Source organism: Zingiber officinale, chromosome 4A (assembly GCF_018446385.1).
Source record: "Zingiber officinale cultivar Zhangliang chromosome 4A, Zo_v1.1, whole genome shotgun sequence".
Lineage (NCBI taxonomy): Eukaryota > Viridiplantae > Streptophyta > Magnoliopsida > Zingiberales > Zingiberaceae > Zingiber > Zingiber officinale.
Genome location: NC_055992.1, coordinates 162524136 through 162804717, shown reverse-complemented (window position 1 = coordinate 162804717; position 280582 = coordinate 162524136). Strand labels below are relative to the sequence as shown.

General features: G+C 37.6%; 27 protein-coding genes, 3 long non-coding RNA genes and 7 other non-coding genes across 49 annotated transcripts; 24 read left to right on the top strand and 13 right to left on the bottom strand.

Moving 5' to 3' along the window:
- The first annotated feature begins 14137 nt into the window (after positions 1–14137).
- Positions 14138–17177, top strand: LOC121972159 (RNA demethylase ALKBH10B-like). Its single transcript, XM_042523822.1, has 7 exons — positions 14138–15082; positions 15526–15647; positions 15717–15834; positions 15903–16001; positions 16096–16211; positions 16284–16438; positions 16518–17177. Exons 1-7 carry the CDS (start codon positions 14278–14280, stop codon positions 16966–16968), a joined length of 1866 nt encoding a protein of 621 aa, XP_042379756.1. The 5' UTR covers positions 14138–14277; the 3' UTR covers positions 16969–17177.
- Positions 17178–66047: 48870 nt separating this feature from the next.
- On the top strand, positions 66048–69014 carry LOC121972158. The gene is made up of 3 exons (XM_042523821.1): positions 66048–66710; positions 67282–67445; positions 67659–69014. The coding sequence occupies exons 1-3, from the start codon at positions 66110–66112 to the stop codon at positions 68721–68723; spliced, it is 1830 nt and encodes a 609-aa protein (XP_042379755.1). The 5' UTR covers positions 66048–66109; the 3' UTR covers positions 68724–69014.
- Positions 69015–71352: 2338 nt separating this feature from the next.
- Positions 71353–77061, top strand: LOC121972157 (CTP synthase-like). Its single transcript, XM_042523819.1, has 21 exons — positions 71353–71622; positions 72670–72749; positions 72920–73006; positions 73169–73219; positions 73304–73421; positions 73566–73622; positions 73739–73803; positions 73888–73971; positions 74083–74133; positions 74226–74288; positions 74386–74432; positions 74529–74598; positions 74699–74761; positions 75239–75328; positions 75442–75480; positions 75587–75814; positions 75906–75991; positions 76069–76117; positions 76204–76284; positions 76365–76458; positions 76582–77061. The coding sequence occupies exons 1-21, from the start codon at positions 71505–71507 to the stop codon at positions 76785–76787; spliced, it is 1827 nt and encodes a 608-aa protein (XP_042379753.1). The 5' UTR covers positions 71353–71504; the 3' UTR covers positions 76788–77061.
- A 2488-nt stretch (positions 77062–79549) lies between these two features.
- LOC121972156 lies at positions 79550–81398 on the top strand. Of its 2 annotated transcripts, none has more exons than XR_006109331.1 (2): positions 79550–79704; positions 80992–81398. XR_006109331.1 is itself a non-coding variant. In XM_042523818.1 (2 exons), exon 2 carries the CDS (start codon positions 81005–81007, stop codon positions 81206–81208), a length of 204 nt encoding a protein of 67 aa, XP_042379752.1. In that variant the 5' UTR covers positions 79550–79704; positions 80972–81004; the 3' UTR covers positions 81209–81398. The 2 variants fall into 2 exon arrangements, 1 of the variants encoding a protein (XP_042379752.1); XM_042523818.1 differs by having other exon boundaries at positions 80972–81398.
- Positions 81399–81788: 390 nt separating this feature from the next.
- LOC121972152 (probable plastid-lipid-associated protein 14, chloroplastic) lies at positions 81789–86735 on the top strand. The gene is made up of 13 exons (XM_042523816.1): positions 81789–82227; positions 82323–82366; positions 82458–82536; positions 82654–82770; positions 82905–83087; positions 83162–83248; positions 84447–84553; positions 84653–84740; positions 84955–85035; positions 85127–85203; positions 85423–85558; positions 85838–85900; positions 86009–86735. The coding sequence occupies exons 1-13, from the start codon at positions 81946–81948 to the stop codon at positions 86648–86650; spliced, it is 1986 nt and encodes a 661-aa protein (XP_042379750.1). The 5' UTR covers positions 81789–81945; the 3' UTR covers positions 86651–86735.
- Positions 86736–86849: 114 nt separating this feature from the next.
- TRNAP-UGG lies at positions 86850–86921 on the bottom strand. Its single transcript has one exon. It is a non-coding gene; the product is annotated as a tRNA-Pro (tRNA).
- A 79-nt stretch (positions 86922–87000) lies between these two features.
- TRNAP-CGG lies at positions 87001–87072 on the bottom strand. The gene has a single exon. It is a non-coding gene; the product is annotated as a tRNA-Pro (tRNA).
- Positions 87073–87211: 139 nt separating this feature from the next.
- Positions 87212–89390, top strand: LOC121972155. The gene is made up of 3 exons (XR_006109330.1): positions 87212–87801; positions 88924–89112; positions 89191–89390. It is a non-coding gene; the product is annotated as an uncharacterized LOC121972155 (long non-coding RNA).
- A 51-nt stretch (positions 89391–89441) lies between these two features.
- Positions 89442–91650, top strand: LOC121972154. The gene is made up of 5 exons (XR_006109329.1): positions 89442–89704; positions 89811–89987; positions 90053–90352; positions 90484–90597; positions 91513–91650. It is a non-coding gene; the product is annotated as an uncharacterized LOC121972154 (long non-coding RNA).
- LOC121972153 (transcription factor MYB61-like) lies at positions 91247–93058 on the bottom strand. The gene is made up of 3 exons (XM_042523817.1): positions 92376–93058; positions 92152–92281; positions 91247–92080 (listed from the first exon to the last, which is right to left on the bottom strand). The coding sequence occupies exons 1-3, from the start codon at positions 92506–92508 to the stop codon at positions 91468–91470; spliced, it is 876 nt and encodes a 291-aa protein (XP_042379751.1). The 5' UTR covers positions 92509–93058; the 3' UTR covers positions 91247–91467.
- Positions 93059–93988: 930 nt separating this feature from the next.
- On the bottom strand, positions 93989–97783 carry LOC121972151 (probable pre-mRNA-splicing factor ATP-dependent RNA helicase DEAH2). Its single transcript, XM_042523815.1, has 6 exons — positions 97470–97783; positions 97023–97210; positions 95806–96929; positions 94639–94764; positions 94335–94573; positions 93989–94255 (listed from the first exon to the last, which is right to left on the bottom strand). Exons 1-6 carry the CDS (start codon positions 97656–97658, stop codon positions 94133–94135), a joined length of 1989 nt encoding a protein of 662 aa, XP_042379749.1. The 5' UTR covers positions 97659–97783; the 3' UTR covers positions 93989–94132.
- Positions 97784–100898: 3115 nt separating this feature from the next.
- On the bottom strand, positions 100899–102221 carry LOC121972149 (probable glycerol-3-phosphate acyltransferase 3). Its single transcript, XM_042523813.1, has 2 exons — positions 102089–102221; positions 100899–101971 (listed from the first exon to the last, which is right to left on the bottom strand). The coding sequence occupies exons 1-2, from the start codon at positions 102218–102220 to the stop codon at positions 101084–101086; spliced, it is 1020 nt and encodes a 339-aa protein (XP_042379747.1). The 5' UTR covers position 102221; the 3' UTR covers positions 100899–101083.
- LOC121972150 lies at positions 102014–111088 on the top strand. 2 transcript variants are annotated; one of them, XR_006109328.1, is made up of 5 exons: positions 102014–103011; positions 103869–104054; positions 106981–107139; positions 108468–108591; positions 110259–111088. It is a non-coding gene; the product is annotated as an uncharacterized LOC121972150 (long non-coding RNA). The 2 variants fall into 2 exon arrangements; XR_006109327.1 differs by having other exon boundaries at positions 102015–103011; positions 103864–104054.
- A 7695-nt stretch (positions 111089–118783) lies between these two features.
- LOC121972147 (serine/threonine-protein kinase CLA4-like) lies at positions 118784–125037 on the bottom strand. Of its 4 annotated transcripts, none has more exons than XM_042523810.1 (13): positions 124622–125036; positions 124091–124503; positions 123588–123993; positions 122816–123428; positions 122271–122311; positions 121944–122012; positions 121355–121455; positions 121131–121209; positions 120290–120538; positions 120146–120195; positions 119959–120040; positions 119343–119434; positions 118784–119259 (listed from the first exon to the last, which is right to left on the bottom strand). In XM_042523810.1, exons 2-13 carry the CDS (start codon positions 124468–124470, stop codon positions 119124–119126), a joined length of 2298 nt encoding a protein of 765 aa, XP_042379744.1. In that variant the 5' UTR covers positions 124471–124503; positions 124622–125036; the 3' UTR covers positions 118784–119123. The 4 variants fall into 4 exon arrangements, 3 of the variants coding, with proteins under 3 accessions (XP_042379744.1, XP_042379746.1, XP_042379745.1); XM_042523812.1 differs by having other exon boundaries at positions 120290–120358; positions 120440–120538; positions 124091–125035; XM_042523811.1 differs by adding an exon at positions 119520–119634 and having other exon boundaries at positions 119117–119259; positions 124091–125037.
- An 826-nt stretch (positions 125038–125863) lies between these two features.
- LOC121972146 (vacuolar protein sorting-associated protein 51 homolog) lies at positions 125864–143941 on the top strand. Its single transcript, XM_042523809.1, has 20 exons — positions 125864–126076; positions 131235–131374; positions 131922–131976; positions 132070–132177; positions 132602–132700; positions 132803–132880; positions 132980–133057; positions 135191–135325; positions 136286–136386; positions 136515–136582; positions 137076–137149; positions 137614–137680; positions 139344–139459; positions 140373–140639; positions 141006–141122; positions 141611–141682; positions 141785–141835; positions 142217–142447; positions 142824–143000; positions 143561–143941. Exons 1-20 carry the CDS (start codon positions 125885–125887, stop codon positions 143678–143680), a joined length of 2346 nt encoding a protein of 781 aa, XP_042379743.1. The 5' UTR covers positions 125864–125884; the 3' UTR covers positions 143681–143941.
- Positions 143942–144990: 1049 nt separating this feature from the next.
- On the top strand, positions 144991–147634 carry LOC121972144 (transmembrane protein 205-like). Its single transcript, XM_042523808.1, has 3 exons — positions 144991–145286; positions 145427–145646; positions 147242–147634. The coding sequence occupies exons 1-3, from the start codon at positions 145087–145089 to the stop codon at positions 147455–147457; spliced, it is 636 nt and encodes a 211-aa protein (XP_042379742.1). The 5' UTR covers positions 144991–145086; the 3' UTR covers positions 147458–147634.
- A 29-nt stretch (positions 147635–147663) lies between these two features.
- Positions 147664–153741, top strand: LOC121973021 (the record flags this gene model as incomplete). The annotated part of the gene is made up of 2 exons (XM_042524619.1): positions 147664–147813; positions 153343–153741. Coding segments are annotated over 2 exons (381 nt in total), but the record flags the coding sequence as incomplete, so codon positions are not given.
- Positions 153742–153873: 132 nt separating this feature from the next.
- TRNAP-CGG lies at positions 153874–153945 on the top strand. The gene has a single exon. It is a non-coding gene; the product is annotated as a tRNA-Pro (tRNA).
- A 106-nt stretch (positions 153946–154051) lies between these two features.
- On the top strand, positions 154052–154123 carry TRNAP-CGG. The gene has a single exon. It is a non-coding gene; the product is annotated as a tRNA-Pro (tRNA).
- Positions 154124–154213: 90 nt separating this feature from the next.
- On the top strand, positions 154214–154285 carry TRNAP-UGG. Its single transcript has one exon. It is a non-coding gene; the product is annotated as a tRNA-Pro (tRNA).
- A 101-nt stretch (positions 154286–154386) lies between these two features.
- TRNAP-UGG lies at positions 154387–154458 on the top strand. Its single transcript has one exon. It is a non-coding gene; the product is annotated as a tRNA-Pro (tRNA).
- Positions 154459–154761: 303 nt separating this feature from the next.
- On the top strand, positions 154762–159619 carry LOC121972143. 2 transcript variants are annotated; one of them, XM_042523806.1, is made up of 5 exons: positions 154762–155126; positions 156554–158258; positions 158410–158785; positions 159024–159325; positions 159532–159619. In XM_042523806.1, exons 2-5 carry the CDS (start codon positions 156572–156574, stop codon positions 159546–159548), a joined length of 2382 nt encoding a protein of 793 aa, XP_042379740.1. In that variant the 5' UTR covers positions 154762–155126; positions 156554–156571; the 3' UTR covers positions 159549–159619. The 2 variants fall into 2 exon arrangements, with proteins under 2 accessions (XP_042379740.1, XP_042379741.1); XM_042523807.1 differs by having other exon boundaries at positions 159527–159619.
- A 2143-nt stretch (positions 159620–161762) lies between these two features.
- Positions 161763–167938, bottom strand: LOC121972142 (AP-1 complex subunit sigma-2). 2 transcript variants are annotated; one of them, XM_042523804.1, is made up of 7 exons: positions 167672–167938; positions 165125–165211; positions 163934–164025; positions 163713–163821; positions 163591–163626; positions 163421–163507; positions 161763–162041 (listed from the first exon to the last, which is right to left on the bottom strand). In XM_042523804.1, exons 1-7 carry the CDS (start codon positions 167687–167689, stop codon positions 161970–161972), a joined length of 501 nt encoding a protein of 166 aa, XP_042379738.1. In that variant the 5' UTR covers positions 167690–167938; the 3' UTR covers positions 161763–161969. The 2 variants fall into 2 exon arrangements, with proteins under 2 accessions (XP_042379738.1, XP_042379739.1); XM_042523805.1 differs by lacking the exon at positions 167672–167938 and adding an exon at positions 165930–166069.
- Positions 167939–168171: 233 nt separating this feature from the next.
- On the top strand, positions 168172–172732 carry LOC121972141 (E3 ubiquitin-protein ligase RFI2-like). Its single transcript, XM_042523802.1, has 6 exons — positions 168172–168497; positions 170351–170517; positions 170832–170890; positions 171335–171363; positions 171434–171770; positions 171940–172732. Exons 1-6 carry the CDS (start codon positions 168356–168358, stop codon positions 172385–172387), a joined length of 1182 nt encoding a protein of 393 aa, XP_042379736.1. The 5' UTR covers positions 168172–168355; the 3' UTR covers positions 172388–172732.
- Positions 172733–172876: 144 nt separating this feature from the next.
- LOC121973865 (peroxisomal fatty acid beta-oxidation multifunctional protein MFP2-like) lies at positions 172877–176839 on the bottom strand. 2 transcript variants are annotated; one of them, XM_042525214.1, is made up of 18 exons: positions 176719–176839; positions 176573–176644; positions 176407–176481; positions 176254–176310; positions 176116–176183; positions 175954–176035; positions 175825–175880; positions 175401–175703; positions 175220–175306; positions 174919–175093; positions 174703–174824; positions 174456–174619; positions 174122–174370; positions 173902–174023; positions 173631–173752; positions 173405–173556; positions 173182–173323; positions 172877–173095 (listed from the first exon to the last, which is right to left on the bottom strand). In XM_042525214.1, the coding sequence occupies exons 1-18, from the start codon at positions 176810–176812 to the stop codon at positions 173087–173089; spliced, it is 2151 nt and encodes a 716-aa protein (XP_042381148.1). In that variant the 5' UTR covers positions 176813–176839; the 3' UTR covers positions 172877–173086. The 2 variants fall into 2 exon arrangements, with proteins under 2 accessions (XP_042381148.1, XP_042381149.1); XM_042525215.1 differs by having other exon boundaries at positions 173685–173752.
- A 4924-nt stretch (positions 176840–181763) lies between these two features.
- On the top strand, positions 181764–187232 carry LOC121972140 (probable acylpyruvase FAHD1, mitochondrial). Its single transcript, XM_042523801.1, has 7 exons — positions 181764–182043; positions 182118–182283; positions 183088–183140; positions 185717–185779; positions 186011–186061; positions 186149–186266; positions 186842–187232. The coding sequence occupies exons 1-7, from the start codon at positions 181933–181935 to the stop codon at positions 186955–186957; spliced, it is 678 nt and encodes a 225-aa protein (XP_042379735.1). The 5' UTR covers positions 181764–181932; the 3' UTR covers positions 186958–187232.
- Positions 187233–188055: 823 nt separating this feature from the next.
- Positions 188056–191729, top strand: LOC121972139 (protein FAM133-like). Its single transcript, XM_042523800.1, has 6 exons — positions 188056–188337; positions 190476–190539; positions 190623–190679; positions 191202–191240; positions 191324–191380; positions 191461–191729. Exons 1-6 carry the CDS (start codon positions 188120–188122, stop codon positions 191551–191553), a joined length of 528 nt encoding a protein of 175 aa, XP_042379734.1. The 5' UTR covers positions 188056–188119; the 3' UTR covers positions 191554–191729.
- Positions 191730–193721: 1992 nt separating this feature from the next.
- Positions 193722–198582, bottom strand: LOC121973020. Its single transcript, XM_042524618.1, has 4 exons — positions 198269–198582; positions 197233–197419; positions 194141–194212; positions 193722–194096 (listed from the first exon to the last, which is right to left on the bottom strand). Exons 1-4 carry the CDS (start codon positions 198580–198582, stop codon positions 193815–193817), a joined length of 855 nt encoding a protein of 284 aa, XP_042380552.1. The 3' UTR covers positions 193722–193814.
- TRNAR-CCG lies at positions 197595–197667 on the bottom strand. Its single transcript has one exon. It is a non-coding gene; the product is annotated as a tRNA-Arg (tRNA).
- A 411-nt stretch (positions 198583–198993) lies between the features above and the next one.
- LOC121972136 (probable UDP-N-acetylglucosamine--peptide N-acetylglucosaminyltransferase SPINDLY) lies at positions 198994–212478 on the bottom strand. Its single transcript, XM_042523796.1, has 18 exons — positions 212225–212478; positions 211387–211823; positions 209744–209905; positions 209477–209652; positions 209307–209382; positions 206225–206353; positions 205899–206018; positions 205724–205792; positions 205524–205605; positions 204829–204923; positions 203457–203521; positions 202902–203100; positions 202484–202678; positions 202139–202233; positions 201909–202044; positions 201605–201822; positions 200505–200632; positions 198994–199936 (listed from the first exon to the last, which is right to left on the bottom strand). The coding sequence occupies exons 2-18, from the start codon at positions 211795–211797 to the stop codon at positions 199533–199535; spliced, it is 2760 nt and encodes a 919-aa protein (XP_042379730.1). The 5' UTR covers positions 211798–211823; positions 212225–212478; the 3' UTR covers positions 198994–199532.
- Positions 212479–212703: 225 nt separating this feature from the next.
- LOC121972137 (multiple myeloma tumor-associated protein 2 homolog) lies at positions 212704–217037 on the bottom strand. Of its 3 annotated transcripts, none has more exons than XM_042523798.1 (6): positions 216881–216917; positions 215642–215731; positions 214063–214114; positions 213855–213983; positions 213284–213551; positions 212704–213153 (listed from the first exon to the last, which is right to left on the bottom strand). In XM_042523798.1, the coding sequence occupies exons 4-6, from the start codon at positions 213931–213933 to the stop codon at positions 212841–212843; spliced, it is 660 nt and encodes a 219-aa protein (XP_042379732.1). In that variant the 5' UTR covers positions 213934–213983; positions 214063–214114; positions 215642–215731; positions 216881–216917; the 3' UTR covers positions 212704–212840. The 3 variants fall into 3 exon arrangements, with proteins under 3 accessions (XP_042379732.1, XP_042379733.1, XP_042379731.1); XM_042523799.1 differs by having other exon boundaries at positions 213860–213983; positions 216881–216916; XM_042523797.1 differs by lacking the exons at positions 213855–213983; positions 214063–214114 and having other exon boundaries at positions 216881–217037.
- A 31721-nt stretch (positions 217038–248758) lies between these two features.
- Positions 248759–257870, top strand: LOC121972134 (pleiotropic drug resistance protein 2-like). The gene is made up of 20 exons (XM_042523794.1): positions 248759–249299; positions 249658–249778; positions 250042–250130; positions 250799–250883; positions 251001–251291; positions 251377–251467; positions 251918–252818; positions 253000–253160; positions 253269–253372; positions 253453–253618; positions 253707–253835; positions 254719–254849; positions 255013–255345; positions 255482–255772; positions 255880–255963; positions 256159–256292; positions 256409–256636; positions 256730–256901; positions 257023–257277; positions 257374–257870. Exons 1-20 carry the CDS (start codon positions 248965–248967, stop codon positions 257644–257646), a joined length of 4374 nt encoding a protein of 1457 aa, XP_042379728.1. The 5' UTR covers positions 248759–248964; the 3' UTR covers positions 257647–257870.
- A 222-nt stretch (positions 257871–258092) lies between these two features.
- Positions 258093–259571, top strand: LOC121972135 (trihelix transcription factor PTL-like). The gene is made up of 2 exons (XM_042523795.1): positions 258093–258581; positions 258658–259571. Exons 1-2 carry the CDS (start codon positions 258241–258243, stop codon positions 259280–259282), a joined length of 966 nt encoding a protein of 321 aa, XP_042379729.1. The 5' UTR covers positions 258093–258240; the 3' UTR covers positions 259283–259571.
- A 1598-nt stretch (positions 259572–261169) lies between these two features.
- LOC121972131 (histone deacetylase HDT2-like) lies at positions 261170–264527 on the top strand. 2 transcript variants are annotated; one of them, XM_042523790.1, is made up of 10 exons: positions 261170–261295; positions 262307–262377; positions 262474–262694; positions 262803–262819; positions 262908–262958; positions 263312–263511; positions 263634–263714; positions 263785–263884; positions 264065–264194; positions 264271–264527. In XM_042523790.1, the coding sequence occupies exons 1-10, from the start codon at positions 261283–261285 to the stop codon at positions 264332–264334; spliced, it is 948 nt and encodes a 315-aa protein (XP_042379724.1). In that variant the 5' UTR covers positions 261170–261282; the 3' UTR covers positions 264335–264527. The 2 variants fall into 2 exon arrangements, with proteins under 2 accessions (XP_042379724.1, XP_042379723.1); XM_042523789.1 differs by having other exon boundaries at positions 264059–264194.
- A 490-nt stretch (positions 264528–265017) lies between these two features.
- Positions 265018–267869, top strand: LOC121972132 (histone deacetylase HDT2-like). Its single transcript, XM_042523791.1, has 10 exons — positions 265018–265171; positions 265313–265383; positions 265476–265699; positions 265807–265823; positions 265911–265961; positions 266679–266860; positions 266990–267067; positions 267141–267240; positions 267372–267510; positions 267592–267869. The coding sequence occupies exons 1-10, from the start codon at positions 265159–265161 to the stop codon at positions 267644–267646; spliced, it is 930 nt and encodes a 309-aa protein (XP_042379725.1). The 5' UTR covers positions 265018–265158; the 3' UTR covers positions 267647–267869.
- A 173-nt stretch (positions 267870–268042) lies between these two features.
- On the bottom strand, positions 268043–269237 carry LOC121972133. The gene is made up of 2 exons (XM_042523793.1): positions 268405–269237; positions 268043–268314 (listed from the first exon to the last, which is right to left on the bottom strand). The coding sequence occupies exons 1-2, from the start codon at positions 268782–268784 to the stop codon at positions 268290–268292; spliced, it is 405 nt and encodes a 134-aa protein (XP_042379727.1). The 5' UTR covers positions 268785–269237; the 3' UTR covers positions 268043–268289.
- Positions 269238–273144: 3907 nt separating this feature from the next.
- Positions 273145–278636, top strand: LOC121972130 (heterogeneous nuclear ribonucleoprotein U-like protein 1). 2 transcript variants are annotated; one of them, XM_042523788.1, is made up of 10 exons: positions 273145–273336; positions 275828–276591; positions 276707–276895; positions 277010–277118; positions 277197–277255; positions 277338–277449; positions 277597–277664; positions 277852–278018; positions 278106–278281; positions 278381–278636. In XM_042523788.1, exons 1-10 carry the CDS (start codon positions 273186–273188, stop codon positions 278467–278469), a joined length of 1884 nt encoding a protein of 627 aa, XP_042379722.1. In that variant the 5' UTR covers positions 273145–273185; the 3' UTR covers positions 278470–278636. The 2 variants fall into 2 exon arrangements, with proteins under 2 accessions (XP_042379722.1, XP_042379721.1); XM_042523787.1 differs by having other exon boundaries at positions 277338–277506.
- Positions 278637–280582: the final 1946 nt, after the last annotated feature.

Genomic DNA, 280582 nt, shown 5'->3' with positions numbered 1-280582 from the left:
CCGAAGTGCTGCGACTTGACACCGACAACCCGGATCTCTACATCTACTATTTCTCTTGTTGTTGGTAAATTTAGCAGCTTTTATTGTAATTAGTTTGTAACACATTTCCGAAATATAGTTGTTGCCCACAGAAAGCGATCAAGGATCGCGGGCCTTCGAATAGGAGTCGTTCTAGGCTCCGAACGAAGTAAATTCTCCTGTGTCTCTGTGTTTGTTTCTTTATTCCGCTGTGTGTTTTAACTCCGATAGTTTTACGAATCGAACGAAATAGCTGCGAGCGCTATTCACCCCCCCCCCTCTTGCGCGTCTCGATCCAACACCTACTAGTCCTAGTCGATCGGAAGAGATAGCACGCCAAACTGGTATGCTACAATTGCTGAAGACTGATAACGCCAAACTGGTATACTACTTATGTTGGGATGTATACTAAAAGCTTAGCTTTTTATATGAACATAAGAATCACATTGGTCAAATGTCTGCATTTATGTTAAATACAGTTGCCCATTTAATATATATTGTAGATAACATGATGTGTGGTGTCACACAGAAGATCATGTTATCAGTTCCTTATAAATTATAAATAGTAGCTCACAACCAAGATAGATTGAGACAAACCATTGAATGATTATAGTGTAATTTGGTATTAGTTTATCTTGACTATAAAATTATACTAGTTCACTATATGTGTATTGAGCAGGACCATTTGAGATTATTATTTTTATACTGACTGCATAAAAGAATAAAACATTTGTTATTATGGATGTGCGCACTCTTAATCTCGATATAATAACAAGCACATATACTTATTATTTATTTCTTTAATTTATCAATATGTGATATTTAGTTCGTTAAATCAATAGGCTCGATAAGTTGAGAAATGATATTATTTATATGGTGTATTATTAATTATAGAAGGAAACTGTATCCTAGTAATTTAGGTTGATGATGTCCCTTTGAGAAGCTCATAAGGATTGTCATGTAAACCCTGCAAGTGTACTTAGTCCGATATGACAATGAAGTTGAGTGGTACTACTCTTGGAGCTAGATATTAATTAAGTGAGTTGTCAGTAACTCATTTAATTAATGGACATTCGATATCTTAAACACGGGAAGATTAATGCACTCATGATAAGAAGGATCCCATAATGTAATTTGGGATTGATGTGGTAGTTCAATAATAACTCTTTAGTGATATGAGTTATTATTGATGAACTTAAGTTGGGTGTTCGGGGTGAACATAGGAAGCTCAAGCTCATCGGGAGACCAAAACTAATTTCTCCTCTTGGTTCCTGTTGTAGCCTCTATAAAGTCTTGTATCCACCAAGTCCACTTCTTACCCAAGTAATGGGTCGGTCACATCCTTGCTTGGAGCAAAGGGGGTCGACCAAGCATTAGCTTGGAGCCCAAGAGATGGCTGACCAAGCCATGCTTGGTGTCCAAGCATGGGGTCGGCCACACCATTAGAACTAAAGGGAGATTTTATTTTTTAAAATCTTTCATTTTGTAGTCATTCATGAAGGGATTTAAAAGATAAATTTTAATTTTAAAATTTTATTTTATAGTCATCCTCATGGTTTTAAAAGAGAGTTTTAAATTTTTAAAATCTTTCCTTTTATAACTATCTACAAAGGATTAAAGAGAGATTTTAATCTTTCCTTATTTGTAGTTTAAAAGAAAGATTTTAATTTTTGATAAAACTTTCCTTTTTTATAATCATGATTTAAAATAGAAGTTTTAATTAATCTTTCCTTTTTGTAGTTGTCTACATGTTTTAAAAGAGAGAGATTAATTTTAAAACTTTGCTTTATTGACATGTACAATAGGAAATTTAGAAAAGAGAGATTTTAATTGTTGTTAAAATTTTCTTTTTAATGGGAGACCACAAATAAGGAATTTTTAATTATGTTTAAAACTTTTCTTTTTTGTCATGACTAAGAATTATAAAAGAGAGGTAGAAGGTGTCTTCATGACCTAGGCATTCTCCTCTTCTCCTTGCTTGTGGTCGGCCCTCTCCTTCTCTCTTCCCTTAAGGCCGACGACATCTATATTCCCTTCTTCCTTCTTTTTCTTCCTTCTAAGGCCGGAGCTTGAAGCAGAAGAAGGAGAAGACAAGAAGTACCTAGGTGGCCTGTTGCTTGGAGGGGAAGAAGAAGAGAAGGAGTTTCCTATTTTGGCATCCCTTGGTGGCTCGAGAGTCTTGGAGGAGGAGAAGTACTTCGGGTGAATTCCATCTTGGTAGATCGTTGTCCACACAACGTCCAAGAGGAGGAGAGGAATACAATAGAAGATCAAGAGGTCTTTAGCTACAAAGAAAGATATAACTAATTAAAGGTTTCCGCTTTGAATTAATTAGTTAGTTTTCTTTGCATGGATTCTGAAACACCAACACAAGAGGCTAGCGATTTTATGTTTCAATTTTGTGCTATCGATTTTGCGTTTTGATCTTGTGTTTCTATTGTGGTCTCTGTAGTTAAACCTAGAGTTACTATAAGAAGTTAAATATCCAATTTCTTTGAAAGGCTTTGTCTAAGAAGTAGTGGATGATCTCATAACCAAGAAGGCCTAGTGCCTCGCTATGTTTAACTTGGAAGCCAATCTTTGAAATAGATATTTAATCAACTTATGTAATATGATTTAACTTAGAAAGATCACATCGGTTAAACTTGGAGTAAAAATGTTAAGTATCGTTTCCAATCCAAGTTTAACTTCAGTAGAGCACATGGGTAGCTAGGTTAAGTTCTGTGCTTGTATAAATTTTTGTACAGGGGAAACAGAACGAAATCTAGGTGTAGCAACCATCAACTTAGTCAATTGACCAATTAATAAATAACAGAATTATTCTGAGAACTATTCTAATATTTATAACAGAATTATTAGAATAATCCAAATACTAATTTGATTTGATTTGATGATCTGATCCGGTCAATTCTGGTAATTCTCTTTTATCTCTTTTACCCCCCGACAAACTTAACGGGAGATCTTTAACGTTGAGTTTGTTTGCTAACTTGTTGAAACATTGTCTGGATAATGGCTTAGTAAAGATATCAGTGATTTGATCTTCAGGGAAAATATAAGAGACGAATAACTGCTGAGTTGTCATACGTTCACGAACAAAATGAAAATCAATTTCCACATGTTTCGTACGAGCATGAAAGACTAGATTTGCTGTGAGATATGTTGCTCCAATATTGTCACACCAAATTTTTGGTGCAATATTTGATGCAAAATGAAGTTCAGAGAGAAGTGATTGAAGCCAAATAATTTCTGACATTGTATTTTCTATAGTTTTATATTCTGCTCATTGCTTGAACGAGATACTGTAAGTTGCTTTTTCAAATTCCATAAGATAACATTTCGTCCAATAAATATTGCATATTCACTAGTAGAGCGTCTATCTTCAGGAGAACTTGCCCAATCCACATCACTATATGCATGTAAATCTCGAGACGATTGACAATATAAAAGAAGACCATGTAGAATAGTACCTTTGAGATATCGAAGTATTCTTTTTTATATTAACCCAATTTTGTTCAGTTGGAACATGCATGAATTGACAAACATGATTTACCATAAAAGTGATATCAGAGCGTGTGATAGTGACATATTATAAGGCTCCAGCAATACTTCGATAAATTTGTGGATTAGACAGAGCAGGAGAGGATGAAGTTGGAGAATTGTTTATAGCAATTGGTGTAGCGACCGGATGTGTTCCATCCATTTTGGCTCTTTGAAAAAGTCCAGTAATGTATTTGCTCTGAGAGAGAAGATAGTCATCCTCATGTGGAATAAACTCAATACCAAGAAAAAAATGAGCAATACCCAAATCTCGAGTAGGAAATTCTTGATTGAGAAACTTAATAAAGTTGTGATACCCTTGTGATCATTGTCGGTTTCAGAATGTCGTCCACATAAATAAGAAAAAATATCATAGATCCATCATTATATTTGTGAAATAGAGACGAGTCACTCTTTGATCCAGAAAATCCTTGAGCTTGTAACCAATTAGATAGTCGATAAAACTATGCATGAGGAGCTTGTCGAAGACCATATAAGAATTTTTTAAGTTGGCAAACATGAGATAAAAATTATGGATGAATGAAATCAGTTGGTTGCTCCATAAATACAGTTTCCTCAAGATGACCATGGAGAAACGTATTTGAAATGTCCAATTGTCGTACAGGTCAATTAGAACTAACAGCTATTGATAATAATAATCTGACAGATGTAATTTTGATGATTGGGCTAAAAGTGTCATGAAAGTCAATACCTGGTCGTTGACTAAATCCTTTAGCTACAAGTCGAGCTTTATGTCGTTCAAGAGAACCATCAGCTCAATGCTTAAGACGGAATACCCATTTAGAGCCCCCAACATTCATTGAGAGAGTACGTGGAACTAGACTCCATGTTCCATTTCGAAGAAGTGCATCAAATTCTATAGCCATTGCACTGCACCAGTTTGGATCCTTGATTGCTTGTGTAAAACAAGTTGATTTAATAGATTTTGAAGAGACCATTAGAGCTCGTGGAAGGGAATATCGAGTTGCATTTGGTGGGTAATGCTCATAAATGTCACTAATGGGAAGCATGTGACGAGATGCATTATCATCTGAATCACTTGTTGATGGCGACGAGGAAGTAGGTTGACATGGTGACGTAGATTACGGACTTGCATTATCCGAGGATTCAGAACTAGAGAGCATATTATCTGTTGGATCCCGTGGGTGTTTTGATGTGATCAACCAAGTTAGGTTAGGTTCTGCCTGTTATTTGATCCTTGTGTCTAAGTGTGCAGGAACTTAGGAGCGCAGGAAGTCGAGCGGAAGACGCAGCTAGCGAGAAGGACGGCACGGGAAGGGAGCCGACGGGCTCAGTGCGTTCGAAGGACGAAAGAGCTACGGAAGAGTACATCGATGGACGAGAAGAATATGCGCGGCATTCGAGGGACGAGAAGCCGGGTCGGAAGCTTGCTCGAGGAGAAGACCGGAAATTGGGTTCGGGTGAGCCCTATTTCGGTTGGCCGAAATCACCCTAGCGATCGGAGCTTCGGAAGAAGAGGAAAAAGAGAAGTTGAAAGCTATTTATACCATGAAGGTTGAAGGCAGTATTTATACCATGCAGGTTGAAGGCGCCCTCAACATCATTAAGGGCATCCTCAACATTGAAGGTGCCTCCATCATCTTGAAGGCGCCTCAGACCAGTCCGAGGCACCTTCAAAGGCATTGGAGGCGCCTCAGACCCAGTCTTCGTGACCATTTGCAACCGGGTAGAGCTTTTTCCAATCAAACTACTTGTAGGCGCCCTCAACTCTCTTGGAAGCGTCTTCAACACTCGGGATAAGATTTCCAAGAGCTTTATAAAGACCCCTGGAGCTAGGAAATTAATCAATCAACTCAGTATTCAATTCCTAGCAATAGTTTAGAACTTTCAGTATGTAAAAGGCTTCTCCGCCTTCAGAGAAAGAGATCTTTCTGAGCTTTTTCATTACCTTGGATTAACAACCCCCTGGGTTATAACCAAGTTAAATTCTCTATCTCCTCTTTATTTCTGTTAGTTTATTTCTTTATTATTATTACATTTTTTGAGTTGAAAGAAACGAGGAGGGTATTTTTATTGTGCAGGCAATTCACCCCCTCTTGTCGACCCCGCTGCACCAACATTATCTTCAACCGATGAGACTTCCAAGATTGGAGCAGCAACCTAAGGTGATTCTAATAGTATAGGAGAGTTATTAGAGAGTTCCGGAGCAGGACCTAGGATGCCATTACTTCTGACAAAATTAGGTGGCATTAAGAAAGTACCACTTGTATCTAGAGGAGAGATCAAAGAAGCTACCGAAAAAGGGAATAGAGACTCATCAAAAGTAACATGTCGTGAAATATAAATTTGTCCTGTTGGTATATGCAAGCAACGATAACCATGGTGCAAATTGCTATAACAAAGAAAAACACATTGTAGTGAACGAGAGTCAAGTTTGTGTTTAGAATACAGGCATAACCATGGATAGCATGCGCAACCAAAAATTCGAAGAAAAGTATCATCAGGGGTTTGATTATAAAGTTTTTCAAAAGGACACTTATGATTGAGCAATGGAGTAGGAAGCCGATTTATGAGATATATTGCAGTGCTAACAGCTTCATTCCAAAATTTACGCGGAACCGATGCATGATGAAGAAGAGCTAAGGCAATTTCAACTATATATCTATGTTTTCTCTCAACAGAGTCATTTTGTTCTAGAGTATGAGGACAACAAACTCGATGAACAATTTCACAAGAGACAAGATGGTGACGGAGAGCTTGATATTCGCCTCCCCAATCAGAATGAAAAGAGAGTATTTTATGATTAAAATATCGTTCAACTTGAATTTGAAAATTACAGAATATATCAAATAAATCGGATTTCCTTCTCATAGGATAGAGCCAAGTATATTTTCTAAATTGATCAATGAAGGTAACATAATATTGGAAACCTTGATTAGACAAAATGGGTGCAGGACCCCAAACATCAGAATGGATTATTTCAAGTGGAAAATTAGAAACATGATCAGATGAAGAGAAAGATAGTTTATGACTTTTAGATTCCGTGTAGACCCTATATGAATGAGATGGAGAGGAGGTAATGTAAGTAGGTAAACCATATCTATTGATGATTGACTGAACAATACGAAGGGAAAGATGACCAAGTCGAGCATGCCAAGTTGGTTTATTTGTGCGTTCATCAATAAAAGCTTTAATTGAAGAACTCTGAAAATAATAGAGATCATTTTTGATTCTCCCATAAAATACAATAGCATTTGTTTCTCTATCCTTTATAAGATAATAATTATGATGAAACTAAAAAATGACATTGTTATTAAGACAAAACTGACGTGTACAAAGTAAATTTTTAGTGATAGATGGAACATGAAAGACATTGCACATGTGAGAAGTTCGATTAGATAAATGAATATATGTATTTCCAAGATTAGCAATTTACAAACCTGAATCATCACCTACTTGAACCGTATCTGAGCCATAATATGACATTACGTCTGTAAGGATATTATAATTTGATGTGACATGATGAGTTGCTCCGGTGTCAATATACCAATCAGTAGATGAAAACTCTGGGATTTTACCACAAATAGACACAGATGAGAGGACTTTAGGATATACTTGTGATGATTGTCTTGAGGCTGTAGGACCACCAATAAAATTTGAGTCAAATGGATTAGGACATTGAATATCAAAATGTCTATTTTTGAGACAAATTTTACATTTTACCCGAAACCAATCAAGTCTTTTAGGACATATATTTTCAGTATGACCAACGATACGTCAAATCTGACATCGGTTTGAACTTTGCTTTTGGCTTCTTTGATGTCGTTGAGTATTTGACATCTAAAGTAAAAAATAACTTATTCGGCGACAGCTGTTGGACGACATCACAAAAAAGAGCTTCTATCTTGTGGTTGTCGGCCGTGGAGAAAAACCACAGAGACAAAATCGTTAAAGAAACTCTTTTTTTTTTTTTTTTTTTTTGTGGAAGACAAACACAGAGATTAAGGAAGAGGAAAGAGAAACAAAGGGGTTAGCGATGAAAGAAAACAGAGAAGAATAAGACAATTAAAATACGTAGGAAAGAAGAAGAGGCTTGAGGGAAAAAAAATTTAAAAAGGATTTGCTGTTTATTGGATTTCCCCCTCAAAAAGTTGAGGGAAGATAAAAAAAGATAACTCTGATACCATGTAAAAAGAAGAATAGGGAGAGAGTAAGAAATAATATGAGAGCAATAAAATCTATTGTTGATTGATATTTGCCCTAAAAATAATACAATACATAATGTTCAAAAAGTACTTGCTCAATTGATCAATTAATAAATAATTAATTGGTCAAATAATTATAATAATTATAACAGAATTATTAGAATAATTCAAATACTAATTTGATTTGATGATTTGATCCAATCAATTCTGATAATTCTCTTTTATCTCTTTTACGTCGTACACCGCCTTCAACATAGAGTCTTGCAACGTAGCTGGTCGGAAGAGGAGGAGTCCGGCCGAAGGAGAGGAGGAGGAGCTACGCCAGCGTCGGAGCCAGTGTTGAGTCATTTTCCAAGTTCCCACTCCATCTTCTTCGACATCTTTTGTCGATAGTTCTCCTAAATCGAATTCGTTTAGTTAACACAACTGCGCGATCTTACGCCTTCATCCTCATTTGATTTTGATTTTGATTTTGATTTTGATTTTTCCAGTTAACTGATATTATATTATTATTATTTTAACTGTGAAATAATTTTGCGATGGCGTTTTGTAATTCATATTTTTTTTTAAAAAAAAAAGGAAGGAAATTGAATAAGTTTGCAATAGCCTATCCATCTTTTCGGACCAAGAGCCCATAAGAATATCCGGCCCACGAACTTCCCCTAGAGTTCGAACTGAGTCATCAAGTAGAGACGGGACAAGGAGCGAGTGACCCCGTGGAGACATATTCGTCGCTGGTAGCTTCCTCCGGCGGCATTGGCGTCGATCAAAGGCGCTTTCTGTGGGATTTCTTGATCGTCACGCAAGCATATCATCCAATGTCGTTGTCCTAATGGCGTTTCGATCATCGCCAATCCAAGTCATTGTACAGATCGTTTGTGTGATTTGTTGATCGATGTGGCTTTTGTTGACCCCCCTATGGATAATTGATCGAGGGATGATCTGATAGACGAGCATCGGCGATACTAAGGCAGATCAACGTGTTGGCGGAGATTTACAAACAGAGTAGATACTGAGAACGATACACGCTTGACTCGCCGTCGGAGGTTCTGCGAATACCATGAATCGAGGTATGGGGATATATGTACTCTTCTAGGCTTCATACAAGCTTTAACCTGAGATTACATTTTTCTTGTTTGCTTGCTTCTTGTTGCACGAAAATATAATGCATGTTGGTAAGGGTTTTGCAATGCATTGAGCTCCTTTTTCTTAAATGTAAATGACAGTTTGTATCATCTAAGTGTTTGGCACGCTTCTTCCTGCGGGAAATATGTAACAATTTCATGTATAACTATAAATGCCCTAATACTGAATTGTGCCTGTATACCATCAGAATTCAGTTTTAAGTCAACTGGAACTGATCAGGAGTAGAAGCTGCTGAATTTGTGTGACAAGTATATAGATGGAATTGATTGCATGAATAACAGGATTTTAGAACACGTAGGTTGAAATTGTTCTAAGTGCGGCTTGAGTTCTCTAAATTAGTGGCTAATTTCTTGTCATGTTTGTAAGACACTCCAACTGTCCAAAAAAACTAATTTTTTGCAGTCTATTTTTTCCAGTATAAAACTCATTTCTATGATAAAAGAATTGGTCATATTCCAGTAGTTAAATATTTGTGTCTGAAGTGGACTCCACAATCAACCCATGGCTTGTCTTTGTTCCTCATCTGAACATACCTGTATCTTCTTTGCCATGGTATAGGAAGTTTTACTTGAGCATTTATGCCATCTTGGATCTTCATGAAGTTTACAACTTGTGTGAGAGATATTTTTTACAAGAACTACCGAACTGCAGGACAAAAGAATGATTTTTTGTCAGAGATGGTAGTTGTAAACTACATTTTATATAATTTTTTAACCTTCTAATTCTATCATGGTAAAAGAGTAACGAACAGTAGGACAAGTCACCTTGGTGCCTCCCCACTCCCTTGCCATCCCTAAATCAAATTCCTCATTATTAGGAAAGTTAAAGCCTCACTATATCTACTTGTCATTCTTGGCAGGTGTTACAGGAGCTGCTCTTTGCCATCCAAATACTCTTATTGGGCTTGAAGAGAAAGGTTAGATTCTCTCTAGTGCAGTGCAATTATTGTACTTATGATATGAAAATAGAGTGGAGTAGATTCTTTTCGAGAAATTGTTCAATCGATCTTACCTGCTACAAATATTGAGTTATAATGCAAATAGTCCCTAGAAAATTTGTGCCTACCTGTATAATTCATCTTTAGCATCTTCTTGAGCATGTGACACCTTTTTGAAATGCTTATCCAAGTATGCTTGCAATAAAGTGTCAAAGAAACAGTGCCATGTTATGTTTTTTTACTGCCCAATAATGTTGAGCGTGCATACTTAAAAGAAGAGGTCCCAAGAACAACATTTCCCCCTTTTTGTGCTTCTTTGTGTGGTAAACTTGCACATAGATGAAAGCTTCAGGAAGAGAATCTTCTGAGTCAAGACCCTTTTCAAGTGATCCATCCTTTATTCTCCTTGTTCAATGATGATGCAGTAGCAAATTGCTCTCATAGATGACCTTTGTAAAGGTAACTTGAGTACTCTCTTTGCAATGAAGAGACAATTTATGAATTACTTATGCAATTTGACATTTGATATCATGGTCATGCAGGCTATAATTCAGCTCCTTTTACTAATCTGGTAGATCTTAACTTCATGATCAAAGATATCTGTATTTGTACTAAATCCAAGTGTATGTGATAAAATACGTACAACTTGATCAATAAACATCATCCTTTCCAATCATCCAATTTTTGTTAATGATAAGACAACAAACTAACTGATTGAATATATTCTAATTCTAAATTAACGTGTTTTGTTCTTTTATCAAGGACAGTGACATGGGATGGAGATTTCCGATCCATGCATGTTTTCTTGTCTGTCCTCTATACCAAATGAAGCCTTTTCATTCCATGGCACTCTTACTCTCTATAACATTAAGAATCTGTCACCATCTACTCATGTTTAAAGACACACTTAGTTCATGCAGTAGATATAAAATATAATAATTATGAGTATTTTTTTTTTTAGTTTGATTCATGTAATAGAATAAGCATAGAATGTTTTATGTTTAATTGACTGGACTGTTTTATGATGATAAAATATCTCTGTACAAATACTTTCAAAGGATCGGTGTGACCAATCTACCCCATCCAATTGGCATAATAGAGCCAAGTTGCTTCACCCTCAAGTTTGACTAGTCCACGCCGTTCAATTGACTTCATTGGCCCAAACTTTGATACAACCTAACTCATTTGATCAGCTTGATCAACCTATTCTACTTGACAAACCCTATCAATCCATTTGACCCACTTGTCTGATTAGTCCGTCCATCTTGACACACCAGACCATTTGTCCTAATCAAATCATCAGATCAGACCCCTTCTAACTTGACTGGTACATTTAACCCATCCATTTGGCTTGCTTAACTTGCTTAGCTTGCTCGATATAGTGTAAAAAAGAGCAATATTGAGAATTAATACTTTAAATTTATTTTGTAGTCAAATATAAGGATGAACTGAAATAAAATAGTCATTCTTATCAATCAGACCTACCATAAATTTTACAATTAAAGGCTCTTTTCTATAATGACTGTTTGATTTTGTAGCATTGCAAACTACAAGTCAAACTAGAAATCTTTTCCAAAGTATAGGACATAGTTTATGTCGGGCATAAAGTAGGAACAAAAAAAAGAAGGCAAAAGTGACATAGAGTAGAGAGTGTGTGTGCAGAGCACTATGGATGAGATATATCTTTGATTTGGTGCTCCTCTTTATGTTTCCACCATCCAATAGAGCACTTCAAACTTTGGCAAACCCTGTAGATTATTATTCCTTACAAAGGGGCCAAGAAAAGGGTCCCCCACCACAGGAAGCATGCTTGTTTATGGCAGGACTGCCAAATCTATCACCCTTCTTTTTGAGTGATGGCTTAAGATTTCATGCAAATAAAGGTAGAGCCTCACTTTTGATTCCAATTCTCTTCTTCTCAGCCTTTAGGACCATGTTGTTAAGTTGAAAGCTTTGTTTTTTTTATATATATATTTGTACTCAATGTCTCATCTCCTCCCCCACAAAAGCTTTGTTAAAAAAGTCGTATTAGCTTTGTGGTCCTGTATGTTGTGGTTCGACCTTATGCAAGACCCAAACGAGATCAATACATGGGACTCAGTGAGAACTCATTGTTAGATAATTGATCATTTTTGACTTCTACTAAGGCATAAGAAGAGATTAAACAGTCTCCTCGGGGCGGTGCGATGGTTAAGACATGGAATATTGCCACATGAGGTCTTGGGGTCGAAACTTGGCATGACCGAGCATGATCTCCCCATGTCTTGGCCATTTGCACTAATGGCTAGTAGCCACCTGTGATTTACCTCCTCCGTGTTGGCCTAAGGACAGATTAGAGGGGGCATTGGAGGTGAACGAATCGCCTTTTGCCACATAAGAAGAGATTAAACATCATCATAAGTCGCGTCAAGTCAGGTAAGAATAAGCATGATGATAACTTAAACCATTTGTCGTTTGAATACCCCTCAATAGCTCATGGAGTTAGACAAGTCAAGCAGTGATCAGATGACAGCACAGTCTATGCGTTAGAAGGTTGAACCTTCTGATATCCCATAACTGAGAAACCTTGTGGTTCATTTTGCGAATACATTTAATTTGGAGATAGACAAATTGCCTTTGTTGTCCATTAATTTCTTAGATCATTCACAATACATTTAATATGATTAATTCACAACTCTTTCTCTGTTTGTTTTGGTTGCGAATTCAATTTTAATTTTTGATATCTGATTAATTTATGCCTACAAACTAAATATTACATTAGTTAGTTCTGTTACACTTTTATCATCTTTGTAAACAGATAATTACACCTGCAACTATTTTATACCTCCTTGCTAAAACAAAAAATAATGTTAATGCATGCCATTAAAATTAATTGGTGTGCTTAAAATAATATTTTAAAGCAAATTTGGAGCATAATTTAATAGTCTAACATTCGTGCACAATTATAGTATGATAATAAATGCTTCTGATAATTTAATAGTCTTAACATTCGAATTGGAATGCGTTAACATCAAGGCCAAAGCTGGTTTTAAAATTAATAGTATTTCATTTTTGTTATTTTTTTAAAAAATTATTTCATGTCATAAATCAACAATTTTCCAACAATGCAAAAGTAATTGCGGTATATACTTGTCACAAATCCATGACCAATTTCCTCTTTTTTCCATTCCTTTTGTTTTCCTTCCTCATAATAAGAAGAAGAAAGATTAAAATTATGGTGAATACAATTAATACTTTAACATTCAAAATATCTTTATTTTTTTTATATTTATATATTTATTAAACAAAGTCATGAGGTAAAAGATGAAATCGTCACCATAATAGCCTCTCTAGGAGGGTTTTATATACTTTGGAAGAGAATAAATTTTAAGATGCTTATTTAATTTAAACCAAGCGGCCTTTTAAAATCATTTGTCTAGTATGACCTTCTAGAAATCATATGTTGCATTAGGATGATGAAAAGGGGTGTGACTTGTCATTTATTGACATTTTGGAACGGATGAATACATCAGTGATCATATAGCCAAGCAACAAAGTTTCAACCTAACAAGTCCCCGAGACTATAATGTTATGGTAGAATATCTAAATTGTTATCTAGGTATTTATGATTTAATCTTTAGTTATGATATATTTGTAAAAAAAAATTTTAATAAAAAATTAATTAAAAGATACTAGATTTTTAAACTAGCCACTCCAAGCTCCAACTCTTTCTAATTTATCCTTAATCATCCTTTCAAATTTAAAAGTTTCAACCCAACAACCCACAGCGCATTAGAAGAAAGTGTTAGTGGATTCAAAATGGAAAGTCAAAATTCTTTTCTATTATTATTATTATTATTATTATTTTAAATTCACAGACCTTTTGTTTTTTATTTTAAAAAACAAATTTAATAAAAAAACAAAATTTTAAAGTTACCGGCGTTGACCACTTACACGATGACGTCACCGTCGCATCAGCTTCCTCGGGAACGTCAGCGTCCAACTGTCATGAACTTGTGAGTCTTAAGCCGTCCGATGCGAGAGGAGATGAACTGTGACCGTTAGACCGAAGAATGACCGTTGAGGGTGCGGATCTACGTGGCCACATAACGTCCAGGTGGCCGCCTGCAACACGCGGACGGGAGAATTCCGTCACCGGCAGTGAAGCGGTGAGCCGATTGTATGATTGCGTCGCGGATCCGGTGTTCGCGTGGTCGCTGGGCCATTTACCCTTCCACCTTCCCGTCTCGCCACGTGTCCGGGATCGTGTATCATTGCGGGCCTTCCCAGTAGTATTTATCCTCCCCCGGCTTCTCGTCCCCTCCTCGGCCTCGAGCAAGCGTTTGAGATTTTGCGCTCGCTTCGTTGGATTTCTGTTGCCTTCTCTCTGAGATTTGAGTGTGGGAAGGAGGAGGAGGAGGAGGAGGGTGGCGATTGATCAATCGAACGATTGATTGGTTCTTGCGGCGATCGATGGCGAAGGTGGTTCCGGTGCCTGAGGTGTACGCACGGGACCAGATGATCTCATGGTTCCGGAGCGAGTTCGCCGCCGCGAACGCGATCATCGACGCGTTCTGCAGCCACCTGGCGCAGAAAGATGGCGGTGAGGAGTACGAGTCGGTGTTCGCCGCCCTGCACTGCCGGCGCCTGAATTGGATCCCGGTGCTCCACAACCAAAAGTACTTCCCCATCGACGAGATCTCCTTCGAGATCCGCTTGCTAGAAGCCAACCGCGATACCGCAAGGGAGAGGCTTCGTCTTCCTCCGGCACAGTCGGAGGAGACGATCAATTTTTGGGAGAGCGATAGCCCTCCCGCTGAGAATGAAATACCTTCCCCGGAAGAGCAAGCTTCCGGCGAGGCGGTGGAGGGAAGCATTGAGGTCGCGGGGATCGGGGAAGACGGTGCGGCGACGGCGGATGCGTCTTCTGGAGGAAACTCGGAGCAAACTTCTCCGGAGGCGGAGGCCATTAAGGTCGCCTTCACAGAGGAAGCGCCGGCGGAGGAAGAACCTTCCTACAAGGCGGTGGGGAAAAGCATTGAGATCGCGGGGATCGAGAAGGACGCGGCGGCGACGGCGGATCCGTCTTTGGGAGGAAACTCAGAGCGAACTCCTGCGGATGCGGAGGTCATTAATGCCGCCTTCACAGAGGAAGAACCTTCCGACGAGGCAGTGGGGGAAAGCGATGAGGTAGCGGGGATCGAGGAGGATTCGCCCTGTGGAGCAAAATGCTCGCTTCAGATTCAGAATGGTGTCGAAGACGGCGACGCCACCGGAGGTATCTCACATTGAATATCACGATGCCCTTTTTATCGCTTATTTCCACTCTTTCTGCATTCACCGGAATTCGAATCTCGCCTCCTCGGCGAGACTGCATACGATCCGATCCGGGTGCCCCCTTTACCCTCTATTTTCTTATCCCCTACGGCGTTAAGCCGACGAGTCCGCGGCCATCACTCTCCCTACGGCAGCAACCGGCGAGATCGAAATGACAGAGCCGCGAAGGCTGCGATCCGTCCAATGCGGATCGGCCGATCGTCCCCGAGTCTGGTTAGTACGGGGCGGCGATGTCGGCGGAGCGAGTTCTAACTTTTCATTCCTAGTTTTCTACGGCATCTCTTGTTTTGTTCTATTTGGTTTTGGTTTGATTCGGTTTGGTTCAATTTCATCTTGATCTGTCATTGATTGAAGCATTACCATTATTAAATTCTCTCGTGCCAGGATCGCAAGAACCAACTTCGGCGGTCGACATTTCTGCCAACGATGGAGATTTCTCGGCGCGCCTGGAGAGGATCAAGCTCTCGAAAGGTTTCGTGGCAAAGGAGTCAGTGAAAGGGCATATGGCGAGTTCTATCTCTACTCACTTTCTGTTTAGAGATGCAGTAAAGGATGATCCGTGTTTCTTTTGTCAGGTTAACGTTGTCAAAGGTCTCAAGATGTATGAGGGTATTTTCACAGACTCAGAGTTGCCTGACCTCGTCCAGTTCATCAATGGACTTCGTCATGCAGGTCGAAGAGGAGAACTCTCCGGTAAAGCCACTACACGCATTTCTTCTTTTAAGCGATTGTGAAGATGATATTGCTTCATATGTTTCCAGGGGAAACATTCATTTTCTTCAATAAACAAATGAAAGGGAACAAGAGGGAGATCATTCAATTCGGCGTTCCATTATTCCAGCCAACCACTGAAGGAGAAAGTAAGTAGACATATTTCTGAGAAGGATTCATTGTTCCAATTTTCAGAGGGAAAACTTCACACAAAATTTAATTAAATAAACATGATCAATGAAGGTACCACCGAGCCAATTCCCCCTGAATTGCAGAACATAATTGATCATTTGGTCCTTTGGCACATCATACCAGATAATAAGAAACCTAACAGCTGCATTATCAACTTCTTCGATGAGGTAGCAGCTCCTTTCTTTTACAACCAAGCTAAGTTTTCTTCCCAGACTCTTGTTAATTTTCCCCTGGTGCAGGGCGATTATTCTCAGCCCTACTTCAAACCTCCCCATCTGGAAAACCCCATTCTGACACTCGTCCTCTCTGAAACGACCATGGCTTTTGGCCGGTCGCTCATCAGTGACCCCGAAGGAAACTACAAGGGATCGCTAATTCTTACACTCAATGAAGGGTATGCAATTGCAAACATCACCACCAATATTGTTGAATTCTACTACCACAGACTAATGATCATTCATGAATCTGTGTAGGGCACTCATAGCGATGCGCGGCAACAGTGCAGACATGGCGAGGCACGCGGTGTGCGCCTCGCCAAACAAGAGGATGACCGTCACATTCGTGAAGGTTAAAACCGCCGCTCACAGTTTGTACTCGCCTACTGCTTCACGGGCCAACCAAGCTATGATCTGGTGGCGACCGGAGTGCTCCCTCCCGCAGCCAACCATGCCCATGCCTGGAGTCATTGCGTACGGACCTCAAGCCATGATTCCACTGCAAGCTCCAGCCGCTGTCATGGTGGCGCAGCCAGGAGGAGAAGTCGTCCTGACCACCTCCCGTAGGAACTCGCCGCCGCACAACGGAACTGGCGTCTTCCTGCCCTGGGCCACCGTCGGCCCGAAGAAGTACACTAAGCACCTCCCTCCGCGTATCCAAAAGCGGAGGCAATCCTTCTTTCCATCTTCGTTAGAAGCTCAAGCTTAACTAAATTTTGGTAGTGGATTTACTTCTACTATAGAGATTTCATGGGTTGACGTTTTAGAGATCATTAAATATTATGCAGCTGTCTTCCAGACAAACTTTTGCGTCCTGTTTATCTATCTATCTTCCTCATCGGCGGAATTTCCGGTCTAATTACTTGTGATGTAAAGTTTTAACTTATATGAAATAGTGACAGAGCAGATCAGAGCTGAGCTGAGCTTGCAGTCTCTCTGGCGAAGTCCCCAAAGTTTTTTCTAGTGAACAACAAAAAAATCTTATCCGGTATTCCTCGTTTTCTCCGGGGAGTTGATCCTTGCTACATTAATGAAGCCCGCCTGCCTTCCTCCACCTGCGTTCTTTTCCGGCGGTGTATGGAGAGCGAGGACGGCGCCGTGCTGAAGCTGGTCCACCCCGGCCGCTTCGTCGAGATCCACCGCAAGGCCCTGACTGCCGGCGAGGTGATGGCCAGGAACCCCCGCCACTTCGTCACCCGCCCCGACGTGTTCCGCTTCCCCTGGGTCGTCGTCCGGCCCGAGTCCCTCCTCTGCCCCGGCAACGTCTTCTACATCGTCCCCTGCCACACCCTCTACCGCCTCGTTCAGACCTCCCGCCGCGGCGACCGCAACGAATCCCCGCGGCTGAGCGATCGCCGGCTCCACCCCAACGACGGGGCGGTGACGTACTCCGACTTCGACGGCCAGTCGTTCGACGTCGACGGCGGTGCCGGCGGCCTCAGGGAGCAGCAAGCCTGCGAGCTGAAGCCGTGCTTGAAGAAGGGAAACTCGAACGCGAGCTCGAGCTCTGCGTCGACTAGGCGCGGAGGAGGTTGCCGGCGTGTGGCCTTCATACTTCCCAAGGAGGACGATGAGAAGAATTAAGAAAACGGTTTTGTACCGGGGACCGCGTCCAAGTGATTAACTCTTCCGTTAATTCCCAATTCACCAAGTCGCATGTAAATTTGTGAAAATTTGTGTTCCAATTCACCGCTCAAAGCTCCAACAGGCAGGATAGGCCCGTCGAGACTGGCTGTGGGCAAAGAGAGATAGATGTTCATTGTCGTTGAGAATGGCAATCATGTTGGAGTCGAGATACCCAGTGATGATGTGGGGTAGATGAAGATGAGAGGGAAAGATTTTTGTGTTGACAGTAGTTTTTCCTTTCTGCCCCGCCTCCTTCGCCATCTCCGCCGACGGAATCACGCCGCGCTTCATTCCTTTCCCCACGCCGCCCTCTATTCGCCACTTCACCGCCTCCTCTATCTCTCCTCCCGCGCTGCCGCACGCGCCCCTACCTTGCTCCGCCTCCTGGAACCCTCCGGGCTCCGAGTCGTCACCAGCGCGCGTCCCTGACGTGCTCCGCCTACTGGAGCCCTCCGGTCTCCAAGCCCTCTGGCTTCCGAGCCCTAGCCGTCGTGCGCCCCTGTCGTGCTTTGACTCCTGGAGCCCTCTTTCCTCTGAGCCCTCGCCGGTGCACGCCCTTGCCGTGTTCCGCCTCCAAGAGCCATCCGGCCTCCGAGCCCTCACGGAGCCCTCATTCACCTCTCCTCCCTCGCCATCCACCTGCTCCAGCACCGAGGCGACAGAGCTGTTGGAAAATGGGTTTAGTGGCCAGTAGGATCAGACAACTAACTGTTATAAACTAATTTCTGAATGGAAAATAAAGAATTGACGATCGGACAGAAAATTAATTCATATATAATTTAAATTTATGGATTAATATTAATTTAAAACATTTACATCATATGCATCAAAAATTTTATCATAAATTTTAGATAAAGTAAATTCTTTAAATTATACATTTATAAATCGTATTTCTCTAAATTTAAAAAATAGATTCCATTCCCTAAATATTATAGAGGAGAGAGAAAAAATAGGGAAGTGATCCTGTCCGAATGCTGAATCAATGGACGCTAGGCACGGAGCGCTCTTCGACTGCTGTCGTGGATCTCCGACTGGTGGCATGAAGCTCCGGCGGACCTGCACAGAAGTCGGGCCGGGAAGAGGTTCCCGGCGGCGACCCTCCGACGCTCAAGTCAGGCGAAGCTCAAGAAAGAAACAGTGGCTTCAAAACTAGTAGGCTGTGTACCTCCGGCGAAGAATGAGGGCCTTTATATAGGGCAACGAAGAAGTGAGTGTACACCTACCGAGGTGTACACGTGTCCATGGCCCATACTCCAATAAGGACTTGTCAGTGAGCTTCCCTAACCCATACTGCTACAGTCTCAGCATGTCCTCGATGGGACAGCGGAATCCCCTGTCACAAGATTTGGAGCGTGGCCCACACGTGAAACATACCTGTTGTCAGAAAAAGACGTTCCTTGTCCTTTTCCCCTTTGCTCCATCTCTGACTTCCGGGCGGACAGCTCCCTCAACATCCGGCCAGACATATGCGGTGGTTTACTTGGGGAGATCTTCCATCACGTGCTTTGTGGAGACTATTAGCAGTGTTACCTTATGGCTTTGGCCGAGCGGGACATCCGCTCGGCCCCGCGACCTTTTCCACTGAGCGCCGGAACCCTGATTTCGACAGGGCGCCTTTAACCATCAGCCGAATATCGTCCGGTCGGCCAGCCACTCGGACCCATCCCTCTCCGGATGTTCAATTCCACCGGGCGGCCGTTCGGTCGGACCCGGCCCTCCGGATGGACAACTGCCATTGTGACTTCCACGTGGCGTTGACTCCACAGGGCTGGGTCCCCTGTTCTTACTACCGGATCACTTGCCTCCCCTTCAAGTCTAGTCGAAGGAGACGAATAGTCCGACTGACTGGACTAAGAATCTGGACGAGCGGCTCCTCCGTGTTGGTATCCTCCGCTCGGCCAAGCATAGAGGTAGCCTTAAGCGAATCAACAATGGCATTCACTGGATCTCCTCATGTTCTGCGCCAATCTTCGACATTAAGGTTGAGCATGCCTTCATTAAATGCTCCGAATGATTGAATGCCACGTGGAGCACTGCCATCGGCGTACGGCGGCGGTGACATGGTGTTTTGATGTGATCGAAGCGATTCGAAATGGACGGCTCGATGCATGCTTTGATTCCCGTGACCTGGATTCAACGGTGGAGGCCGCCCGGCCTTGACCCTATAAATTCTTCGTTTCCTTCTCTTCCTCACTTGCCTCCGCGATTTGGACCATTGCCCCCTGCGCTTTGGAGCTCCGGCGATCCTGTTTCTGCTCTCCGACGCTCTCCGGCGCCTTTTCCTTGATCCCTTTCCCCGCAGCAAGGTTTTATATCTTTCCTTCCTCCTTTCCGGTGTTTCCTCCGCATTTCTTTCTCAGTTTCGATCCTTGAAACTTCCTTTCGTTTGCTGTTGTTTTTCTCCTACCTTTTTGCCTTTTGACTCCTCCCGATCGGCCCATGGCTAGCTCTTCCAATCCCGAATATCAGTCGCTCGGCCCATGGTACACCACCATGCAGTCCCGATTCGAACAGCGGGACTTCGATATTTTGACAGACAATTTCGAAATCCCAGAGGATTTTGAAATTCGCTTAGCTGGTCCCTCCGCTCGGCCTCACAGGTCGCCGCGCGGAGCTTTCTGTGTCTTCCGAGACCAGTTTATCGCCGGTCTTCGTTTTCCTGTACACCCTTTCATCATAGATGTCTGTAATTTTTTCGATGTGCCACTCGGCAGTTTAGTACCCAACACCTTCCGTCTCCTCTGCGGTGTTGTCGTTTTATTTAAGATTCAGAACATCCCCCTCCGACCGGAGGTCTTCTTTTATTTCTATTACCCCAAGCAAGCCGAGCCGGGCACCTTCATGTTCCAAGCTCGGCCCGGCTTGGTATTTTTCAACAAACTTCCTACTTCCAATAAACATTGGAAGGATTATTTTTTCTACATCCGTATGCCCGATTAGGCCACCTTCCCGACAAAGTGGCAAGTCAGTCTACCCCCCACTCCCGAGTTGAAGAAGTTCAAGACCCGACCGGACTATCTCTACGCTGCAAATATACTGGCCGATCTGCAACTTGACATCAACAAACTTCTCCACGAGGGAGTGATGTACATCTTCGGGCTGAGTCCTATACGAACTCCTCTTCCGACCGGCTTCGGTAAGAACTTTGCTTGGGCATTTGCTTTAATTGCTAACTTATTTCTTTTCTTTCTCCTGCAGCGGACATTGTCATGGACTCGGTGATGGCCGGCGTTCTGAAGAGAAAGGCGGCGGCGCTAGAGGCCGCGGCAGCCAAGGAGATGGAAGCTCTGGGTATCCAGCCGGTCGTATCCCACGAAGGAGAGAGCGGGACTCAGGCTGAGTCGGCCGCTCCCGCTTCCCAACAAAATGTGGCTAGCGGCGCCGCCCCCTCAAGAGAACGAACTGCCCCCGAGGAAGGTTCCGCTCTGGAGGAGGAGCAGCCCTTACAAAAGAGGCGTCGAGTGGAGACTCCCCTGCGCTCGGCTACCTCAGCTGTCCAACCCTCCGAGCGGGTCACTGCAACTGCTCGGGGCAAGGCGCCAGAGACCGAAACCATCTCGTCCGACCGGACGCCTTCGGATTGGGACGAGCCCGCTGCTCCAGTGGAGGCTATTCCAATCAGCACCCTTCCGCCCGCTCGTCACTCAGTCCAACGCTCGACCATTCATTCGCAGTTTTCTGCGCCGGCTTCTGATCCCCTTCCGACTGCCGGTCGGACGACCCCCGGTCACGGTCGCACGATTCGGGTCACTCTTCACCTACCGACTGAAGAGCTGCTTCTAGAAGCCGACCGCCCATCCGCGCCCGAGCACACCATCACCTTGAAAGGGCCCCTAGCTGAGATGTGGGCCGATGCTCGGGCACGCACAGCGCTGATCCCCCTCGGAAACTTGGCCAATAGCCACATGCGGGAGGCCACGGGGGTAAGTTTGCTCTACTAAGTTTTGTATGCATTCTTTCCGATCGGCCGCTAATAACTATAATTTTCTTTTGCCAGAGATGGGTGGAGGAAATTGCGGTTTCCAACCGCTTGGCCTTGGTGGATGAAGAGCTACGACAACTGAAGGCCGCAGTTGGTCCGTTCGGCCTTCAGGGCCCTTCCTATTCCGAGCTGCAAAAAGAGGTGAAGAAAGCTCAAACTCTGCTGGCGGCCGAGCAGAAGAAGACAGCCGACCAGGCCCATGCCCTGGCCGAGTCCGAGCGACAAGTCAAGTCGCTTGACACAAAAATAACCCTGGCCACCACTCGGAAGAATACAGCTATCTCCGATCTGGAGAAGAAGAACGTTGAGGCTCGGGGCCTGGAGCTGAAGATAAAGGAATTGACAGAGCAGCTCAACAGGGAGAAGGCGGGCCGCTCGGCCGACGCGGCTAAGATTCAGAATCTGAACGAGGCCCTTACTGGCTCCCAAGCGGCGTTCAAAGAATATCAAGATGCCGAGCCGAGTCGGATCGCGGCCTTAAGACAGAACTACATCCGCTCGCCTGAATTTTCGGAGAAAATATGCGAGCGGATGTATACAGCCTTCGACTTGGCTATGACCGCCACCACCACTTATCTGAAGTCTAAGGGTCTTCTCCCGGAGTCTACTGCTATTCCGGCCGGCGATCAGGTGGCGCTTCTGAATAACATTCCCAGGGACCTTTATGATTATATTGAGTAGCTTTCTGTAATTCGGCCACTCGCCAGGATATCATCCTTTTTTTGTAATTGGGCCGCTCGGCCTAAAGCTTTAACTTTAATGCAATGTTTTCCTTATATTCGCTGTCTTTTGACATAACCAAAATATGTGTTCATCCGCTCTCCCATTATCACCCCTCTGGTATTCGAAAGGGATTTTTACCAAGTGCTTGGCATTGCCCTGTCGTTCGGCTAAACATGTAATACTTCGCCTACTTAATTTTCCACTCTGATAGCAGAGATCCTTCGCTATGTATCGAGCAAGTACTTTTTGGCTCTGGGCCGAGCGGAACGTAGAGACGATTTGATGATATTGAGGGTGAGTTTCTGGGGCAATTGTATTCTTTTTATAGGCATTCCCCCGCTCGGAGGGTTTATAGACGCCGGCTCGTCTCTCGATATTTAACGTCGGAGCTCGACGGTCTTACGCTCGGACGTTTATAGACGCCGGCTCGTCTCTCGATTTTTAACGTCGGAGCTCGACGGTCTTCCGCTCGGACATTTATAGATGCCGGCTCGTCTCTCGATTTTTAACGTCGGAGCTCGATGGTCTTCCGCTCGGACGTTTATAGACGCCGGCTCGTCTCTCGATTTTTAACGTCGGAGCTCGACGGTCTTCCGCTCGGACGTTTATAGACGCCGACTCGTCTCTCGATTTTTAACGTCGGAGCTCGACGGTCTTCCGCTCGGACGTTTATAGACGCCGGCTCGTCTCTCGATTTTTAACGTCGGAGCTCGACGGTCTTCCGCTCGGACGTTTATAGACGCCGGCTCATCTCTCGATTTTTAACGTCGGAGCTCGACGGTCTTCCGCTCGGACGTTTATAGACGCCGGCTCGTCTCTCGATTTTTAACGTCGGAGCTCGACGGTCTTCCGCTCGGACGTTTATAGACGCCGGCTCGTCTCTCGATTTTTAACGTCGGAGCTCGACGGTCTTCCGCTCGGACGTTTATAGATGCCGGCTCGTCTCTCGATTTTTAACGTCGAAGCTCGACGGCCTTTTTAAGGCTAACTCGGATAACGTACTCCCGGTTGAATGGCTTGGGGCCTTCGTCCTTGAGCGCTTGGCTCGGATACTATACCTCCGGCCGAACGGCTCGGGCCCTTCGTTCTCGAGCGCTTGGCTCGGATACTATACATTAGGGAGATAGGCCGCTCGGCAAACCCATTGGCCATCTTTTGAATTAATTTTGCTTCCTGCATTACAAGGGTACGAGCGACCAAAATATATGCAAAAATAAGTTACATTAGTGCACCTTTCACCCAGCCCGATAAGGCTGGAGATGATTCGCACTCCACGGCCGGTCCAGTTGACGCCCGTCTTCATCCTCCAAATAATAAGTGCCCGAGCGGGGCTTTTCAATAACCTTGAAGGGGCCCGCCCACGGTGCCTCTAGCTTGCCGACGCCGCCGACCGGCTTGACTTTCTTCCAGACGAGATCACCGACCTGGAATGATCTGGGGATTACGCGGCGGTTGTAGTTTTGCTTCATCCGCTGCCGGTACGCCATCAGCCGAACGGACGCCTTAGCTCTTTCTTCTTCGACCAAATCCAGCTCCATGTTCCTCCGCTCGGCGTTGTCCTCATCATAATTTTGGATTCGAGCGGACTCGATGCCGACTTCAACAGGAATGACCGCTTCGCCGCCATACACCAAGTGGAAAGGCGTGACGCCCGTCCCTTCCTTTGGAGTCGTTCGGATGGCCCATAAGACGCCCGGCACTTCATCTACCCAACTTCCTCCCAAGTGATCGAGCCGAGTGCGCAGAATGCGAAGAATTTCCCGATTGGCTACCTCGGCTTGACCGTTACTTTGGGGATAGACCACGGACGTGAAGTGTTGCTCGATGCCATAGCTTTGACACCAATCTTCGAGCAATTTTCCTGTGAATTGCCGCCCATTGTCGGAAACCAATCGGCGAGGGATGCCGAACCGACAAATGATGTGTTGCCAGATGAATTTTTTGACCATCTGTTCGATGATCTTTGCTAGCGGCTCAGCCTCCACCCACTTGGAAAAATAATCGACTGCCACTAGTAGAAATTTCTGCTGTCCGGTTGCCATAGGAAATGGACCAACGATATCCATTCCCCACTGGTCGAACGGACATGAGACCGTCGATGCCTTCATTTCCTCTGCCGGTCGGTGATAGAAGTTGTGGTATTTCTGGCACGAAAGGCACGTCGACACGGTCATCGCGGCATCTGCTTGTAAGGTCGGCCAGAAGTACCCGGCCAACAGGATCTTCTTAGCCAGCGATCGTCCGCCCGGATGCCCACCGCAGGATCCTTGATGCACTTCTTGGAGGATATACGCCGCGTCTTCCGGGCTCACGTATTTCAATAACGGACGGGAGAAAGCCTTCTTGTAGAGCTGATCGCCGATGAGTGTGAACCGACCGGCTCTCCTCCTTAGCAGCTGAGCTTCATTCTGATCAGACGATGTGGCGCCCGAGCGCAGAAACTCCGTGATGGGTGTCCTCCAGTCGCTCGGAAATGCGAGGCCCTCCATCGGATCGACATGCACCACCAAAGATACTTGTTCAATTGGCTGCTGGATGGCGATCGGCGTCATTGAACTTGCAAGCTTGGCTAACTCATCAGCCGCTTGATTCTCCGCTCGGGGTATCTTTTGGATGATAACTTCTCGGAAGTCAGTCTTGAGCTTCTCGAAGGCTTGAGCGTAAAGCTTGAGCCGAGCGTTGTTGATTTCAAAGGTGCCTGTCAGCTGCTGAGCGGCCAATTGGGAGTCTGAATGGAGTGTTACCCGTCCGGCACCAACATGCCGGGCGGCCTGTAAGCCGGCTATGAGGGCCTCATATTCTGCTTCGTTGTTTGTAGCTTTATAATCCAGCCGGACGGATAAGTGCATCTTTTCTTCTTGAGGGAAGAGCAACAGTATCCCAATCCCGCTTCCGAGCCGAGTGGATGATCCGTCCACAAATATTCTCCACATAGCTTTCGGCTCTGAATTCTGAACCTCAGTCACAAAATCCGCCAAGGACTGCGCTTTGATTGCCGAGCGAGGCTGGTATTGGATGTCAAATTCACTTAACTCCGTCGTCCATTTAATGAGCCGCCCGGACACTTCTGGATTCAGCAATACACGCCCGAGCGGGCTATTGGTTTTGACAATGACGGTATGCGCCAGGAAATACGGACGAAGGCGCCGAGCGGCGAGGACCAGAGCGAAAGCTAGCTTTTCGAGCCGAGTGTAGCGAGATTCAGCATCTTTTAAAATGTGGCTAAGGAAATACACAGGCTCCTCTCCGCTCGCCCTCACCAGTGCTGAGCCGATTGCCTACTCGGTCGAGGATAGATAAATACAAAGTGGCTCACCAATAGTCGGCTTGGCTAATACCGGGAGCGAATTCAGATATGCCTTTAAATCTTCGAACGCCCGGTCGCATTCTTCATCCCAGTGAAATTTCGTAGCCTTGCGTAAGATCTTGAAAAAAGGAAGGCTCCGGTCGACGGTTTTGGAGATGAATCTGGACAGAGCGGTTATCCGACCGGTCAAACGCTGCACTTCCCTTGTATTTCTTGGAGGCGACATATCTTGTAGAGCTTTCACCTTGCTGGGATTTGCTTCGATGCCCCCCTCGGTCACTATGTACCCCAAGAAACGCCCTCCTTTTGCGCCGAACAGGCACTTTCTGGGGATTTAGCTTGACTCCATATTTGCGTAGCGTTCGAAAGGTTTCTTCCATGTCCTTGAAGAGATCGGCCGCTCGGACGGACTTAATGAGAATGTCGTCCACATAAACTTCTAGATTCCGCCCGATCTGCTCTCTGAATACTTTATTCATTAAGCGCTGATATGTGGCCCCGCATTCTTTAATTCGAACGGCATCACATTATAGCAATAAGTGCTATCGGCCGTCACGAAGCTGACTTTTTCTTGATCTTTGCGGGCGAGCGGCACTTGGTGATAGCCCTAGTAGGCGTCGAGCATACAGATTAATTCACAGCCGGCCGTAGAGTCCACCAGCTGATCTATCCGGGGCAGAGGATAAAAATCTTTCGGGCAAGCTTTGTTGAGATCCCGAAAATCTATGCACACTCTCCAATTGTTGTCTGGCTTGGAGACTAATACTACGTTAGCCAACCAGCTCGGGAACTGCACCTCACGTATATGGCCGGCCTCTAGAAGTTTCTCCACCTCCGCTCGGATGATGGAATTCTTCTCGGCGCTGAAGTCCCTTTTTCTTTGCTTTACTGGCCGTGCGTCCGGTCAGACATGTAGCTCATGCTACGCTATGCTCGGCGAAATTCCAGGCAGCTCATGCGTCGACCAGACGAAGACATCGTGATTCCTTCGGAGACATTGGATCACCTCCTCTTTTTGATTCACCTCCAGATCGGACGCGATGAAGGTCGTAGCTTCCGATCGGGTCGGGTGTATCCGTACTTCCTCTTTTTCTTCATAAACTAAAGAGGGAGGCTTTTCTGTGATGGCGTTTACCTCAATCCGGGGCATTTTCCGAACGGAATTGGCTTCTGCTCGGACCATCTCGATGTAGCATCGCCGAGCGGCCAGTTGGTCTCCCCGTACCTCTCCTACTTTATCTTCGACGGGAAACTTGATCTTCTGGTGGAAGGTTGAGACGGCTGCCCGGAACTCGCTGAGCGTCGGTCGTCCCAAAATGACGTTGTAGGACGAGGGAGAGTCCACCACCACGAAGTTCACTGTCCTCGTCCTCCTGAGCGGCTCTTCTCCCAGTGAGATGGCTAGCCCGTGAACCCGTAGAGTGGAGTTGTCATGGGCAGCAGCTCGGCTCGGTCAATTTGCATCTGATCGAATGCTTTCTTGAAGATGATGTTGACCGAGCTCGCTGTATTAATAAAAACGCGGTGGATAGTATAATTCGCTATTACCGCTTTGATGAGGAGAGCGTCGTCATGCGGCACTTCAACCCCTTCCAAGTCTCTGGGCCCGAAGCTTATCTCAGGTCCGCTCGCCCTTTCCTGACTGCAGCCGACCGCATGAATCTGGAGCTGTCGGACGCTCGCCTTCCTCGCTCGGTTGGAGTCTCCTCCAGTCGGCCCACCAGCAATGATATTGATCTCGCCTCGGGAAGTATTGCTTCTATTTTCTTCCTCCCGAGCGGATGGTCGAGACCTTTCTCTTGACGCTCGGCGATTCTCTTGTCTTGGAGAGCGATGCCGATCGGAAGTCTGTTGCTGTCGCCTATCAGCTCGCGCCCGGTCGACTTCATGAGTTCTCTATCGCCGGTCGACTGAGGGAGACCGTCGGCCGCCATTCCGGGGAACGGGATGAGCTACAAAGGGAAGACTGCGACAATCCCTTGTGTTGTGCATGTCCGTTCGATGGAAAGAGCAGAACATCGGGGTCCATTTCTTCTTTGGCTTGGGCCGGGCGGCAGCTACTTCTTGCACGTGAGACCTGGTATGGGAGGAGCGGATTGCTTCGGCCCTCGGTCTTCTGGGCGGCTGATGAGCGGCGTGCTGTTTCCGCTCGGCGGGAGGAGCCCGCTCGGTTGGAGTTTCTTTTTTCCTGGCCGCTTGCGCTTCCTCCACGTTGATGTATTCGTTGGCCCGGTGTAGCATATGGTCATAGTCTCGAGGCGGCTTCCGAACGAGCGAGCGGAAGAAGTCCTCGTCCACGAGGCCTTGTGTAAATGCGTTCATCATTGTCTCTGAGGTGGCCGTTGGAATATCCATCGCCACTTTGTTGAACCGCTGGATGTAAGCTCGGAGTGATTCACGGGCTTCTTGCTTGATGGCGAACATGCTCACACTTGTTTTCTGGTAGCGCCGACTGCTCGCAAAATGGTGGAGGAAGGCCGTTCGGAAGTCCTTGAAGCTTGTGATGGATCCGTCCGGCAGCCTCCGAAACCACCGTTGAGCCGATCCCGAGAGAGTAGTAAGAAAAACTCGGCATTTCACTCCATCTGTGTATTGATGGAGCGTAGCTGTATTATCAAACTTACCCAGATGATCATCCGGGTCGGTTGTCCCATTATACTCACCGATCGTCGGAGGCACGTAGTGCTTCGGCAAGGGGTCTCTTAGAATGACCTCCGAAAATTGGCGGTTAATTCGCTCGGGCGATGCATCCGCTCGGGGGGTTTTTCCTTTTTTGTCATCCCGTCTAGGCCTTTCATCAGAAGAAGATCCCCGATCTCTGTTAGTTGCTGCGACCTCGGGGGTGCGGAATAGGGCCCGATGAAATGCAACGGTGGCCTGTGGTGCCTCCGCTCGGCCACCAGACGCTGATGTTGCTTGCTGCTCCGGCCGCTCGGCTGTGGCTTTCTGTTTTTGCTCCACAAGCTTGGCGGCCCTTATCTCGATCAAGGCGTCGAGTTCCTCCGTCGAAAGCGTCACCGTGTGTTGTCGTCCAGCCTCGTCCATTGTTTCCGTTTGGATGCAGGAGCGTTCCCACAGACGGCGCCAAATTGATCCTGTCCGAATGCTGAATCAATGGACGCTAGGCACGGAGCGCTCTTCGACTGCTGTCGTGGATCTCCGACTGGTGGCACGAAGCTCCGGTGGACCTGCACAGAAGTCGGGACGGGAAGGGGTTCCCGGCGGCAACCCTCCGACGCTCAAGTCAGGCGAAGCTCAAGAAAGAAACAGTGGCTTCAAAACTAGTAGACTGTGTACCTTCGGCGAAGAATGAGGGCCTTTATATAGGGCAGCGAAGAAGTGAGTGTACACTTCTTCAATTCGGCCATGCCGTTCTAGTATTCTACTCACCTCCAATAGGTCCACCAAATTCTAGGGCTCAGCTTCTCGATCCAATGCCTTACTCATTCTCGTTCAACCCCTTCAACACAACGCCTTTCCCGTGCCCAAATATCTAGTTGTTCAGTAGCACATGAACACATGATACGTGGAACAGCCTGGTCGATATAGCGTGATCTCACGAGATCTACCACAATAGCAAATATGGTTGATGTGATCCTCTGATATGGTGATGAGACACCCTTCTTATTAGGATATAGCACCCTGTCAAAAGCACACCATCCCCTCTGACAGACGCGGATATAACATCTCACTCCTTCATGTTATAAAAGGCGGGCCGAGGTACACGCACACATACTCACATACTGTTGGTTGATACTCGAAATATCGTACTGATCCCCTGCACAAAAATTTTGTACAAGTCCTGAACCAATCCTAACAACCTATTGTGTTCTTTAGAAATTAAATTAGGAATCGCAAACGGAACTTAACATTATTGATTCCAAATTTAACTTATCTGTTCTTAGAGGTTTAGACTTGGATCGCAAACGATACTTAACATTATTGATCCAAATCCACCCATGTTACAAATTTAATTAAATATTAATTTCAGAAATTGGCTTCCAGGTTAAACATGGTGAGACACTAGACCTTCTTGGGTATGGGAGCATCCATCACTTACTAGACAAAGTCTTTCAATGAAATCTAATATTTAATTTCCTTATATAACCCTAGGTTTAATCAAAAGGAACAATCGAATCATAAATTTGAAAAACAAAAAAAATACAAAATCGAATCACAAATTCGAAACCTAGAATCATATGTCTCTTGTGCTTGGTATTTCAAAAACTATACAAAGAAAACTAGTATGATGCGGAATAGGATTACTAGTTATACCTTTCTTTGTTAACAACAACCTTTTGATCTTCTATCGTATTCCTCTTCTTATCTCGGACGTTGTGTGGGCAATGATCTACCGAGATGAGAACCACCAAGACAACTTCCTTCTTCTATGTTTCGGCCACCAACCTTCAAGCTCCAAGGGATACAAGAGCAAAACCTCCTTTCTCTCCTTCTCCAAGCAAAATCCGGTCACCACAAGAGCTCCAAGACATGTTGATGAGGTTCGACCACAAGAAGAAGAAGGAGAAGAGAATAGGGTCGGCCACACCAAGGAATAAAAGAGAGAGGAATAATAGAATATGTGTTGTGAGGTGAGGCACCTCTACGCTCTCTTTTATATTACTTGGTCTTGTCAAATAAGGAAATTTAATTATAATTAAAATCTCCTTATATTCCTTGTCATAGGTTAATAAGGAAAATTTAATTAAAAATTCCTTTTAACCCATGCTATGGCTAGCCACATCACATGCTTCAAATAAGGCAAGTTTTAAACACAAAATTAAAACTTCCTTATTTGTTTCCGAAAATTTTTAAAATAAAAATTTCTCTATTAATTTTCCCTTCGTGGTTGGTTATAAAAGGAAATTTTATAAATTAAAATCTCTCTATTAAAACATGCGGATGATTTCCAAAAAGGAAAGTTATCTTTAAAAGTAAAATCTTCCTCTCAATCTACAAATAAGGAAAGATTTCAAATCTTTTCTTAATCTTTTGTAGAAACTATAATAGGAAAGATTTAATTTTAAAATTCTTTTTTAAATCATTAAGATGCTTAAAAAAGAAAAGTTTTATCAAAAATTAAAATCTTCCTTTTAACTACAAATAAGGAAAGATATCAAACCTTTCACTTAATCTTTTGTAGAAAGCTATAAAAGGAAATATTTAAAATTTAAACTTTCTTTTAAAACCATGTTATCCACATAAGAAAAGATTTTTAAAAATAAAATCCTTTTATTTTATATGGCCGGCCACACCAAGCTTGGACTCCAAGCTAGGGCCGGCCACCTAAGGTTGGGTAAGAAGGAGAGTATAGGTGGGTATAATACTTTATAAATAAGAGGCTACGATAGGGACCAAGAGGAGGAATTGGTTTGGATCTCCTGATGAAATTAAGCTTTCCGTGTTCGCCCGAACACCCAACTGAATTTCATCAATAATAATTCATACCACTAAAGAATTATTATTGAACTACCGCACCAATCTCAAGTTACATTTTGGGCTCTTTCTTATTATGAGTGTATTAGTCTCTCTGTGTTTAAAATATAAAATGTCCACTAATTAAATGAGTTACTGACAACTCACTTAATTAATATCTAGCTCCAAGAGTAGTACCACTCAACTTCATTATCATGTCAGATTAAGTCCACCTGCAAGGTTTACATGACAATCCTTATGAGCTCCTCTTGGGGATATCATCAACCTAGATTACTAGGACACAGCTTCTTTCTATAATCAACAATACACACTATAAATAATATCATTTCCCAACTTATCGGGCCTCTTGATTTATCGAACTAAATCTCACCCATTGATAAGTCAAAGAAATAAATACTAGATATATGTGTTTGTTATTATATCATGATTAAGAGTACACACTTCCATAATAACAAAGGTCTTGTTCTTTTATTCAGTCAGTATAAAAAGAATTTACCTTAAATGGTCCAGCTCAATACACTCAGAGTGTACTAGTGTAATTTTATAGTTAAGATAAACTAATATCAAATTACACTACGACTACTCCAATGGTTTGTTTCTTTCCATCTTAGTCATGAGCTACTGTTTATAATTTATAAGGAATTGATAACATGATCTTCTGTGTGTAATACCACACACCATGTTATCTACAATATAAATTAATTGAACAACTACACTTAGCATATAAATGTAGACATTTGACCAATGTGATTCTTTATTTCAAAATAAAATATTTACAAAAAGCTAGGCTTTTAGTATACACTCTAACACATACAAGGGCATACGCTTCTTCACACATTTCAACATTTTACTGCTCTTCTCCATTTCTCCCCCACTGGAGACTAACTTCAGCATCGAAGTGGATAAGTTGGGGCACGCCCGACCTCCGTTCTAACCCCTCCCTCACTCTTCTACTCCTCGCAAGTTCTCCAGACGATTTGACCCTCCCTACAGTGCTCAATGACTCCCTTCATCAGTTCAGCAAGCATCTCTGGTAGCACCACCTCCCTCCAACTCATGGTGACTTTGTCAACATTAGGGACACCTCACTAGTGGCTCATCCTCTAGCAATCTCAAGCAGGAATAAATTGACGTCGTCTGTGGGAACATACACCTAAACTGACACATTGAGATGTATGATATCGGAAAACTCTCTACCATCACCATGACATCGGAGGATTTTAGCAAACCTGTTGTTGCCACATTACAGGAGCAAGAGAGCAGAATTCTTAGGTGTTATTTTCATTTGAACGCTGCGCTAAAAACCCATGAGCCTTTGGCCTGGCAAGATCCTTACTCTCCAGATCCTTAGTCGGCACATGAGATCCAAGTTGCATCAAATTTCATACGTTAGGTTTTTATATATCTTGACCTGCCGATCAATGCTATTTTTATGGATTGACTTAGTGTTCAGCTATTCACTTTCATTGTCGAACCTAGTTAGTTATTATCATTCTCTCCTCGATTCCATGGACACTTGGGAGTTGAGAGATTGAGCTTACTATTCTCTTCCCCACTCCACGGATGCTTGTGAATCAAGGGATAGACCTTGCTATTCTCTCCCCGAGTCTGTAAATGCTTAGGAGTCGAGGATAGAGCCTATTTTTCATTCATTGACCCCATGAACCCTTGAGAGTCGAGGGATCAATCTTACCATTCTCTCCCTAACTCTACGAACGCTTGGGAGTTGAGAGATTGAGCTGATTATATTCTCTCCCCGACTCCATGGATACTTTGGAGTCGAGGGATCAAGTAATTCTCACCCTTAGCATGATCCCTGACTTCATGGATACTTAGTGTTGGTGCAATATCCCTCAGGTCAAGGTTGACCTGGGTAACCAAGCTGAGTCTTGGTTTGGGTTTAGATGTTTGACAATAAGATATTGATTGAAGAAGAGTCAAGTAGGTCAAGGTTGACTGGATACTTGACTGGGAAGTCCTAACTGGGATGTTAGGCAAAATGAAAGTCCTGGTGAGTGAAGTCAGGCAGAAGAAAAGTCCTGGTGAGTGAAGCCAGGCAGATGAAAGTCCTGGTGAGTGAAGCCAGGCAGAAGAAAAGTCCTGGTGAGTGAAGCCAGGCAGATGAAAGTCCTAGTGAGTGAAGCTAGGCAGATGGAAACCCTGGTGAGTGAAGCCAGGTGAAAGTCCTAGTGAGTGAAGCTAGGCAGATGGAAACCCTGGTGAGTGAAGCCAGGTGAAAGCCCTGGTGAGTGAAGCCAGGCAGATGAAAGTCCTGGTGAGTGAAGCCAGGCAGAAGAAAAGTCCTGGTGAGTGAAGCCAGGCAGATGAAAGTCCTAGTGAGTGAAGCTAGGCAGATGGAAACCCTGGTGAGTGAAGCCAGGTGAAAGTCCTAGTGAGTGAAGCTAGGCAGATGGAAAACCCTAGTGAGTAAAGCCAGGTGAAAGCCCTGGTGAGTGAAGCCAGGAAAGGGAAAATCCAGATGGATCAAGGATGATCGGACATCTGGTGCTGGGAAGTCCAAGTAGGTCAAAGGATTGACTGGATACTTGGCAAGGAAGGAAGACCAGATGGGTCAAGGTTGACCAGACATCTGGTGGAAGTCCAAGTAGGTCAATGGAGTGACCGGATACTTGGCACGACGAGTAAAAGTCCAAGTGGGTCAAAGGGATTGACCGACACTTGGTGGGAGTCCCGCAGTCAAGGGAGTGACCGATGTGAGGCATGATGTACCAACAGTCAAGGTTGACCGGATGTTGGTTAGGAGGTTTGGAACTTGGTTTTGGGCAAAATCCACGCCGGATCGATCCGTGGATCGATCCAGTCGTTTAGTGCTGATCAGGAGTTCTGATTCGAAATCAGAAGCTCGGATCGATCCGTGGATCGATCGAGGTCCCGATCGATCCATCGATCGGGACGATGCCGCTTCGCGCGATAAGCGCCGGATCGATCCGTGGATCGATCCGTGCGCTCGAGAGGCGCCCGATCGATCCGTGGATCGATCCAGCCTCCCGATCGATTCGAACATCAATCGATCGGGATCCGACCGCTGCATCGGGTTTAAAGCCGCAGGCGTGGTCTTCGGCATCTCTTTACGAGCTCTTCTCAGATTCATTCCAGCTCCTCCACAGCTCTCTACAAGCACGTGATCGCCAGTTCTTGAAGGTTCTTGGAGGCTTTCCAAGTCAAGAGGCGGATCTATTGCAAGAGGAAGAAGTTAGGGTTAGGGTTTTTACGGCACATCTTGTAAGCTTTTGCTTAACTTGTATTTCCCTTTCTTCTTCTTGTATTGAGAGTGTTGTAGGGCTTCTCCGCCTTTGGTAGTTACCATAAAGGAGTGTTATTCATAGTGGAGGGTGTGTGCGTTGGTGTGGATCCTTGGATTAGTCACCTCTTGTGAGGTGGATACCAAGTAAAATCCTAGTGTTAGCGTGTTTGTGTTTGTTTCTGTATTTTCCGCTGCGCATTCTTGAAGAAACAAGCAACACCGAGCAACGAGCACGCGACGAGCTATTCACCCCCCCTCTAGCTACTTTTGGTCCTAACAAGTGGTATCAGAGCGAGGTTGCTCTTCACCGGAATCATCGCCGGAAGGGTCAAGCATAACAACAAAAGCTAGAGGGTGAAGAAGTTGGAGCAAATTCATCAAAGTCAAAGAATTCAAGAAGCTCAACTTCAAGATGCAATTCCAAGATGGACTTGGATTTGATACAAGGGTGGCTCCACCATACACTTCTACGAGTTTCGATTCTTGGAAATCAAGAATCGAAAATTTTCTTATGATGGAGATAGAGCAATGGTTTGCTCTAATGGAAGGCTTCAAAGCTCCAACAAACTCCAAGGGCAAGCTTCTAAAGAAAAGCAGATGGAGTTCAGAGCAAATTCAAAGGGGCGAGGCAAATGACAAAGTGACCAAGCTTCTGGTCAATTTATTGCCTAGCCACATCTTGGCTCGAGTTGGAGAATTCGAAGATGCCAAGGAGCTTTGGAGCAAATTGGCCAAGCTTCATGAAGAGATCCCCTCCACTGTACAAGATCATGAAGAATCCAAAGAGGGTGACTCTTTGGAGCAAGACCAAGAGGAGGACCCCGAGGTTGAGAGATACTCAATCTCCGAAGAAGAGGAAATCCAAGAAGCTTCATCCTCAAGGGAATGCACCGAAGGGAACAAGGAGGGAGCATACTCCTTGTTTCACATTCAAGATGATGAAGCCTCCACCTCTAGGATTGAGGGGGAGCAATCCTTGGTGACGCCGGATCAAGAAGAAGGAGAAGCTTCTACATCCGGGTCAAGTGAAGAAGAAGAAGATGGTGCCACCTCCGAAATTCAAGAAATAGCAAATGGAGGAGCAAGTGCCATCCCTACACAAGAAGGTATAAATGTTTCAATTAAAAATAAAAATCATATAATATGTTTTGAGTGTAGGGAAAGTGGGCACTACAAGAGCAAGTGTCCCAACTTGGCCAAGAAGAAGGGTCAAGTGACGAAAAAGGGCAAGGAGAAGCCCAAGGAGACCACCCCCGGGACAAAGAAGAGCAAGGAGCATATCATATGCTTCTCTTGCAATCAAAAGGGGCATTACCGGAGTCAATGCCCCAAGGGGAAGAAGGTGGTCAAGGCTCAAGGAGGCACTAGGCAAGGGGGAGCCTCCAAGGTAAAGAAGAAGGTAACATTTATTGAGCCTACCCCTTTACATTATGGTAAAAAGCATGATGGTTCTAACTTTTATCATTTTAATGCTATTTACCATGAAAATAGAAAGCATGATAGTGTTAAAGAAAAACATATAGCTTTTCATGCTAAAACTACTACACCTAAGGCTAGGATTGTAGGTAAAAATCTAGGCGTAAACTCTAAGGATTTTAGATACAAGCCTAGAAACAAAAATGCTCATGGGTCAAATACTAAGGACTTAGTGAGAGAAAATCAAGTCTTGAGGTCAAGACTTGATAAAATGGAAAAGACCCTAAAAAGGATGGAAAATATCCTATTAGGGCAAAATGAGCATAACCTAGGTCTAGGAGCACAAAGGTCATCTAATGGCCATAGAGGTTTGGGATACAAACCAAAGGCTAAGAAGGATGTGCCCTCTTACCATAGAGTTCCATATAGCTATGGAACAAACCCTAGGTCTAGTGGTCAAGCCAAAAATACTAGGGAAGTCATCCCTAAGAGTATTTTTGCAATAAATGTGACTAAGACTTCTAAGAAGTCTAAGAAAGTCACAAACAAGGTCACAAGGGAGGTTATCCCTAGAGTTGACCTAGAAAATGTGACCAAGGCTTCTAAGAAGCCCAACAAGGTCACTAGGAAGGTATCTAGGGAAGTTATCCCTAGTGAGTACCTAGAGCATCCAAGGAGCACCAATAGGTGTTGGGTTCCTAGGAGCATCTTCTCTACCCCATAGATGGGTTAGAGAGTGTCAACTCCGATTAGAAGGGTAGTTAACCCAACTTTGAGGAAATTGACACTCAAGGAGCATTTTCAAGGTTTAGTTAACCTTTGAAAATGAAATGGACCTATTATTTACTCCTTGAAAGAGTAAAATGTGCCTAATGGTGGAAGATTTGATTTTAATCTTAAATGGCACATATTGAAAATTAATAAGAACTATCAAGTTGGGTTTTTGGTATGTTCTTAGGCAATTTAAGGCAATCCGGGCCTTAAATTTAAAAGTGCTGCTCTTGAGGAAAAATGGAATATGCCAACATTTGAGGACATGTTCATTTTAATTGGCATAAATTAATCAAGGGAATAAGAAATGCAAACTTAGGCTTTGGCATTTTCTTGAAGCACTTTGGGCAAGCTAGGGTTTAAGTCTTAGGATTAGCTAAGATTAACGATACTTAGATAGGTAATCTAGGTATATTTTATTTATGCTAAACCTTGCCATGATTGTTTGCTCATAATATGCCATGACATCATATTTTATCTTATTTGTATTTTGCATTCATGACTTATCATGAAAAATACAAAAATACCATGTCATGTCATACATACATCATGTAGTTATAGGAATCTTTCTTTTGAAAGCTATTTTATTTTGATGTATGCCATAACATTATCATGCATTATGTTTATTTCCTTAAAGAAAAAAAAAATTAAGGACATATGACATTAGTTAAACAAGTGGCATTTGTTTACAACAAGTGGAATAAACAAGTGACATTTGTTTAACAAGTAAATCAACAAGTAACATCCTTTGTGGATGTCTACCTCTCAAAATGCCTAGATAGATATGCTTGATCCCTAGAATAGGGCAAAACCAAAATCTTACATCTCACAAAGACCTATAAGGTGACTTATATGTGTTTTAGTGCATATTATATACAAGTGAGATGTTAGGATGATGAACAAAACTCAAGATGTTGATTTAGTGCATTCTTTTGAGTTTTAAGTTCATCAAAACACATAGTTATGTGTTTTCCCATCATTGAGAAAGCTAATGTACAAGTCATGTGCATTATGCCCAAGGAACATGATGGGATATTGGTTTTGAAAATGTTTTTAAAATGTTTTTGGAAAACCTTGGTGAAGGCTATCTTTTGATAGTAATTACCATTGAATAGTTAGACACAAACTTGAAGAAAAATACTAAAGTTTTTGCAAGCTTTCAAGTTTGTGTCAATCTTTGAAAATATGATGTATTTTCATAGAAAACTACTTTTCCATGATTAAGTATGCCCTAAATAATGTCTACACGAAATTTCATAATTTTTGGATTTTTGTAGAATTTTCTAGGGGTTTCTGAAGTTGACTGAAATGGAATTTCAGCAACTATCAGAGCTCCGATCGATCCATGGATCGATTGGAGTTCCATGAATCGATCCATGGATCGATTCAAACGGCAATTCCCGCGAGCAGAAGCTCGCTGGATCGATCAGCCGATCGATCCAGGGAGTCTGAATCGATCAGTGGATCGATTCAGAAAGGTTCAATCGATTGGACCCAACTCCAATCGATCCAAGTTGCTGATTTTGGCCGGGAAGGCCTGATTTCAGCATCTTTGAACCTCTTTGAGTCTAGGTAACCATTCCAAACCCCTTAAATACATTTGTATACATACAAAGGGTGTTTTCATGTTGAAAACAAGGATGGATTGGTTAACGAAGACTAAGTAGAAGTTTAGGTTGAGATTGTTTCAAATTTTGAATATTTGAACCTCAAAACTTCCACATTTGGGTTTCCTAATGGTTTAGGGATTCCAAGTCATTGTTGGTGCAATGACAGAAGTTACCACCATGTCTTTAGGGGAAGGGACTCTTTAAAGACATGAAAATTATTTTTCATGAACCTTGGAAGGTGGTTAACCTTCTGTTGTGAACTTGCTCAAGGTTGAGCATTTAAACTTGAAATGGGAAAAATGGGGAGTGGATATCCTCATTATTTCAAGTGGATACTCAAGTGGTTGAAAATGCTCAAGGTTGGGTATTTGTCAACATTGAGGGAGAAGTTAAGGATAAATGAAGGGTATGAGACCTTCATTATCGTGTTGATCACAACGAGTGATGTTGTGAACAACGATGAGCAACTCTTGGGAGAGTCTTCAACAAATGGATTTGTTGAAGTGTGCCCAGAATTGGAGCATGGGTTGATGTGTGTCCAACGATGGGTTGATGTGTGCCAATAGGGGGAGAATGTATGGTTAAGCTTAGTCCTTCATTACCTATGGGAAGGTCATAGGGGGAGAATGAAAGGACTCATGAAAGGGAGTAAGTTAGGCTTTCATTACCTAGAGGGAGTTTGCCCTCTTAGGGGGAGAATGAAGAGCTTAATTTATGCTTTCATTACCTAGTGGTATGAAGAAGGAGGCTATGGGATTAGCCTAACTTACATATGGGATTGTAAGTGTTATTGTGGTATTGTCAAACATCAAAAAGGGGGAGATTGTTGGTGCAATATCCCTCAGGTCAAGGTTGACCTGGGTAACCAAGCTGAGTCTTGGTTTGGGTTTAGATGTTTGACAATAAGATATTGATTGAAGAAGAGTCAAGTAGGTCAAGGTTGACTGGATACTTGACTGGGAAGTCCTAACTGGGATGTTAGGCAAAATGAAAGTCCTGGTGAGTGAAGCCAGGCAGAAGAAAAGTCCTGGTGAGTGAAGCCAGGCAGATGAAAGTCCTGGTGAGTGAAGCCAGGCAGAAGAAAAGTCCTGGTGAGTGAAGCCAGGCAGATGAAAGTCCTAGTGAGTGAAGCTAGGCAGATGGAAACCCTGGTGAGTGAAGCCAGGTGAAAGTCCTAGTGAGTGAAGCTAGGCAGATGGAAAACCCTAGTGAGTAAAGCTAGGTGAAAGCCCTGGTGAGTGAAGCCAGGCAGATGAAAGTCCTGGTGAGTGAAGCCAGGCAGAAGAAAAGTCCTGGTGAGTGAAGCCAGGCAGATGAAAGTCCTAGTGAGTGAAGCTAGGCAGATGGAAACCCTGGTGAGTGAAGCCAGGTGAAAGTCCTAGTGAGTGAAGCTAGGAAGATGGAAAACCCTAGTGAGTAAAGCTAGGTGAAAGCCCTGGTGAGTGAAGCCAGGCAAGGGAAAATCCAGATGGATCAAGGATGATCGGACATCTGGTGCTGGGAAGTCCAAGTAGGTCAAAGGATTGACTGGATACTTGGCAAGGAAGGAAGACCAGATGGGTCAAGGTTGACCAGACATCTGGTGGAAGTCCAAGTAGGTCAATGGAGTGACCGGATACTTGGCACGACGAGTAAAAGTCCAAGTGGGTCAAAGGGATTGACCGGACACTTGGTGGGGAGTCCTGGCAGGTCAAGGGAGTGACCAGATGCGAGGCATGATGTACCAACAGGTCAAGGTTGACCGGATGTTGGTTAGGGAGGTTTGGAACTTGGTTTTGGGCAAAAACCAAGTGCTGGATCGATCCGTGGATCGATCCAGGCTGTGGATCGATCAGTGGATCGATCTAGATTCTTCCCAGCGACCAGAAAGCTTCTGGATCGATCCAGAGGTCCCGATCGATCAGCCGATAGATTGGGACGATGCTGCTTCGCGCGATAAGCGCTGGATCGATCCGTGGATCGATCCAGGCGCGTTTCCTGAGCACAGAGGCGCTCTGGATCGATCCGTGGATCGATCCAAAGCCTCCCCGATCGATTCGGAACATTCGAATCGATCGGGATCCGACCGTTGCGTCGGGTTTAAAGCCGCAGGCGAGCGTGGTCTTCGGCATCTCTTCACGAGCTCTTCTCAGATTCATTCCAGCTCTCTACAAGCACGTGATCGCCAGTTCTTGAAGGTTCTTGGAGGCTTTCCAAGTCAAGAGGCGGATCTATTGCAAGAGGAAGAAGTTAGGGTTAGGGTTTTTACGGCACATCTTGTAAGCTTTTGCTTAACTTGTATTTCCCTTTCTTCTTCTTGTATTGAGAGTGTTGTAGGGCTTCTCCGCCTTTGGTAGTTACCATAAAGGAGTGTTATTCATAGTGGAGGGTGTGTGCGTTGGTGTGGATCCTTGGATTAGTCACCTCTTGTGAGGTGGATACCAAGTAAAATCCTAGTGTTAGCGTGTTTGTGTTTGTTTCTGTATTTTCCGCTGCGCATTCTTGAAGAAACAAGCAACACCGAGCAACGAGCACGCGACGAGCTATTCACCCCCCCTCTAGCTACTTTTGGTCCTAACACTTAGAAGTTGAGGGATTGAGTTATTTTCTCCCTCAGTGGGATCAAAGTCTATTATAATCTCTCCTCTACTCTGCGTACGCTTGAGAGTCAAGGGATCTGTTGGGATATGCCCAATGCAATATATACTTAATATGATAATAAAATTATTTTATTGCAACACATACACCACACCCATGCAGGATACAACTGTTGGAACCCCAAGGTATTTTGATGTGATCAAACAAGCTAAGTTAGGTCCTACGTTTGTTTAACCCTTGTGTCTAAGTGTGCAGGAGCTTAGGAACACAGGAAGTCGAGCGGAAGACGTGACTAGTGAGAAGGACGGCACGGGAAAGAGCCGACGGGCTCGATGCATCTGAGGGACGAGGTGACCGCGGAAGAGTACACCGGTGGACGAGAAGAACGTGCGCGACGTTCGAGGGACGAGAAACCGGGAAGGAAGGTTGCTCGAGGAGAAGGTCGGAACTTGGGTTCGAGTGAGCCCTATTCCGGATGATCGAGATCACCCAAGCTAGCGGAGCCGGAGTTGAAGACCCGGACCGAGACGAGCTGAACCGAAGTAGAGCGACCGGACGAAAAAGTCAACCAGAGTTGACTTTTGGGGTCCGGGGCGCCCGGAGCTGACCGAGGCGTCTGGACCCCTCCGGGGTGCCTGGATCGAAGTTATTGACCAAATCGAGTCAAACTCGATCTGAACATTGGGGGATAAAGTTTTATCCCCACAGGGCGCCCGGAACCCCTTCGGGGGCGCCCCGACCAGTGCTATAAATATAGCACTGGTTTGCACAGATCTTTCAACTCACTTGTAATTCATTTTTCCCTATGCTTTATTTTCTTTTGTACTGTCAACGCTGTAAGAGGCTACTCCGCCCAGAGGAGAATCAGATAGAGCGTCATCTTTGCCTTGGATTAGCAATCCTCTTATTGCAAACCAAGTAAACCCTCTGCATCTGTTTTAGATTTTGTTTATTTAGTCTCTGTTTCTTTTTAATTACAAGTTCCTTAAATTAGTTGAATATCGGAGAAAGGTTTTGATTTAATTTTAGTAGGACAATTCACCCCTCCCCTCTTGCCGACCTCCAAAGGGACCAACAAGTGGTATCAAAGCAAGGCGCTTCAGGAGGACTAACCACCAATTGAAGCAACGAGATGGCCGGACCAAGCATCGTTCCACCAAAATTCGAGGGGGACTTCGCAGACTGGAAGCGACGTATGGAGGTATTCCTAAGAACTGATTTCGAAATTCGGTTTATTATGAAATATGGTTTTGTAGCTCCAATGAATCAAGATGGAGAAGAAAAAGAAGAGAGCCACTGGACGAAGAAGGAGCAGAATGAGTCTGTAGCAAACAGCCGTGCGGAATATCACCTGCTGAGCGTGTTGCCGCCTCAAGAGGTCAACCGCATCGGAAGCTATTCATCTGCCAAAGAACTCTGGGAGAAGTTCCTGGAACTCCACGAAGGCACGTCTGAAGCGAAGCTTGCTAAAAGAGACATCCTCCGGAACAATTTAATGAACATCCGACTGGAAAAAGGTGAGAAGGTAGCCAGTCTACACGCAAAGGTAAAAGAACTGATTACTGGTCTCGAGAACCTCAGAGAAACGGTAACAAATCGGGAAACAATACGCTACGCACTCAACGCGTTTTCCAAAACATCAGATTGGACATCAATCGTCGACGCCTACGACATTTCGAAAGACCTGGAGGTAAGCACTTTAGAAGAACTGTTCTCCACTCTTGAATTGCATGAAACCAGGTGTGTAGGAACAAAGGAATCAAGCCAGATGATTGCGCTAAACGCAACCAAAAGGGATGAACCTGAGTCAGACTTAGAGGATGATCAGGAAGTGTACATGGTAAGAAACTTTAAAAAGTTTTTTAGAGCTAATAAATTTAAAGAAATACAGAATAAAAAGAATCCAATAAATAGAAGAAGGATGCGTTGCTACCAGTGTCAAAAGGAAGGACACCTAAAAGAAGATTGCCCAGAACTAAAGAAGGACAAAGACAAGATTCCCAAGAAGCACAAGAACCTAAAAGCTACTTGGGATAACACTGTTGGTGCGGGAAGCATCCGACGATCGAACCTTGGTTTTGATAATGGCAAAGGATTCAAAGTTAAGTTAGTGTGTGATCTAACATGTTTGAATGAGTGTTTCAGGAAAGTCCTAGCTGCGGTTAGGCAGGTGAAAAACCCTAAGGGGTAGTAACCTTAGGTCCTAGGGTGCAGTAACCCTAGGTGGAGGAAAACCCTAAGGGGCGGTAACCTTAGGTCCTAGGGGGTGGTAACCCTAGGTGGAGAAAAACCCTAAGGGGCGGTAACCTTAGGTCCTAGGGGGTGGTAACCCTAGGCTGAAAGTCCAGTCGATCTGGAGGACCGGACTGACATTAGGTAATCTCTCCTGAGGGGAGTAGGTGAGGACGCGTTCCCCGTAGAGGGAACAGTAGGCGTCGGGTCGACCTAGGGTTTCCGGTTGGAAATCCGAATTCAGACTCGGACAGTCCGAAGACTGTCAGTTATTCCTTACTTTGTTTTATCAGATTCTAACACTGTCTTGCAGGGTATTTTGCTCGGACTAACCTTTGTTTGCAGGTGAGGAACCTGCTGGAAAAAGGTGGTCCGGGCGCCCGGAATGGATCCGGGCGCCCGGGATCAAATTTTATCCCTGTCGCGACTTCGCCACGTGGAGCATCCTGGTTGGTTGGCCACGTCACACTCCAGGCGCCCGGAAAGGATCCAGGCGCCCTGAATGTCATATAAAAAGAGGGTTGAGGTGCAGCTTCAACACAACAATCAATTGCTAAGCTGTCTTCTGTGAAGTGCTGTCAACGAGACGATTTTGAAGTGCGACTACTCGACGTCGACAACCCAAAGCTCAGACTCTTCAATCTTGTGTTGTCGGTATTAATTCTTTTATTACACTGATTGTAATTCAAATTGTAATCTTTTCGGATATATAGTTGTTGCCCACCGAAAGCGGTCAAGGACCGTGGGCCTTCGAGTAGGAGTCGCCATAAGCTCCGAACGAAGTAAAACACCTGCGTCTCTGTGTGTTTTATTTTACTTTCCGCTGCGTTTCCATTCTGTGTTTTATATCGTTAAAAATAGCCACGAGCGCTATTCACCCCCCCTCCCCTCTAGCGCGTTTCGATCCATCAATTGGTATCAGAGCGGGGTCATTTTGAATTGGTGCAACCACCATTCAAAATAATTTTTTCGTGGTATTTTTATTTTCGGAGTCGATTAGAATTTAGCCTCATAGCTAAATTCTAAATCTTTTTCGCTCGAATCGTTTTTTTTCGGAATTGGTGCAACACCACCCGAATTTGTGGTCCATTTCTTTCTTACCGCACTACTAAGCCAGGATCAAGTCCTGGGACATTTTTTTGTTGTTTTTTCGCTTTAGGTAAAACTGAAATGGCCCTTCAAGAAGGCTATAGTACTGCCCGCCCTCCGCTATTCACCGGAGACGACTTCGGGTACTGGAAAAGTCGGATGGAGGCATATCTCCAGACTCACTTTGAAGTTTGGATGATTGTCAAAACCGGATTCAAACTACCATCTGACAGCACCGGCAAACCACTACCGTACGAGGAATGGGATGCATCTTCGATCAAGAAAGTGGAAGCTAATGCCAAGGCAACCTGCACCCTCCAGTGTGGCCTATCAAAAGAAGAACTCAACCGCGTCGGCCCCTTCAACAGGGCCAAAGAATTGTGGGAGAAGCTAATTGAACTTCACGAAGGGACATCCGACACCAAAGTAAGTAAAAGAGACTTAATTTTTAATAAATTATTTAACATCAAATTGCAGGAAGGTGAAACAGCTGCTCAACTCCATGCTCGGATTCAAGATCTGCTCAATGGTCTTCATGCGATTGGACAAAAGGTAGACAACCGGGACATCATAAGGTATTCTCTAAACGCCTTTCCAAGGAACACCTTGTGGGCATCCATGGTAGATGCCTACAAGGTCTCCAAGGACTTGTCTACCATTAAATTAGATGAACTGTTTGCAGAATTCGAACTTCACGAACAGACTAATGCACGCCCGACCGAGAAAGGATTGACTTTGGTTGCAGGAACAGGGAGATCGCGTGAGTCAAAGGTCAAGCGAAGAACCGAACCTGAGTCACAAGACGAACCAGACTCAGAAGACGACGATGAACTCACAATCGAAATAGTCAGCTTAGTAAAGAAGCTCTGCAAAAAGAAGGGCTTCAACAAAAAGGATCTCAGAAAGGCCATTCAGTCTAAAGAAGCCCAGCCGAGCTCGAAGGTCAAATTCGAAGTGACCTGCTACGGGTGCAATCAGAAGGGTCACATCAAGGCGAATTGCCCGAACCAGAAGGATCCAAAGAAACCCAAAAGAAAGAAGGCATTGAAGGCAACATGGGACGAGTCTTCTTCCGAAGAATCCGACGACGAAGAACAAGAACAGACGAACTTTCTTGCCTTGACAGCCCGGGACTTCACCAACGGATCCGGAAGTGAGGACGAATCGGAAGCCGAGTCCGAGAGAAGCCACGGATCCGCATCCGTTTCCGAAGGGCCGAACCCCTCTGTAAGTAAAAGTCGATTATATAGTTTAATTAATTATTTAATGCATAAAGTAGCTAAGTCTAAGATTCGAATTAAAGCGCTTCTAAAGGAGGTAACACTCCTTAAAGAAACGCCTAATAACGAATCCTTAACTGATCAAGTTCAGACTGGAACCTCAACTCAAGTTCAAAAACTTGAGGAAGAGAATTCCAATCTGAAAAGTCAAGTCAAGGATTTGAAAATAACTCTAGAGAGATTTTCCTTGGGATCCAAGAATCTTGACTTAATTCTTGGAACTCAAAGGGCAATCTACAATCGAACTGGACTAGGATATAAGAAGAAGTATAAATCTTACCTATCCTTAATAAAACCAAATAGAAAAATGGTCCAAGCATGGGTTGCCAAGTCCAATATGATCAATCGAATTGGACTTGGACATTATTGGGTTCCTAAGGATCAAATACATTACCTCAATAAACCTTATCGAGGCTATGATCCAGGGGGAGCTAAAACAATAAAAATTCGAAATTAAATTCAAAATTCAAAATTCTAAAATTCAAAATTCTAAAATTCAAAATTCAAAATTCAATATTCTAAAATTCAAAATTCTAAAATTCAAAATTCAAAATTCAAAATTCTAAAATTCAAAACTCAAAATTCTAAAATTCAAAATTCAATATTTCAAAATTCAATATTCTAAAATTCAAAATTCTAAATTCTAAAACTAAAAATTCAAAATTCAAAATTCAAAATTCAAAATTCAAAATTCAAATTCAAAATTCTAAAATTCAAAATTCAAAATTCAAAATTCTAAAATTCAAAATTCAAAATTCAAAATTCTAAAATTCAAAATTCAAAATTCAAAATTCTAAAACTCAAAATTCTAAAATTCAAAATTCAAAATTCTAAAACTCTAAAATTCAAAATTCAAAATTCTAAAATTCGAAATTAAATTCAAAATTCTAAATTAAAAATTCTAAAATTCAAAATTCAATATTCTAAAATTCAAAATTCAAAATTCAAAAATTCAAAATTCAAAATTCTAAAATTCAAAATTCTAAATTCTAATTAAAAATTCTAAATTCAAAATTCAGAATTAAAATTTAGAGGGTCCATAATAGCTGGCAACTCCGAAAACTATTTACACGACAGGGTAACCAAACTTAAACTACCCGAAATGGGTAAATAAGAGTAGATTACCCGGATGGGTAAATAAGGATAGATTAAAAAGGGTTAAATTTTAACTTAAAGCACAGTACTGGTGAAGTTTTTGGATGATAGTACATTGGGAAAACTTGGGCATCGCATGTCTAGGAAGATATGGCTTCGACCTGGTGCATTTGGGCAAGTGGAACTAACCGAAGCTACCCTTAAATGGATCATAACTAGTTAGACCAAGGTTTAGTATTAAGCTCAATGGGTAGGACTATTTGGGAAACCTCGAAGGCATGGTTACTTTAATGAGCTCCTTGTGACTCACCATAGCCCAGAAGTTTATGCAAAGAACGCTTACTTGTTGAACCCAAAGCTAAACCCGAATCTAACATAAAGTTAAACATAACCCTATAAATTGAGTTAATTCATCTCACAAAATAATAGGAGCCCCTGATTGAAAACATACATCGGGTGAGATGACTAAGAAAATTTAAATATCCCTCCAAAATACTTAAATTAAAATTTAAATATTCCTCCAAAATTACTTAAACTAAATTTCAAAGCAAATTAACTTAAACAATTTCAAAATTGAATTAATTTAAAATAATTCTCAATTAAACATGTTTAACATCAAGTTTACTTAAGCATCTTTAAGTTAATTAAAACAAAAAAAACTAAAAAAAATAATAAATAAAAAATAAAACGAACAGAAGTCAAAAACCGGGGGCGGGCGCCCCCGGTATTCACACCCCGGACTCCCTTATAAATAGGGGGCAGGAGGCGCCCCCTACCCTTGCACCAAAGTCTTTCTCCTTAAAGCTTCTTAGCTTACTTGTGAAGACTTTCAAAATTAAAATTTTCCGCGGTTGATACAGAGTCGTGACTCAACCGAGGTCGTCAGTTCTAAAATTTATTACAATGGCTCCTCGGTAAAATTTTTATCCCCTCCTAAACTTTATTTCTTATAATGCTTGTTTATTTCCTAGTGTAATATTAATTTGAAATTTAGGAAGCGTTCCAAATCTGGTGCTGGGCCCTCTACACCTAGCATTGACCCTAGGTTTCCCACCGACGAACTTTGGATTAAGTTTATGTCAACAAATTACATGGCCATTAGAACCAAATGTATAGATAGATCATTTTTTCTACGCTCTTGTATTCCAGTCTCCGAGGCTAGGTTGCGAAATCTAGTTGAGTGCACTAGCCCGGTAAACATAAGTTTATGTGCCGAATTTTACAACAACCTAGTGAAAGTAGATGACTACTCCTATACCACTAGGGCAGCTGGCACAGATATCACATTATCTCCCACTACCATTCGTGAGTTTCTAGGGTTACGAGAGTCACCCTGCACCTTTTTATGCTATCCTCCTAGGGAGCTACCTTTTAGAGATCCCTACTCACATATTACCCTCGATACGATCTATTCGTATTTCTTTGAGGACCAACGTGATCCCACTGAGATCCAGTTTAGGTCCCTTAACCTTAGAATTCAGGACTACGCCCTTTATAGGGTTCTAGTACTTTGTATTTTACCGCTGACCACTCACGACATTGCGGTGATGCGTCCATTTCACTCCTTTCTTCTCTATGCCACGTGTCAGAGGTTAGACATAGACATCAGCCTACACATCTTTTCCACTATTATTTACGCATCTGGATACGTGACCAGCAGACGGGTACATATGCCTTACTGTCACATCCTGACAACTTACATGTCCTCATTGCACATTGATGTCACCGAAGGTGACATCCGTCACATGACCGAGTTTGACATCATAGGAGCTAGAAACTTTTCCCTAGCAAATATCCATATAGACGATGAGGGTACCATGTCCTGGCGTAGGGGGGCACAGCACCAGCAGGCGGAGGAGGCAGAGCATGATGAGTTCATGTTAGCACTATTTCCTGAGGAGGCTGCTCCTGCCCCACCACCACCTCGAGCACCACACCCAGCTCCTCGCACTCTAGCTGATCGAGTTTCCGGACTTGAGAGGGCTATGTCGAGTCTCCAGCACGAGAGCTCCGAGTTTCATCAGTCCATGCGGCGAGAGGTCTCCGATCTTCGACGAGAGGTCCGACGGGAGGTCTCCGACTTACGACGAGACGTACGGCAGGAGCTCTCCGACCTGCGCCGAGATCTACGAGAGGACGATCGGGCTCGTCACACTGAGCTCCTGACACTACTCCGGTCGCTGGGTTCCGGACCACCTCCCTCATCATCTCAGTAGCTCCGACTGTAGCTCCATTATGACTCTAGTACAGCATGTAGCAGCATGTAGCAGCTCTATTATGACTCCTTTATCTATGTCGACTTTTTACTTCTGACTTGATTGATTATATCCTAATCTAATAGTTTAGTCTTTTTATCACATCTTTTAATGTTTTTTTATAACTTCTAGGCAAAACTTGGTTTTTCAAAATCCCTACTTTACTAGATTTTCAAGAGTTGGATTTAGCCTAGGATTTCCCCCTAGAAATCATGTTCCCCCAGGACTCAGCCAGAGCATCTCACAAACATCTAGGTTTACCTTGATCGTGTTTGTAAAACATAGAACGGTGTGAGATGCATAGGGTACAGCCTGGACTCGAGAATACTTATTTCTGTGCATCAATATAAGTCTGGGCGTTAAATACGTGATTAAAAGTAATCGAATCAACTCTTCCAGCCTTAGTCAAATCTAACTGGATCTATTGACTTGACTTGACTAACCAAGTGAACACTGTTGCCCTCTAGGCAATCAGCAAGTAGCTAAACGGTTAGACAGTTGGTAAAGGAAATAATAAGTTTAAGCATGTCTGTACTTAAAAGATCTGATACCTGATCAAAACAAATCTTGACTCATGCTTGGACTTTAGGGCTCTGATACCTTACTAAAACAAACGGCAAGCTATTTAAAAAATAAGGTCATCGCTTCTCCTTTGCCTTAAGTATTCTTGAAATACATTTCAAAAACATGCCTTAAGCAGCTTTCTCAAAAACTTTCTCCAAATTTAAAACTTTCAAGTATTCTCTACTTTAAAACTTTAAGACTTTTTCAAAGTACTATTCTCTTTAAAACTTTTAAAAACTTTTAAGTTAAAGCAGTATTATTTAAAACTTTGAAATTTTTAAGTTAAAATTTTTTTTCTCCTTGGAAATTTTCTTTAAACATCTGAATATTTGTGAAGTTGAAAATCTTGTTTGAAAATTTCTGAAGTTGAAAATCTTGTTTGAAAATTTCTAGAGTTGAAAATTTTGTTTGAAAATTTCTGAAGTTGAAAATCTTGTTTGAAAATTTCTGAAGTTGAAAATCTCGTTTGAAAATTTTTATTGTTTGAAAATCTTGTTTGAAAAATTCTGAAGTTGAAAAATTTTGTTTGACAATTTCTAAAGTTGAAAATTGTGTTTTGAAATTTTTTTCAAAAACTAGCTCATTTTTTATATATGGCAAAGGGGGAGAGTAGAGAAATTCAATTCAAAGAAAGAGCAGAGAAATTCAAAGAAAATATTTTAAAAGGAGCTTGTATTAAGGGGGAGCGATGTTTATCTTGCTATCATGCTTATCCTGTTTCTTGTGCTTATACATATCTTTTACTTAACATTGAATTTCGGTTGCCATTATCAAAAAGGGGAGATTGTTGGTGCGGGAAGCATCCGACGATCGAACCTTGGTTTTGATAATGGCAAAGGATTCAAAGTTAAGTTAGTGTGTGATCTAACATATTTGAATGAGTGTTTCAGGAAAGTCCTAGCTGCGGTTAGGCAAGTGAAAAACCCTAAGGGGGGGTAACCTTAGGTCCTAGGGGGCGGTAACCCTAGGTGGAGGAAAACCCTAAGGGGCGGTAACCTTAGGTCCTAGGGGGTGGTAACCCTAGGTGGAGAAAAACCCTAAGGGGCGGTAACCTTAGGTCCTAGGGGTGGTAACCTAGGTGAAAGTCCATGGTGTGAACCGACCGGCATCGTAAATCTCCCGAGGGGAGTAGGTGAGGACGCGTTCCCGTAGAGGGAACAGAGGTGTCGGGTCGACCTAGGGTTTCCGGTTGGAAATGTCGGTGAAGACTGTCGTTATTCCTTACTTTGTTTTATCGATTCTAACACTGTCTTGCAGGTATTTTGCTCGGACTAACCTTTGTTTGCAGTGAGGAACCCGCCGAGGGTCCGGCGCCGAATGGATCCGGCGCCGAGGTCGTGCGCCCGAACAGTCCGCGCCGGATCAAATTTATCCCGCGACTTCGCCACGTGGAGCATCCCGGTTGGTTGGCCACGTCACACCTGCACCCGAAAGATCCGCCCGGAATGGCATATAAAAGAGGGTTGAGGTGCAGCTTCAACACAACAATCAATTGCTAAGCTGTCTTCTGTGAAGTGTTGTCAACGAGACGATTTTGAAGTGCGACTACTCGACGTCGACAACCCAAAGCTCAGATTCTTCAATCTTGTGTTGTCGGTATTAATTCTTTTATTACACTGATTGTAATTCAAATTGTAATCTTTTCGGATATATAGTTGTTGTCCACCGAAAGCGGTCAAGGACCGTGGGCCTTCGAGTAGGAGTCGTCATAGGCTCCGAACGAAGTAAAACACCTGCGTCTCTGTGTATTTTATTTTACTTTCCGCTGTGTTTCCATTCTGTGTTTTATATCGTTAAAAATAGCCACGAGCGCTATTCACCCCCCCTCTAGCGCGTTTCGATCCATCAGACACTTCTTCATCTGAGTCCGAGATTCAAGAATATGCCGGGATAGCACTGATGGCAAGCTACGAAGGACAGAGTACATCAGAACCCAGCATCGTTGAAGGGGGAGCGACCTAAGATGGAAGTAGCGAAGCAGGGGGAGATTCAGGCTTCAAGTCTGATATGGTAAGTGAGGTATGCCTCTTACCCCCTGATGAACTTTACTTTGGTATTAAGGCAATGACAAAATCCATGTATAAATTAGAAAATAAAAATACCAAATTAGAAAATGAAATTCTAGAAACAAAAAGAATTTTGACAAAATCATGTCTTATAGAGGATTTTGAAAAATTGAAAATTGAAAATGAAAAACTAAAAGAAGAAATAAAAATATTGAAAAAAATCTAATAGTTCAAATATTTCTACTTTTATAAATTATAGAGGTTTAAATTGGTATTATAGATTTCATCAAAGTCAAATCAGAAATATATCAAAAATCTATGTACCTAGGAAATACTTGGTTAATCCTGTAGGTAGGAACCTCTACTGGGTTCCAAAAACCTGTTTAATTTAAAATTAAAATTAAAATTAACTTAGAATTTTTTTTTTGAAAATTATTTATGAAAGTTAACTTAGAATATTTTTTTGCCTTACGACTTTTTTTTTAAAAAAAATTGAAATAAGTTTCACACTTAAAATTTTAGAAAATTTTTTAACACTTATGATTGTTTTTTCTGAAAAAATGTTTTACTTAAATTTTTTTTTCGAAAGAAAAATTCTGACGAGTGTCTTTACTTAGACAGTTTTAAATTTTTTTTTTGAATTTACCTTAGACTTGTTTATAACCCGAATTTTTATGTGATCAAAGGGGGAAAAGTATGTTAAGTCTAGGGGGAGGTAATATAATTTTTCAATTGAAAAATATTTGGACTTATATGAATATAAATTATTTTTATTGCATATGTTTACCCTAACTTAACTTGGGTTGCTCACATCAAAAAGGGGGAGATTGTTGGAACCCTAAGGTGTTTTGATGTGATCAAACAAGCTAAGTTAGGTCCTACGTTTGTTTAACCCTTGTGTTTAAGTGTGCAGGAGCTTAGAAACACAGGAAGTCGAGCGGAAGACGCGGCTAGCGAGAAGGACGGCATGGGAAAGAGCCGACGGGCTCGGTGCGTCCGAGGGACGAGGTGACCGCGGAAGAGTACACCGGTGGACGAGAAGAACGTGCGCGGCGTTCGAGGGACGAGAAACCGGGAAGGAATGCTGCTCGAGGAGAAGGCTGGAACTTGGGTTCGGGTGAGCCCTATTCCGGATGGTCGAGATCACCCAAGCTAGCGGAGCCGGAGTTGAAGACCTGGACCGAGACGAGCTGAACCGAAGCAAAGCGACCGGAAGGAAAAAGTCAACCAGAGTTGACTTTTGGGGTCCGGGGCGCCCAGAGCTGACCGGGGCGCCCGGACCGAAGTTATTGACCAGATCGAGTCAAACTCGATCTGAACGTTGGGGGATAAAGTTTTATCCCCCCAGGGCGCCCGGAACCCCTTCGGGGCGCCCCGACCAGTGCTATAAATATAGCACTGGTTTGCACAGATCTTTCAACTCACTTGTAATTCATTTTTCCCTGTGCTTTATTTTCTTTTGTACTGTCAACATTGTAAGAGGCTACTCCGCCCAGAGGAGAATCAGATAGAGCGCCATCTTTGCCTTGGATTAGCAATCCTCTGATTGCAAACTAAGTAAACTCTCTGCGTCTGTTTTAGATTCTATTTATTTAGTCTCTGTTTCTTTTTAATTACAAGTTCCTTAAATTAGTTGAATATCCGAGAAAGGTTTTGGTTTAATTTTTGTAGGAAAATTCACCCCTCCCCTCTTGCCGGTCTCCAAAGGGACTAACAACAACTCACGCAGACATAATCATAAAATAAAATTTTCAGAATAATAATTATTCTAGGCTACCTTATGGATGATGCATATGGAAAAGAGCATCAACTTTAGCGACGTCCATGAATCTCACCTCTATTTGTATCCATGTTGAGATTCAAGATAACTCTGGTGAGCAATAAGGTTCACCTCTGATTTATACTAACCAACCATGGAGGCGATATAATCCAAGAGAAGGATGAAGAAACGAAAGAGTGAGGAAGAAGTATTTCTTCCTCTTGGCTTGAGGTGGGAGATGTAAGAGAGAAGGGAGGAGAGAGAGAGGTTAGGTTTTATAAAAATCTAGACCAATGAATAATGATTTTTTAAAAATTATTCTCTTATATATTAGATGAGTTGGATTAGAAAGCTTAAATCTATCCTAAAATTCCTTAATCAAAATTTGATTCATTGACCTCTTGGTTTGGTTTACAACCAAACCAACTTAATTTTAAACCAAACTAATTTGGTTCATACTAAACTAAATAGGGTTTAACTCTTCCATAAGAGATATAGCTCATCCGCGCTTCCGTTCTGACAAAATATCTTTCATATTTACTCTTTGATTAATCCAACCAAATATTTTATCTCTTGAACTGAAAACCAAATATTCAAACTTGTTTTACGTCTTTAGATACTCATAATGCATGTGACTCAATAGGTTTCCAGTTTATCTAGGTTATAATTAACTATTTAATTATGGATCGATTATGAGTGACACATAGTAGTACATCATGATCCTTAAGTAATGGAAAAATCATAATTGATTTCAGAACTAGATCTGAACTCTTCAACAGCTACAGTGAGTAATGTCTTGTTCCTTTCACTCGTCTTATACCCACTTGGTTCAGGACATGGTCTATGTGTCTGTCCCCACTAAACTGATTATGTCACACCTAGTCCAAGTAATACTTCCTCGTCATATATATTCAAATTACTCCTATATGTGTCTAAGAGTCTCATACTCTTAACATGTGATGCTTTATAAAGACTTTGAGTAATAATCTTAACAAGTGGTCTACTAAAGGAGCGGCGAATCCTCTGTGGGTTTATCCAAACACTTTCAGGCACTTCAACTTATACCCAATTATCTCAGGTTCACATCTCTAAGGAGATGCTTTGCTTAATATGCCAAAGTATAAGCCTCTATGATCAAGGTGAATTGAATACCTCAGGTCGAAGGAAACTTGCACTGGAGCTACAGTAAGTACTTCACAGACATATCCATATATGTAGATGTTGGTTGCTTCTCGGAATACCATCCTAGTTCCCCTGTACAAAAATTTGTACAAGCATAGAATTATCCTAGCTACCCATGTGCTCTACTAAAGTCAAATTTGGATTGCAAATAATGCTTAACATTATTAATCCAAATTTCCCCTTTAGAAGTTAAACTTGGGTTGGGAACAAAACTTAACATTCTTACTTCAAGTTCACCCGATGAGATCTTTCTAAGTTAAACCATATTACAGAAGTTATCAAATATTTATTTCTAAGATCGGCTTCTAGGTTAAACATGGCGAGGCACTAGACCTTCTTGGGTATGAGATCATCTACCACTTCCTAGATAAAGCCTCACAGAGAAATTGGATATTTAACTTCTTACAGTAAACTAGGTTTAACTATAGAGACATTAATAGAAGCACAATATCGAAACATGTAATCGAAACTAAAATCGATAACTAAAATCGATAACCTCTTGTGTTTGGTTTTTCAAGATCTATACAAAAGATGAACTAGTTATGATGCGGAAACTAATAACTAGTTATACCTTTTGTAATTTATAGACCTCTTGATCTTCTATTGTATTTCTTTTTTTATCTCGGACGTTGTGTGGGTGACGATCTACCAAGACGAGAATCCACCCAAGCCTTCTTCTTCCTTCCAAATTTCGACCACCAACTTTCTCCAAGAGATAATGAAGTTCGGCCACCAACCAAGCTCCAAGGGATGCTAGGAAACAATGTCTCCTTCTTCTCCTTCTTCTCCAAGCATGAACTGGCCACCAATCCAACTTTCAAGTCTTGATGTCGCCGTCCACAAAGATGAAGAGAAGAGGAAGAGATGATTTTATAATGTAAATGTAAATAATTTACATACATTTAAAAATCTCATTCATGTATCGAATTCAAGAGTCTTACTTTGAATTTGGGAGATCATAGGTTTTTCTCCAAATGAATTGATATCCACCATAAATAAGAACAACCTTGAAGTAAGTCCAACAAGTCATTTTTAACTATAGTGCTAGGTATCACATATGCCAATTATGTGTCACTTATATGCTATCAACTAATTGAATATTCACATAAAATCAAGTTGTTAATTCATTAACAATTATACATCGTATGTATATTACTCAACCTCACATTTATCTACATTAACCATAGAATAAGTCCAACAAGCTAATGCTTCAAGTTAAAGTGATTAATCATGCATAACATAAATAATGATATGAAATATCGTGCACATGACATAATTTATGATATAAAAAATACAACTACATGACATACAATATGACATGAATATGATATTAACAATGTAATAGTAGTCATAATTTTATTTTCAAAATAAAATATTTTTAAGAATCTAATTTCCATAAATTAAGTTTTCTTTAATTAAATTAGGAAATGAATTTTCAAATTTAATTACATACTTTATCTAAAAAATATTTCTTAATAAAAAATCTAATTAACTAGGAAATAATTACCTAATTTTAAAACTCTTAACTAATTAGAAAATATAAATAATTAGAATTTCTTAATTAATTTAGAATCTTTCAAATTTGAAATTTTCTAAAATTATTTTTGAGTTTTTTAATTAGAATTTACTAATTAATTAGGAAATTTTTTAAAAATAAAATTTCTTAATAAATTCAGAATCTTTCTGAATTTAAATTTTCTAAATTATTATGGAATAATTTTAAATTTAATTTACTAAATTATTTTAAAAACTCTCTAAAAATAAAATTCCATAACAAATTAGGAATCTTTTTAAAAATAAAATTTCTGAATAAAATAAGATTTTTTTTAAAATTAATTATATGACTAATTACGTATGTTGAAGTACGATCAAATTCTGATATCATTATTGGAGAGCTCGACGCATGTACGTGCTTATAACATATTTTGTAAACATGTGCAGTGAAGATTAAAAATAATAATAAATCTAATTTATTACAACACACATATCACACGCATGCAAGGATACATTTCATGCAAACATGATCGCAATATAAAATTTTATGGAAATAAATTTACTCTAGATATACCTGACGGATGACACGGAGTGGAAAGGGCATCAACCTAGTGTTAGAGTGTATATTAAAAGCCTAGCTTTTGTAAACATTTATTTTTTGAAATAATAGAATCACATTGGTCAAATGTCTATATTTATTTATTGAATATAGTTGTTCAATTAATTTATAAAGTAGATAACATGGTGTGTTGTGTCACACACAGAAGAACATGTTATCAGCTCTTTATAAATTATAAACAGTTGCTCACAACTAAGATGGAAAGGAACAAACCATTGGTATAGTCGTAGTGTAATTAGGTATTAGTTTATCCTGACTAATAAATTACACTAGTACACTCTAAGTGTATTGAGTAGGACCATTTTAGGTAAGTTCTTTTTATACTGACTTAATAACAGAACTAGACCTTAGTTATTATGGAAGTGTGTACTTTTAATCCTAATATAATAACAAACATATATATTTAGTATATATTTCTTTAACTTATCAAAGGGTGAGTTTTTCTTGATAAATCAATAGGCCCGATAAGTTGGGAAATGATATTACTTATAGTATGTGTTATTGATTATAGAAGGAAACTGTGTCATAGTAATCTAGGTTGAGAATGTCCCCAAGAGGAGCTCATAAGGATTGTCATGTTAAACCCTGCAGGTGGACTTAGTCCGACATGACAATGAGGTTGAGTGGTACTACTCTTGGACTTAGATATTAATTAAGTGAGTCGTCAGTAACTTACTTAATTAGTGGGCATTCGTTATCTTAAACACAGGGAGACTAACACACTCATGATAAGAAGGAGCCCATAAATATAATTTGAGATTGGTGCGGTAGTGCAACAATAACTCTCTAGTGGAATGAGTTATTGTTGATGAACTTGAGTTGTGTGTTCGGGACGAACACGGGATACTCAAGCTCATCAGAAGGCCAAAACCAATTTATCCTCTAGGTCCCTGTCGTAGTCTCATTAAAGCCTCAAGTCCATCCAAAGAAAGACCCATCTTGGTGTCCAAGAAGGGGGCTGGTCCATTGCTTGGTGACCAAGCAATGGCCGGCCACCATCTCCTCTTAAAGGGTCGACCCTTTGCTTGGTGTCCAAGCATGTAGGGGCCGACCACAATAATTCAAACAAGGAGGGGTGTTTTGAATTTTTAAAATCTTCTCTTTGTAGAAATCTACAAGTTGTAAAAGAGATATTTTAAATTTATAAAACTTTCCTTATTTGAATTAGGTCATATGGTTTAAAAGAAAGTTTAAAAGTTTTGAAACTTTTCCTTTTTAACCATCCTCATGGTTTTAAGAAAAAAGGAAGAGAAGTTTTAAAATTTAAATTTTCAATTTTTCTAACCATGTTAAAAAAAGAAATTTTTAGAAGAGAAGTTTTAAATTTTAAAACAAGGTTTTAATTTTTTAAACTTTCCTTTTTTAACCTCCACTTTAGGAAATTAAAAGAGAGCTTGTAAAATTTTATAAGAGCTTATAAAATTTTATAAGAGCTTATAAAATTTTATAAAAAAAAATTATTTCTTTCCTTGATGAGGTGGTCGGCCACCTTGCTTGGTGCCCAAGCAAGGGGCCAGCCAAAATAAAATAAAAAAAATCATCATCCAATTAATGTTTGGTGATTGATTCAATCAAGAGGAAATAAAAGGAAAAATAAAAGGGAAAAGGGAAAAGAAAAAGGGAAAAGAAAAAACAAGAGGAAGATTTTAACTTTTGTAAAAAGTATTTCCTTTTTTACCTTGGGCAAGTAATATAAAAGAAGGGGTGAGGAGGCCTCATGAGATATCAATTCCTATTCTCTTGGTAGAGTCTCTCTTGGTGGCCGGCCCTCCCTCTCCCCTCTTCTTTTCCCTTTGCTCTCTTCTCCTTGGTGGTGGTGGTGGCCGGATTTTAGAGGAAGAGGAAGAAAACTTTTGGGTGGTGTTCATCTTGGAGAATCGTCGCCCACACGACGTCCAAGGTGTTAGGATGTATACTAAAAGTCTAGCTTTTGGTATAAATATTTATCTAGAAATAAGAATCACATTGGTCAAATGTCTACATTTATGATAAATGTAGTTGTTCAATTAATTTATATTGTAGATAACATGGTGTGTGGTGTCACACACAGAGGATCATATTATTAGTACCTTATAAATTATAAACTGTAGCTCACGGCCAAGATGGAAAGGAACAAACCATTGGAAGGTCGTAGTGTAATTAGGTATTAGTTTATCTTAACTATATAATTACACTAGTACACTTAGTGTGTTTTAAGTAGGACCATTAGAGGTCGTTTCTTTTATACCGACTTTATAAAGGAACAAAGACCTCAGTTATTATGGAAGTGTGTACTCTTAATCCTAATATAATAACAAGCACATATATTTGATATTTATTTCTTTAACTTATCAATGGGTGAGATTTAGTTCGATAAATCAATAAGCCCGATAAGTTGGGAAATGATATCACTTATAGTGTGTGTTGTTGATTATAGAAGGAAACTGTGTCCTAGTAATCTAGGTTGAAAATGTCCCCAAGAGGAGCTCATAGGATTGTCATGTTAAACCCTGCAGGTGGACTTAGTCCGACATGACGATGAAGTTGAGTGGTACTACTCTTGGAGCTAGTTATTAATTAAGTGAATTGTCAGTAACTTACTTAATTAGTGGACATTTGTTATCTTAAACACAGGGAGACTAACACTCTCATAATAAGAAGGAGCCCAAAAATGTAATTTTGGATTGGTGCGGTAGTTCAATAATAATTCTTTAGTGGAATGAATTATTATTGATGAAATTAAGTTGTGTGTTTGGGGCGAACACGGGATGCTTAATTTCATCGGGAGACCAAAACCAATTCCTCCTCTCGGTCCCTATCGTAGCCTCTTAATTATAGAGTACTATACCCACCTATACCCACCTTCTTACCCATCCTAAAGGGGTCGACCAAGCTAGCTTGGAGACCAAGCTAGGGTCGGCCATGGCTTGGTTCATGGGTAAATTCATGTGGCCGACCCTATCTTGAACTCAAGCTTAGGTGGCCGACCCTATTAAAATAAAAAGGAATTTTAATTTTAAAATTTTTTTTATGTGGATAACATGATTTAAAAGAGAGTTTAAAAATTTAAATCTTTCCTTTTATAAGATTCTACAAAAGATTAAGAGAAGAGCTAAATCTCTTTCCTTATTTGTAGATTAAAAGGTTAATTTTAATTTTGGTAAAAACTTTCCTTTTAATCATGTTCATGATTTAAAAGAAAGTTTAAAAATTAAAAAATTCTCTTTTATTAGTTTCTACAAATGATTAAGAAAAGATTTGATATCTTTCCTTATTTGTAGATTGAAAGGAGATTTTAATTTTTAGAGATAACTTTCCTTTTTGGAAATTATCCACATGTTTAAAAGAAAGATTTTAATTTATAAAATTTTCTTTTTATTAACCAATCATGAAGGGATAAAAATTATTGGAGAAATTTTTATAAATTTCCGGAAACAAATTATAGGAAGTTTTAATTCTTGTTTTAATTAAAACTTTCTTTGTTTTGGGGAGAAAGTGGTCGGCCAAGAAAATTGGAAAAAGAAAATTGATTTTTAATTAATTAATTTTTCTTTTTCATGGCAAAAGAATTAAGGAAGTTTTTATTAAAATTTCCTTATTTGCCCAGACCAAGGATTATAAAAGAGGGGGTAGAGGTGTCTTAATGGCTAACGACTCTATTCTTTTTCTTCCTCTCTTTTCTTCCTAGGTGTGGTCGACCCCTAGAGGTTCCCCTTCTCTCTTCTCCTTCTTGTGGCCGAGACTTCATCACCTCTTGGAGACATAGAAGTGGCCGGATCTAGCTTGGAGAAAAGGAGAGAAAGGAGGCTTGTTTCTTGCATCCCTTGGAGCTTGGTTGGTGGAAAAAGTTCTTCATCCTTTGGAAGTTTTTGCTTGGCCAAAACTTGAAGGAAAGAAGAAGAAGGTGCCTTGGTGGTTCTTATCTCGAAAGATCATTGCCCACACAATGTCCAATGTTAGAAGAGGAATACGGTAGAAGATCAAGAGGTCATTGAAAGTTCACAAAGAAAGGTATAACTAATAATTATTTTCTGCATCATAATAATTTTATTTCTTTGTAAAAATACCAAATACAAGAGGCATGTGATTCTAGGTTTTGAATTAGTTTTCGATGTTGTGTTCTTTTGTTTTCTTTTCAAACTTGTGCTTCGATTATTCTTTTTGGTTAACCTAGAGTTATTTAAGGAAATTAAATATTAACTTTCCTTAAAAGACTTTGTCTAGGCGGTGGTGGTTGTTCCCATATCCAAGAAAGTCATGTGCCTCGCCATGCAGTTCTAGAAGCCAAATTTGGAAATTAATATTTAATCAACTTTGTGACCTGGGTGATTTGGATCGAACGTATTAAGTTCCGCAGGAGATCCAAGTTTAAACCTAAAAGAACAAATAAATTAAACTTAGGATCAAACGTGTTAAGTTCCGCAGGCGATCCAAGTTTAATTTAAAAGAACACATGGTAGCTAGGAAAAGGTTCAGATCTTTGTACAAAATTTTTGTACAGTGGAACCGTTAGGTTTTCCGAGTAGCAACCAACACAAGGCGAGGCAAGGAATACGGCAGAAGATCTCGAGGTCATTAGCATACAAAGAAAAGGTATAATTAGCAATTGTTTTTCACACATCATGCTAGTTATTTCTCTTTGTAAGAATTCCAAACACAAGGGACATTAGATCTTGTTTTTCGAATTTATTTTTCGAGTTTGTGTTTTCTTTGTTTTTTGAATTTGTGATTCGATTGTTCTTTTTGGTTAAACCTAGAGTTATTTAAGGAAATTAAATATTAGCTTTCCTTAAAAGGCTTTGTCTAGGCGGTGGTGGTTGCTCCCATATCCAAGAAGGCCATGTGCCTTGCCATGCAGTCTTGGAAGCTAATTTTGGAAATTAATATTTAATGGAATTTATAACATAGGTGGATTTGGATCAATAGTGTTAAGTTCCGCTTGCGATCTAAATCTAAACCATCAAGAACAGATAAGTTAAATTTGGAATCAATGATGTTAAGTTCCGTCTACGATTCCTAATTTAACTTCTAAAGAACACAATAGGTTGTTTAGGAAAGGTTTGACACTTGTATAAAATTTTTGTACAGTGAAACCGGTACGATCTTCCTAGGACCAACCAACACCTAGAGACACTCGGAAGCCTTACATCTATTTGTATCCACGCTGAGAACACCTCAAGATGACTTCAGAAGTCATGAGTTTTGTCTTCGAGAAAGGTACTAGCCTTGCGTGTGAAGACAATGTTTGGTGCCTAGCTTAACCCAGCGACACTAAACGAAGCGATTGACGGTAGTGTAACAGATGTCCAAAAAGAGAAAACTTGACGCGGACATAGAGTAGCGAGTCTAAGACATCCAATGCCAGGAGGAAGGCGACGGAAGGCCGGCACAACACCTTGAAGGTGCTGCAGGTGGTGGGTGGCACTGCTGGCATCCCACACAGGCTATAGATTCCCTTCGCGGTAATTGGTGTTGGAACCCCAAGGTGTTTTGATGTGATCGAACGAGTTAAGTTAGGTCCTGTTTTGTCTAATCCATGTGTTTAAGTGTGCAGGAGCTTAGGAACACAGGAAGTCAAGCGGAAGACGCGGCTAATGAGAAGGACGACACGTGGAGAGAGTCGACGGGCTCAGTGCGTCCGAGGGACGAGGTGATCGCGGAAGAGTACACCGATGGACGAGAAGAACGTGCGCGGCGTTCTAAGGACGAGAAACCGGGAAGGAAGGCTGCTCGAGGAAAAGGCCGGAACTTGGGTTCGGGTGAGCCCTATTTCGGATGACCGAGATCACCAAGCTAGTGGAGCCGGAGCGAAAAGACCCGGATCGAGACGAGCTGAACCGGAGAAGGAAAAAAAGTCAATTCCTGTTGACTTTAGGGCTCCGGGTGCCCGGAACAGCCCGAGGCGCCTGGAACCCTTCCGGGCGCTCAGACTGAAGATATTGACCAGATCGAATCAAACTCGATCTGAACGTTGGAGGATAAAGTTTTATCCCCCAGAGCGCCCGGAACCCTTTCGGGGCACCTCGATCAGTGCTATAAATATAACACTAGTTTGCACAGCTTATTCATCTCATTAGTAATCAATTTTCTCTGTGCTTTCATTTATGTTCTTTTTATTTGTGCTGTCAACGCTGTAAAGAGGCTACTCCGCCCGAAGGAGGTCATCAAATAGTGCGCTTACTTTCCTTGGATTAGCAATCCCCTGATTGCAAACCAAATAAACCTCTGTGTCTGATTTGCATTTTATTAGTCTCTTTATTTTTTATTACAAGTTCTTTTAAATTAGTTGAATATCCGAGAAAGGTTTGTGTTTTTTTTGTAGGGCAATTCACCCCTCCCCTCTTGTCGGCCTCCAAAGGAACCAACAATTGGGTGGCCAAAGGTAGTTAGATCATCGGCTGGGTAGTCTGGCTGTGAATGGTCGGCGACGAACTCTTGTTGGTAGGCGACGACGGGTAGGAGGAAGAGAGAAGGGGAGAGAAGAATTAGGTTTTCCAAAAACCTAATCTAATGAATAAAATATTAATCTTCTCCCAATCTATATCTTATATAGATTCTTTACACGGGTTTATGAGCAAGCTCAAACCCAACCCAATAATAATCCTTAATCAAAACTCAACCCATTAAGTTCTTCGTTCAGTTCAAAATAAAACAAACTTAGTTTAATGGTTGAACCTCTTCTAATTAATTAAAACCAAACTAATTTTGATTTATAACTAAACTAAAAAAGGGTCCAACCCATATTCAAAAGACGTGGCTCATTCACACTTCTGTTCCGACAAATTATCTTTTATATTTGCCCTTTGTCTAGTCCAACTAGATTCAATTTTTCTTAATATGAGAATCCATTTCTCAAACTCGTTGTAAGTCCTTTGGATAAACTCATAGTGTGTGTAACCCAATAGGTTCCCAATTATATTAACCGTCCATAATTAACCATTAATTATGAATCGATAATAAGTGACACCTAGTAGTACATCATGACTCCAAATTGACCGAAAATCATACGGTTGATTCTGGAACCACTTCTGAACTTTTTAACAGCTAGAGTGAGTCGTGTCTCATTCCTTTTACTCGTCTTATACCCACTTGGTTCATGACATAGTCTATGTGTCAGCCCTCACTAGAGTGATTACGTCGCACCTAGCCCAAGTAATATTTCATCATTTTGTGGATTCAAATTACTTGTACATGTGTCCAAGAGTACAATACTCTTAATATGTGATGCTTTGACCAAAGACTTTAAGTAATAATTCTAACAAATGGACATAGCGTATGCGTTTCCTCATAAGAAGCGGTGAATCTTCTGTGGACTATCTAAACACCTTGAGACACTTTTACTTATACCTAATCATCTCGGGGTCATACTTCCAAGGAGATGCTTGTTTAGGATGTCAAAGTAACTCAATGACCAAGGTGACTTGAACACCTCAAGTTAAAGGAAACTCACACTTAAGGTACAGTAAAAGCTTCATTGACATATTCATATACGTAGAAAATCAAATGAAGTCTTACAACAGACCACTCCAATGAATTGATTGTCATAATTAGCATCCACGTTTAACTCTCGACATCCCAATGTTTCCAGCTAGTGAGTAGCAGCTGCTTGGTTAAATCAAGAAGTATAACCTGTGCTAGTCTCACATAATCAATGATTCTAAATACATCAATTTGTTAACTAGGAAAGATTTCAATATATTTGTATTACATATATAGAGATGCTCACTAGTTGTGATCTTATCACAAGTTTTCTTATGTTATGAATCATATTACGGATATTTAATAAGTGAGTTTAAGATCTAATCAAACACATAGAATGTGCACTCAAATAATGAATCTTTATTTATCTAATAAATAGTATAAACCGTAAAATAATTATCTTAGAACACTTCTCAAATATAATATGCAATGTTCAACAACTCCTTTCTTCAACTCCATTCTTCAACTCCATAGGTATCTCTGATAGCCCCACCTTCCTCCAACTCATGGTGACTTCATCAACATCAGCGAGACCTCACATGCGGCTCATCCTCTAGCAATCTCAGGCAGCTTCACTCGACATTGCTTAAAGCTCCATATGCTTGTCCACTGGTCATGGCTCCATCCCCAATCACCGCGACAACATGATTCTTCTTGCCCTTCATATCCCTACAGGCAACCATCCCTTGAAATCAAACATAATCAGCACAATTAAGTTAATGATCATCTGTGCATGAGCAAGCTTAAAGATTCAATTAGTAAATTGAACAGTGAGCGACGTAGGGTACACCGAAAGAGGAAATCAAAACTCAAACCTACCCAGCATTGCTGATATGTTGGTGGAGCTATGATCGGTTCTGAAGCTATTATAGTCGCTTCTAAGGTTATGTTTGGTTGGGTGTAATGTAATCTTGCTTGCAATGTAATCAAATTTGTAATGTAATGTAATATAATCTTGATTACATTACTACGTTTGGTAATGTAATGTATGTAATATTTGATTACAAGGATGATTATATTTTTTTGTTTGGTGTCCATTATTTTTTATAAAGAATGTAATTCGTATTATTATAAAATGATAAAAATATTCTGCGATCTCTACCGATGGTCGCCGCATCTTTGTCGGAGCTTGCGGCAACCAACGGTTGTCGCCGTTGGCCTCCTCTGCCGGCAGCCGCCACCGGCGACGACGACGATCGCCGGCGACGACGACGATCGCCGGCGACGACGACGATCGCCGGCGACGACCGAGGGTGGTCGCCGGCAACGATCGCTGGCGGTGGCGGCAGTCGGCGGGCGACGACCGATGGTGGTCGTCGATGGCGGCGCGGGGCGGTGGTCGCCGGCGTCGGGCGGTGGTCGCCGGCGCCGTGCGGTGGTCGCCGGCGCCGGGCAGTGGTCGCCGGCGCCGGGCGGTGGTCGCCGACGGCGACCGGCAGGCGGGGCCGACGACGATGGGCAGCGGCAGCTGACGGCAATGGATGGCAGTCACGGTGGACTAGGGGTATATTCGATATTTAAATTTTGATTAAACGGTGACCTCGTAATGTAATCTGATTACATAGTATTTGTTTTGTAATCCAGATTACAAAACTTCACTAACTTTTGAAATCCAGATTACATTACAAGTATAAAATTAAACCAAATAAAATAATCAACTTTGTAATGTAATCCTAATTACATTACAAGGCAGATTACACGTTACCAAACGTAGCCTAAGCGTTTTATAAATCCAAATAACCCATTTGTTTGCCACAATGTAGGGTATCTAGTGTGGGTATGATTGTGAAATAGTTTTGGAGGCAAAACCATGTCATTCAAATATATTGCGAGAAAGTGGACATAGGGATTTCAAAATCTAGTGCCCTTCCGTATGAACCAAACAGAGGGTAAGTAATCTGAGGTAGATTTGGTCGAACGGGCAGATTTGGCCACGTGCTTTCCATGTCGGTAATTGTGTTTATGCGTACTTTGTCGGCCCATATTTAATGGGCCGATTTGGGACTGTTCGGCCCATATTTGTCCACTATTATACGCCCCGTTTCCGCCGACGGGCGATCCCTCCGAACAAGCTCCGGTTTGATTCCGGCCATCTTCTCACACGATGCAACCGAAGGGGAGACCACTGCTTTCCATCTTGTTCCTCGTCTCCTTCTCCTCTCTCTTCCTTCTCTTCTCCTACCGCTCCTCCTCGTCCTCCTTCCGATCGTCCATTCCCCTTTCTCCTACCTCAAACCCTAATTCCCGCTTCACCTTCATCATCAAGGTCCTCACCTACGACCGCATCGCTTCCCTCCGCCGCTGCCTGCGCTCCCTCGCGGCCGCAGACTACGCCGGCGACCGCGTCCACCTCCACGTCCTCGTCGATCACTTCCGCGTCGCGAATGGCTCCTCCGACTCGACGGTCGACAGCCAGCTGGAAGAGTCGCGCCGGATTTTGGATCTCGTCGACCGGATCGGCTGGCCACATGGGGAGAAAATTGTCCACTACAGGACGGCCAACGTCGGGCTCCAGGCGCAGTGGCTGGAGGCGTGGTGGCCCAGCTCCGACGACGAGTTCGCCTTCGTGGTGGAGGACGACCTTGAGTTGTCGCCGCTGTACTATAAGTTCCTCAAAGGGCTGATCTTGAAGTACTACTACGACCCGGCGAACTTCGATCCTTCCATCTATGGCGCGTCGCTCCAACGGCCGAGGTTTGTTGCTGGTATGCTGTTGCTTCTCCTTTCTCCCTGTTTTCTCTACTCAGTTGTCTTTAATTCGTGCCAAGATCCTTTTGTGTGACTTGTATCTCAGATCACACTGTTGCCTTGAATTGTTTCAAACTCATCAGTGTTCTAGAGATTTTAGTGCATATGAATTCAGCAGTTGAAATGGCATTCTTTCTGTGAATTTACAACATTTGCAACCTGTAAGAATTGTTTTTTCATGTTGAATGTAGATGACTTGAGTTGTACCACTTCACTCACGATCTTTGCTTATGAAAGTTTCCTTTTAGATTGCTTGTTCAGACATGGAATAGATCATGAAGCCTTGGGATAGATGAGGTTGCAAGGTGTATTTAAGTGCTTCTATTCAATTTCTCATTATCATCGAAATGTATGCATGCCTGATTTTTGAGACTAAGTGCTTCTTGTGCTACTACTGATATAGTCTTGCAAGAGCTCGATCGAGGGATCTTAAATAGTTGAGAAAAACATGGCTTCACGGTGATGAATTGATGATGGTGACTTCAAAGAATCACCTTGTTGTAAATCTAGTTGACTATGAACTTGCAGGCAAACATGGAAACAGATTGCAGTTGGATAACGAAACGCGAATTTTCTTGTACCAATTGGTTGGCACATGGGGTCAGCTTCTTTTTCCAAAACCATGGAAGGAATTTCGTTTATGGTATGATGAAAACAAAACCAAAGGAATCAAGCCATTTCTACAAGGCATGGTAATCTTGTTTATTTCAGGCACCAAGATAGTTTTTTTCTTCTTCATTTTCCAGTTGTTTGGATATAAGTGATTTTCCAAATTAAAGAAATCTTATTGCCTCGTTAAATTCCTGATCTATCAGTAAATTGTGATTTTTGTGCTACATTTTCTACATGTCGAGTTTTCACAATGTTATTGCCTCTTTTCCCTCTTTTGGGGCCATGTTTTTCAGGTGACTACAGGATGGTACAAAAGGTTCGGTGAGAGAATTTGGACTCCTTGGTTCATCAAATTCATTCATTCCCGTGGGTACTACAATATATACACAAACTTCAATCGAGAAAGAGCTCTCAGCATCTCTCATAGAGATGCAGGAGTAAATTATGGAAAGACAATTGGTCCTGATTCAAGTTTGTTGGAGGATGAACCTCTCGATTTCAAACTCCTGGAGCTGCCACCACTGAGGAACTTAAAATGGTACGACTTCTGTTTTGCGGAAACTTTTCCAGGTAGAGTCGCAGGTAGCTTTGATGAGCTCAGATCTATAGTTCACTCTATGAAACAGAACAAATTAGTCGTGATAAGCTTGTACCAGACGACTGAGAAGATTGCTAGAAACCTTATTTGCAATCTTGAAAAAGATGGTTTGCTGAATGTTGTTTTTGTCGGTGGAGATACAGAGCTCTTGCTTGACCTTGCCAGGAGAGGATATGGTGTCATTGATTCAAACAAGTTGATTTCAAGTTTTGGACACGACAAATCGATAGACCTCCAACATGAGGCAGACTTTGTAAGAGAGACTTGGGTTAAAGCCTCTATCATCCAGAAGTGCCTCGAATTAGGCTACGATACCTGGTTGATCGATGGTAATATGATTCCAAATGGTGGTTCATTACCTGAGTTGCCAAATTCTTCGTATAATCTTGCTGTTGCGAAAGATGTTGAGTTTCTGTTTGTGAAGAGCCGCCCATCCTCTTTAAAGATTTGGAACGGTGAGTACGTTCACAAGATGGCAACGGCGAGCAAGTTTCTGTTGGCAAACAATTCTCAGCTGATGAGAGACGAAAGTTTCATGCATCTCGTTGCGATGACATTAGGCGAGAAGGATAGATTTGATCACTCAAGCATTGGTTTGAAATTAGGGGATGCTACTCCGAAACCTTCTGAAAGCAAAGCGAATATCATCTTTTGGGATCGACAAATGACAATGGCTTCGGTGCAAGTGGAGCTTGAAAGGTTCGGAATGTGGTTGATTGATGCGGAATCCTCCTGTACTTCTGTTGTTTGCCGCAGATAATAGAGTCCGACTTCTAAGAGTACAAGCATCATGAAACCCACCCTCCATCGCGCGAGATACTGCTGCAATTGATCCTGAGGCACAAGAGATCCAAACCGCATCGAGATCGATCGACTTTGCCAACCATGGCGAGCATCCATCCTTGTAATCCAATGAAGCTCCATGTCGATTACAGTTTAATTCCTCTGAAATTAGATTTGAACTGGTGCTGTCAAACTCTCAAGCAGCTGATGAAACTGTGTGCAGAGAACCAACTTAATAGATAAATTTGGTGTCCGGTTGCTGCTGCTTGCTCTCTGTGCATTTCTTGTGCATCGATATAAAATAATATAAAGTCTCTTTATATTATTTAAACAAATTATATGATTTAAAGATCCAGAAAATAATTAGTCATGGATTTGAACGATCATGTGACTTGGCGCGTTCTGGTTTGAACATGCAGACCACGGCACGTGAATGCCATTTCACAGTGCGTGCGTGCACGTGCGCCAACGTCTCCGCCATGACTCATCATCATCGTAATCTTGACCATGAGAACCGAAGCAACGGCACCCGTTTATGGCTATTAATTAAATGAATTATTAATACTTTTAAAAATTTAATGACTTATCCACTTTGAATTAATTAATTAAGTGTTGTCCTTTTCCATCCTTTAATAGTTTCTAAATTAGTTACAGTTTGAATAAGTCATGTCACCTTGGCATTGGACACGAGTCATGTCGCATGACTAAATTTAATTCTAATTCAAACTTGATCTATTTAATAAACAAATCAAAAGCTATCATCAAATCTAATGTACAATTTTTCAGATAGAATATCGTTATCAAGCCATCAATCACGCTTAACCACTTGATTAATCAGGAAGATCCTCTTAATTAATTTCTCTCCTCCAACTGCGACCGCCGGATCGATCCATTTTGGTGAACCGAACCCGGTCCGGTCTCCGAGATATGGTCCGGTCGACGTGTCGGCAGTCGAAGGGCAAAGATGGCCATAAATCACAGCGCAATTTTTATATTTTATCCTTATTTTTTTAAAAAATAAAAATCAGGGATTTTAAAATTGGATGATGGGTCAATTTTGGTCGGTTCAGTCAAACCGTCGGATGACTTGGTTCGGAAAGATCTGGACGTCGCGGTGACTTGTGTTGGTTCGCGGATGAGGTGGATTAAAAAAAGAGTAAAAAATAATTTTAAATTTTTTTTAAAAAAGATTTAATGAATGCTCTCCACGTAGTATATGTGGTTTGGTGTGTGCCATTATATTAATATATATATACATATATAATTAATTTTTTTTAAAAAAATATTAATAATAAATGCAATGTGTTGGGATTGGACTCGAAGTGGATTAGTTTTGATTCTTACGTGGATATTTAAATCATTCTAATGTAATTAATCATTTCTCCAACATGAAGGATAAATATGTTCAACGTTTAATTAGGTACCATAGATTAAACAATTAAAAATAATTTATTTTATAATTTTGAAGTCGAGATATCCACGAAGCAATATAAAACTATGATTTAGATATTCAAGAAGTTGAGCTATTGATCATAAGCAATCCAAAATATGATTGAATATGAAAAATATCCTTTAAAAAACTAAGGACTTATATCTATATTTTTATTAACTAAAAGGATTTTTTCACTATAATTTTTTCCTACCTTTAGATAAATAAATTCTTTACTTTTGGTGGAAGAAAGAATTGTTGTTGCATGGTTTCAATCCTCCATTTCATGTTAGATTTTTTTTTCTAAAAAAATAATATAATTATTATTAATACTATTGGCTTTGTTTTTCATCAAATGGAAAGGATATTCTTCAAACAAACTTTTGGAAAGTGGAAGAAGACTTGAGCATTAGACTTCTCTACATACACACCACTAAGAATGTCCTTTTGATCTTGCTTTATTTTGTTAATATAAATTAATTATATCTAATTATATATATTATTAAAAAAAAGCCAAAAGGAATGAGAAATGAAGCCTAAGAAGTAAGATTCGATAGTGGTAATCAAAAGGTCCATACTATATATATTTGGAAAAGGAATGTGAACTATCTAGTATGGGTCAAACAACCATTCGAATAAAATATAATGATATTAAAGATACAATTTTGAGTTTAATAAATATTTTTTTATAATTATGTCGGCAACACAATCAATACATCTTCGAAAATTATAAGTAAATAGTAACAATCAATTTATTTGGGAGAGCGAAAAATAAAACAATAACATAGACATGTGATAATAGGTGACGATAATAAATAAGAATGTGAGCTCAAATTCTATAAGTTTACTCCTTCTCTAACGACTACATCCCTCAAAAGTATATGAGAAAAAACACCTACCAAGTTCTCAATGTGAAACCCTAATCTAGTAAAGGTGCAATGTTTGAAAACCTTTTCTATCTCTTTATCAATTTTTTAATAGAAACAAAAATCAAACTTTTGATTTTTATAACAAGATAAAAAAAGTAAAGAAAAAGAGATACATGTGACTATAAATAATAATAAGAATATTTTTGGGAGTATTTTGAAAATAATATATTAAATAATTGTTTTTTTCGTTGGAAGGCCAGGGTTTTTGGTTGCGAGAGGGTATTTAATCCCCCGCCTCCGCAGCCTAATCGGATCGTCCTTGTTTCCTATTTCCTGGAGCGAGCGAGGAAGCGCGAGGGAGAAGCGAGGGATCCTGTTCTCGACGCGCTCATTTTTGCTCTTGGCCTCGTCATCTTGCTCACGCTCCTTCGATTTGCGTGAATTTTCTCGCGGAAAGGAGATGAAGTACGTGCTGGTGACCGGAGGAGTGGTGAGCGGATTGGGCAAAGGGGTGACGGCGAGCAGTATTGGAGTCCTCCTCAAGGCATGCGGCCTCCGCGTCACCTCCATAAAGATTGGTACTTGCTTTGTCTTTCCCCTTGAGTTTGAGACAAAAAGGTTGCAAAAAGAAGAAAGTTTTTTTCCCCTCCCGCTGAAATGAGATTTATCTTCTCGATTTTCTGTTGCCGTTGCTTCTTTTGGGAAAAAAAATGGGCGCTATTTTGAGTTTTCCCTTAGATGTAAATAACGCCTTTTATCTTCTTTTTGTTTGATTTGTTTGTCCTCTAACCCAAAGGAAGGACCTTTTTCGTTAATGAGGTTGATTTGGAACTTAATCGTCATTTCTCGTATAGCAGGAACCGTTTTGGCCTTTGTTTTCCTCGTGATTTTCAGCAGTCGGGGTTTTGTTTGTTAAACCATCCAGAAACTAGACTTTTTCTCGTAGCTTTGTAGGAAAGGATCAAATGACCGTCTTAGAAATTTGTTTGCAAAGACCTTTCGTCTTTTCTTTCGTCGTGGTAATATAATACTCTTTTGAAGGCCATCGGTTGGCGCTTCTGTCATTCCAGCAGCAGTTTGGTCGTTGTCAACTAGTGTCTCTCATGTACAATGACCTGGTTCAGTTTCTCTTCCACTTTCGTTTCCGGTTGAAGTCGAATGATTTAATGCATTGAGATGATAAAGAACAAGTTTTCAATACAAAAAAGTTGATAAAGAACACCGATAAAACTTTATGTCACTTCTCTCTCTCAATAGCAGTGCTCCAAAGCTGAGACGCAAAAGGATTGGCTGGATATTTCCTTTAAGCTATTTCAGGTCAATAGTCAATACAAACAAATATGTTCCACTGTAGTTTTTTTACACTAAAATAAAAAAAAAGGTGGAGAAAAAAATGAAAAACGCTCGGAGGTGTAGATTCATATGTCATTCATGTAACTGCTGTTTTCCATCTTTGCATTAAGATTCGTCGTATTCTGAGTATTAATTGAATTTATGTCTACTTTATGCAAAAGACGTTGTAATATGAAGTATTGTTTTCCTGTTTTTTTTTTTTTGATATCACACCATTTCTTCACTTAGAAGTAGCTAACTTTTGTTTTTTGTTCATAATGGAACTCATGCAGATCCTTATTTAAACACTGATGCTGGAACTATGTCTCCATTTGAGCACGGGGAAGTATTTGTTTTAGACGATGGTGGCGAGGTAAAGTATTCTTCAAGTTCTCATATGCCTCCTACGTCGGTTTAATTTCAAAGATTTAATGACACATTGACTTTCACGGATACCAATGGTAGCAAAATATCACTAATATTTTTCTTTTTTATGTGGTGTAAATCTAAATTATTGCACTTCATTTATTGTTTTGTTTGTAGGTGGATTTGGATCTTGGAAATTATGAAAGGTTTCTTGATATCAAGTTAACTCGTGATAATAATATCACTACCGGGAAAATCTATCAGGCACGCAGATAATAAAGCTTATCTATTATCTAAGTGATGTTAATTTATGATATGCAAGTTTGCACGATCAACATTGGTTCTCTTATTTTGCATGTCATTTTCACATTACTTTTATTCCTAACCTAATTATAATTACATTTTAATCGTCATTTTTGGTGGTAGTCTGTCATTGACAAGGAAAGGAGGGGTGACTATCTTGGAAAAACAGTTCAGGTACGTGTCTTTTTGGAACCAATGCTTTGATCCTAAGATGCCTATTGTTTTCTTAGATTCTCAGAGTCTTCATTTCCTTTTTAGGTTGTCCCACACATTACTGGTGAGATACAGGAGTGGATTGAACGCGTAGCAATGATACCCGTGGATGGCAACGAAGGACCTGCTGATGTCTGTGTCATAGAATTAGGTGGAACAATAGGTAGAAGTTGCTTCTAGGGTCCTCAAACAGTTTGAATGAAATATATCACAGTTCTTTCTGTCTGAAAATCCTTTTTGATGCATGCATAGCATATGAGCAAACTGTTCATGTCATACTTTTAACGACAGTAGCATATTGATACAGGTGATATTGAGTCAATGCCCTTCATTGAAGCTTTGGGTCAATTCTCTTACCGTGTTGGTGAGAAAGCTGTACTTGCTTCTGTTTATGATGCCTTTACAGCAGTAGAGCAGCTTTTTTCTTTTTTTTGCTGTTGGTTCACTATATGATATTTGCAATCCATTATTGGACTTCAGGCCCTGGTAATTTCTGTCTGGTTCATGTCAGCCTTGTACCAGTATTGAATGTTGTTGGTGAACAGGTAAAGAATTAGTGTAAATGTCATTGATCTTTCCTAATTTAGTTAGAATTTTATTAATAGAATAATATTTTTATACCCCTATAGAAAACTAAGCCAACTCAACATAGTGTTCGGGGTCTAAGAGGACTTGGATTAACACCAAATATTTTGGCATGCCGCAGTGCAAAGGTTTGTCACCTACTCCCTTCTTGACCTATTGCTCTGTTGTCTCTCTTTTAAGGTTTTTTTTTTACCATTACCAATTGATTCTTGATAATTTTACTACAATGATTATGACAGCCACTGGAGGAAAATGTTAAAGAAAAACTTTCACAATTTTGTCATGTTCCGGTACTATGATTTTTTTCCCACATTCTTTTTTTGAGATGACTATGATTGTGTGCATATTCGTGATGCTAAGTGATCAAATAATCCTTTTGCAGGTACCTAATATTGTCACCCTTCATGATGTTACGAACATTTGGCACATTCCTCTATTATTGAAGGTGAACCACACAACTCTTGTTATCATGTGGTTCTATATTCTTTATGCAGCTTGTTTGAACTAACAAAATATGGCCAATGGCATGGATCATTTTACAGAAGCAGAAGGCACATGAAGCTCTCATAAAAATTTTACAACTCCAAGGGTCTGTATGATGCACACTCAAAATATTTCTTTTTTCAAGGATAGTTTTGGTTTGTGATTAACTAAAACTCAGTGTTTCATTTGTTGGCATATATAGAGTTGCTAAGGAACCTAGGTTGGATGAATGGACAAGAAGGGCTGAAATATGTGACACATTGCAGGATCCTGTCGGTTCCCTCTCTTCTGCATTTACATTCTTATCTGCCCTATTTTTTCCACTACTATTGTCTTGTTCACCAGTGAGAGGAGTTGCCATTGATTTCTCAGGTCAGAATTGCAATGGTCGGAAAATATACTGGTCTTTCTGATGCTTATCTCTCGGTCTTGAAGGTGAGATAAATACATTTCTAATTACATCCTATCATTCCCCTTTCTTTATAGATGTTCTGTAATATTTTATAATCTTAGCAAAAGCTCTCATTCTTTATGTTCTTCAAGTAAAGATTAATAATATTCTTAATGGCTTTGTGCTTCTCGTAGAGGTAGTTATAGCTTATGAGCTGCCATGATCATTGCTATAGCTGGTCAAATCAGCTAAAAGCAATGTTTTATATGCAAGCTACTGTTGTTGGACTAATTAATTGACAAGTGGAGTCTAAATATGTTAGACTGCTTTCATGGTTCTTCTGGCATTGCTAAGATATCAAAATTAACTGCTACGTGTAGGGTAAATTTGCTAGAGTTGTATGCATACTTTGTTTGGGACCATTTGTTGATAACTAATAATTAGTTAGGACGATAGCAATATGGATGTATCTTTGTAGATACTCATTTGTAGTTGTTTAGCTCATGAACCTTTTTGGTCAGGCACTTTTGCATGCTGCTGTTGCTTGCCAAAGGAAACTGGTTGTGGATTGGATAGCATCTCCTGACCTTGAAGAAACTACTGAAAAAGAGGTTTGCTTTACAATCATGTTCTGCCTTCAGCACCTTTTTGTTATAAGGCTATCTTACTCTTTTATTTGAACCTGATGGCTTTCTTTTATGACAATGTTTGCTTCCTTACACAGGCTCCTGAAGTCCACAAAAAAGCTTGGGGTCTATTGAAAGTGCGTTGGCTCTAGCTATCTTAAATCGCCACAGCTTATATGATTTTGATGTGGAGGTTTTAATGCTGTGTTTGCATCTAATCACATTGTTAACGGCTTGATTCAGGCAGCAAATGGCATACTAGTTCCAGGAGGTTTTGGGGATAGGGGCGTGCAAGGAAAAATACTTGCTGCTAAATATGCTCGTGAAAACAAAGTGCCTTATCTTGGAATTTGTCTTGGAATGCAGATTGCTGTGATTGAATTTGCTCGATCTGTTATGAAGTTGCCATATGCAAACAGTACAGAGTTTGCCCCTGATACAAAGACACCGTGTATTATCTTCATGCCTGAGGTAAGTAATAAATATACTAACCTCTATATGTCATTTTGATTAGATGTATTCAGGCTCGTGTTGCCTTATGAATATCGAATGCAATCTCAAGGGCTCTAAAACTCATATGGGCGCTACGATGAGGCTTGGATCTAGGACGACATATTTTGAAGTCCCTAACTGTAAAGCTGCGAAACTGTAATAACTGATACTCTCCTTGGTGTTTTTTTTTTGTGTGTTTTCACATACTTCAATTATTGTATCACTTTGGATAGGTATGGTAATGTTAATTTTGTTGACGAACGACATCGGCACCGATATGAGGTCAGTTCACTTTTAAATAGCCAACGATCTCTAGGTGTTGTTCTGGAACCATCACTACTGAAATAAGTGGATTACATTTTTGATAGGTAAATCCAGATATGGTCCCAGAATTTGAGAAGGCTGGACTTGCTTTTGTCGGTAAAGATGAAACCGGAAAGCGAATGGAGGTGCACAGAAGATCATTCTTGCACTCTTGAATACATTTTGAATTCCGTCCTGACATCCGATATGCTACCAACTTCTGTAGGTTATTGAGCTCCCCGATCATCCTTATTTTATCGGAGTGCAATTTCATCCAGAATTCAAATCTAGACCTGGAAAACCATCTGCTCTTTTCTTAGGTAAATGCCATATCTTAGAAATAATCCTGTCGCGGATGGTTCAGAATGGTTAATTCTAGATTATCGACATTGCACCCTTTAGGTTTGTTCAACTAAATGTTGCTCTCTCAAAATGTTTGGCAGGACTAATCGCCGCCTCGAGCGGGCAGCTCAATACTTTGCTAAGAACTCCTTTCGCTTCCGATGCAGCACCACCTAGACTCCCTTCGATGAATGGTCCTGTGACACTAAAACCTCACCAGAATGGGAATTTGAAGAAGCTCACCAATGGCCTCGCCAATGGAAACTACCATGCCAACAGCATCAATGGCAATGGTGTGCATGTGTGATTTTTGCACTGACGTGCATCTGCTGCTCCCTTTTTTGCCATGTCTACTTTCGTTCTTACGTGTCGAGGCTACTCTTTGCGCTCCATCGAGGAAGAAGTTTGCGAACTCGAGGGACTATGAGGCATGGTGCTGTTCTAAGGTTTTACGAGAGAGCAAACATCCTTGTTCCTCTTGGCTTCGTTGAGGGGGACTTTGGTATAACTTTTTTTGTATAAAGAATTAACTTATTTTTTAAATTTTGGTTGTGAAGTATATCTTGAATTTGTTTTTATTATTTTTGGGTGTGATGAAAAGTTTTTTAAAATTTTTTAAAAAATTAAGTCTTATTGTTATTAAATTTTTATTATTTCAGTAAAACCATCGGCATTATTCTGAAGATTTAGAAGGATATTTTGATAATTATAAAACTATGTGGGTTGATATTCCAAATAGGATATACGTGCAGTGCGTTTACCCAAAAGTCCAGCGTTGACTGAAATTGGATGGATCCCACTGACCCCTGGTGGATTCCATTGACCCCTAGTCATGTTGGGACACTGTCGGTACAGGAAGAATTGAATTTTCCGTGTTGTTCGACCTCTTCACCCTCATGTAACAGTGGCGGCGGCACTAGGGATGATAATGGGGCGGGGTAGGGGTGGATTTGTCATTCCCATTTCCGCCCCATTCTTATTTTTTCGGGTTCGGGGAATTTCCCATCCCCGCCCCATTTCCAAATTGACCCAAACAAACCACAGACACCAGAAACAGTAGAATATTAACTCAAACAAATCACAGACACAGAAACACCAAAATGGTAGCCACTGTATCATCAATTGTAATCCATGGAGGTGAAAGTTTAACTGCCATGTATTAATACCAATATTATCATCAATATTAATATTAATATTAATACATTAATCTGACCTGGCATGAGCTATTCTAGTGTCTGTGGTTTGTTTGGGTCAATTGATAATATTAATATTAATATCAATATTAATAATATTATTAATAATAATAATTTCAAAAATTTTAATATTAATATTAATACTATTATTAATACTTTTTTAAAAAAATTATATTATTATTTATTAGTATTAATAATAATAATATTCGGGGCGGGTTCGGGGATGGGAATAGTATTCCCATACCCGCCCCAAACCCGTCCCATCCCCGAAAAATCGGGGATCCCCATCCCCATTTCGGGTTTTCCCCACGGGGCCCCAAACCCGCGGGGAAAATTACCATCCCTAGGCGGCACCCCAATGTAGGTACGCGTTTTTCCCCTGCTGTCGGCACTAACTGATTTGTTTCACACTATATAGATCTACTCTTAATTGATTTGATTCTCTATATGACTGTAAATAAATTGAGCCGAATCCCGTTGAGTTTTGAGATGTTCAAGTTTTTTTATAATTGAGCTGAATCAAGTTGAGTTTTGAGATGTTCAAATTTTTTTATAAGATAATCGAGTCGAGCCAATCTGAGTTTAAAATGAATCAAACTTTTAAAATAAGTGTTCAAACTTAACTTGGTTTATTTTTTGTGAGCTTGAACTTGTTTGAACCTTAGCTTGAGCTTAGTTCGTTTAGATGTTATCAAGTTCTCAATTCAAGTTTGGCTTGAGCTTACCTTGAGCTTGGTTCGTTTAGATGTTATCAAGCTCTCAATTTAAATTTGTTTAATTGTTTGAAATTTTTAATTGTTTGATTGATTATTAAGATTGATAATTTAAATTTATCTATCTATTTATTGTATTTTTTATTTAGCATATTGGAAAGAGTTTTATTAATAAATATGATTCGTGAACATTGCTCACGAACATTAACTAGCTGAACACATATGTGTTCAAGCTTGTTTGTTTAGTTTAACGAACTATTCAAATTTATTTATTTAATTAATCTTATGTATATTGAACGAACATAAACAAGCTCTTACCAAATTAAACACCAGACTTATTCACGAACGCTTGATTCATTTACAGTCCTAATTCCTTATATGTTATACTTAATTGTGTAACGGTGATGTTCTTTCATCTTGATGCTGATAGTTGTTTTCTCATTTACTTTCTCTTCAATGAATCTCTTTTCTCTCTATTATTTAGTTTATTGTATCTGTTTAAAATGCACATTCTTTTCCGTTCCCACCACTGATGACCTCAGGTTGTCTGTCTTCACTCAAATTATAATTTAAAAGAATGTGAACTCAAAGAGGATCGTAGCTAATCGATGTAATCATGTTTAGAATCCAGTCGATGCTGAACCCCGATTGGTTCACAACCGGATTGAGTCGTATTGTAGCTGGAATCCGACCACAATTGGCCTCGATCCTACAAGATATGATTGGTCCAAAATACGGCCAAAATCTGGTTACGATCCGATCGAGGTCCAACTGGGGTCCGGCCTAGGACGATTCGTTGGCATGACCCGCAACGAAGCAACACTAGAAAGAAGAAAAGATGTGAAAACATTTTAGATTTTAGGAAAAAAAAAAATTGCGTGGACCTACCACGAGAGCAGGTGTACAGCAGTCCACAAATATTGTTTTGTAGCGAAGCAAAATTATATGTAAAATTAATTAAAATTTAATCTAATTAAATTTATTTAGAATATAATAATAATATAATTAATAGTTAATACGAAAATAATTTTATATGATTATATAGAATTGTTTAGATTTTTTTTTTTAAATTTAAAATGAATTATATTATATTATATTTTAAAATGATTATATTTTTAGAAAATAAATTTTGTTTATCAAAATCTAAATTCCAAGTTCTAAATTTATCAAAATGATATAAGCATTGTCTTCTCGTCGACTAAACCCTAAACTGCCGCCGCCGCCTTCTTCTTCTTCTCGCGCTGCCGTGCCCGCCCCGTGAGCTGCTAGATCAGGCCACGCCGGAGCGCCTCCGACGTCGTTGTCCGATTCATCCAAGGTAATCATTTCCAATCCGATCCGTTCTTTTTCCGTTATAACGTCCGAGAATGGCATTTGCAAGCAACGTTATTTACCGGAACTTTGGAACGGCGTGAGGCCTTCCCGTGCCGGAACGCCCCGGCAGTTCCACGTCCGTTCCGACGAACCATGGATTGAATGGTATTTTGTTTGATTTAATTGGACAATAGCATTTAACTGTTAATGTATTCTATAACTAAGCAATAGGTTATCGCTGAATGCATATATTGTATTTGATATCAGTAAAGCAAAGGGAAACTATTCTACTTTCCTTTTGTTTTCCTTAACAATATTATCTGAACAAGAGACATAATTCTTCTCACTTCATTTCCCACCTTTCCCTTTACATAAAAATCTTACTAGCTAACCAACTACTGCAATTACTCCTTGATCACAAAGTGTGGTCAAGCCACCTCTCCCAATGCATATATTGTATTTGCTTGCTGTTGATGATTTCCTTCCATTCTTTTTAGAGACTCCCCTGTAGGTCAGAGGCTAATGAGGATCTCCTTCACCGGAGTACTGTCAACATGCCTAATCCCACTTAAAGTTCTGAGATTAGATTTGACTATCACTCCTTTCTATACCAACCCAAGTTGGTTGATTAAGCATATTTGTTTGTGTATATACATTGTCTTGCTATCTTCGTTCAATACTTTTCCCTGCTTAGTAAACAAACCTGTTGCCTAGATGTCAACCGAATTGGGAGTGACTGCAAAGTATACATGTAACTTTCAATTGATAGTCTATAGATCATTATCTCATACAAATTTTCATTATATTCTATATCCTTGTTCCAATAATCTCTTTTAATGATCCATAATCTAATTAAGTTAGCAAAATACATGTCAATTGCTTAATGTGTTTTTGTCTGTTGCTAACAATTTGTGTAGTATATAGGCTGTTGTCTGACTATCATGTCTTTGTTCATGATATAAATTGTTTTGTATATGAAGAAAAATTATTTGAATTTTCTTTGACGAATCAATGCGTCCAATGTTACTAGCCCCAATTGAATTTGCATCAAAGTTTTGACTGGCATGATCCTTCCCGGGAAACTGATCCATTACTTGACATTCTGTTATCTGACAATCAGATTAATATAGACAAATGATATAAATCTTTGATCATTTTATTCTGGCTTCAAATGATATCCTACCAGTTCTTCACCATTTTAATCATGCTTGCTAAAAGTGCCTTTATTCTGTAAACTACAGCTATTACTTCCATTTCCCTTTTGTTTCAAGGTTGTCTTCTTTCATGGCAGCAAAAAAAACAAGATGAAGAAAGGGGTACATCCTCAAAGGCAGTGGATTTCATATGTGACTCAAAGTGGTAGATTGATGAATATTATGATGACCAGAATTAGCCATGTTGGTAAAGTCTACCATTTGAGAGCTAGGCGCCAGATGGCTAAAAGCCTTGGGCAGATCGCAAAGTTCAACCGCCGATACGGGAAGCAGGAAGAAAATGAGGAAAAATAAACCAATTCACAACTTGTTTTGCCATCTTTTGTTTCTTTTGTCATAAGATTCACATTTGGATACAAGATTGTCAAGGACAACTTGATTCTGATGTTACTCGTTCTAGTTCTTTAGAGACGCAGTCTCTCCTTGCTTTGATTGTTTTGTTACATGCCTACTGTGTCGAAGCAATCAATTCAATTCCTTCTCAGTGTTTCTATCCCATGGCTCTTTGTTTTTATTTATATAAGATGTATTTTACCTCATACTTTTATTTTTTTTCAAAATACTAATTCTATTGTCATCATTTTTCCTTTTATATTTGCAAATGTTATTAAAATGTCCCTTAAATGACTAGTTGAGTAGTAAGGCGTGGATACTAGATTATTAAAAAATAAAAAGAGATTTTTTAAAAATATGACATATAGGGGGCAAAATGATTATTTTTCTAGATTGGACTAAAATCCAGTTCGAAGCGGTTCGAATCATTGCGAATTCGACTGGCTTGTCGACCACATTCATGGTTGACGGGTGAAACGAACCGATCGGGCTCGGTATCTCGACCGGCGGTTCGGTTGCAGATATTTGCTCGAGGTGGACGCGCAGCGAGCTCATGGCGCAACGCTTCTGCCTCTTCCCAACACGCAACGCCCCCGTTCCCCACCTCCCGCTCGCCCCACTATTTACTCTTCCCCCTTCCCTTCCCCTCTCCGGTTCTCCTGCTCCTCCAATTTCATTAGGCCTCCCGATCAACCGCCATGGCGCTTTGCGGGGTCTCCTTCCTCCCCGCGCGCGATGCGCTTCGGATCAGCCTTCCGCCCCTCACCTCTTCTCCCTTCCCTTGCTCTCGGCGTTCTTCGGGATCCAGAATTATGCGGAGAAGTCAGGCCACGTGCTCTCTCCGGAAGATCGACTCCGCCGCTCCGTCAGGCGCCGGTAAACCGGCGTTGGAGGCCGATGAGCAGATCGGACCCGTCATGAAGTTCAGGATGTCTGATTTTGCAATCTCGTCTCAAGTTAGCGTCGGTCTTCATGGACGGGTGGGTTATGGCTTGTTCTTCAAGCAAAATGTTGACTTTTTTTTGTTCTTGAAATCTAAGGCGCCTTTTCTCTCGGTTTGTTTCTTATTGCGTAGGCTGACGAGTTGATCTTCGAGGCGACTGTTTGTGATCCCAATAGGTGAGTAGAATTCTCCCCGCTTTTGGCCTAACTTGTTCTAATGCCCCACGAAGGCCAAAGTTCGGATTTTGATGGATTTGTACCACTTTAGCTCGCTTTACAAATCGAGGGTAGTGCTTCGGCAACTGACTACTGTGCAAGCGAAGCGCAGAGGTCAGCGTGCATTGGAGGTCGGCTGGATTGAGCTTCTTTTGCTAAATCAATGGAGTGATTTTGCTCCAGTATTTGATTAGAAGTAATACACATGATATAACCACTGAAAGACCCCGACACGGCATTGTTTTCAGGTTCTGAAGAAACTTGCTCGGCGCAAGCTTATGTATCACTCCTATGCAATGCAAGTCTATGGTTATGTGTTCTCCTCGGACATTGGAGACAATATCCCGTTTACATTGGTGCACGGAGTAAGTTCTAACATCTTATGTTTTACCATGGTATTATAACATATTTAGGAACGACAAAATAAATCATGAATTTAGATAGTCGATTATTCGAGCCCTTAGCCAGAGTATTTTAATATGCTAGGTTCTTTCTGCAGTATCATGGTAGTTATTCCCTGAGACATTGGCTTCAACTCTCAGATTGGCTTCCCACGTTGGAAGTTACTTTGGCACTAGATGACGAGTGTCTTAGGAGGGTCGGGGATGATACAACAGGTGGACCTGCTGTTAGCCGGCAACATCGCCTCACCAGAATTTTAATGAGAGATCTTCTCATTGCAGTGAGCAAACTGTGTTAGTGTGTACATTTGTTTTTTTCATCATGGATTATATTAACGATTGTGGGTTTTTGTAGGTCAACTACTTGCATAGTCATGGGCTAGCTCATACAGAACTAAGGCTAGAGAATGTACATATCAGTCCTGTTGACAAACATGTTAAAGTAAGTTAGACTTTACTATTTGTACTTTCTTTTGCTATTTGGAAAGTGTTTGCTTGATTTAACTAGAATTTGTCAATCTATTGCTGGTATTTTTGAGTTTTTATATTATTTAATTCTATGTAGCTAGATTTAGTAAATTATGCTAAATTTTTTGAGGTAGGCTATACCTTCCTTTTTCACATCCTGTACATCTTGTTAAAATCTTAATTGATTTAGAAGAAGAGTAAATCTCTTGCTTAGTTGCTTTTTCTTGTGCAAGCTTTTAGCTCTAAAAACTGAAAGTCCTTCAGTGATTTTTTTTGACAATTTAAATTGTTGTCGGGAACTATGACATTTCTGTCAAGAGATAAATTTTAGTTGCGTTAAATAAAATTGAGTTTTGCCCTTCCTACTGCCTCTAGAATCCTCGCTTTAAGCAAAGGTAGCTGATCAAAACCACTTACTATCTTTAATGTACCCGCATACAGGTTGCATTGCTTTCTTTTCTCAAGGTATACACCACATTGTTTACATTAACACAAGAGAGATATGCCTTCCAAATTCACAACTCTGGTTATTGCCAAACTACACAAACATGGAATTGCAGAAAGCATATAACATAGACCTGCATGTACCTTAGTTGCTTATTGAATGTATAATGTGTGTGTTAATTTACAATTTTTCAAAATTGTAAATTAAAACCATGGTTAGTGGTTGAACCTATCGAGGGAGTTCTCAGAGACAATAATTTTCTGCTCCAAACTAAACTAAAGCAGCTATCAAAACCATGGTTAGTGTCATCTCCCAGCTTATCCTCTGTGTTCATTCTGATCATATTCGCTTACTCTTCTGGTTCTTACTCAGGATTTCTTGGGCACATCTTCTTGTTAACTGATCATACTAGACTGCTGCAAACTAGAGCTGAGCTACTTATTTCATTATTCGAACATGGTGAGTCTTGGCTTGTCTCATATCAAGTCTCACTTCCTTGTAGAATGGTTTTGAAGCAGCTGAGGACAAATCAGGATGCTTTAGATAATATGATTTTCCCTTAGGTGAAGCCATTCTTTGAAGTTTATTTCGAACTGCAGATAATATGGATAGATATTCAACGTTCATTGTTGAGGTGTTTCTTACTAAAGTTTGTATACACTGCATAAAGGGATTCTGTTCATTTAGTTTCAACATCATTTGAATTAGATGATATTTATGTTATTAGATAGGTATCCTTGGAAATGCTGCTGATTTCAACAACAGCAATCCAAACCATAGCACCAATGAGGTGAACAATGACAGGAGGAAATTGATGATTGCGTTTGATATGAGGTATAGTGATAAATACGAGGTGAACAAATGTGAAGAATTGTTCTACCAGAAACTATGGAAGTTTCTTGCTGCAATTTTTAATTGTCTTTTCTGTTATAGATGTGTTGGTTTCATCATGGCAAGACTGATTCTGAAGGAGCTAATGGATGCATCGATCTTTCTAAAGTTTAAGTCTTTCTTGACAAAGGTTTGTTAATTTGTAAAATTACTTCAACTCCTTGGAGAAATGAACTGCATATCAGTACAGTGGAATAGACATATTGTAATGCTTTTATGCATGTAAATAGAGGAATCAAATTATCATTATTATAAATATGCTAAGAATAAAAAGGCGTTCAGTGTTACTGGATTTAGTCACTTCTGTATCTTCTTTATGATAATTTATACATTTTTGTTTGCAGGGAAATGACCCGTCATGTTTGCGTGAGTTCCTTTTGCCAATTCTGTGCCGAGATTCACCATCTGGCAATCCTGGTTTGCAGGTTAATGTACACCTACTCTCTAAATTTCTTGTAAGATGTAGAGAAAGCTGGTTTGCTAAAAAGAGTTCTTCTTTATATTTTTATGTTATAGATAATGGATAGGAACTGGGGTGCTGGTTGGAACCTTCTCTCGCAGTTGCTGGCTTTGAAACCTTCTAAGAGAATAAGGTATAAACCAAACATGACTTTACAGTGAGAATTATCATTCACCCCTAGAGCGAAATATAAAACTGAAAATAGTTGGATGCTGAACTTTACGATGTCACACATGTAACATTACCTTAGTGTAACTACATAACTTCAGTGAGTGTATTTGCAAACTTGTAACCTTATGCTCGGTTCTGCTTAGACTCCCTAGTGATAATTTTTTTTTGAATTTCCATGCAGTTGTTTGGACGCACTAAGGCATCCATTTTTATGTGGTCCTAAATGGCGCACAGGCCCTTCCATGGATTTGATCCGATGGGGTTTAGGTTCAACTACCGTTCGGATGTCAGAAGATTACATCTACGTTGGTCATCAGGTGATGGACCACACATTTCTTTTATATTTCATGTATAATCTCAAATTATGCACATGATTACCACACTAGTTTTGGTTAGGACAAACAAGCTGTGTAGAATACAATAAGATCCATATAGCGAACTCCAAATAGTCAGGACATGAGCCATAAGCCATAAGAAAGTATGAGCACCCCTCTTTTAAAATCTAAAGTCTTGTGGATATCATCCACTTTTTTGATCTTGATCCTGTCAATATTAATTACAACTTCGATCTTAATATTGTTTTTGCCATATTACAGCGAAGTAGGATTGCTTATTTCATAGAGCTGATGGAGTTGCTGAATCCAAATCCTAGAACTAAGGTATCTATCCAGACTTACTATTGTAAGTCATCGAAAATATATAAAGCATAAATTCGGTGAGTTCCTAGTACTAAGGTATTTTTCCTGTGCGTTCGTGTGACCTTGCAGGGTTGGCTCAACTTCTTACCCGGTAGGTGGAGGTTGTTATACTCCACGGGAAGGCATATTGGATTAACTCTTCGACAAACTACCCCGAGAGTCCTTATCGATGATGCATACCTAACTTTGCGACAAGCTTCAGTTCCAGATCATCGCAGCTTTTCACTTGTATCCAATATAAGCTTCAAGATCATACCAACACCTCATTGGCCGCATGACAAGTCTGGGCCTACTGGAAGTTTGCAGGTAAAGTCTCTTGTGAAGATTTGCCCTGGGAGAAGGCATTACCCGAAAGAAGAGGATAGCGAAGAAAGCAGAAGGTTTGCCATCCACAACTCCGCGTCGGGTCACTTGTCCAGTAGGAAATGGAAAGGGATGGACAATCTTAAAGAGCTTCCCTCCAGCCTTCCAGCTGTTAAACTTACCATGGATGATATAGATGTATCGTTGAAACTTGATTCTTCCTCATTGAGTGCCGATGCCGCCAAGAAAGTGCTTCAGGAGGTCCGCACACAGATCCCGTTTGAAATGTTCGACGTGTCTAAATTCGTTTGCGGTACTTATGTAGATTCGAGGATGATGGTTCTTCGCGGAATCAGTGGGTCGGCTTTGCTCTTCACAAGATCGTGTTCTGTAAATGAGAATGTCTAAAATCCAAAAGATTTTCATTATGTATATTCTTCCAGACTCTTTTGAGGCTGTTCCCCTCTGTACAAATATCGCATCATATTCTCAATCCTGCAGCACTTTGAGTTTTACACAGTGAGTTTGGCGGCAAACTCTAGTGCATTGGTCAGTTTCGATAAATTGTGGCAAAAAAAAAAAAAAAACTAAAGATTTGGTAAAATTAGGGGTGTTGCGAGAATCGAACTCACGACCTCTCGCACCCAAAGCGAGAATCATACCACTAGACCAAACACCCTGTTGAGTTTTATACAGTGAGTTTGGTGAAAAACTCTAATGCATTGGTCGGTTTCGATAAATTGTGGGAAAAAAAATAAGGGGTGTTGCGAGAATCGAACTCACGACCTCTCGCACCCGAAGCGAGAATCATACCACTAGACCAAACACCCTGTTGATTTTCTTTTTTTTAGTTTACGTAATGAATGTGATTAACGAGGTAAAAGGTAAATAATTCTAAATTTTCTCCGGCTGTTATTTTTTTTAAAAAAATATAATAAATAATTAGATCCTTCTACTGTGCCCGATTTCGTTCGCCATTGCCGCGGCCGAGGCCGCCTTCGCAGGCTGCAGCACGCCGCCGGAAGACTACCTCAGCGATCTCCCCAGTCCTCTTCTTCCTCCTCACCCGCGACTCCTTCCGCACCTCCGTCCTCGCTTGCCGATGGCGTCGTGTCGCATTCCGACTATTTCAAGCGGACCTCTAGGTTACCAGCTGGCGTCGACTCGTTGCTATTCTTGCTCTATCGGGCGTCTTCGACTCGCCTCCGACTGCAGGTTGATTCGTCCCCGACGTAGATCGCCGCTGCAACTGGATCGACTACGGTCCCACTCCGGAGTCTGTCCATTTGTCCATCGCTCGTGGCAGTCGGTCCCCAACCTTCCTCAGTCAAGACGCTTTCACTCATGATTTCGAAGGAGTGGTTGGCAAGGCTGTTCTCTTGCTCGCCTGATTTGGAAAATTAACATTAAACCAAGGATTTCGGTTGATCAATATCAGAAACTCGGACGTTTAAAGCTGAAATCCGATGTTCGTCTGGAACAGTTGTATGTTGGCCTCTGTTCAGTTGCAGAGCCTTTTGGAACACCACTATCTTCATTACTTGTCTCTTTATAGCAAGGTATATTGTTATCTTTTTCTTGTTTAACGATAATTAGATTGTAAACTACAAAATATTAGGGAAAAAAAATCCAAAATGCTATAATTCATTAACCTTTTCCAGGTGAGCTTAAGATTTTTTAATGCAAAATGACAATGGTCATCAATGCATAGTATAGTAGATTGGAATTTGAATCCTAAATGTGTGTTAGCTCGGTATGTGTACTTGTAGGACATTAAATTAAGCACATTGTTCATCGATGGAAGATATTTATATCAATTACAGAGTAGTTAATTTTTTGTCTTTATGGAAAAAGAATCTACACGACCACTATACCTAAAGGGATGATGAAAATGGTCATAAATGGATAATATATTGGAAAAAGAATTCATGTGGACAAAGAATCCTCAATGTAAATTATGTGTGCGTACACATGCTTATCAGCATAATGTTATAGGGATTGGTTACTAGGGGGCGATAGTAGAAAAAGGGGCAAAAACAAGAGTAGATATAGAGAGAAAGGGACATGGACGAAGGGATATAAATTTTTATTTTTGCTTGCTAATTTTATATTACATGTCTATCTAAAAAAAAATACATCTTAGTCATGGTGAGAATCTAATTGCCTGGTCATCTTCTGTTGTTGGTTTCTTGGAATTGGTTCCTTGTTGGGACTATTTCTTTCTTGCTTGATCGAGGATGAAGCCTCTCTTGATGATAGCACATGAGCATGCAGAATGGCAAAAACATAGATAGAAAGTATGACAATAGTGTTTGTGTTATTCAATGCCGAACCTTATCGGCATTTCCAGGGAAGCTTACTCCATGTATCTGGTTTTTGCTTGTGTTTACAAAATAGTGTTGTTGGTAGCAGAGAGATGCCATTGGTTGTTTAGATTGCAAGACTATATTGTCAATTGCTTTTCAATGCCAATTAATGTTCAATTACAGAATAATTTGATAAGACATCTTATTAATATTCACCATAAATAACCAACATGTTAAATAGGAGTTAATATCATATTTTGGTCTAGCTTTTGTCATAGTGATTTTAGATCGTTTGTGAATCTGTGATATATAAAGTTTTCAATACGACTGTTGTTTTTTTCCTAGTTAATTCAGTGTTTTTCTTTTCTTTCTCAGTTATAGCTTATGCCTACTCCAGAAAGTTTACCAGTTCTTTACAAATTGTTGAAGTTGGAGATCCATCCATCCACTTCTGGTCACAATTCCAACAGTTTGCAAGTGCTATTTTCTCTTCTTCAGTGCACACCGAATATATATTCACTCATTTTAATTGAAAATGGACAGGCGTGAGATCAGTCATCATATGTACATTGATTTTGAAGCAATGACAATATTTTGATTTGATTTGATTTGATTTATCTCTTCTTATGATTTAAATTTCAGGGGCCATATGGAAGAGAAATCAATTAGTGGAGGAATTTATTGAATATTGTGCCCATCAAAGGTTTAGATCATCTTAAGAAAAGTTTCTGCTAGAAACAAAACTACAAGAATTCAATCAGCCATTTTGGAGATATTATTGGAGAGAGTTCAAGCATGGGATGAACTGATGAAGTAGTGGTGACTACACATAGGGATGGGTTTGCCCATATATATATATATATATATATATATATATATATATATATATATATATATAACATTTGAAGCTTTGTCATACTAGCAGATTATATACTGTATATAAAAGCACATGAACTGTGATGTTATCAACATTGCACATAATGTTTTATGAACTTAGCTCATGCTTTCCATTTGGTGCATTGTATGGCATCAAATGGTGTAAGGCTGTTTGGGATTGAGTAAAAGGGCCTCTTGATTTTTTTCATGGGCGCCGTCAAGTGTCATGAATTCCAATGTTGTTCTGGCCCCTGAAAATGTGTAGGAGAGTATTCTTAAGGTGAGTATTCTTTTTATTTCAATTATTAATGCATGATTAAGATGGGATTTTATTGTTATGATGCTATATTAGCTTTCAATCACTCTCCATTATTTTTGTGATGCAGAAAGGGATTAAAATCTCTCAGAGGAATGGGTGTGACAACTACAGCCTCCTCTGCAATATATTCAACAGGGTCGCTACTAGTGGGATGTTGTAGCATAGTTCAACTATAGGGCCATCTGATTCAATCAGTGTTATCTGCTGTTCAAGTTTTTATCTAATTTAGTTGCCCTTTCGAGAGGTTTGTAACATTACATCATAGAGTACTCTCTGAGTAATGTAATAGTTGATGTGCTTGTTGTACAGGATGTGCAGTGAAAGGAGACTTTGGCGTCAAGCTTTCTGCTTAATTATCAGCGGACGAGTGATCTATCTGCCGAGGTTAAAGGATTACAGATGCAGCATTCCTTTTGTGTTCTGAAAGGACACAATAGGATTGTTACAGTTAAGTCGTATGCAATAGATTTGTTACAATTCAGGTGTGCTATATTTGTGTGATGTTTGTGTCGCGTGTGTTTGCGAGATTGTTAATTGCAGTTGGACACTGATAACTGCAAGTTTATAATAGAGAAAAATGTGGATTAGCTCATGGAATGCTCTTCGAAGGTGAACTTTCGACCTCTATGATAGGATATTTCTTGAATAAACAAGTTAAGAGTAAAATAAAAGCATGCTTGTTCTTGGAGCATAACACTAACTCATTCCTACTGCAATTGTTTTTTATTCATATGTCACAGTTGTTCACTATTGTTGCTAAGGTTGGCTTGTGCTGGTGGAGAACCTAAACAATTGTATCACTTGTTCGGGATGATGACAAGTACATTATTGGAAAGAGCTCGAGCATCACCAAGGTACATTCTTAAATCAACTTAAGCATGTTGGGTTCATAATCTCCATTACTCTTCTTGCTCCATCTTCATCTGCAAAATTATATTGTTTATACCTCCTCTCACATGGTTAAAGTCAAAGGCATTTCATAATTTAGAATAATTAATCATCTTTGATTCATAAAAATTACAGAGAAAAAAGAAGAAGATTCTTAAATGGATCTCCTTATCCTATAGCTGGAGCCTTTGATCATTGAACTTGGCCTTGTCTCTCTTACTAATCGACATCAATCATATTTAAGATATTCTCTTTTGTGATTATCTTAAAATTTAATCGTGTCATGTCTTAATTACTATACTTAATTCATGGTCATAACTTCTAATTGCATCCCTAACAATTGGATACTGAATTGTCACCATCTGCATTATATATAAAGCTATTCCAGATTTATTTTGACAACTCTTTATTACCTCGAGATATTTATTTCTTTAATAAAAAGTTTGTCATATTTTTTGAGACCCCTCCAGTAGTTGTCAGATGATGAAGCCAAGACGTAGACGCTGCATGCCTTTGTCTTCGTATAATTGCATTACGTTGACTGCTGAAATATGAAAAACTCGTACAAAATTCCAAATACAAACCAAAAAAATCTACTCCAACTACTCAACAAGGTAGAATCACAGTGAAAAATAAATAAATAAAATAAACAAACTAACAAAAGAGCCTCATGCACGTTCTCTTCCAAATTATTCATCAACAGCTCAAGTATATATGACTCCTTATGTACACAAACTCACAGGCCCTAAAAATTACCAATCTTTCTTCTTCTTTTTCTTTTTTTTTCCCTCTCTTAATCCTTCAATAGTAATAATAATAATAATTATTATTATTATTCATTTTGGATGCCAAGAATTCAAGCATCTAATGGTGCCATTTAGGTACTCTGACCACTTGAGGTCCTCTGGCTCACCTTCAATGTGGATTTCAGCTCCTTTGTTTGGAAGCAGCAACTGATCTGACCATGGAAACATGCCACTGATTTCCATTAGAGGACTGTTGTAGCTCTGCATCTCCACTCCACTGCTATTCACGCTGCTCCCGCTGCTGCTGCTCGGGTTCATGATGCCGATTCCGATTCCCCCCTCCAAGTACTGCAATGGCTGAAAGCAAGCTTCTTCTCGCGGCAGATTCACCACCGAAGCAATCAGTGCGTCGCTGCCGTAGCTCGTCGGCTCGAACCAGCAGAGCGGCGTCGGGTTGTGGCTCGTGGGCTGCTCCCTCGAGAGGGAGCTCGAATTCTCAACCGGGGTGGTGGTCGAGGGAGCTACGGCGACGGGTGGCTCGTCGCCGGTTTCGGCGGCGGCCGGCTTGTGGTCTTCTTTCAGCGGCTTGTGGGTGTCCGGGTCGATCCCATTTTGCTTCAGCCTCTTCTTGATGCAGGAGTTCCAGTAGTTCTTGATCTCGTTGTCCGTCCTCCCGGGCAATCGCGACGCAATCTGAGACCACCTGAACAAACAAATTGTCAAGAACACTTGGAAGAACACGGCGAATTGCCCGTGGACAGAATCGTCAAGAACCTGTTGCCCAACACGGCGTGGAGTTCGACGATGAGCCTCTCCTCCTCCTCGGAGAACATGCCCCGCTTGAGGTCCGGCCGCAGGTAGTTTATCCACCTCAACCGGCAGCTCTTCCCGCACCTCTGCAAGCCTGCAAAATTCCCCCGGGGCAGAGCTTTCACCTCGAATTCTTCTCCGACGGAAGGAAGGGAGCAGCGCAGCGAGGAGAATAACTAACTACGCACCTGCCAGCTTGGGTACAGAGCTCCAGCAGCCATGGCCGAACTTGGTGATGTGGTCGAGCAGCTTCTCGTCCTCCTCAGGAGACCACAGACCCTTCCTCAGCTTCTGCTTGTAGCAGCACGAGTGCCTCCCCATGAAGACAGCAATGTGCCCAACAATTTAGATCAGAAAAAACTTGGAGACAAGAAATTCAACGAGAGAAGGAACAAGCTCTGAACTCAAGCTAAGGGAGAGAAGAAGAAGAAGAAGAGAGAGAGAGAGAGAGAGAGAGAGAGAGAGAGAGAAGGAGATAAGTGTGCCCAATTCAACTAGGGGGGCTTTTTAACTTGGGTTTGAGTGCCACATCAAGGTGATAGAATTAATGTATGGCTGGCCCTATGGTGGGTCAAGTGTCTGCCATTGGAGAGGAGAGGAGAGGAGGGGAGAGGACTCCATGGCTTCAAAACCAAGTCAGTAAAATGTTGGGATTTATAAAGGGAAGGTACATGTGAGGAGATGAGGCATTGACTCTTTGGACCATGAATTGGAGAGGCAGCATGCTTGGACTTTCCCTCCTCAGCCTGTTTGTATAGAGGAAAATCCTTTGGAGTTTATCTTCTAATTCTTCACCTTCCATTGCCTTTTAACATGCTTCATATCCAATGCCGTTTTGAAAATTTGACACTCTTGAAAGTTCTTCCAAGGGCACTTTAATGGAGTGCATCAAAATGATGATGAGTAAGGGTAGGCCTCTCTCCCTTTTTTTGCCTTTGTGGTGTGGTATATCTTCTAATGTATCGCCTTCATCCACTAATCATTTATATATTTATCGCTTTATATCTAAAGCTAAATTAAAGTGTTTATAAAAGAGGAAAGGAAGATTCTTCCACACCTCCTCCCATTTTATCGAAATGAGAACTCCTTTAGGGGAAATTTCTTAAACTTGTGTCATTAGGAGAAGATAAGGATCATGAATATAAATTCACTAAATGAGCTTGTTATCATGTATAATTTGAGGGGACTCGTATTGATTTGAAATGACATGAGTTAGTTGTATGCCATTAAGTGATTTGCCTTTCCATTGAAAATTTAGTCACTTTAGTTTTTAGCCATCCATTAGATTTGTCTAGATGCAACTTCAATGATCACAACGAAACAATGTAAATCAATCAATCGACTCAAGATCTCCAAGAATGACAACAAATTAAGCTTTTTTTAAAAAAATTATCCACTTTCTATCCTCGAGCCATCCATTTAGTTTGTCAATTTCATTCAAAATGAATAAATAATGATTACTATTGTGTTGCAACTCTGCTACGCTCGACTACTACAGACGAACCAACACTGACACTCGAGCACAACCAAATTTCTATCTTCGTGTTGGGTAACATTATTGTTGAGTTAATTTAATTATTACATGAGAAAGGGCAGGGTTGTTACACTTCCTTCATTCTTGTATTCAATTACTCTACTTAGAGTTTACTGGTAGAGAATTTAGTAGATTGTTCATTGATAAGTCCGAGGGACATGGCGCATGGATCTTGCAGTAAGGGCCGCTAAAGACTTTGAATCAAATAACTGACCTTGTATTCTTTCACTTGTTTTATTGTTTCTATTTTTCCGCTATGCACTCACATTTTTATGAAATAAACAATAATTAAGTTTTTAAAATTAACATGATTCGATCCTACAATTATCACCCTCAAAATTTTTTACAAAGAAACCTTGGAGTCTATTTTCTTTTTGTTAGATGGTCTAATAATTTTCTGATTGGAATAACTCACCATTCCTGAGGAAAATCTGTGACTATCCGAATGAAATTCTTGCTTGCGAAGACAAAGTCATGATAAATGACAAATGCTGGCCTTGACGACAAACAAGTTGTAGGATGGAGGTCAACTACCTGTACAAAAAAAGACGACGAGCAATAATTCATGGAATTGACGATAACATGAGTATAAAGCAGAATGGATAATGCATACATGGTGTCCTTTTATTGTTACATAGCTGTCTGAATCATCGAGCTTCGCGACCTGCATGAAATAACCTGCTAGCAATGCCCTTCCAATGTCGTTGTAAATGTTGGAGCTGTTCGAATTTGGGCTGCACTGAGTAAGATTAAGCTTATCCATGATCAACTTGAGCTGATTCCTGACATTGTCAGCAGCTTTGAGCACTGCCTGACTGATAAACTTACTTTTACACCATGCAGAATTTCCATCTGCAAATTATGCTTTGTACATTATAATGTGCGCACAGGCATATACATATAAAAACACAACTTACTGTTTAATTTGTATGCGTTGTAAACATTGAGAAGACTAAGGTGATCGCCATTCATATGCATGAACGTTGCCTTAGCTTTATCAGCAGCCTCCTGGCATTCGATGGGCCGTAGGAAGCAATTCGATACTGATATGAAATTTCAAGAAAGAATAGGAAAGTAAAATTTTAGTTCGAGCATTTTAAACAATATCACCACTTGAAAAAACAAATCTGCAGTGAAATTAGAAGACTTCCTAGATTTGGTGCACAGTGGCTGGCTTTTGCTTCAATAGGAAGAGTTGAAAGTTTGAGCAAACAAGATGTCATTTTTAGATTTCTTTTATCGAATATACAGTGAATCTATTTGGCAAAGTATTAAAAATGTCATCAAAAACTTAAAGGAGCTTGCCAGACAAAAAGGCTAAGAGAAAAATGAAAAGAGGTATAACATGCATAACATCTATGATCGGATTGAAAACTGCATAAGCTAGGGATTTGATTAGGAAAAACTGTTGATAGACTAAACGTACCTAATCTTATGCCTATGTTGCCAGCCTACAACTTATCACACATTTGTTTCTCTCTTTTTCTTTTCCCATTTCCAGTTGAGAGGGTAGGCATCATGTAGAGCAGAACCCTAAAAGCCATGGCTGATACTAGAAGCTATATTGCATGGTAACAATGATGATAGAGGTTATGTCTCCTTCTCAATCTCTTTTTTTGCTTCAATTGTACTTTCAATAATCACGTTTTCATTAAGATTTTTTCTAATTTATGCAACAAGCTAGGCATAGATGGCATACCGTAGCTTAAGAAAGAGTGTTAGATTAAAAAAAAATGAGTATAATCTAGTCTAGAACCTACCTAGCCTTATGCCTATGTTAAGTTATTATCAGTAATTTAGAGAAAATTAGTCATCTTAAAGGATTTTATTTTGAGTCTATAAATACATGTAATTATTCTTTCTAAGATACAATGCTATGATATTTCATAAATTTTACACCTTGTCTAACACTGTAAATGAAATAAGCAACATCATTTCAATCACATTTCAAATTAACATAAATTACACACACAGCATATGAAAAATCTGAAATGATAAATAGAATTTACCTAAATTATATCTCTTAATACTAAAGAAAAGCATAAGAGATTTAAGGAAAAGCACATATGGAATTTGTCTTGCACCTGACAGCATAGCAGCAATCGAAAGAATCTCATTAGAGCAGCAAAACTTTGGACTTTCAATGAGCATCTTTGCCATTTGAGGATCCAAAGGAAACTCACTCATGAGCTCTCCCAATTTGGTCACACTACCCTCATCATCCAAAGCACCTAAGCATTTCAAGGTATCAACAGCTTGCAGAACTGTTTCAGCAGGAGGAGGGTCCATCAAATCAAGTTTGAGTAAATCCTGAAATCCAAGCTTTCTAAGCTGAAGGATAGAACCAGCAAGGTTTGCTCGGAGAATCTCTGGGGAATCTTCAGGCTGATTTCTCTCCAAAAAACTCTTGGAATAAAGTCGAAAGCATTTTCCTCCAGCTGACCTTCTTGCACATCCTGCCCTCCTTTGTGCACTTGCTTTTGATATTGGTAAAATCAGCAAGGACTCGACATGACGATCTGCATTGTAAACCTTTTTCTTCGTGTACCCACAATCGATGGAGTAAACAATGCCATCAATTGACAATGAAGATTCTGCAATTTCCGTTGACACTATAATTTTCCTTCCAACAAGGCTTGGTGGATGTTGGATCACACCATCGATTGCCGGCGATAGTTTTTTTGTTGCAGGTGGAGCCGCCTTGAAGACCTTCTTCTGCATATCAACAGGCATAAATGAATCGAGAGCGATGACCTTGACAGGTCCAATTCTGTCTTCCAAGTCCATGATTAGCTTTTCAATTTTCCAGCAGCATCTCTCTATCTCCTCCTTCCCAGTAAGGAACACAATTATGTCACCGGTCGGTTCAGATACAATAATCTGAGAAACAATCTCTACTGCTTCGTCCACATAGTCCCTCACTGGATCCTGTGAATGAATAATCTCTAGAGGATGAAGCGATGGAAGTGGTTGTACAATTCGGGAACCCTTGAAGTAATCTTTTAACTTTTTCGCTTCATTCTGAGTACTCATGAGCACGAGTTTAAGGTCGCTTCGGGATTTTGATTTGAACAAATCCTTGAAGTAAGCAAGAAGTATATCAGTGGCTAGGGTCCTCAAGTGCACCTCATCTAGAATTACCACTCTGTAACTTTGTAGCATTCGATCGTACATTGCCTCTCTTAGAAGCACACCATCTGTTAAGTACCTAAACAAATTTACATCTCCAAAATAAGACTAGAACCATGTTGCATAAACAGAGAGAATGTATCCATGAACCAGTGCCTAGACAAAACCTTACTTCAAAGTGGTCTTCGGTCCACTGCAGTCTTCAAAAAGCAACGAGTACCCCACTTCCTCTCCCAACTTCACGTCCATCTCTTGAGCAACTCGACGGGACAGGGCCGATGCTACTAGACGGCGAGGTTGAGCGCAGACAACCTTCTTCCCTTTTCTTGCATATCCTGCCTCAATGACAAATTGTGGAATCTGCCGCCCCGACAATCCAAAGACAACATTAGAGACAATCAAGAATTGAATCCCTACATCCATCCAATCATATGTAACATCCTCCTCCTAGTTCACATCTAATCATGCAACACTACTAATACCGTATACCGATCGAAGAAGACGACGTCAAGAACTTCGACTGAAGAGTTTTCGCATACTCGTGTGATTACTGCCCGAGCATGAAGTTTAAGAACCGTACCCTTTTTAGTTTTTATAAGAAAAAGAGAGGGTGGATGACCTGGGTGGATTTTCCCGATCCTGGCGGGGCGGCGACGATGACGACCTGGTTCTTGGCGAGCGCGTCGAGGAACTTGCTCCGGTCGGCCCACACGGGAAGATTCTTCCGCCGCTGAAGGAGCTTGTGATAGCGCCGGGAGAAGGGCCATCCCGTCGCCGGGTTCACCTCCTTCGCCTCTTCATCCGCCATCGCCGGATCCGCGATCGGGGAGGAGGAAAAATAATAAGGAGGCGCGTCGGATCACTTTTCAGTAAAGCAAGACCAGTACAAAGCTTCGATGGGAAGAAATAATTAAGATGCGCACTTGTTACTAAAATACTCCTCTCTCCCCTCCTGGCCTCCATCGAATCGAATAATTTTGGCAGAAAATAAGAATAGCGGTCTTTGTAGGAATATATATTTTTTAAAAATGTACATCCCTTTTTAAATATTATAAAAAAAACATAATTTATAATTTAAATATTCAAATATTTATATCTCCTCGACTGTTTGACTCGAGTCGTAAAGCTATTCAGGTCTAAATAGGGTTTTTTTTTTAAATGTTTTAATATGTTAGATCAATATTATAAAATTTTATTACAATATCTTTAATGATTAAAATTCTAAATAATTTTTTTTATCATTCAATTTAAAACATATAATTATATAAATTTACACATGTTACATCAATTTTAAGATAAAAGAAAAAAAAATATTTAAATTTTCAAAAATATTGTTAAACATTTATACAATAGTTTAAAATTTTTTATTTCATAAAGCTCTCACAAACCTCTTTGATTGTTTTTTAAATGGCAATAAAACAATTAACATAAATCAAATTCATGGTCACTTTACATCCATCCCGAATGGACATGTCTTTTATATTTCAAGAAAATTTATATGTCTATTTAAAATTTTCTCTGAGATTTTTTCTCTTTACATATTATTATTCTTGCAAGAAACATGCTGTAAAAATATTTGTTCTTACAATTAATAGATCGTCCATTGCTAGTATTTTCTTATTTATTTGGATAATCGATAAAAAAGAATGTTTATAAGATCGAATTGATATCCGTAGATTAATCAATATTGTAGAAAAAAAACATACTCCTCAAATGGTCACTTGCAAAACTCACTTAATCAAGTTCTTGAACTAAAGAAGGTCTTTCACTTCAAAATGGATTAATTCGGTCGGTAACCGAATTAATTTTTTTTAACTTAAAAATATTAAATTATTTTCAAAAAAACTTAATTTATTTAATAAAAAGATATATTTAATTCTTTTTTGAAAAATAATATTATTAATAAAAAATTAGTATAATCAATTTATTTGATTTACAAAATCTAAAATTAAACCAAACTCTTTGAAGAGTTTTGCCGTGGGAGTCTATCTTAATCATACAACTAATCTAGGTAGTGTGAGTATGTTTTTCATGTTTCAAGATAAGACATGAAACTCGGGGGTTGAAGTCTTGGGATTAAATTTTAGAGTTGGCAGCACGTAAATTTTTGTAACCTATGTAAATTCATCTCGCCTGTCATTTGTCTTTTCAATTATTATAATTTATCTCTTTTTCATTGATCCTAAAATGAACGATAAAAATGTTATGGATGAACATATTCATCTTTTTTTTCCACGAGATATGACGTTCTACGGATGATCGGTTCGTGGCTTGGGCGGATAGAATTGTTGAATTATGAGCATGTCTTGCATAAGGATTCTCTTAATAAACTACTAAGCTACCACTTGCGGGTTTCATTTAATAATTGTAATAAAAAATATTTACGCTCATATCTTACTCTTTTCCTAGTCTATTCTTAAATTATATATATATAAAATAAATCATAGAAGACTTGGTGTAACACTTTTTGCTGCTGGCCCTTTTACTTTTGGAGTACTTGGAGGGAAATTTAAATTCATTCTAAGTAATTGGTGATTAGAAGGCTTATTTTCTCGTGGTTAATCAGTTAACTTAAAATTACTTTATAATGATTTTAAAAAATATATATTTAAAACTAAATTTTTTTAAAGAATGTTATATGGTATTAATGGTTTAGAATTATTTTTAAAATTTAAAATTTTAAAAGAAGTAATAAATTCAAATTAAAAACCACACAAAATTAAATTCTTTTCTAAATGTATAAATACCTTATAAAATACTACAGTCAATATAACTTTAGGAGAAATATTTTTTTTAAAAAAAATTAAAATTAATAAAATTTTAAGTCTCATAGGAAAATAGTACTAGGGATTATCTGGTCCGTAAATTATGGAGTAGGGGATAGTCCATTGCATGAGGACTCTTGATTTGAATATACTTCATCTTTAAATAAGTAGGGTTCATCTAAATCAAGAGTCTAAAAAAATGAATCATCCTTTTGTCTATAAATTTTGCAGACCAAAGAATCCCTCCTTGGAAAATAGTTAAAAAAAATTATATTAGATTGGATTTTTGGATTCCAATTGATCGGTTCAGGTTTAAGATTTTCATATTAAATTCAAATTTGAATCGAATTCAAATTAGATTAAAAAAAAATTAATCTGATCCAACTCAATCTATTCCATCCGAATTAACACTCTGAGTGAGGACGAACACAGTCATATTTAGTCAACTAGAGATCCCTATTTCTCCAGCTCTCATTTGACGAGTCTGAATTATCGTGAGGACGAACCCGAGTCGCTGTGGGCACTCGGCTCTCTTGAGCACTAGGCTGACGTGGGCACTCGGCTTTAAATTAATAATATTTTTACCAAATAATAATAGCATAGATAACAACGAAAAGAGACGACGAAAGTAAGAGATAATATTTCGAGAGCTCGGATCCTTTGGATACCGTTTTTTAAGGTTCAAAAGATGATCCTTAGTATGTATTGATGGACTACATGATCTCCATTTATAAAATAGATAGAGATTATTCATCTCCACCCGTATATATTTAAAGATCATTCCTTGAATCGCAAAAAACAATCCATAGGACCTGTCCGCAAAAAATAGACCATTCGAACCTTTGGATTTGACCGAACAAAGACGATAACGATCAGATCCTTTGAATATCGTTTTTTACGGTTCAAAAGATGATCCTTATTTATAAAATAGATAGAGATTATTCATCTCCATCCATCCGTATATATTTAAATATTGAATCGCAAAAAATAATTAATAGGACCTGTCCGTAAAAAATAGACCATTCGAACCTTTGGATTTGACCGAACAAAGACGGGGGTAGACACGGAAATTAAAGGTATCGATGGAAATGAGTGTCATTATGCTGAGCTTTCCATAACCGTCCTAATTTTACCTTAAAATTGATTAACTGAATTATTTTTTAAAAAAATAGAAAAAATATATTAGAACTTTTAAATAAAAAATTAATTGGTTCAATAAAATATTTATTTTTTATTATTAATAAAACATCAGTTTAGTTAAGTTGTACACCTTAAAAAAAATATTTTTAAAAAAACTTCCGGATAAATAAATTAAACCGAATTGCCACATAGAAAAAGTTGAAGAGAGCAATCTCAAAAGAGCACGCTAGAAAAAGCTGAAGAGAGCGAATTAGCAAAGGATTGATATTCTTAATAAAATAGATAATTAATTTCCTAGTTTCTTTTTTTGTGGGTCCTAATAATATAACTATTTTTTCACCTCGGCAAAGCCTTCGTTCCCGGCGAGCATCCCGTACTTATCTTTCCTGGTGAAGGCGGTGCACTCAAACCCTAGCAATCTCCCGATCTCCGTCTGCAAATGGTTCGCCATGTCGCGGCTGCTGCACTCCCTGCCGGCGATCGTTCCGGTGAAGACGCGGTCCTTGAACTCCAAGGCGTAACTGGGGATGGGGTTCAGGAGGAAGTAGAGCGGGTCGAGGCTCTTGAGGCGGCCGGTTGTGCTGGTACCGTAGAACATGGAGACGGCAGTTTCGATGGCGACGGGAGCCACGTCGGCGTTGACCTCTGCGAAGAGGGGGCTGAAGCGAAGCAGGTAGGGCTCGCGGCAGGTGGTGCCCTCGGGGCAGACCACGAGGGTTTCGCCGCGGTCGACGAGGTCGCGCATGAGCCGGAGGTCCTCGTCGCGGTTGCGCGTGAGGCGGACGGTGCGGATCGGGGAGATCCACTCGGTGACGCGGCTGATGCTGTAGGTGACGGCGGTGACGGGGCGGCCGATGGCGGCGGAGATGCAGAGGGGGTCGAGGAGGGTGCGGTGGTTGCAAATAAAGAGTCGGGCGTGGGAGTCCAGTGAGACTGGCTCTCCGGAGGAGGGGGAGGAGGAGATGATGACCCGATTGTGCATGCCGAGGAAGGCGACGAGAGGGACGGAGAGGGCGTAGGGGAGGAGGATGAAGACGACGGCGCGGATGACCGCGAGCGGGAGGCCGAAAGGGAGCCAAAAGAACATGGCAGCAGCCGATGAGGCGACGGGCTTGAAGGCGAGGCGGCCATCGTGGAACACCACCGGCTTCGGGTACTTGCACGGCTGCAGCGCTCGCCACCGCCGCTTCTCCGCGGTGCTCACGAAATAAACTTCCTGTCGATTTTAACCCCCCAAAAATAATAATTTAATAATTGGCCTCACGATGTTTTTTTTTTAAAAAATAAATAAATAAATAAATAAAAGGATATTTTTTCAAATACAAAAGTCGACCTCGCAATGAGCAAAGACGTTGCGATGAATCCCGAAGCTGCCACTGCCTCCCAAACCCACCACCGCCTCCTTCCGCTGCTTTTCCTTCCCGAACCACGCCGCCACCGGGAGCTCCTCTTCTGCCGACTTCATCCACCCGGTGTAGTATCCCGCTACCACCCTCATCTCCCTCGCCACCACCTTCTCCGCCCCCAAATACTCCTTGGCGAATGGCTCGACCATCACCGTCGGCATGCAGCTCACCGCCACCCGCCTCTTCGCCTTGCTCACCACCTCCCACCCCTCCTCCCCGACGTCCTCCATCAAGAACTTGGGCAGCACCGCCCTCCCCGCCCTCATCCCCTTCTCCCTCAGGCCGCAGAACGTCACCATTGCCATCATCCGCAGCGCCGCCTCCTTCCCGAGGCAGCAGATCGCCGGGTACAGGATCAGCAGCAGCATCGCCCTCATCAGCCCCCCGCTCTCCACCGCCACCAGCATGAAGTAAGGGAAGGTGGATCTGTCCCTTAGCACCGCTTCCTCCACGTCGAACACTACGGTTTGGTCCCGCAGCTTCTCCGTCGGAGGGTACCTCTGCGCCTTCCCATGGTTCGCATGAAAAGCCCGGAGTCTTCTCGCCAGGAACCGGTAGAACAGATGGAGGCTCTTGAAGGTCTTCGAGGTCATGTTGGTGCTTGATCGGGGCTTCGCTGCTGCCTTTTTTACTTCGCTATTTATAGACACGCCACTAATGGTCCGGTAGTGTGCACTGTGCAGTGCAAGTATTCGATGAAAGTTCTGAAAAGCGGATCCTTCATTGTTGCGGCGTTGGCTATGCCCCACCGTGGGCGGCTTGGAGGCCATACACTTGGGGGATGGATGGATGGATTGTGAAGGGAGCATTAATGCCATTGAGAATCTCTCTGGTCGGCAGCACTTCAGAGGTATCGATCTGAATCAAAGCATTTGGTTGTTTGCATTTGGTTGTTTGTTCCCTTCCATTTATGTGGCAAGGAATTTTGGAAAAGAGTGACGCAGTTTTGGTGCATCAGCTAGATTAAATCATGTCAATTCCTTGTGGTCCGACATTATTTCTATGAAATGGAATGCATCTTCATCCATGGCATGTCTGCACAGACCAATAAAGGGTGCCCCATGAAATTCAAACAGGCTCCAGCTCTTATTGAGTTGAAGTTTCAAACCAAATGGTCATAAATTGATTTTCAGTAGATGAACCAGGTGGCTCGAACTGTGAATTATATACCAGAGTATGCTTAATGAGACTTTAGACTAGGATTGTGTTTTTTTAGTTCTTTACTTGATCCTTAAGTGCACTATCAATAATCTGTTACTCTGCCGATCCCAGACGAGTAATCCTTGAAGATATTTTAGTTGTTTTATGTTCAACCTCATCTAAGAATTCCTTGACAGTAATCTGAACGTGAGAGGTATATGAATTCATGATTTTTTTTGTCAATGTTGTATGCATGCACATCTTCTTGAAGGTGTCATTTTCATCAAATTAAATGAGCTAATTAAACTGATCTGTGAGAATTACTCGACGGAAGCCATTATGCATCTAGGATCTTTCTTATAAAAAAATAATTTGAGGCTAGAAAACTTGCAGCTGTTTTGTTTGGTGTATTAATTGCCTTCTTGAGTCAATCATTATATCTTACTTTGAATGTTTCCATGCACCTCCCCAAAACTCCCATCTTTTATGAGTTCTTTGAACTTGATTGTAGTGTTCCAATAGTCCAAGTCAACACCAGTTTTGTAATAGTTAAGTTTTATAGTGTAGCTTCAACAGGATGATAGAGGAAGATCAAAGAACCTCAACTACAATCTAGACTTTTAGGCATCACCAAGATCAAGAACAGGATCCTTGTGCGAACGGCCGACGTCCTCCATCACTTATCCGAGTTATATGTTATCCTATAGGTGAACAGCAGAAGAAGAATAAGATATGGACTCCTGCACCAATCATGTGAGCTTCCTACTCTTTTCATGCATGTTGTATGATTTCACCAATCTCATCAATTAATTGTTTATCATCCTCATGGATGTTTTTGTCCACATGTCACAAATTAAAACACACAATATAGTGAACCAGTAGTGTGTGAACACGTATGTTTTGGCATACACAATCATATCCATAAATTAAAACATGGAATCGGCAAAATCATCACGCTAAAATGAAACATTGATGTGGAAATTTAAGTTATTATTTCTTGTAATATTGAAGAGTTTAGACTTTATATACATTTGTCAACTTTCCAGATTTTATTCAAATGTAGAATCCTTCTGTCTACTTGTCACATTATGGTTCCTCCACAAAGATAATTAGAATCAGTTCATGAATTTTCTAATTTTGATTTGAATACGTAATCAGGTGTATTTAATATTTTCTCAGGAGTTTTTAACCTTTTACTGATTTTCAAGGCATATGATACTATAAATTTGAGAAAGATGAAACTAGTTCTCTATAACTATAAGCAAAAGTTAGGAATGACATATTGAGCAAAAGTTAATTAGCATAGCATGTCTGAAAACATTAATAAAAATCAAAAGTCCTTCCCGCTGTAAAATTGACTGATATGAATAAGATGAGATAATTGTTATGAGTTGAGTCAAAAAAAGTCAAAGCAATTTTATAATTAAGGTTAATCAATTATTGTATACTTTGATTGTCCTTAAAGATAATTAACTTTGCATATGATAATTATACTTTTAGAAGTATAAAATAATCTTTTGCCATTTAATATCGGCTAAAAATGGAATTATTTATAGTCGGAACCTAAAATAAACAAATAGATGGTTTGCTTTGGGATAAAGAAGGTATTATTGTTAACTATTCCTTACCAACCAGACTTTAATGGCTACCTACCATTTTTATTATTATTCCCAATTCATTTCATCTTCCCATTTGCAGTCTGATCTTCTGCAAATTTTTGTTCTAATTGCTCATTTTTTATGCCCGACCATATTGCAAATGTGAACTTTCTCTTAGTCATCCCTAAAACTACAACCGTCTTCCAGCTCTCATTAAATCCTTTCAAATCAAATTAAAGTTTGCTTATAGAAAGTAACATTTGAACCCTCAACTTAGTGACTATAACTGGAGAGTTATGGCGATAATATTTCAATCACTTTGTGGACTATATTGAGTTGTTGTGCACAGATAGGATCTATGTCATTGATTATCGTCAGACTTTAGTATTGGTTGGTTTGCAGTCACACTTTAAATAAGTTAGATTTGCCGATCTAATTAATGACGGGAAGCTGTGGCATTGATTGATATGTTAGTACACAAAGACTTCAAGGATTTCCATGCTAATCCATTGGTTCCTCAATATCATTTGTGAATAATCTAAGGGCTTACACTTTGTATGAGGTTAGGCAATGCCACATAAAGTAGAAACCTTTGCAGTTACGTGTCATCAAGATCTATAAGCCATCTGTTTTCTTATTTCGACAAATCAAACAGACAGATTATCGTTGAGCTTATCTCTGTGACTGTCTTTGACACCTTATCATCATTTGCTTGATTACTTCTTTACTTTATCTTCCCCAAATCTTTTTCTGTGTCCTTGAAATTGCACACAACTGAGCAATTTCTGGCCAAGTGTAGTTATGTTATTTACAGCTTGAGCTACCTATTTGCAAGCAACCAAACAACCCTTATATACATAACATCAGAAGTTATTAATATTCAATGCTAAAGTTTACACTCATGTAAAATATAGTTTTTTTTTTCTTTTGTAAATTGTAAATAGCTACTCCAAAGAGAAAATATGAAGCCTACACTTCTAGAGAGACCACATTAACTTGTGTCTTTTCCACAGTTCCACATTATTTTCTCAGATTCCCTTTAAATTATTTCAAGAAGTTAGGACTTAGGATGTTAGTGCTGTAGAAGGAAAGAGAAGTACATGATTTATATTGGTCAAGCTGGCTTTTAGTATATAGTGTTGTCTCCAGCTTCCTTGTTCTTTCCTTGATTTCCCTCTATTTGCTTTATGCAAGTAAGACACCGAGGGTCAGTTTACTTGGTTGGAGGATACAATGGGTGAAAGGAAAGTCACACAAAAAAGGGTTTATAATGATGGAGCTCCATATATAATGTCGCGAGTGTTTCTCTTCCCCCTAACTTTCATCCATGTAAACACATTCTGAAATTAGCATACAATAGATGATTATAGAGTAAGATCGACTTGTAGGCAATCCCGTTTCCACCTGGTGTTCATATTTTTATCAGGCTCAACATTTATGGCGTGCGTAGCTATGCATCTTTTTCTCACAATTATAGTTAGCCTATTCTTGTACCTGCAAAATGATCTTGATTTTTTTGTGCTTTAATAGTCCACTGTGGGTTGATGGTTAAGTTAAACCAATCTTTAGTCTGCATATGAATATTTTAGTAGCATGCATTAATTAATTTTTATTTGTATACTTCTTATCAATTATTATACATCATCACCTAACTATTGTATATTAAAACATGTCTATTCTTTTGTGTATATTACGTTCAGTTCACGCCATAGTATTAAGGATACATGCATACATGCATGAACTCACTGGGATCAGATGCAGGTTGTGATTTACATGGCTTGTTGGTGATGGACAAATTATGAACAGATATGAAGTTAGTTGGCGTTTCAATGCAACAATTGCCTTGGATTTAGCCTTTAGGTGTTTTGCTTCCTATTTGACTCGCACACGATTGGCTTGTATTGGTTTGAGATGTGAGAGTTGGCAAATGAGGGTCACTTGAGATGGATAATTCTTCTAAGTATCTAATGACATGGCATTTTTTTTATTGCTTTTTGTTGCTTAGAGGTATTTGATGCTCACATGAATGTTTTGCTTGGTTCGATATGTTATACAACTGACAAATCCCTTTTGGTTACCAGATGGTATGGAATTAAATCTCATCTCATGAATCGCTTACCTCATCAGTCCTCATCTTTACCATTACCAAAATTATTTAATGCGCACACATCGGTTGAAGATGTGATATAGTTGATTGACGGTACCGCTTGGGATGCTATCATCTCCTTGATTACTGGATGGTGAGTTATTCTATCTTTTTCATTTCTAAACCAATGTAATAATGTTTTGGCATGATCCTGACTATAATTAAATCACTGAAGTTTACTTATATTTGATATCTAGCATTACTTTCTTACCCTTGTTTTGATGTTTATGGTTTTCTTTCCTGTCTGTGAACATTGCATTGAGATGTTTTTGCATTCATGGTTTGACGGGCGGTCTAATCCATATAATGATTTGGTTCAATTGACCTTATTGATCAATCTATCTCGAGTAGTGGAGTTTAGCATGTGGCTGGAGTGAGAAGTGAACCCAAGAGTGGTGGCTCAACAATCCTTTAAACCTGCAAGAAATCTATCTCAGTGGCCTTTGCGCGAGTCTTTTGATGCTTAAGTCAATTGAAGTGTGATAAAGCAAGTTTGAGCTTCAGAATTAGAGGTCAGGTGTGATTTGAGAAAAAAGTCCACAACTAGACATCTCATGTACAAAATAGACATCGTGACCTAGACACCTGGATTACCAAAACAAAGTACAAAAAAAAAACAAAGTACAAAATTGTAAATCGATATCTGTCTCCCATTGAAAAATTCATTTTTCAAGCTCTTCAAGCTCTATGTATGATCATAAGCACATTTTTAAGAGCTCGAGCAGTGAACACAACACATCACATGCTTCAAGATAGAAATTGTCCATTACCATCTCCTCTTTCCAATAGGATATTTTGAAGGATTGCTACCACACTTCATTTTATAACACTTCGAAAACACCCTTCAAAGGAAAGGGGAGAATTCTACTTAAATAGAAATTGTTGCACAATGTGGACATAGAGGAGGGAGGCGCCCAGTAAGGGTGGGCATCTATTACCGTTGGCGTAATTAAATTCTGAGATTGAAAACAGTCTGCACTTCATTCATTTTTTTTGTTGGTTTAAATTTTTCCTATCCATTAAATCAGATCACTAGTCATATTTAAATAGATTATAATATTTTTTAGTTTATTGACCATTCTTTTCTTATTGGTTTCCCATCAGTTTGTCTTTCACATACTATCTTAATTTATTCAGTAAGGGTGGGCATCCATAACCCAAACTAGTAAACTAAACTAGCATTTAGTCAGCATAATTAAATTCTAAGATTGAATACATTCAGTGCACTTCATTCATTTTTTTTTGTTGGTTTAAATTTTTCCTCTCCATTAAATCAGATCACTAGTCATATTTAAATAGATCATAATATTTTTTAGTTTATTGACCATTCTTTTCTTATTCGTTTCCCATCAGTTTTGTCTTTCATATACTAATCTTAATTTATTCATTCTAGCTCTTAAAATTTACTTATTTTTTTTCCAGGTTGGTTTTAATTAAAAAAAAAAGATCTCCTCTGCTATTTTTCTAACTCAACATTCACTTTGTGCACAATAAGGTTGGTGCCGTCTCAACTCAAGATGCTAATCTGAGTTCATCCATCATTCAGGTAACAGCCCTATTCACATCACTTGTTTTCATTTCAAGTTTTAGTCCCCTTCATTTCTAAGTTATGTTTGTGAACAAGTAGATCCAAGAAAATGCCTCTGGAGAAAACCTTCTTCAATAGCTTCTCTTTGTAGTTTCATGTTGATGAAAATGATGGGGTTGAAAGAATCAGTCTGGAAAATTTTCACCCCATTTCACTTTCAGTTTTACATAATTCATTTTGATTGTAGGTTTCAATTCTCCTCCATTTCTTTGCATTATTTTCTTAGGCAACCAACAATGATGAGGGGAAGTAACTTCATCTCATATTGCTTTCATCTGTTCAAATTCTTTTTTGGTCTAATTTGGTACCCAAAAATTTTTTAAGACTATATTCATATATTTATTTTTTTTATATTGAAAAGCATTCATGTTAATCCTATTATTTGTTCATTTATTAAAATTTTCTTTTCTGGAGCTCATTCCCTTCCCTTTATTTCTCTTCTTTGTCCCTTGAGGATCTAGAAGAAGGGCAATTAGACTTGCTGCTGTTACATATAAGATTTAAAGGGGATGCTTGTATTTACTGTAGACATTAATGGGGTGATTGACATATCCATTCAAATTGAATTGACTCAATTTTTTTAGGATTTTGAGTCAGAATTTGAGGGTTAAAATATATATTTGGATATACATTGGATTTTAAATTTTGTATAAAAATTATTTAATTATTGTATCACTCTATTGGTATTAATACAATAACTATATATATTATAAGTAAAACTAATAAAGGATTGTATTCCATTAATACAAAGAATTTACTATATTTCTACTTGATTTTATAAGCATAAAATTAAAATGCTAATACGAATTTATAAAATTCAAACAAATAAAAACATTTCAAAGCTCTTAAATTAGAACTTTTTCTTAGTTTAAATTCATATATATATATTTTAAATATAAATTTAAATAGTTATAAATAATTATATAAGAAGAATATAGAAGATTATTTTATGCAAATGATGAAGAATGTTTAATATTTATTTATTAGAGATAGTTCGAACTAACCTAAATGATAATATAGAAAATTTTAGAGTAAAATGAAATAAATCAAATTTTAAACTTTCATATTTAATGGTTGAGGACAACTCAATTTGATTTCCATTTGGTTTAATTTACATTTAAAAATAAAAATAGCATATGTGCTCAAATTTTAATATTAACAATTTATAAAATAATACATTGAATTTTATCATCTTTATGTTATATACAAATTGTAAAATATATTCTTTAATATTTTAAATTCTTATCACTTTAAACTTTATCTATTAACACTATTATTTAACAAAAATAATAATGAGGTGCGATCAATAATCCATTAGGTAAATTAATAGTATTAATAATTAAAATAATAATTATTAACACTATTTGTTTATGCTTTATGTTATTATGCCATGTTTTCGACGTAACTAGATCCATCATCCATGCTCATATGTCTTGTGTTTTTTCTGTTCGAGTTCTCCTGGAATTCATGCGGTTAGGAGAAAACTCAAAGGCTTAACATATAAACCCTGTGATTGTAAACGTTTGCTATGCTTGTTTTTGGCGCTGATCTAGCTGCTCCTTTGAGAACTTTTTATTGTATTTGCACAAAGGCTTGATTCACACAGTGTGGGTATTCTGTCACAGTTCATTCCACCACGTTTCAGTCCTGAGAGCTCTCTTTCAGAGATCTGTGAGCGATATCCATGGATGCAGGATGGGGTGGGCGATTCTGGGCAGAATGTTGTCGCTATAATTCTTTTCAATAAGATCTTGGAAAGTTGGTTGAAACAGGATGAGCAATCAATGAGGTTTAGCTACCAAAGATACTGACTTTACAGGTGAGTGAAGAATGAACGATAGCCACCCATCACTGGTCCAAGTCTTTCGGTATTTCTGGTCTTTGATTCATGAACCCTACTGCTGCAATAACCTGGATGAGCAAAGAACAACTAGTGACGGTCCTCTGAGGAACTAAAACTCAATCGTTAGTTTGAGAGGAAACTTGTTACAAATAATAGAATCTGTTGTCGATGTGAAATGTAATAGATTCTTGAAAAAGTAGGATAACACCATGCAAAATTACAAGACCAAGTACAATATTCTTCTGGTATCAATCTTGGCTTCCAAAGTGTTTGGCATCCCGAGCACCCACTTTGGCTTCCAAAGTGCTCCCATCTGATCTACCACCGAATCCATTGTAAGTTTTGTATGATGTTATCTTACTTTTCCAAGAATCCCTTACATTTCACATCTACTACCGATTCCATTGTTTATAGGCAATCCTGTTTCCACCTTGTGTTCATATTTTTAGTGGGCTCAACATTTATAGTGTGCTTAGCTATGCATCTTTTTCTCATAACTATAATCAACCTATTCCACCTGCCAAATGATCTTGATTTTTTGTGCTGTAATAGTCCATTGTGGATTGATGGTTAAGTTTAACCAATCTTTAGTCTGCATGTGAATATCTTAGTAGCGTGCATTAATGATATTTTATTGGCACATTTATTAGCAATTATTATACATTATCATGTTACAATCGTATATTAAAACATCTCTATTCTCTTCAGTGTATATGACGTTCAGTTTGCCATAGAATCGAGTATATATGCAACATCCATCAACTCACGGAGGATCAGATGTTCAAAGTTGAATACATCTAGAGGATCATTCATTCATTCATTCATTCATTCATTTTGGCTTAACTTTATTTGACCTCTGGTCCTCTGCAGTTCTATGATTATCAAAGTCAAGCCACATTTATTCCAATTGTTTACAGTCAATTATATGAATATATAACTAATACTATTTAAATAAATTAAAACATTCAGTTGGTGTAATTAAGTTCTAAGATTGAATACATTCAGAGCAGTGCATTCATTTTTATTTTTTTTTGGGTTAAATTTTTTACTCCAATAAATCAGATCACTAATAATATTTAAATAGATTATAATTTGAGTTGATCCATCAGGCAGGTAATAGTACTATTCACGTCACTTAGTTTTACGTCACTTAGTTTTCATTTCAAGTGTTACTTATGTTTGAGAACAAGTGGATGCAAGGAAATGCCTGAGGAGAAAAACTTCTTCAGTAGATTTTCTTTGTAGTTTCGTGTCGATGAAAATGATGGGATTGAAAGAATCACTCGGGAAAATCTTCACCCCATTTCACTTTCAGTTTTACATAATTCATTTTGCATTATTTTCTTAGGCAACAATGATGGGGGAGTAACTTCATCTCATAATGCTTTCATCCCATTATTTTGTCCAAAGAGGTTTTAAGAATATATTTTTTATATTGAAAAGCATTCATTTTGAAAACATTTAAAATTGTATGAAAAAGGTTTATTTATTTTAAAATTGTCTTGTTTCTAATTTATTTTCTTCTTTATCCCTTGTGGTAGGGCAACTTTGGTACCGCGATAAAACATCCATATTATTAACCAAATATTCGTGTTCGATCTCCAGTTATGTCGTATTTATAGAAATTTTTCTTTTAAATGGGACATGCAACCAACAGAAGTTGGGCTTTGTTGTTTGCTACGTGTGCTTCTTGAATTATATATATATATATATATATATATATATATATATATATATATATATATATATATATATATATATATATATATATATATATATATATGTGTGTGTGTGTGTGTGTGTGTGTGTGTGTGTGTGTGTGTGTGTGTTACAAATTTATCAAAAATCAAATCAGATAATAGGTGGCCTAAAATACAGAGAAGGAGAATATTTCAAAAACCAACTACCGAATAAATTCTTGTGATTGAAACTAACAACTACTTTACACAATTTGATATTTTCTTTGGACCACCATACTTCAGCGTCAATCAATCATAGAGCTAGCATTAAGAGGGTAAAGAAAATTTTAGATCCCCTTTAAATCATAAGTTGTAAAAAAAAAAGTTTAAAGAATTTATAAGGTGGACATGTGATGTGATGAGGACTATACGTTGTTGTTGATAGGTGATAAATCGATAATACAATCTATTTCCTTTGATAATTTATGTTTCTTTCATTTAATAACATATACAATAATAATAAAATCTTTATGTTTGAGTCCACTATATAGATATTTTTTATGTCAATGGATTTATCCTTCACTATATTATTATATATATTTAAATAAAATTTATCTTGTTTTATTTTATTAACAAAGTCTTTTTTTAATTCTTTTGGTTTTATTAACAACGTATTTGTTATAGTTTTATATCATTTAATTGGAGCATTTATTAATCTTCTAAGTGCATATCTGTATCATTATAAATGTATCTATTGAAGTTTCTTTTAACAGACGTAACTCTGACTTTTTATTTAATATAATAGATGTAACTCTAACTTTTTTTTAATACTTTTTATGTTCATTCTCGTATGTCCGCACATCCACTTTAATATTCTCATTTATACAACTCTCATCGTTTGATTATATGCTCGAGTCATAGTCAATCATTTAATGTCATATAATATAGTAGGTTTAATTGTCGTTTGGTAAAATTTCATTTTAAGTTTTAGAGGTATTTTACGATCATATAAAACATTTGACGCTTTTCTTCATTTCAATCATCCTGTTTGTATTCTAAGACGTCTCTATTAATCTATACATCATTTTATAAAAATCTTCTAAATACTTGAAGTTCACATAGCACGGATCCTCTGGTCCGCAAATTGCGGACCAGAGGATGATTCACTTTTTTACACCGTTGATTTAGATGGACCCCATCTATTTAAAAATAAGGTTCATCCAAATCAACGGTTCCCAAGCAGTGGACCATCCCCTGATCCGTAATTTGCGGGCCAGAGGATCCCTACTAAAGTTCACATTGAGAAGCCATATCTTATTAAAAATACTTATTGGTTATACTTAATTAATATTTTTTTTATTAAAATACTTTTTAAAATCTTTCAAAAGCATATTTAATATTATACTATTATTTCTTACTAAATTCTATTTTTCTTTCTCCTCTTTTATTTTCATTTTTTACCATTATTATTGTGCCCTTATTCTTCTACAAGTTATTATGCACATTTTCTTTTAAAAAAAATTTACCGTTAATATTTACTAACTAAATATTTTTAACTAAATAAATTTAATTGATGATTTATCAAAGTTAAAATTGATAAAAGGTATCTTGGTTTAGGAATGTCCTGCCAATGTGGAATCCTAAAGAAGAGTTTATTGTAAACTATTACTTGAACATATTATATTTATGTCACACAATAATAATTTTTATCATTGTGTCAAGACTTATATTCATCGAAGTTAAAATTAATTGATAATTTTTTAAAACAATAGCAATTAAAATTTATATTAATAGTATTATAATAATTTATTACTTATTGTCAAATTAGTTAATATAAAATATTTTTTATTTTTTATAAATTTTACTAATAAAAAAGTTAGGTTTATCAAAGATAAAGTTATTGCTACATGACCTAGTTGGTCACTCATTCCGATTACATAAATAATCATTGATAATGTATAAACTTATCCTTTTAAATTTTACTAATATAATTCAATTATGTCTCTAATAATATTTTTAATATTTATTTTTTAAAAAAATATTAAGGTCTTAGTTTTTTCCCACCTAAGGCCTTAAAAATGATTGTGACGACCATGATCAGAATTACAATGGCTAATTACAATCACTTAAATTTAGACTCTAGTTGTAATTACCAATCAAACATTACCGTTGCGAGTCTTGCGACCCATAAAATTTTACCTTGGTAATGGTCATCAATGATTTTTATTATTTTATATTTTTTTAAGAAAAAGAGTATTTTGAAAAATAGTGGTGTTTTTCAAATATTTTAAAAAAATCGAGTGTTGTCCCTTGAATAAACTTGCTAATGAAATTAATTTTGAAATTAATTTTCACTCATCTTTTCAAGTCTTATAATCTTGCTCATGAAATGAACTCTGAAATCTGTCTTTTGAATGAATTGAACCACTGCTCTGTTGGTGCAGCGGAGATCAGTAAGAAGGGGGATGAATTGTTGAAAACAAAAATAAGCTATACCCTCCTCGGATTTCAACTCAGAATTTAAATCAGCAATAAAATAACAGCAACTAAATTAATGAAACAAAAAAAGAAATAGAAATAGAAACGACTCAGGGATTTAACCTGGTTACAACCAAGGAGGTTGTTAATCCAGGACAGTGGAAAAGAGCGCAGTAAGAAAAATCTCCTTCTCTGAAGGCGGAGAAGCCTTTTATACATTTGAAGCTCACTAGTTGCTTAGGAATTGCTTACAGATTGATTGCTTGAGTTGTTCTTAAATTCATAGCTTCAGGAGCCATTTTATAGCTCCTGGAAAGTCTATCCCGAGGGTCCAAGGCACCTCCAACAAGGTTCAAGGCGCCTCCAGCTCGGTCAGCGGATAGAACTTTATCCGCACGCAAACGGTCAAAACTGACCTGTTGAGGGCGCCTTCAACAGGGTTGAAGGCGCCTTCAAGGGCGCCTCCAATCCTGCTGGAGGCGCCTCCAAGCTGGCAGCACAGATTCCAGCTTGGTTTTTCCAGCTTCCAATGCTCCGTTCTTTTGGGTGATTGCGGCCAACCGGAATAGGGCTCACCCGAACTCAATTCCCGACCTTCTCCTCGAGCAGCCTTCCGTCCGGCTTAACATCCCTCGAACGCCGCGCATCCTCTTCACGCCCACCGGAGTACTCTTCCGTAGCTCTCTCATCCTTCGGACGCATCGAGCCCGTCGACTCCCTTCCTGTGCCGTCCTTCTCGCTAGCTGCGTCTTCCGCTCGACTTCCTGTGTTCCTAAGCTCCTGCACACTCAGACACAGGGATCAAACACAGCAGGACCTAACCAACTTGGTTGATCACATCAAAACTACAACGGGGTCCAACAATCTCCCCCTTTTTGATGTGCATCAACCCAAGTTCAAGTTAGGGATAAAGATAGACATAAACAGTAATTTTAAAGTAAAAATTACTAAACTAACAAGTTAAGTATAATTTTTGCAATTAGTAAAATTGCAACACTTTTATAAAAAATATTGCAACACTTTATAAAAAAAATTAATTTCTCTAACTCTCCCTAAACTGCAACACTTTATATAAAAAAAAAATAATTTCTCTAACTCCCCCTAAACTTGTACTTTTCTCTCCCCTTTTGATCACAGCAAAAAATGGGGTCTTAAGAATTTTCAAGTAAAATTGAAGTTTTTGAAAAATTTTCTAAGTTAAAATCAATTTTTCAATTTACCAAAAAAAATCTAAGTAAAAAAAATCCTAAGTAAATGTTCAAAGGTTCCAAAAAAAATTTCTAAGTTAAGTGAATGATTTTTTTTTTTTAGAATTTTCTAGAAGAAAATTTCTAACCCAAAAAAAAATTCTAAGGAATTTTTGTTTATTTTAACAAACATTTGATAAACTTTCAAAGCATTATTTAATTCTTATTTAATGCTTTTTCAGAAAGTTAATTAAATATTTTCTTTCAATATTTTAGTTTTCAGGTCGTGGCGAGGCACTAAGCCTTCTTGGTTATTGGAGCAACAACCACTTCCTTAGACAAAGTTTCCATAAAGAATTTCAATGTTTAATTTTCTCACTGTAAACTTTTAATTTTTGAAAAATTAATCAAGCACAGATTTTGGAACCCAATAAAGGTTCCTACCTACAGGGTTATTCAGATACTTAGGGGTACATAATTTTTGAGTATTCTTCTAAGTTGACCCTGATGGTTTTTAATGTAATAGTTCAATTTTCCATAAACTTTAATTTTTGAATTTGAAAATCTATTTAAACATGTATTATTTCTTAATTTCTCAATTTCTAATTTTAGATTTTTATTTTCAGATTTTAAATTTTCATTTTCTTTTTCTTTTTCTTTTTCTAATTGATCTAATTCTTTAGACAAAGCTTTAATAAACTCAAAAAACTGTTTAGAGTTTAGGGCACGTACCTTACTTACCTCATCTTGCGATGCTCCCCCTTCATCATTGCTTTCTCCTTCTGATGTTCCTCCCCCTTCATCTATGCTCATTTCTGAGCTGGACGTTTCTTCTAGCTGATGGTTGGCCATCAGTGCTAGTCCCGAGAATTCTTCGACTTCGGAGTCGGAGGACGACGAATCATCCCACGTGGCCTTTAGATTGTGTTTGGGTCGAGTGGGCTTCTTGTTCCTTTCCTTACTTTTGCTCTTCAGTTTTGAACAGTCATCTTTGATATGTCCTTCTTCGTTGCAATTGTAGCAACGAACCACCCTTTTCTTTCGCTGGAGCTTTTTCGACTGCAATCTAAATTTGTTAGAATTTACAAATTTATTAAACCGTCTTACCAGTAGTGCCGCTTCGGATTCGTCGATCGAAGCTTCGGAATCGGGATTGTCCCTCCTTGCTTGTAGGGCGACATCGAGGTTTGACTTCACTACTTCTTTAGGCTCTGCAATCCGAGACTCGTGAAGTTCAAAGGTAGAAAACAAACTTTCTAAGGTACTTACCTCAAGGTCCTTAGAGATGTAGTAAGCATCTACTAAGGACGCCTATTCCAGAGTCCTCGGGAAGGCGTTGAGCGCGTATCAGATGGAGTCTCGGTTCGTTACCGTTTCGCCGAGATTCGTCAGTTGCGTTATCAGCTCCTTGATCCGTGCTTGGAGTTGCGCTACCTTCTCGCCGGTGTTTATTCGGAGATTCGTTAGTTGTGTTCGAAGAATGTCGCGTCTCGCTAGCTTTGCTTCCGAGGTGCCTTCGTGGAGCTCTAGGAATTTCTCACAGAGGTCTTTTCCGGAGTCGTAGCTTCCGATCCGACTTACCTCTTAGGGCGGAAGAACGCTGAGCAAGTGAAACTCAGCTTTTCCGTTCGCCACGAAATCCGCCTGCTCCTTCTTCGTCCATTGGAACTCTTCTTTGTCTTTAGGAGTTGCAAAACCGTATTTCATTGTTAGTAAGATATCGAACTCGGTTTTGAAGAATACCTCCATTTTTTACTTCTATGTAGTGAAATCTCCGTCGAACTTCGGGGGATGGATGTTTGCGTCGGCCATTGTCTTGATCGTAGTGCTTCAATTGGCGGTTAGTCCTTCTGAGGCGATCAGGCTATGATACCACTTGTTGGTGCAGCGGAGACCGGTAAGAGGGGGGGTGAATTGCTGAAAACAAAAACAAGCTATACCCTCCTCGGATTTCAATTCAGAATTTAAATCAGCAATAAAATAACAACAACTAAATTAATGAAACAGAAAAAGAAATAGAAACAGAAACGACTCAGGGATTTAACCTGGTTACAACCAAGGATGTTGTTAATCCAGGACAGTGGAAAAGAGCGCAGTAAGAAAAATCTCCTTCTCTGAAGGCGGAGAAGCCTTTTACACTTTTGAAGCTCACTAGTTGCTTAGGAATTGCTTACAGATTGATTGCATGAGTTGTTCTTAAATTCCTAGCTCCAGGGGCCTTTTTATACCTCATGGAAAGTCTATCCCGATGGTCCAAGGCGTCTCCAACAAGGTTCAAGGCACCTCCAGCTCGGTCAGCGAATAGAACTTTATTCGCACGCAAACGGTCAAAACTGACCTGTTGAGGGCGCCTTCAACAGGGTTGAAGGCGCCTTCAAGGGCGCCTCCAATCCTGCTGGAGGCGCCTCCAAGCTGGCAGCACAGATTCCAACTTGGTTTTTCCAGCTTCCGACGCTCCGTTCTTTTGGGTGATTGCGGCCAACCGGAATAGGACTCACCCGAACCCAATTTCCGGCCTTCTCCTCGAGCAGCCTTCCGTCCGGCTTAACGTCCCTCGAACGCTGCGCACGCTCTTCACGCCCACCGGAGTACTCTTCCGCAGCTCTCTCGTCCTTCGGACGCATCGAGCCCGTCGGCTCCCTTCCTGTGCCGTCCTTCTCGCTAGCTGCGTCTTCCGTTCGACTTCTTGTGTTCCTCAGCTCCTACACACTCAGACACAGAAATCAAACACAGCAGGACCTAACGAACTTGGTTGATTACATCAAAACTACCACGGGGTCCAACATGCTCTTGGTTGTGTCGGTTTCAGCAGTGACCATCCAAATGAGATTGTAGACGGCATTATCAATTAATGCTATTATTCAACCAAAAAAAATAGTATTAATTATAAGAGAAAATAAAAAAGAATTTCAAAACTCTAAAGAATATTTTAAAATTCCGTATGGGATTTTGAAATTTAAATATTATCCCCCCTAAAAAAAAATTTGAACTCTATCAAAACTTCAGGTTACATAGTTTTTCTTCCTTTTATAAAATTTGAATATTCTACTATTACACATAGTAACAACATATCCCAAGCTGAGCTCTCAACATAAACACCACCATTTTTCCATAAAGCCTCAAGGCTATCCAACCTTGCGCCGGCATACTAATCAATAACACGACAGACGACAACATCTTTCGAGCAAAAGATCGATAAGCAGATAAAACCCTGTGATCGATAAGCTAGCTGCTCCTTTAAAGAGCCTTTTATTGGATTTGCACAAAGGTTTGATTCACACAGTGTGGGAATTCTGTCACAGTTCACTCCACCCCGTTCCACTCCTGAGAGCTGTGAGCAATATCCCTGGATGCAGGTGGACTCTGGACGGAATGTTGTCGCTGCAATTCTTTCAGTCGTTCAATAAGTTCTTGGAAAGTCGGCCGGAGTTTTGGCTCACTGCAGCAGAAAACAGGGCGAGCATTCAATGAGGTTTAGCTACCAAAGATACTGAATTTACAGGTGAGTGAAGAATGAATCACAGCCAACAACTCTCGATAATAGACACCCATCGCTGGTCCAAGTCTTTCGGTATTTCTAGCCTCTGATTCATGAACCCTACTGCTGCAATGACCTGGACGAGTGAAGAGATCAAGAACCGTAGTAATTGCGAAATGTAATGGATAACACCACGCAAAATTACAAGACCAACTACCAACCGACAGTATGCTTGTATAACACAACAAGCCTGAAAATGTCGCACTTGGAACTTGCAAGATAGACAACACTTGTAGAATATCTAAATTTTTTATAGAGCCAACAAGAACCTGGTTTCTGAACACTCAATACGAAACAAAATACATTAAGTTTGTTGTTCTGTAATCATTAAACAAAAATATTGAGATTCTCAAGTAAAATTGAAATAGAACAAGAAATTAGAATCAAGAAACTATCAAAAACTCAAGCTTGTTTTGAAAGATATATAGTGTCTCAGGTAAATTTAATGATTTATCAATGCATCTGAGGGTTTTATTTATAGTAAATGACGATTGTTGTGAAGGTATAGCATGATCGTGCATCTAATAGATATTTCGTAGGTCATTCATTAGCTTCCCTTAGCAAGAACCAAGATGGACAACTCTAGAAAATGATACTGACCTGCATGGAATTTAGATTATACCAAGGAATTTTTTCGGTGGCCAGCTCCCACAATATCACGCCATAGCCATAGACATCTGACCTATATTTTGTTCCCAAAGAAGAAGAAATTAGTAATCCCTCCTGAATTACTAAATTGAACATCATTGTGAACTGAAATGCCAGCAGAATCAACACAAGAACATACTTCTCGTCTGAAGGTTCATTTCGAAGAACTTCTGGAGCCATCCATTGAGGCTAAAACAACAAGAATAAAAAGAAAATATTTAAGCTTTATGAATAATCCGCTACCTCAATAACTGTATTCATTGTTAAGGTATAAGGACAGTACCGTTCCTTTCCCCGATTTGGTGGTCAAATACGTTTCATGCTTCAAGCGTGATAGTCCAAAATCACCAACCTGTTTAAGGTAAAGGCAGATAATAGAGTATGTAGCTGTTAGAAGTGAGAAAGAGCCCCAGTGGTGTGGAAGCAAAGCCACCTTGACAGTCCAATTCTTGTCAACCAACAAATTTGATGACTTCAAATCGCGATGGACGATCGGAGGGTTGCAGCGATGAAGATAGTTCATTCCCTTTGCCTATAAAACAATTGAAACACTAGACCACAACTATATACATGCAACTAAAAGGGGGATTTATGTGCACAAGATGACCGACAATGCAAATTTTGAAAGGGCCGATGCATATAACCTTACGAAGTCATATACATGTGAATTGCTAGTATAATAAATATATGGTGGGATGACCATGAATTGAATCACATTAACAGTCAAAAGCAATACCACAACAAGAAGTAAATTTTCTTGCTTTTGCTTTTATCAAACTTACCTTTGTCAGCTTACTAATAAGTTTCGCCTTCCCTAACTTCCACACTATTTGAGACATCCAATTCAGGTTGATTTCTTTCACCTGCAGTTCTTACTCTGATTGTTTTGATGACTAAACTAAACTTAATAAACCATGGCAATATGGATGGAACATTCAAACAATCTCAATGAGCCTATGGATGATGCATATTACAACCTTAATTTGGAAGCTATGTTTCTCTCTTCAAAGTTGCAAGGCAAGTGCAGAGAACCAAAATCCCTGATTTAATTTGTTTTTTATGTGAATTTAATTGGAAGTTTCAGCCACATACTAATAAATTTAGGCTTGAAGAGGTACACTTACAATATCAAGAGCCATGAGGATTCGCTTTCTCCAGTCCAACCGCGTTGTGCTTCTTTGCAACAAGCGGTACAAACTCCCACTGCATTTATTATTTATTGAATTCAAAGTTAGGTGATAATCAGTTTATTTCAGAATCATCTCTAATTGTTGAAAAGCTCATTGCAAGAGAGTAGTTCTTACACCACTCGTGGCCAAATTACAAAGAAAGGGTCGAGTGTACCAACCGTGGAAGGAATTCAGTTACAATGCAAAGGCAATTAGGAGAAGTGACTGCACCCATAAAAAGCAGTATGTTTGGATGTCGTAGCCTCTTCATGAGTGAAACCTTAAAATAAATCACTGCTTTAAGCCGTAGCTGAAAATTTGCACTATAAAACTCAGAGAACTAGCAATGTACGTACTAATAGCTTCATGCCTAAAATAAAGCATGTCAAGCGCTGAATAGACTTGCAAGATTAGCAAACATCAAAAAATGTCTCCAAAAATGTAGTGAATGTGAACTTCAAGCATCCCAATGAGCCAAAGTTCCAGAGTATAAATTTCAAAAATAATCATGAGAAACAAGATAGTTAACAAACTACCGAAGCACACATAGACATAATGAAAGCTGAAAAAGAAGAGGACAGAGAAAGCTACCAAAATCAATCTAATGTCACATTTGACATAGTGTTTGCAAATTAAAACTATGTGCAATATATGGAATAAAACTTAATCACAGGTAATAAGATATGGCTTCTCAATGAGCCAGATATTAGTAGTGCACGACGTGCGGGTTTACAAGCAACGTAAAACAGTGTTGTTTCAATCACTGACCTCTTCTCTAAAGGAAAGTATCACTTCATCCGAATATTCCTGCTTTGGGAATACTTTTACTGCAATGTCCTGCAAGAAACATAATACACAATTGTCATTACATAAAGAAGAACCTATAGCATTTTGAACATCAGATTTACCCATACTAGTTGCCGATGAATGAGGAATTTGTTCAATCAGATGTTTCTGGCTTCTAATTATCTTATTATTTTTCTATATGTAACAACACAGACTCAACAGCAATGCAGTTCAAGTAGCAACTTACTAAGAGCGAGGTATGCAGCAACTCATTTTTGAATTAATATGAAAAGTAGAGGAGACGCTCACCGAGCCATACCACAGAGCATGATACACAGTTCCACACGAACCTGGAGAAGTACAAGGTGTTCGCAGTCACTGATACAAGCTTTAGCTTGAAACCAGATTGATAAGAGCAACAGTCTTCTCATCAGACAGACTTGTCGGTTTGATAATTATTAACATCTCTCATGAAGAAATACTTTCCACAAAATTCTATCATCGAGGTGTTAGATTAGTTAATTAGAATGGCAATAAGACATCTAACTTAAAAATAATTAAGAACTTTCCATGGCACACACCAAAGAGGAAAATTAATAAATTCAACTGAAAAGAAGTAAAACATAAATTTCTAAGCATTCTAACTTGGGAATTTGGTGAGCCTAAAGCAACTGCTTATTCTTATGCAGTCATGTAATGATCCTAATTATTACCAAACTGCTTGTTAGAAACCGAAAAAAAATGGAAAATAAAAAAGAAACTAATCGACCTGCGTGCCATAACAGCTTAACCAGCTTCATAATTTCTTTTGAAATTCTAAAATGCACATGTGATTGCTACGGGAAAATGACTACCTTGACCTATCTGTTCTCCAATTATGAGATCTTCCCATAAGATCTCATAATCTAAGCAGTCAGCATCCACCCTCTGAACTTCATTGCTACTCATAGTGCTTCCGCTGCTATTCATGCTGTTCGCATTATGGGAGGAACACGACCCTGAAACATCGTCGCTGCCTGTCCAGTTGTTTTCAGTCACTTGATTTTCTGCTTTTCTAACATATTCAGATGATTTTGGATTATGCTTGTCATTTTCTTGGTCACCATGAAGCCAGTGATTCTTTGCTTCATTGTCATCACACTCTTGCCCTTTCCAAGGCCATGATATACGCTTATTGACGAGTAATGCCTCCGTCTTGCTTATGATCTTGAAAATGCATGCCTTTCCTTCATCTTCATAACGATTTATTTTGCTTGTTTCGGCAGGAAACTTTTCCTCTATTGTAGCAGATTGTGTGCTAAAGGTACAAGGTACATCATTTTTTGGTGTGCTAAATCCACTAGAACCACCTTCCTCTTTATGGTCTAAGGCAAGATCAGGGCGCTGACCATCTGTAGCTCTGTTTACGCGTTCCATGTGCTCGCTTGGCTTTATCCGAGAACGAACTTTGCATGCTACTTTACTGGCCTGTTTTTAAACATAAAAAAAAAAGAAGAATAAACTAGAATGTGAATTGATAAAACCAGTCTTCTCTACAAGTAAGAGTTCTTTCAAGTGCTTCTACCATATGCAATCTATTGAGCTCTTCTAGTACATAGAAAATGCAACAAGTTACGCAACACTCACAAGGTTTGTGATCTTGGATGCAATAGCAACTTGGATGGGTTGTTGAGGATCAGAACCATGCTCATGCACAGCACCTGCATTGTTCCATTCAGAGGCTTGTGATTTGGCAAACGGCGGTGGAGGAGATGTATCATCCTGAAAGGACCTTAAGTCGCTCGAGACGACAATGATGCCAATCAAACTACCATCATCGTCATAGAAGGGAGTGTTGGAGGCAATAGCTACAAAACGTTCTCCTAACTTGTTCTTCACAGGAAACTTCCCTGTCCAGCTCTCCCCAACGACTATCCGCTGCATGATATTACCGGCAATGTTGAAATCGCAGGCATCGATAAGAAGCTCAAATGCATGCTTTCCTAGAGCTTCAGATGAAGAATAACCATATAGATTTTCTGCCGAACAATTCCTACAGATGAAATGAGACCATCAAAACCACTCAAATCTAACTAGCCAGGACTCCAAGCAACATCAAAGAGTCAAGGGGTTGATAGAGAAGAACTAACCAATAGATTATCGTGCCCTCAAGATCAAATATGTGGACAGACTGCCCCATGGATTGCAAAATGTTCAGATACTGCCTCTCAGAAAAGGAAATGGCGGAGCAAATCGTCCTCGGGCTCTCCTGGTGCAACCCTGAAGAAAGCCCAACGGAAGCTAAACCCCTCCTCCACGCCGATACATCAACGCCTCGGTCTCCGCTGTTCTTCCTCTGTATCGGGGGCCTCACCCGCAGCGGCGACAGGGAGTGTGACCGGCCGCGGTCGGGTAGGCGCATGCCACCAGCATTCGCCGGCATCAGCTTCGATATCTCTTGCTTCAGTTGAGCATGCCCCGTCTCCAGTTCCTGAATCTTCTTCAGCAAATCGTCCGGTGGGATCTCCATTAACCCTCGAGGGGCAGCTAGAAAGTTAGGTTTCTGGTAAAAGAGACACCAAGGTGCCCCCTTAGGTCAAGGAGAGGGGGTTCGCTGGTTGTTCGATCGACAGCTGCTTCTCTGCTAAAATACACAATCTTGATGAATCAAAAAAACGCACCTTCGCAGAACGAAAGGGCTTTCCTCACGATCCTCGTAAAGGTACCGATTTCCTGCTCAAATTCGTTGCTTCGCCCTTTTCTGGTAGAAGGCGATTTTTCTGGGGAAAAAAAACTGTTTTTCTGGATCGATGATGCCTCGTTTCTTATGAGCGCCCACTTCCGTGTGCATCTCAATCTCTCCCTCTTTCTTCCCTTCAATCACCTCCTCCTTATAAGATTGCTGCGAAAATTTGCGGCTTTGGAGAAGTTGCCCTTTGGATGAGCTCCAAAGCTGCAATCTTTGTCTCGGGAAACGACTACCGACTTCAGTCGCAGCTTGCGGCGAGGTTTGTCGCTCCATTTCCACTGCTTCATGTTACGGCAAACTCTGCGTTTTGGATGATATTAATATTGATGAAAGTTGAAGCGAAAAGAGCTTAAAAACTTCTGTTTGAATATTGGGAAGATAAATTTTGTAGTTACATGGCGGCATCCCAGGTTGATCCCGCGGGTCATTCCACATGATAAATTATGATAGACTTATCACATGAAATCACAGGGTCGAATCATAAGATCATCGGAGCGTAAATTTCCGGATCTTATATAATTCATCCCATCATCATTTACCCTCTTGATTACTGTAATATATCTTTCTCGTGATGGCATGAGATCGGATGTAACAAAAATGCTGAGACGAACGATTTCACTTTTTACCACGGCATCTCAGGCTGTATTTGGATATGAGTAAATTTTGTTAGTCAGAATCTGACCAGTTAGAATTTTTTATCGTCTAATCATAATACATACATGTACATATATGTAATTAATATATACATATAATATTATTAAAATATCCTTATGTATAAAATACATAGTCAGATTTTGACCATTTAGTATTAATATTTAAATATTTACCTTATATTTTAATAGTTATATTTATTGCTCGAGTTCAGTAGGATACGTATGAACACCGGACTTCGGCCGTTGATCCAAACTGTCTCCGACCGTCAAAATTCTCATATACTTTAAAATCTAGATAATTATCTAATTAGTCATTGGTGTTTTGCAGGCATGCATCATCGCGAAAATGCCAAGTGCCAAAATCTTAAGCGTCCATCTTTCAAATGTTAGCGGAGGAAGGAGAAAGATGACACAGGTCCGTTTACAACACTCGGGCCGGGCCGGGTAATTGGGCCGATCGGGCCTTTTCTTCTCGAGATTCGTTGCGCTTATATATTCGACCGGCGACCGGAGTCGTAGTGGTTAGCGGAGGAAGGAGAAGGATGGCCGAGGGCGTTCCGCCGATGGACGAGAAAGCGAAGAGGACGCGCGATCTGCTTGCCAGCTTCTACTCCCCCGATGCTTCTGCGGCCCTCGGAGTGGGAGGCGGCGCCGGCGTCTCGCCTCGAAGGATCGCCTCCCCCGACTCCATCAACTCGCCGTTCTTCGATCCCGAAGTCTACATGAGCATCCTGGTACGGGATCTCTCTCGCCTCCTCCAACTTCTCTCTACTTTGTCAGATTCGTCTCTATCTCTCTCTCTCGCTGGTCGTCCTTTCTGGATCTCGGAATGCTCCGCGACCTCTTGGTGTGTGTTAGATCTTTTGTCGAATTCATCAGGATTCTTCCGCTCACACTTTTTAGATGTCGATTCTATCTGGTGGCTTCGTTGGGTTATCTATTCTTCCCTTTTGTGTGGATTTTAACGGTCAACTCATTGTGAAGACAACTCACTCTATTTCGGTTTTCAGCTTTGTTCTCTTTTAGGATCTTAGGGCGAGTAATTCTATGGCATTTTACTTTTCCATTCTAGTTATTGAGTGGAACTGCGATCAATCGATGAAACTGGGAACCTTTCCCGGTTTAATCAAATTTCCTATGTACCCCCTGTTACTAATTCTGTCTTTGTCTTTGCTCCTCCTCATGAGATTTCGTGTCTATGGCTTTTGATCCTTACTGATTCTCTCATCAAAATCGTGGAGCGGTATGTTAGAGCAAAGGAAGATGAATAAGCAAAATCCAGGAACAATAAAAGCCAACAAGTTATTTCTGCACGTTCTTCATATTGAAAATTATAGGTTATTCGCTGTTATTAAGATCAGTGTTGCAAATTTTGCTAGGCGCCAATCGATGCCCGACTGGCGCCTAGCGCCTAGAGCGCCTAGGCGGCGCTTAGGTGGCGCCTAGGTGGCGCTTAGGTGGCGCCTAGGTGCTCTAGATACCATATGATCTTTTAGTGAAAATGTGAAATGCACATTGATCTCAATGAAATACAAAATTCAAAACAAGTAACAACTAGCAAGTGAGTTCAAAATGAACATCAAGTAGCCTAAGCTAAATAGCAAATAGCATCAAAGTATTCAAAGTTTCAACTTCAAAGAAAAGAAAACATGGAAACAAACTAGTAGTCTAGTACAAACTACAAACTACAAAGTACATACTACAAAGATAACAATCATAACATCAGTTTGTACTACAAATCCTTAGGAAAATTCCTCTCCTTCTCCATATTCTTCTATGACATGCTCTTCGTCTGATTCAAAATCAAACTCATACACACTCACTTCTTCCTCACTCTCGGATTGAAAGTCATCCTCATCAAGTTCTCTAAGTCTACTACTTCTTCTAGGCCTAAGCGCTTCATCTGCTCCCATAGCATCACTAACAACTTTCCAAGTCATGCCCGTGTCGTGTTCAACTTCATCATCAGCCCCATCAACAATCCAATCTTGTGTAGAACTTGCATCACTTGCTAGAAGAACCTCAATATTCCTCTCTTTCTCCCTATTTTTCTTGTTCATCAGTTTTGCATTGAATTGAACAAAGACTAGATTATTTAATCGATTGTATCTAGTCTATTCCTTTTCTTTGTATGCACCTACAAATACAATTAATATTTATGAGAACATAATGAACTATTAGTCTATTAGTATTAAAATAGTTTAAGACTTTAAGCTACTAACCCCTTCAAATGTACTCTAATTTCTTTCACACCCCGATGAACTAGTAGTTAAAGAGAGGATCTTCATAGCAATTTTCTGCAAGTTAGAAGTCAATGCACCAAAAGTTGACCACCAATTTGCTGCATAATTATAAAAAAATAAGTCAATTACATGAATAATATTAATAACCTCAAATAATAATAATATTATGAATATTTATTTAATTACCTGGATCAAACTTGTCATCATTCAATGAACATGCTTTTACTGCAATGGGTTTCCCAAAGATAGACTCCTTTTTCTTATACATGGGTAACTCCTCACTCAAAATGATATTTTGCATATCAATATCCCCCAAAAAGATAACATCCATACAATCAACGACCCCAATTGAGACAGTTTGATCCAAATAAAGAAGCGGATCCTTATAATGATAAAAAGGATTCAACAAATAAGCCATCAAATGCAGTGCACTATCTAGCCTATCTTTCATCTTTGCATCAATAATATCAATAATATGCTGATAGTTTTTTGGAACATTACTTAGAGCATTCTTAATATCTTTCTTAGCTTGTAGAAGCTCACTATACACAAAACCCATAGATGGTTTCTTATCGGCATCAACAATTCGAAGTACCTTCACCAAAGGTGCAAAAACCTTCAAGCACAATGACACACCAGTCCAAAATCCTATACTCAACACTGTTGTGTAAGATGTTTTCCCTTTAACACTCTTGGAAAATTTGCATTCTTCCCAATCAGTGCTAGTAAACATTGCCCTTAATTGACTTTTTTTCTCAGATAAACTTTGCAAAGTTAGAAATGCTGAAGCAAATCTAGTCACCCCTGGTCTGACAATATCTCTCTTCTTTGTATATGATCTCATCAATGCCAAGGTCTTATGGTGAGCATAAATAAATATAGTTAATGCCTTGGCTTGATCAATGACTTTCTTGAACCTTGGTATACTTGCAATGCTTTCAAGCATAAGATTTATAGAATGAGTAGCACATGAGGTCCAAAAGATTGTTGGCCTCTTCTCCTTCAACAACTTTGCAGCATCCCATGTTATTTGAGGCATTATCAGTTACTTTTTGAACAACATTTTCTGGACCAACCTGTTGAATGCATTGCTCTACATACTCATAAATTAGTTGACTTGTATGAGTTTCATTTGAAGATTCTTTAGAGGAAAGAAAAACGGTGCCTAATCTAGAATTGACACACAAGTTCATAATTGACCTCCTTTTTCTATCACTCCAAGCATTTGTCATAATTGAGCACCCATTCAATTTCCATTCTTCTTCATTTGTCTTCAGTAAGCCTTTGATCCTGTCAGCCTCTTTCTTCAAATACGGCTCGCTCATTTCATATCTAGTAGGAGGTTTAAACCCTGGCCCAAATTGACCAACTGCCTCCATCGTCACCTTAAAGCTATCTCTATTAACAGCATTAAAAGAAACACCAGCTTCATATGCCCATCTACAGACATATTCTTTAACCAAACTTGTTCTTTCTTTGAAAAGAGCATCATTGATGTTTTGTTCCCACTTGCTCTTTGCTAAGTTCAAAGAAGTCTTGGGGTTAATGACACTTGAAAACTTATCCATAGGACCAAGGGTACGTGATGGCTTTATGGTCCCAAAAGACTCTTGAAATTCATCCACATCAATGTCTTTTCGAATATTCACATCCGATCTTAAAGATTCCTCTTCAATTTTCTTGTTTCTCTTCTTCATCTTTCCCTCATTAATTGCATTCCTACACTTAACTTGATCATCTTTTGAAGACTTTGGACATGTAGACACATTTCCCATTATGTGTGCTACGTGTTCTTTTATTCTGTAAACTCCTCCAAACATAACTTTCCCACATAAAATACATTTGACTTTGTCCAAGTTCTTTGCATCAATTAACATCCCATACAGCCATCCAACATCATTCAATTTTCGTTTTAGTACTTCACAATCTTGAGAAGCTTGAGAAACACTAATCGAGCCTGAACCCGAACCCTCAGGAGCAGTTGAAGATGCCATAACTGCATAATAGCAGCAGGCCAATGAAATAGGAGGAATGGAATGGGGGAGAAATGAGCATTTGTCTACATGTCTGGATCAATGGAGTTGTAATGCACAAATGTGCACATGAGAAAGGAAAAAATGTGTAAAGTGAAACCAAATGACCAAATAATAAGCATGCAAAAGTCCTCAAAACCAAAATATCTAAGACAATTAAACTAACTAATAGAATACCTACTCTCCATGAAAAGTTACCAAACAAGAAGAGTAACATCCAGAATACCTTCCTACATTTTTAATACCAATCTTTCCATTAACATTCATTTACTTCACTTTTCAAGTCACCAGTTATAAAGCAAAAAATTGCATGTGATAATCAACTCAATGCATCTCTCCTTCCCCTTCCCACTTCTAATTATTCATAGAGCTGGTTTGATGAGGTTTATATTCACTTGTCTGTTCAACATAACTTTAACAATTAATACTCACAGAGAATGAGTTGGGTGGCTACAAGTTTAGAAGAATGCTTAATGGTGATCTCAACAAGGACATCAGGTCTCAAAATCCAAGAAAATAATTTCTGACTGATGCATGAAAAAAAAATCATTTGGTTCTGGAAAAAAATGACACAGTACACTCAAAGAACCAAGAAGCATAAAAAAAGAAGCAAGAAGGAAGAAGCACCAAGAAGCATCGAAGAACCAAGAAACATCAAAGAAGAAGCAAGACGGAAGAAGCACTAAGAATCATCGAAGAACCAAGAAACATCGAAGAACCAAGAAGTCAGAAGCACCAAGAAGAACCAAGAATCATCAAAGAAGCAGCAAAGAAGAAGTGAAGAACTAAGAAGCAAGAAGGCAGAAGCATTGAAGAACCAAGAAGGATCAAAGAGGAAGCAAGAAGGCAAGCAAAAAGCATGGAAGAATGAAGAATCAGAACTCACCAATGGTGCAGATTTTTGCTTCTTCGAGTTTGATGCAGAGAGATTAGGGCGCAGGAGAGATTCCAGCGAGGCGTGGCAGAGAATGGTGGAAGGGTGGACCAGAATGAACGCAACGATGCTGGCGGCAGAGAGATGTGCAACGAGATTAGGGTGGGCGGCAGAGAGGTGTCCAGCGAGATTAGGGTGGGCGGCAGAGAGATGTGCAGCGAGATTAGGGTTGGAACTGTGGAAAGAAACATAGTAGTTTTGGGCTTTTGGGCCATAAATAATTATAGAAAAAAGGGTTTGGTCCAAAACAAAAAAAAAAATCTGTTTGGTCTAAGCAGCGCCTAGGCCGAACAGACCGCCTATTCGGCGCCTAGGACCGCACATAAATAGTACCGCCTAATTTGGCCGAATAGGAGGTTTTCGGTTCGGCTAGGGGTTGCCTAGTGCCTAGGCGGCGCCTAGGCGGCCGCCTAGGCCGAAATCTACAACACTGATTAAGATTCGAGGAAGCAAAAAACAGTAAATATGATAAGACTGGAAAAAGTTTTTTTTTTTGGTCTTTTAGCGCAAAGATTGTACTATGTTAAATCATGTAATCATGCGAATAAAGGAATGGAATTGAGTTACAATAGAAAATGTTTAAGCTTCAAAGATCTTTTAACATGAGTTGGTATGGAAAGGAGTACTCCTTAATGTCCCAGCTTGGAGCCGAGCAATATGCTTACCTTCTTGCTTTCTTCAGGTTCAAAAATTAAACATGGAGGGACTTCTTCAAAAGCATGTTGAGATGGCAGCTGAAATTAAGAATCTTGATACTGATTTGCAGATGTTAGTGTACGAGAATTATAACAAATTTATCAATGCTACTGAGACTATAAAAAGGTAAAACTCTTCTCTTACTTGTTATATTACTGTAATCATGGCATTCTTGTTTCTTCTGTGTACCTATTTATTTTATTCTCATAAAAGTGGTTTAAGCTTTATCTCCTATCTAACTCTTGCAAAACATATCTGTCTAACTTTTTTATGAAATTGTGGTCTGCCTAAACACAAAATCAGAGCAACATTGGTTTGAATAACTGCAGCAAAAGATGCATTATTTTAACCACTTCTGTCAAGTTGGAGATCCATTCTGGTGTTCCTTTCCATGATCAAGTTGTTTTCATGAAGAATATCTTATTTTATGGCATCCCTAATGTCAGTAGCAAAGTCAATATGATCCCAAGATTATATAACCTTATCTTTGTTGTTTACAATGTATTTTTCATTTTCTGAGAGCTATGTTTTGTAGTCTCATAGTTTTTGCCTTGTTGTTTTTTTTTTAAAAATATTGCTATATTTTGATTGTTTAGTTACTGCCGTGTTTTGTATAATCCACTGTGGATTTTGAACCAAGTGTTCTGAATACTAGCATATTGGTCACTGGTAGGATGAAGAATAACATAGTTGGAATGGAGACAAATATGGAGCAACTTCTCGTAAAGGTAGACATCAGTTTTTTTAATATGAAATTTGAACGATGATTTTCCATCTATTCATTACAAAAAAAAAATATATAATTATGAGCCATTCTGCAGATTACTTCTGTTCAATCCAAGAGTGATTTGGTGAATACATCTCTTTTTGAAAAGAGGGAGCACATAGAGAAATTGCATCGTACTCGGAATCTTCTACGAAAAGTTCAAGTACGTACTTGCAGATGGTAGTTTTTATCCCTAGTTGGTTAAATCTTTGTTCTAATCAACTCTAGGTAGCATTCATATTTGTTACAAATTCTTCATTGACTATTGACTGTTTTTTCCATTAGGTGAATGAGCGAGAATTATATGAAGCTTATGTTACAAAATTGAGTTAGAATCATACTTTTAATATCTTCTTATCTCTTTATCATTGTTGTTCTTTGTCAATTAAATTGATTGATGAAGTATGCCTACTTTAGAAGTTTCTTTGATTATATATTGATTAATCCCTATATTCAGGAAATATATAAAATTAGAAAATGTTTCAATACGAGAGGCATTAGCAACTTCTTTAACAATTGTAATCTAAAAATTTACCTGCTTTTTAGGTGTAGTTTCTAGGAAAACTATAATTATTTATGCTTTGCAGTTAATTTATGACCTTCCAACTCGGCTTGCAAAATGTATCAAAGTAGAAGCTTATGCAGATGCAGTTAGATATTTCATTGGAGCCAAGCCAATTTTTGAGGTGAAAATTTTTCCTTGAATTATTTGTATGTTCATTTACTGCTATTTGCCTGTAATTCATGGACTTAGAATCAGGTCAACTTGGAGGTGTTTTTTTTACTAGGCATATGGGGACTCATCTTTCCAAGATTGTAAGCGGGCTTCTGAAGAGGCAATAGATTTGGTTATCAAGAACCTTCAGGTACCTCTAGGCAAAAAACTACTACCTGTCAAACTTCTATTCTGAACTATGTAAGGTTGGTATATTTCTGCCCTATTGTTCTGAAGGAAATTATTTTAGGCAAAGATATATTTGGATTCTGAGCCTATTGAAGCTAGAGCTGAAGCTGTAGTGCTTCTGAAACAGCTGAACTTCCCTGTTGGTATTTTTTCCTTTTCCTTTCTAGTCATTCTATTTTTTTCCTGTTGTATCAATCTCAATTTTATCATTTTATTTATCCTTTTACCTAGATCTTTTGTATGGCTTGCCAATTTATACCTGATTTTCCCCCCTGGTATGTCAAGAATTTGTTCAGACCCTTAGAGTTAGTTCCTGTGAATGTCAGAGTCATAGGATCAGATACTGTGGGTGAGGATATTAGAGAATGCAATATGTATTAGATTCCTTGAGAGAAGAAAATTCATATCTTCTTGGCCGAGGATAAAGGAGAAATAATTGTTTGGGATTAAAGTCGTTTGTCTATTACTGTAAAAACATTATTTATTGTGTTTGTAACTCTTTTCAAGCCTATAAACCTAGTGTAACTCTTATAAACGTGGTATATATGATTACTTAATCACTCCCTATAAAAATCAATTCCTAATACATGATCTACACAGAATGACTCTTCCTACGAACTAAACAATTATAATTATGGCATAACAATTTCTTCAAATAAAAGTTAGGATATAAATATGTTTAATGGAATTATTAAGGTTGCACCTATGGCTTTATTTTTCATCACTGAATCCCACCAACTGACACAAGAGATCCTCAATATAACGAGAGGTGCTTCCTTCATATCCGCCCTCCATGAAAAGCTCTGACTTCTCCGAATACATAGTTTGTTGTATTGAGCTCCTCCACATCACGATCTCACTTTGTGTCGACTCTTCCTCTGCACCTGAAGTTGTGGCGTGATAAGCTTCGTGCTGACTCATCTGTGCCGAAGCCTTCTCCATGTTGAACCCCATTTTGCTTCCTCTTGCTCCCATTTGTGTGTCATGACATGTTTCTCCATTGTCAGCTCATGTGACGTCTCTTCACTCCAGGTAAGCATCCTCGTCATCTATTTCTCTTCCTCCAATATTGGTGTTTCCTCATCTCCTTTACCTTCTCCTATGACAGACCTTTGACACCAATATTTAGCATTGACTGCATACTTCAAGCTGACTGAGGACCAAAATCTCTACTTGGCTAGATATTTCAATCCTCAGTCTAAGCTAATTCAACTGACTTGTGCTTTAGCTGGGTTACTGATTTGCAATGTCACTCCTCTCTCTGAGAAGTGTGCTTGCCCTTCAGCATAAAATTAAAAAATTAAATGTTGAGCCGGATTCCTGGATCAATCAGGAGCTCAGAAATTTGGTGGTTCCAATTGGAGGTGATATTAGATTGCTAATTCTAAACTGGAGGTCAATTAGTTAAAAGATGATTAATGCTTGACTATATATGCAAATTAATTCTTTTGATATTTATTTTTTGATTCACATGATTGTTTTTGACCAATATGAACTCAAATTCTGTTCTCCCTAACTCAAATTCTGTTCTCCCTGTAGTTTATTTTTTATAATGAACTCCTATTTGATGAATATTTCATTCGGGTATTATTTCCTTGTAATTGTGTGACTGATTTTCACATTTAAAGACAGATTGTAGTATGGCTAATGGGAGTTTTTTTTTGTATGATGAGATTCTATTTAATCAATAACTCATTGTTGATTCTTACTTTTAATTCTGCATAACTATGTACCCATTGAAAGTTGGATTGGTGATGCAACATCAAAATCAAACTGGTGAAGTTCATAGGAACTTGGATGAAATCGATGAAGTGAAGGTGATAATTATCTTACAAAGAGAAATGAACCTCTGTGTTACACAGATTATTAAAAAAGAAATTTCATTAATCAAAAACCTTCTGCAACAGGAGATGACACCACTTTTATAGACTTTATCAACTAGATTAGGAAGGAGACACCACTGATTGGGTAACACAATAATCAAAACAAAATTTTACCAAATTAAAACAAGATATCCATTAAACTCTAACCAAATTAAAATTATTACTACCAAATTAAAAGTTCAAAACCTAAATTAGGATAATTATCAGAATGAATTATAATTTCAAAATTCTAATAAAAACAATTCCCAATTTGAATTAATTATGTTTATGTTGTATTCTCTGAATCTGTGGTTGATTGTTGATAGCGACAAAAATGATTTTGTGATATTAAAATAGAGCAAATGAGGTGAGCTCAACTTTGACTATCATTAATCTGGTGTGTCATAAAGGTGGATAATTTAAAAACAAAGCTGCTTGAGAAGCTGGAGGATTATCTCTTGAAATTCCAGGATGAATACAAGGAGACAGGGGTATCAGCATGCAATGCCACTGAATCATCTGATATTGGGCAATTGCCAGATACAGTAAGTTCCTTATAACAGCGCTAAGCATGTACTCATGTAGCAGCTTTATCTATTACTGTTCCTTAATCATTTCATCTAGTTCTCCAGTTGCTGTTTATTAGAGTTATATTGTCTGAATTGTTTTCTATGTTTGTTCCAAAAGTAGTTCATGCAGTTGAGGGGGGTGCAGTACTGAGTTATCATGCCTGTCTGGAATTGCCCATCTGAATTGCACCTTGGAATATCTTCTCCTGTTTGGGTTCATATATGAACTGAAAATATATTTTATTGGATATAGAAATTTAATAAAGATCTGTTAACATTGAGATTATTCTGAAACACACATTATGAAGTTTGATGAATCATCTATGCACATGATGCCCTAGATATAATGATCTTAAAGCACTAGAATCTGGCATGATGAATGCTCACTTGTAAATTGTACTGATAGGTTTAATTAACTAAAGGCTACAGATATTCTATTCAATCAATTTAGGCTAAGACATTATCCTTAAGTTGTATTTTGTCCACATTTGTAATATGTGGATGCAATAAAATTCATTTCCGAAAAAGAAATATATTGAGAACCCATGTTTGTGCAATCACTTAGTGCTAGGGAAAACACAAGATTAGAACCACAAGTGAGGATAACTAAATTTTTGGTAGAGATGAGAGTGTCAGATGAACCCCATCTCCTTGGATTCGTTGAGAGAAGATAATCCAAACCTTTTTGGAACAGGGGTTATACATGTATTATATGGATGGTTCACTTCTTCCTTCCTCCTGTGGAAGTTCCTCATTCTTTGACTTAAAAGGGGGCTTGGTGGTTGAGAAATGGGGCCTACAACTTGGTTAAGCATCCTTTGTCCTCGAGATGCTTTGTCGATATATTTTAGAGAGATTAACTTTTCTCGTTCACATATTTTCTTGTTTTCTATCAATTATGAATAGCATTGAGCTCCTTGTACGGCCTTTTTGCAGGTTTCTGTTGGGGACATCTCCAAAATTATCCGTGCTTATCTTATCATCTTCCCTGATTCTGAAAAACGGCTCATTGAACTTGTTCAGAAGCTATTCAACCGGTAAATCTCCAATTTGGTGGTTAAATTTGATTTATTTTTATGTTAATAGTTTTCAGTCTCCTTGTCAAGAGATTTTGGACATTTATAGTCAATTGTAATTGCTAACTGGCTTATTGTTGTACTTGAAGGCGTTATGGAATTATTCAACAAAGAATAAAAGAAAGGGTGACGCCTGCAGATCTACTTAACATGATGAGTAAGAACTGTTGTCATCAGCCTGTGTTATATGAAGACTTTCATCATTGTGATATTTGCTTCAATAATTTTTGTTTTTAACCTTCTTTTGAAATGCAACTTTTTCTTATTTTAAGTTACTCTATATGGAAGCATGCATGTAGAGGCTTCCTAATGTTTGTATATGTTTGATCATCTATATATGTGAATCTTGTCCACCTTGTAGCACCTACCAAGGTGCATCCAAATATCTGTCTATCTTGTGATCAATATGGTCGTCTTTATTTGATGAGCATGGTAAAGTCTCCTGTAATAATATTGATCCAATTGTCATAATCACACATTCAACTACTATTCTTGTTTCCATGATCAAAATTGTATAAAGACAACAATGCTCTAGGAATACTAATGCCATCCAGTTTTTTTTGGCTATCTGTGGTGTGCATTATGCATTACCATTGGTGTCTTTCTCTTTGGCAGTATAACACAAATGAGGCTTGTCCCGTGTAATGCAGGAGCAATTTGGGAGGATGTGAATGTTATGGATGAAATTTTGGCTGAGGCAGCCCTTCCTGCTTTTTCTCTGGAGGTCTTTCTCTAACTTATTGATGTTTAGACCTGAATTTGATTCATTTCTAAGTTAAATTCAGTTGATAGAGCCTGAAAGCAATGCTAGGATTTCTAATCTAGCTTAATACTATCAGATCACTAAAAACATGGATGAGTTGCACCGATGACTTTCATATACATCCTATGTTGTGAAGAGAGGGAATGGTGGCTACAACTCTAAAAGGGAATTAAGAAACTATAATTTGAATTGACCACTTTGTTTTCTTGGCCTTGGAAGGCTTGCAATCTGATTTCACCAATTAAACAGTTTGGGACTGTTGAAGTTGAAGCTTGGTGGTTTTACATGTGAAAAATGAATTTTCAAAGCATGGCTTCATATTCCCAAATAGTCAATAGGTTGACAATTGTCACGATGTGTTTCTCTTAAATAGAGATTATCTTGTGATATTTATTTGCTTATTGGGCCTTATTCTGTTATAATAGGCTGCTAGGAGTATTGTTCAACAGTATATCTCCACTTCCTTTTCCTATCTTCTAGACGAGATCACAGGTGATATATCTTATTTCTATTGTTCAAACTTCTGCTATTGTGAGAGTACGTTTGTTAACAAGACCTTAGATTATTTCTTTCTTTTATGTTGTTTGGAACACTGAATTAGAAAGGTACAAACAGTGAGCTCAATAAATTTTGGACTTAGTTGCTATAGTTACCTATACAAGCAACAAAAGAAAATCAGTCCCAAGTCATTGTGTGGTTGATACACATTTGTTGTCATCTTAGAAGGCAGTTAATCATTTAACTTTCTGGCATGGTTTGGAATCTCGTGTCATATAAAGAAGCACGGTCCAAACATATCGTTCCTAGAAATTATCAAAATTTAATATTGATTGGCATAAGTAGTGTCTTTTAAATGAGTCATGCCATTGATTATTGTGTCGTGCAGGATTAAATGTCTAAAACTCATGATTTTTAGTTCAATTACTAAATGCTATATTCTTGTTAAAAGTAGAAAGAAACAAAAGAGGATTAAGTGACTAAAATTCATGAATTTATTTTGGCTCGTTTTAACACATCCCAAAACATGTCAATATAATATGATAAAAATTTGTAATTCAATTAACTACTTTGCTAAAGTATTTAACAAATAAGTAAATAAACTAAGTGAAAAAGGTATTAAAGGAATAAAACTCATGTAAATTCATCTTGGTATAGTTTGATGCATGCGCATGCCAAAGTGTGTGGAGTATTGACACAAAACAGGTGTCGAAACTGTACCATTCAACCCAAGGACCGAGACTTTAACATACCTTGGCCTAGTATATAGTTGCCTTTTCTTCATTTTTCTTCTTCTTTATCTCCTCCCTCTCTCCACCTTCAATTTGTTTCTAGTACTCTAACGTAGTATCAAAACCTCATCATTCTAGTCAAAGACCAAAATCCAGAACGACAGCTTGATATTTCAAATGCTGCTTTATAAGTTCAAAGTTGACAACTTAAATATGGCAGTGCTCAGTTCAGTTGTACTTCTTTTAATAGATTTCTACTTCTGTTTGATTCAACTTTTAGGCTCTAGCCATTACTCTTCTGCAATTAAAAGTCTGGAAGCCATTGTAATTGAACTACGAATCCAGATATAATATAATATTAATCAAATTTTGTTCTAAAAAATGTGAAACCGCCACATTAACGGCCCCTCATGTGACGGCCCCACGTCGATGGAAGGAGATTCATTAGGACCACAGGTGTTAAGTGCATGGCGGGACGAATGATGCATCAAATTTTGTTCTAAGATCATATAAGATGTGGATGCACCCACCTGACCTGTTGAAGGATTTTTATGATAATACATTGGGAATTTTCCTCCCTAGTATATGATTGTTGGTGTTAGGTTTATTTGGTCTGGTTTTGTGTCTCTGACTTTTTAAGTCTTTATTCCTAGTAATGACAGCCAATCTCCGTGCATATCTGTTCCTCTTGGAATTATTTTCTGATTTACAATATTACAGAACTTGTCCTAGTTTTTCATTTTGATGCTTCTATTTTTTTGTTATTTACTTGTACAAGTAGCTTGCAATGAAGTCATTCTCTGAGAACCAATCTTTGATGATTATTTTGTACCTTAACCTATTCTAATTTCTATGTAATTGGAAATTACTAACCATTATTTTACTATTTTTTCTTCTACAATTTGATGGTTATTTTGCTTTGACAGATGCACTTGGCAAAAGCCAACAAACCCAGAAGGAAGTGGTGGAAGAATGTCCATATCAAAATACACTAGAAGGCAGTAAAAAGACTATAATACAGGGCAGTTTGGATCTCTTATTGGTAAGGACCGATATCTAATGAAGCATTATATTTATATATATCATCCTCATTGTTCATTGCTAAAGTTTAAATAATTGGCATATATTTCCTACATAGCTAATATTTGCAGTTGAAGTTTTATTTCTCATGGGGAAATTATGGGAAGTGAGATTTCCATTCATTTGCTGCATCCAATAGTCAATAGTGTGAAATTGATTTGTGGCCACACATGCCTCAATGTTTATGTGAATACCTAATGATTTTTTCTTTTCCAAGAGTTATATCTTTAATCCCTAATGGTTTTTTTTTCCTTTCAAAGACATATATCTTTACTTTAGCATCCTTGCTGTTTGATATGTAGCCTTGCTACAAGTTTTTGTTGTATCTTGGAACATGGTGGAAACTTGGAAATTCTTTTTGCACTGAACAACTAGCTTGTTTTAATAGGTTCTTGGTAGAAATTTATTCTGTGGGTGGATGGCTGAAGTCCTTGAGCATCAGTTTGTATAGGACTTCTGTGTTATGCTACCATATATGTATACTTCAGTAAACTTACTCTTGTTCACATTTCATAAGAAGCTCCTCCTCTTTTGTTAATATAAGTCGACTATATTTCTTGTTTTCACTACAATATCAATTGTTCTTTGTTGCTGCGGTCAGTTTTTTTTTTCCTGCCTTTGCTTTTGTTCATATAATAGCATTGTGAACGATTTGCATAGTAGATTTCAATTTTTTTGTAGCAAGATTGAGCTTGTGCATGTGGCCTTTTTGATTGTCCCCTGCTATTCAAAAGAGAGCGGTACTCTGTATATGCTAACCACGAATAAGACTGCCCGTGTTGTACAGTTTGCATACTTGGCGAATTATGTTGAATTTTACTCTCCTTTTCTGAATTTTGTGAATTTTTAGTGTGAACATCATCAACTAAATGCAGGATTTTCGTCAGCTTCTTGATGATAATTTAGAGTTGCTAGCAAAGTTGACAGACTTAATAGTTGATTGGGTGCAAGAAGGTTTCCAAGGATTCTTTGAAAAGCTAAACGAACAGTTTCTTGTACTCTGTGGAAGAGGATATATTGCAAATCCAGATTCATGTCAAGTAGATGCTGTGCAAATGGACAAAGTGCAGGCAGGGCTAGTCCTTGTGTTGGCTCAACTTTCTGTATTCATAGAGCAGAGTGCAATACCTACAATAACAGAGGTAGCTGTCAATATCATTTCTGCATATGCGAGGATAACAACATCTTGCTGCAGTTATATGTTAGATTGATAGTACATCCAAGTTGTCCCCGAGGCTATGGTGCCGTGGTAGGACATCCAGGTTGTCACCTTGGCACTCGCGGTTCAATCCCCGCTATGGCGTATTTGCAGGAATTTTTCCTCCAAAGGGGCGTGCAACCAAAGGATGTTGGGTTGGCCGCCACTCGCGCTTCCCGATTTATCCTAGTGGTCGTGGGAAACTTTCATGGAGCCGAGCCGGTCACCCCATGGATAGCAATGAGCCTAACTGAATTTTTCATTTTTTTTAATGTTAGATTGATAGTAAAGTCAACAATAACTATGTCAGGAAATTGCTGCTTCTTTTTCTGGAGGCGGTACCCGTGCCTATGAACATGGACCACCATTTGTACCTGGAGAGATATGTAGGATATTTCATTCAGCTGGTGAAAGGTTTTTGCTACTTGTAAGTATTACAATCTATTTGATTTTATGGTTCCATGAACATCTTTTCTTAAACATGGACAAAGGTGTGTTTGTCAAAACTATGCCTTAGGACTTTTTTTGGTTACACTGAGAAATTAATTACATTCATACTGATTCATATCGAAGGATTCGTGTTCTGTTTTTTTTTCCCCTGTTCTGTATCAGTTTCAATCACAAATTGATTTTCCTATTAAAATATTGATCATCTCATGCAAACTGACTACTGACTATCGAATAAGATGTGGCTTCTTGAGGTTGTTATTGCAATTGACCTAAGTGAGAATATTAATGGTATCTCTCCTGGTTTTGTACCTTTAACACTTGATCAAATTTTTGCAATACCTTTAAATTTTCTAACATCCTGTCGTTTTAAAAAACTTGTGTTTCTTTACTGTAATTTTTACTGTTATGTAATTTGTCTTCAAACATCCATATTGTTACACTATGTTAATTGATTCCTGTTTGCAGTATATAAACATGAGAACCCAGAAGATATCAGTTCTCTTGAAAAAGAGGTTCATTACACCTAATTGGATGAAGGTGATTTTCATTGCCAACTGTTGTAGTCCATTAGCAGTTGATGGATGAAATTGGATTCTTATTCTATTTAATTCTTGTGTTAACTGTTTGATAATTTGACAGCATAAGGAACCACGGGAAGTTCACATGTTCGTTGACTTGCTCCTTCAAGAGGTCAGTTGCGTTTTTTAGGTGATTCTGCATTTTTTTCCCACACACTTTCAAATGCATTAACTTGCTGGTAACTCATCCTTCTTCTTCTTCTTCTTCTTCTGTTGCTGATGTTTATGTGATTTAGGCGGTAAAAGCATGAATTAGCTGGGTTTCTGTATCTGCTGTTATCAATGATATATACACATATACATAAAATGAACCATCAGATGTTAATAAAATGTTTTTGAACTAACTAGCAATGTAGCTGAGATCTTGATTCGACACACTTTGGCAATGTTTATTGCCTATCAAAGGGGCAAGATTTGTTGCAATTAAATTCTATTTCTTTGGATGTTTTAACATACAGATGAATTTTGAGCAGCATTCTTCATTTTGTTGCAGTTGGAAGCTGTAGGAATGGAAGTCAAGCAAATTTTGCCTCAAGGATTGGTTCGGCGGCACCGCCATTCTGACAGTTTGGGAAGCACTACTTCATCACGTAGCAATCCAACGCGTGAGGATAAATTAACCCGGACAAATACTCAACGTGCCAGAAGCCAATTTTTAGAAAGCCATCTTGCTAAGTTGTTTGAACAGAAAATGGAGATATTTACTAAAGTACAGCACACACAGGTTAGAATTTGTTGATTATTCTACAAATGCTAATCTCAACACAGATGGCAATCATGAAGCCCATAGGTGATAGCTTTTTATGGTTCCAAGCTCACTAATATAGCAAGGTAGATTTCAAAAAGTACTTGTGCTCGAATGCCTGATTGATTAAAAGATGCACAGAGAATTACTTACATGGAAATAAATGTCTCCATTTGAGGCGTCCTTTAAAAAAGATAGTCCGGAACCTGATTAGCTGGAATTGTTTTCACGCTGTTTTCATTGTTGCCAACATAATTATTCACAATTTTGCATTATCAAACATTTCCTGCCATTGTCGGAGAACTTATATAGCTTAATATTTGAATTTTCAATGAGCTTTGATTTATGATTGCAGGAATCGGTTTTATCAACCATTATCAAATTCTGCCTCAAAAGCTTACAAGAGTTTGTGCGGCTCCAAACATTTAACCGAAGTGGGTTTCAACAGATTCACTTGGATGCTGAATATTTGAAGAACACCCTGAAAGAATTTGTCGATGACGAAGCAGCAATAGATTTCCTCTTAAAAGAGGTAAGTGACACGTCACCTATGCAAACTATGAAGTCAACATTAAAATACTTGAAATCTTCATTCGCGTGAGGTTTAATCCTTTAACCATTTAGTACATACACTTATATTTATTTTCTAGCTTTGGAAATATCTTCTTTGGCTTGCTATCCTGCTATTAGCATTTAATTATTTGGCTATTATATTTCAATATCCATTCATTTGTATGAATAGCTTGTTCTATCAGTTCTAATGATGTGGAAAATCCAACTAATTGTAATGACGCTTTATTCTTAGCAAGTATTTGCTTCACAACCAAAATCCAGTCATCGAATTAATTTTCTTTTAGAGCGTACTTTATGGGTGAATTAGTCGATAGTTTCCCAAAGGGTAAGTATGATATGTTGGCAATAATCAAGGTTTAATATTTTTTAATCAAGCTGCAATTTTGGAGTAGATTAACTTAAAACGTTTTGGTGACTTCATGACTTGCAACTTTTGCCATCAAATGTATCATTTAAATTGAAAAATCTTCTTCCTGGGCGATTGGACCAGAAATTACTGCCAAAATTTTAACTTTGCAGGTTGTCGGTGCGGCTCATGAAAGATGTCTTGACCCGATTCCCCTCGAAGCTCCCATATTAGATAGACTGATCAGCATAAAGTTATCAAAGAGCAAAGAGCAGAGCCAAACTTCTCCTTGATCAGAAAGGAGGAAACAATATGATAAGCTTACAAAGTTCAAATTGCATTTTTGCACTCGTAGAGATTCCTGGAGAATATCAGATTCCTCATTTGTCATCTCTTCGGAGTTCCCTTTTTTTCGATCACTTAAATTCTTTGATAAAGAGGCATTTGTGTTCAACTTGATTAAGATTCGTAGTGAGTGTGCTGGACTCAGTGTTGTTGGTTGAATGATGTTGTATATGTATCGAAACTTTACGTGTCTGATTTACTCCTTTTAATTTTAGCTCGCTGCAAATGGACACGACATTATCATCCAACAAATTGCTGAAAAATCTTTCCTATTCTTTATTATTTTCCATCATCAGATGGGAGGGGAGTTTGGCGCAATGACTTATCAGATGGAAGGGGAGTTTGGCGCAATGACTTACAAGTTATAAGAGTTTCGAAAATAGTCTTCTACTCTACGTCATATAATAAATTCATTTTCAGGACTCCTTGATCCGAATTTCGAACCTTGGTTTGTCCTTTTATCAAATTAATCATCATATATCCTGCACAATGTGTATGGTATGGGTGGCATGCGTCCCCTCTGATGGATTTAATGACTAGTGCATGAGATGTTGTCATCATGAGGTCTGAGATTCGAATCTCGGTAAAATCGAAATAAATGTTTTCTTTATATGTTAGTCATTATTCTAAAAGTTAGTAGCTGTCCGTGATTTACCTTTTTCGTGTTGATCCTGGGACGAATTGACGGAGACACTGAGAGCAAACGTATTCATCCTTTATCACCATGGTATGGTAACATGCGCATGCGTGGACGCCTCTCACAATAGGGAGATGCCTTCTCGTATGAAAGTCGTGCACGTGAGTTGTACATGGATAACAAGACCTATCCTTATTAATACTTTAATTTCACCTCAAAGTTATCTTATTCTAAATTTTTATTATTTAATTATTAACGTTCTTAAATTATTTGATAAGTCATTATTCTGAATTAGCATTGTGATTAATCGTAAAATAAAAAGAGTGAAAATGTCAAAGAAGAATTTTGCAAAAAGAAAATATTGACGAAAAAAAAATCCCTTTCATAAATATAGAAAGTCTATAAAGAGCAGCGAAAATTGGAATACTTTGAAAACATGCAGAAAGAAGAATCAACTCCCAAAAGTGACTTCTACTCCATATTATTATCAACGAAATCCCATTAATGCCCGCCTCTAGAAGATATACACTCCGCCAGATCAAAGGGTATGAATGGAAACATCTAGCCTCCCTCTCAACTCTCAACTGTCTCCTTTATAAGAGCTCTTCTTCTTCCGGGGTTTCCCGTCGACTCCCTTTTGTTCGCCTACCTACCCACCCAACCTTCCACCACAAACCCTAGTCCTCGATCTGTCTCTCTCTCTCGCGGAGGTCTCCGATGACGTGGTCGACTCGATTTCTGACGGCGGTGGCGTTCCTTTCCGTCGGCGTCGTCTTCGCGCCTGACGTCTTCGGCTCGGGGCCCGACGCTCCCGCAGCAGCCATCACAGCCGCCAAGCTCCTCCACCTGCTCGCCTTTGCTACCGCCTGGGGATCCTCGCTCTGGGTCACCTTCATCGGCGGCATCATCATGTTCAAGTAAAATCGATCGATCCCCTTTCCCAACCCCACCTTTTCTGTTCCAATTGTCGATGATGTAAAAAACCGATGAAGATGGAACTTTTCTACCATTCTCTTTAATCGTATCGATTTGTGAAGTAAACGCGTTTAAAATGCAGATATTTGCCGAGGCACCACTTCGGCAACCTTCAGAGCAAGTTGTTCCCTGCCTACTTCACGATGGTGTCTGTGTGTGCCGCAATCTCGGTGGCCGCGTTCGCCTATCTCCATCCGTGGAGATCAGCTTCGTCCATAGAGAAGTATCAGCTCGGTTTCCTCCTCTCTGCTCTTGGTTTCGACCTTTGCAACCTGATTGTCTTCACCCCAATGACTATTGAGGTAATCATCCAATTCATCTGCAAATGGTGACTTGACATCTATTATCATCGGTTGAATCTATTTGCTTCTTCTTTTTGATAAGGTAATCTAGGAATTGGTCTCCTGTTGAAAGTATCTATATGCTTTTCTTGCATCTGTAGTATTATGCCATTAACGAATGGATATATCTACCAAGTTTGACAAGTGATGCTGAAACTTTTTTGAACACCTACGATAGTTTCAACTTTCAAAATTATCAAAATCTTTCCTAACTAATTGGAAGTCTTATCATTTTGCTCCAGAAATTGTAAAAGTGTTTAATATAGGCAGTTCCATTAGTAAACGAAATTTGAAAATATAGAGGGTGTTTTGAATAAGTGTATAAACTGCGGCAGGCAAAATGAGAATGTGTTATGGTGTGTGAACAATTTTTTTTTTATTAAATTGCTTTTGCAATTTACTTTTATATGAGAAGATATTTCACAATTGAGGTTTGAAGATTCATTTCTAAAGTGGCAACAAGAGCAACAATTACTCGTTTAGTTCTTCGATTAAATTGCTAAATTGTGATATGAAGACTTGGATGTTTAGATCATCTAGGAATTGGTCTCCTGTTGAAAGTATCTATACGCTTTTCTTGCATCTGTAGTATTATGCCATTAATGAGTGGATATATCTACCAAGTTTGACAAGTGACACTGAAACTTTTTTGAACACCTACGATAGTTTCAACTTTCAAAATTACTCGTTTAGTTCTTTGATTAAATTGCTAAATTGTGATATGGAGACTTGGATGTTTAGATCTTCTAGAACTGAATCATGCATTATTGAAATGCATTAGTGCATGTCTGTGATTCAATTTCCTAGAGGTGGAGAAATAACTGAGATAAAAAGGAGGTAAGCAAAAAAAAAAAGATCTAAAGGAAAGGTAGGGGAAATGATTAATATACTAGTTTTTGAGAAAAAAAAAGATGATTTCAAACGAAAGAAATATGTGAAGAAGTTGGAAAAATATTTCTCAGTCCTCTTTCTTGTCTCCTTCTACTTCCTTGGGTGGAAATGAAGAAACAACACATGGAGAAATTTTTCCTCAAGTACTTTCCTTCCATATTCCCTTCATTCTTAGGAAAGCCTACGATACCATTGAACTATGCTGAACTTTTAATATTTTTCTTGTACATTCAAATTTTATCCTATGGATTTTATGACAAAAGCACAGTCGGTATTTATTTGCTATGCAAAAAATAACTCTTCTTGTACTCTTCTAATTTTATCCTATGGATTTCTTTTAAATAACTCTTGCATATTTATCACTACATCCTAATTTTGGAGATGTAGCGGTCCTTACCGAGACATTACAGTCGGACACTACAACACGTTCCTTCCGAGAAACAATCTAGCATTAACACAATAGTTTAATTGATTCATTCATTTTAACGTTGGCTAGCAACCTAATGCAAGCCTCCTTTATCCAGGCTTAGGATCGGCCATGATAGGATAATTCGTTATCGGCGGAGTTAGCTCTTCTAATTAAACCCAATAACTTATTATGAGCAGTTGATTTTTTTCTTAGATTCATGCAAGTCATCCATATTCATATCTTCATTTTGTCGCAGATGATGAAGAAGAGGCACAAAGTTGAAAGAGATATAAACATTGGTGATGAAGTCGGAATTTCAAAGAATATGGAAGCAGCAAAATCCAATGCAAAACTCAAGTCCATGAACAAAAAGTTTGGAATGATTCATGGTTTGTCTTCCCTTGCTAACCTCATGGCATTCGGTAGCCTGGCCATCCATTCATGGTACTTGGCCGACAAGCTACGTTTCTAAACTCAAAAAGCAAAAACATCTGCGGTCTCAACCAATTTATTCATCCACCCATATGTATTGACTAGATGTATAATTCACCATTCCCTTTCTGGTTCTGGTGCAAAACATTGATGATAAATTATGTTACATCCGGGAGTGTTCAGAAACTCCCATCTGTTTTGTTCCTTTGTATGAAAAGTGTGACTTTAGAGCTGCAAAGCAGTTAACATGCCACTGCAAATCATCTTGGTTTGGTTAGAGCAAATCATCCGTGGAGGACAGCCTCGTCCATAGAGAAGCATCGACTTGGTTTCCTCCTTTCTGCTCTTGGTTTCGACCTTTGCAACCTGATTGTCTTCACCCCAATGACTATCGAGGTAATCATCCAACTCATCTGCAAATGGTGACATGACATCTATTATCATTAGTTGAATCTATTTGCTTCTCCTTGATTTAAGGTACTATAGGAATTGGTCTCTTGTCGAAAGTATATATACGCTTTTCTTGCATCTGTAGTATTTAATGGATATATCTACCAAGTTTGACAAGTGATGCTGACACTTTTTGAACACCTACGATAGTTTCAACTTTCAAAATTATTAAAATCTTTCCTAACTAATTTGCAGTCTTTGTTGGATTTTATATTGATGGAATTGACGGTGTTGGTCTAATAGTTGGGTCAAATTAATGAGCTTGACAACCAGTCATTGGCTCAAATCAGTCGGTACGACGACACGAACCTTGTCTCATTGATACTCTTGACACATCTTTTCGATTATCGACGTACTCTTTCAAGTAATAGACATATCTCTTTTGGTATGGTCATTGCCCACTTAATCGGTCGTTGAGTTATCTCTTTGGATATCGATGCATATTTTCGGGTAAGTCTATCCCTACAGATAGAGTATTAAGGTCAAAGACTAGATCTTCTTTCCTTAAGACGATATTACCCTGTCCAGGTGCTTACAATTTATCGACAATCATCTTCGAAAATACAACTTATGTCTCAAAATAGGAGCATTCCAAATTTTGAGCTCTATCGAACTTTCGAAGCCTTGAAACTTTTAAGACAAGAGAGAGAAGAGAACTTAAGAGGAGAATTTACAACTTGAGAATTGAGTGATTTGAATCTAAGGAGTAGAGGGTATTTTACAGGGATGAAGGGTTACTCTCAAAGGATGAAGAGTTTCTTCCGAGAGGTCAAAAGACATGGTCTTTTCACTTAAATATTATCAATTATCATTAATTGATTCAATTAATCAATAATATTAATTAAATAAATTAATTAATTTTATAACTATGATTAATCTGATTAACTATTTACTTAATCTATTATAAATCTTAATTAATCAATTAATTAATATTACAATCATTAATTAATTTTTTAATCAATCAATGAAATTAATTCTAATTTCACACTAAAATGGTTCCTCGTGGATAAACATTTACGCATACTCGAGTTAGTTCATGTGATCTCATCTATGAGTTCTCTTGAGGCGGTGCGGTAATTAAGGCATGAGGTGTTGTCACATGAGGTTTTGAGGTCGAAACTTGGCGTGTCCGAGCATGCCTCTCCCCATGCCTTGCCACATGCACTAATGGCTAGTAGCCACCTGTAATTTACCTCCTCCGTGTTGGCCTAGGGATGGGTTGACGGGGGCGCTGGGGGCGAGCGAATAACCTTTTGCCACATGTAATCTCATCTATGAACCCAGCTCATGTGCATGCTAAAACTTTCGTCTGATCATACCAGACTAACTTTTCATTAGATATTAATTTCTCATTTACTCGAAAAATTAATTTACGACGGTCTATTCACGAAATAACCGTCTTATCCCTATTTAATTTATTGGTTACCAAAAATCAATTTCCCAACACCCCCCCCCCCCCCCCCCTTCATAAATAAAAATTATGGATAATTTCAAATCTCAAATAAGGGTTTCATCAGAAGACTATCACATCAGGAGAGCTAGTTTGTGACTTTGAACCTTCCGAAGTGGAATACGATCGGATTTACTTGGCTACCAAATGAATTATGTCTTAAATTGTTCAGTCGTTGGTGTAAACCAAGACAATCATATGCACACAATAACCCTTAAGCTTTTACCGATTCTGTATCGTGTTCATTTTGGCCATGAATAAAGCTTGGGATTCATAAGTGTTTCATTGAAGCGATCTGTCTTGACACTTATATAGGTGATCTCATATTAAGAATATCTTATAATATCCTATTATACCATTTGCAATATAATATAAGAATCATTAAGAACTTTTGTTCATCCTTTACTCATTTTATAGGTGACAGCTTTTGTCTTTCGGAATAAGTTGGAGTAATTACTCCTAGGTGTCTCGAATCTTATAACTCAGTTGTCTCTTTTAAACTATGATCTTGGGATCTCCGGTCAATATAGTTGGGTTAACACTACTCGATTTAAATGTTGAGTTTTAAACTCATTCCCCTAGACATACAGTATAGTTGATCTCTCGATAGGTTATTTTTTAACTACTTATCTGCACAATTCGTCATATTCAATGAAAATTTCACCACTAGAGATCTATTACTTTAATAGTATTAAGTCTTTTCAAGACTTACCATTTTACAGTAGTGTCATTCTAATAATTTCTTAGATACCATAATGTATCATATATATTGGCATAATTCGATGCATTTTATGCAATTAATTCTTTGGACCCCCAATTTGGGTATTTATACATTTTCTAAATCTTCTCAATGTTTAGCCACAATATTGTTGAATTGAGGTGAATCAGATATAATCGATTATTAAATGTTGTTCTTCCTCAAGAAACATTCTTTAAGCAATATTTTGCATTCTCTCCCTCAATACCATAGATGATCTTGTTTACTTGATTTTTCCAAATACATTTCTAGTGTTTTTAAAACACGTCAAAGGCCTCAATCTTGTTTAAAAGCAAGTCTCTATAACTTCAATCTTCTGATTTCACTGAGTTAAAAATGTGGTTGTCTAGTCAGGATGATGACCAAGATTGCACTTGTTCTCAAAAAGTGCTCAATCTAGAAAATATGCATCACTTGTCTTCAAATTTCACCGAGCTAGAGCTACAATCATTTGATTGGAGTGTTGACAGGATTACATTTACATTTCAATAGACACTCTACTTAAAAAGTATACATATCTTAATCTTTCAATCTCATCGAGCCAAAACTACGGTCGTTTGATCGAAGTGTTAACCATGATTGTATTTACTCTTCGAGAAACATTTGACTCAAGAAGTATACATCCCTTGATCTTCCAATCTCATAACCAAACCTATGGCCATTTGATTGGAGTGCTGACTAGAATTGTATTACACTTTGAGAGACACTCGACTCAAGAAGTATACATCCCTTGATCATCCAATCTCGTCGAGATAAAGTTGCGATCGTTTGATTGGAGTGTTACTAGGTTTGTATTACTCTTCAAAAGACACTCGGAAGTATACATCCCTTAGTCTTCCAATCTTGTTGAGTTATAGCTATTGTCGTTTGATTGAAGTGCTGACTGTGATTGCATTTATTCTTCGAGACACAATTCACTCAATTTCGTCAATTGCAATACATGTGATACAATCGTTCTAACTCATTTATTTTGACCTCCACTTGGATCTTATTGAGTTAGACTCAAATCTAGCTTTTAGCCAAGTGAGTTTGATCTTCTATTTGAAGTCTTTCATTAGCCCTCTTTTTGGATAGTTTAAACCCACTATCCTCAACTTTGTGATTTTAGTCAAATTAAATGACTCTCACACAGCCTTGAACTTCATTGTTACATTATACCCATGGTATAATTTTGTCATCCAACCTTTTAAGTTATGGTTCTAGCATAGGAAAATTCTATTCTTCCTTGCGAATAACTCTCTCATCTCTTAAGATTCACTTTTTGGATGCCCTACAACATCTTTTGAAAGTAACCTTACAAGGTACATTTTCTTTAAGTTATACAATATTTTTTACTATGCTTGAAGATGATTATGAAGAATTTCTTTAATTTCTCTCCGGTAAGAGAGGTACCCACGGTCTCCATAACTGTGAAAATCATTTTCATATTGTTGGAATTTTATAATGATTGAATTGGCAGTGTTGCTCCAACATCTGGGTCTGGTTAATTAGCTTGACAATGAGTCATCGACTCGAATCGATGGAGCTTGGTATGGTGACGTAGACCTTGCCCCATTTATATACTCGACACACCCTTTTAGTTATCAAGGTACCACTTCAGGTAATATACATATTCGTTTTGGTATCGTCATTGCCCACTTAATTTCGTCAGTTGTCGAGTTATCCCTTTGGATATCGACACATCCCTTTTGGTAAGCTTAAGGTGAATGCTACATCTTCTTTTCTTAAGATGATATTGTCCCGCCCAAATGCTTACGGTTTATCAATAATTGTCTCCCAAGATACAATGACTTCCGTCTTGAAAGAGGAATACTCCAAATTTCGAGCCCTATAAAACTTTCGAAGCCTTAGAACTCTTACGAGAGGAGAGAGAGAAGAGAACTCAAGAGGAGAATTCATAATTTGACAATTGAGTGATTTGAATGGGGTTAGAGTTTTTTTTATAAGGATGAAGGGTTAGTCTCAAAAGATTCTTCCAAGAGATGAAAAATATGAGGTGTGTGTTTTCACTTAAATATTATAAATTATCATTAATTGATTCAATTAATCAATAACATAATTAATTAAATTATCATTAATGATATAGCTATAATTAATCTGATTAATTATTTACTTACTTACTATTCCGTCATCGATTAATCTTTTAATCAATTAATTCATCAATGAAATAAATTTTAATTTCACATCCATCAATGGTTCCCATGGAAACATTCACGCATACTTGAATTAGCGTTTATGTAATCTCATCCATAAATCCAGTTCATGTGTGAGCCAAAACTTTCGTCGGATTATACCAGACTAATCCTTCATTAGATATTAATTTCTCATTCACTTGAGAAATTAATTTACAACGGCCTACAATTATAAAATAGTTTATCCCTATTTAATTTATTAGTTGCCAAAACCAATTTTCCAACTGTCTTATCATTTTGCTCCCTGGTATTCGTAGAAATTGTAAAGTGTTTGATATAGGCAGTCCATTATAGTAAACGAAATTTGAAATACAAAGGGTGTTTTGCATAAGTGTATAAACTATGGCAGGCAAAATGAAAATTTGTGTTATAGTGTGTGAACAATTTTATTGATTAAATTGCTTTTGCAATTTACTTTTATATGAGAAGATATACTACAATTGAGGTTTGAAGATTCTTTTCTAAAGTGACAGCAAGAGCAACAATTACTCGTTTAGTTCTTTGATTAAATTGCTAAATTGTGATGTAGAGACTTGGATGTTTAGATCAGCTAGAACTGAATCATGCATTCTTGAAATGCATTAGTGCATGTCTGTGGTTCAATTTCCTAGAGGTGGAGAAATAACTGAGATAAAAAGGAGGTAAGCAAAAGAAAAAATCTAGAGGAAAGGTAAGGGAAATGATTAATATACTAGTTTTTGAGAAAAAAAAATGATTTCAAACGAAAGAAATATGTGAAGAAGTTGGAAAAATATTTCTCAGTCCTCTTTCTTGTCTCCTACTTCCTTGGGTGGAAATGAAGAAACAACACATGGAGAAACTTTTCCTTTTCCTCAAGTACTTTCCTTCATTCATAGGAAAGCCTGCGACAGATACCATTGAACTATGTTGAACTTTTAATATGTTGCTTTTACATTCAAATTCTATCCTATGGCTTTTATGACAAAAGCACAATCCATATTTATTTTCTATGCAAAAAAAGTAACTCTTCTAATTAACCCAATAACTTATTATGAGCAGTTGATTTGTTTCTTAGATTCATGCAAGTCATCCATATTCATATCTTCATGTTGCAGATGATGAAGAAGAGGCACAAAATTGAAAGAGATATAAACATCGGTGACGAAGTCGGAGTTTCAAAGAATATGGAAGCGGCAAAATCCAATGCAAAACTCAAGTCTATGAACAAAAAGTTTGGAATGATCCATGGTTTGTCTTCCCTTGCTAACCTCATGGCATCCGGTAGCCTGGCCATCCATTCATGGTACTTGGCCGGCAAGCTGCATTTCCAAACTCAAAAAAGTTAGAACATCTGTGGTCTCAACCAATTTATTCATCCGCACATATGTATTGATTAGATGCATGATTCACCATTTCCCTACTGGTTCTGGTGAGAAACCTTTATGAATTTATAAAAATTATGTTACATCAGAGAGTGTTACAGAAACTCCCATCTGTTTTGTTCCTTTGAATGGAAGTGTGATTTTAGAGCTGCAAAGCAGTTAACATGCCACTGTATCTCGGAGCTTGGTTTGGTTGCAGCTGAATTTGACTTCTTCTAATTATTCTTCTTATAAGTATTCGATATCTAGCTTTCCCATCAAATAGGGTGTTTGGTCTAGTGGTATGATTCTCGCTTCGGGTGCGAGAGGTCGTGAGTTCGATTCTCGCAACACCCCAATTTTTAACAGATCTCAAGTAATACTTTTTTTTAATAGAAAAATACATTCTTATTCCACGAATTAATTTAAACTTAGATAAACTAACTTATATGTAGATCAAATTGGGTGTTTGGTCTAGTGGTATGATTCTCGCTTCGGGTGCGAGAGGTCGTGAGTTCGATTCTCGCAACACCCCATTTTTTAACTTAATTGATCTCGATTAATACTTTTTTGTCATATATAATTTATTATTATTTTAATAATTAACTTAAACTATAATCAAATAGGGTGTTTGGTTTAGTGGTATGATTCTCGTTTTGGGTGCGAGAGGTCGCGAGTTCGATTCTCGCAACACCCCAATTTTTAAACTTGTAATTATTACCTCATATCGTTTAATATTTTTTTGTCATATATAATTTATTATTATTTTAATAAATTAACTTAAACTCTGATCAAATAGGGTGTTTGGTCTAGTGGTATGATTCTCGCTTTGGGTGCGAGAGGTCGCGAGTTCGATTCTCGCAACACCCCTTTTTCCTTAAATTTGTAATTATTAACTGATCTCTATTAATACTTTTTTGTCATATAAAACCTGCTATTATCCTCATAAACCAACTTAAATTTATATCAATATATGTTATAATTAAATAAATTGTGTCGGATTAAATTTATATCAATAGATGTCAAAACAGGCTCCGAAGTCCGAATTGCAGTTAACGGGCTGGATCTAACATAGTCACTGATAGGACAGACTGGATGCAGGCATGCAGCTCCAACCTCCATCATCGCCAGAATCCGACCCGCAAAAGGCTCCCCTCGCCCGACCCAATTTCATCAGCACGAGCGGAGCGGAGCGGAGAGAAGAGAAAGGCGAAAGGGACGACGGCCGAGCTCGTGGGGCGATGGCGGACCAGTGGAGGAGCTCTAGCGAATGGCGTCGTATCCCTTCCATCCCCTTCGCGTGTCCCCCCAATCCTTGAGTTTTATTCTTCCTTCTCCCCCTCGAACACGACTCCCGGCGTACGCTAGTTGTCCCGCTCGGAGGAAACAGCGCGTTTCCCGTTAGGGTTTCCCCTCATCGGCTGGCTGTTCTCATCGTATTCGCTCCCGCTATGCTCAAGTAGATTCCGGACTCATGATCTACTGTTGAGTTTGATTGATTCGACGTTTAGCTGGGACGTGGCTCATTGATTGAGAAAGTATGATCTTTAGGCTTCGCTCCCAACTTATTCATTTCTTATTATTACGTTAAGTAATGCCTTTTTGGAGTTCTATTAGTTTTTTATATAGTTAGCAATCATTTACTGTCCATTTCTATGGCAGAAGTTCGAACTAAAGGCATGTTTTTTTGTGTGTGTGTCGTATGTTAAGTGTCGCTTTTGATTGCTTTGGTCCTTTGTTGCTTAATCAAATCGGTGGAAGGACACAGGCATCAACTTGTTGGCTTGGCGCTCCATGCTACTGAAGTCACGCCAATGTTATTTATGGTTTAGAAAAATTCTTGGCGACAGCTGAATGTCAGGCGCTTCAGTAGCTTCCAGCTAGCTTATCTTAGTGGTTCTTAGGCATTTGTTTTGCTAAATTTGCTTCTATCCTATTTGTAGCAGTTCAAACAAATTTCTTCTTACATTTTCTCCACATAGCTATAATATTCCTTTTATCTTTTTACTGCATTTGTTTGACTAATAGTGGGATAAGTTTCTATCATGTTTGATCTCTGTTGTTGTTGATCACCAATGTGGTACCGTGAGCCAAGTACTTAAACAGTTAAACCTTACCCTTCTTGAGGATTGTCCTTTTGGCAAGAGGCTACTAGACACACTACTTTTTAGGTATGGTCATTAAGTCTTAGATACCGTGGCAAAACATATTCATGCTTCTTCTGTTTTCAGTGATTCAATCCTGCCAAAAGTAATCCTTCCATTTTCTTTGGCACATTTACATGCTTGCACTGGTACTACCTTTTGTAGACATTTTTTTTGTTATTATCTTAATTTCTAGTATATTTCTTCATAAAATCATAAATATTCATGAACAAACATAGAAACCTGTATTTGTATCATCTATTTTGAGGATCCCTATGGAAGGGCACAGAGCATGATTAACTTGCGTTTAATGGTGGAAATTTTAACAATATACTCTAGCTTATGCCAATTGTTATTCTAAGTCAGAGTATTGGAAGGGCACAGAGCACAATTAACTTGTCTTTAATGGAGAATGATGTACTTAGGGAAATACTAGCTTTTCTTGTTGCTATGCTATGTCCTTAGTGTATTGTTTGAATGGGTACTTCCAATGTCCTCATAAGAGAGAATTTGAAATGTGAGAAAAGGAAGTTTTAAAAGAAACTCATTATAAGTTTATTGATTTAGTACACTGTTGTTGTCTAAAATTAGAATATCCTAAATCATTAGCTTTACTGATGAGATGATGATGATAGATTTTTGGCATAATGATAATTGGTAAACTATCTGCTGTATTGATGAATTCCATATTGCCAAACGTGCAAATTGATAAGATGATTTTAAGAAATAAACGGTCAAACACCAGTTGCATGCATTAGAGAATTCCTTCTTTGTTCTTACAACCAGTATCCATATTTTATTCGAAACCTTAAAATGTTCAGGAATATTCCTGCCAAGAGATGTCTACTAGCTCTCCTTTTGAAGAACATACAGGCACCAATGAAGGGGAAATGAGGTTCCCAGACCTTGGGGATAGCCACTTTGTTTTTGAGGATAAAAATTTGGTTTATCATGAAGATGATCAAATGCAAGAAGAACTTGAGAGACAATTGACTGATGAGAGTCAATCTAATGTTAGTGCAACTGTGCTGTGGAAACATGTTGTCAAAGGGAAAAAGTGTGGAAATGCTCATGGTGGTTCTCATGTCTTTAAGTGCAAATATTGCCACAAGATATATCATGGGACATACACCCGTGTTTATGCTCACTTGATGGGTCACAAAAAGGGAGAGAGCAAGGGGATCGGATATTGTTCTACTGTCAAAGCTGACAAAAATCTACAAATGCAGATAAAAAGGGAAGTTGAGAATGTAGAAAGTTCACCTAATGTTGTTCCTTTGAGGAAGTCAAAGCTCAATCCAAGTTCAGAAGCAACTTTACGAGGAACTTCTTTAGCCTTGTCCTATGTAAGTTCTTTTGAGCAGGAGTATTCAACGCAGGATAGAGATGATGTTGACTCTAAAGTAGTACGATGTTTATGTGCAAATGGAATCCCTTTCAGTGTTCTGAAATCGCCATATTGGGAAGATATGGTATTGGCAATTAGTAAAGAATTGGGTTACAAAAGTCCATCTTATGAGAAAGCAAATACGATCTTACTAGAAAATGAAAGACTTAAGGTTGAAAGAGAAATGGAGGACTTTAAACAGAAGTGGCCACAATATGGAATTTCAATCATTTCAAGTGGCTGGAGCGACATAAAAAACCTACCTTTGATAAATATGTTGGCTTCAAACCAATTTGGATCCATGTTCTTAAATGCCTTTGATTTTGTAACAGTTGAGAAATCACAGAAAAGCATTTCTGATTTTATGTTGGAAGCAATTGAGAAGGTGGGGCCGTATAATGTTGTTCAATTGATAACGGACAATTCAATTGACTGCAGAGCTGCCAGTGATGAAGTGGCACAAGTATATCCTCACTTATTTTGGAATCCTTGCATGGTTCACACTTTGTATCTGATACTAAAGGATATTATGAATGCTCTTCCTTGGCTTAAGCAGACATATCGAACTGCTAAAGGTATAGTCAGATACTTCTTACACCATCCTCATTCTGGTGATATCTTCCAAATATTTTCAAGATTGAAGTTACTGAAAGCTACAGCACAAGGATTTGCTTCACACTATATCACTTTTTATGTTCTACTTGACATCAGAGAATCTCTTACAGCTGCTGTGTTGTCCGAACATTGGGAATTGTGGGCTACTTCTCCAAATATGAAGGAGAAAGTGAAGCTTCTTGGCGATAATGTGAAGGAGGCAGTCGTGTCCGAGAACTTTTGGGTACCAGCACGGTTGGCCTTATCCATTATCAAGCCAGTTTATAAGATGGTCAAGTTTTCTGATCAAGATGGTGCCCTTATTGGTGATGTATGTGATAGAATGGATAATATGCTGGGGGAAATTAAAGAAAATCTGAGTGGGCTTGAAGATATGTATACAATTGTGGAAGAAAAGGTTCTTTCAAGGTGGAACAAGAAAATTTTTCCATTGCACTGTTTGGCTTATGCTCTCACACCGAAGTACTATGATGAGGAATACCTACAACTTCCGGCACCAGGATGTAGGAAGAGATGCCCCCCAGGTAGATTCATTCCTCTGTTCATTTTCCCCTTTCTATGCTAAGCATGAAATTATTAATCCTCCTTTGTAATACTACTATGTTTTCATCATTAATCTCACAACTTGTTTCCAGTATGCTTTTAGACTAGTTATGAAGTTGCCTTAGTTTACAGATCAAGATGATGAGGTATTTGAGTGTGCTACTTCTGCCATATGTAAAATGCACCAAAACGCTGACCGCCAGGATATTATCCGCGTGCAATTTCTGTCCTTTATCGAGAAGAAGGGGAAGTTCTCCTTGCCCATAGCCAAGAGAGATGCCCGAAATCCCAAAATCAATGTTTTCCAGTGGTGGAAGTTTCATGGTGGTGATACAAAGGAGCTAAGAGACGTGGCCTTCAAAGTTCTCTCTCAGTCTATCAGTTCTTTTTCAGTGGAGAAACAATGGAGTACCTATAGCTATATCCAAAGTGCAAAGAGACACAGATCAAATTCTAGTTACGCTGACAATCTCGTATATGTACATTCTAACTTACGGCTATTGTCCAGGTACTGTCTGTTTTTTTTTTTTATGCAAACTTCTACTTTGTGTGGTTTAGACAGATTCAAATACCATGCAGAATTAGTATGGCATCATATGGTATTTAGGACCAAACCACAGGATTGAGACTAGTATTCTTTTTTTACTAGATTTTGATAGCGTCTAACTTTGCAATTTGGCACATCACTTGATCTTCTAGCAGTGTTGTCTGACATCATTACTGGCTTTCTCGGTTTGTCGGTGTAGGCGTAATCCAAGCTATAAGTATGGCATACACCAAAAGTGGGATGTAAACCCTGAGCTTCCTTATGTCGATGAATCTGCTTTCCAGTGGGAAGATTTGTGCTTCATGGGACTGGACGATGATGACTCATTGTTAAAACAGGCTTCTCATTCTAGCAATCCTGTACAAGAGCTTTTGAGGATCATCGAGGACGTTCCCTCCTGTGATGATCAACTTGATGAACAAAGTCAGACAACCAGCTCCGCGCGTGCAGGTGGAGGGAGAGGAGGTCGAGCTGGTATTCCAAGTAGGCTCGATCACAAAGGTAAGACAGAAATTTGTGTGATCCCAACGTTTGTTTTGCTAGTTTCTTAAATATAAGAATAAGCTCAATGTTTGAATCTGATGGCTTTTCACAAAGATTAGTCATCATGTGTGCATTCTGATGATATCTATTTTGAACTAAAATTCTTATGCTTGCTTTTACTTGCTTAAATTAATGAATTGTGTTTGCTTCGATGGATAGGACAGGAAGGATGAAAAGGTGAAGGAGGGAGAAGAAGGGGAGCCGTGACGAGACGATGAGTTGAGAAAGGAGGCTGAGTTTGTTTACTAAGAGGATGGTAGTGGAAGAGAGAATGAAGAAAATGACCAAGTAATTCTAATTATCTTGCTTATGCTGAATCCCCTTCCTTAGCCCTCTTACTATCTCTTCAAAGTAAACACCACCTAAATCAGTTTAACTTTAGGCCATGGCCGCTGTAATTTTACTAGTTATTAGAAATCCTAGAAAAAATGATTTACTTGGTATTTTACTGTACACTATATTATCACCACGTATTAGTGAGACATTTTTGAAAATATTGTGACCGCGTGTGAGAGAGAATCTATCAACTAAAAAGTTCTCGAGTCTCCAATCTTGTTCGTTCGAGTAAAAAAAAAAAATCGGTGCATGAAGTTTCCGTCATGTGGAGTCTTAGAAAAGATTATTTTCAGAATTCGAATCTATGATTTTTTTTATCATTACGTCAAGACTCCTCTCAACTTTCTGTTCTTCGAGTAAAAGGAAAAATTAAATATAATATGTTAACTAATTTATGATTGAAATCATAAATTGAAATCATAAATTAGAAAGTTTATGGAAAATTGAAGTCTCCATTCTCGTTGTCCAAGAAGTCTGAAAATTTTAGTGTGTTTATGGAAATCTAGAATACAAGGGAGGAAAGTAAAATATATTATTATTAGAAATTCCATAACAAATGATTTCCTTAGTATTTAGATATCAATTATATTTGAGACTAAATAACAATTTATGTTGCTAATCGTTGTCATTTAAGATAAATGGCATAAATTGAATTATATATTTATATATTTTTATAAAATCAAAGGTTAATTAGATTTTAAGTTTTTTTTCAAATAAAAAATAAATTGAATGGGATTTCTATATTTTTATGTCATTTACTATTAAAATAACAAATTGGATGATTTATTTTTTTAAAAAATATAAAAGTCCATTAATTTTTTAAGTAGTTTTTATTACTATTAAAATAACAAATTGAATGATTTATTTTTTAAAAAATAAAAGTCCATTAAATTTTTTAAGTATTTTTAATTTAAAAATAAGAAAAAATGGTTTTAAATATATCACTTGAATTAAATAAATCTTACATTAATTTTAAAAAAACAATTATTTTACTAATTAATTTGATGAAACGGAATCAATTACTTTTCAAAAAATAAAAATAGAAAAAAGTGTCCATAAAATTAACTAAAAAATTACCTATAAATAAAACGAAATGAAATTAGATGGAAATGGGATTGCCTTGTTTCTTTATGAACTATGGAAATCAAATGATACACAAATCATGGCTAATATCGATTTTTATTAGTCTGCATCTTATAGTTGGAATCCATCACATCAAAAACTTAGATACGATGCAATGAGAATTTATCGGTCGAGAAAAATATCCTCCCATTATAGTAATTATAATTTTTCGATTTATCTCCTCATGGATGATCATAAAATCGATCATATGGTTCTAGGATGAGTCTAGTGGTTAGCGTATAAGGTGTTACAACTATGAGGTCTGAGATTCGAATCTCGATAAAGCCGAGGTAAATATCTCCCTTATGTACTAGTCACTATTCCAAAGACTAGTAGCCACTCGTGATTTACCTCCTCCGTGTTGACCCTAGGACGGGTTGACGAAGGTGCTGGGAGCGAACGTATTCACCTTTTGCCACCATGAAACCGATCATGTGGGATCACTGGATGACGAATTTCATCTTTTACTACAAAAGAAATGAGAACTTGACCCTCAAGATAATGATACAGTGCAGATTATTTTTTTAGTTTCTCAGACATACAGAACTGAGTCACAACTTTTGCAAATTAACAGATAAATTTTTTTTTCTGGACCTAAATATGCTAAACTGATGGACCGCAAGGAGCGCTTCCCAATTTATCCTAATAACCGGCAGAAACTTTTTGACGTATTAAACTAATCACTCTTAAGATTAATTAGCGTAAACTGAACTAAAAAACTTGACCTATGTTTGTGGGTTTCTTATTAGGCACAAAATGATCTACAGGAGTTTTAATATGTTCGATATAAAATACTATTTACTAAGTTGCTTGCTGACAGCTTGATGGCAAATTGACAGAGCTGATCTTAACATTTTCTCTTAATCCCTGAAGCAGTTAGTTTCTAGGAAAAATGATCACACAAAACAAGCTGTGACCTTTTGATAAATTGTACATCTGGTAGACAATTTTTCATCAACTATTATTCAGAAATTTAAGCTTGAAAATGAGTGCAGTTTCTACAAGCACGACTCTCAGTAAAAGATTACCACATCAAGCTCGAGAAATGTGAATTAAATCATCCAAAACATGTAGTAAAGTGCAAGGGATCGAAAACGTTGGAGGGCAGTCATGTTTGATAGGCCTTACAATGACTGAAGGAGCTCTATTTGGTAGCTTGTGCAATCATATTGCTTATTGAACTTGCCTGCTCCTTGGCTGCTTCCACAAGTTGGTCCTAGCAAAAGAAAATCCAATGATCGATGACAATGAGATTATTATGCAATGGAAATGGCTTTTTGAAGATTTATGGGAAAGCACCTGATGTGTGCCATCTCAAATTAGCCTACTAAAGGTGATGCTCGTCGTTTGTCAATAGAATATGACACATACAAATGTTCTGTCTTCCCATACATGTAGGACACTCTACAAGCTATAGTAAAGATGGTCTTAAAGCCACCTTGTAGTTTCTAAATAACATCTGTTTTGTTCCCTAACTCCACCAATTATGTAGTGGCATGCATCGTGAAGTAATCTTGAAGATAGGGTCAGGCATCCAAAACAAAAAATTGAAAATTTAACTTGGATTGAATCAAACCAAACAAGAGATTAGGTTCATAAATTTTTAAGTTTGGCTTTACTTTGAACAAAAGAAATTTGTTTCCATTGCATTGAAACTCTAGTTCTACTTGCAACACGAAAACATATATATCTGATTTATCTCTTTTTTCTAGCAAGTAGAATTAAATTTGCTAGTTTTACAATTTTGCATAAAACATAAATCAAACCAAGTTTTAATTCAGTTAGAAAACCTTATAGCTTCTTTTTTGGTTCAGCTTAGTTTAGAAAATTTTGAATAGGTTTGAATTTTTCTCTACCGAGAGGCGTAAACTGGATTGTGCCCACCCTCATTGTAGGAGATTGTTATAGTTGATTAGTTGACCACCTATTCCAAAGGCTCAAGCCGATAAGAATAATTGATCGGATGATAATTTTTGACTAGGCAAACTTTAAACCCTACACTTCTGATTCTATGTTAATGATAGGTTAAACACTTATATCAAAAGCTCGATGTATTAGGAAAATGATCAACAACATGAATTGATGAGATGGCATTTTTTGACACGAGGGATTTGAATCCTAGATATCTTAAACCAAAAGCTCTAGCTATTAGGAAAGTGATCAGCACATAAATTGATGTGGAGGTACTTTTTGCTATAGATGATTCAAAATTAACTAACCACTTATCTAAAAAGCCTCAGCTATTAGGAAAGCAATTAGAGATAGCAACTAATTTATAGTTGTTGCTATTAGCCTCAGCTATTAGCCGACCCCACCTAGTGGGAAAAGGCTTGGTTGTTGTTGTATTAGGAAAGCAACTAATTTATAGTTTTATAACCTTAATAGAGATATTTGATTTTGAACTGCTAGAGTGCGCGCTTGTAAGTGGATGATTGTTTTGTACACCAAAATAAAAGGCTGTGTCACAATCAACAACATTTTATTTGTTGTCTCTAACTATAAGATAGATGATTATTTTTGGTTTAAGTAAAAGCTTAATTCCATTAGTCCCATCACACTTTAAACTTGTTGTCAAGGTATTAATCTAATAAATACCTGTGCAGCTATAAGACGGGCAACGGCCTTTTTGCTCGACTCTTGAAGCTCACCGGCAATGAGAATTTCATCCAATATGTAGTATGCCTGCCCAATTCATAAGCAGATAAGATATAAACAAGAAAATAAGAGATGGTCAATGAAAGCATCTACATCTTTAAACAAATTACCTTATGAAAATTGAATATTAAATCAAGTTCGCAAACCTGAGAATAAGGAAACATAAAGCTTCATAATTTGATTTGTGAACAAAACCTTTCTGAGATGCAATCAACTAAATGAAATGACTTACACTGCCAAAATATCGGTCCAATATCTCAACAAAATGATGAATGATTTCAAGTATTTCTAATTCATTATCTTCTGCATCAATGCACATGCAAAAGTAAAGACTGGCATATCTGAAAATGATATTTTATGAGTCAGGAGCATTGCATTTTAAAAGTAGCAAAGTAAACTTCATAAAACAACAAATAACCACCACAAAGATGCATAGTTGTACAGCAAAATTACCTTCTATACACAACCTTATATCCTCTCCACTCTACAAAGTTGCAAAGCTTTGGACCTCGTGTAAGAATCAGTCCGCTAAGCTCACGGATGGCCTTAATAGATAAAAGTGCAAGTGATCAAGTCATAATAGTGAGAAAAAAAATGCATCAGCATTTATATTTTTCTATGAAAAAATAGCAGAGTGCAAGTACCATAATAGTGAACCTTCCAGGCTGATAGAATACTTGAATGTAATACGATCAACAAGAGAATGGACAAATTCTGGATCTCATGCACAACAACAGAATGAACATCTTGCAAAATCTTACATGAGAATGATTGGGTAAATCTAATGTCAATGGATAATTGAGAACAGAATGGTATATGTAGCATGCAAGGAAACCAAAATTTGCTTTTGGTGTAAATTCACTGCACGTTTTGTACAGAATAGCATATCATTGCAATGGAACATCCTGGGATACAGAGTCCACATCTAAACTTCACCGTCTAGAATGATTCCTAAGTTTCGAATGCAGTGGACGAAAGAGATAAGAATTTAGACAGGAAAATGTTGCCAAAAAAATAATAGAATTCGGGGACAATAGATTAGATACGTGATCAGGCCAACAAAAACAGAATTGCAGTTAACTCAGGATGACCAATTAATTCTTCTACAAGGCTCATCAGGCTGACCATAATAAGCCTGCAATTAGTGAACTGATAACAGTCACTATTTGTCTATAAGAATCAACATCGAGCAAAGGAAAAGTAGAAAACAGGAGCCAATTTGCTAAAGACCACGTAGACTTTGACAATCACTATTCAGTATCTAAATGATATGATACCATGGACGCCACTTGAAATAATGAGCAAAAATGATAGAACAATGTTACAATTTAGATATATAATGCAAATTGACCTGCAAACAGGTAAGCTATAATGCCGCTTACAAATATTAATATCTATCCATTATAGTAAATTAAAGAAAATTTAGAACATGAATGATATACAAAAGCACCAGAGAGAAGAGGAAACAAAATGCAAAGACATTCTCAACAACTAGGTCAAATTTTACTTTTCCAGTGATCAACGGAAGTAGACTCATTCACAGACAGACTTTGCAACCAGGACAACAGTTAGCGAACGAATTGTGAAACTGAAGCAAGCAATTAAAATATGAAAAGTAAATCTGGAGTAAAACATCATATCTACCTTAGTTCTTTCTTTCTGAGAATATGGAGAATACCATTTGGTTAATCTCACTTTTCCCTGTCGACTAATTAGAAGTACAAAGTGAATCTGTCATTACAAAGAAGGCAAGTTATCAAAATTCGGTAAACAATTCAATAAGTAGCTTGATAATTAAAATAATGCACTCATTCACTCTGGACAAATCTGATGGCAATACCAATTTCATATCGACCTATTAAACAAGAAGGGCAATTTTCCTATACACTAGTATTAACAGGATCACAAGCCTATTTTCTCATACAATTTTTCGTTTGCCTAAACCATTTTTCACAATAGAACAAAAATCTGTATGGCTTCCATATTCAAAATGGATAAAATTATGCACGATCAACTAAGACAAAAAGGAAATCTCAAACCGTATGATTTAGGTTTCCGATCATCATCATAAACAAAAGAAGAAGATGAAAACAGCAGCAAATTGCACCCGAGGTACTGATCACTGTTGTTGAAATAACTGAACCGACGAGATTTCAACTTCGATAAATATTATCTACCATCATGTTTCGCACTTAATTCCACGAATATTTTTTAGCTAAAGCATATATACCGATGGGTACACAAAGAAATCACAACTTCGAAAATTAACAGACACGCAACCGAAAGGAAATCCTTCATACATAAGCTCAAGTTGTTAACTCAGGAATCGGAAAACAAAATTGAATAGATTCATAGACAAACGATTGTAAGATACGAAGACATCCTAGCTCTAATCTTAAATAAGAGAGAAAATTTCAAGGGAGAAGGAAACGATCGAGCGATAACCGACCATTTCTATCGGCTTTCCTTCGGATCTGTGATTCTTCGATCTCCCGCGATCAGGACGGAAGAAGACGAGGAAAAATATCGTGAAGGGATATGAAAATTAAAAAGATCAATGAAAGGATATGAAAATTAAAAGGATTTAGGAAGGCCACTAAATTAGGCCCCTGGGTCCTGTCCAAATGGGCCCATTAAATGCCCATATCAAATGGGTGAATTTTTTGGCAAAGTTATGCAATTACTAAAATTATATGGTTGTTTCTGAAAATTAGTATATTCGAATGAGACCTGCTTTTCCCCTCCTCTGACACCCTCCCCTCCCGGGCCCACCTATGTTTTTGACCTTTATACCCCTTATTCACTCCACGTTTTTTTTCTTCACATTTATATTTCTTTTTAATCAGTTTTTTTATCAAATTTTTTTTAACTGTTTTATTTTTTAATCAGTTTTTTTATCATTTTTTTTTATCAATTTTATTCTTTTTAAATAATTTTTTATTATATATTTACCATGATAAATAATATTTATTTAATATTAAAAAAATAGTATAATTTTTTAATATTTTATTTATTTTTTAATTGTATATTTTCACATTCCACATCCATCATATTATTTACCTTTATATTATTTTTTTATTTCATTTTTTTTGTTTTTTATTAAGTATTTTTTCGACAAGAATATCATATTTGTAATCTGAAATCTGATTCTATGTCCGTAATTTTCTCTGTCCCCGTGTTCTACTCGTCGCCTCCAGTCCACTATCGGCGACCTCTGGTCATCGTCCCGACCAAAACTATACCCTAGGGGGAAGGTGAACCCAGGGAGATCGCCATCGACACGATCGACATCGGTATTCGACCGAATCTGAGCAGAGACTCAGATCGACGGTGAAGGAAAGTCTGCTCAGATCCGGTCAAATTTTGACGCTGATCGCGCCGATGCGACCTCACTACGTTCACCTTCTCCCTAGGATATAATTTTAATCAAGGCGGCAACCGAGGGCCTCCGACGGTGCCGCCGACGGTGGGCTGAGGTGACGAGTGAGAACAAGAACCGATGATATTGGAATAGAGGATTCGATCTCTTGTAATTTTTTATTTTTTTAATAGTAGATTTTAGGGGTTATTATTTATAAAAAATTTAAAAGTAAAATAGGGATAAAAAATAAAAAAAATTGATGAAAAAATAATAAACAAAATTTATTAAAAAAATAAAACTAAAGAATTAAATAAAATTGAAAAAAAATTAAAGAAGTAAATAAAATTAGAAAAAAAAAAACTTGTTATTTAAAGAAGGAAGGGTGAAAATGTCATTTAATAGAGGAGAGAGAGGGGGGTGGGCTGTCAGAGGGGTGGGAAAAGAAATTTACTATTCGAATTCGAGCTAAGGTAAAATTTCAATTTGACCCTTACAATTTCAATATCTCAAATAAGACATGATCTACGTCTTTTATCTCCCCTTCACTTTTTAACTGGCAGGAAGAAGAAGAAGAAGAAAAATCACTTTTTTCTGGATTGGCAAGTAGTAGCGTGATCCAGAAACTCAGAGGAGAAGCATTAGGTTATGGTCTGGCAGAACTGAAGAAGACGGAGATAAGGGGAATGTGTAAGAAAGGTAAGAAACCTAATGGCAAACATGCTTTCTGCCGTGGATCCAACTCGATGGCTCGATCGAACTCGGCCAGCGACCCATTGGCGTCTCTTTGCCCAGCACCAAACCGAAAGAGTAGGGCAAAATTGGCGGATTACCTGTCTGAAGAGCGGCATGCCTCGGCCGACAGAAACTGAGGCCTCTTGCGCGGCGGCGATGCCGCCCGTCAGGAAGTCCCAAATGGAGGCGGCGGGGAGGAGAAAGGAGGGGAATGAATCCTCAAGACGCCTCCTTTGGGCAGGGAAGGAGCTGGACGGGCGGAGTTTGGCGAAGGGAGAGAGGGAGGAGCGACTCGTCTTCTCCGTTTCACCGTATGGATCCTCTCCAATACCAGGGAATAATTTTATTCTTACAATTTCCACAACTCCCCTTTTATTTCCGGTAAAACCCTTAAATTCGAAACATGAATGGTCGGATGCAGCGTGGATTAGTAGCATAGTTGTGCGGGATCCTCGAAAAAGTAGAATTCGGCACGTGATTTATGGCCCCGCAAGGATCTCAGGCCGCCAAGCGCCTGCGAACACGTTTCGGCATCGGAACGGTTGAGATAATGAAGCCGCGTTGCCGCATAATACACTGTATGCGGGCTCTGCGGTCCCCGGTACGTCGAATAAAAAGTCGTGGCCTCATCAGAGAGACATCGCCGTCTTGATTGCGAGCGGAGAGGAGGAGAATTGGGCGTTTTTGTGGCGGTCGAAATCTAGGGTGCGGCCGCAGGGTAGGAGTTTGTGGATTTCGCTCCTCGTCTCCTTGTTCTTCGATCGAGGACCAGGCATGCGGTGATGGCCCGAGAGGAGCCGGTCGAGGAAGGAAAAGAAGGCGAGGACGCCGTCGGCGTTACCTGCTCGATTTGCCTCGAGGCCGTCAAGAACCGAGGGGACCGGGCCACCGCTTGGCTGCAATGCGGGCATGAATTCCACCTCGGTTAGTTCGTCCTGGGGATCTTCTTCTTTGATTTTTTTTTTCTTTGCTAATCACTTGGTTGTGGTTGAATTCTGATGATTCGGTGGGGGGAAATAGTTGATTTGATAGAAAGGTGCCTTTTTTTGTTGTTTTGTTTAACTAGTATTGTCTTTGATCAACTATTCTTATCTGTCCAAACAAGCTTTTTCCCTTATTCTTAAAGACAAGGAACCAACAAGCCAATCATACTTTATGGAAGTTTGAAGCTGGTTGAAGAGAAAAAGACCTAACCGGTTTGCAATTGATCCCTGTTGGACTGGAATTTCAATTTGTTTGAAGTAGAAAGTAAAGGAATAAACAAGTGTAAGAGTTTTCCCCTTTTCTAAAATTTGTTTCTGGTGGAACACTATCTAATACACTGCCCTTCCTTTTCTACATTTGCCTCCAAAAGCCTCCATATTATATCAAAAACAGCCTGTGTGATTGTCAAAGGCAAGGAACCAACAAGCCAACCATTCTATGTGGAGTTTGAAGGTGGTTGTACATAAAAAAAAAAACACTAGCTTGTTCCCAACATATTATGTATGATCAGAAAGGAATTCTAAGAATAATGGTTTCAGTTGTTATATTTCATTTCATTGGGAAAACAAGAAACAAAAATAATTCATTCCTTATGTTTAGGATAATAGGGTATAGATATTTTTGATATTTTACCCTTGTGTATTATTAAGACTTACAAATCCTCTCACATCTGGTTGGACTTTCAAATCTATAAACTTACTTTTCCTCAAACATAGTAATCAAATATCATAATTCGAGACCTAAGTTTTCTGTGATAATGTAATCCTATTTCGAATATTTTGTTTTGTGAAAATGATATTTTAATACAAAATTAGGGATAGAATTCCATTTCCAGTAGAATTATGGTTCCAGAAACTGACAAGGTAGCAACACCAGCTTTGTAGATGGTTTGATTTTGCAACTGTTTGTGACTTAAGAGTGTGCTATTTCTGGGTTACTCATGGTGATTTCTATTCAACAATATGGTAAATGGGTTGATTAGTTGGCCATTCAAAGATAAGTAGATAACTATTTCTTGCCCAAAAATTGGCCCTTCATTTATTCAGTGAAAGAAGGGGAGCCTTGGCGCAACGGTAAAGTTGTTGCTTTGTGACAAAAAGGTCATGGGTTCGAATCTTGGAAACGACCTTTTGCAAAAAGCAGGGTAAGGCTGCGTACAATGGATCCTTCCCGGGGACCCCGCATAGCAAGAGCTTCGTGCACCAAACTGCCATTTATTCAGTGAAAGACTAGTAACTTACAATTTTTGCTGTCCATGTTTTCTTCATCATTCATTTGTTGTTGCTGCCTTCTCTTTGATGGTTTATGAAAAAGCTCAAACCTGGTGAGCATTGGGTCCTTCTTAAACTTTGGTTGAAATCTACTATTGAACATTGAGCATTGAATGCAAGCTCCTGTGATTCACTCTCTTCAAAGTACATATAGCTTTATCTTAACATTTATGTCAGTTCTTATTTCCGTTTAAGTGATAGTCATGGAAAAATGAATTCCAATGCTCAAAGTTCTTCTGTAAGAAATTTTACGTTGCTACCACAGTTAAATTATCAATAATGTGTTATTATTACATCCTTTTCCTAATCTGTCACATCAATGGATTTAATTATATATATAGGCTAAATGTATGAAGCTAGAAAAAACAGTTAAATCAATTGAATTTTATGTCTTACAATAATTTGTGCATAATCTCTTTTCAGATAACCTATGTAGCATCTCTTTTGAGCAGTCATTTATGTTGGCTCATCCACGTAGTCTAATAGTGAAGATTTATCACCATTTAGAACCATTTGTTTCAGATTGCATTGGTTCTGCATTTAATGCTAAGGGAGTGATGCAATGCCCAAATTGTCGAAAAGTTGAAGAAGGAAATTGGCTGTATGCAAATGGCTGCCATTCAACACCAGACTTCATTGACGAATTGATTCATGATGGAGACCTCTACAATCATAGTTACATTGAAAGTGTATGCTGCTTACTTGAATCACTCCCCTCTTTGATTTTGCATCTGTTTGTTTAGACCTCTGATAATGTATCAAATTTAGAAATTGAGCATCTTAAAATCTCACTATTTAAAAAGAACATTTGTCAGGCCTTTTTTCTCAGTTGTTTTTAGAGTAGTGGCTTCTTTTTTTGTTCCATTATCCCATTGTCTCATTTGTTGTTTTTTTTCCAATTTTTTTTTTTTGCTTTAGTGGTATTTTTTTTCAGTATATTTCTTTCCAATCATATCATGTTTTCTCTAGTCATGTGTTTTTTTGTTTGTATCTGTTTGTCCAGCCGATCGGAGGTCATTGGTGTCCAATCAGCGACTTGGCAAGAATTCCATCAATGTTTGAGTAAGTTCTGCATTTCATATGATCTTTATATATTATGTATAATGACAATTCCAATCTATTATGAGAGAATGACTAGATCAATAGTGCTGTTTTATTTACATACCAAAAAATGTCTTCATTAAATCATTTATTCATGAAGTAAAATATAAAGCTAAGTACTTGGTATAAGATTTATATAGTCAACAGGCAAATAACTATTTTCATGTAGATAAAAATGTAATGCTAGATCACCGATTTCTCCTTTCTCCAGTAGTAAGGTTTGGCAATCATTTTATTTACGTTTGTCCAATTTATTGCATGCAAACCATATAATCTTTCCGCTTGGACTTTGTCTTAATCGAGTTTGCTAAATACTTGGTTAGAGAACTTGCTTTGTAAATGCCACATTGGAAGCGTTTAGCGGCATTTGTCATTTAACTTACCTTTTTTTCTATTTTAATTTAGGGAAGGCGAATCTTCTTCGGCTGCTCCTTGTAAGTCAAAGCAGATATATATTAATGACAAGTAACTTTTGAGTAACCCAGCAAATTTGTGGTATTGCAGTTCGTGATCCTTTTGGATATCACGCAATTGTTTCTGAGAATCAGTCGACCATGTCATCACCTCATCCACACCCTTTCGTAACTTACACACAACTTCCCCAACCTTCTTCCTCCAATCAGTCATTTGAGGCCATGCTTGATGGTTCTGGATATCACCAACAGTGGAGTTATTTTTCAAGACCAAGAGATATTCATGCTCATATGATAGCAGAGAGTAATCGCCATCATCCATCCTACCTATTCAATACCCATGATCCAGCATCTCACTTTTCAAGGATCAACACGGATGGTTTACCTGCTGCAGACTCTGTTTTCCATCCTTTTGTTCTTGGTCATGGGTGAGTTGCATTGCATCGATTTCCTACCTTTTACCCGGCTGTTTCTTTTTCTGAATCTAAATCTGTAGTGATCAAATATTATCATTATGCATGCTTTCAATATGATTCAAGTTTGTTCAATATGATCACCACCTGAATTTTAACTCTCTTTTTTGTTTTTTTTTTCCAGAAATGTCCCAAGATCTGGCCCCACTAGCTCCTCTGTCCTTTCCTCGGTGTCACCATTCCTCCGAACCCATGCCAATCTCCTTGAAGGCTTCCATCGACAAAATTCTCAAAGTGTGCATGGAACAAGTATGCCACAATCTGCAAACCCGAGGGGTCTGAATCCAGCAGACCAGTGTGTCCCTTTCCTGATAACTCCCATTCCTTTAGATGCTGAGGGAATTCGAAACCGCCACCGTCTATGGGAGCGTGAAGCTGTAATGACACATCCTTCTCCCATTGACAGGGAGCCTAGTGCCTGGGGCTCTTTCCCACAGCCCAATGGTGCATCAGACCGCAACTCACGGATGGCCCTCTTTCCGTCACACAACGGACCCGAGAGGTCATCATCAATACAAGCAGGCTACAACCAGACAATAATACCTCCAGGCCTCATGCTGTCGTTGATGTGATGCTGAATTTGGCATTTCTCGAAGCTGAACTATTTTTGCATTCTCAAATCTCCCCTTGAATGCAGTAAATTTCATTTTAAACTGTTGATGTCGAATTGTAAACTCTACTAGCTGTGGGAACATGTTGGTTGGTGATGGCAAGATGGATGCTGGCTCCAAATGGCATGAACAAAATAATGTGTTGAAACTGTTGTAAGTTAAAAGTGCAAGGGGAGAGAAGGCCCCCAGAAGCTTAAAACATGCACAGATTTTCATTATGGGAAAATCTATCAAAAACTTAGGATGCTTTGAAAATGTGTTCCAAAGCTGCATTTACTGAGTTTAAGATGATTCTTGTTTTTGTTATGCTGTTCGATCGATACACACAAATGCTTAGCTCTGGTGATGAAATGTTGTACTAGCCATTAACTTGCTCATTTTTCTGGTTGGTAAAATTAGATTTCTCAGTTGCATCAGTTCATGGTTGTTTTCTTCAAAAACATGGTTGCATTTACCATGACAATACGGATTCAATCATGAATCTATTACTTGACTTTTATCAGCCTTTGCATTGCATGAGCTTTAGCATAATTTAAATGGTATAACAAGATTCATATAGACGACCCTAAATAGTTTGGAGGAACACAACCCTTCGGTACGAGTCATATAGTTGACCCTAAATAGTTCTTGGAGGATCACAGCCATGATCCTTCCACTGCCTTATGCACTCTGCAAAAGTTTGAGAAATTGATTATTAAAAAAAACACACACAAATGAAATATACATACAACAAGGAGGATCAATCTGAATCTTACCAATGGTATGCCTTTCCCTGCCCTTTCTCTCAAGAATGCACAAGGCTTGAAGAACAACTCACCATACACCTTTGTCCATTCCTCCAATCTCTTGCATACATAATTTGCACCAAGTGAGTCTGCCCAATGGATCACTCCACCCCTGAATTTTAAGAAAATGAGTGAATGAATCGTAACGATATAAATCCTGAATCATATGCTTCTGAGTTTCAGCCAACTTAACCTGTGAGCTGGGAATCCAATCCCCATGATGGAAGCTATGTCAAGGTCTGAAGGCTTCACAGCAATTCTCTTGTCGAGAACACGACAAGCCTCGTTGATAACTGGAAAGAAGAGCATTTCAACAATGTCCTCGTCTGGTATTGTGGTCCTCAGCTGCAGATCAAGTTGAACAAACATGTGTTTATTTTGTTCTTAAGCAAATTCTACTGGTTTTTTGGTTAACTAACCTGAGGGTTTGGAGTGACACTGATCATGTTCTTTGAATTGTTAATGTACTTAACTATTTCGGGGTCGGGAATGGCTTCCTTCTTCTCATCATACTTGTAGAATCCATTTCCATTGGCCTTGCCTGTTACAAAGTGATTCTGAAGTTATAACATATACTCACTGAAAAACTAGTAACTATATACACAATAAAGTTTAACTGAAAAGTAATTCATTCGACTAAACTTGCAAACTGTTAGCTTATCAGAAATAACCTTTGACAATTTTTCATACCTTCCCTCTTATCGTCGAGCATGATTTGCATTAATCTCGACTTGTAGAATCTATCAGGGAAGCTCTCAAGGTATTTTGTGCTAGAAGCTATGGCAACTCCGATACCGACCAAATCAATTAGCCTGTACAAGCCACAAGAACAAAGAGATCATTGTGAGTTGCACACTCTGATGATTGATGAGATTTCCTTGATCATCTTAATGAATATTAGTCCATGTACCTGAAAGGACCCATTGGCATTCCAAATTTAGTACATGCCTCATCGACCTTATAGGCATCGAGACCATGATCGACTAGAAAGAGTGCTGTTTGAGTGAGAGGAATGAACATCCTATCAACAGCAGAGCCATTAGTGGCTGCAATGGGGGTCTTGTGAATCTTTTCGCCGATATCCAGAAGATCTATGATGACTTGTGGAGATGTTTCACATGTCTGAACTATTTCTAGAAGTGGTGTTTCATAAGCAGGACTGCGACAGAGACAAGTTCAGAAATGTGCCAATTTTTTTTAAAAAAAGCAACAAATGTTCAACCTTGGCATTTTCATTTTGTTACCTGAAGAAATGTGCCCCGACAATACGATCTTGAGCCTCGGTCCTTTCTCCGATTAAGTTAAGATCAAATGTAGAAGTGTTAGTGGCCAATATACAGTCTGAAGAACAATATTTCTGAAGATCTGCATACACTTGCTGCTTTGAAGTCAAATCCTCAAGAACTGTCTGAAAATGCCAAAGTATCAAGGAGGAAAAACAATTAGAAATGAACCATTTTGCTCATGAAATTTGAGTTATCATTTTTTTACCTCGATAACCATATTGACATCTTTAAAGCATTCATAATCAAGAAGACCTGTGAGTAGAGATAGTGCTGTCTCACATTGCTCTTGTGTCATTTTTCCTTGGCTTATGAAAGTATGCAAATTCTCTGCGGAGTTAGTATTGCGAGTAAGAACTTCAAATTTTCAAAGCATAATTATAGTGTGAGCAGCTGAATTCATCAGTGACATAGATTGTTATACCTTTGACTCCATCTATTCCTGCATTTAAGATATTTTCATCTACTTCTTTTAGTATCACTGGGTAATTTTTCAGAATTAGTGCTGTTGCGATATCAGAGCCCATTGAATTTCCCCCTACGACACCGATTTTAGTTATTTTCCGAGGAATCAAACCCAAGTCAGTGATCCCTGGAACCTGTAAGATGTGTTCAAGAATAAAAGTTAGTTCAAATCATCACAAACTAAGCTTAAATTTATGATTTCTGACTTCAGTTTTGGTGAAGAAAATAAAAAAAAAAGGACAAGCAGATAGTGTTTGTACCATTGCAGCTCGGCGTTGAGCTAAGACAACATGAATCAAATTCTTGCAAGTTTCAGAGAAGAGAAGTTTTTGAAAAATGTTGGATTCCTACAATAAGAAGAAAAAAAACCATTGCATATATTAGCATTTGGTGAAGGATGAGGAGAGCTTTTAGTTAGTGTGAGAATCCAATCGAGTTTACCTTAACAAGTCCATTGCGAGGACCCGAGATGATACCCTCTTCGATCACATCAATACAATCCAAAGGGGAATGAACATGAGGAGATCGCTCTCGAGCTTGAGATCTGGCAGAATTCAGCATTTTCTTCACCTCCTCAAGGGGTTCCAACTTGTCGGCTTTGTGAAGACTCTTGATCCATGGCTTCCTAAACTCCGCGATATCGAGAGCCCAACATTTTGCCGTCTTAACTAACTCATCAGTTGAAACTACAGCATCAACAAGACCGATATTGTAAGCCTCTTCGCCTCCAATTGGCTTGGACAACTGCAAGGTTTGATGAAAGCATACTTACAACAACTGTACTAACTGAATAACAGAAGTCTACCAAGATTTGTTATATGACAACAATATTCAAATCAATTAACTAAAATTTTCTATATTGTACCAAGATAATGTCAAGGGCTTTCTGAAGTCCGACGAGTCGCGGAAGCCTTTGAGTTCCTAAATAAACTCAAAAGCTTATGATTTTGTTGCTAACACATACAGAACTTACCAAACTTGGAAGGGTACCTACCTCCAAGTCCTGGAATGAACCCAACTGTAAGTTCAGGTAGAGCTAAATGAGCATCTGAAGTCGAAATTCGCGCATGGCATGCCTGAAGTTTCAATAAAGATAAAGTTATATCTTAACCTTAAAATTCAGATAGGAGTTTCAGGAATGAATCGAATCACTCACCATTGCTGTTTCCAATCCACCTCCAATAACAAGGCCTTTCATAGCAGCTACTGATGGTTTAGCAGCACCTAAATGAGCATGCAGAAATCAGAAATGCACAATTGTGATAGAAACAGATGGTGTTTCTCTTTGAACTACCTTCAAAAGTATCGGTAAGCACATCGATCGCCAAGTAGCCTTCTTTCGGTTCGGGTTCTATCAATCAATGTGGATATTAGAACTTTGCATGAACTAGAGGCATAAAAGGAGTCGAAGGATGGAGAGAAAACAAGAAAGATGAACTGAACTTACTTATTCCTTCATCAATTTCTTGAAAATTTCCAAAGGCTTCAATGTCGAAACCTCCCGAAAAATGAGGCCCTTCGCCTGATCGAGGAGTGAAATCTTAAGCTTACACTTGAAAACATGCATACTGAAACTTGATCAATAAAGTTGTTTGAGATTGAAGAATTCATACTTGTAATGACAATGGCTTTCACATCATCCCTTTTCAAAGCTTCATCATAATTATCCTTCAAACTCCAAAACACTGAAACAATGATAAACAACATTAACATACTCAACTAAGAAAGAGATTAAGAGGGGGGATATGCTAATGATCACCACTGTGGTTTAAGAAGTTCATCGGAGGATTAACGATAGTGATGATGGCCACGCCATCGCCGCCCACCTCCATCTCGGTCAGCTTCCTCCCCATCTCTTCTTCTTCTTCTCCTTGGTTTTGAATTGTTTGCTACAGTGTGTCTATATAATGTTGTTTAGACGTGATTAGTGGCTTGTATCTTAGTTTTTGCCTTTTAATGTGTATATATTTTATACAAACCATTTGTTAATACCAAGACTTGATTTGGATAAATGATAATTTTCATAGTATTTCATTATTCCCTATAATTAAATTTTCAGTGGCGCAGAAAAGATATTACTTCCACTCCTTGACTAAAGAAATAGGATAAGATTAGATTAAATAAGTCCTCCAAATTTAATAATTTTTAAATGGATCTATTTGACTACTATTTTTATATGGAAAATATTGAAAAAGATGCCTTAAGACTTATAATTTCTTTGGATTTAGCTTTTTTTGTATTTATACAAATTCTTTATTGAGATGGTGGTTGTTGGTGTTGTTTTCTAGTTAGGCGGTTGTTGTTAGAGATTAATTTATATTCTAGCCCCTATAGTTCTATTTTTTTCGTTTCCTCTTTTTAGCGCTTAGTCCCATACTTCGTGGAACAAGAGAAAAAGTAAACTCATACTTAATCAATTTATTCAAAGTAAACTTAGAAGATATAGAATAATGGTTTACTATAATATAATTATATAACTATATATATATATTATTTAGATTTAAAATTTTAAAGTTGTTCTTTACAATTCCTGTGCCAATTGGGAAATTTTAGTCATGAGGGGTAGGTAGCTCAGGATATTCTAATATTCTAAAATATTAATTATTTATTGTCTCTTGTTTTTTGAACTAATGTGAAATTATGTTGAGAGGAATATGTCTTTTGGAAATGGTCAAAATGGTGGAAAAGTCAACTTGAGTTGTTGGAAGACAATAACTATTCATATTTTTTTTTTATTTTATTTAAGTTTAAGTAATGTTCAATATTAGAGTCCCGAATTATAATATCGCGATAGAATATTCAAATTATAATTTAATCATCCGTAATTCGAACTCCAACTATAATGTATTTATAGAAATATTTCCTCTAAATATGGGATATAATAAAAAAATACTGAATTTCTAAATTGATCATCGCGTGTACTTCTCTATTTGTCCTGATGATCAATAGAAAATTTCTATGAGACTCAGTCAATCATCCTAGAAATAATAGGCTAACTGAATTATCAATTTTTTCAAAGGTTGAATATTGGAACACATGATTTAGAAAAAATTCAATTGGATCTAATTAACTTTCAAAAGAAAATACCGATGTGACACGTTGAATAGTAAGGGAATATGGATGGAACTTTCAATCGCAAATCATGATGCGATATGTTGAATAGTTAAGGAAGATGGACGGGAGTTTGAATAGAAAATCTTAGGATCAAGTAATGAATTCTACCGAATTTGAACATCGACTAGTTTAGTTGATTTAATAGAAAATTTTAATATTTAGTAACTTGTTGATCTAGTTACATTAAAAAAAAATAAAAATAATTCTAGTTAATCTCGTTATCTATCTTAGATGACCGATTAAATCCTATAAAATTTTTCCATCAGTTATTAGAGTAAATTAGAAAGTAAACACGAGGGTAACCCAGAAGACTAGGATCCTTTAGTTACGCGTCCCGTTTGGAGAAAAAAATTCTATAAATATACCATAGTTGGGGATCGAACCCAGGGTATAGATATCCTAGCTACCATAGTACTATAATCTCGAGGACTAGTTACACTAACACTTTAGAATGGTCGAGTCAGAATAGACACTTGATTAGTACATATAGGGTCATGATGAAATTTAGGAGTCAATTCATGGTTATAATATCTAAGTTCTTGTCCTCCTTCCTATATTGATCACGGCTTGTGTTAATAGTCATTTATAATTTATCTCTCTTCATATAATCTAGGGATCATCTATGAGGGACGTTTGGGATGAGCATTATAATTTTTTTGCTACCACTAACACTTTAGAATGACTTGGTTAGAGTAAAGCCGTCAAACAGGTCAATCTGTGGTTGGGCGGGTCAGCCTGTAGCGAGCAAATCATTTGGCAGGGTAGGACGGATTGATTTGTCATCTTGGTGAGTTGAGAAATCTCTAATCCAACCTGTTCCAAGGTGGATAACCCACGAGCTCATCAAATATTTAAAAAAATAAAAAAATTTCATATCCTCCACATTTTAGTTCATAAAGATTTCATATATTTTAAATATAAATGGCTATAAACGAGTACACGTATTTAATAAAAGTAGTATTTTTATTTTAAGATTATAAAAAATAATAAAATTTAATCTATATGTATTTTTCAACCATGGGTCAATACCTGTGCAGGTCATGAGCCTAAGCGGTTTGACTTACTGTAGATTTAGGTTGATAAAATACCAATTCAATCTGCTTAAATTATTTGATGGAGTGTAGCCAGCCAATTAGATAAGTCAAACTTAAATTAACGGCTCTATATTAGAGAGGGATATATTTATTATAATAGTTACAGATCGAAACATAAATACTTCGATAATAATTTAGATGTCTAGTTGTATCATAGTTTGGGTTCAAATATCTCTTATTGTGGTGGTAAAAGACGAATACGCTTGTCCCTAGTATCCCCGTCAACCCGTCTCAGGGTCAATCGAAGGAGGTAAATCACGAACAACTACTAGTTTTTGGAATAATGACTAGCACATAAGGGAGACATTTATTTCGGTTTTACTGAGATTCGAACCCTAGACCTCATGATAATAATATTTTATGCGCTAATCATTAGACTCATCCGACAGACACAAATATCTCCTATTATGATGGCTAGGATTGAGAATATTAATGCCGATGATTTCTCTAACTGGCATAAAAAAACAAAAACAAAACATAAAAATAAAATAAGAAAAAAGGTAAATTTAGCTGCTGCTGCTGCATGAGGAGGTGGCACTCCCACGAGTCTACTGTAGCAGTTGTTTTTTTTTGTTTTTTTTTTCAAAGTTGAATATTAATTATATTTAATAATTATCAAAATATAAATAAATATTAAAATGTATTAAATTAAAATTTTATAAGTATAATTGATTTTATTTAAATATAAAATTAGATGTAAATTAATTAAATAGTAGTGAAATTATAAATATTTAATTGGTAAAATATTCGATGATACAATTTAAAATATTTAAGAGTGAAATATTTAATATAGTAAATATTTAGTTAAGAGAATATTTAATTGTAATATTTGATATAATTTAATTAATGATGTATGATCTTGTTCGGAAGCTGAGTCAAACGGACTGTCAGGGGTGATGTGGCTGGAATGTGACCGAATCGCTATGGTCCGAAGTGAGATACATTGAGTTATTCTCTATGTTGATCAAGTCGTCAGAAGGTTCTAGTCAACACTACCTACAGACAACGACCAAGTTGTCCCGGTCCTTGATACCCCGATATTTGAGGCAGATCCAACGAATATGTAAGAAACATACTAATAGTAGAATAATAAAATGAATGTAGAGTAAATACGGTAATGTACCCTGGCTCAAGGGGCCTCCCTCTGGTAGATCGGTGAACTTGTCGGGATGATGCTCGAGTTGTCGTGACCCGAAAGAATTTATGGCTCTGAGCAGGATGAAAAGCTGGATCTGACGGCACCTAGTCGAGCGTGATCTGGATCTGGAAGACAACATGCAAGCCGGGACCTAACAACGACACGCATGCCGAGATATGACCGAGATATGATATCGACACGTAGATCGAGATATAACAACGACACACAAGCCAGGATATGATAATAGTAGCGGCCCCTAGGGCTTGAAAGCCAAATAAAAGTGGAGCGGATATCGGATCAGCGTCGACAATGTACGACAGTGTGGATCGTAGACTGCTTACGACGATGGAGGCCCCACTGCGATGATAGGAACTGGATGCAACTTAGAACTGATCTTGCACTGGTGTAGTTGCCAATAAGGTGGTGTGAGGGCGGCGACCCAAGAGGGCAGCGCCGGCTGGCTATGGGCAGCGGCGCCGGTGAACAACCACTGATGGTGGAGAGAAGTGCGCTGGAAAGGAGAAAGAGAGAGGTGACACTAGGGGGCGCGCGTGGCCTGCTAGCGTGCCTGGCGTCTGGAAGCGACAACGACAGCGGAGGCATAAGTGAACGGGAGGGAGGAGGCGACGAGGGAGACAGCGTGGTGGCGCCTCATTTGTGTATGGCTCCGACTATTGCCTCGGTGAACGACTAGAGAAAGAGGGGAAACAAGAGTGGCAACCAGACTTGTAGCGAGTTGTGAGCGTTGCAGGGCGGCAATGGCCAGAGGTGACGATGGTGGTTGTCGGAGGCGATGACGGGACGGAGGAGTGGGGGCTGAAGGCGAAGCATGAGGCAGTGTCTGCTTGTGTGAGGTCATGGCGATGCTCCTCGGTAGCGTTGGCATAGAGAAGGGAGGAAGTGGTGGTTGGAGGCGTCTATTGGCCCCGAAAAATTTATATTTGAGGGTATTTATATAATCAGGAAATTTTTAGAAATCCATAAGAACGTACCTCAACCGGCCCATAAAAAATTTCTTATTTATATATAAGAAAAGATTTAAATCTGCAACGAATTCTGGTTTTTCCTCCACCCTAAACACTGATTTTACTAAAATATCTTCCCCTTTCTCCCTAATTTTTTTTAGGTCCTTAAGATATTAAAAATTATAAATATTTAACAGAAATATTTAATGTTGTTATGGATGTCCTTAGCAGTCCCAGTTGGGCTCACACCTAGGGTGAGTATTCGGTTAAAATCGAACCAAATCGAACTGATTTTTTTTCGAACAAACAAATCGAACCGAACCGATTTTCAATAAAAATCGAATCGAACCAAGTTAAATTTTTAATAAAACTGAATAAATCGAACTGAACAAATCGAATTAATCGATTTTTAGAAATAAAAAAATCAAATTTTCGAATAAATTGATCGAATTTTTATTCAATTTAACCTAACTTTTTCTCACCCCTACTCACACCTATCACTTCTTCAAGCATGCTATTCATCCACCGATGCCGATTCGATTGCAAACCTGGAAACTCAATCGATCGATTGCAAGTCGATCGGATAAATTGATCAGAGTCCTAGCTTAGCGGCTCGTTTCGCGATACTTTTTCCTCGATTGGATCGAGAGAGAAGCATCGCCATGGCGGCGGCAGCGGCGGCATCTAAGCTACTCAGCGCCGGAACCAAGATCGTCGCCGTTGGGCGCAACTACGTTGCCCACGCCAAGGAGCTCGGCAACGCTGTCCCTAAGGTTAGGGTTTTTTTTTTTTGCCCGATTTCTTATTTGTTGATCTGATCTCCTCTGTCTTGGTATGGATTTCCCAGGAGCCGGTGTTGTTCATGAAGCCGACCTCGTCCTATCTTCAAAATGGAGGGACGATTGAGGTTCCGCACCCTCTAGAATCGTTGGATCATGAGGTTGAGTTGGCTGTCGTCATTGGGAAGAAGGCGCGTGATGTCTCCGAGGCTTCTGCCATGGACTATGTCGGAGGTAGTTGGTTTATCTTTGATGCTCTAAAAGAGCGTATTTTTTTAGTAAGCTAACTGGAATGCTCCGGGAACACTTCGGCTTGTGTGAAACCAGAACAAACTTATGGAACTACAATTCCAATTTCATTGAAGGTTCCACTTTGGAATTCCCACATTCCTTCAGAAGTTGGATTTTTAATTTCCATCTACTTTAGTTCAGTATTTTGCATACTTAAGAGAAGCATAGGGAAATTTTAGTGAAGTACTTTGAGAAATGAGCATTCAATTCCAAATTAATATGTATTTTTCTTTTTAGAATTCATTTCTCTTGAAGAATTAGAATACTTTTATGATGTAATTGGCTCCAAACAAACTGTAAAAGTCCACCTTTTTTCATCATCCTATGAATTTGTGGATGAAAATGACATTTTTGTTGAATGTTATCGACCTTATTTGTGTTTTTTCTTTTACCTCTTTGAAAATGTTTTCTACCTTTATTTTGTATGACCCTGAATTATATGGCTCTACCAATCCCTTAAAATAGACAGGAAAGGTTGGTCATCATGCTTACGAGTTGTGTATTTCGCAATTTTCTGAGTTTCCAGTACGAATTTGAATTGTTTTGGAATAATATTCTTTAAATTATTTTTTATCAATCCGCAGAATTATTGTCTTGCATTGGGTTGGACACAATCTAATCTTGATGTTTGAAATTTAAAGGACTTGTTCACTAATTAACCTCTTGTTCAACTTTTTATGCCATCTAGTCAGGAAATATTAAATTTTCACCCTTGGTTATTCTAATGACTGTTTGTTGCAATGGTAGGGTATGCACTTGCTTTGGATATGACGGCAAGAGAAATCCAATCTGTCGCCAAGGTGAATCATTTTTTTACTGTTTTATGTTTTACTGAAAAAACAGCCATTTTGAGAAATCCAATCTGTCGCCATGGTGAAATATTTTTATTTCTTTTATGGTACAAAGATTTTACCGTTTTATGTTTTACTGAAAAAAACAGCCATTTTGAGTAGATTGTTCATCATTATCTCTTCATTGTTTCTCTACTTAATTGTTTTATAAGCATCTATCTCCTTCTCCTACAACACTACACTTCAAGAACTAAGATCTAGATATAGTAAATACAGAATACTCTTAGTTAGGCAGTAACAACTCCTCCAGTGTAAGGTCAATGATAGATGGTTTGCTTGGGATGTGGAGAAGTGGCATTGGCAAATTTGAAATGCTTAAAACACATAAGGAAAACACATTGTTCAAAATTTTTAGACTAAAGCAATTTAGCGATGATACTTTGCTCATCCATAATTTATAATATTAAATAAATATTATAATTTGAGGTTATCCTGAATAATTCAATCCTCAAGGAAGAGGTGTCCAACAAAATCCTTCCCTACTCACTAAAGGATGGGACGCAAAATATAGGAAAAGGTAGGAGTACAAGCATTAGGTGAAATATACTGTGATTCTAATATGACATGAGATAAGATGATATCAAAGTTGAAAATAATAGCTAAGAATGTACTTAATGAGTCAAAGGGACATGCACCACTAAGTAAGGAATTTTAGTGGTGGAATAAGAAAGTACAAGTGAAAGAAAAACGAATAGCTTATAAGGAATTATATATTTATAAGAATGAGGAAAACTAAAAAAAAAATATACAATAACTAAGAAAGAAGCTAAGAGAGTAGTGAATGAAGCAAAGAATGAAACTTTTGAACGATTATATTAAAAATTGAATACAAAAGAAGGGGAAAGAGACATTTATTGAATAGCTAAAATGAGATAAAGAAAGACAAGAGACTTTATCCAAATAAAATGTATTAAAGATGAATGTAATAGGATACTAGTAGATGACGAAGAAATAAAACAGCGATGGAAGAGGTATTTTCATTAACTTTTTAATAAAGGTTTAGGTGATTTAACTTAACTTAGGTAATTTAAGTATGTCCAATGAGCATAGAAATTTAAATTTTATCTTAGAATTCAAATTTCAGAAGTAGAACAAGCTTTAAATGGGATGCATAATAGAAAAGTCGTTGGACCATATGATATTCTGATAGAGGTATAAAAGTGCGTAGGGAAATAAGGTATTGAATGACTTATAAAATTATTTAACATGATATTGAAAATGAAAAAAAATGTCTGATCAATGGAGGATAAGTACTCTAGTTCCCTTATAAAAGTACAAATTATTAGGGTATTATACCCTGAAACTGTGGAGAAAAGTAATAGAAAAAAGATTATGGAGCCTACAGTGACCGAAAATCAATTTGGGTCATGCCTAGAAGGTCGACAATAAAAGCTATACATCTTCTTAGACAATTAATTGAAAAATATCGAGAGCAAAAACAAGATCTACACATGGTATTCATTGACTTAGAAAAAGTTTATGATAGAGTCCCAAAAGAAATTATATGGAGAATTCTAGAAAAAAGAAGTGTTAGTATAACATATATTGAACTAATTAAGGATATGTATGAGGATGACTTCATGCGGAGTAACTGCATCATTTCTAATAAAGATAGGGTTACATCAAGGATTAGCTCTAAGTCCCTATTTTTTTACACTAATTATGGACGAACTCATTGTACACATTGAAGACCCAGTACCGTGGTACATGTTGTTTGCAGGTGATAATGTTTTGGTGGATGAAACACGTGAAGGAGTAAATGCTAAACTAGAATCTTGGCGGGAAACATTAGAAGGGAAAGGTTTTAGGCTTAGTAGAATAAAAACAGAATATATGGAATTTAAGTTTAACAATATTAGACATAATGAGACAATTGTTAAGATAGGAAATGACGAGTTGTCCGGAACCGAGAGCTTTAGATATTTAGGATCATTTTTGCAAAATGATGGAGGGATTGAGAGAGTTGTCTTACATAGAATACAAACAGGATGGTTGAATGGAGAAGAGTGTCGGGTGTTTTATGTGACTGTAAAATAGCTCTAAAATTTAAAGGAAAATTCTACAAAACCGCAGTTAAACCTACTGGGTTATATGTAGCTGAATGTTGAGCTATGACTCGAGCACATGAGCAAAAAATGAGAGTTGCAGAGGTGAGGTTGTTAAGGTGGATGTGTGGACATACGAGAATGGACAGAATAAAAGATCTATATAGCCGACCCTGCCTAGTGAGATAAAGCTTGGTTGTTGTTGTTGTTGTTGTTAGTTGATTGTAAGCAGTTTGTTGTCTTTGGCATTTATTTTTTCTTTGCCTTTTTTTAGATATTTTAACATTTTTAGGGATTTATGTTGATTCATCTGGCATCTTGTTTCCTCCTGCAGTAGCATAACATTTGCAAGAGTGTTTCAGTAGAATGAATTGCAAGCATGGAATTTTATAGGACGTTATTATATCACTTTAAGTGGTTCAATATGAAGTTGGAATTACAAATATATGTTTTAATTGTGATATTGAAATTGTTGTGCAGGCAGCAGGCCTTCCTTGGACAGTGGCCAAAGGACAGGACACATTCACTCCGATTAGCGCAGTGGTAAATATTATTTTGTTGCTTCTCTTTTGTATCCTTCTTCTATATGTATACCATACAATATCCATTTGAAACTATTGTGCATCTAATGGAGATTAGGATTTTAGACTGTATCAACTGCTATATAACCACAGTTCATGACAAACATGACAAGGATGCAGCTGTGGAATTTTTTGCCTGTCCACTTTTAACAGAATTTACTTTAAGTTTTTTTTTTTCTTCCTCTGGATACAGCTTCCAAAAGCAATGGTAGTTGACCCTGACAATCTGGAGTTGTGGCTAAAGGTGCTTGTTCATCTTTCTCATTTCCCTTGGTGAACTTGTCTGGTTCATTGAGTTTATGTGAACACTCATATATCCTTTATAATCCAGGTAGATGATGAAATTAGACAGAAAGGGTCTACCAATGACATGATCTTCAAACTTCCATTTCTCATCAGCCACATCAGTTCATTTATGACTCTTTTTGAAGGAGATGTGATTTTGACTGGTATGTCATTTTCCAACTTTGCTTACTTGAATTAACAAATTAATTATCTGATACTGGGTGCCAAAACTAGATGCATGCATTTACTTTTGAAGAATCATAATTTTTTTTTAAATTAAAATTTGATCTGAGCAACAGAAATAAACTTTAAGCTCTTCTCAAAAGTCTTGAGCCATGTTTATCCCTAACTGTTTGGAGGGGTTACTTGTATACATTATCTCTCCTTGAGTCTTATGCAATTCAAATTAATTTTATTATAGTAACTAGTGTTTTGGTTGGTCTCCATCTACCCCTTATACCTTACACTCATAGTTTGTGAACATGTTTGTATGATCTCAGCTTATTTTAATATCTCTATGCACAAATTTCTCAGTATTTTAACATCTCACGAATTTCTACATATTAACTTCTTTTCTGAGCATTTTTACCCTGCTGGTGATAGATTTTCCTCGCCTTTAATGTGTGAGACAGTATAAATATTACTCACTCAGATGCTTATTTGTCAGTTAATCTACTAGGGTTTAGATTCATTACAGAAGTTGAATGCATGATCCTTTTCCCGTCCATGTAAATCACAGGAACTCCTTCGGGCGTCGGTCCAGTGAAGGTGGGTCAAAAGGTTTCGGCAGGCATAACAGGCTTGATCGACATCCACTTCGATGTTCAGAGACGCCTAAAGCCATTGAGCAGCTAGGTTAGTCCGGAACTGAAACACTTCTCTGTAAAATAAATGAGTCGAACTGCTTCACAGTTGCCTCAGAGATGTTTCAATAAAATCTGCTTCTTCCCCTGTGAAGATTGAATGTCATGTTGTAATATTTGATTAGTGTTTGCTCATAGTGAAACTTCTTGTATTTCAAATCTTGGCATCTACTTTTGTGTGCGTCTCCCGTAATTTATCTATTGGTATTTAGCGGGGGCAAGTGATATTGGACAGTCGGAGGTGAATATTATCACTTTTTGTTCCAATTAGTACAATTAAATTAGTTCTTACGGATTGGTGCAGTTGATACTATGTATGAGTGATTGTTCTAATAAATTTTAGGATTAATTTTTAATGAAGGTAAAATGTCTTGCTATATATCTAATCTTTTTATGTAAAGGGTCTGTGTTAGAATAAATACTTCATATGATTTATCCCTGAGTATTTCAGTTAGGGTGGCAACTTCACGTAGGGGTGGACTAAATCAAGCTGAATATGTTGAAAAATTTAAAATTTGAATTTGGCTCGAAATAGGTATATTCGAAGTCGAGCTCAATTCGAAGTTTGAAAATTTTAAAATTTTGTGTTCGAGTTCAGTTTAAATTAGGGTTCGAGTTTAGCTCGAAAGATTCAAATATGTTCGTGAATTATTTGAATTATTGTTCGAAATTTATTTATTTAATATATATTTAACTTATATTAATAAAATATTAAGGTTCGCTTACTATCGAACAATATAATTTGGGTTCAAGTTCAGTTCGAAAAAAAATTCAAACATGTTTGAGTTCGGCTAAAAAAAAAAATCGAACATGTTCGAGTTCAGCTTGAATTCGATAAATTTAAATACAAATCGAATATTTTTTTGAACCGGTTCGAAAAGACCCAATTCATTTGCAGCCCTAGCTTCACGATCCAATTAGGACTGGTAAGTTCATCATGGATCAAGGGCGTTTCGCGTGGCAAATGGGTGGCCACCGGGCCGAGAGGCTCAAAATAAAATATTACGATAGTTGTTATGGCCTGGATAAAAGTAGCCCGTTAAAGGCCCAGTAAAGGAAAATGGATTAAAAAGTGAGTATCAAAATTAGGGTATATAAATGTTGAGGGACGGTTTGGGTTCGGCGGTCACGGAAGCTTCGGGACCTCTCCGATCATGGTGGCTTCGTCGCCTTCCTCTTCTTCCACCTCCTCCTCTTCGGAGTCTGGATCGGATTCGTCCTCCTCCTCCGTTTCCCGTCGTCGAGATCGCCGCCGCAGTCGGCACCGCCGTGGGGAAAATCTTAAGGCTCGCAAAGAGCGCAGCAAGCGGAAGCGGAAGCACCGTCGATCTGCCAGCGACGGATCCTCTAGCTCCTACAACGATGGTTACAGGTTGGTGATTTCCTCTTTGTGAATTTTGGATGGAGGGTCAGTGATTTTGATCAGGTAGTTTAGGACCTTAGGTAGTTTGCATCATTCTTAACATTACATTCTAGCATAATTCGAAGACTGTTGGAATGACTTGGAGATTGATCGAATTGCGCAATTTCTTCAAAGACTCTTTGATCGAGTTCAAACATTTTTTTAGCTTGATGGTTTCTTTAATTTTTAGGGGAGCATTTTAATACATAATAGTTCATTTAGTAAATTTTAGCTACTCTATGAATAGAGCCTGTAATCATGTTTGTTTTCCTCTGATTCCTTGCACCAATTCAGATTTCTAATCAACATGGAATATCTCTTAGTCTGGAACTTAGTCAATGAATTGGTATTGTTAATAAATCCTTCTTTCATATAAATCCATTGAAAACGCATTATTTTTATAGCCCCATGATGTATGTAAGCTAGGTGATTGTGATCATGCAAGTTTTGCGCAGAGGCATATCTAATTGGACGGACTTTGTGTGCTTTGCCAATTCACCCTTAATATGACATCGAAACCACTTAATGAGGTAGGATGCACAGGTCATTTTTTTATTACTTCTTCAAATTGCAATGACGTGTGAACATCCATACACCACTCCACTGGTCACAGTGACAATCAAGCTGCCAAATGCCAAAATCTCACTTGTAGAAGACATATTGTAGACATTCTGCAATAATTGCACTAATGAAATTGTGATGGATTCACATGGTTGTTGAAGATGTAAGTTTGCACTCGTGTTATTTGGGGTGGTTGTGCTTATGCGATGGTTTGAGTTGAGATTGTTGACTCCAGTTGATGCTCCCACTATTCTCCCACTCTTCTTTTGCATAGTCCTCTTCAACTCCTTCAAGACAATGTACTAGTGAGTTGTGAAGAATGGAGCACAGTTGAAGAATCAAATCCTTGGCTTTTCTTTCAGCCATCACAAGGATGAGGTACTTGTGGGCTCTCTAGATACCTTAAGAGGAAGGTTGCAAATTGGATCAATGTAAAAAAGTTCATATTATCTTGTTGTGTTCATAACCTTCATTAGGCACTTTGTAAATGCATTTGCACCTCAACCTATAAGGAGTTGTACATGATCTTGACAAAGGATACCTTCTCATGCAACAAGTCCTTTAAATTGGCTTTGTTAATTTGTGGCCGTTTTAATTTGTCCTAGCTTAACTAGTTGGCTGAGGTGGCATCCCTTTGTCAAGAGTTCTTATTGTAGGTGGCAAAATCTATGTACTCATCTTTCTCTATCTCAATGAAATGACATGAATAAAACTTATTTCATCACTGGCACAAATGGTTGATGTTAGAAGTAGTGCTTGTAGACCTATATCAGAGGATCTCTGATGTTGTGTGGGGTATGTCCTAACTTTTAGTAATGCACAGAGGAAACTTCTAGTCCCCCTCTTGTTGTTCTTTCTCTAGTTTGGTGGCTTCAGATCAAAATTTGGGCATTAAGCTCGTGTGAGATTCTCATTGCAATTGAGCGGCTATTGTTTTTTGACATCCCCTTTATTATTGCTCTTGTGCATGATCCTATGCAAACATCTTAGCGAATGCCTTTAATATTTTGCATCAAAGCTTTGTCTGTGTATCTCTAAGTTGTCAAATGCTTACTGAGAGGGGGATAGAGTCCATGAACAATATACCGTTGGCATGGAAAATGTGTTGAGAGTTGGGACTTCTTCCTGCAAGGTACTTTGAAACGAATTCCTATGCCTCTATTCGTATGACACATGAAGAGGAGAGCTCAAGGGGATAGAGAATTACTTTCTAATTCTGAGGAGGAAAAAGCAGAACTTTGGAATAATGGATCGATGCCTTTATTCATTCCTTGTTCAACTTATATTAATTGGTCCATGTCCATGTATTCTTGTATATTTGACATAAAGCTTTTGATGCATGAATAATCTACTCAAAAGTTTTTACACAACCAATGAACTTCAACTTTGATTATTCATATGATTTTTCTTGGCAATAAACTTGCATTTTTTTCTCTTTCTTTTTTTGCTTCTGTAATATGCTATTGCACACAAGGTTGGTTTAAATTCTTCAGTGTGTATTGTCTCCTTAAACAGTCATGTTCATTTTCATTGTTGTTTGATTTCAGTGATGAAAACACTTCTGATAGCGAGGCCAAGCATAAAAAGCACAAGCACGAGAGGTCCAAAAAGGTAAACAACCATATTGTTTGCATACACGTGTATGCATAGATCGACTAGCTAGTTTAAAAACTGTCTTCCTGCCTTTTATTAAGGATAAGGAGAGGAGAAAGAGACACAGGAACAAGCATCAAAAGCAGAAACATAAAGAGGTAGGTTGTCAATTTTTTTTTTCTTTGGTTCGGTTGGAATATGTCATGGTTCAACTTGTGAAAATATTATAGTTAGAACATTCCGGGAAAAACTGTTGAGAGCGCACTGAAAATACATATAATGGCTATAAGCAGCATACAGTTGGTCAGAATACTAGGTGCGGTTACACGGTGGGGTTTTAATAAAAAACATCTAGTTTCACTTGAGGTGTATAAAAATGTCCAAACCCAAACTCTTTTATTCAACATAATCTCCAAATCTAAATTTTTTGTTTTTTGATTTTATATTTACAAAGTTACAAAAAAATAAAAACTAAAAAATAATTATTTTATACTATGGATCAATTTTTGTTATCTTCTTTGTTATTGTAGAATTTCTCTTCTTTTTTTATAACAACTTATGGTATTTGCTGCCTGTTTTTGGTTGGCTCTTTGATATTGGAGCTGGGGCCTGTGAATGGGTGATGATCACTGGATTGGCTTTGGCATTTTTTTTCCTTTGGCAATGTGAGCTTCATACAGAAGCAGCAGAGTTGTGGCAGTCCAGTCCAACTATCCAAGGTATTAGTACTTTCCGAACCATTATTTAAACCTCTTCCATGTCGTCTCATTGTCATATTGATTTCTGCATCTTCCATCTTTAGTTCCTTGGCCGCGACAAAGAAGATGGTGCTCGACGCAGTGCTATTTCTGGTAAAAAGGTGAGGAAGTGTTTGTTTGTCTTTGTTGGCCGCCTACCGTGATGCATTGTTGACTTGGTGTGCTTGTGCTCCTCCTGCAGATTCTCCTGAAGCTTGATAAATCGAAGGAAGACAAGAAGGCTGAGAGCAACCGTAATGACCTGCTGAAGTTTCTGAATGCTAGTTATGATTGATTGTCGTTGAAGGAAGATGGTTTTAAGAAAATATCAAATTTTAAGATTGTACATGAATTGTGTTTGCTCTTGTAATGTTCTACTCTTGCATTTTGACGTTTAGCATGCCAACTCTCGGATTACATGTTTGTAGTCTATTGATTTGCATAAGAGGTAATGCTACTTTCTTGATTTAATGTTTAATTTAATTTAAATATGTGGTAAACCTATTGGTGATGTGATGATTTCTTATACGCATCAAATAGTTTTGGACTCGACGTGTAAACTAACTTGTAAAATTTTAATTCTTAAATCATGCAAATTTGTTTTGCGGAGTATATATTTTTTATACAATGTTACGAACTTAAGCTAATGTGCGAGCAGGGATTTGTTGAATGTATTCCTCTGATAGACCGGGTTGTGTGCAGGCAGGCGGGATCCTCCGTCCTCGGTTGTGGGGGTATGTGCTTTATTTTTTTTATTTTTGTTTCCCACGAGTAGGGATTTATTGAACAACGTTCAATGTGAATACATATAATCATAACTGTAAGATGCAATGTTATTCAATTCAACATACTTACTGCAATTGTTGGGTCCACGTTCAACGGATACATATCTTGAAAAAAAAAAAAAACCTTCTATCTTCTAATTAATTTAGCGATCATCTATAAGTAAATTTTATGATTTAATGAATTTTGAGGAGTTTTGTTATCCTTTTTACTAGAATATTATTTAATTCAAAGTGTAATGATTAGGTGTTTCAATGAATAATCAATGGATTTAAAGTTTGAGTTTCATAAAACTTATGGTGCAGATTTTTCTCCAGTGAGAAACGGATTTAAAAATATTAGTTATTTATTTACTCAAATGATCAGTAGAAATTTTCCATGAGACAAACAGTTGGATATCTGAATTAAAAAAATTAAAAATAAAAATAAATAATTTATTCATGTTTGTTATTTTATTTATCTATTTTAAAACCGGACCAATACTTCTTAAACGGTCTGGCCCAACCCTGGTCCTTCTTCGCTTTTCTTATATAATTATTGATATTTAATAAAGCTTATAACTTAATTTTGATGTGTAATAATAAATAGATGGGTGACAAACGTGATAGCGGATAAATAAGGTGGAGATGAATTTTCTCTAAATATATAATTTAATTTTTAATAAATATATAAATTTATAATTTATGTTTATTAAAGTTCGTTTAGATTGGATAAAAGCTCGAATAAGTCCGTGAGTCATGACTATATTCATTAAATAAAGCTCGAGCTCGACTCGATTATAAACGAGTCAAACTCAAATATTCAAGAATTCAGTTCGACTCGACTTGATTACATCTCTAAAGATAAAATTCTGCACCTATAAAGGTCGTTGGATACTTACGAATAAAATCATTCCTAACCAAAAAGACAGACAAGTGATTTACCTCTTTGGGTTCGGCAAGTAACCTTTTATTAGATATAGGATCGTATTATGAATTTACATGATTATTAATATGTAATCATGTTTACCGTTTAAGTTTAAACACGGGCAAATGGATATATTTACTAAATAAAAAAAATATTTTAGAACCTTAAATTTTAAAGAGAATTATACTTTAATAAATCAAAACATTTTAAAATATAAAAATTAATTGCGGAAAAACTTTCGAATTCCTTTTTTATATTTTCTTATTTTTAACATATTATAAATAATCTAAAATTTTAAAAATTAGTATATTTTTATATTTAAATTAGAAAATATATAATTAAAATTAAACTAATTAATAAATACAAATGACGTCCAAAGTAAACCCGATGCACCTCCATTTTATTCCATTTTTTTTTAAATAGCTATTTTGGAGATGAAATCCTTTGTCCCCATATGGCCAGATTCTCGTATTCCCATGTCTCATCGTCGATCGGACGGGCTAAATCACATCTCAAGGATGCAGTGCACATCACGAGGCTGTTTAACCCGTTCGATCGATAATAGGACACGGGAATACGGGACAGAGGATTTGATTTCATTCTATCCCTCCTCTATTCTCTTCCTGAATCAAATGCTCCATTAATCCTCTAATCTCAAACCCGTTCCTGTGCATGACTGGTTAAGTTTTATGATTGTTAATAGAACGGTCAACTAGTAATTCTAGAGGCCAAAATAAGTCCTAGAAAGGTATGGAATCGACAAGGGATCATAATTATCATTATAAGAAAACTCTTAGCACAAACTCGATAATTTACAGTAAAAACTAGTTGAATAGCTAATTTTCATTCACAAAGTTGAAAGACTTACTAATTTTTAGAACTTTCAAATAGGCCTTCCAAGATGTGCTCAATTCTGAATTTCATGACTGGCTGACCTGACCGGGTCTTTTTAAACATCTTTTCCCGCCGTGTCTTCCATTTGGCTTCATTTTTCGCACTCTTCTCCTTCTTTGCATGAATGATCCCTTCCCTTTCCATCCTGGCTTTCTCATCTTCGGCGTGCTTCTTCTCGTACTCTTCTTTTAAACTTCTGAAAGGCTTTTTCTTCGTTTTACTTTGCTTTGGAGGACTTTCGGTTTGATCTACTTCCTGTAAAGCCATTTAAAATTTCAGATTGAAGTCTTATAAATTACCATGCTGCTAAACAAAATGTAGAACCCCATGGGCCACTTAGGGATGATATAGAGACCCAATACATCAAGCATCTGAGGGTACATTGCCAATTCAAGTCTTGGATAGACTTGAATAACCAGTTATGCTTAATAATTGTGTTCCGAATGAATATTGGATTCGCTTAATCATCGAAGCAGAGATTTAATTGGCTTGGGCAGTGGGTAACTAATCATGGTTCAAGTAGCAGTCAAAAGTGAGTATAGTTGACCTAATAATGTTGTGAACATTCTATATAATCAGGTTTTTAGACAATATGAAAAGTCTATCTAACGAAGATTCTAGTTTGTCTCTAATGACATAATAAAGGATGGGCTTGTACAAATGACAGTATCAGATATAATTACATAAACCCAGCACTAAAGAAATATAAATTCCTAAACCATTTTCATATCCAGTTGATGTAATAAGACAAGTAGCTTCTATAAATAGGACACTTCCATTATGCATTTGATAATTTTAAAACTAGGATATGTGATTTGGGTATTTCGGAAACTTTCCTACGTGGTTCGGTAATTTGCCGCAAAATTTACAAGTCTAAAGAAATTAACCAATCTCACCTTAACATCCAAAGTTGTGGGCTGATGCTCACTGGAAATGTTTTGTTACTTGACTGTTTTCCTGTGCTTCTTCACAAATTTCAAATTTGGCATTCTTGTATCACTCTGTGTTTTTCTATAATCATAAATCAAATGGCTTTGATGTTAATTGTCAAATAAGGCATAAACATAATCTTGTCCAACTAAAAAACAATCATGAAAAAATATCCTACCAAAATCAGAAAAAATAACGGAAAAATCTAAAATTGCACAAAACAACACCCTGGGATGTTAGAGAACGAAATTTACCAAGGCCTCTCGAGATATGAAGTTCATAGAATGGGAGGTTGGATTCACAACAAAGCCAAAAATGAGGACTAAAACCTAGACAGCTAAATTTGGTAGCTAATATCAAATGCAGAAAGTGAAACTTAAATGCAACTTCTTAGGCTATGTATATTATGGGGGAAGGAAAGGAAATAAGAGTGGCAAGGAGGCACAATTTTGAGACTCGTTCTCCTGATTATCTTGCCGAAATTACAGTAGGAATCGCCAAAATCTCATTTTCAAAGAAGCAAGTTTTGTGAGGCCCTCGAACCTCTGGATTTGCTCCTCTGTATTTGATATAGTTGATTTTAGTCGACTGTCGGAACTTTCGGGAGATTGCTGCCGGGAGGAAGCAAACTGAGTTGTCGTCGAGGCTAGTGTTCGACACTATCTCCGTAAAACAATATTGCTCCGCTACGGTGCTCACGGATAGCAGCAATTCATTCCCAAGATACAACGACGACGTCTCAAAATAATAGCACTTCAAATTTCGAGACTGACGAACATTCTCGTAGATTTTTTGGACTCTTCTTATGCAAGAGATGGACGAATGGTTTGAATGCAAATGCTTTTCGAATGAATGATTTTCAAGAAAGAGAGGGATCTATTTATATTGGGTGAAGAGATAAGTAACCCTTGGTTTGGATTGATCTGGATCGTTCATTTTGAAGGGTATAACCCTTTAAAGGTCCTTTGATCTCAGCCATCAGATCTGAAGAGATATAACTTTTCAGATGACTTTTAATCTCAACCATAAGATCTGAAGAGATATAACTCTTCAGATTTTGATATGATCTCGCCCCTTGATCTAAAGAGTTATAACTCTTCAGATCTCATCTTGATCTCAACCGTCAGATTACAACATTTAATCTAACGCTTCAGATCAAGCCTTCCTCTTCAACGCCAGATTAGAATCCGACGCTCCAAATCGCATCTACTTGCGATCTGTCCTCATCTTTGATCCGACGGTCACCATCTGTTCGCCCAATCCAGTCATTGTCTCTACACAGTCATGTGCCACATAGGCACCGCCTCATCACTGCCACGTGTCGTCACCTGACCATGCCACGTCACCGCCACATGGAGCATAAATTAAAGCTCCTCGCGACGATGCGAAGTGCTCATTGCGCGCATGGCTCACCCATTACGCGTGAGCACCTGTGCTTTTGTATTAACAACATTAACACAGCAACACATATAAGGAAACGCGGGCTCTCGCCGTTTAACGATGTGGAATTAAAATCCCATCTTTTTCCTTAATGCTAATTTGAGCACATCTTTGAACAATTAATTTCTCATTCACCCTGAGTAAATTAATAGTCCAAATTTATCTACACGAAACGTAAATTTCGATTTTGAAGTCAAACTTGACTTCAATGTCATCCTCAATTAACCCAACGGCAGGTAGCCCAATCCCATCTGCCCACAATGGGATGGAAGTGAACACCCTCAGCAGGACAGAAACGAGAGGGAAATGTCATCCTTATCCTTCTTAGCACGCACAGACCTGACATTCTCGTGTGGCAGATGAGGCAAGTTGCAATGAGCAATGACAGAGGGAAGCTGGAGGGTTTGAGCCTAAGGAAGGGCGGAAGGCTCGTGAGGCGCGGCGGTCTCAAGCAGCCAAAACGGAGAGGGAGTATGGCGAGCTCAGGAAGGGCAGCCAGCGGGGGAAGAAGTGCAGCGGGTTTGGGAGAAAATGGTAACTTTTCATTTTTCGAGTTCCTTCTTCTTTCTCACCCAATTACGCAACTACCAAAACTCCCTCTCTTTCTCTCCCTCTCCCTCTCCCTCTCCCTTCCCTTCTCTCTTCACCATATTACAAAGATACCAATTTGATAATCTTTCGCTGTAGAATATCAGATTTGAAAGAAGAAGAAGAAACATCATACTACACGATCAATGTATCTGTTCATGCCTAGCTTGGACGGAATCCCATATCTTATCACAATACTAGTCAATTCATTCCAAAAAGATACCAATTAAAACAGATATCAAACAATCGCAATCACTCGGAACAAACAAAGCTGCAGATTGAAGACCTAGAACCGAGCAATTTCTCTCGCATCGAGTTCTCGATTCTAGATCTGAACAAAACCTGACAGGAGATCGATCGATTCAAGGTAAACTAAAAGGAGAGAAAAGGATAGAAGGAAAGGCGACGAGGAAGATTAGTAACTCACTGATTAGAGCAGAGGGTTGTAGCAAGAGCACCTGGCTTTGGCGTCGGCGAAGGCTTCGATCGACAGGCCTTTCCCTCCCAGCCGCCGCTCGTGCCTCTTCCTCAGGCGATCCTTCCCGTGGGCAATGCCCGTCGCCGCCTTCTCGAATTGGTTCGAAACGGAAACTGAACGCGAGAACCGGCACCGGACCCACAATTATTTAATGGGCTGGGCCAAGTCTGGCCCTTCTTACAGAATTTTTGAACTTACAATTTAGTATAATAATAATATTTGTGAATAGAATGATCCTTTTAAATCTATTAAAACCCTTTATTTTAACAATTTAACGTCCGGTAAATTATTTTTTTCTTAGAAAAAATAATTATCATCGATCGCGATGGGACTCGAACCCACAATCTCCCGCTCCGGAGGCGAGCGCCTTATCCATTAGGCCACGCGACCAGTACATCTTATGGGTTCATAGCTATATTATTTAATAACTAAATAAATCTAATTATAATTCTATATATTTTTCTAAACTGAATAAGGGAATAAGGGGGAATAAAAATGAAAATGAATAATTATTATTGTTAATATTTAGATTATCTGAAAATATAAATAAAAGAATCAAATATTCCATTAATACCAAAAATTACTATAGAGCAGCACCCTTCCTCTCTCTCTTCCCGAGGCATGGTGTCGCGGTAGGATATTTAGGTTATCATTCAGACATTCGTGGTTCGATCCCCAACTATGACGTATTTGCAGTAAGTTTCTTCCAAATGGGGAGCGCAATCAAAGGATGTTAGGCGTCTGGATTGGCTGCCGTGTGTGTTTTCCGATTTATCCTGATGGTCGGTGAAAAAATTTCGTGGAACTGAACCGATCATTCTCAGATATAGTCAATCAGGTTAACTGGAATTATTCTTTTTTCGCCACACACAAAAAGGAAGAGGGGCTTTGCCCTTTTCGCCGCCGCCACCCAACTCCATCAGCCAACGTCCGACACCAGTCAGCGGCCCTCCCGCCAGCCACCAGCCGCCTCGAAGCCGGCTAAAGTTGCCTTAAATAGGTGCTAAGACCAAGCTGCTGCTGATGGAGACTGCGCCGGCCGAACAGCCCTGTGTCGGATCTATTTACGTCGGCCAAATTGTTGTGCCGCGAAACTGTGCCACCGTCTCTTCCTTCCTTCTTGCGCTGTTGCTCACGCAAGGAAGTCCGCCGACAACTCCTGCTCTCCGTCGAAAGCCATTCACGTTTTGAAACAAAACGTGAACAGTTGTTTGAATTCAATTCACGTTTTTCAAACGTGAACAGTGTTGCTGGTTGCTCCAATGGTTTTGCCTTTGAATAACAACCATAGTTGTTGTCGTTCATCATAAATTTGAATTTGAACTCATTACTAATAAAGATAAAATTAAAAATTTATTCGATTGTAATAATATTAATTGGAAACAAAGACTGGTTTTGCCTTTGAATAGCAACCATAGTTGTTGTCGTTCATCATAAATTTGAACTCATTACTAATAAAGATAAAATTAAAAATTTATTTGATTGTAATAATATTAATAGGAAACAATGACTGATAATATATTATCATCCTGATTCTCATTCCTATTGACCGTATAATCAAAACCATTCCAATTCATAAATTTAAACCAAACGCCGCTAACTAAAAGTCAAACTCCTGCTATGACGGAGATGTTGATTCGCCTGAACATCTTTTGCTTCTTTTTTTTCAGCCGACGCTTATTATATAATAATTTGAAAGCGATTTAAGCTATCAAATAAATAGCGAAAAGAAAAGATATCGTAGATTAACCAATATGATGTTATGCGAGTGTATGATTCTACGAAGAAGTTAAACATGGTAAGATGAATCATAATCTCCCAATCAAGCCTGATGTTTACATGCTACAAAGTACTACTCAACCCTATTTCACCGACAGAATCCCCCTCCAAACTATGACATCGTGACAAGTCATTCTTGTCGAATGAGTTGCTATCCGTATGCGAGTGTACAAATCTGGTGTCACCTTCTCTGTTCGTTACAAATCTGGTTATCTTTTCCGGATGCTTCAGAGAAATCAGCAGCACCGATCTATCAATCTCTCTCTCACTCTCTCTCTCTCTCTCTCTCTCTCTCTCTCTCTCTCTCTCTCTTAGCCATGCTAATCATGGCTATTTGGTCAAAGCGACAGGCGAATTTACTTGACACTGAAGACCAAGAAACCCAATCGATTAACACTTAAAATCTCCAAGGGTGAGCTTCAACTTTCAAAGGACCTCCCAAGTAAAACAGCAGGCACCTCCCTTTCCATGATCTCTTATCTATTACCATTTGCTTCATAGCTGCTTTTCTTTGGGCTCGGGGTGTGATTGACCGTAACACCATTTATCTGTGATTGCGTTTGGTGATTCAGTTGTTCCGAATCAATATTGTTTTTTTGTCCAGAAAACTTCACCATAATCTCATTGGAAAGAGGTGGTTGATCTCGCAGAGATTCCATATGCCTGATTGCAGGTACATCATTGCGGCAGTATCGCCGCCACATGTCTCGATATGTTGACTCTAGTCCTCGTGCAAATTTTGATCCATCACAGATTGGAGACTTCGACATAAGCTCTCGCAGTGACATTCTTAGCTCTCCTAGAGCTGAGATATCCGAAGCCAGCTTTAATGCCAATTTGACATATTCCTCTTCTGTTTTCGCAACCAGCCGGCCCAAACCTGCACCAAAACTAGACTCAGGGGAAAGGCACATATGCAGAATACATAAAGAAAAAAAATTAAAACTTAGGATGTTAAGATAATAAAATAAAATAAAATTCTCAACAAGGTTATCTAATGAATCCTGGCAAAAGATTGTTAACATGTATAGGCCACATGCTCACTAAATCATTGCAAATTCAACTCCCCTTGCTTCTAACGGCAAAAAGCTCAGGCCCAAGTAAAGAACTTGTAACTCCATTTGTATACAGCCCAGATCAGTCCTCTTTTTGCGGTCCAGAGGAGGAGCCACTTGTATGTATTGGTGGGGAGTCATGGTCCCCACCTATAAAATAGGTGGGGGTCATGACTCCCCGCCAATATGCATGTAAGTAGTCCTCCCCTGGTCCGCAAAAAGCGGACCAGAGGATCTGCCCTCATTTGTATAGCCATGCAACTGCTTGAAAGAGTATAGCTAGAACGTGTAGTATTGATGTACATTTCTGATATAAATTTTGTTTGAATAAATATGTTAAATTACTTCCAGTGCTATGTATCCAGAAGTTTAACCATTGATATATATTCTTACCAACTCTAGTCAGAAGGCTGACACCGACATTATGAGCATGAACAGAACCCGCCATTGTGACACACGGAACTCCCATGTACAGTGACTCACAAGTAGTAGTTGTTCCTGCATATGGAAATGTATCCAAGCTGCAAAAGCAGGTAGTCATTCTTCAATAAACCATAGCAAGGTAAAAGACTAGGCAAAGTAACAAATCTTGAACACAGACCACACAAGTAATAATAATTACTTCATTGCCTTTATTAGATGTTTAAATATTATTTCAATCATTTTCGCACAACTTGGGCAGAAATAAAGTAGAGTTGGAAGGAATCATATTTCTCACTTTATATTTCTTTTCAAGTACACAGAAGAAATTGATAGTTTTACTCCGTTTCCTTTCTTATTTCCATCCAAGTAAACACAGAATTAGTGGACTATAAACTCAATTTATTATTGAGGATATAACAGTGATATTTTGAAATTGAACTCACGTAGAGAAAATCAAGGCCTGCAATGTGCTCTAATAGATTGATAATATGTAAAAGCAGACGAAGAAAAAAAAAGGAAAAAGTATATAGATATTATTAGGAGATGACACAAAAGTTGGACAAAGAATAAAACAGTTTTTTCATAATCAACACGGTTAAAGTTTGGTTCTGGTATCCACAACTAAAGTTCGACTTGAATAAAAAGATAACAGAATCTGTGGAAGTTCCAAATGAAAAAAGTATAAACAGAAAGTGATCCATTTTGGGGTTTATCACCGTATTAGTAAGCATTAGCAAGTTGTATTTGCCTAACAAACTATAAATCTTAAGCACCAAAAAGTTAGTTGAACTTTAAAATAATTCTTCACTTTAAGACAGCTTAATTTCTTGAACAAAAAAACATAACATAAATTAAATTTTAATGTACTTTTTTTTTTTTATGAAATGGCAAGGAAGATCACCAGAAATAAGGACAAGGACATATTAGATAATGAAAAACAATTAGCCAATGGGAATAAGCATGCTGCCAAAGTTGTTTTAGATCAGTTAATGCGTTCCCTGAATAAAGATGGTTTCTTACTTTCTTGTCATAAACAAAGTACAAGGATGAAAGTTGAGTCAATGTTGCACCTTATATCCATCAAGGAATATGCTTGCATGTGATCATGGTTAAGAAGGATAAGGGGTAATAGATCAACTCGCAAGGATTCCAACCCCATCTGCTCCAATGTAGAGAGAAATTTCTGCCTAACACTTTCGCAACAGAAAGGCTTGCACTTGACAACGAGTCTAGAATTGGGAACTGCACATAATATAGTTGCCCAAACTCGCAATACTCTTGGTGTTATCTGACAAATATAAATAAAACAAAATTATATCATAGCTTTAATTTCAAAAAAAAATAAATAATAAATAATATAATTTTAGGTGCTACCTTAGCCAAATTATTAAAGCTTCCGAAGGTGATAAAACCATTGGAAAGAGCCGGTGTTGGTGTAACAGGACCAGCCTCAGGGGAAGGCGTATAGCAGAGAAAACAATCTGGGAGACGAACTAATTCTTCAACATTCCTGCCAAAAATATTATCCCTCATTAATTAGCCATTAACATTAGCACAAAATTGGCAATCTTTATATGTTAAAAATGACATAATTTAAGACTTACTTTTGATTTGAATTAAGTGGATCCGTTAACTCATCTGTTATCCGATAATCAATTGTTGGCAAACCAGTTGTATTTGGGTAACCAATCCATGTTGCCTAACAATCATCATATACCACCAATCATAAGAACAACACGCTAGTAGAATGCTGATAACCTAAATCCTACTAAGCTATGAACATGAAAGAAAAGCAGGAAGAAGGGAAACAGGAAACTCCATGAAGAAAGAAAAGTACTTCATGAAATACTGAAATCCCTAATGGGTGGTCAGCATCAGAAGATGAATACTTTTGCAATTGCTGAGAATAGCCACATAATGCTGAAAATATATAAATTGGCAACTACTACCTGGACTGGAGCAGGCCGGCAAGCCATCATGCCCAATTTATTATTTGCAGTGTGTCCAGTAAGCTCCACCAATATATCAACTTTATCATCTCTAACCAAGCTAGCCACCCTTTTCTCATCTATACCATAAATATCTCTCCACACACCACCCTTTTTCAGAACTCTATCCTTAAATTTAAGTGTCTTTGCGTCTGCCTAAAGAATCATACCAAGTAACAAATCAGCAATGGAAAAATGGTTATATTCAAAATGCCGGGAAAATGGTTATTCAAAATGCAAAGGCAAGAATATTAAAGAGAAAAAAAACAGAAAAGGAAAAGACTTGGCCACAGTCCACAAGGAAAAGGTGCAAGGAGAATGATTCAACTAAACAAACATAAGGAGAAAAATAGAAATAAAGGAAAAGGAGAATTTTCACCTTGACAACGGCAGAGTATACAACCACCTTATAGTTTGCATAGTCATGGTGAGAAAGAGGTGCTTCAATGAAGTAGGAAACAGAGTGAGTAAAATAATCAGGGGACACATATCCAACTATCAGCGGACGGTCTGTGTCTTTAGGATTATCCCAAGTGGTATATTGCACATAGTGATTCATAAAGCGCCTTCCCCATTCCCTAAGAAACAGTTTAACTTAGAATCAAGCCATATAATGTATATGAAAAATCATAAAGCAACCAATAAATAAACTTATTCAAGCAACTGTAGGCAAATATTGACAGTCATGAATTGATATACTTCAAAAAATATTATGCTAATCCTAGTTCCAGATAAATAATGAAACCTTTATATAAAAAAACATGACAACTATATCAGAATGATAAACCCTTTCCCAAATAAGTTAATAAAATAACTCTATTTAATTTACCAAAAAATGAAAAAGTTAGTGTTTTCAAAGAAAAATAATCACTCTAATGGAAGATGCAAAAACAAACAAATGAAGCAAGACTTTTGGTTAGGAAATTGTTACTACCTATGCGCCTCAAAAAGTTTATCATCTGAACCCACATCTATGTAGTTCATTGCCAAGAGTCGATTCTGCAAAACTACATACAAATTAGTGAAGAAGTATTTTCACCAGGTACTCTGACCTAATGGTACCTGGTTAATTGAGATGATAATTGACAGTAATAATCAAATAGGTCAGCAATGCAACTTAAAGATATAGGGTTATCCCATTAGAGTAAAAGCAATCAAATATTAAGAAAATGGTGCCTCTAGAAAGTAGTTGTAGATCTCTTCCACTGCTTCATCGCTCTAACCTCTCCTTCTCCACCCCAATCAGTATGTTTCTTTCTATTTTAATTACTTTTACTACCCATTTGCAACTATAGTCCTATTTCTGCCCATTTCTCACATTTTAGCCAATTTCTTCCTATGTTTGTTAATTTATGATATCTCCTTGATCTTTACACTAGAATTTCTCAGTCCTATGAGAGTTAACATCTTGAGCAAAATCAGCTCAAATTCAGTCAATCCAGATCCAATTCAACCAGGCAGACTCAGATCAGCTGATTCTTCAAACTAATATTTGCTCTTGGTTTAGGAAAAACTTTAATTATGGATGACCAGCTGTGATTTTAAGGATCATAGTTTTCACAATTACAAAAGAACACATAATAAAAAAATAAATAAAGCAAAATAAAATTAGTGTAAAAAGGAGAATGCTAAGATGAGTGTACTAGAAAGATAAAATTAATAATAATAGTATCCGAGAGATATTTAATTTTATATATGAAAAAAAAGGCACAAACAAAAAGAACATTTGCATACACCCATGTACTTTTGTCATTGATTCATAGGCATGCTCAAAAGTCAAAGCATTGTGAAGAGGAAGGTATAAAGGAAGTTTTTGTTTTTTCCACAATATGTCAAAATAATTTAAATGAGATAATATGGTCATCTGCATCAAAGTCTCCAACAAACCTTAATTATATTGATTATCATACTGGAGGATAGGGAAAGGGTACAAAGATAAACAATAAGAACTGGCAGCAATGGAAACAAAAACAAATGGTTTGCTGTTATAGTGTTGTACCAGACAGGTGGCAGTTCAATATACTCTATTCGTATGCATGACATGTTGCCATAACATGCTTACTCCCCGAGAAAAACAGGACAGATTTGGAACCAGCATGCCAACTGTCAACATTAGGTGTCAGGAGCAATCCATCATGCTAGCCCTAGTCAGATGGGAGCTAGGTATAGTCCAAAAGTCACTTGAATAATATGCATAATAGACTTGGTTTAAGATATCAAGAAACAAGCAAAGAATTCACATCTTGGAGTATGAAAATATAGATGATGAGAATATGAAGACGGACAAATCCAAAAAAGCATGTTACCTGACCAGCATTACGTGAATCAGGATCTATCTGGAGACATCTCTCATAAGCCTCGATAGACAGATTAATACTGCCCACATCTCTGTAGAGAACCCCTAAACAAGAAATATAGTGAGAGTACAAAAGAAATTTCTTACAGCAACTCTCAAAGATATCAACAAGAAATATAATATAGCTGTGATCCATTGATATAATCATTTGCATAGATCCCCTCGAGGCCTTGAATATGATACTACAGTACAAAATAATCTAGGATAACTATGGAAACCCTCTGATAAAAATAAATCAACAAGAAATATAATATAACTGCAATAGATTGATATGAGCATTTACATAGATCTACTGGTATAGGATACTATTGTACCAAATAATCTAAGACCGAATTGCATATTTATACCAAAACCTCTAACAGAAGAGCTGAGACACCTCTAGTCAGACAACAATCTTCTGTGAGATTCTATTTGCAAAATCCTAAAATCTAAAATAGATACCTTCCCTTAGTTAGCATAAAGGGGCATATGGTTCCTGACAGAGATATAAGGGAAGCCCATAGGCATTTAAAACTTAAAAAAGTGCCAACCACTCTGGACTTCCTAGCATCTCAGAAAGTTAAGAGCAAAGACACATCTTCAAATCATAATCTTAAGTGATAAACCAAAGACAGTAGAAATAAAGAGAATAGATGCACAACCAACCTAGGTTATTGTATGCTTCAGCATATGTAGGATTTGCAATGATGGCTTTTTCAATCATGCTGGCAGCTGCATCCATTTTACCCTATAGAGAAGAATGTCATTTTTGCAATACTGTCAACTTACCGGTATAAGTCATTTTTGAAAAAATAGTAAATTCACATAACAATTTCACAAGTGATCCATAATCTAGATGGTTATACCTGGACAGTGAAGACCACACCAAGATTATTTAGCGATTGAGAGAAGTTTGGTTTAATAGATAAAGCCGTCTAGAAAAAATAACCAAGTGTCAACAGAAATATCAAGAGCAATATCACACTATAGATAAAGATATATCAAATTTTTAAATATGGAGGACTGAAAAACAGAACATACCTGGTAACATTCCACCGCCTTATCCAGATTGTCTCTGTCCTTATAGATAACTCCCAAATTGTTGCAAGCCTCCGCACAATTGGGATTGAAGTGTAATGCAAGTTCATAAAACACAATTGCCTTCATGAATATTCAGATTCAAGTGTCAAAGAGTATCTTGCAGGAAAGAAGAGATAGTAAAACAAAGGAAACACAAACAAAGACAGTTGTTAGATGACTCTATATTAAGCTACAGATGGCCCATGCTTTGATGACACCCCGTACATGATTAAGCAACTCATCACACTTTCCACAAGATGCAAAATATTGTAATGTATAAGACTAACCTTATCAAATTTAAGCATTTCACCATATGCAACACCAAGATTATACATCGCATCAGCATAGTGCCAATTGTAAAACAAAGCTTTTTTGTAATATGCTACACCTTGGTTTATATCACCCTCGAGTTTTACCTAAGAATATAAGGAATCAGTTAAACAAACTGTAATTAATTTTAAAATAAATTGTAATCTGTAAATCACTCAATGGAGAAAAAAGTCAACAATAGCAGAAAGGCCCAATATCACTGCATGCAGAATTACTTTCATAGTTGTAAAAATAATTAACAAATTAAGCAAAGTGTTAGTGCATAGATGATTCCTGAAGATTAGAGAAATACTTAATATAAACAACAACATGGTGCACGAAGCTCCCAACAATGAGGAAGGATCGGACCTTATTGAGTCTATTATAAGCAGCCTTATCTTGCACTTCAAGAGACTATTTCTGACTCGAACCCGTGACCACAAGGTCCCACAACAACTATACCGTTGCACCAAAGGTCCCTTCTAGAGAAGCACTTAATATGAGAGAAGAAATTGACTTGTCAAGCAGATAACCAAATTCAGTATCTATACACTTACCACATTAGCAATTTAACGAGCAATGTCATACTCTACTTTCTTGATTTCTAACATTGGCTTGTAAGACTAAAGATTCAATTTATCAAGAAACATTTGATCTTCAATAAGACTAGATAAATATTAATTTGAGATTTGTGTTAATATCTGCCTCATCCAGAACTCACTTTTAAGTTTTTAGGCTAATTACCAAATTCAGTCAAACACTTGCCTCATTCAAAATTGAAAGGATCTACCGATATTCTATTTTCTTCAATTTTTAATATTAATTTGTAGGACTAAAGATTCAATTTATCAGGACAATTGATCTTCAACAAGACTAGATGAATATGTAAAATTAGTCCAGGAACATGATATTTGAACTATTATCCTGTGGGACCAATAAAACAAGGTTCCTTCTTTTAATCAGTAAATTATGCACAGCTGATAACGTCTAGAGCTAGCTTGTTCACATAGATGAGTCCACCAGACAATTCCTCTGCAATATAATCATTGACTAATGAATTAATGTAAAGACAAATATACGAGACTGCATGATTTTTAGTGAGGATATCTACTCTACAGTGTTACATCCTGATTAAGGCATAATATGGTTTCAAGGTGCGATCCTTGCAAAAACTTTCATTTTTTTCTTAAGATTTTCCTAAAGTACACCTCAACAGCTGAGACATGGCAGTGCAAATTTTATGCTAGTGCTTTAGGTGAGTTGTTCCATTGTAACCTGATTCTCACAGGCATGAACTAGGCAAAAGCATCAATAGCAAGGTAAAAGAATCCTGGCCTACAGGAACTTTTACAAAATTGAAACTGCTTTAACCATACAAATCCTACCAAATTCCGAATTGCTGGACTTCACTTCAAATTTTCAGTCCAAGTTCAAATAATGCTGATGATACATCAAGAAAAAAGATTATAAAATAAAGTGCACAAGCCACAGATAAGGAAAACAGAATCTGAGAGGAATTATGAAAATGGGTACATAGAACAATGCTATGAGAACTTTGATCATGTAAAAAGCAACTAACAGGAACACAACATTGAAATCAAAATAATGAAACAAGACAGAAGCAAAGATTGTTCCCAGATGCAGAAACCTCATTTAACTGTCATCATCCAGTCTCAGTGGTGCTGTTATAACTATAGATCTTGACTTAGATACAAGTCCATTAATTTTAGGAAATTGCATGGGTTAATTGAAGGGAGATTAGAAGCAATACAACTGTCAAAGGAAGTTATAATTATAACAATATTAAACTATGAATTAAATAAAAAATAATTTTATTAAGTTATTCCAACTTCCAACAATCACATTGCCCACTTGGTCAGCCGTGTAAGAACCAACAAAGTCCATAATGTTTATGTGGATGTAAATTGATGAAACACACATCGTATGAAAAGCCTATTGAGGCAGTAAATGCTGATATCCCATATTCATCAGGCTTGTAATCAGGTATCATTCTAAAAATAAGCCATCACTCTATGTCATTGCAGAACTTCACAGCTTGATTATCAAATGACCTAACATTTTTAAACATCTTTTGTGAGCAGCAGCATGATGTTAGCTGCACTTCAGATGTGTAAAAGAACTGTGGCAAATTCTATAGAAAGCTTCAAAATTGCAATTTAGAATTAGGTACATACATAAGAACCAAGAGGGTACAGAGAGGCCACTAAAGTTTTAAGATATATTTTTGAAGAGTAACCAGAGCCACAACAAAACTGTTGAAAGGAACTGACATGTACCAAGCTAGTATGATATTTTTGGCTACTATTAAAGGAAAATCCTGAAATGCTTCCTGAACTGAGCCAGTGAGATGGTTAATGCATTAGTGTACATAGAATTATTATATAGCAGAACCTTGTATCCAACCAGAACTATGTCACCAAAAAGCATTCAACTAAAGATATTTCTGCATCTTAACTCCTATTGGGCAAAAGGCGATTACGCTTGCCCTCATCAACCCGTCCTAGGACCATCACGAGGGACGTTAATCACGGTGACTGCAGTAAAATGGATGGGAGGGTGAATTGTGAATTTTAAAACTTGAATGGGCACATTCAGAACTAAAATCCTTTTTTTTGGTCTTCAAACACATCAGTCCTATATCTTTTCCTTGTTTTTACTTTCTGGAGCATACCCGTTGACTATCATGCAAATCTTGTAAAACATGAAACAACAGGCTTTCCATATACTTGGGAGAGACTAGCATGAATCAATGCCACATTAACTAAGAAAGTATATGGAATTAGTGATAATCTATCTGAATGGATATTCTACTTGAAATGCATTAAAAGATTTTAATTTCTTTGACATGGGGAACATGTATAGTCAATCTTTTAAGCATGAAAAAGTGGAACACCAACAGAGGTCAGAAAATGACACCCTGGAGAAAAGCAAAATAAAAATATAGCACGAGTATTACAACAAGGGCCCAACTGATTTTGAAGGTGCACACTGCAAAGGCACTTAGAATATGTATGACGCAGACTGAGATAAATAACTGACCTTAGTCCCAAGGTCTGTCAAAGCTATTGCCATGTTATTTTTGGCAATTTCAAAGTTTGGAGACACAGCTAAGCACCTGATACAGGAAAACAAAATACCCACAATAATTATGAACCAGGAGAAATGAACCATTATAGTTATGTTAAACAAAAAAATAACTTGGATGTCACCTTTCATAGCAAGCAATAGCTGCCTCCAAGTCACCCCGATTTTTATATATTACACCCATGTTGCAGTATGCTTCAGCATATAAGGGCCTCTCTAGGATAGCCTTCTCATAGCAGTTTAGAGCCAAATCATATTGCATCATCTCGGAGTAAACAACTCCAAGGTTGTAATAGGCGGGCTGAAGTATAAAAGTGGTGTCATATCAAACCCCAAAAATTAGAGGGAAAGCCCAAAAACAGTAACCAGGCAAATAAGATTCATGAACATACAGCATAGTGACTATCTACTTTAAGTGCTTCAAAATACTTCTGAATTCCTTCCTCAGTGTTACCGGCAAGTTTTAAGCTTGTCCCAAGATCTGTCAAAACAATAGCAAGGCATTCTGCAGCAGGTTTGTATGAAGGATCTGCCTTTAAAGCCTTCTTATATGACTGCAATAAACTTATTGTGTCAGATTTAATTGTTTATTTGAGTAAACTTCCCAATACATCTAATAAACTAACAGTGGATTAAACAATGGAAGTGAAAATGAGAACCTCAGAATTACCAAATCTCAAAAGGGTGCAAAAATACAACGAAAAGAGAGTATATAGAAAATTGATAGAGAAACTATAAAAACAATCTTAGGTAAGCAGGATATGCAGTATTCACCACGAAATGGTAAAAATTAACTATAAAAACAATTAGCAGTCTGTCCAACCAGTTGTGAACATTTTCATAGATAAATTTATCCCTGTTGGATTCTATGCATGGTAATATATCAGTAATGCCCAAGTTATTTAGATACTTTTTCTAGCATATTTTCTTTTGTCCCTCATAAATTAAACTAGTTAACTTGCCCATGGAATATATATATACCAGTCATCTGAACTAAACCAAACTGCTCAATAATTAATAGATTTATTTATTTTATACCACCCAAAAACATAACACATCTATCTTCAAGTATTTAGAAAGGCGAAAGAGTATGCAGGTCATATAAAGTCAGCCCACTATATAAAACTTATGATGCATATAAGCATTTTCTAGGAATATGTGATCAATATTAAAGTATTAAGAAATTTCTATATCAATATCTTGAGTATTAATCATTTGCAAAACATGTTCTTGAGTAAACACTTAGAAATCAGAAGCAACTAAATACGATAGTTCAGCTTTGAAGTAAATTTGGATTAGCTTAAACTGGTTAAAATAAACCAGAAAAGGTTTTTAAACTACATGTGTAGATCGCATATACTATACTAATTAACAGGTATATATTTAAGAATCTGATAGATCACAAAATCAATCTTTAAGTTCATAGAGGATCCGAAGGAACAAGTTTCAATTATCCATAGTTACCAATAAAATGAAGGCATTAAGTATTAAATTGTCAAAAATAAAGTAAAAAAGCCCTAATGAATTTTAGATACCTTTTCTCAAAAAAATACAACCCAATAGTAACAAAAAAGGATGCTACAATTGTTAACTACCTAAAAAATGGAATACTTAGCAACTAGCGTTTTCTTTAGGAGATGCCTGATCAAACACTTATTTAAACTCAAGTAAAAGAAAATGAAAATTGTGTGTCATGAAAATAAAGAACTAGTAAAGATGGGCTTACTTAAACCAAAAGATAGAAGGGAGAGGGAGGGGGAGAGAAAGTAACACAAAACTATACCCAAGTAATTCATAATCCATGTATAACTTTGTGAGCCTTACGATCCCCTTTCCACTTCCCCTCCCCATACCTATCATTCCGCCAAAGTAAGCCCAGCCTAAATATAACAATTAAGTCACTCAACTAACAAAATTCCAGGGATTTAAGTAACAAGATTTACCCCAAATACAATAATAAAAAAACAAATTTTCCGTCTAGATTAAGAAATATCTGAATTAGTAAATAATTAACAAATACAGAAATCATGAACACCTCAGCAGCCTCCGATAAGTGTCCCTCATCCTTGTAAATAACCCCACAGTGAGTGAGGGCGCAAGCATTGAATGGATCAAGCTTAATTGCTTCTGTAATACAACCAAAAGCTTGCCGCAATTGATTCTGCATTTGGAGGCAGATTCCCTTGCCTATAAGGGCTTCCAGATTGGTTTTATCCTTCTCAAGGATGCTTTCATACAACAACTGAGCATCTGCAAACTTGTTTCGCGACCTTAGGATATTAGCATATGTGAGAGCACCATTCCCTTCAATCTTCCTCCTAAGCAAAGGAACTTCAGGCTGAGTTGAGCACTCATCTAAGGAAGTTTTCAAAGCTTTGGGGCAGCCATTCTCCAATAGAGCACATTCCCTCTTATTCCCATTATCAGTGTCCTCTATCCATGCCATGAGGAGATAGCCACCTGACACTGCTCCTGGAAAGAGTGAAGGAGATGAAAGAAATAAGCTAAATTTACCTCTTGAGAGTCTTAGAACGGGCTATGATTCACTTTAAACGAAGAACATAAAGCGGACAGGAAAAGGGATCGGTATAAGTAAATTCATCCTACACTCTGGCAACTCGATGCAAAAGCCCTACCAAAGAAATTCAAAGATCAAAGAGTGAAAAGTCCCAACTTTAATCACACTTCAAGGAAACGCCGATGAACGAAGACCAAGTCCGACGAAGTCAATCAAAATGCGAGTCCACGGAGTGAGAAAAACGCGAGAAACCCAAACAACACATCAGCGTAATCTACACGGAACAACAGAACAGGAAAAAGAAATAGAAAGAGAGCGGCAAGATTAGAACAGAACGCTAGGGTTTCGGCCTTACAATGGAAGGCGGAGCGGCGGTGAGAGGGAAGCCACCGGAAGGGAAGAAGCGCGCTGCTCCAGCAGCGAGGGTGTCGAACGGACGGAGAGAGGGAGGCAGTCCGGAGGGTTTTCGCGCGGCGGCAGGGGTGGAGGGCTCTCCCTCGACTTCTTCGTATCGCTCTCTTTTTCGTCGGCTTTTTTCCAGTCTTTGCGTCGCCCTTTTCGCTGCGCTGCCTACCGCGGCAGCTGCCTTGTGCCGTATGCCCTTTTATTGTAGAGGTAATTTGCGGGCTAATGATACGCGTCGCTACTCCATAAATACCGAATCGAAGATTTTTTTTTACCGATAAAAATATCTAATAAATAAAAGGCTTCTTCGATTAAAAAAAAACTGAAGAATATTATTTCTTATCTAATAAATATTATTTAATGCCAGGATATTTCAGTATCTAATAAATGATGTTAGAAAGAACTGCAATATCTTTCGTAGGCGATAACTACTGCCAACGACCAACAGATGTGTTGGCTTTTGAGATTAAGCGATTAACCATTAGCTTGTTTCAAACAAATGCAGTTAATTCTAGGTGAAAACATAGATACAGAATTTATCGTCACTGGCCATGACAAGCCATGAATCAATCAGAATCATGCCTGCTCTTGCCTTTATGCCTGCTCTGGTGTATTCGCTTGTCGTCCGAATCATTAGACCGTTTCTTCTCGTGATGCTTCCGATGATTACCTTCTCTGTCCCTTCCCTCTTCGTGTCTTGGTTCATCATTACTACTGCGGGGTCTCCTCTCATCCCTTTCTTCCCGCCGCCTCCTTTTTCTGCGTGTGTCCATCGACTGATCTTCGTCACTTTCGTTAATTGTAGTTTGTTCATTCTTACCAGGTGCCTTAGCCAAGGTCCGTTGAAGAGTGATAGACTCCGGTTGATTGCGAGGTGCCCTGCAGCCCACAGCACGAATGTTTTAGCTCAAACTAAGTGTTGTGATTTAACAGTCTCAATATTCTAGAGCAATGAAATCAATAATATAGCTGCTGAGCAAAAAAGAGATTAGTGTGATAGTGATCTTACTTGTACAAGCCAAGCCCTTGAACCATAATTGCTTCGGCATGCTGAGCACCCAGGTCGTCAGCGGTAGACCCTCTCTTTACAAGCTCTGTGTATTCATGTTTATCCAGCCGATTGCCTTGAGGCCGACTGGCACGCTTGGGAGTCAAGCCAAGCACTTCTCGCATAGCCTGTTCTTCATCTTCTTTGATCCTTTTGATTTCCTCTCTAATGGAATCCATCTCTGAGCTGGGAGATTGCTTGTCTCGAGTATACCAGAACAGATCTTTCCCTGATAAATGGTAAAATAAAATTAATAAAGAGCAAACATATAACCTTTTTTACTGTTGCAGAGAGAGGATTGCAAGAAGAAAAAAAAGATCAATGTTAAAATACAGTAGGGTAACAGATGGAATTCTGCCTCCAAAAAGGTAATTCAAAGAACCAAAGGGCACAAAAGATCTATTTGTTTTGTGGAAAATATTTACTAGTGTTTTTCCAGCATTTGGCACGTCGTAAAATCATGATCATCGGAAATATTTCCTAAGTTCAATGGAAAATGTGGTCATTTGGAGGGAAAACAAAATCATTTTACCATACTCGTCAGTGAACACCTTCCATCGATCATACTCTCGAGCCACCCACCACCACTTTTGCTCTCTGTTCAATAGCATCTGTGACTTCCTCCCCTCTGCCTACCACTTCCCACAGGCCCCCTGCTCACCTGTAAATTTTCTCCTGTTCAAGGGAAAATCTAGTTGTTTGGGGGGGAATGACTTCTGCTTGGACCTTGAGTGACCTACCCAGTTTTTAAGATGACAATGACCCCAATTACTGCAACAATGTAGAAGATACCTAGACAGGTAAAGATTTGTAAGATTGACAATGGATATAGTCTTTGAGTTCTTAAGGCAAGTTATACATGATAGCACGAGTGATTATCTAAAAACAATAATGTTTCTTTAGTAAGATATGACCAGAGATAGAATAAAATAATAAAAAAACAATAATAAAGAAACAAAATACATGGCAAAAAAAAATGTTGAAACCAATGGTATATTTGATTTATGGCCATAATCATGAATATGAATTGTAAAGACTCATATGTGTGTGCGCATGCGCATAGAGTTTTGATATGCTAAGTACCTTATACCGCACACCCAGTACACACCTGAAAAAAAAATCGATTTGAAATTTTTTTTATTTAATACTATTACTCAACTCCTAAACCCTAAAGGCAAAACCCTAAGGGTACGTTTGGTCCCTTGTTTATGTGATTACCAAGTAATCACATAACTAAAGTTATGGGGAATAAAACATAATCTAATGTTGTTTGGTTCAATTTAGGTAATGCAAAGAAAATTTGTTTGTTTGAAGATTTTAATGTATAAACCGGTTTAATATTTTAATATATTACCCTTCGTTACAAAAACTAATTATACATATTATTTTTCTTTCTTTTTGAAACTTTATTATTATTATTATTATTAGTATTATTTGAACTTTACGTTTTTCTATGTTTTTTAACGTTTTTTTTTGTTTTTCCTTTTTTTAGTTTACGTTTTTTTTATTTACGTTTTTATAGTTCGTTTTTCTTTTTTTTTTTAGTTCGTTTTTCCTTTTCGTTTTTATTTTTTAAGTTCGTGGTTTCTTTTATTTTTTTTAGTTTACGTTTTTCTCTTTTATTATTATTATTTTTTTAAGTTTACATTTTTTTTTATTTTAAAATGAAATTTTTTTTTATAAAAAGTTTTAGGGGTATTTTTGGTTAAAAAATTTCGTTAACCCCAGAATCAAAGAAAACCTTACTTTTTCGAGGTTTCCGATTCCGGGTTACATGCCCCTTTTGCTGACATGTCAGGCATGGATAATTACTCGGGAATCGCCGATTACCTAAACCAAACAGGGTTTTCATTGATAACCTTGGATGGATAACTAAGGTTATCTGAGATAACCTTAAACCAAACACACCCTAAATAGCATACCTGCAAGCAAAAATAAAAAATAAAAAATAAAAAATAAAAAAAATAAAAATGTTAACATGTACTCCAGTTGTGCCAATCAGATTTTGCCTTTAGAATTTAAGAGTTGGGTTATAGTATACAAAAAATTTCAAAATGAAAAAAAAAAAAAATTTGAGGTGCTCACGGGATGTACGGCGTAAAGGTATGACATGTCAAACTATCTATCTCTCTATACCCAACGGTTTATATGAATAGGACCAATAATATGTATAGCAAATTTTGGAAAACTAAGCTCTGTTGCTTTTATGTAAAAAATATTGCTAAACAAAGAGGGAAAAAAACATCATACAGAAAAGTACCAAGAAAATCCACTACCTATACAAAATTAAAGCATAAAATAGAAGTCTAGGAAGAGTACCTTTTTGCCATCGGCCAACAGGAGCATTAATGCTATGACCAAGATAATTCTCTCGATGTTTATCAACCTTCACATCATCCCATTTGAATTCTAAAAAAAACGACAGGATACTGTATGAGTCCCATCTATTTAGCAAAGATGGAAGGAAATAAAAATAGCTCCAAAGACAAGTCATCAGAGCTGATAAATTAGAAACAGAACAATGAAGTAATTTGCATGGAGCCAGAAATGGACAAAAGCAGCCTATTCCGTGCTATTTTTCCACAAAATAATTCATTTGTTAAGGAAGATAGACATTAAATTGCTTTGAACTTAACATATTTCAAGATGAGAGGATCTATATCTCAAACAAAATTTTCATCATTTGAAAAATAACAACTAGAAAGTGGCAATTTCATGTATCTACAGGTGTAGCTCTCTACGTATATATGTAATCTATGTCCCTGAGGTACATAGAATTCCCAGCAAAGAATTTTTTAGGTATCCATTAGATTTAGAGTTTTCCATCAATCAATAAGTCATCCAATTCAATCAATGTGACTGCATGATCAAAGAAAAAGGCATTATTACTGATGTATCAGCATTAGCCACAGGAATCTATCTGTTAGCATAGTTTAACATCAGAGTAGGATTAGATATTCCAAAGATGGTCAAAGCAATCACATAACAACTTACCAGACCACAAAAATCAATTCGTCAGCATATTTTAACTTCCAGAGTACAATTAGATAAGCCAAAACTGATCAAAACTATCCGATAACGACATACCACATAATACTAGTTGTTCTAGCCACACGAATAAAGACATTCAATGTTCTTAAAATATCTGGAACAGGGTATTGCCTCCTGCTCATCAGAAACACTCCCTGGCCCTCAAACACGTGAAATATCCATCATCCATGCACTAAAATAACAATATTACAGAGGGAAAAAAAAACTTCACACGCTAAAATTTTACGTTATTTTATGGGAATTCCTCCCATGGAGATCGGGATATCGCATGCAGCATTAATTATAAACCCTAATGCTGGTTATGAATACAGAGAATGAAATGAAACGGAGAAAAAAAACAAACATAATTTTATAATACACCGTCCAAAGAGCAACGTCTACATAAATCTCCCTTTATACGCAAAGATCCGCGTGAAAATTGAAAGATTTTTCTGACAGAATGATATGAGCCGACGCATACATAGAATAGAACCCAAGCAAGGGAGGAAGAAAGAAGAAGAAGCTTACGATCTCGACCGCCTCGAACACCTCCTCTCGAAGGATGATACATCGCTTCCTCAGCTCCGCCTCGCCTCGCTTCGATTCCGAAAGCGATTCCGATCGCGGCGACGAAAGGGCGAAGCTGGAGATAACGATACGGAAATTGTAGATAATAAACCACTAGCTGCCAAGCGGGTCGGTTCCGCAAACATGAACCGAACCCGACACCATATATTTAAAATTTGATTTCATATATTTAAAAAAACCGAACCCAGCATCATATATTTAAAACCGAACCCGGCTTATATTCTTTTTTTCAAAATACTACTAAAATTAATCGGAAATAATTATTTAATTTTTTTCTGAATTTGAGATGATTTAAATTTGACTTGAGTTCCATTTGTTTAAATTAATGTCATTAAACTTTGAATTTAAACTTAATTTGATTATTTAAAATTTTTATATTTTTAAATTTATTTAATTGAATAGTAAAGTTGATGTTACAAAACTTATTAACTATCTTGAGAAATGAGAAGCCTTTTTATTTTATTTATAAATTTAATAAAAAAACTTATTAATAAATATGGTCCATAATTTTTATTTATAAAACATTATTTATGAATAATTTACAATTTGCGTTCACAAATGCCAACTAGATAAACACGCTTGCATGCATTTAATATTATTCATTTAGTTTAACAAACTGTTAATAAATAAATTGTTACTAAATTTGTTCCGGAGTGGTTTGGTTGATTTAAAACTCCATCCATTTAAACGCAAATGGACACTTTATTGTCTCGGCAAAAAAAAGTTGAGCGTGGGCAGCTTTTCAAATTTTTAGATATTTCAGAATAGAGAGTTAACTTCAATAAATTAATTAATAATTTTTTTTAATAGATAATTAATCTAAAAATATTTGGTTGATCAGTAGCCTGCTGTAAATACTTTTTATTTATCCTAGTCGTTAATAGAAAACTTTTATATAATTAATTGATCATCATAGATTAATTAATATAAACTAATGTGAATGTCAATTAATAATAATACACTTATAATTGAAATTAAAAAAGATGCTATAAGACTATGGTGCAATAATAAGCACGGAAGCGGCCTCTTTAGATAATAATGATTCAAAACTCATAAAGGTATCTTACATTTGTAGAGTTAGAATTATTTGGGTAGGTAGGATCCTCCAGTCCCGTTTATCCTAATCTATCTCTGGACCAAGGGTAGTGATTGAAGGGATTCAATGATCCTCACCTGTTTAGCAATTGTGGATCATTGAATCCCTCCAATCACTGTAGTGGATCAAGCCCTAGTCTGCTAAAAGCGGACCAGAGGATCTCTGCTCTTACTTGTGACGTTGGTAATGGCAATGACCGCCACTACAAAGTAACTTTGATTTAAGGACGAAATTTAGGGGCGAAATTTTTTTATCCCAAATCTGTAACAAATTTTGCGACGAAACAAGCAATCCTTGTTAATTAGCAACGAACAAGTTTCATCGCCAATTAGCAACAATTATATAAATGTTCTTAAATATCAATTTGACCCAATATATTAAGATTATTTTTTTAACGTCAAAATGACTATAAATGTTTTCAAAATCAGTTGATAGACCTAGAGAACTCAGAAAGATATAAAATCAATTGAAATATGTTCGCCTAGTTCTCCTGATTATATCCATACCCTTAAACATAAATTTGACATAATATATTTTTTTCATAACTAAAATAATTAGATAGCTTTAATTGTACTTTATAAAAATACTAAAAAGAGTTATTGATTGAACATGTTATAGTTATTTTGATGTTAAAAAATTACTTCTCTCAATATATTGAATCAAATTGATATTTAAGGGTATTTATATAATCAGAAAAACTAGATAAATATATAAGAACTAGATTCATATTATTTGAGCTCTCTATGTCCCTCAACCATTTTTGAAGACATTTATTTTATTTTAATTATGTGACAAATTATAGGATTCGTCGTAAATTGAATAAAAAATTAAATACAAATCATATGTATCTTAAACTTGCATATGAACCTAGAGAAGTCAGTGATATAAAATCAGTTTTTATGTGTTCGTATAAATCTTCTAATTATAAAAATATTCTTAAATATCAATTTTACCAAATATATTGATATTAGTGATTTTTTAATATGAATGTATCAAAAATATCTAATTTATATTCAAAAAATCATTGATCTCGATATATTAGGTCAAATTAATGCTTAAAAGCATTTATACAATCAATAAATTTATATGAATACATATAAACTATTTTCATATCATTTTGAGTTCTTCAGGTCCCCCTCAATCGATTTTGAAGATACTTATTTATTTATTTATTTATTTCAAGTCTGCAACAAATCCATGGATTCATCGCAATTCTGCGACAAATCCATGGATTCTTCACAGACATGAAACCATTGATTATATAAATACCCTTAAACATCAATTTGACCAAATATATTGATATTAGTGATCTTTTTAATACAAATATATTCAAAAAAATCTATTTCATGTTCAAAATATCAATGATCTCAATATATTGGGTCAAATTGATATTTGAGGTCAATTATATAATTAAGAGATTTATATAAACACATTGGAACCGATTTTATATCATTCCAAACTCTCTACGTCCCTCAACTAGTTGTAGACATATTTATTTTTTTATGAAATAGTAGCAATGGAAAATTGACATTTCTATCGCTAATGACGATGAACAATTTATAAGTGCCCTAGATTAGTTTTAATATGATCAACTGAGCCAGTTAAGTCCTATAGATTTGATGTCTTGTATCTAAGTATATAAGGATTTAGGAACACAAGAAGTTGAGCGCAAGATGCAGTAAGCGAGAGAAGGACGACACGGAAAGCAAGTCGACAGGCTTAATGCATCTGAGGGACAAGGAATTGCAGAAGAGTACATTGGTGGATAAAAAGGACACGCGTGGAGCATTCGAGGGATAAGAAGCCGGAGAGGAAGCTTGCTCAAAGAGAAAATCAAAGTTGGATTTGGGTGAGCTCAACTCTGAATAACCGAAGCATCACCCAAGTAAGTGCGAGGAAAAGAATCGTCAACATTGATATTGACCATTATAATGAATAGTGCTCGAGGCACCTCTAGTCCAACTGAGTTCTGCCTAAAAAAGGACTGGAGCTACCTCTGATGGACTAGATGTGCCTCGTATGAACAACAGCCAAGGCGCCTGTAGTTAATCGGAGTGCCTCTAATGAACAGTAGTCGCTAGGCTACCATTATGAGGAGGATAACATTTTATCCACTTGGAGGCGCCCTGAATGACTTTGGAGGCACCTTCGATGTCGCCTCAACAAACGGTAACTTTTTCCAAAATGATATAAATAACACCCTAAAGTTAGGAGTTCAAAACACACTGATGCGGTGATAGGAGGAGGTCCACCTGGCACGGGGTCAACCACCAGGGTGGAGGTCAAAGTCAAGATGGTCAACGTCCAAGTGTCAAAGGGTCTAACAAAGGATAAATGTAACGGTCGGTCGGGACAAGTAGATCTCGATCGAAAAGACATATATCCGAGCGGGCAATCCTTCTGACTCGAGAGAATATCATAAGCAGGCGCTCAAGCCATATTATCAAGACGCTGAGGGAGACCGGATAGTTTGTCCGAACGTAGAAAGGCAGGTTACTACACAGACAACGCACGAAAGAACAATTGAAGTGGGCAGAGCCGAGGACTCCCGACCGAGCGGCTACCCGCTCGACCAAGCAACAGGACCTGACCGTGGACACAGCGGAGTCCTGGGCGAGTGGCTAATCCGCTCGACATCCATTCATAGGGTACAGTGGAGGGCATGCCCACAAACATGTTGGAGAACATGGACACGAACATATTAGAGAACGTGCTCATGCCTCGAGGAGCATGTGTTGGTTGCTACTCGGAAAACCTAATGGTTCTACTGTACAAAAATTTTATACAAAGATCTGAACCTTTTCCTAGCTACCATGTGTTCTTTTAAATTAAACTTGGATCGCCTGCGGAACTTAACACGTTTGATCCTAAGTTTAATTTATTTGTTCTTTTAAGTTTAGACTTGGATCTCGTGCGGAACTTAACACGTTCGATCCAAATCACCTAGGTCACGAAGATAATTAAATATCTATTTCCAAAATCGGCTTCCAGTACTGCATGGTGAGGCACTTGGCATTCTTGGATATGGGAGCAACCACCACCGACTAGACAAAGCCTTTTAAGAAAATTAAATATTTAACCTTCCCATAGTAACCCTAGGTTAACCGCTAAGAACAATCAAATCACAAGAAAAAAAAAAAACAAAAGAACACAACTTCGAAAACTAATTCGAAAAACTAGAATCGCATGTCTCTTGTATTTGGTATTTTTACAAAGAAACAAAACCAACATGATGCCAAAAACAATTATTAGTTATACATTTCTTTGTGAATATGACCTTTTGATCTTCTACAGTATTCTTCTTCTAATCTCGGACATTGTGTGGACAACGATCTTCCGAGACGAGAACCACCTAGCACCTTCTTCTTCTTCCTTCAAGTTTCGGCCAAGCACAAAACCTCCAAAGGATGAAAAACTTTTTCCACCAACCAAGCTCCAAGGGATGCAAGTTTTTTCTCCTTCTTCTCCAAGCTAAGATCCGACTACCACTTGATCTCCAAGAAAGATGAGAGGTTCGGCCACACCAAGGAGAAGAGAGACTTTGAAGAAGCCGGCTACACCAAGGAAGAAATGAGGGAGAAAATATAATAGAGGTTGTGTTAATGAAGGCACCCAAACCCCCTCTTTTATAATCCTTAGCCTTGGCAAATAAGGAAAATTTAATAAAATCTTCCTTAATTCTTTTGCCATTAAAAAGGAAATTTTTAATTAATTAAAATTAAAATCCTTTTCTAAATGAATATGGCCGGCCACGTCAAACAAGCAAACTAGGAAAAATTTTCGCTAGAAAAATTAAAGCTTCCTAATTTGCTTCCAGAAAAATTTTAAAATAAAATTTCTCTTTAATAATCCCTTCATGGTTGATACTATAAAAGGGAATTTCTATAATTTTAAAATTTATCTTTTCAACATGTGGATGATTTATAAATAAGGAAAGTTTTTACCAAAATTAAAAACAACCTTTTAATCTACAAATAAGGAAAGAGATTTAACTCCTATCTTAATCTTTTGTAGAATCTTATAAAAGGAAATATTTTAATTTTTAAACTCACTTTTAAATCATGTATTCCACATAAGAAAAAATTTAAAATTAAAATTCCTTTTCTATTTTTAATGGTCGGCCACACATAGGTTGAACCCATGCTTGGGCCGGCCACAATCAATCCCATCTAAACATGGTTTGGCCGGCCCTTGCTTGGGCTCCAAGCAAAGCTTGGCCGACCCCCTTTAGATGGGTGTGAAGGTGGGCATAGGTGGGTATAGTACTATATAATTAAGAGACTACAATAGGGACCGGGAGAAGGAATTGGTTTTGGTCTCCTGATAAAATTAAGCATCCCGTGTTCGCCCCAAACACACAACTTAATTTTATCAATAATAATTCATTCCACTAGAGAACTATTATTGAACTACCGCACCAATCCCAAATTACATCTTTGGGCTTCTTCTTATTATGAGTGTATTAGTCTCCCTGTGTTTAAGATAATGAATGCTCACTAATTAAATGAGTTACTGACAACTCACTTAATTAATATCTTAGTCCAAGAGTAGTATCACTCAACCTTATCTTCATGTCAAAATAAGTCCACCTGCAGGATTTAACATGACAATCCTTATGAGCTCCTCTTGGGGGCATTCTCAACCTAGATTACTAGGACACAGTTTCCTTCTATAATCAACAACACACACTATAAGTGATATCATTTCTCAACTTATCGAACTTATTGATTTATCGAACTAAATCTCACCCATTGATAAATTAAAGAAATAAATAACAAATATATGTGCTTGTTATTATATTAGGATTAAAAGCACACACTTCCATAATAACTGAGGTCTTTGTTCCTTTATAAAGTCAGTATAAAAAAAACGACCTCTAATGGTCATACTCAATACACTCTAAGTGTACTAGCTAGTGTAATTATATAGTTAAGATAAACTAATACCTAATTATACTACAACCTTCCAATGGTTTGTTCCTTTCCATCTTGATCGTGAGCTACTGTTTATAATTTATAAGGTACAGATAACATGATCTTCTGTATGTGACATCACACACCATGTTATCTATAATATAAATTAATTGCCCCTAGGGCGTAGCGCAGACGGTGGGCGCATGGTATCTCTGGCGTAATGGTCAGGGGTCGATTCTCAGGAACTGATGACCTGGGGTTTATCCCGCCATGCGCCTATGGCCTGTGTATCTGCATGAACCTCCCTCCATATCCGTGGGGCCGATACTAGGGGGCCGCTAAGGTAGCGGATCTACCTTTTTTATAATATAAATTAATTGAACAACTACATTTATCATAAATGTAGACATTTGACCAATGTGATTCTTATTTCTAGATAAATGTTTATACCAAAAGCTAGACTTTTAGTATACATCCTAACAGCATGCACGTCGTCCACCAGAGTTCTATATAAAGGGGGGTCCATCATCGATGGAGGTACTCGTGATTTACTGCTTACGTATAATTCTATTGTTTCACTCCTCCACAATCCAGTGACTGACTTGAGTATCGGAAGGTCAACGCCAGGGGCCCTTTCCCTAGCTCGACACTAACGTCGTCTATTTTGCAGAGTGGTGCGGAGTCTACATCCTGTTAGCGAGGTCGCCACATCCCAGCTTTCCACTCACCCTCTTTTGGACAGGATCACACACCTTGTGCTTATTTCTGTATTTCATTTTCTAAGCTTCTAATTGTTGTAAGAGTTTTTTCCACCTCTGACGTTGTTGAAGAAGTTCTTTAGCGCTTTTACTTACTTTGGATTAATAATCATCTATGCTGTAATCAAGTAACCCTCTTACTCATACTTTATTCTTTTAGTATTTATTTTTAATTAATTGAGTGTGTCCTTGCTAAGTAAGTAACTAAGTAAGTAACAAAAGGAATTTGCTATCCACCCCCCCCCCCCTGCCGCTGTCGCTCCACGTGAACCAACACAATTGACTTTTATGTCGCTATTAGTAAACAAAAATTTTTTGTTCTGTCGCTATTAGCGACAGATGATTGACTTTTCATCGCAATTGTTAAGCGGAAATTCCATTCCACTTCGATTATTAGCGATGAAAGTTTAGGTTTTCGTCACTAATAGCAATGCAGAATTTACTTTTCCGTCATTGAATGGAAATATAATTTCACTTTGGTTATTAGCTACAGAAGTTTACATTTGTTGTGCAAATAGCGACAAAGAATATACTTTCTAGTGCTAATTGCTGAACGGAGATTCCATTTTGCTTTGGCTATTATCAACGAAAATTAAATTATCGTCGCTATAAATAGTGATGGATATTTATTATCCATCGCCATGTATGTTAGCGACGGGCAACTAGGTGACGGTATACATTCCATCCCTAATCCGTCACTATTTGGTTATATCGATGGGATAGCGACGGAATATTTTTGTTGCTAAATGGTGAATTTTTTGTAGCGTTTAATATTTGACAATGAGTAAGTTTTGTAATCTTAATATGACGACCTATTTTCATATACCATAATATTCTTATTTATGAGTAAATTTAGTTTTAATATACAAATTTACAAAATTCGTAACTTAATTAGTTGTTTATATGCTATCTCATTAAATGTACTATATTTTTTCCTATAGGTTATCACGGGTGACATCTCTCCATTTGTTGTGCACTCTCTGATCTGTTAGCAATTATATGATAAATTTTTTCATGTTCATCATTATGTATTTAATTTATTTACTTTATTCTAACAATTTTGGTTGACAGTCTCGACATGGTGGGCAGAAACAGACTTCTCTTGGACAACTTACTTCATCATCGGGCATTGGACCTACAACCCCCCCCCCCCCCTCCCCCTTTCAGGTGTTGGACCTTCTCATGCACCTTCGCCACCTTCTCATTCACCTTCGTCGTTCACGCATGAACCTAATTCAGCTAAAAACTCAACTGCTGAGTTTATACACACTCAAAAATTTATAGTCCCACTCAGAGATTAGTAAGTACAATAAAATAAATTTTTTATTTTTTCAACTATCTTAATTATCTAACATTGTTTGGTTGTAATGATAGATTTGGAAATTTTGTATGAGTTATTCATAATATTAATAGAATCATGAATAACCGTTGGGGAAGTGCTTTAATGACATATAAAGCACTCCAACATCCACCAAAGAGCTCTAGTGGAACGAGTTTAAGGTATATTCCCTTCAGTTTATATATGAAATTAGAGTAAATATATAATCAATTATTTTTTTCCATTTCAATGGTCATTAAATTGGGACCCGAGTGAAAAAATGGAAATAAAAAAGAATATTTAAAAAAAATGTGACGATCACATCTGTCATGTACTTGTACTGAATCATGCTAAGATGAGGGAGAAAAGACCACCCTGCATCACAAATGAACGTTGGGCCAAGATCTTTAATGTTTGGGTAACTGACGAGAGTAAACAAAGGGCTCATCAGAATAGAACAAATTAAGTTTATAATTCTGGAGATTCATTTGTTACATACAAGGGAGGCTCTATTAGATAAGCATACACACAAATTGATTGTATTTTAACTCTCTCATTAATTTTTTTAATCTATTTTATTATTTTTAACAATATTTTTTTAGACCAAGGAAATGAAAAAGGAGTCTACATTCATAGATACTTACACCCGCATATTTAGAAAAAACAAAGAGAGTTGGAATGGAAAGATTTGGATTAATCTTTATTTGATCTATTCGTTATGTACCTAGTCTCTCGTTAAAATATTGTTTTTGTAATTTTATTCAAATTTTTATAATAACAATACATGATAAATATAATGAACTAGAGCTAACATAAAGATGCTCACAAGCTAGTGGTGATACTAAGAGATCTAAGCTCTCTATTGGCAATAATATGAGTTTATTGCTGAAGGCTACTGGAGGAGCTAAAGAGGGAGGGATATTAGTAGACTAGTAGTGAGTTCCTTCAACATAACCTATAGAGTTGTTAGTACATTTTCTTCTACCCCACTAGTAGTAAGGGCCCAAATAATTAGTTTGACTGAAGAGGTTAACCATTTGAAGGGAATAATATTGCAAAGGGCTCAAAAAATATTGCAAAAGGATCATGAAATTAGTAATTTGTGTCGATAATAAAACTTCATAATGCAACATCTTTAGTTGAGTTCCGCTCCAAGTCAGATTCCTCCCCGTTCTAATGATGATGGTGGCGACGATGATAATGATGGTGGCGACAACGATGATGATGGTGGTACCGTGTTAATGGTTTTTTATGATCTTATTTATATATGAATGTTATTTGTCTCACAATTAATATTTTTGAACCATAATTATTTGATTGTGAACTTTTTATTTTTGTATTTTTTTATTAATACTGTTAATTTATTTCAAATAGGATTAGCGAGCTCATGTTGGAGGAAGTAAGTATTAAATTTTATGTTAATTTATAGATTTTTTTATATAAAAATAATACTTTTTATTTGTTTGTTTTGATGCCGTAAAAGAAGAATAATGGAGGGAGAAAAAAGTATTTGTCACGAAAGAAGAAGTTAATTTTGTGATAACAAAAGTTGTTGCGTCGCTAAATTCTCCGAATGTCGAGTCGAGGATGATGATACCGACGACTCGAGATAGACGCCTAACAAATACAGAGTTGGAGTTTGAGTTGCGTGAGGAGTGTAGCCTGAGGAACAAAGACGATGAATCCTACAGTGAGGTAGTCTCATTAAAATAGATTCGTCCCCTCCGGCGGTGTTAAGAGGCATGTCACATTTGGACGTCTGTTTTCAAGGATAAAATGGTGAGACCACGATACAACCTAACACAGATTAATATGGCAAACTGAACATATACCTAAACACTATCACAAATATCTACCGAATGAAAAATTGCACGACAAAATGAAATGAGAATGAAACGAGGAAAAGACTCTTCTCTTTTTCTTTTTTCATACAAATTCTTCACAGAATTCTACTCTCTCTTGCTGGCACACCTTGTTTTCAAAAGCTCTGTGACTTTATTCTGGGCTTCTTGCTCCTTCTTATGTGTCATGCACGTGTGTTCATGCATGTATGACATTTGTGCTTCACCTGCTCACTTGTGCTTAACACCTTGTCAAGCATGTGTGCTTAACACTTGTGCTTCACAGGTGTTGTAAGTTACAAAATGTGGCTCAATCATATGGCATGAAGCATGGAACAATAGGTGCCGCGCCAAGTGTCACATGTTGATCCACATAGGTTGGGTATGCACATGCAAAAGAGACTCGTGACAACTTTGAATTGATACAGGTGGGTATACTGTACCCCAACTGCGGTTCGCTTTGTGTAGCAGCATTCACGCAAGAATCCTTTAGTTGGTGTAATCCAGACCCTAGATTCACATCTCCTTTTGTACTATCGATCAGTCGTAATGTCACTCAATCGATGTGGGACTAATACCCGTAAGTCGTGTTTCCATTCATATTTTTATTTTTTCTAAAAATCCCTCACATGAATGAAAACAAAGCAAATGATAGCCTTCGGCAATTGAGTCGTGTATAGGATAAGTAGGTGTTACCCTTTGAACCTTCTCTTGTAAAAATCTATTTGCTCACTAGCTAAACATTAAAAGCGATGTCTTTAAACAATTTAACTGTTATGTCTTTTATGTAAGCATGGATAGATTGTACCTTGAACTCTTCCTGATATAGGTCAGGTCTCATGGGTATGTCTTATATAGGTCAGGTCTCATGAGTATATATGTATGTTCTTAGCCATTATAAGCCTCAAAGGATTATGTATATATGGCAGTTGAAAAAACAAAAGTTGAGAGTAAATGGATATAATGGATTAAGAAAGTAATTAGAAATACGAAAATGAAAATGTTCATATAAAGATGTTAAAATGTTTTGTGAAATTTCATAAACATGGGAATTTGTAATTGAATTAATGAACGAATCAAATTTTAATTAACGATTGAAGAAGTTTTAGAAAATGATGAGAAGTTATTAGATAACGATTAAATATGAGAATTTTATTTTGTTTTTAATTTTCTACTATACTTAAAATTGGTCCCAAATATGATAATGTTATTGACACTAAATTGTATTGATAAATTATTATCCTATGTCGCGGCCTCCAGTTTGGAAATTTCTCCAACTCAACCGCAGATGTTGAATAGCCCTTGGAGCGTTCCTGGTTGAAGAACGCTCTCATAGCCAAGGGAGCACTCGTCGTAGATGGCGTACCGATGGATACATACCACCGTGACAGAAAAAACAAGTTAGGCATTTGGAGGTGGAGAGTTAGCCGAAACATTAGAAGACCACGTAGACTTGGTGGGCGGAGCCACCGTGGTCGCAAAGTGGGTGGTGGAGCGGAGGTCGACAAAGGTATTGTTTATTGTGACAGCGAAGGAGCTCCCGAAGGACCTCCTCGAGGTCGGTCGCTCCAGCATTAACCATCGGCTGCAAGCCTATTGCTCTATTGTCAAACTTGTTCTGTCGGCTTTTCGGAAGATGCCTTATGGACTTAAGGTTTTAATAAGAAATTGAGTGAAAAATATTAACTTATTAAGGAAGGGGAAGATATTTTAATAGGTTAAAACTTATTAGTTAGAATTATAAATTTTATTTTATTATTTATTACTTTATTAATTTATTATCAAAATAGATTATCATATATTACTTTATAATTAATAATTACTAAAATAAACGGTGATAAAATCTGTCAATAAAATTGACATAGGATTATGAAATCGTTAATTTTTTTTTTGGCTGACTTACTTATTGTGTTGACTGGATATGCATATGAAATTATTTGTTATTTGTTATTTCTTTTTTCTTCATAAAATTTAATTTCTGTTATTTTCATTAATTGTTAAAGTTTATTTATTTTTAAGTAATCAAGTTAAGTAAAAAAAATTATATAAGTAAAATTTATGTCAACATGCATTAAATATTAAATAAATGAGTTATTTTTAGTTTAACTTAATTATGAATCTTCATTTGCACAGGTATAAAATAGAAGAAAATTTGAATATATATAAAAGTTCAAAGAAAGATCATGAAATAAAATTAGAGAAGTTGGAGAAAAAATATATATTGATATCGGAGAAAATGGAAGATACGAAATAATTTATGTTGAAGTGGGTAGCACAATAGGAAAACATGTTTAAAAATACAGGCCAACAAAGCAATATAATAACAATAATTTATTAGAAAACGTTGTTACTAGTGTTAATGTAGAAGAGCAAACAGAAGCTAATGTTCATGAAAAAAGAAGTGATGGAGGAAATAGATCAACCAGGAGTAATAAAAAGAGATACGATTGAGAGGTTGACTTACTATTTTTCTTTAGTGGGTGTGGCGCCATAATTAATTCATGAGGTAAATTAAAACAAGAAACTTATATTGTTTATTGCAAGAAGTTAGACTATGTGTGAAGCTAGGTGAGCAAAAATTCAGTTAAGTGGAGCAAATTGGTCGAATTTTAAAATTCGGTTAGATTTATTTGGAAATTCTTTTTTACTAAAAAAATCAGTTAATTTGGTTAATTAGGTTCGGTTTTAGTTTTAAAATTTCTTATTCGGTTAAGCAGAATGGATCAAATTTTTTGACCCAATAAATTTTTAGACCATATTTTTTAAGACCAAAATCAAATTTTATAGAAAATAATAAAATTTTATTAAAGAAACTATTTTTTAAAAAAATTAATTCAATTTTCGACTAAACTAACAGATATTTTATTGTTCGATTTGTTTTTTTTTTTTAATTCATGGGTCCGATTTATTTTTTAAAAAAAATCTATTTGATTCAATTTGATTAATTCGATTTAGCTCAATTTTTACTGAATACTCAAGTGGGCTAACCATAATATTCTTTCCAGATCCTTATTGCTTTTACATATGCGTGTTTTGTTAAATAGACACAAATAATATATATGTTTGTTTTGTTAAAGAGAAAAAATGATGATATCTGGTTATTCAAATAATTTGTCTCTTTCCATTTTCCCCTGAACTATTTGTTCTCTTTTAAAATTCTATAAAATTTTCTAAAGAGAAGGCCTGAAGTTATGATTTGCATCATCTCATAATTCATCATCCGCTAACACTTTAACAAGCAAAAGGTTCACTTGGTTAAGTTTATGAACCCTGGAATCTTATTCACTTGGTTTGTAAAACAAAATGTTAAAATACAAAAGGATTGTAGGAATATGACCAAATGTTATAGCCAAAATGCGAAATCAGGTAATTTTTAATCACTACAGTATTCCATAACCAGAAGGTAAAGATCAAAGTTCATAGTGTCTAATGACCCAAACATGGAGGACTCGACTATATCACCATACATCTAGTTGCAGCTCATCCGTTGCTGGAGGCATCCGTCTTCTAGAATGATAGACAATCTCTCCTACCTACTGCCTAAGAACATCTTCCATGATTCTGCCTTACTCTTCCAAATATTTCTTTCATTCTTGGTGAATCTACAATGAATTATGCAATGCTTGAGAAAAAAAGGAGTAAAGTAAGGTAGTGGATGCATCATCATCACCATCTTTATCAAATCTTGCTTGTCCGAACAGTGACCATCTCATTTGTACTTGTTTTGTTAATGAGACGTAAATGAGATGGCTGACTCGAACTGAAATTTTTTAATAGTCACTAGGATAAATTCAAGAACTATAGATATCTCCTGATATGATATCTCATCACAAATAGTTCAAACACTATGGATGTATATCAAAATCTCATTATATTGATAATTGTTCTATCTTTTACCATCGCATCAAACAAGCAGCCTATTTTATTTCATCATTATAACTTATCCATGAGGATGGATACTAAACTTTAAATAAGTGCAATTATTGAAAGTAAAAGCGGATTTAAAAACACATTTTCATTTATTGAATAAGAGTTGCATGTTATTTTAAATTCCTCAAATTAGCAAGTAAATTTGCCACAAGTGTGTTTAGGGAATTGATTCACGCCTTAGGTCAACTCAATTGGTTTTTGTTTCCCTACGTGTTAAAATGGTAACACATGGTGATTAAATTAGTCTAATAAAATAATTTAATTAATGATTTTATTATGAATTGATATTGGATGTAGATTTTATATGGATAAAAACTCATTAATTTACTTTATTATTATTATTATTGATGGATTAATAATGTAATTAGTAATTTTAAGTTATATGTACTATAATCTCCCTAGGATTATTATCCCATATAATTCTTCTTCTATTCCATCGGGAAAAAATATATAGCTCGTCACTTTAATGCCTACAGCAAGTTTATGCCTTTTCTTGTACATAATTTCTCATTTCTTATTTATTTGTAATAAAATATTTTCTTTCCGTGTGTCGATACAAAAAATATATTTTTAGGGAGAGAGAAATTATTTTGTTAATTGAGTCAAAGGTACTTGACATATTTATACCTAAGACTTTACAAAAAAAAAAAAATGACGAAAGCTATAACTTAGTACAAATTTTTCTATTTTCCAATTTGATCCAAGTCATTCATTCCTAGATCTTTTTACTTTAATAGATAAACAAATAGTTAATTTAAAAAAAAAATATTATCAACCTTTTTTAAATATGAATCTATCTAATTTACATATTGTCCAACGATATCAAGGCAATGAAAACGAACATAGTAACTCATATAATCGTTGACCTCTTTCATTCTGAGTAGTTTTATCAATGTTAGTAGCAAATTGTGCAAATGCTTCCAACTCCATAAATTAAGCTAGTTCCAATTTTAATTTGCGGACTACTTGTTTCATGACTTTAATTTGAGCTACGGATCATATTCTCGAAACAGAAATACCAACATTAACAAGAGGTCGGATTCCGGCATTGAATGGATCGGCAGATAAAAATATTTATCCATTTGTAATAAAAATTACATTAGTATATTAATCGATTGAATCTCAACTATTGATAAAACGTCTTCCGATTGAATCTCAACTATTGGTAAAACAGTCATACTTTCATATATTAATCGATCTGATTTACAGATTATCTAACAACTTCAAGCCAATGGTAATGAACAACGATCCAAGTTTTATTTACCATTTTCGTAGCTTTTGATTTTGTTTTATTAAACAACTATAAATTTAAACAATAAGATCATATTTAGAATTACTCCTGGTTCTCTTGGGACAGCGCAGTGGTTAAAACACGGGATGTTACCATATGAGATTTTGGGATCGAAATTCGACGTATCCGAGCATGCGTCCTTCTCATGCCTTGCCATCTATTTAAAATTGCTCCCGTCTCTTCCACCCAACTTCATTGCCACCCAAATTGAAAATAAAGAAATAAATGATATATTTTTTTAATTTTCTCTTTTATATTTTTCCTCATTTTGCCCTTTATTTATATACATGTATAGTTTTAATTATATTTATTTATTTAAACTCATGATTATCTCTACCAGATTTTGACTTTAAAATTTAAGGGTTGAATTATAATATTAAGTATACAAAACATTTTTAAATAAAAAAAAAATTATGTACACACAAAGAGTTATATATATATATATATATATATATATATATATATATATATATATATATATATATATATATATATATATATATAATATTATTTGAATATTTCAACTCTGATGTTGGATTTCTTTTGTTGCCTTTTTAAAATCTGTCTCAGGGCTTAAAGTTTTAATACGGAATTGGGTGACAAATTGATTAGGGAAGGGAAAATTATTTTAACAGGTTCAAAATTATTAGTTCAGCATTTAAAATTATAAATTTTATTTTAGGATTTATTACTTCATCGAATAAATATTACGAAGTAAAATATTATATAAAAATAAAAGTGAGACTCGTCTTTTTAAATTCAAAGTATAAAATAATATCTACTACATCAAATTTATTATCGATTATCATATATTATTTTATAATTAATAATTATCAAAGTAAATGATGACAGAGTCTATCAACAAAATTCATATAGTATTGACACGACTAATTTATTTCTTGACTGTCCGAGCTATCATACTATAACTGATTTTGTATGTTGAATCTCATCCCACTTTATAACTAGACATGCATCAAGTTAATATGAAATTATTTGTTATTTTTTATTATTTTTTTCTTCATAAATTTTAATTTCTGTAATATTTATTAATTATTAAACTTTATTTATTTTTAAGTAATCAAATTAAGTATAAGTAGATTATAGAAGTAAAATTTGTATAATTCATCATGTCATGCATTAAATACTGAATAAGTGAGTTATTTTTAGTTTAATTTATCTAATTGATATTGACATGTTTTTTTATTAACAGATGTTTATAAAAATTGATATTACAAATTGTAAGTATAAGAAGATCCACATGTTATTAAATATAGAAAAGAATAAAGAGCATTTGCACTAAAATAGAAGAAAAATTGAATAAATATGAAAGTTCTGAGAAATATCATAAAATAAAATAGGAGAAGTTGAAAAAAAAACATATATTATTGCATGACGAAATGGAAGAAATGAAATTGTTTATGTTGAGGAGAGTGACGTAATGGGAGAACATGTTAAAAGATACATTCCAACAAATTAAATATGATAATAATAATTTACTGGAAAACACTATTATGACTTACTAGTGTTAATGTAGAAGAGCAAATTGAAGCTTATGTTCCTGAAAAAATAAATGATAAAGGAAATGGTCCAGGGAGGAGTAAGAGGAATGATTGAGAGGTTGGCTTGTTATTTTTCTTTACTGAGTGTGGTGCCATAATTGATTTCTGAGATAAATAAAAAAAAAAACTTATTTTATCTATTGCAAGAAGTTGGACTATGCCTCAGGTTAGGGTAGGGGTGGATAAAAATTCAATTAAATCAAACAAACCGACTGAATTTTAAAATTCAGTTTATTTGAAAATTTCTTTTTTTTTCAAAGAAAATTAGTTAATTTAATTAATTTAGTACGATTTTGATCTTAAAGTTTTTTATTCGATTAAACAAAATAGATTGAACTTTTAGACTAAACTAAATTTTTTGATCATTTTTTAAGACAAAAATCAAATTTTATCAAAAAATACTAAGTTTTATTAAAAAAAACTATTTAAAAAATAGCTTAATTTAATTTTCGATCGAATTAACCGATATTTATCGATTCATATTGTTGATTTCTTTTAAAAAAATTTGGTCTTCGGTTTATTTGATAAAAAAATTAGTTCGATTAAATTCAATTAATTTAGTTAGGTTTGATTTCACCGAATAATCACCTCACTTAAGGCTGACCACAACTTCTTTCTAGTTCCTTAATCTTCTCAGATGCTTGTTTTGTTAAAGGGACACATACATATATTTTGTTTTGTGAAAGAGACACAAATAAGGATATCTATTTACTTTAAATGATTTTTCTATTTCCATTCTCCCTCAACTATATATTCTCTATTAAAATTTATAAAATTTTCTAAAGATAAAAAGGCCTTAAATTATTATTTGCATCATCTCATAATGTATTATCGGCTAACACTTTAATAATTAAATGTTCACTTGGTTAATTTTATAAACACTGAAATCTTCTTATTCATTTGGTTTGTAAAACAAAAGGTTGAAATCCAAAAGGATTATAGGAATATGACCAAATGTTATAGCCAAGACACGAAATCAGGTAACTTTAATTTTCATCACTACCATATTCAATAACCAGAAGGTAATTAAAGATCAAAGTTCATAGTGTCTAATGGCCCAAACCTGGAGGACTTGATTATATCACCATACATATGGTCATAACTCATTGGTTGCGGGAGGCAGTGATAGATCTAGCTAGGGGGAGCGGGGGTGTGCTTGAGCTCCCTCTTGCTCCTGAAAAATTCCATCAGAATGTTGCAGTCCGAGGGACAACGAGAAGGAGGACAAACTTCAACTCTCATCTTTGAGCATCCTCTTCCTTTTTTGTCTGGATCTATCACTAGCGGGAGGCATCCATCTTCTAAAGTGATAGACAATCTCTCCTACCTATTGTCTAGGAATATCTTTCATTATTTTAGTTTCCTCATCCAAATATTTCTTCCATTATTGATGAAGCTACAATGAATTGGGCAACGTTTGAGAAAAAAACACGAGTACGGGATTCATCATCGTCGCCATCTTTATCAAATCATGCTTGTCCCAACAATTCAACAGTGACCACCTCATTTGTGTTTATTTTGTTAATGAGACACAAATGAGGTGACCGACTCGAACTCATAAAAATTATAGTCACTGGAGTAAATTCGAGAAGCATAGATATAAAATTGTAACACATGGCCGGATTGAATTAGTCTAATAAAATGATTTAATTAATGATTTGATTATGTGTTGATATTGGATATGGATTTTAGTTATATGGATAGAAATTTATTATTCTATTCTATTATTATTATTATTAATGAATTAATAATGCAATTAATAAAGTTACATATAAGTACTATAATCTCCATAGGATTATTATCCCATATGATTTTTCTTCATTTCATCTCTAAGAATAATACATTCCGTCACTTTAATGCATGCCCACAGAAGATTAAGCTTCTTGCTCTTCTTTTGAATAATTTCTTTTTTTTCCTCGGTAAAAAAAACATATTTGAGAAGAAAGAGATTATTTTGTCAAACTAGTCACAAGTATATTATATATTTATACCTAACAATTTTATATAAAATGGTGACGAAAGATATATGTATAAATTTTTTCATTTTTCAATTTGATCTGAATTATTCTTTTCTAGTGCTATTTACTCGAACAGAGTAATAAATAGTAAATTTTTAAAAAATTATTGTCAGGCACTTTATATGAATCTATCTAATTTACAAATTATCCAACAACCACAAGTAAATATTAATTAACATCAATCCAAATTTTATTTACCATTTTTATCACTTTTGATTTTGTTTTATTAAACGACTATAAATTCAAACAATAACATCATATTTAGAATTACTCATGTATATTGCATGACTGTAGAATAATTTGTAAGATTAATTTTCAATTTACTCTATCTAAACTTAATTCAACTATTCTCACCCCAAGTCTGAATATTTATTCAGTGGTAGGGAAAAGTAAATAAAAAATGACTTGAATATTTTCTATTTGGATAGAATTTCAGCCTTAAGAATTAAGATCGAACCTTAATTATTAATGATCGATAATGTTAATAAAGAAATATGGGTAGATCCCAATTCCTCTAGTCTCTCTTCACCTAACTCTATTGTCACACCTTATGAAAATAGTCCTCACGGACTTAGCTGGAGTGGTTAGTATATAAAAGTTTACCATTTGAGAACGTGGATTTGAATATCGGGATAGTTAGGACGCAATTCCTTGGACCCTACAGGGGTAGAAGCGTACTAACGAGCTGTGTACTAAAATAGTCCTCACGAGTTATGTATCTCTTTTCACTGTGCACTAATTTCTTCCGTTACCGTAATTTACCTCCTTCGTGTTGGTCCTGAGACGAACTAACGGAGACACCGGGACGAGCGAATCGTCTTTTGCCACTTTTGCCACATCTTATGAAAATAAATAAATGAAGAAATGGGATTTTTTTTTTCCATTTTCTCTTTCTCTTTGATAATTTTTTTCTCATTTTACCCTTTATATATATTCAAATATATAATTTTGATATACTATCCACCTTACACTGAACACCTTATTATAATTGTTGTTGTTTTTTAAGTTATCTTAATCAGATTTTATCTTTGAAATTTAGGGGTAGAATTATAGTATTAAATATAAAATTTTTCAAATCGAAAAAAAAAAATTAGGTGCGCACAAAGGGTTATATATATATATGATGTGGTTTAAATATCTCACCATGATTGACATGGTGACTGAAATCCATTCCATTGTCAATTCAAAAGTCTCACCAAGATGACACAATGACAGAAGTCCCCGACGTAAAGGACGATGACATTGAGTAGGTTTTATCCTAAATTTCTTCCCTAGAGCAACAATTTTCTATGGAGAGTAATAAATATTAAAAGATTGGTTAGGAGGTTAGGCGAAACTTTTCCGATGCTTAAGTTAGTATAGAGGGTTTTATAGAAATATAGAAAATGCAGTAAAGTAGACGATCATAGATTATATTAGATGATAGCATAATCAAATTAGATAATAGCATAATCAAAATCTCAGAGCATCATAGAGCCTCCTCCCTAGCTAAAATAAAACCTCCTCTCTTTTTGGTGCCTTCCCCTCTCTTAGAAGGCGAAGCACACAATATTTAATAAATGCCCATTCATTAGTATTTAAGGAGCATTATGGGGTATTAAAGCATGGTTAAAAGGGCATTAAGAAGTGTCTTGTAAGCTATATGGTGAAGAAGTCAAGAGACATACCACACGCTGTATTGACCATGTCAAGGGACATTCCATTTGGATATTGTGTTGGCCGAGTCTTGCCATGTGGAGGCTATATTGATCGAGCCCTGACCTTTATCGCATGTCTTCCCTATTGATCGGATTACGGACTGGCCACATAGACTCTTACTTTACCTCGGATTTAGGTTTAATTTTGGGTGTAATAAGTATACTTCTTTATATAGACCCATTGTCTATAAATTTATTCTAAAGAAGTTTATTTAGTGGATACAAAATTAAATTTAAATATAATAAAGTTAAAATTATCTCGCATCAATCATACACAATTCATCTCACAAAATTAGTTGGGATGAATTAGAAAAAATTAAATTAAAAATCAAATTTCAAATTTAATTTAAATTAAAATCAAATTAATTTAAAAGTAATTTAATCAAATTAAATTTAAAAAGTTGATTAAAATTTAAAGTAAACTCAATTAAAATTAATAGTACTAAGTTTAATTAAATTAGAATTGAAAGTAAATTAAATTTAAATTAAAAGTAAATTCAATTAAAATTAACATTAAATTAATCAGCTTAAAATTAAAAGGATCTCAAATGAACCCATAAGGTTAACATGTATTCATGGCCATTTAGAATGGATGAGAGGTTAAGGATACGAAAATGAAAAATATGCTTTGATAAATAGTATACTTTAAATTTTTTCAAATTTCTATTGATTTGTGTGTGCATACGTCTTTTTAAAATCGCAGTTCATCAATGTGTAGAGTCGGTGCTAAAACTTCTATACTCTTAGGGTGTATTTAGTTTGGAGTTATTCTTGATAATTTTAGTTATTCATCTAATGTTATCAACGAAAATACTGTTTAATTTAGGTAATCGATGATTCCTAAGTAATATTTTATGTCCGACATTTCAGCAAAAGGGGTATGCAACTCGGAATCTGAAAACCTCGAAAAACTAAAGGGTATGTTAGATACGTGTGTTTTGCATTTTCATTTTCTGAAAAACACGTGTTTTGTATACAACAGAAAATGACTTTTTGTCATTCTTTATTTTTTTAGAAAACGCTATATATTTTTTTAGAAAATAGGCACGAAAAATGCAAACCAAACACCATTTAAAAAAAAACGCGTGTTATTTAGAAATTAAAAATGAAAAACGCACTTTCCAAACACACTCGAAGTTTTTGGAAAAACGCGTGTTAACAAAATTTTTTTACCCAAAATACCTTCAGATATTAGAAAAATATGATAAAAAAAAAAGTAAAGGAGAAAATAAAAAATATAATATTTTTTTTTTGTAAAAAAAGAAAAGAATGTAAAAAAATAAAAAATGGAACAAATCTTAAAAATTTATAAAATAATTTAAAAATGTAAAAAAACATTAAAAAAATGAAAATAGGGAAAATGTAAAAAAAATTTAAAAATAATAAAAGAAATTAAAAATAAAAAATAAAAAACATAAAAAATAGAAAAAACGTAAAAACCATTAAAAAAATAAAAAACAAAAAAGCATACAAAATAAAAAAAACGTAAAAACACTTAAAAAAAAAACACATAAAAAAAATAAAGAAAAGGGAGAAAAAAATAGAGTGTAAATAATAATAATAATAATATATGGTTAGTTTTTTACCCGAGAGTAATATAGTAATATATTAAACTAGGTTATTCATTAAAATCTTCAAAAAAAAAAATTTTTTTTGCATTACCAATCAAATAATATTTGATTATGTTTTATATTCCCTATAACCTTGATTATATAATTATTTGATAATCATATAATTAAGATTATACATAATAAATTGAACCAAACGGGAATATTGAAAGATAAGTAATATGTTGTAGAGAAAAACACATTCTTAATTCTTTAAAAATATTTTTCCTTTAAAAAATAATTTTAAAAATCCTTTTAGAAATTATTTAGAAAATGATTTTAAAAATGTTTTTTTTTCAAAAAACCATTTAAAAATTATTTTAAAATTTTATAAAATATGATTTTAAAAATTCTTTAAAAAATGATTTAAAAATTTTGAAAATCCTTTTAAAAATATTTTTAAAATTTATTTTAAAAATAATTTCAATTTTTTTTTTTAAAAAAAATAAAAATAATTTCAAAATTGCTTTTAAAAATAAAAAAAACAACTTTTAAAATCTTTTTTTAAAAAATAAAAATTATTTAAAAATAATTTTAAAAAATATTTAAAATAATTTGAATTTTTTTTTAATTCCTTTTAAAAATAATTTTAAATACCCTTTTAACGATTCTGTAAAAATGATTTTGAAATTTATTTTAAAATTTTTGTTAATTTTATTTTTAAAAAAATTAAAAATTCTTTTAAAAGTTATTTAAATTTTATTTACATCACAAATTTAACGATTAATATAGCCTTCGTTGCAAATTTGACAAAGAAAATAATATTTGTCATCATATCTGGTTTGCCAATTGCATCGTAGATTTAGCGACAAATACTATTTTCGTGCATATTTACGACGAATACGAATTTATCACCCATTTATCTTCTTTCGCCATTAATCTTCTGTCGCATGATCGATATCGCCGAAGGATCTGTCTCTCATACGCCTAACATGTTCATGGACAGTTAGTGCACGCATGTAAGTAACTCGTCGATATTCTTTGCACGGGACGTTGTCATATATACAACGTGTTGGCCAGTTAGTTGATTTTATTGCGTAGGTCAACGCGGAGGATTTGAAGGGATCAGTTGGAGATTTAAGCTAACTGATGGATTGATTGGTCAAACTGTGCTTACTTAAAGAACGGATATGGTAAACGTGTATTTCAAGTTCGCTCTTAGTTTTAGAGAATTATTGTGAGAGTTGGACTATTTTTAAAAGCGGAAAAAATTATCTACTTAATTGTTTTTCTTATAAAATGTTTTCTTTGACTTTGATAAAGTCAAGAAGACACATCAGTCATACCCGGAAAGAACCGCAATTGTTTTTTGTTTTTTTGTTTTAATTTGTTTTGCTAGAATTTGTTGTTTTTCACTAAAGGGTTTTTGACTACTTCAACCGCAAGATAATCTTGCTGCATCGTGATCATGCATGAAAGACTTTTTCCATAGTTTCATATGTCATTATCGTTATCTTATTGACTCTGGACAGCAACTTTAAGGAGAAGATCGATGCGTAAAAATCAAAGGGTGATTTTTTTTTTTTAAATCTCTTTTTGATTTATTATCTGATCCGGTCCTAGATCATATTATGCTGTGAGGTAGTCCCGCAGCGGTAGAAATTCACCTCGCAATTAAGGCGTTGAAATCTCCTCTTCACTTTTTTCTCGTGGTGTGGGAGGAAAAGAATAGTCAATTCCTACAGAAAATAACATATACTACCAAATAAAAAAAGACAGAATTATTCATTAAAAAATTGATTGTTATTGTCTTTTAGCAACGAGATTTCAGTTCCGTCGCAAATTAGCTATGGAATTAATTTTCCGTTGATACGATGCATGATAGTAGGATCGAATAATTGACGTGATCTAAAGTCAAGTCTATGGGATGGTCAGAAGTCAAGTCTACGTGACGGTTAGAAGTTAAACCTACGTAATGGTCAAAGGTCCAGCCTACGTATGGTCAAAAGTTCGACCTACGCGGTAATTAAAGGTCCAGATTGCAGGACGGTCCAGGTTGGACATAAACGACATTCAGGGGATAGGCCTACAGGACGAGTAGTAATTCGGAAGGTAAGATGTACGATTCAGGACTTACGGGATACAGGTCAGGATTTACAGGACGAGACAGACAGAATAGGAAATGTGGGTCGGGACATACGATTCAGGACTTACAGGATACAGGTCAGGATTTACAGACGAGACAGACAGAATAGGAAATGTGGGTCAGGACATACGATTCAGGACTTACGGGATACAGGTCATGACTCACAAGATAAGACAGGTAAAACAGGAGACACAGATCAGGACATACAGGTTACGACAGGCGGACTAAGACTTACGGTTCAAGGTAAGCAGACCAAGGCTGACACATTGGTCAAATCGTACAGGGCAGGACAGGAGGACTAAGGTTTATAGGTCAAGGTAAGCGGACTAAGGCTTATACACGGATCAAGGCGTACATGTCAGGACAGGAGGACTAAGGCGTATAGGTCAGAGCTTATAGGATACAGTTCCGGACTTACAGGATAAAATACATAGCAAGGTTGTGCATACGGAACGAGAGACTTAAGGAATTAAACGATAAGCGAATGCCTCGATTGGCAGGGCGGTAGGCGCAGGTCTGGATCTACCGGGATGGACCGAATGATAAATACAGGGCTAAACGTACAGATCTAGATTTACTGGACAACAAACACAAGCCAGGGAATGTAGGTCTGTGGCTACAAGTCAAGATTTGCAGGTACGAAGACCCAGTTTAAGGTTAACAGACCGGGACGAGCATACACTATACGACAATCAATCCAGGGAATCGTAACAACTCGTCAGAGAATAATCATCGCATGTCAGAGAATATGCTAACGATCTAGGGCTCATTGCCCACTGATCCCTCCTTAGACCTATAGGAAGATGTCATGTGTCATTCACCGTCAGACAAATCCTGACACTCGTCAAACTACAGAAGTGCCTACTGCCATATAAAAAGGGAGACTTTGTCTCTACGCAGGGAGCTCGACTCGTTATTAGCTCGATTATTAAAGTTAACGAACCTAACTTGTTAAGCGAGCTTAGGCTCATTTTCGGGCTCGTTTTAGAGCTAATTTTTTAGCTCATTTTAAGGCTCATTTTAGAGCTCATTTTTTTTTTCTCGTTTTAGAGCTCGTTTTTTGACTCAGTTTAAGGCTCATTTTTTTGGGTCGCGAGCCTATAAATGAACATGTTCGCGAGCTCACGAGCCAAATATCCTTAAGCTTGAGCTCGGCTCAATAAAACTGTTGAATTCGAAATCGAGCTCGAGTTCGGCTCGATAAGATAAATGAACGAACTCAAACGAGTTTTTTTACCGAATCGAGTTCCGAATAGCTCGCGAACCGTTTGGTTCATTTACATCCCTACCTCATCGTTTCCGTCATCACCCCTCGTCATCCACCCGTGGGAACCTTTTCAGGAGGTACCAGATTAACCATGCGTCTCCGTGACTTTCCGTCAACAGCGAGGACAACGCGGCCAATCCCTGTTCGACTCAACTTCCGGGCGGGATCATCCGTCGCTAAACCTAACGACAGATAATAACCCTCCATTGCTAATTTTAGTGATAAAAATTTAATTCCGTCGTTGCCATTAACGATGGAAAATTAACTTTCGTTATAAATTAGAAGCAGAAGTAAAATTCCGTCATTAAATTTGTAAACGAAATTTACTATTCTGTCATATCTCTATCAATCAGACACTAAAATTAGCGAAGGATAATTTCATTTCATTATTAATTTGCGATAGATATTTAAATATCCATCGCTAAATTTCATAAAAAATTTTACAGCATCTTCTGATTTTTGCATTTGTCCTGTTTACAAACAATAAAACCAAACATGTAACCATCACAAACAAAGGAATATTACAGAACACAACTTAACATCTAATCGCAACATATTCACAGCACATACGATACAAACATCACAATTCATTCACAAGTCCATATATACACACAAACAACTTAACAAACAATACATATCAAATCAATCCAAAAAATTTTCAAATTCAATCCAATCCAACATTGATAAATATCTCAAATTTAACTAATAAACATATAGATCAAATAAATCCAAACACATTACTAACGATAATAAAACCTCCCAACAAACGCATCCAATCTACTCCAAAACTAATTAGTAGTATTCAATCCTGCAAAAAGTATAATACGATATGTTATTAATAAAAACAAACAAATAATCATAATCATAAAAATTATGACTAACAAATTTAATTTAAACTAAACAAGATGAAAATTATAATAATTAAATGTTAGCTAGACAATAATTTTACATACTTGAATGTTAGTTTGGATATCTACTAATAATAATTAATATATATAGAATATATCATTATCTAAAATATTACTTAACAATATAACACAATTAAATATGCATATAATATGAAACTTAATATATATATTTTGCATGTTTTAAGAGTAATAAATAAAAAAAAAACAAAGTTAAAGGTAACACCTCTCAGTCAGCCATTGATCGGTGTTGTGAGGGTTATGAGTTTCATGAGAGTTAAAATCATGCAACGTTTGACTCATTTGAGCTATGAATTCTTTCATTTCTCGTCCAATTTTCTCATATCCCATTTGGGCTCGTCGAGACTCTTCAAATTGTTTCTCTAATGTAAAGAGTTGATTTTTAAATCTTGGTTTTCTTCGTTTAAGGCTTCTACTCTAGTAGATGATCCGTTGGGACAACCCTTAGCCCTAGGAGCCATCACAAGATCATAGCCAGAACCATAGAAAGAAGAGGTCTTTTTCCTTCTACTGATCATATTATATAATAAATCTTATTTAACTAGTCGATGGAGATAGAGTATGTGTCTCATCTCCTTCTCTACCAAGTTGAGACGCTTGTACAATTCTAATCGTCATTTCATCTTATTTAAATAAAAAATTATTCATGTAAAAAATATAATTAAAAAAGTTATTCATTGTTAGCAATTAAAGGTATTCAAGTTTATATTCTTACCTCTATTGTCTTACATTATTCGATCGAGTATCGATAAATGTGTTATCATTTTTCTTCTGTGTGCTACTAAATACCTCCCAACAAGTAGGAGCTTGTTGTAATTAATCCTTCTAAATATTCAAGAATGCAATTAAACCAAAATAAATTCATTGATAATTACAAATTTCTTATATAAATTTATTAATTGTAAACTCATCAAGTGTATTACATGCTTTCCGATTGATCGGAATACAGCTGAATGCTTTATAGATTCAGTGCCAAGGCCAACCAACTTAGTATTTCCATTAGTGTGAGTCTTCGCTAACTTTGACTATCATTTTTCTACAACCCAGATGGCTTGTCAGACATCCAAATATCTTCTGATACATAGGGATCTTACTTATTTTTTTCTACATTTATATAGCATATCCATGTAGACTTTTGCAAAAGTGTGAGATATTTTGGGACACCATGGATGAGTACACAAGTCACAGACTATGAGATAGTAGTTATTATAATTATTTAATGGTATTGAAATGACTAAACTCATTTCCATTTTAGTATACTATTAAATTAATTTCTATTCCCATTCTTACCCCAAACCAAATGCCCTTAGTAGTTAATTATGAGATCGCAATGACTATAATTACATGACATTTATTATTTTGTAGTTATTACACTAAATATAAAAATAAAGATAATTATAGAAAATAAAAGGTACAATGAAGATAATAAATGAAAATAAATATTCTCTTGGCCATTGATACATTGCATAAAGGTGGGATCCGGTAAGACCAATTACTGGGACGTGACAGTCAGAAGTTATGCGGGCATGACAGTCAGAAGTCAAGCGGACGTGATAGTCAGAAGTCAAAAGGACGTGACAGCTAACAGTTAAGAAGGGAAAGAAGGAATTAGACCGCTTGACGTCATCAGCTGCATAATTCCAATTGGGGCTGTAAACAAGCCGAGCAGAGCCGAGCTTTGGGGTGTTCAAGCTTGTTTGATAAGGTAACCAAGCCGAGCCGAAGTTAAAATGAACCAAGCTTTTGAAATGAGTGTTCAAACTTGACTTGATTTATTTTTTATGAGCTTGAGCTTGTTTGAAGCTTGGCTCGAGCTTGATTCGTTTAGATGTTATTAAGCTCTCAATTCAAGTTTGACTTGAGCTTGATTCGTTTAAATATTATCAAGCTCTCAATTCAAGATTGTTTAATTGTTTGAAACTTTTAGTTGTTTTATTGATTATTGAACTTGGTAATTTAAATTTATTTTATTTTATTTTATTAGTTATTTAGCATATTGAAAAGAGTTTTATTAATGAATATGATTTGTGAACATTGTTCATAAACATTGTTCACGAACATTGTTCACGAACGTTAACGATTTGAACATATATATATTCAAGCTTGTTTATTTAGCTTAATTAGCTGTTCAAACTTGTTTGTTTAATTAATCTTATGTATATTAAACGAATATAAACAAGCTCTTACCAAGCCGAACATCAAGCTTGTTCATGAACGCATGGTTTATTTACAACCCTAATTCTGGTTGGGTACAGGCAGATCAGGGTCCCAGATCTGAGACATAAGGTGCAGCGGGGGGTAATGCCTGATTTGCCTCGACTGGTAGGATTTTCTCAGCTCGGTCTGCATAACCAGGCCTGATACTTTTAGTAAGCCAACTCCCGGTAGGCTCTTTAGCGATCCCAACGGGAAATATGGGGCCCTCACCACAGCTCGTCCTTCTCATCAACACTTGAGGCAAGCGTTATATCCGAACGATCATCCCGAGCTGCCCATAGTCAAACTCAGGCGGGACAGATAGTACTAGGCGACAACGATGTCAGAGAACCATAACCTCTTGTAGGGAATAACTGTCATACGTCAGGGAATATTCCAATGATTTGTTATCAGTTATGAATGGAGCATTCTTTCAACTAATAAGAGGGCACCATGTATCCTCCATCATCCGACAGATCCTGACACCCGATATTCTCTAACGTTGGTAAAGTTCTAGAGGTATGCAGTGTCATATAAAACAGGAGGTCCTCTCCCTTGTACAGGTACGCTCTCTCGCACATTCCTACTCGTCTCCTACATTTCTTTTTTCCTTTGTACACTATTCTTCTAGGGAAAATACTTTACTTGAATGTCGGAGGACTTACGCCGGGGATTTTTTCCTTGATTTTGGGTCTCTAACATTCTATGTGTCTGTCTGAGTATGCACAGAGTCTAAGTACCGACAGTTAATTTATCGCCGTCCTTCAATTCCATGTAGGGGTCTATTTTCCAGTGCACATGCACTAGGGGTATCTGAGTCGCCTCTCCGTCAACACCGACAACATCTCAACCGATCTTCGTTTGACTCATATTCCGGACTAAAAAGAGACATTTTAAACTTTTTTCTAAGAACAATCTAGAAAAATAATACAAATTAAAAGTCCTTTTAAATTTTTTTATTAATATAAAAATTTTATTATTATTTCTATATTCCATTCCGTTCTTCCTACGCAAGCAATGCACTTTCTTTATGGCATGGTTTTGGAATCGACTTTAATTAATGGATGCCGACTGATTTGCTTTACATCCTTAAATCAAAGTACTTTAAGATATTTATGAAAATTATTTTTTCAATTAAATTATTGAAATAATTAAATATCTTTTAGAAGCTTCTAAAAATATCTTAAAAATATTTTTAGAAGCTTCTAAAGGAAAAGTAATACATGTCTTTGTCCATTTTACTACACCACTTACAACTCAAACTCAAACGACTTTGACTATTTATTTTTCATTAGCTTGTTTATTCACATACACCTTTTTATTTTTCAAACTTTTGAATTTTCTCTTCATTTTAAAAAATAAGTAAAAAATATTTAAGATAAAACATCCAAGTCAGCTATTGGAGTGCCACCCTCGTGCCACCACAGACCTAAATTTATTTTAATAAAATATTCTTTTAAGGTCTTAAAATAACTAAAATACAAGTTACTATCTAATATTCAAAAATAGAGATGTTTAAAAATGATATATGATATAATGTAAACATCACATTAATTTATTATTTTGGATTGAGAATTTGATATTGACATTTTTTAAATTCCGGTATCTAATTAATTTTGGAGTAGACTAATTTAGTCATATTAAATTTTTTTTCCAGTCATCAGGATTTAACCGTAATACTGTCCTGAACTTGATATTGACATAATAATAATATATGAGGGGTTTTTTTGCAAAAAGATAGCGAAAATTTATAATTTATCAGAAAAAACAATTTCGACAAGACAAGAGAAGCTACGATTAATATTAATTTTATTTGTCCTCATTTTATCATATTTTCTCGAAAATATAAACTCGTGATAGATTTCGTCCAAGACAAGAGAAATTGAACGCCGTCTAAATAAAATATTGATATTTCAAACTGACCTGGACAATTCGAGCATTATCCCTTTCAAAGATCAAACATGGCGACTTTTTCTTTTCACTAGTTAGCACAATATTTTTTAAAAAATAATATAAATTTAATAAATTGACTTTGTTACTTTTTGCTCAAATAAAATATAAAAAACTCATAAAATTTTACAATTATGATTACAAATAAAATTTCTAAAACCTACAGTAGACGAAGAAACTATATAAATTTGTCCGATAATTTTATAAATATATATTTTAATATATTTCATTTTATCACAAGATGGAGTGTTCCTAATTTTGCAACCTTTTAAATTAATTACTTTTGGTGACATTTTTGTTTCTTTTGGGTTTAGTAGACGCCGGGCAGAATGAGCTATTGACCGCGACTTCATTGTCTATCCATTTAATTTTTAATTAAATAATCATTTATTTTTTTTATTAAATATTCTCATGAAAGGGATTGAAATATACAAATCTCACGTACTCACATTTCTGAAATGTTATTACTAAAAATATTATGATATATTTTAAATATTATTCGTATAAATATCTCAAAGAGAATTAAATTATCTATTTTATTTTTAAGTATGCATTCGCAATTAGAAGTGAATATTTTTTAAATTTAATTTTAAATAATGATCCTCGTAGATTTTTTTTATTACAAACTGTGTATATTGAAAAGAAATAATACTATATTATATTATCAAAATATTATTCGATGATTAGATTTATTAAAAGAAACGATGGCTTTTGTATAAAAAAGCCATCTTATTTGACCTTGTTTTTGACATGTCGTGAATTGTAACGCACCCAAATAAAGCGGATCACGGGCGGCGTTGACCAGCTCCACATATTTGACTTGAAATTGACTCATCTTTTTAGTTTCCTCTAAATATTTCTAAAAATAAAAAATTGGTGCCTTCCAATTTCAGGTAACGCTTCGTTATTTCCGACAAAAAAAAAATAAAAGAGTATTTTTATAAAATATTTTATTTTATTATTTTAAATTAAAATCTACCCGATTAATCGCTGTTGTATAGCGTTATTTTTGTCGTTTTAATATTTTTTAATGATTTTAATCTATTTTTCTAACTTAAAATATCTATATAATTAATATGATTGTATAAAAATCATGAAAACAGTTGGAAATAAAAACTCTCTCGTTTATTTTTCATAATTGTGTAGTGAGTTTGTGCAATATTGGAATTAAACAAATTATAAGGGACATTTTGATGCTTTGTTCTAAACAGAGGTGGAAAAGTATATATTTAGAGTTTAGTGTACCGATATGCAAGATTAGTCGAGAGGGTCAGATCTGGTTAGAAACTAAAACCAAACAATAAATTTTTAATAATAATAATAATAATAAAGCTAAAATGTTTTTAAATTAAGTAGCGGACAAAAAACAGCAGAGCGAAGGCCGCGAGAAGCAGCTTGGAATTTTCGGACGGCACGACCATAAAAGCACTCACCATCCACTTCTCCGATCCGTTCAGCCACCGCGAATCTTCCCTCGATGCTGTGATCGATCCAAGAGAAGAAGAAGAAGAAGAAGAAGAAGAAGAAGAAGTGGGAGAAGAGGAAGGCGGAGAGGAACGATCGGCCGGTAAATGGCGAACGACATCATCCGGAACAGCAGCAGCCGCCGGAGCTGGGCGGAGAGCTTCCAGGACCGGTCGGATGTGTTCCGGCGTAGCCGGATGACGGAGGATGGAGACGACGAGGAGAATCTCAAGTGGGCGGCGCTGGAGAAGCTGCCGACCTACGACCGGATGCGAAAGGCCATCCTCCGGCAGGTCGCGGAGAGCGGGAACGTCATCACTAACGAGATCGATGTCAACCAGCTCGGTCCGCAGGATCGGCAGCAGCTCCTCGAGCACATCTTCAAGGTGGTGGAGGAGGACAACGAGCGCTTCCTCACTCGCCTCCGAGACCGTATCGATCGGTGGGTTTCGCTTGCCCTGCTCATCCAATCGAGGGTTTCATTCGAGATTTAGCCCAAATTTTAGACAGAAGAAAGACAAAAAAAAAAGGAGAAATCGTTTACTCGTTTCAATTTTATCTTGCATCGCTCACTCTTTTGCTTAATTTGTTGAGGTAGCAAACTCTTTGCATCTTTCACCTTTTCCCCCGCACCTTTACTTCATACTCGTGTCAGTAACAGACATATGCTTGTCGAAATCCCCAAACAATTTTTCCCCCCTTTACGATTGGCCTCCTTGACACTCTGTTTTTTCACTAAAACTATGATGCTCTTGTTCTATTTATCTGCTTAGTTTTTGACATATATACAAATGGAACAGGGTTGGGTTGGAGCTTCCAAAGATTGAGGTCAGATATGAGAACATATCAGTGGAGGCAGATGTCCATGTTGGTAGCCGAGCACTTCCCACTTTGTGGAATTTCACCATGAACATTCTTGAGGTACTTAGCAACTATCTTTGAAAAATTAAGGGGCCTGGAAAATTAAATTGAAAGACAAAAGAATAAGAGGAACATACAACAGAATAAAAATTGTAGGAAAAAAAGAAGGGGCAATTGGAAGGAGAAAAAAAAAAGGAAAAGCTTTACATGCATGTTTGTAGAAGTCTTTTCATTGTTATTCACTCTGTGATCATGGCTGGTCGCAAGTCTTATTACCCCTGATTTAACGTTTCTTTCTTTGCTTTGCTAATGTGGACATTCAGGATATTGTTGGTGTTCTAAGATTAAACCGGTCCAGGAAAAAGAATTTGCAGATTCTTAATGATGTCAGTGGGATATTGAAGCCGACAAGGTAAGCAGATAAAATTGTCTGATTCTACCTTCCCAACCATTCAGTTATCCTTACGATTGTGACAATCACGAATCTTTTTTTTCCTCCTTGTTTGAAATTGCTTCTAAAATGCTTTTTTTTCCACAACAGATGTTATATTATGTTAGTCTTTAGTAGTTTTAGCCATATTGAATGTGACTGGTAAGGTGTCAATGAGTTGTGCTTATGTAGGCTGGGCTCGGGGATTGAGTCAACCTGTTTGAAACATGCCAAACCTGGCCCATGATAGAACCATCTGAAGCCCATCATAGACTTGGGCACAACTCTTTGGTGCCGTGAGCAGCCAGCTCAATTTTAATAATAAAATATACATAGAAAATTATAAAAATAATTAACAATCTTAAAGCACTTGATAGATCACAATTTTAATTTATTAACAATTTCATAAAAATTTAAATATTTTAATAAAATGTTGAAATATTTTAATAAAATTTTGAAATATTTTAAATATTCTGGCAAAAACTATATGGTGTCGTCACTTATCTCTTGGTCACTTTTCTTTTTTTGGTAAGAAATATATGGTGTTGGCTTATGTTGAGATGGTTATATATATACTGAATGCTGAATTTAAACTCGATATCATTATGGAAGAAGGGTATCTCACTCTTCAATATCTAATCCATTCTCAGGATGACATTGCTGCTTGGACCTCCAGCTTCAGGGAAAACAACACTTTTACTTGCCCTTTCTGGCAAGCTCGATAAAAATCTAAGAGTATGCTTCCTCTTCTTGTTCCTCACTATCCTTTTCTGGAATATTTTAGAAGCATTTAAATGAGTCTTGGGTGCAGTGTTGAGGCATGTGTATTTAATGTCATTACTTTGCTTACAGCAAGGGGGCAGAGTAACATATTGCGGCCATGAACTATCAGAATTTGTTCCTCAGAGAACTTCTGCTTACATTAGTCAATTGGACATTCACAACGGTGAGATGACAGTTCGAGAAACATTAGATTTCTCAGCACGATGTTTGGGAGTGGGATCAAGGTACGAGATGCTATCAGAATTGTCAAGACGAGAGAGGGATGCAGGAATTAAACCAGATCCTGAGATTGACGCATTCATGAAAGCAGCTGCAATGGAAGGGCAAAGCACTAGTGTATCAACTGATTATGTTCTCAAGGTTAATGGCAACAACTTTCTAGTGGAATTATATTATTGCTTGAGCTGTTACTGGCAATGCTAACACTCGAAATGTTGGAAAACAGGTACTTGGTTTGGATATTTGTGCCGACATCATTGTTGGTGATCAGATGCGACGTGGCATTTCGGGAGGACAAAAGAAGCGTGTGACGACAGGTAAGTTTATTGCTAGGAGAAAATTATTGAAAGCAAATGTCATTTACACACCTTCTAAATTAGTTAGGCCCCTTCAAAATTCAAACTAAATACTCTTTGATACCCATGCATACTTGAAAAAACAATAGTTTGTCATAAAACTAGATGTCCCGTATTGGGAAAATAACTAGTGCAATAATAAATTGCTCAGTGAAATCATTGTCAAGCAGCATCTTGAAGAAAAAAATTAACTAATCAATTTTCCTCATTATGAAAATGTCCAAATATTCTTTATGAAGGTGAAGTTAGGAATGTCGACGTATTCAAATTTATAATCACGAGGTCATGAACCTTAAAGAGTATACATAAAGAAACATATCTTTCTAACACCTGTTTGTTCTTTTTGCTCTTTAATTATCTTTTAATATATATTCATGTTTAGTAACCTAAACTATTTGTTCTTGGTTGCAGGAGAGATGTTGACTGGTCCTGCACGCGCACTTTTCATGGATGAGATATCAACTGGACTTGACAGTTCTACCACCTTTCAAATAGTAAAGTTCATTAGACAAATGGTTCATGTCATGGATGGAACAGTCCTTGTTTCTCTTCTTCAGCCTGCACCTGAGACATTTGAATTATTTGATGATATCATTTTGTTGTCTGAGGGTCAAATAGTCTATCAAGGTCCTCGGGAGTATGTTGTTGAGTTTTTTGAGTTAGCTGGCTTTAAATGTCCTGAAAGGAAAGGAGTTGCTGACTTTCTTCAAGAGGTAACTTCAAAGAAGGATCAACAACAATATTGGGCTAACAAGGACAAACCTTATCATTTTGTTTCAGTCTCTGAGTTTGTGGAACTTTTCAAGAGATTTCATGTTGGGCGACAACTACATGCAGAGCTTAGTGTTCCTTATGATAAGTCTAAAGCCCATCCTGCAGCATTGACAACAGAAAGATATGGTATTTCTAACTGGGAACTTCTGAAGGCATGTTTATCGAGGGAATGGTTGCTGATGAAGAGAAACTCTTTTATCTTCATCTTTAAGACAACCCAGATAACCACACTTTCTTTGATAGCCATGTCTGTGTTTTTCAGAACGGAAATGCACCATAGAACAATTCCTGATGGCAACAAATTTTATGGTGCACTTTTCTTTACTTTGACCAATGTGATGTTCAATGGAATGGCAGAATTGGTGATGACGGTTGAGAAGCTCCCTGTGTTCTACAAACAGAGAGATTTTTTGTTTTTCCCACCTTGGGCTTTTGGCTTTGCATACTATCTCCTCAAGATTCCTCTTTCATTTCTGGACACTGGAATTTGGATCATACTTACCTATTATGTGATTGGTTTTGCCCCTGCTGCAAGCCGGTAAATCTCTCTCTTTTTTTAAACAATCATTTCCTTTAAGATTTACTGCTTCTGATGCTTCTATATTATAATATTATCTGAGAAATTTCATGTTTCTGCAACTTCTTTTTTTTCATATGACATGATACATATGCAGCGTAAGGTAATAAACCATCTCACCTTTCTCCTTCTAATTTGGCAGGTTCTTCCGCCAATTCCTAGCACTTCTCCTCACACATCAAATGGCTCTTAGTCTGTTCCGCTTCATTGCTGCTGCAGGAAGAACAATGGTTGTAGCCAACACTTTTGGAACCTTCACCTTGCTTATTGTTTTCGTGCTAGGAGGATTTGTCATATCAAAAGGTTAGAAAAATCTGACTGTAACTCTTATTAGTTCCTTGTGTATATTCTGATTGATTGTCATACCAAAACTGAAGTTAACAACTTAACATCTGATTTTTATGTGGACAGATGACATCAAACCCTGGTGGATATGGGGTTTCTGGAGTTCCCCGTTAATGTATGGGCAAAATGCTATTGCTATTAATGAGTTCCTTGATCCAAGATGGGGCAGGGTAAGTTTCTTATCATGTGTTTGTTGTCTGAATGCTATAGACATTTCCAATTCTAATGCATGCTTCCCTCCTTGTTGCAGGAGAATAATGACACCAATATAAATGCTCAGACAGTGGGAGAAGCTATTCTCAAATCTAGAGGAATGTTTACCCGTGGCTATTGGTATTGGATTGCTATTGGAGCCCTCACAGGATTTATTATTCTATTCAACATATTATTTGTCCTTTCATTGACTTACTTGAATCGTAAGTTGTTGATTTCCACCGTAACTTCTATTATCCATTTCATTATTCAATCATTTCTCTCATGGGAACCAAATTTTCATGTTTGCAGCTTTGGCAAGCGCTCAAAATGCAATTGTTGATGAGGAATCAAGTAACAAAAAGAAAAACTCATCAACAGAAAATGGAAGGATTCAAATGGTACAAAATGTCAGATATGCTGCTTCGCAGGATACATCAGGTTAGATTGTTTGATCCCATTCGTTTTGTCATTTAGTCATGATATTTAGCATCTTTTATTCTAACTCAAAATATGTGATGGATTTTTAAGAGAAAATTTTAAGCTAACTTCAAATATACTCAAAATCATTCAATCATTCATTTTGAATATAATAATAGCATCACCTTTTGGCGCAAATTTGAATATCTAACCAACCAAGAAGCCATCATAAATTGTTGATGGTATCATTCATGTCATCATCTACAAACTATAAGAAATGACATAATATAATTGTCATGCATTCTTGTGGTATCTGCAACAAGGTTGGGGAAATTATATTTATGAAACAGTGGAAGGGTGACCTATTCTGGAGGTGTGCTGGGAGATGACTGATACGCATGGCCTAAATTATGAACTGTAGAGGTTGACTCTGACATTGTCAACTTGCTTTATTCCTGAATAAAACCACCATTTAGCTCTGATCTACTGATCCTGACACCATGGTTGAATACTTAAAATTAACATCAGTTGGCATATGGCTCATGTATCCACTCTCTTCATTGAACTTAACCAATCGCTTCCACTCTTATTGGGCAATCCCGTCAGACATACTTCAACATCCCCATTTTAGCATGGAACAGAAAATCAAAGAATCACAAAGTCACCGTCCTAAAGTCGCAGCCTATAGAGCTGGGAGAGTGTGTGGGGGGGCATAGGGAATGTTATAGATTATCACTTTTCAGTTAGGGTGTTGAGAAATCCAATACTCTTGTTGAAAAACATATGGAGTGCACATTTTGGGCGCCAAATTATGTTGATTTTGCCGCTCTCTTCATGCATTACAAAAATATTCAATTTTTCCCTGTTTTAATTCAATGATCGAAAAGCTTCTTATTTTTTACAGATGCAGCAAGGAGAAACAGCTCTGAAAGTTTCAGTGCTTCAGTCCGTCCAACAAAGAGAGGAATGGTTTTACCTTTCCAGCCTCTTTCTCTTGCTTTCAATCACGTGAACTATTATGTTGACATGCCTGCTGTAAGTCAATCCAACATATCTTTCCCCCCAATTTAATGTGATGAATTCGATTCAATATATTCTGACAAGTCTGTTTCTGTTTATCTTGTTTTTCCTTGCAATTTAAATTGAAAAACAAATCAGAAGGAAAACAAATAACTGACATTTCATCCTTTGACATCAGGAAATGAAGAGTCAAGGAGTTGAGGAAGATCGTCTCCAGTTGTTGTGCGACGTAAGTGGTGCATTTAGGCCAGGAATCCTGACTGCATTGGTTGGAGTTAGTGGAGCAGGAAAGACTACGTTGATGGATGTTCTGGCAGGAAGAAAAACGGGCGGCTATATTGAAGGCGATATCAGTATTTCTGGTTATCCAAAAAATCAGGAAACTTTTGCTAGGATAAGTGGTTACTGTGAGCAAAATGATATTCACTCGCCATATATGACTATTTATGAATCAGTTGTTTACTCTGCTTGGCTGCGTCTTGCGCCGGATGTTGACAGACAAACACGAATGGTTAGTGGCAATTTATGCTTCCATGCATAATGCATTTGCTTGTTTGAGTAGTGCTTTGTTATTCTGTGATTTAACTGAAATGCCCTTGCAAGTATGTTCTCTTTTATTAATCTGGACTGACAGCTGTTTAACACAGATGTTTGTGGAGGAGGTCATGGAGTTGGTTGAACTTGACACACTAAGGGACGCTCTGGTTGGCCTTCCTGGGGTTGATGGTTTATCGACTGAACAACGAAAAAGACTCACAATTGCTGTTGAACTCGTCGCAAATCCATCCATTATCTTCATGGATGAGCCAACATCAGGACTTGATGCAAGAGCTGCTGCCATAGTTATGAGGACAGTCAGAAATACAGTGGACACAGGACGAACTGTCGTGTGCACAATTCATCAACCGAGCATTGACATTTTTGAAGCTTTTGATGAGGTTCTCATTCATAATTTGAATTACTTGCACTAACTATTTTAATCCTATGAGGCTTTGCCAAATGCAATACTGCATCCTGAATGAGTTGGTATTTTTCTTCTCTCCAGCTACTTCTGATGAAAAGGGGAGGTCAAGTTATATATGCTGGTCCTCTTGGTCGCCAATCTCACAAGCTTGTTGAATATTTTGAAGTGAGTTTTCCAATCTCAATTGATCTTGTTCTAGAAGTTTTACTTCATAAGTTTAATTACACTTCTCATTTATAAATTATACAAATATAACTTTACATCGGTGCAATACTTAATTATATCCAAAGAATCAGTAAATTGTTTTGATCACAGGAAAGCCACGTATTGTTATGTTTAATCAAATAAATTATCTTACAGGCAATTCCAGGGGTACCAAAGATTGCTGAGGGTGTTAATCCTGCAACATGGATGTTGGACGTAAGCACTACTCATGCCGAGGCTAGCTTGCATATAGACTTCGCAGATGTTTATGCAAATTCTCAACTTTATCAGTAAGTAGAAAGTTTATGTGAATTCCCCACTTTATTTGTAAATAGAAGATACATGCTTCATAAAGATATCATACATTGAAATCGTATAACCTATTTGTCCACTTTGTATTGTTCAGAAAAAATCAGGAACTTATCAAAGAATTGAATATTCCAGCACCTGATTCGACGGATCTATATTTCCCCACAAAATACTCGCAGACTTTTACTACTCAATGCAAGGCTTGTTTCTGGAAACAGTATTGGTCTTATTGGAGAAACCCACAATACAATGCTGTCCGATTCTTCATGACAATTGTCATAGCTCTAATATTTGGCACACTGTTTTGGCAAAAGGGCAAACGGACGTAAGCTTTCCGACTTATAAACTTTGCTTTGCATCATTCACTTGATCTATATTTTCTGTATCTTCCTCATCTCGCTTCTTTGGATGTGGACAGTGGCACTCAACAAGACGTATTGAATCTCGTCGGAGCTTTCTACGCTGCGGTCTTCTTCCTTGGATCCAGCAATGCTATCAATGTGCAGCCTGTTGTGGCAGTCGAGAGGACAGTCTTCTACCGTGAAAGAGCTGCAGGAATGTACTCAGCCTTGGCCTATGCATTTGCTCAAGTAAGTTAAAAGTGCCCTTAATTACCTTCTATCAGAGCAATCCGAAATTCAAGCAAGTAGGTGATTAGTTCAGAGAAGGTGGAAGAATTTTTCAAAATGCTTATATTTCTTACTGTTGCAGGTGGCCATCGAGGTGATATACATATTGATACAAGGATTAATCTACACCATTATTCTCTTCTCGATGATTGGCTTTACATGGCGCGTGACCAACTTCTTGTGGTTCTTCTACTTCATTGTCATGTCCTTTACCTACTTTGTTCTGTATGGCATGATGGCTGTGGCACTAACACCCAACCATCAAGTCGCCGGTATCGTGTCGAGCTTCTTCTACAACTTCTGGAACTTGTTTTCAGGCTTCCTCATCGCACGGCCGGTACGTACATGCATATCTTAAACGTATGATTCACAAACGAACTGTTCATACATTATGGCTGATATTATCTTGAATTCTTGATGGCACATTTTGCAGGAGATTCCGATCTGGTGGAGGTGGTACTACTGGGGCAATCCAGTATCTTGGACAATTTATGGTGTTATCGCGTCGCAGCTGGGAAAAAGGGGTGGCGAGATCGAAGTTCCTGGAGAAATCCGCCCGATGTTGCTTACGGATTACTTGAACAATAACCTGGGCTACAAGTACAGCTTCGTCAAGTGGGCAGCATTGACCAACGTGGGTTTCGTCGTCATGTTCTTCTTGGTCTTCGCCTACTCGATCAAGGTCCTCAACTTCCAAAAGCGATAGGCGAATTCTCCGATTCTTGACGCTCAAAATGAAAGAGTTTGCCTGTGACCCAGCTTCAGTTTTCTTCATCCGGAGACTCCTGTCTTTATATCCAATATCCTGATGCTTTACTTTGTGCAACTCCAGTTTCATGTCGACAAGTCTAGTTGTATAATTTTTGATTTTTTTTTTGTACACTTTAATCCACTGGATTATTTATATTGTGAGTATAATTTTAACAAATACATGGTAAATGTGAATTAAAGTTATTCAAAATATGGTTAAAATTCTAGTAAATGTGAATATTTTTTTTATCAAATTACATAAAAAATTTCGACTGTGGTCTGACGTCACCTTCCGTCCTACCCCCTTCTACTGGGGTCGCTTAATGCACGTGGAGGTCTCCCATTGGCCCATACATTACGTAATGTTCCTGTCCTAATCAACTCTTCCAACGTCGCGCCGTACTCTTCCCTTCTCTCTCTGCCCTTCTTCGTTCGCCCTTTCGTGAACGACACGATCCGGCTCTCCCGCTCTCTCTCCTCCCCCGCCCCCTCCCTCCGCTCATTCATGTAGGAGGCGACGAATCTTTCCCTCTCCGTCGCGCACTTCGCCATGGATTTGCACGAGCTCCACTTCCTATTCGCCGGCGCAAGGCCTGGCTTCGACCCCTTCAACCTCCCGGCCTTCCCTGCCTCCGCCGCTCCGCTCGGATCGGAGTACCAGATGGCGCCTCCGTTCGTTGCGTCCGCCACCGGACCGCCGCCGACGCCGTTTCAAGCTCTTCCTCTGGCGCCTCCGGCGGGAATGCAGAGCTTCGCATTGCTCGAGAGTGGGGGGAGCGGCGGCAGGTGGCCGAGGCAGGAGACCCTGACGCTCCTGGAGGTGCGATCGCGGTTGGACTCCAGATTCCGGGAAGCCGCCCAGAAGGGCCCCCTTTGGGACGAGGTCTCCAGGTAATTGGTTAGTTGATTCACTCATTAATGGCGTTCGCGGATCGATTTGGCTCGTCAGCCGGTCCCCAAATTGTAGGATCATGGCGGAGGAGCATGGATACCAGAGGAGTGGGAAGAAGTGCAGAGAGAAGATGGAGAACTTGTACAAGTACTACAAGAAGACGAAGGAAGGTAAAGCAGGGCGGCAGGACGGGAAGCACTACAGGTTTTTCCGGCAGCTGGAAGCCCTCTATGGAAGGGAAGGAGGAGGAACCAATTGCAGGAACGCCGATCAAAATCCTAACTTTTCCGGCACCAATCGCCTTGTCGACAAGAATGCCCGTACTTTCCAGCTTCCTTCCATCCGCTTGTCGAACTGCTCCACCGACGGCGACGGCAGCTCGTCGTCAGCCGGCGACGACGATGAGGAGGAGGAAGAAGGGGGTGAGCGGGCGGCGGAAGAGTTCATCGGTGCTCAAATCAGGCGGTTCGTCGATGCGCAAGAATTGTGGATGAAGCGGATGCTGCGTGTACTGGAGGAGGCGGAGGCTGCGCGGGTGTCGCGGGAGGAGGAACAGAGGCGGCTGGAGGCAGAGCGGGTCGACCGCGAGGCGAGGCTGTGGGCAGGCGAGCGGGCATGGACGGAGACACGCGACGCCGCGATCATGAAAGCGCTGGAGAAGATCAGCCGCCGGCGGAGATCGACGGCGGAGAGTGATTGAGGAGGCTGTGGATGATCAGCTGGTGCATGGCAGTGCGCAAGGTGTTCGATCGATGTCTTGTTCTCTTGGACATTAATGCAAACAAATGGTGGCTATATGGATAGATCGGGGTAAGTACGTACGAAATACTATGGGTTTGCTATTTAATTAGATAACGAATAATTATAATTAATTAATAATAAGTTACATAAAAATTAGACAAAAAAAATTATCGAATGTGCGTGTATATGTGACCCTATTTTTGATCGTGTTTGGAAAAATGTTTAAATTAATGCTTTTGATCAATAAATCTGTGTACTATTTTAAATATCCATCGAGTCATTCATGAGTCAGACTGTGCAGTAAAGAAAGGGAGCTATAGGAAGGTGTAGAGATTTCACTCGACTAATTTCAGAGGTAGATGGTGATGGCTATTTTTAAGGGAAATACAGTCAGAGACATGACTAATTGCAAGTGACAATCTTGAGTAGGGTGTTGTTTATTAAGATGCATGGCTCTTGTAGAGGAGTTTTAGGGTACCCCAGCGAAGGCTTGTTTGGAAGAAGCATCAATGCTGGATGAAATTCTATGTACTAATGGTGGAGCTAGGTTTTCTATTTGGGAGGGTGCATGGTAATCACTATAAGATCATCGTCAAACTTGAAGATATGATAAACCATTAGTATGATAAACTAAAAAACCATAGGATTCCCTCCCTTTCACTACCGACGTCACTATTCGACATTTAAAAGCAACGAACGACATTTGATATTTTCTTATTAGGAGCATAGATCTATTTTCTCAGAATATATATTTTCTGTTATGGTCGAAAATCGAAATATAATTAGTTTTGGTTGTTAATTTAATCTGGACTATAGCACTGTATATGCCAGCGAAATGTACATGTCAATGGCCACACATGTCGTCCTAAGCTCGACAAATTGTGGCACAGTGTCATGCACGTCTGGTCTCGAACTCGCACTGTGCCCTGCACGAGCACCAAGCACATGGCGATGGAGCCAGCCAGCCAGCCAGTCAGCGAGCGAACCCAATCGTGGTCCCATTTTGCATGGCAGGGTCCCTGTTTTGTTTCGTTCTCTCTCCGTGTCGTTTGAGAATAGTTGGCAATCGATCGATCGAGAGCGAATTGGCGAGGAGGACAAGGATGGAACAAGACGTGTGGGCGCGGGCAACGGCTCTGCTAATGAGCTGCGTCTACATTCGCCTGCCTGCCTGCGCGTCCATGGCTACGTGCAGCGCCAGGAGGAGCAGAAGCAGCGCGCTTGGATGCATGTGCCAGGACTGCGTCGGCTGGCCAAAGAGCTAGCCTCCATTTTTGGCAACCTCCCTGCTGCGGAGTGCGGCCTCGCCTTCGTGCAGGGGAGTAGTAGTACGGCGTGCATGGGCCTTCGGAGGTGGACGGTGATCGAATTGAGCCTGCAGCAGCTAGTCGCGTAGGCTTGAACCATAGCAGCAGGCTGGCTGGTGCAAACCTGGGGAAGGAACAGCCGGACGGAAACAACAACACATGATGCACAATGCACATGAAGATAAGTCCTTAATAGTATTTAAAAAGTATATATATTTTAATTTGCAAAACAATATTGTGCTAATGTATTTTGTCCCACTACCAGAGTACTAGTGCCGGTCACATCTTGACCAAATAATATTAAGTTGAGAGAATAAAATGGTGAAATACAAATATTGACAAATTTTAGAGGGAAATGTGAAATTTTATCAAAAATGATACAAAGAAATCGAAATAGTTGTTACTTCTTACTACTTAAGACCCAGCGAATCGGATCAATTTCAAGGCATTGATTATTCGAACCCGAAATTTCGTTTTCGGATCTTAAACGAGACTCTGATACTGGCCAGTGTGGCACCCGGTTTCAGTCAACCTCTACTCTATAAATGCCCCTTTGAACATAAACCCTAGCACTGCCGCTGCTTGTTTTTTTGTTTCTCAGGATCGCTCTCGCCTCCGCCTTGCAGCTTCCTTCTAGCTCTCGCTAATCGCCATGGAGTTTTGGGGTATACCATCTCATCACTCCATCGACTCTTATCTTTCTTCGATTTCTGTTTTCGATGGCATTTGTGCAGTTCGTACAGTTTCTGGAATCTCACTCCTTGAATGATTTTTTATGAGATTGAAGCTTAGCACATTTTGTCCATTATTTCTGTTCTCATATACAGTCATCCTTTCGGTTTCCTATGCATTTTTTCGTGCTTAGCCGAATTCTATTCCTTCTCGTGTGTTTAGTTTCTTGAGTGTTTCTTTTTATTATAGTAGTTTTATTTCTTGAGTGGTTAGAATGCCATCTTTCTTGCTTGGATTTTGTTAGGGGCGTGTCTTACGTGTGCCATAATATATGCACTATCATGGAAATCGTTCATATTCTGTTTTTATTATGATCTTTTTATCATGCACTTAAGATGTTGGAATTTCACATTTTATTGGCATTATATAGAAATAATTTATGAATAGCCATGGTTATATTGATCTACAAATTAATAAAATCTTAAATTTAAAAAATCTTTTAACTTTTTAAGTATTAAATTTAATCTGCATTATTGTATGCAAATATCTTGTCTTCCATTTTTGTAACTGAATGAGTTTCTTAAATTACTTTAGATTGACACGCATGTAAAACATGTTGCGTTAAAAGTTTAATTTTAATATAACCTTAGTTCGTTTGTTTTGATGATTGGAAAAACAGATTGTTGTGTGATTTTTGATGATGATATGATCGAAATGTGTCTTTTCCTTCTTGATTCAAGTATTTATTTGCCTTTTGTAATTTTTTTGTTAGTTTAACATCTCTTTATACTAAGATAACAACAAACCCTATGTCTCTAATATAGTATTTGTCTTACTTTACATTGTTTCATCTGTAATTCAATCTAAGTGCAGTTCTAATTGACACTTGATCAGCATTGAATGTGACATTTGCTCTTAGCTTTTATCATCACAAACATTCTGAACATATTTTTTGAAACTTGTTTGATGATTATTGTTGTTGATTGGTCTTGCAATTTTTTAAGGTTTGGAAGTTCAACCTGGCCAAACTGTTAAGGTCAATCCGGGCGAGAACAAATACTTGCATCTTTCGCAGGTTCCATGATCTGTCTTTTTTTTTATCTTAGACATGCTAACCAATCATGTCTTTCTAAGTTATTGTTATAATTAAAAGTTATCTTGGTTTATGTAGATATCTCTAGGAGAGGTAAAGAAGGAGAAAACTGCAGCTGCTTCAGTATTTGTGAAGTTTGATGACAAAAAGCTGGTGCTAGGAACTTTATCTGCTGATAAGTGTTCTCAGATTCAGAGTGATTTGGTGTTTGAAAAAGAATTCGAACTCTTTCATGGTTCAAAGAATACAAGTGTCCACTTCTTGGGTTACAAGACTGCAGCAACTGAAGAAGATGACGAATATCCTTTTGACTTGTGTTGTTAAATTATTTGTTAGCAAATTCAGTCATGTTACATGTTTTCAATTTTTGATTTCCTTGACTAGCCCTTTCTGGTTTCTGGATTTACCATCTCCAATTCATCCGGTAAGGATTTTTCTGATCCTTTTGTTTGTTACTTTGTTACCTTATTTGGCGAGGTTAGTGACTGAAACGTTTTCTAATAAATATTCAGATGGTGATTCTGAATCAGAGGAGGAGATTCCACTAGCTGCACCTGTAAATGGTACAATTCTGTAATTTTTTTTTAAAACTCTTTTCCTTTTGGCTACTCGATCCTTGTCTTGCAAATTCTTAACTTGTCATCACTTATGGTTTTCTTTTAAATATCATTCACATAATTGTTACTTTATAAAAGTTATTCACAGAATTAAAATAAGTAAAAATTATTCAAGAGATCTGTAAATTAAATTGCTCATAACATAATGATCATATTTTTTATGTAACAATGAGTGGTCTCATATTTATAATGGATGTAAATATGTTCCTGGAGTAGTTCATCCATTTTTTAAAAATATATTATGTGTTTCTTTTTAATCCGTATATTCTTATCTATTATTCATTGCTTTACCTTAAAAGGCAAACCTGAGGCGAAGGCAAATGATAAAGCAGCAAAATCAAATGCTCAAAAGGCAGTAACTCCTGTTGGTAAGGCCAAGGTCAAAGTAGAGGAACCTAAAAAAGATGATATGGCTAAGGATGATGAAGATGATGATGATACTGAAGATGATTCTGATTCTGAGGATGATGACGATGATGACGATGACAATGATGATGTGGTTGGTGCATTGGTTAAAAAACATGATCCTATGCATACTCACATCAAATTATCTGCATACGTTAGCTGATTTTTTATTGCGTGAAATCATATTCAAATTATATTTCTCTTTGATTGTTCCAGGAAATGGGTGAGGGAGAAGACGATGATAGTGATGATGAAGATGATAGTTCTGATGAAGAGGAAGAAGCTACTCCTAAGAAGGTTAGTAATTTTCTTCCGCATTGTTTTGGTTAGCACTTAGTTGTGCTCGATATGAATGCACTTATTGCAGGCTGAAGTGGGTAAGAAGAGGCCTGCTGGTTCTGCATCCAAGACTCCTGTTCCAGAAAAGAAAGCAAAGCTTATTTCCCCTGATGTAAAGCAGAAAACTGGTATGTAACCCCATGTTCTTTAACTTTTGTTGAAGGGAATTCATTTGTGTTGACACCCTTGAACCTTTGTTAAATTTGTCGAGAGTTGGCTCAATACTATATCTATTCATCAAGAACAATCAACTTGTTGGTTTCATTTGATCTTTATTTTGTAATGATAAAGCATTCTTGTAGTTGCAGATGGAAAGAAAGATGGTCATGTTGCAACACCATTTCCATCTAAACAACGTAAGACTCCGGCAAATAGCGACAAGTCAAAGCAGCAAACTCCTAAATCTTCTGGTTCAGTCGCCTGCAAGTCCTGCAGCAAGTATGCTCTCCATTCTTATATTTCTTGCTGTGAAATTTATCAATAATAATGGAATTGTTATAATTTTGCTTTTCAGAACCTTCAACACTGAGAACGCCCTTGGATCACATACCAAAGCAAAACACTCTACTGGAAATTGAGATTGATGATTGATTGTCTCCTTATTTTGAACTTTTAGATTTACTATGTCACGGTGTTATTGAATTTGAGCATTGCTCTAGAAATTTATTTGCTCATGAGAGTTAGTCTGTTTTTGTGTTTTTTGACCTTTTGATCTATGAATTCTGTGGATGCTTTTAATGATTTAGAAGTTCTACATTTTTCAATTTTGAAGCACATTGCTATTTTTGTTTTTAGAGATATATATTCGACCAAGTGAAAATTAAATTTAATGGTCTTTAACCATGCAATGTTGAAGTTTAAATTTTTAATCTTATCATTTTGTTTTAAAAATTTTAATTTATTATTTTGATTTAATTTGAATATTCTCTAATAAATAAATACCAACTCATTATTTTGCTTGAGAATATGAACCCTCTTTGAAGAAAATTAACAAATATATGTATTTATGTAAAATTAAATTGCGCAACAAATTTAAGGAAAATCAATAAATCTATATATTTTCAGAAATTTATGATGCAAATTTTTATCTGGCAACAATGTACTATTATAAATTATATATTTTACTATTTGAAATTTTCGAAAATAAAAAAGTACTATTATTGTTTTTTCTCTAAAATAAAAAATTAAACCCGACACGGGTATGACTCAAGCAATTCGGGGCTTTGTTCAATCATTATTCGACCCGAAAAGTATGTTTTCGCATCCGAATCGGTACCGTCGTCCTCCGCTTTAAATTTCTCTTAAACCCTAATGGCTCTACTTCGGTGACTGCTCCCACTCATCGCTCTCGATCTCGCCTTCGCAACCATTTCTCTCGCTCCCGTCATCTCGCACGACGGCCATGGAGTTCTGGGGTATATCCTCTCCTATCGCTTCATGAATTTTCGGATTTTCCCTTTTATAGTGTTTGATTCCTGTTCGTTTCGATTCTACTGATGTATATCCTCTCCTGTTCGCTTCATGTTCTGGGTCTTGATTGATCTGCAATTTTTAAGGTTTGGAAGTTCAACCTGGCCAAACTGTGAAGGTCAATCCTGGCGAGAACAAATACTTGCATCTTTCTCAGGTTCTAACACCGGCTTTTATTAGACGTCATAGGGAGTTATTCTAAATCAAGTTTTGATAAAAAAAAAAAAGAAGTTATATTTGCTCATGTAGGTATCTCTTGGAGAGAGAAAGAAGGAGAAAGGTGCAGAGGGTGCATCAGTATTTGTGAAATTTGATGACAAAAAGTTGGTTCTAGGAACTCTATATGCTGACAAATGTGCTCAAATTCAACATGATTTAGTTTTTGAGAAAGAATTTGAACTATCTCATGGTTCAAAGAATACAAGCGTCTGCTTCATGGGCTATAAGATTGCAGTTTTTGTAGAGAGTGACGAATATCCTTTGGATTAATGTTGTTAAATTACTCGTTAGCAAACACTGATGTTACATTGTTTTTAAGTTTTGAATCCCTTAACTGGCTGTTTCTGTCTTTTGGATATACCATCTCTGATCCATTCAGTAAGTTTCTCTTTCCTTTTTATTTTTTTGTTTCTTTCTTATTTGATGCACTTACTGAGATTATAACCCTCTGTAATAAATCCTCAGATAGCGAATCTGAATCAGACGAGGGGAATCCACTGGATGTGCCCATCAATGGTACCATTTTGCGATATATATTGTGGTTTCTTCTTTTGTTCTTGATTCTTCTTTTGTATATCATTAACCTGATATTGCTATTTATTTACTTTTGTTCAATTCCCACTTTGCGGAGATGTCTATAGTGAAAAGTCCAATAGTATAATGGCTTGGCATTAGATGATACTTTTGTTCGATACATTTTTTCCACATTAGCATTAGACTTCCACATTAGCAGTAGACGATAAAATTATTTGCAGGCTCCAATAGATGATAGAATGAGAGAATATTTGAGCCATTTTGAATATGTTCAAAGACAATAGATTATGTAGTCAGAAGCCTTGAGGGATAAAGAGTGATCAAAAACAATTGTTACATGATGAAATAAAAAATGATTTAATTGATTTGATTGCTAGTATTATTTCCTTGTGTAGGGCTAACAGAGGGTTGATATTTGTGTAATTAACCCAAATAGTTGGGACAAACGTGGATTAAAGATGATAATGATCAATACTAGATGAATTTAATCATGCTTTTTAAGATAAATCTACATGTTAAGAGTATATTTTCAGATAATTGATATTATTATTAATTAAATTGTTATTTTTATTATTATGTAAAGATTATTGGATGGTAATATTGACATATATTGTACAATCGATTTGTTTCTCTGCAAAATTTATTATTTTTGTTATTTTCTGTATATTCTCATCTATTATTCATGAGTTTAATTACAAGGCAAACTGGAGGTGAAGACAAATGATAAAGCTGCAATGCCTAACGCTCAAAAGGCAGAAGCTTCTGATGGTAGGTCCAAGGCCAAGATAGAGCAATCTAAAAAAGATGATAAACTAAAGGCTAAAGCTGAAGACGATGATGATTCTGAGGAGGACGAATCTGATGACGATGAAGATGATGAGGTTGGTCCAATTAGTGGAAAGCATGATCATATGCTCATACTTGAAATCATAAAACGGTGTACATTATTAGTATGTGCTTCTATTGCACAAAATGATAGTCAAATGGCATTTCTTTTTCGATTGTTTTAGGAAATGGTTGATGGAGAGGACGGCAGTGATGATGAAGATGAGAGTTCCGAAGAAGAGGAAGAAGCTACTCCTAAGAAGGTCAGTGTTTTTGCTATTGCATTGTTTGGCATTCAGGTGCGAATGTGGAAATATACAAAAGTGCATGTTGCAGGTTGAAGTGGGTAACAAAAGGCCTGCCAATTCTTCATCCAAAACACCTGATCCAGAAAAGAAAGCAAAGTTGGTTTCTTCTGGTGGGAATCAGAAACCAGGTAGATATCTATCTCCATTGTTTCTAATATTTGACATTGGTAATCTATATCTCATAGAATGCTGACATTCACTTTGGCATTCGTCAAGTGTCATAGATGAATTTGATAAAGAGACAAAACTCACTTTGCAGGGGCTGATGGAAAGAAAGGTGGTCATATTGCAACTCCATACCCAGCCAAACAAGGAAAGACCCCTGCAAATAGTGTTGACAAGTCGAAACAGCAAGCCCCTAAACCCGCCGGCTGTGTCGCTTGCAAATCATGCAGCAAGTAGTGCTCTCACCGTCGTCACTTCTCTTATTTTTTGTAAACAATAATTACATCTTTACAATTCTGCCATGTTTGTTTCAGAACCTTCAACTCCGAGAACGCCCTTCAATCTCATACTAAAGCAAAGCACAGCTGAAATTAAGTTGTGACCTTGAATTTGGAGCTTCAGTGGCAAAGCTAGTGTTACTACTTTGTGTTTTGGTGGCAAGTGTGAATCCCACTTTTCGATTTACTTCCTCTGAGCGTGGTAGTTAAATTTGGGCAATGCACTAGTATTTATTTGTATCAAAAGAAAACTGCATCAGAACAAGAACAATGGTGATGTTTAGCAGAGGTAGTGACTATATAAGTTTGATGAACCCCAGCTAGCATGGACGGCTTTTAGTGTCTTCTTGTGCAGCAAGGGCCCAGAGCAAGCGAATATTCCTCGGTCTAGGTCTTCAAGATATATGCCTTTGGAGAAATCTAATGGCCATCCTCCGGCATCAGTGACCACTCCACTAGTCTCTTGTATGATCAGATGCGAATGGAGGACCCAAAATCTTCCCTTTGAACCTCTAGTGGAGTTACAGATGCGCATGGCGTCGAGAATTTTCTGAGGCTCTAGGGGTTCAGGAGGGGCTTTCAGTCCATATTCTGGAGCTTCAGAGGGGCATTCGTTGACGGAACTCGTCACTGATTCGAGCAAACTGTGGCGTCCTCTCAACAGCGTGAAGACATCTTCTTCTGCGACGATCGATTCATGTCCGTCGCAGCCAAAGTAGTCTGATAAGAACCAGCTAACTAATCCTTGAACTCTCCAATCTGTCGAACGAAATGAAACAGAGAAGTATCGAAAGATCCAACTTTTCAATCTGCAGAAGCTAAGGAATGCCACAGTGGAGGAAACCAGACCTGCCACACAACTTGGACATCGTCTTCCCTTTCCCCCGTGCCACCAGTCCGCTCTGCACCCGCTGGCACAACGAGCACGCCAACTGCACCGCCCTCACCGCCACATCGAGATCCCTCGCACGCCTCTTCTCTCCCTCCGCCTCCGTCCAGGGGAGTCCGAGCGGAGGGGAAAGCCGCGAGGATGAATAGGCATCCTCCTCCGAGAGGCCAGTGCCTCGATCGGTGGCGGCGGCGGCGGCAGCGTAGGGACCCACGAGGACGAGATTGGTGCGGGCGAAAGGCGAGGTTTTGGGGAATAAGCAAGACAGACGGCGGCGTCGCGGTTCGATCCTGCAAGCGACGACCGCGCCGGTGCAATTAGCGAGGCAAACCTCGGCCATTCTCGGAGGCTCCCTTCTTCCCTTTCCTCCTCAGCCTCAGAGAACCGAACGCGGCGAAAAGGGAGTAGCTTTGCTCTTCTTCTTCGCCGCCTCGGAATCAAAATCCCGCCACGGGATTGGAGACCACTGCTCGGGGTTCGATTGGAGCACACGGTGACGAATCGAAGTGGTCGTCGCCTCGCCTTCTCACCCACCGCCTGCACTTTATTGCTACAAAATCGATTGCTAGGACGGATTGCGATAACAGATGGCAAAAAGGAATGCGAAGTGATGAGGTAGAACGACGAATCCCGAAGAGCAACCCCAAGGTAGGATGACAATTTTCCCTGTAGATTCCGAGCCTGTTGGGAAAATCCGAAACAGGGTCTGAGGATCTCTAATTTATTTGGGGATGATAACGGATTTAGAGATTTTTTTTTGGGATGTGGCAGGTATGGAAATATTGTCTTTCGAATCTGGCTTGAAAATAATAATAATAATAATATTATTAATATAAAAATATTATTTTAAAAAATAATAATATTAATATTGATAATAATATTAATATTGAAATATTTTAAAATATTAATAATAAAATTATTATTATTACTGATATTAATAATAATAATAATAAAATAATAATATTATTAAATTAATTTGAGGATGAGGTCGGGGATTTGATCCCCGATGACTCAGGGATTCCCTGAATCTGAAAAAATGAGGATGGGGATGAGGACGAGGATGAAATTCAGGGCGGAGATGGGAATGACAAATCCGTCTCCGTCCTACTCCATTATCATCCCTACCCCCGGCCAAAGCAAGTAGTGGCACAGGATGGCAATATGGTAATTAATGCAAACCATGATTATCTATTCTTATATTTAATAATTAAATTTGAAATTCTGAATACGTATTTAATAAATACAGTAAATAGTCTCTCATCCATTAGAAATTTCTATATTCTCAATTATAATATATTCATATATATACATGTAATTAATATATTCACATGATATTACTAAATGTTTATGTATATACATGCATGTATATATCTAGCTGGTCAGATTCTGATCATTTAGTAATGTCCTTAATTTACAGTAAATCTTGTTGACCAGAATTTAACTAGGTAGAAATTTCTATCTTCCCAATTATAATACATGCATGTAATTAATATATACATATGATATTATTAAAATGTTCATGTATATGCATGCATGTATATATTCTGACTGATCAGATTCTGGCTATTTAGCAATGCCCTTAATTTACAGTAAATCTTGTTGGATAAAATCTGTCCAGCTAGAAATCTCTATCTTCCCAATTATAATACATGTATGCACATGCATGTAATTAATATATACATATGATATTGCTAAAATGTCCATGTATATGCATACATGTATATATTTTGGCTGGCCAGATTCTGGTCATTTAGCAATACCCTTAATTTACAATAAATCTTGTTGGCCAGAATCTGGCCAGCTAGAAATCTCTATCTTCCCAATTATAATACATGCATTAATTAATATATACATATGATATTACTAAAATGCCCATATATATGCATGCATGTATATATTCTGGCTGGTTAGATTATAGTCATTTAACAATACCCTTAATTTATAGTAAATCTTGTTGGCCAGAATTTGTCCAGCTAGAAATCTCTATCTTCCCAATTATAATACATGCATGTAATTAATATATACATATAATATTACTAAAATGTCCATGTATATGCATGCATGTATATATTCTGGCTGACTATATTCTAGCCATTTAGCAATGTTCTTAATTTACAGTAAATCTTGTTGGCCAGAATCTGACCAGCTAGAAATTTCTATCTTTCCAATTATAATACATACATGTACATGCATGTAACTAATATATACATATGATGTTACTAAAATGCCCATGTATATGCATGCGTGTATATATTCTGGCTAGTCAAATTCTGGTCATTTAGCAATGCCCTTAATTTACAGTAAATCTTGTTGGTCATAATCTGACCAGCTAGAAATCTCTATCTTCCCAATTATAATACATGCATGCAATTAATATATACATATGATATTACTAAAATGCTCATGTATATGCATGCATGTATATATTCTGGCTGGTCAGATTCTGACCATTTAGCAATGCCCTTAATTTACATTAAATCTTGTTGGCCAGAATTTGGCCAGCTAGAAATCTCTATCTTCCCAATTATAATATATGCATATAATTAATATATACATATGATATTACTAAAATACCCATATATATACATGCATTTATATATTATGAAGGGCCAGATTCTGACCATTTAGCAATGCTCTTAATTTACAGTAAATCTGGTTGGCCAGAATCTGGCCAGGTAGAAATCTCTATTTTCCCAATTATAATACATGCATGTAATTAATATATACATATATACTACTAAAATGTCCATGTATATGCATGCATGTATATATTCTGGCTTACCAGATTCTGGCCATTTAGCAATGCCCTTAATTTACAGTAAATTTTGTTGGCTAGAATCTGGTCAGCTAGAAATCTCTATCTTCCCAATTATAATATATGCATGTAATTAATATATACATATTATATTACTAAAATGTACATAATATATATTCTGGTTGGTTAGATTCTGGGCATTTAGCAATGTCCGTAATTTACAATAAATCTTGTTGGCCAGAATCTGACCAGCTAAAAATCTCTATCTTCCCAATTATAATACATGCATGTATATGCATATAATTAATATATACATATGATATTACTAAAATGTCCATGTATATGCATGCATGCATGTATATATTCTGGCTGGCCAGATTCTGGCCATTTAGCAATGTCCTTAATTTACAATAAATCTTGTTGGTCAGAATCTAGCTAGCTAAAAATCTCTATCTTTCCAATTATAATAAATGCATGTATATGCATGTAATTAATATATACATATGATATTATTAAAATGCCCATATATATGTATGCATGTATATATTTTGGTTGGTCAGATTCTGGTCATTTAACAAATGCCCAATTTAGGATAGTGCTAAATAGTCAAAATCTGGCCAGTCAGAATACATACATGCATGTATATACATGAGTATTTTAGTAATATCATATGTATATATTAATTACATGTATATACATCAATATATTATAATTGGAAGATGGAGATTTCTAGGTGACAAGATTCTGTCCAATAAAATTTACTTTTTAATTTATAAGTATAGCTAGTGGGCTCACAAACTTAATAAACTTTATATATATATATATATATATATATATATATATATATTTTAGCATAAATTTATTTATTTTTTAACTCTGCTATAAATTTGTTATAAATCTATTATAATAGAACAAGTAGTGGTCATTTCGCAAAATGGGGTCGACACGTAGCCCGGCCCATTTCTTCGCTTATTTTTTCTTGAGATTTGCAAAATCGAATCGGCGAGACCTCAGGGGATGTTTGGTTGGTTGTATATCTTCTATCGGAATAAATCAAAGTTTCCTTTTTTACCCTTAAAGGAAAATAAGAGAAAAAATTAGATGTGAGAGAAAGATGAATGTGAGAGAAAAATATGATGAAAGAGAATGATGAGAGATAAAGTATTATGAGAGAGAAAGTGTGATAAGAAAGAATGAAGAGAGAGAAAGTGTGATGAGAGAAAATGAAAAAAGAGAGTGTGATTGGAGAGAGCATGATGAGAGAAAATATGATGTGAGAGAAAGTATGATAGAAGAGAATAAAGAGAGAGAAAATATAGTGAGAAAAAATGAGGAGAGAGTGTGTCATGAGAGAGATTAAGGAGAGAGAAAGTATAGTGAGAGAAAAAGAGAACAGTGAATATGATGGGAGAGATTGAGGAAAGAGAAAGTATGATGAGAGAGAAAGTGTGTTGAGGAAAAAGGAGTAAGTGTGATAAGAGAGATTGAGAGAGAAAGTATGATGAGAGAGAAAGTGTGTTGAGGAAAAAAGAAGTAAGTGTGATAAGAGAGATTGAGGAGAGAGAAAGTATGATGAGAGAGAAAGTGTGATGAGAAAAAAGAGAGTGTGATGGGAGAGATTGAGGAGAGAGAAAGCATGATGAGGAAAAAAAGGAAGAGAATGCGATGGAAGAGATTGAGGAGAGAGAAAGTATGATGAGAGAGAAAGCGTAATGAGAAAAAATGAGGAAAGAGAGTGTGATAGGAGAGATTAAGGAGAGAGAAAGTGTGTGATAAAATGATGAGAGAGAAAATATAATGAGAGAGAATAAGGAGAGATAAGTGATATGAAAGAATAAATAAATAAATATATTTTGATATTTGATATTAATGGAGAAAATTTTAGTTTGAATCAATGATTCCCATTCCCATTCCCCACCCCTATTACCCTAAACCAAACGCCCCCTCAGTTTCAAAATCGATCGCGGAGCGAGGCGATCGTCTTCCATGGCCTCGAAGCACCCTCTCGAATCGCCGGAGTCGGACCAAGCGCCGGCTTCGAAAAGATACCGTCCGAAGGAGAAGGAAGCTTCCTTCCGTCAGGATCCTAACAGCGCTGCAGTTCGGGTCGAGCTCAACCCGGCCGACTGCGATCTAGGTATGCGCTTGCAGGAATGTAATTCCAACTTCCTTGGCTCTATTTATGGCGCACTAGGGTTCTTGTGCTGTTCTTGTTGTTAGCTGGGTTAGATTCCCAACCCTGGCGAAAATGAGTAAAAGTTAAATGATTGTTTCGATGCGCGGCCGACTGCTACATCGGTTTCTGTTTCTTGCTAGATGTGGTTTCGGGGATGGGGGGGTTTCAACTTCATTTGGTATTTTACCGTCGTCTTGGGGGTCTTGGATGGCTGTTTTAGCTGATTTTGATTGGCAAAGGTAGTAAAGTTAGTGAAATTTGATGGATTTCTTGGTATCCATGTATGCTTTTTTTTTTCCTTGGTGAATTGATCATATTATTTTTTTTTAGAAAAAAAAAATCATAAGAAGCACCTTTACTCACTATACACTTGCTATTGCATTTGCTTAAGCTCGTTGGTGAGGACTTACACTAGTGTCTCAACTATGTGAGTCGGAGTTCAAACTTCTATCTGATAATCGTATCTGCCAAGTTTCATTCCATTTCTATTATCTTCTTAGCAGTGAGTCCTGCTTATCGGAATACTTTTTTGTTGGATAGGTATTGAGGTGGAGTCCCCGTAACCAGCAGGGAGATTGATTTGATTGACCTCTGGTGACGAGATGGGTATTCAGTCGAACGGAATTAGGTTAGGCACATGATTCTGGGCACTTTTTCAGTCTGAGTCTCAGTGAGGTGAACCTGATGGGCAGCTGTGCAAATGGCTGAAAGAGTAACTCTAAACCTCCAAAAGACAGGTTCGGGTTCTGTAGGTCAAAGTTGTTGGATATTGGGGCCTTAAATGGACCAAAACGATTTAGAGGAAGGAAGCCATCAATTGTTGAAAGTCGTAATTGACTTCAAAATTGAAATCTACGATTCGCGTAGATAGATTTAGACTATTAATTTGCTCAAAACCGATTAAGGGTGAATGAGAAATTAATGTTTAAAGTCAACCCAAAATAATATTTATTATTCATTAATAAAGTGCATGGGAGAATAGTCCCACATCGGAAATTCCTGATGTGTATTCTCTACTTATTAATGAAGATGTGTTAATGGAGTTAACACAAAAATAAAAGGACAGATTACCCCTTAGCCCAGGCCGAGCAGGTGCTCGCGCCTGTGAGCCCGCCACGTGCGCAATGGGCGCTTTGTAGGCGCACTTTGCACTTCGCACGTACGCATTGAGGAGCTTAAATTTATGCTCCAGGTGACATTGCAGTGCCTACGTGGCACTCGGGTGACGTGTCATACCTGACGTGGCAGCACCTATGCGACATCCTCGTGAGCAAAGGGAGATGACTGGACAGTTGACTTAGGGAATGGATGGTTACCGTTGATCAACGTTGATCAAATAGGTATGATGGATCGCTTGTGATGCGATCTAGAGCGTTGGATCGCAAAGAGTAACGATCTGACGGCTTGGGATGAGACTTGATCTGAAGCATCGAATCAATGGATCCAGAACAATAGGCGGGATCTGAGGGTCACAACTCCTCAGATCTGATGGATGAGATTGAAGTGGGCTTGGTGAAGGGTTACAACCCTTCAGAATGGATGATCTAGATCGATCCAGCCGAAGGAACACATCCACTCACCCAAAGGACAATCAACCTCTTCATTCAGTATAAATAGAACCCTCCAGATGATGGAAAATTCACTCAATTCACTCAATCCTCTCTTCTCTTCCTCAAGCATTCATCTCATCTTGTGCATTCAAGAGTCCAAGAAGTCTACTAGAAGGTTCGCTGGTCTCGGAAGTCGGAGTGCTACGATTCCGAGATGTTCGTCGTCGTTGTATCTTGGGAACGAATTGCAACAATCCGTTAAGCACCGTAGCGGAGCAATATCGTTTACGGAGATAGTGTCGAACACTAGCCTCGACGATCAGTTTGCATACTCCAGAAGCTAACCGGGGATCAACAAAAGTGTCGTCTGTGTCAAATAGTCAGTTTGGCCATGCCATACCAGTGATATATCACCGAAGTATTAATGTTTGGTCAATAGGGTATACCTTAGAAGTGTTCCTTTTATTTCCTGTTGATCATTTAGTGATGAGTTGGTTTGTTTAAGAAGAGGAAGAGGTCCTATGTTACTTGGGCATGGCCTCGGACCCTCTGATTAGGAGACCATGGATCAACTGCTATATTCAGGTACTCCATTTGTGTACTTCAACATCCACCTCCCTAGTCTGAATATGAAACCTCCTTTTAAAACAGTTGACTTAAATTTTTTCTAGAAGAATATCAAGTAAGTAATCTTGGAAAGGGATAAAAGGTCGCTAACTGTTTAATTTCAGAAGCAACAGAAGACACCATTGACTAGGGTTACTGTTCGTAAATTGACAAACACGATATTTTTTCCAGAAATATGTATTCTTGTCATGCTCCTTATTACTGGTAAGTTCTTAAAAAATTTGCAATCTTTAACCTATTTGGTCATAAGTTGTTATTTACTGAACTGTTTTCAGATTTCAATATTGATAAACATGGTCTTCAAGGCCATGCACTGCATGAAGAAGGATTTGCATATTGCTGGTCTGGTGCCCGAGCAACTGTTGGAATAACTGGAGGGAAGTATTGTTTTGGCTGCAAGGTGATATCGGACCAGGAAGTTGACATGGCTGATACACCTCCGGATCAACAACATATATGCCGTGTTGGTATATCAAGGGGTGACGATCCTGTTGGTAGCCTCGGTGAGACGATCAAGAGTTTTGGCTTTGGAGGAACTGGTAAATTTTCAAACGGAGGGAAGTTCTCAGATTATGGGTCCAGCTTTGGTGTAGGTGATACTATAATTTGCACAGTGGACCTTGAAAAAAAGCCATTGTCTTCTATTGGGTTTTCCAAAAATGGGAAATCATTGGGTGTTGCTATGCATTTTGATGCGAGCTCAATAGGCATTGGTGCATCAGCGATGCCACCTAGGAGTCAACCATGGGAATCTGCATTTTTCCCCCATGTACTTTTGAAGAACGTTGTGGTTCAGCTGCAGTTTAACATTGAAGATGGATTGATCCCTGAGGAAGGCTACAAACCTTGGGCTGCTGCTTTTGAGGATGGGAATGCAGTAGTTGGGCCATCATTCACAAGCCCAAGCACATGTGAGGTGATCATGATGGTTGGTTTACCTGCATCTGGGAAGACAACATGGGCAGAGAAATGGATGACGGAGCATCCTGAGAAACGATATGTTCTGCTTGGAACAAATCTTGCATTGGATAAAATGAAGGTTAGTGGTTTAACAGTTTTTATTTGTTGCGATTCTCAGTTTTCTTTCTTAACCTTAATTTCATTTTTTTTTATAGTGAGAGAGCATTATCTGATGACTATTTTATCTATATCAGGTTCCAGGTCTCATGCGCAAGAATAATTATGGAGAACGTTTTGAACGCCTTATGGATCGAGCAACTGGAATTTTCAATGTATTATTATCTAGGGCTGCCAATACAGCACGTAATTATATTCTTGATCAAACAAATGTTTACAAGAGTGCTCGTAACCGTAAACTAAGGGCATTTGTGAATTACCGTAAGGTAAGTTCAGTTTGTTTAATTTTGATACCAATGCCCAATTTGTGGAGTTAAATTTGGCCAGACGAGGTGGCAAAATCTACTAATGTCTATTTCATGATGCTTCTGATGTATCAGATTGCAGTGGTCATTTTTCCTTCACAAGATGAGCTTAGACTTCGTGCAGAAAAACGTTTTAAAGAGATGGGGAAAGATGTACCTGCTGAAGCAGTAAATGAGATGATAGGTATCCATCATCACACTTCAAAAAAAAGAAAAACTTTTTATCTATTGGTGTAGAACTTAATATGGACATAACTTTCAGCCAATTATATTTTACCAACAACCAAGAACATGCCTCCTTCAAAGGAGTTATTTGATGAGGTACTTGAAAGATTTATGCACCAAATTTTGTTGAGTTTTCTCATGAAGGTATATTCCTCACATTTTCTTTCCATATTTGAAGGTTATTTTTACAGAATCTGGGAGGGAAGAGTCACAAAGACAATTAGATGAGATGAAACGTTTGCTAGTATCTCCTAGTACGGGTGCAAAGCAAGATCCCCCGCATTATTCATGTGAAAGTTCTTTTCAATCATTTCCTAGACCTATTCTTAATGTGAAAACTGCTTCAGGTTCCACAATGCATTTGGGAATGAATTTGTTTCTTGTTTTTGAATTGATTGATTTTGGTTACTCACTTTTCCTTCAATTTGTCGATGCAGGTATGGGTGTGAACTGGCCAGCTTCCACGCCATCTCCTCCATTATATGATAGCCGAAGTACTTTTCAAGTAAGTGTTTCCATACTGATTTCAACAGAACATGATTGTTTCAGATGTTCTTTATGCTTGCAACTTAGTGAAGAGTAAGAGAGCCGAGAGTTGCCTTAATTTTGCCTTATATTTATGCTTTCTATTGTCTATGTCCTTTTGGCTATTTTTAGATTGAACTAAAATAAATTTGCTTTGTGCTTTGTAGGTTAGTTCTTCATATTCAAGTGTGTATTCAAGTCCTAGCTCCTTTCGAGATCACCAAATAATACCAGATTACACCGGTCTGTCGACACAAAGAGACATGTATACTTCAAGTCATGGAGCCAACTCTAGTCCTCATGTGAGATACAGTAGTCCAAACTTTTCTAGCAGGTATGCTTACGAGCTGAGTTTGATAACTACGAGTGATGTGAGCCCCTATCAGTCATATGATAGAGCTGATACGTTTAGATGCGCCAGGTTAGACAGTCTTGGTTCCTCTAGGAGGCTCGAGTATGAAAATCCAACAATGCCACCCTTGTACAGAAGTCCAGGTGTACATTTCCAAGACACTAGGGTTCCATATGTCGGTCATCAATCCACAGGATCATGGTCACCACAATATGAGTTTCGAAGCCCTGCTCAAAGCAGCTATGGTACACCCTGTTGAACTTCCTGATTTTTCCTCTGTTATGCATCTGAAGAAACTTTCTGCCTTTTAGCTTGAGAAACAACTTAACTGCAAGTAAATGCAGGTCTGAACTATCAATCTCCGCCGCCGAGGCTACCATATCGATATCCTCCTAACCAAATGCGGCCACCATCTGGCCAATGGTACCAGTAGGTAGGTAGCTTACATGATGACTCATGTGTCATATGTTTTATCTTCTTATTTTTGATAGAGAAGGAAAAATATTCTATGTCGAAACACTGAAAACACTCAATCTTGTTCTGGTGATCAATGTCTTGAAACACAGTTCACCATGAGTGCTAGATAAAGCTTTCTTGTTTGCTTGGTTGGTGTCTGACATTGTGTTGTGGCTTAAGTTCTCATGATCCCCAGTAGGGTTGCAAATCAGTTGAGCTTGGCTGCAAATTGGTTGAGCTGAGGCAAGCATGATGATATTCAAATTTATTTATTTATTGTTTATTAAAAGCCCCATTTGAGTCCTTCGATTATGTACCCTATATTACACGTGGAATCGGAACATGTATTAGGATTGCTCTAACAATTCTAGGCGTAAAAAATTCACCATCAAATCCACTAGCGGAAGGAAGGACCAATTCTACTTGGTGGTTGACCCCATTTATGACGGCCAACTGGATGTCTTCAGACTGAAGCATCAAAATGCGTGGCAAAAGATACATGTTGATCAGTGATCATGGCTGCTGCAGTGTTACTCATGAAGTATAAGATCTTGGTAATGTGAGTGTAGCTTCACTTCCTCAGACGCTGAGGAGAATGACTTCCTCCCTATGGGTAAAATGTCGATCTTCGTGATGGATCAAGTGTTTTGAGTTGATGACAATGAACTCGCTGTTAGATCTACTGAGTGTTTTGAGTTGATGACAATGAACTCAATGTTAGATCTACTGAGTTTGACGTCCTTGAATCTGTCTTTATTTGCTCCTCCAATTTGGATTCCGTCAATGCAACTTGAGCCGTTAACTCCGGCGACGGCCATTTTTGGCGTTTGCCTCCTAGTTCCTTGTCGGTGAGAATCGGTGTGCCGGCTAAGCTATAGCAGCTCCGGACAACTCTCATTTTAGCAGCAACATGTGGCTGCCTTTTGCAGGAAACTGTGTTCTTGTTCTCTCGGAAGAGAGCTTTAGGCGTAATTGTTTCAGAGGAATGATCTACCTTGGCTGCTTTCGTAGCACCCGCGGATGGCTGCCGGAGATTGTTCAACGTTTTAGAAGTCTCCGGCGGCTGACATTTTGGGTTCAGGTTGACTCCCCTTTCTTTGTTCATCCCTTTGTATTCTTGGATGTGTTCCGATTTCCTGACGCTCTGTTTTTTGTAATCCTCAACCGATAAAGAGGTTGCGGTGGCCTTGTCCTCCGATCGATCCGGCGCGAGGGAGTTTTGGTGGATCTCGATTGGACTTAGGCTGACGCCTCTTCGATCGATCGCCGGCGACGAGTCCTCCGTGGTCTTTTTATTCAACGCTGAAGGCCACAGATTCTTCGCCGCGCTCCGGAACTCGATCGGCCTCGCCGGCGTGGCGAAGATCTCAACCGGCCGCGCGCTCGCGCCTCTTCGCCTCGATCCGGAGGCAGCGCTGGCCGGCGCCAACTCCAACGCCAGGTCCATACGCTTTGAGACAGGCGGCGAGCAGGGGTCCCTCCTCGCCAAGTTTCCGCCCTGCTGCTTCAGATCCAAGATCTTGGCCGGCGCGATCCACCGATCTGCCTTCCTCAGGCGGAGCGCCTCCAGTCTCGACTGCAACCGTGCGATTTCCTCCTCGATCCGCGCGATCTCGCTGTCGACGGCGCTCTCCTCGGCAGTTTCAGCGGCTTTCCTGTGGAATCTGAAACCGGTAACTGACTTCTCAAGCACAGGGCTGCGGTTCTCCTTGGACGGGTGGAGATCGAGAGTTCCAAGGTTGGTGGAGATCTGCCGGAGAGGTAACGTCGTCGAGGCCTTGGAAGCGGAGGCGCCATCTTCGAAGACGGCGTTGTTCCAAATCCGGAGATTATTGGAATCTGGAAGCTGGAGAAAGCTCATCCTTTTCTTCCTCCTCTTCTTCTTCTTCTTCTTCTTCTTAAGTTTAGTAAGAAACCATTTATATAAGAGAAAGAAGGGGCGTCTTGACCGTTGGAATAGGAGACGAATTACTAGACGCGTTGGATCGGAGTAAAGAGATGGAATTGTGGCCGTACAGCTCCACTAATGACGCTCCGATGTTATTTAAGTTAATGTAAGGTAAATTTTCACTTCAAAACTTATCTAAAGT

What these genes read in the sequence shown, in the direction of transcription:
- LOC121972159 (XM_042523822.1), top strand. Translation starts at nt 14,278, where the DNA reads ATGGCGAAGGTGGTTCCGGTGCCTGAGGTGTACGCACGGGACCAGATG. An exon ending in AGACGGCGACGCCACCGGAG is followed by an intron (nt 15,083 to 15,525) that starts GTATCTCACATT and finishes CTCTCGTGCCAG; the next exon opens with GATCGCAAGAACCAACTTCG. An exon ending in GCCAACCACTGAAGGAGAAA is followed by an intron (nt 16,002 to 16,095) that starts GTAAGTAGACAT and finishes TGATCAATGAAG; the next exon opens with GTACCACCGAGCCAATTCCC.
- LOC121972158 (XM_042523821.1), top strand. Translation starts at nt 66,110, where the DNA reads ATGCAACCGAAGGGGAGACCACTGCTTTCCATCTTGTTCCTCGTCTCC. An exon ending in ACGGCCGAGGTTTGTTGCTG is followed by an intron (nt 66,711 to 67,281) that starts GTATGCTGTTGC and finishes ATGAACTTGCAG; the next exon opens with GCAAACATGGAAACAGATTG. An exon ending in AGCCATTTCTACAAGGCATG is followed by an intron (nt 67,446 to 67,658) that starts GTAATCTTGTTT and finishes CATGTTTTTCAG; the next exon opens with GTGACTACAGGATGGTACAA.
- LOC121972157 (XM_042523819.1), top strand. Translation starts at nt 71,505, where the DNA reads ATGAAGTACGTGCTGGTGACCGGAGGAGTGGTGAGCGGATTGGGCAAA. An exon ending in CTACCGGGAAAATCTATCAG is followed by an intron (nt 73,007 to 73,168) that starts GCACGCAGATAA and finishes TTTTGGTGGTAG; the next exon opens with TCTGTCATTGACAAGGAAAG. An exon ending in AAACCGGAAAGCGAATGGAG is followed by an intron (nt 76,285 to 76,364) that starts GTGCACAGAAGA and finishes CAACTTCTGTAG; the next exon opens with GTTATTGAGCTCCCCGATCA.
- LOC121972156 (XM_042523818.1), top strand. Translation starts at nt 81,005, where the DNA reads ATGAAGAAAGGGGTACATCCTCAAAGGCAGTGGATTTCATATGTGACT.
- LOC121972152 (XM_042523816.1), top strand. Translation starts at nt 81,946, where the DNA reads ATGGCGCTTTGCGGGGTCTCCTTCCTCCCCGCGCGCGATGCGCTTCGG. An exon ending in AAACCTTCTAAGAGAATAAG is followed by an intron (nt 85,204 to 85,422) that starts GTATAAACCAAA and finishes ATTTCCATGCAG; the next exon opens with TTGTTTGGACGCACTAAGGC. An exon ending in ACATCTACGTTGGTCATCAG is followed by an intron (nt 85,559 to 85,837) that starts GTGATGGACCAC and finishes GCCATATTACAG; the next exon opens with CGAAGTAGGATTGCTTATTT.
- LOC121972153 (XM_042523817.1), bottom strand. Translation starts at nt 92,508, where the DNA reads ATGGGGAGGCACTCGTGCTGCTACAAGCAGAAGCTGAGGAAGGGTCTG. An exon ending in CTCTGTACCCAAGCTGGCAG is followed by an intron (nt 92,282 to 92,375) that starts GTGCGTAGTTAG and finishes GGAATTTTGCAG; the next exon opens with GCTTGCAGAGGTGCGGGAAG. An exon ending in CACGCCGTGTTGGGCAACAG is followed by an intron (nt 92,081 to 92,151) that starts GTTCTTGACGAT and finishes TTGTTTGTTCAG; the next exon opens with GTGGTCTCAGATTGCGTCGC.
- LOC121972151 (XM_042523815.1), bottom strand. Translation starts at nt 97,658, where the DNA reads ATGGCGGATGAAGAGGCGAAGGAGGTGAACCCGGCGACGGGATGGCCC. An exon ending in GGACCGAAGACCACTTTGAA is followed by an intron (nt 96,930 to 97,022) that starts GTAAGGTTTTGT and finishes AAATTTGTTTAG; the next exon opens with GTACTTAACAGATGGTGTGC. An exon ending in TAACAATAAAAGGACACCAT is followed by an intron (nt 94,256 to 94,334) that starts GTATGCATTATC and finishes TTTTTTGTACAG; the next exon opens with GTAGTTGACCTCCATCCTAC.
- LOC121972149 (XM_042523813.1), bottom strand. Translation starts at nt 102,220, where the DNA reads ATGAAGTCGGCAGAAGAGGAGCTCCCGGTGGCGGCGTGGTTCGGGAAG. An exon ending in ACGTCTTTGCTCATTGCGAG is followed by an intron (nt 101,972 to 102,088) that starts GTCGACTTTTGT and finishes TAAAATCGACAG; the next exon opens with GAAGTTTATTTCGTGAGCAC.
- LOC121972147 (XM_042523810.1), bottom strand. Translation starts at nt 124,470, where the DNA reads ATGGAGATCCCACCGGACGATTTGCTGAAGAAGATTCAGGAACTGGAG. An exon ending in TCCTCATGGCTCTTGATATT is followed by an intron (nt 120,539 to 121,130) that starts GTAAGTGTACCT and finishes ATTGTTTTATAG; the next exon opens with GCAAAGGGAATGAACTATCT. An exon ending in ATTATCGAGAGTTGTTGGCT is followed by an intron (nt 119,260 to 119,342) that starts GTGATTCATTCT and finishes TTTCTGCTGCAG; the next exon opens with TGAGCCAAAACTCCGGCCGA.
- LOC121972146 (XM_042523809.1), top strand. Translation starts at nt 125,885, where the DNA reads ATGGCCGAGGGCGTTCCGCCGATGGACGAGAAAGCGAAGAGGACGCGC. An exon ending in GAGCCAAGCCAATTTTTGAG is followed by an intron (nt 132,701 to 132,802) that starts GTGAAAATTTTT and finishes TTTTTTTACTAG; the next exon opens with GCATATGGGGACTCATCTTT. An exon ending in TTACACCTAATTGGATGAAG is followed by an intron (nt 141,683 to 141,784) that starts GTGATTTTCATT and finishes ATAATTTGACAG; the next exon opens with CATAAGGAACCACGGGAAGT.
- LOC121972144 (XM_042523808.1), top strand. Translation starts at nt 145,087, where the DNA reads ATGACGTGGTCGACTCGATTTCTGACGGCGGTGGCGTTCCTTTCCGTC. An exon ending in GGCGGCATCATCATGTTCAA is followed by an intron (nt 145,287 to 145,426) that starts GTAAAATCGATC and finishes TTTAAAATGCAG; the next exon opens with ATATTTGCCGAGGCACCACT. An exon ending in TCACCCCAATGACTATTGAG is followed by an intron (nt 145,647 to 147,241) that starts GTAATCATCCAA and finishes ATTTTGTCGCAG; the next exon opens with ATGATGAAGAAGAGGCACAA.
- LOC121972143 (XM_042523806.1), top strand. Translation starts at nt 156,572, where the DNA reads ATGTCTACTAGCTCTCCTTTTGAAGAACATACAGGCACCAATGAAGGG. An exon ending in TAGGAAGAGATGCCCCCCAG is followed by an intron (nt 158,259 to 158,409) that starts GTAGATTCATTC and finishes CTTAGTTTACAG; the next exon opens with ATCAAGATGATGAGGTATTT. An exon ending in AACTTACGGCTATTGTCCAG is followed by an intron (nt 158,786 to 159,023) that starts GTACTGTCTGTT and finishes TTGTCGGTGTAG; the next exon opens with GCGTAATCCAAGCTATAAGT.
- LOC121972142 (XM_042523804.1), bottom strand. An exon ending in CTCAGAAAGAAAGAACTAAG is followed by an intron (nt 164,026 to 165,124) that starts GTAGATATGATG and finishes TTATCTATTAAG; the next exon opens with GCCATCCGTGAGCTTAGCGG. An exon ending in TGGACCGATATTTTGGCAGT is followed by an intron (nt 163,627 to 163,712) that starts GTAAGTCATTTC and finishes CCTTATTCTCAG; the next exon opens with GTTTGCGAACTTGATTTAAT.
- LOC121972141 (XM_042523802.1), top strand. Translation starts at nt 168,356, where the DNA reads ATGGCCCGAGAGGAGCCGGTCGAGGAAGGAAAAGAAGGCGAGGACGCC. An exon ending in ATCATAGTTACATTGAAAGT is followed by an intron (nt 170,518 to 170,831) that starts GTATGCTGCTTA and finishes CTGTTTGTCCAG; the next exon opens with CCGATCGGAGGTCATTGGTG. An exon ending in AGAATTCCATCAATGTTTGA is followed by an intron (nt 170,891 to 171,334) that starts GTAAGTTCTGCA and finishes ATTTTAATTTAG; the next exon opens with GGAAGGCGAATCTTCTTCGG.
- LOC121973865 (XM_042525214.1), bottom strand. Translation starts at nt 176,812, where the DNA reads ATGGGGAGGAAGCTGACCGAGATGGAGGTGGGCGGCGATGGCGTGGCC. An exon ending in GCTTACCGATACTTTTGAAG is followed by an intron (nt 176,184 to 176,253) that starts GTAGTTCAAAGA and finishes ATGCTCATTTAG; the next exon opens with GTGCTGCTAAACCATCAGTA. An exon ending in GTGGATTGGAAACAGCAATG is followed by an intron (nt 176,036 to 176,115) that starts GTGAGTGATTCG and finishes TTGAAACTTCAG; the next exon opens with GCATGCCATGCGCGAATTTC.
- LOC121972140 (XM_042523801.1), top strand. Translation starts at nt 181,933, where the DNA reads ATGGCGGCGGCAGCGGCGGCATCTAAGCTACTCAGCGCCGGAACCAAG. An exon ending in TCGGCAACGCTGTCCCTAAG is followed by an intron (nt 182,044 to 182,117) that starts GTTAGGGTTTTT and finishes TGGATTTCCCAG; the next exon opens with GAGCCGGTGTTGTTCATGAA. An exon ending in AAATCCAATCTGTCGCCAAG is followed by an intron (nt 183,141 to 185,716) that starts GTGAATCATTTT and finishes ATTGTTGTGCAG; the next exon opens with GCAGCAGGCCTTCCTTGGAC.
- LOC121972139 (XM_042523800.1), top strand. Translation starts at nt 188,120, where the DNA reads ATGGTGGCTTCGTCGCCTTCCTCTTCTTCCACCTCCTCCTCTTCGGAG. An exon ending in TCCTACAACGATGGTTACAG is followed by an intron (nt 188,338 to 190,475) that starts GTTGGTGATTTC and finishes GTTTGATTTCAG; the next exon opens with TGATGAAAACACTTCTGATA. An exon ending in GTCCAGTCCAACTATCCAAG is followed by an intron (nt 191,241 to 191,323) that starts GTATTAGTACTT and finishes TTCCATCTTTAG; the next exon opens with TTCCTTGGCCGCGACAAAGA.
- LOC121973020 (XM_042524618.1), bottom strand. Translation starts at nt 198,582, where the DNA reads ATGAACGACAACAACTATGGTTGTTATTCAAAGGCAAAACCATTGGAG. An exon ending in CTTGCTACAACCCTCTGCTC is followed by an intron (nt 194,213 to 197,232) that starts TAATCAGTGAGT and finishes ATGTACCCTCAG; the next exon opens with ATGCTTGATGTATTGGGTCT. An exon ending in ACATTTTGTTTAGCAGCATG is followed by an intron (nt 194,097 to 194,140) that starts GTAATTTATAAG and finishes ATGGCTTTACAG; the next exon opens with GAAGTAGATCAAACCGAAAG.
- LOC121972136 (XM_042523796.1), bottom strand. Translation starts at nt 211,797, where the DNA reads ATGGCATGGATAGAGGACACTGATAATGGGAATAAGAGGGAATGTGCT. An exon ending in ACTTATCGGAGGCTGCTGAG is followed by an intron (nt 209,906 to 211,386) that starts GTGTTCATGATT and finishes AGTTTATTGCAG; the next exon opens with TCATATAAGAAGGCTTTAAA. An exon ending in TATACTCTGCCGTTGTCAAG is followed by an intron (nt 202,679 to 202,901) that starts GTGAAAATTCTC and finishes ATGATTCTTTAG; the next exon opens with GCAGACGCAAAGACACTTAA.
- LOC121972137 (XM_042523797.1), bottom strand. Translation starts at nt 216,923, where the DNA reads ATGTATCATCCTTCGAGAGGAGGTGTTCGAGGCGGTCGAGATC. An exon ending in TGTTCGAGGCGGTCGAGATC is followed by an intron (nt 215,732 to 216,880) that starts GTAAGCTTCTTC and finishes CGTTTTTTTTAG; the next exon opens with AATTCAAATGGGATGATGTG. An exon ending in CAAGGGCTTGGCTTGTACAA is followed by an intron (nt 213,154 to 213,283) that starts GTAAGATCACTA and finishes TGTGGGCTGCAG; the next exon opens with GGCACCTCGCAATCAACCGG.
- LOC121972134 (XM_042523794.1), top strand. Translation starts at nt 248,965, where the DNA reads ATGGCGAACGACATCATCCGGAACAGCAGCAGCCGCCGGAGCTGGGCG. An exon ending in CTCCGAGACCGTATCGATCG is followed by an intron (nt 249,300 to 249,657) that starts GTGGGTTTCGCT and finishes CAAATGGAACAG; the next exon opens with GGTTGGGTTGGAGCTTCCAA. An exon ending in TTGATCCAAGATGGGGCAGG is followed by an intron (nt 253,373 to 253,452) that starts GTAAGTTTCTTA and finishes TCCTTGTTGCAG; the next exon opens with GAGAATAATGACACCAATAT.
- LOC121972135 (XM_042523795.1), top strand. Translation starts at nt 258,241, where the DNA reads ATGGATTTGCACGAGCTCCACTTCCTATTCGCCGGCGCAAGGCCTGGC. An exon ending in CTTTGGGACGAGGTCTCCAG is followed by an intron (nt 258,582 to 258,657) that starts GTAATTGGTTAG and finishes CCCAAATTGTAG; the next exon opens with GATCATGGCGGAGGAGCATG.
- LOC121972131 (XM_042523789.1), top strand. An exon ending in AATACTTGCATCTTTCGCAG is followed by an intron (nt 262,378 to 262,473) that starts GTTCCATGATCT and finishes TGGTTTATGTAG; the next exon opens with ATATCTCTAGGAGAGGTAAA. An exon ending in AAGAAGCTACTCCTAAGAAG is followed by an intron (nt 263,715 to 263,784) that starts GTTAGTAATTTT and finishes CACTTATTGCAG; the next exon opens with GCTGAAGTGGGTAAGAAGAG.
- LOC121972132 (XM_042523791.1), top strand. An exon ending in ACTGGATGTGCCCATCAATG is followed by an intron (nt 265,962 to 266,678) that starts GTACCATTTTGC and finishes TTTAATTACAAG; the next exon opens with GCAAACTGGAGGTGAAGACA. An exon ending in AAGAAGCTACTCCTAAGAAG is followed by an intron (nt 267,068 to 267,140) that starts GTCAGTGTTTTT and finishes TGCATGTTGCAG; the next exon opens with GTTGAAGTGGGTAACAAAAG.
- LOC121972133 (XM_042523793.1), bottom strand. Translation starts at nt 268,784, where the DNA reads ATGGCCGAGGTTTGCCTCGCTAATTGCACCGGCGCGGTCGTCGCTTGC. An exon ending in ATGTCCAAGTTGTGTGGCAG is followed by an intron (nt 268,315 to 268,404) that starts GTCTGGTTTCCT and finishes TTCGTTCGACAG; the next exon opens with ATTGGAGAGTTCAAGGATTA.
- LOC121972130 (XM_042523787.1), top strand. Translation starts at nt 273,186, where the DNA reads ATGGCCTCGAAGCACCCTCTCGAATCGCCGGAGTCGGACCAAGCGCCG. An exon ending in TTGCATTGGATAAAATGAAG is followed by an intron (nt 276,592 to 276,706) that starts GTTAGTGGTTTA and finishes TATCTATATCAG; the next exon opens with GTTCCAGGTCTCATGCGCAA. An exon ending in CAAAGGAGTTATTTGATGAG is followed by an intron (nt 277,256 to 277,337) that starts GTACTTGAAAGA and finishes CCATATTTGAAG; the next exon opens with GTTATTTTTACAGAATCTGG.